The sequence below is a fragment of the Rhinoderma darwinii genome, chromosome 5 (genome assembly GCF_050947455.1).
Source record: "Rhinoderma darwinii isolate aRhiDar2 chromosome 5, aRhiDar2.hap1, whole genome shotgun sequence".
NCBI classification, from domain to species: Eukaryota; Metazoa; Chordata; class Amphibia; order Anura; family Rhinodermatidae; genus Rhinoderma; species Rhinoderma darwinii.
Window position 1 is genome coordinate 119,233,428 of NC_134691.1, and position 288,358 is coordinate 119,521,785.

Here is a 288,358-nt window from a genome sequence, read left to right on the forward strand (position 1 = left end):
CTGTGGAATTTCTGGATGGAAATTCCCCAGTATTTGTGCAGTGTGTGGGATACCCATGAGATAGATATAAGACAGATTAGACACATACAGTACATACATTAGATTAGATAGAAAGGTTAGAATGAACATAAATAAGAACAACTATACATACATATTTCAGTATAAAACATATACAAAGATACAAGAGTAGAGGTAATCGGTGGCAGCAGTCTTAGCGGCTAATAGGGGATCTCAGGTCCAGGGTTGCTCGGCTCCGCTTTCAACTGTATCTGTGTCCTCAGGACGCAGATACAGTTAAATACAATGGTGGATCAGGAAGCAGTCAGCTCCCTGCTCCACCATTCACTCTGTGACCCACTCTGACGCAGGCCAGCACGATTTAGTGATGTCCTTTCGTCAGTCTGCGCCGAACCGTGGACCTGCAGGATGTGAGTATTACAGTAAATTTTATTACATTAACCTCTCTGAGACATTTAACGTCATAGCCGGGAAAAGGAAGTATGAAGCAGGCTCACGGCTGAGCCTGCTCAATACTCCGCTAAAACCTCACTGCAACGGCCGAGATAGTAGATAACTCAGATCCCCACAGTTTAACCACTTAGATGCCGCGGTCAATAGTGACTGTGGCATGCAAGCCCTAAAAAGAGAGGGACGGCCCCCAGTTCTGCCATCTTTGTGCTCTAAAGATGACAGCCGGTAAAACACACAATATATTGCAATACATAAGTATTGTAGTATATTAGTCCATTAGGGGGACTAATAAAATAAATAAAAGATTTTTAAAAAAAATGAAATAAAGGGCTTTATTTTAATAATATATATATATATATATATATATGATTTAATAAAAAGTAATCAAAAATGTCCACGTACCCCAAAGTGATACCAATAAAAACCAAAGCTCATCTAGCAAAAACCCTCACACAGCTTAAAGAGGCTCTGTCACCAGATTTTGCAACCCCTATCTGCTATTGCAGCAGATCGGCGCTGCAATGTAGATTACAGTAACGTTTTTATTTTTAAAAAACGAGCATTTTTGGCCAAGTTATGACCATTTTTGTAGTTATGCAAATGAGGCTTGCAAAAGTCCAAGCGGGTGTGTTGAAAAGTAAAAGTCCAAGTGGGCGTGTATTAGGTGCGTACATCGGGGCGTTTTTAATACTTTTACTAGCTGGGCGCTCTGATGAGAAGTATCATCCACTTCTCTTCAGAACGCCCAGCTTCTGGCAGTGCAGACACAGCGTGTTCTCGAGAGATCACGCTGTGACGTCACTCACAGGTCCTGCATCGTGTCAGACGAGCGAGGACACCGGCACCAGAGGCTACAGTTGATTCTGCAGCAGCATCAGCGTTTGCAGGTAAGTAGCTACATCGATTTACCTGCTAACGCCGATGCTGCTGCAGAATCAACTGAAGCCTCTGGTGCCGGTGTCCTCGCTCGTCTGACACGATGCAGGACCTGTGAGTGACGTCACAGTGCTGCACTGCCAGAAGCTGGGCGTTCTGAAGAGAAGTGGATGATACTTCTCGTCAGAACGCCCAGCTAGTAAAAGTAGTAAAAACGCCCCGCACATAAGTACGCACATAATACACGCCCACTTGGACTTTTACTTTTAAACACACCCACTTGGACTTTTGCAAGCCTCATTTGCATAACTACAAAAATGGTCATAACTTGGCCAAAAATGCTCGTTTTTTAAAAATAAAAACGTTACTGTAATCTACATTGCAGCGCCTATCTGCTGCAATAGCAGATAGGGGTTGAAAAATCTGGTGACAGAGCCTCTTTAATCGACAGAAAAATAAATTTATGGGTTTCGAATTTCCCGCCACAAAACACTTTATTTTTTTAACAACTCGTTTTTTCTTTGTAAAAAGTAGTAGAACAAAAAAAAAAAACTATACATTTGGTATCACCGTAATCGTATTGACCCGTAGAATACAATTACCATGTATTTTTTTTACCAAAGAGTGAACGCTGTAAAAACAAAATAAAAAAAGCAATAGAGGAATCGCTATTTGTTTACCATTTCACACCACAAATAACTTTTTCCCAGTTTCCCAGTACATTACATGGCACATTAAATTGTGCCGTGAAAGACGAAAACTTTTTTTTTTACATAAAACAAATCCTCATACGGCTATATTGATGGGAAAAATAAAAAAATTAAAAGGTTTTTGGAATGCGGGGAGGAAAAAAATAAAATGATAAATGGCTACTGCGGCAAAAGGTTAAGGGGCACTATTTCTGTAGGGGGAGGCAATATAGATCAGACATATTGGCCCATGCAGTGCATGCAGGTTTATTATTCTCCAAAGTGGGAGAATATTGTGACATTGTATTTGCTAGTAAGCTGGAAAATGTAAAGAAAAAATAGTTTGTTACCAAATGTGTCCACTGTAGCAGAGTATTTAAAGGTACAGAGAATCCCAAGAGGATTAAGATACAATTTCTAACACCAATAGCGTTGTAGGATGACTATTATTCATGCCGATGATAAATAGACATTCACTTGACCTCATGTACTTAACAGTAGAGCCTTTACAAATTGCTTTTGAAAGTACTCAAAAAGAGATTGTAAAAGTCCACCTATCATTCAAGGTGACAAACTATAAAGGAATACTTACATTTGGAACGTAAAGCAAACTTCAGAAATGAAAGAACTCAACTCTACAAGGACAATTGATTATATATATATATATATATATATATATATATATATAGAATATATACATGATATGAAGAATGACAAAAGCGACGAGAAACAAAGAAATAATACAGCTGAGGAATTACAACAGATACCTCTGGAAGATCATTATCCGACAATACGGATCTAAATGAATCCAGAAAGACATTGCGTTCCAAATCTAGAGGGGGAAAATGTTTTTTTTTTTAAAGAGTTGATACCAAAGAAAAAACAAAAACATACAGAGGAAGATACAGAGGTGGAAACACTGTCAACAGTTGGGAAAGACGACAGCGATACAATAAAAAAGAAAGACAAAAAGAAAAATAAGTAGATAATTTAGTGATCAACATCACGACCCCTGGGTAAATGGGAACGCAATGTACTAGATAAGGGTTTGGGATTTGTTTCCACTTATGAAACAACAGACTTTGACTTCACAGTTGACTTTTAGGCTGGGTTCACACGACCACATTAACGTCCGTAATGGACGGACGTATTTCGGCCGGAAGTCCCGGACCGAACTCAGTGCAGGGAGCCGGGCTCCTAGCATCATAGTTATGTACGGACAGGACAACTGTCCCGTACTGTAATCATGTTTTCAGTACGGGACAGTAGTTCCACGGAGAGGCAGGGACTCCTAGCATCGTACATAACTATGATGCTAGGAGCCCGGCTCCCTGCACTGAGTTCGGTCCGGGACTTCCGGCCGAAATACGTCCGTCCATTACGGACGTTAATGTGGTCGTGTGAACCCAGCCTTATAATTTTTGTCGGCAAATGAGGCTAGGGTATGTGCACACGAGAACTGGCTTTTACGTCTGAAAAGACAGACTGTTTTCAGGAGAAAACAGCTGCGTCGTTTCAGACGTAAAAGCTCCTCGCATTTTGCGAGGCGTCTTTGACACCCGTAATCTTGAGCTGTTCTTCATTGACTTCAATGAAGAACGGCTCAAATTACGTTGCAAAGAAGTGTCCTGCACTTCTTTGCCGAGGCAGTGATTTTACACGTCGTCGACGCGTAAATGACAGGTCGTCTGCACAGTACGTCGGCAAACCCATTCAAATGAATGGGCAGATGTTTGCCGACGTATTGTAGCCCTTCTTTCAGACGTAAAACGAGGCATAATACGCCTGAAAATAGGTCGTGTGAACCCAGCCTAATAATATACTACTATGATATTAATAGGCAAAGGAGGCATCTGTGGAATACACGGCTGAGGCACATAGCCAACAATGTATAAGAAGCTTGTAAGTAATCCAACTATGATATATAAAAGAGAAATTGATGGATTTCTTATGGAATCTAAAGAAACTAGTATAATAAATCAAAATGTGACGAGGGCTTTAACCCCTTGGAGAATCAGCCAATTTTTAATTTTTCATCGTTGCATTCAAAGAGCCATAAGTTTTTTATTACCATATGAGGGCTTATTTTTTGTGGGAAACGTTGTAGTTTTTTATAGCATAATGTAATGTACCATATAATATACTGGGAAACAGAAAACAAATTGTTAGGGTATGTTCACACGCAGTAGCAAAATACGTCTGAAATTACAGAGCTGTTTTCGCCTGAAAACAGCTCCTGATTTTCAGACGTTTAACAACTCGCGTTTTTCACGGCGTATTTTACGGACATTGGAGCTGTTTTTTAATGGAGTCAAAGAAAAACTGCTCCAAAAACGTCCCAAGAAGTGACATGCACTTCTTTGACGCGGGCGTCTTTTTACGTGTAATATTACACCTCAAGGAAACAGAACATCGTAAAACCCATTGAAAGCAGTGGGCAGATGTTTGCAGGCATAATGGAGCCGTTTTTTCAGGCGTAATTCAAGGCGTAAAACACCCAAATTACGTATGAAAACAGTGCGTGTGAACATACCCTAAAAACAACCGGTTACCTCCATTGTTCTTTCAGTTTCGTTTTTATGAAACTCCATTGTGCGGTAAAAACAACTTGTTAACTTTATTCTGCGGGCCAATATGATTACGGTGTTACCAGATTGATATATATTCTTTCATGAAAAAAAGTAAGTGTATCTGCTTTAAACATTGTTACTGCCGTTATAGCGTTCTTATTTCACATTGTCAGTACTTCATCCAGTGCTGCACGCGATATTTCTATAGTTAAGATGAGCTGTGCGGGACATTGACTGTGGCACCACTCACATTGGTAAACGCCTCACATCCTGGATGTTTCTTTCCTTGTTATATTGGTAACCTGTGAGTTACATGGGGCCGCTATCTTTGGCCTATATGTTTTTTGACCATTCTGGTTTGGTACACTATGCCTATTGTGGCAACAGTGACTAACCATTTGGTGGGCAGTGAGGTCTGCATGAAGAAGGACACTATTGAAGCCTATGGGTATGTTCACACTGAGTTTTCTGCAGGCAGAAAAATCTGCCTCAAAACTCCTTCAGGAATTTTAAGGAAGATTTTGACCTGCCTGCACTTTCTTTGCCGTGGCTTTCAGCCACGGACATTGAGCGCCACAGGCAAAAAAAAGCTTTCTCTGCCTTTGATTTAAATGCGAGCTTAGAGGCTCAACCACGGGAAGAAAGAGCATGTCGCTTCTTTTTCCGCTCGTGGGAAAAAAACGCCTTCCATTGAAGTCAATGGGAAGCGATTGACCGTTTTTTGGTACAGTTTCTGCATCATAAACAGCACCAAAAAAGTCTGTGTGAACTAGGCCAACGGGTGCCATATAACAGCTCCATATACCTGTGTGCATGAGATCAGGAAAGTTCTATCCTAATCCCCTAGCGGAGAGCCACTTCGTTTCTATGAACAAAAAATTTATACGTAAGGATAAATGCTAATAAAAATCACTAAATATCAATGACTCTAGTAAAAACATTTGGCCATCAAATTCCTACACTCCTCAGTGAAACGAAGCACACAACATGTTTTTTAAAAGGAAAATGCACTTTAATTAGCGGAGCCTGGTGAGTTGTTATGGAGCGCCACCACGGTCAAGCTATAAATTAGATGGTCCTGCTCAGCCGGTATCATCTGCCATGTTTAAAAATGAATAATTCTTAGCAGTTCTGAGGGGAGAAGGAACCCATCATGCCCTACCTCTACACCCCAATGGTTGCAGCTCTTATTAGGAATTCCATATCCGCAGCACTTACAAGGCTCTTGCTTCATTTGTTTCTAATGAGAGTTTGTTCAGCTAAAATTCATTACACATCTCTCATTATCGTTATATTCGGGCGCTCCATTTTACATTTTAATTAAAATGCACATTTTAAAACAGCCAAGTTGAATGTATTCCAGTCTTTTTCAGTGTTTGCTTCCGCAGCATGATTTTATTAACAAAAGATTTTGCTGTTCCTTAGCTCCCACATGGTTTGAATGATAAATAATAGAATTTATGGGGAATTTCCAAGAATCGCTCTCTGATTACTAACCTGTTGCATTTACTTGCAGCCTAACTAGAGGCAAATAATGTCTTGCCTCTATGGGGATAGATTACATAACGTGATATTTAACATCATAACTGATATTTCTTATCTTCGACAAATCGGTCACAATGCGTACATCGTGGAACAAGACTGCAGCGGCACACACAGATTTTTTTTCAATATAAAGATAGAATATGTCAAATCTCTTCACCACGGTCTTGTCACTGAGAATACAACACACTGGGCATCTTTCATCAAAACTGTCTCCGATAAAAAGCGGCACAAGGTCGGATAATATAAAGGGGAAAAAAAACTCAGGGCCTGAGTGCTTTTAGTTGAAGTGTATGGTGGTGTTATTTAGGTGCTGTATAGTGCGGTTTGTGTGCTGTATAGCAATCATATTAAATACCGTATGTTGTTATTTTGGAATGGTTAGGCTTCGTTCACATCTGCATTGGAGGTCTCCGTCACAGATCCGGCTGGGATTGCCGAAGACAATAGCGCAGCATGCTGTGCTATTGTGTCCGGTAAAAATCCTGGTACCCCGACGGAACCGTTGCTTCCGTTATTTCCTTGTTGTGCTCCTCTGACGGAGTAGAACAGATTGTCACAACGCAGGTGTGAACATAGCCTTAGTTGGACACTGTATTGGGGAATTGCAAAAAGAGTAATATTGGTTTTCCAGCATTCAAATAGTTTAACACCATAACATTTATTTTGACATTAGATAAAAACACGACATGCACATACACAAGATAATTTTGGTTGCATTTCGAACCAATAGCTACTAATAAACGTTATGGTTTTAAACTATTCGGATGCTGGAGAACCACTACTACTCTTTTTGCTTTCCCTGTCTACCGGACAACCGGCTCAGCACTCTCTCCCTTCATCGATACATTTGTTGAATTTCACCTGCATACTACTAAGGCCATGAGATGATATTTCAAAACAAAAAAAGGTCTACAAATTTGGCACCATAGTTGTGCTGAAATGTGCAACTTTTTACTTTTCTTACCGCTTTCCTGAAAATGGTGTGAGAAAAGGAAGGGTTTAGCCAAAGGGGCAGGATCACCCACCGGAACAACAGATTTATCATAATTTACGCCAGAAACTGGAGTAAAACTATACCTACCTACCACAATCTATACCTACTCATAGCAGGCGTAGATTTGCATTTCTGTCACACGGACAACCAAACGTCTTAGTATATTTGCCGCATTTTCAGCGGACGTAAACTAGTTTAAGACTATCATTAGAAATTCAGTGAATATACAGAACGGAATAAGCAGATAGAGGATTTGAAAATCCGAACTGAAAATCCGCTACATGTGCTGCGCTTAAGCTGGATTAACACATGCAGTTTCATGATGAGCCCACGCCATCAACGTGTATGTTACAGCTGACGCCCTGCTGCAATGGCCGTTCAACACCTTAGATATAGCGAACACTGCCTCTAGTTGGATAGACCCGTAGCCGTCCCCCCCCCAGTCTATTAGGATGTCTGTCAGCGCTATGTTAACTGGCACAATACACTGCAATACAGAAATGATACAGTGTATTAGATGAGCAATATTTAAAAGGAACACGTGTTTTAAACCACCTGGTAAATGTCGTATTCACCTGCAGAATAAAGTGAATATAATTTATAACTTGCATGTTTTGGTCTACCATTTACTTAAATGCCAGTAAAAGCACCCGACACAGGTTAAACATAGGCTGTGACGGATGCCCATCCGTCACCCATAGGAAATAATGGTATCCATTTAACGGATAAGTCATGAACTCTCATGACCCTTTTCATGATGGATCTACGTTAAACGCATACCTTTATAGCCTGAGTGATGGATGACATGGTTAGACATCAGTTACCTGTAGGCTGTAATGGCATCTCTTTAATTAATAAGTCATGAAAAGCTATTGAAAAGCTCATGGCGCATCCGTTTAATGGATGCCTGTGATGGATGCCAGACAGTGGCACACCTCACATATAGACTACGACGCTAAAAAAAAGTCTACGTTTGTTTTCTTACTAGACTCCGCAGGATAGAATAGCTAAAATAGTTTTTTTATTACAATTCCCTCCCCCCAAAAAAATACTAAAAGTTCTTCAGTACATTACAAAACAAAACCTCACCCTGCAGAAAAGAAGCCCTCATATGGCTACGACAGAAAAAAAAAAAGTCATGACTCTCCGAAGGCATGAAAAAAAATAAATCATAGCATCATGAAGGCTAAAACTGGTTGCGGTGCTAAGGATTTAAGAACCTGCACCAAAACGGAATATGTGAATCCAGGCTAAGGGATTGTTTACATTTGGCTTTCACTCCACCCATTCATAAATAACTTGTCTTTCTAGGACATACAGTACCCGGATACAGGTACCACCTGATCGGGGTTATAGTTTACTTACACAGTATAATACTCCTCTCTGCAGGTACCTGATCAGGGTTATAGTTTACTTACACAGTATAATACTCCTCTCTGCAGGTACCTGATCAGGGTTATAGTTTACTTACACAGTATAATACTCCTCTCTGCAGGTACCTGATCAGGGTTAGGGCTTATTTAGACGAACGTGATATACGTCCGTGCAATGCGCATGATTTTCACGCGCCTCGCACAGACCTATGTTAGTCTATGGGGCCATGCAGACTGTCCGTGAGTTTCACGCAGCGTGAGTCCGCGCATCACTTGTGTGACGCGCATGATTCGCGCAACAGCAGTAAAAAGTATGAATGAAAACCGAAAAGCACCACGTGCTTTTCTGTTTACAAACATTCTCTCATTATGATGGCGGCTGCGCGAAGATCACGCAGCAACGCATCATACGAGGATGACACACGAAGATGTTAAGTACTTTTTGCGCGCGCAAAACACATGGTTGTGTAAATCCGGCCTTATTGTTTACTTACACTGTTTAATACTCCTTTCTGCAGGTACCTGCACACACATCCTACGGAAGCCATTTACTGCTGGATATATGGATACAATCCTGGATATCTTAAAAATACCATAGAACAAGTTTTATATTTGAGATTTATTTATATATTACGAATAAAGTATGGTCTATAAAAGAGGGTAGTTTCTTTGTAGTTTAGCGATTTACACTGGAAAGCCACCGGCTTAAAGGGGTTTTCCGGAAGTAAAAAATTACATTCATTTAAATTAAACAATGAAAAATATACAACTTTACAATGTACTTACGTTTCATCAGATGGCTGTAGCGTCGTATATCCTCTTCCGCCACCGCCCCCTTTGTAAAGCAAAATCTGCACTTCCTGTGCAGACCCGTCCATTTGGTCTGCTACCTTACTTCCGGTTTCCGGCTTTCACACTGTACGGTTACGTCACAAATGACGTAACCGTACCACGTGCTTCTTTATCTGATTAGAGCATGCGTGGTTAACACACCACCGCGCATGCTCTGTGAAATTAGCAATGGAATATGAAGTTGCGGGAATAACGGCCGTTTCCCCGACAGATGCAGGAGCTGTGACAGCTGCTGTCTCGTACAGCAGCTGCCGCAGCTCCTACAGCGGGGACCGATCGCTGTGTCCCCGCTGTTTAACACCTTAAAAGCCGCGTTCAATAGAGATCGCTGCTTTTTAGGGGTTGTTACCATCGCCGGCCTGCTAGATAGCGGCCGGCGATGGTTACTATGGCAACCGGACACCAAACAATGGCGTCCGGCTATGCCATAGACGGAAGCCTAGTGGGTCCTGACAACATCAGGACCCACTATGCTTGCGGTCAGTGAGTAGCTGACAGTTCTAATACACTGCACTATGCATGTAGTGCAGTGTATTAGAATAGCGATCAGGGCATCCTGCCCTCAAGTCCCCTAGTGGGACAAAGTAAAAAAGTAAAAAAAAAAGTTTAAAAAAAAAAAAGGTGTAAAAATAAGAAAATAAAAGTTTTAAAAGTGAAAAAAAAATCCCCTTTTTTTCCCTCATCAGTCCTTTATTATTAATAAAAATATATAAATAAACTATACATAATATGTATCGCCGCGTCCGTAACGGCCTGAACTAAAAAATTGTTTCGTTATTTATCCCGCGCGGTGAACGCCGTAAAAGAAAATAATAAACCGTACCAAAATCACAATTGTTTGGTCACATCACCTCCCAAAAAAATAGATCAAAAAGTCGCATGTACCGAAAAATGGTACTGATGGAAACTACAGTTCGTTACACAAAAAATAAGTCCTCGCACGGCTTTCCTGATGGAAAAATAATAAAGTTCTGGCGCTTAGAATAAGGCAACACAAAAAGTGAATGATTGTTTACAAAACTTATTTTATTGTGCAAACGCCATAAGACATAAAAAACCTATAAACATCTGGTGTCACCGTAAGGCCAGGTTTACACGAGCGTGTGCGTTTTGCGCAAGCAAAAGGCACTTAACAGCTCCGTGTGTCAGCCCTTTATGATGCGCCGCTGCGTGGTTTTCGCGCAGCCGCCATCATTATGACACTCCGTTTGGATGTTTGTAAACAGAAAAGAACGTGGTGCTTTTCTGTTTTCATTCATCCTTTTCACAGCTGTTGCGTGAATCACGCTTGTCCCACGGAATTGCTTCCGTGCGACATGCGTGGTTTTCACACACCCATTGACTTCAATGGGTGCGTGATGTGCGAACAGCGCACAAATATAGGACGTCGTGCGTTTCACGGAGTGGACATACGCTGCGTGAAAATCACGCACCTGTCTGCACAGCCCCATAGACTAACATAGGTCCCTGCGACGCGCGTTGCACGGACGTATAATACGCTCGTGTAAATGAGCCCTAATCGTATCGCCCCGCAGAATAAAGTGAATGTCATTTATAGCGCACGGTGAACGCTGTAACAAAAATAGAATAAAAAAACAATACTAGAATTGCTGTTTTTTAGTCACCACGCCACTAAAAATAGAATAAAAACTGATCAAAAAGCCGCATGCACCCCATGAAAACTACAATGCATTTCTCAAGGGGTGTAGTTTCCAAAATGGGGTCACCTTTTGGGGGTTTCCACTGTTTTGGTACCACAAGACCGCTTCAAACCGTTTAACCCCTTAATGACCGGGCCATTTTGCGCGTTAATGACCTTTGGATTATTTTTTGTTTCTTCACGGTCGCATTCCAAGAGTCGTAACTTTTTTTTTATTCCGTCGACATAGCCGTATAAGGGCTTGTTTTTTGCGGGACGAGTTGTATTTTGTAATTGTACCCTTTTTAGATGCTTATAATATAGTAACTTTTATTAACTTTATTTTCGGAGAGTATTGAAAATAAGCAGCTATTCCAGCATTGATTTTCACGTTATAAATTTACGCCGTTTACTATGCAGCGTAAATAACATGTTAACTTTATTCTATGGGTCGGCACGATTACGGGGATACCAAATATGTAAAGGTTTTATATGTTTTCCTACGTTTGCACAATAAAAACCCTTTTAGAAAAAAATGACTTGTTTTTGCATCGCTGCATTCCAAGAGCCGTAACGTTTTTATTTTTCCGTCGATGTGGCCGTACGTGGGCTTGATTTTTGCGGGACAATGTGTAGTTTTCATTAGTACTATTTTGGGGTACATAGGACTTATAGAATGGGAGAAAAGAGTGAATTTTGACGGTGTTTTTTTGCATTTTTTTTGGACGCCGTTCATCCGGCGGTTTAATTAATGTGTTAATTTTATTGCTCAAGTCGTTACGATCGCGGGGATACCATATATGTGTATGTGTGATTTGTTTTGACACTTTTATTAAATAAAACCACTTTTTGGGCAAAAAAAAGTAGTTTTATTTGATTTTCACTGTAATTTTTATTTTTATTTTTTCACCAAGTTTATTTAACTGATTGACATTTTTTTTTTTAGTCCCACCAGGGGACTTCACTATGCGATGTGTCGATCGCATATATAATGCTTTGATATACTTAGTATACCGAAGCATTATTGCCCGTCAGTGTAAAACTGACAGGCAACCTGTTAGGTCATGCCTCCGGCATGGCCTAACAGGCAGATGCTGAAGACAGACCTGGGGGTCTTTGTTAGACCCCCGCTGCCATGGAAACCCGACGGCGACCCGCGATTTCTTTGCGGGGGCGCCGATGGGGGGACAGAGGGAGCTCCCTCCCTCTGTCAAACACATTAGATGCCGCTGTCACTATTGACAGTGGCATTTAATGGGTTAAACTGACGGAATCGGAGCGCGCTTCGATTCCGGCAGTTGCAGCAGAAGCCAGGCTGTGTATAACAGCCATGCTCCTGCCGCTGATCGCGTGGGTACAGTGGCAGTACCCGCACGATTACAAGATGGATATATCCGTCGTCCTGCGCGAACTAGCTGCTGCTGAGGACGGATATATCCGTCCTTCGGCGTTAAGAGGTTAAAAACGCAGATATCCAGTGATTTCAGCTTGTGCTATCAGTAATAGAATGAGAGCACCAAAATGAAGACTGAGATTGCAGAAGTTAGTAGAGCTGGGTGTAGTAGGCGGAGCAAGTGCACTGCTGCATGCACATTGCATGCTGGGACTAGAGCAGTGCATGCAGGGAGGAGAAACACAGGAAGAGAAGAGGAATGAACTTACTGAGTAAAACAAACCTCTCAAGGTAAACAATAGGGAGTAATGTTACTAAAACCATTTATTATCACGAAAAAGATAGTCAGAGTGCACTAATATATTAATAGAGGAACATTGCATTGATTTAAAAAAAAAAAAAAAAGGATTGGAAAACCCCTTTAATATTTATATGGAAGCGCTACAAACCAAATCAGTACTATTTACGCATTCGACACCAGGATCCCCATGATTCCATTATAAATCATGCAAATTAATACTTTTTCTGGCTATATTTTCGGAAATGAATGGTCAACACTATTTACTAACAAGTTTGTTGTATTATTACCATTAGATTACAGGAGAGCGGAGAGTAGATAAATGAAGCAAACAAAAGCTCAAATTAATCAAATTAACAAAAGACTAGCAAACGTACTCATCAGCCTATAGAGCAGTCATCCCATCAATTGCCGCATAAAATGATTAAGTTCGTACCCAGTAGGTCCCATCCATTCCATTTTGGAATGAGTCATTCCAGCACGTCTAGTCCTTGGCTTGTATCCAACCTATTTTGATACATGTCTTGAACTAGTCAACCCCAGGTTCAAATGCAACTGTTCAGATAAATTCCTTCTTCAACTGAATGAGCTACGCTATTGGAAGTGAAGTGGGATGTGGGCTCGAAACACGCAGAAGGGTATTATTCACTGTCTTCAATCTATGAAAGCTAGAGACAATTCATCCCTCAGGGGGGATACCAGTGTGGAGGTTCAAGAATGTGAAGAAATGAATGATGTCACTCTATGTAATGACAGCTGGTATTCGTACCCCGGCTCGGTTTAAATGTAGGAATTGCTTCACGTCCAGGGGTTTTGTGTATATTTGGTATAACGGATCTTTGCTTATCCCTATTTAAAGTGTTCATTGTATAGTTTTATGAAGGTTAAATTTGAATGGAAACGTATAAGAAAACAGAAAAGTCACATCCGCACCGACATCATTTTGATGTGGGTTGTTTACGTCTTCCTTATTGACCTATTGTTGCTGTTCCTGTATTTTAGGGTCAAAAAGTGATCATGACATACCACAGAAGTGTTATCATCACGGCCAGGAAGAAAATGAACAACTAAGCGGTGTCTGTATTTTTTATGTATTTATGTATTTTAGATGTACATTTCAGTTTGTCACTTCATTAATGACAAGAAATTGCCTAAGGATCCGGTCATGCGTTGGCGATAAACTTTCTAAGCTAGGCTGTTAAATTGTTAGGTGTTTTTTTTTGTGATAGATCCGGTTTTACTTGGGAAGGATTGTTATATATAGTCTGTTACTTTACAAAACTTTTTATTTTAATTATATGGCACTTCGTAATATATTTTATTAAAGAGTGGCGCAGTAAACAATTCCACAACAGGATAAACTAAAATTCTCCATTAGAATAATCTTACCCAACTTGACTAGCAGCTGTATCAGACCTCTTGCGTTCCAAGCTGTTAAAAATTTAATTCAGCAATTTCTGGGAAAGCTGGGTGCCAATCTTGGATTCTATAAATGGTAAATCTGCCTAGTTATGCAGCAAGAGGAGAGAGAATATATAGACCACTGCTTTAATAGTCAGATTAATCCTTTGGGAATATAGGACTTGCATGGCAGCTATAATGTTGACACCCAGCTTTCTGAGAGGCAGATAACAAAAAAATCCTGAAATTAGCTTTTAACAACTATAGCATTTAGTGATTCCTTGCCCAACAACCTCACAGAATATATTTGGGAATCAGGGCCAGCCTTAAAATGGTCTTATGAAGTCAACCCCTGTCCATCTTCCCTATTAGGCACGGTTTGTGGCTCCCATTCTTGCGGACTCAAACAGTCTATGTATTACGTGGATAGCCATTCATTAGAATGGCCTTCATGTCTTACTACATTTCCACTACAGCGGCCAGATAATCACCGCCGTGGCTCCATTCTGAAAAGCGTGGTCACCGACATGTCAACCCCTTTGCACAGGTTGAAAACTCCTAGTTGCCCCTGGCGAATCAACCTGTCACTACTGAAGGGGGCACCCAGCTGTCACACTTAGTTTATTGATTGGGCAGTGTTAATTGGCACTATATAAAACACTATAAGGAAGGGGGGGGGGGGGTCAATAGTAAATACTGCAAAGAGCACCAAACAACCAACGGCCGGCCCTGGTAGAAGATCAATAACATAGGACAAGAAGAAACTGGTTACCATGATAGAGGCTTGCTCACAGATAGGTTGCACTTTCAAAAAAACCTTCCGAAAAAAAATTTTGTAAAGGAAATCATGTCAACTTTGACCTCTGCCAAAGCATGTGTATGGCATGTTGGAACCAGAACAGATACACATTCTAATAGGGTAAATTATACCTACTACAATAAGGAGTAGGGACTAAAGACAATCTGGGGATGACATACAAGTAATGTACCATGTCATCTGAAACGGTCAAAAACAATTTAAGCCATTAGTTCTATTATAAGCTAAAGTCAGGTTCCAAGTCATATATAGGATATAAACGAAATCAGTTAATTAAACTTACATTTCAGCGTAACCCTTGTCCCTGACTTTCTTTGCAAAGAGGATTCATCTATGCTGCATACGGGGCTACTGTACACCAGCTGGGCGTGTGCACACAGGAGAGACCGCAGCTACTGTACACCAGCTGGGGGGAAGGTGCACACCGGAGAGACCACGGCTACTGAACACCAGCTTGGGGGGAGGGGTGCACACAGAAGAGACCACGGCTACTGAACACCAATTTGGGGGGGGGGGGAAAGGGTGCGGTTACTAAACTTTGTTCTTGCGGCGCTGATCACCAGGGGAGCACAGCGCTTCATTATGCACTTCGTAATGAACACCAGGAGAGAGAGTAGCACTGCATTGTGTGCTTGCCAAGTGTTCAGCAGTGACAAACACAGAGCCGCTAATTGCATAATGAAGCTCCACCCTCTCTCCCTTTGTTCAGCGCCGCCAAGCACACAATAGCGCTGGACACCAGGAGAGGGAAGTGTGCCAGCAAACCATGACCCACGTGCCGGCTGTGCCACAAGTTGCTAACCCTTGCCTTACTCCTTAGGTGAAACAGCCTTAGGCCCGGTCACCCTCTGGTTGACCGAATAGTAGAAAGATTTATCACTCCTTTTTTTTTTTACAGAGGTTTCGATTTGAAACCTAGAAATCTGGGGATCCTACCTTAACCTGTATCGCACTACTTTTTCAAATCGCCAATATAAATACATGTACATTACATACACACAGCAGACTAGCTGCAGCGAAGACTGTGAATGGGTCACAAGTGTATAAAACAAGCTTTATACTTCTCTTTTAGGAACTTGTTCCAATTTTTCCCTAAAAAAATTACATTTATGGGCAAAAGCAGTTTGAACAAATTTATTTTACTTATGCAGAGTAATAAAGAATTTAAATCATCAGTATAATAGGCCAACAAATGAAAACATTTTATTATTTTAGCCATAATCTTTTCTCGACCAGTCAAAAATCTTTTATCTGCTAGACCAGCAGATTCCAGACAAGGACGACATGGTGACTGTGCGCTCGGAATATTACGGTGTGTAAGATTAGGGTTAGTACACAGCTACATGGTACAGCGAAGGAGAAAGGCTGGAGACCGGATACTTCATCATGATTCACAGGTCTACAATGACGACTGTGCTAGAATCCAACAAAACAAGAAACACTACATAACATTATTGCTGCTATAGAAATGTAATTAAATAGATGGTTACAGAAATTATTTTCATAGAATCAGAACCAGCATCTGAGACTTAGAACGAAGGACATGTCAACACAGCTTTGCTTAAAATACAATTCCCATTGAGTTAAATATGGATCATTACTCTGCGAGGGAAGCATTTATGGCGCTTTTACCAAACACCTGTGATTAGAGAGATGGGTGAAGCCATGTATGTACTTTGCTATATACCAGGCTGGAGTACTGCCAGCTCCTGGGCACTCCTCACCATTTCCAATGTTGCGACAGTATTTAATAAATAAGTTTGTCTCATACTCAAAGTAAAACCTATAAAGCCATGAGCCTATACTCCATAATATGCGTTCTAATAGTGATTCTTACCATGATATGGGCAGAACGCATTACATGATGAAAGGCCAGGTAGATGGTCATTATATTATATATTATACTTTATATGGGATATTTGGCAATTGGCACCAGTTCATTCATGTCTCTAGCTTAAATATTATAGATATTTAGCGGATATCCTTTCTGCTGTCAGATCGCCAGGCACATTGGAAAAATTCTGTCAAGAGTTTCCCACAAATTATTTAGAATATTAGGAAAATACTTGGATATGGACACGGGGAACTATGACAGACCAGTCTCATATGATCATTATGATCACACTTGTAACTATGGGGGCTCCTAGTTTTAAACTCCCCAGCACCTATCCAGCCGTTTTATGGCGTAGGACAAACCAATCAGACTCCATTAACTGCAGATCGTATAGATTGTCACGATCCACATTTACAGTCCGGGTGGATGTGAAAGAATAGTTCGGCAGCTTGCCCGCAGTATTATTATAAATTGCTGCACAATGAGACATTAAACATTTATATTGGATTTCAATGAAAAAGTTTCTAATATTACGTCTAACTGTATACGGCTATTTAGACGTGCCGATAACTGTAAAAGCCATAGACAACTTAAACTTGTAATATATAGGATTTCTAGGAACATGTTCCTGTGCAGACTAAAGTATATCCACGTGTTCAGAGTACCGCAACTCTACGCAGATTTTAGATAGCAAAACTGGTTAAAAACAAATATCGTTTTCTGTGCACAACGCTTGGAACTGGATATTCTGCAGTTCTCTTAACAGGACATCGTCCTATTCCTCCTCTTTCTTCTTTCTAAAAGTGAAGGAATCTTTGGTTTCTTGGAGCCTTCCAGATATCCTGTCTTTTGTTTCTTCCATTTTTTCACTGATCAGGTCTCTGGTTACTTCCATTTTCTCACTGAAACGTTCTTTGGTCTCCTCCATTTTGTCCTGTATATAGTCCTTCACCAATGGCGGCGTAGACAGGTAGCCATATTTCCGAAGATATTTAACACTAATAGAAGTCCCTCCTAATGTTACAGTGTATCGGACTGGGGTTGCAATCTGTAGAAAAAAAACAAAACAGAGACTATCAATTAGTATTGTGATTTCTGCAGCTTCCGCCCACATTTGCACCGTTCATACAAGCCAACCACCACAGTTCCCCCTGCATTGAACAGAACACCATTGAATGGGATGAATGGAAAAAATGCAGCTTGTATCACTGGAGAAAGAGCAACACAAGTCACTATACTACATAAAGTGGAGATGTGAATAGTGTGCAAGAATGACTTCGCACCCATGTAATTTTCATTGTTTCTTTACATTCTAGAATGAAAAAAAAATGGAAAATAGAAGACACTGATTTCAATGGAGCCATTCAGGGAAAAAAAAAAACAGACGATAAGAATGCTCTTTGTGCCCGATTAACACAACTGTCAATGCCAGTCTTCCCACTAATGTCGCACAACACTGATCTATTAGGATGAAGTTCAAATATCAGTAGTGTTGAATGGATAATAGTAGATAGATGGGCCACGTATTGAACAAGCACACACTCAGATGGCAGTGCCTGCAGGTCAGAGCTGCGCTGCTCTAAAAGGCATAAAAGACGCCTCTGATGAAGTAAAGGGATGTGAAACTGTGTCATTTTGTATTTTGGACCATAAATTCATAGGTGTCTACTCAGTCAGAAAATGACATGCATCTATATGGACTGTAAAGCTGGTCATATAAGTAGTGTTTTGGGCTTATACCACATCTTACAGCATTTCGCGGACTATTAAATAATTCAGGTTATCACAGATTTAGAAAACAAATATGGAAATTCCAATGGACTTTGTCTATAATTTCCTATTCCCTAGAAGAATAAGACCCTAACTGAACTGATGGGGTTTGAGAAATGGGATACGCTTTCCTCTTTCAACAGTAGGCCGTTAAAACTTCCGATTAGACACTATGATATGACAGAAATAACAAAAAAAAACAAAACCCACACACAAAACCATGTGTGAACAACAGCCTCAGAATATGCAGCTTGTGATCAAGATCAGAATTACACACTTTTTCCCAATTCTGTGTGATCTAGATCTGCATATCCTAAACACGTACCTTTAATTTTACAACTAGTACCCCCTTAAAATGTCGGACCCAAGCGATTATAAAAATGCTTTGCACGTTAGTCTTAGGCTTCGTTCACATCTGCGCCAGGGTCCCGCTCAGACGTTCCGTCAGAGCTTTCTGTCGGAACGGGACCCTGACTGACACAAACAGAAACCAAAAGGTTTCCGTTTCCATCTAGGGATGTCACGATACCAGAATTTGGACTTCGATACTGATACTTCGTTTAGTATTGCAATTTCGATACTTTGCCAACAGTAATAAAAAATAATTATTTCTTCCGTTTTCTGATGTGAGGCATGTGGTGTGATGAATTTTGAATGCGCCTCACATTAATAGTAATTAATCCCATCATGTTTCTCAGTCATAATGGGTTAATGTGTGAGGTACATGATGGGGTTAATTACTATTAATGTGAGGAACATGGAGGTTAAATTCATCGCACCTCACATTAATAAGTGATAGAAAGCAGTTTAATTTTTTTTTTTACAGTGTACACATCATAAATGATGCAAAAAAATGGTTGTGCTGGTTATTTCGGCCGCGCCAATACTGATTATGTGTATATTTTATGTATTGAGACTTATTTTAATGTTTATTGTAAAAAAAGCGTATGTGTATTTTTTTTAAATTTAACAATACTTTGTTTTTACTTTTAAACTTTAATGTACTGACATATATCAGATATGTGCCAGTACATTAGCCTGTGGACGGATAGCACACAGGCTGTTAGGACATACCTCAGTATGTCCTAACAAGAAATATGGTAGGACAGCCCTGGGGTCCGTCAATAGACCCTGGGCTGTCTGCCCATATATGGTATGGTCCTCGATCGGGTCACAGGAATTCCCTGTGACGCGATCCAGGGGCATCCCCCCTTCTCATTTTCTCCTGAATGCTGCAGTCAGCTGTGATCGCAGCATTCAGGGGATTAGCGGCTGAGAGGAGAGGTTTCTCTGATCTCCACCGTTATAGAGCGGGGCTGCGGCTGTGTAATGCAGCCATTGCCCTGCTCCTGACAAGAAGTGCGCGCGCGGTCAGCATGAGGTGATGCGGCCGGGGCTGCACTAATGAGCGGCGGTTCAGGCACGGAGGACAGAACATAGGGGTGTTTGCAGTGTGCCCGCCATGTTCCGTCTTCAGTGCCGCCGCTCATTAGTGCAGCGCCGGCCGCATCGCATCATCATGACCCCGCGGCACTTGTTATCAGGACTCCGGAGCGGAGCAATGGCTGTATCACACAGCTGCAGCCCCGCTCTCATACATTCATGTATTACTATACTAAGCTGTGCGGCTGCGCAGCGAAGTATCGAAATACAGGAAATAGCGGTATCGAACCGTTTAGGGATGCACAGTATCGAAACGGTATCGAAGTTTCAATGCATCGTGTATCCCTATTTCCATCACCATTGATTTCACTGGTGACGGATCAGGTCCCAATGGTTTCCGTTTGTCTCAGGTGTGGTCAAAACTATGGAACCCCTGCACAACGGAGACAAACTGAAACCATTGGGACCGGATCAGTCACCATTGAAATCAAAGGTGATGGAAACGGAAACCTTTGGTTTGTGTCAGTCAGGGTCTCACTCCGACGGAACGGGACCCTGGCGCAGATGTGAACGAAGCCTTATCCAGCAAGCCAATGAAAAATTTCTACAAACCTTTCAGATTAAATTCTTAATCTTTATTTCAAGGCACTTCAGAACTTAGTAGACCATTAATTTACAGCTCGAATACAAGAAAATACAATTCTGGAGTTTCCAATGTCTTGTTTAATATGGTGAATGGTCACACGATATTTACAGCTGCCCATACACACTGGGCTAAGTACACCTCATGTTTGGCCATACAATTGACAGATTTTTCTTTAACGTAACTATGTACGTATGTAAATGTAAGCCATTGTCTCCCATTCTAAAAACAGAAAAAATGGATACCTTTACTTGAATTTTTGTAGTTGTGTTGCTACACTTTTCAGTACTGTATAAAAGAAAAGAAAGGACACTTTTGGCATAGGTCTTTCCCATGGAAGCCTATAAGCAATGTATGCATGTATATTTTTTTTTTTGTATTTCACAATGCATATTTCAGTTGTAACAGCCAAACCTTTGCACAATAGCGGTTACATAGCTCAGTTGAAAACCATCAATCCCAATTCCCCAAAATAATGTTTACTTAAATAGGGAGTAGGGAATAAACCACTGTGCATGTGCAACTAGGAGGTTGGTCAGGCTGCCCCAAGCACATTAGATCATGGGCTTATCCCACCAGAGTTAGCAGGTTTGGGGGGACTTTAATGTGTATGGCCAGGTTAAAAACCTTTACATAACAAAACTGGAATAATTGCCCAATAGAAAGCCTAATCATTTTATAGGCTTCCAACAAGCCTTCCAAAACCGGTCCGTTCCTGGGCATATTGATCCATTTCTTCTTGAGTACTTTTAAAATAATAGTTAAAAAGTAAAAAGACAGATACAACAGGAGTAGCTAATGGCTAGTAGTCATCCTACTGGAGAAGACATACCAGTCACCGGGGTCTACCATGAAATTGATAAAAGACTTCTATAATCCCTTTCATGGCAGCAAAACCAGTTTCTGGAAGGGAAAAAGTTGACATATTCCGTTCATTAAGAACTCTGCTGCTGCGTTTGACATATACAGGTTTCTAGTCCCTTTACAATGGTCTAATTATCAAGATATCCAAGTATCGTGGATAGCCAAGGGAAAACAATCACATCCTCTGTCAGGAATCCTGAAGTTGGATGAAAGCAGTGAGCAAGCTTAACAGAGACGTATTGTGACAGATTAAGTGTGATGTATTAGAAACCACACGTGCAATAAAAAAAATAATCTAGTACAGTGGTTCCAAAACTATTGAATCCGATCACCGTCCACAGTTAGGCTAATGATATGGATGCCCCAGTACTTCAAAGGCAAGGAGCAGATATATACACATTGGAATTGCAGGCTGAAGGAGCTTAGATTTTTTTTCTTAATATTTTAACTTAAAGTTCTAATATTTGTACTCTTTTACATTTTTTTTAAATTTTTATTAGGGGAGTAGTGTGTTTGCAGAACCTCTTGTATGTGTCTGTGTATCTCTGTATTGCAGGTTTTGAAGACAAAACCAGAAGTAGATTCAAATTAGAGGAGGAGTAGTAAAGGTACGGTCCCATGTAGCAGTGTCCACATGCGAATGGCAACATGATTTTTTTGTATTTCACGTTCTCCCCCCTTTATAATCCACACCTGGCTTTGGCTTCAAAAAGCACATGATTAAAAACCTGAACGTGTACTAGCAGGCTAAGTTCACACAGCAAAATTTGGAGGCTGAAAAATAAAAATAGAAATGACGCATAAAGTAAAAAAAGTTTGTTTTTTTTAAAAAGTTGTTTTTCAATTAATACGTGTATTTTGATGGGTATTTGAGGCGTTTTTAGTAACATTTTGTATTTTTTGCCTCCCATTGACTACACGACACGTAAAATGGTCAAAGATTCGACTTAAAGGGGTTTTATGAGGGACATTTACGACATATCAACAGAATGTCATAAGTGTCAGATAGATGTGGGTCCCACATGACAGTTATAGAAACCGCGTAACTCACATGCTACGCGGTTTCCGTAACGGCCATTCACTACTATGGGCATTACAGAAACCACGTATCTCAGCGAGTTACACTGTTTCCGTAAAGCCTGACCATGTAATCAGGAGGTGGGCGAAAGTCAGCGTGAGAACAAAAAGCTAGACTGGGGTTTAGGGTGCCCCGTTCTCAAGATAGGTGCGGGTCCCAGAGGGGATGCCCGCATCTGACATGACGTATCCTGTTAACCCCTTAGTGACCACCAATACGCCTTTTCACGTTGGTCACTAAGGGGCCTTCGGCTAGGCCGACGCCTTTTCACGTTGGCCTAGTCGAAGTCCTGCACGGGTCTCCCGTGCAGGCTGGAGCCGGGGCTCAGCTGTCTGATGACAGGTGGGCTCCTGCTCCAACACCCGCGATCGGAGTTTACTTAGATCGCGGCCGTTTAACCTCTTAAATGCCGCCGTCTATAGCGACCGCAGCATTTAACTTGTTTACAGAGGGAGGGAGCACCCGGTCACCCATAGGCAGCCCGCAAATGCAATCGCGGGTCTCCGATGGGGTGTCATGGCAGCCGGGGGCTTGATAAAAGCCCCCAGGTCTGCCCTGGACATATGTCTATTAGGACGCGCCGGAGGCACGTCCTAACAGATTGCCTGTCAGATTTACACTGACAGGCAATAATGCTCTGGTATACGAAGTATACCAAAGTATTATAGCAGCGATCTGAAGATCGCACAGTAAAGTCCCCTAGTGGGACTAATAAAATAAGTAATAATTGTGAAATAAAGATTAATAATAAAAATGACAGTAAAAAGAATAAAAAAAAACATTTTTTTTTCCATAAAAAGTGGTTTTATTTAGTAAAAGTGTAAAAAATAAAATACACACACATATGTGGTATCGCCGCGACCGTAATGACAATTAATAAAGTTAATATGTAATTTAAACCGCAAGGTGAATGTCGTAAAAAAAAAAAAACGCAAAAAAACAATGGCGAAATTGCAATTTTTTCCCCATCGCCCCCCCAAAAAAGTCATAATAAAAATGAATCCATGACTCCCATGGACCCCAAAATACTACGTGTCGTCCCGCAAAAAACAAGCCCAAAAAATCACTACATTGATGGAAAAATAAAAAAAAGTTACGGCTCTTGGAAAGAGACGATGCAAAAACAAATAATTTTAGTTCAAAAGTTTTTATTGTGCAAAAGTCGTAAAAACATAAAAAAAAACCTCTACATATGTGGTATCGCCGTAATCGTACCGACCCATAGAATAAAGGTAACATGTTATTCACGCCGCACAGTGAACGGCGTCAATTTAAAAAACGCATAGAACAATGGTGAAATTTCAGTTTTTTTTTATAATCCCCCCCAAAAAAGTTAAAAAAATTATATGTACCCAAAAATGGTGCTATTAAAAAGTACAACTAATCCCGCAAAAAACAAGTCCTCATACAGCTATGTAGACGAAAAAATAAAAAAGTTATAGCTTTGAATGAGACTATAGAAAAACAAATAAAATAGCTTGGTCATTAGGGCCTAAAATGATCTGGTCACTAAGGGGTTAATATGTCATAAATGTCCCTAGTCGGAAAATCCCTTTAAGTAAATAAATGGGACGTATGCACTACCGACGCATATTCTCATTAAAGCTAATGAAAAGCTTATTCCAAGCGTTTTTTCGGCACGTAAATGAGTCAACATACACATTGTGGATTTCTCAAAAAGGGTGAAATCCGCCGTATGTTTATATTTCCATGCAGAAACAGCATGTGGATAAGATTTGTTGAAAAAATGCAAATGGTTGGTACTGTAATCAGCTGCAGATCTACAAAACGGAAATCTGCAGCATTTTCATTCCATGTGGACCCGGACATAGGCCCCCTGCACATGTTTTCCAACTGCAAATCTGCAGTGTAATACAGTGCCAGCCATGTAGATGAGATTTTTATTTTTTATTTTAACTTATTACATTTTTCGACATAAGTAGAAAAATAACAAATGGGATAGATGGAAGCTCCGAGGTTTTCGAGCAAGATGGAGTACAGGCCCACGCTGCATTTAATAAATGTCTGAGCAGCGAACGACTATATTTTCCTATAGAAATATGGTGAGGGTTGAGAAGAATCCAGGCAGGATCATTCAGAGACCAGTCTGTAATTACAGGAATAATGTCTTGGACCACAGTCCAAAATGGCCTGAGCTTGTCAAAACGAAAAAAAAAAAAAATGTGCATATGGGTCCCCTCTTTTGTGCCAGAGCAACGAAACATATGGGAACATTTTGTGTAAAACACGTGGAACCCTGTACTAAATCGGGAGAGGATTTTAAAGTTAGTCTCTTGCTATGCGTTGCTAATCGATGCTTTATGAGTCAGAACCAAGACTTTCTCTCTCTGTTCCCCCGTCAAGGAGATCTGAAGATCCCTCTACCATTCCTGTATATAAGGTACATGCCCCTCACGGGGAGAGAGCAGTGACCTATAAACTTTTGATAATGTTCACTGGACGTGACCGGTATGGGAGCATCAAGATTCAAATGGAGTTAGCGTACGAGCATAGGAATTAGGCTCAGGCAGGGAAGACAGATAGTGTGTCAACTGCAAAGACTGCCAATAAGTTGCCACAGGAAGATCAGTAGGAGCCGAAAGCTCCACACCCTACATCCAAGCAGTAAATTTGCAGAATTGGCCAACCCTATATCACTCAGCTCGAAGCCAAACCTTAAACGCGGTTGTGAAATCCGGGCCAAAAGTTCAGATAGGAGATTTTGAAGGAGAAATCAAGAAGTGTGATTTAAGCATCTTAAGACAGTGGGATGATCACTCAAGGATAACCAGTGAGTCTGGGCTAACCCAGGCAAATACTCCAGGGGGATGTGTGAAACCCTGTTCTACGGCAGCCCAAGCTTTGAACGGGTAATGTCTGCACCAGTCAACTATCTGGTTAAACGCATCGCATGATAGTAATTTTTAAGGTAAATTCCACCATGCCTCTTAGCCAAAGTGAGTAATTTCCCCTGAAGTCTGGGATGTTTATTAGCCCACACAAAGGATGTGAACAGTTGAAAAACCAGTTTAAAAAAAAAAAGAATGAAGGTATTTTAAAATCGGGAGGGCCTGGATAGGATACAAGAGACTAAGCAGGATGATCATCTTAAGAATGCTAAACCGACCAAACCAAGAAAGGGTCCCTGTGATCCATCGAGCTAAATCTACTTTCAAAGTTTGTAGAAAGGGAAGAAAATGGAGCATGAAGGTCTGGTCTATAATGCTTAAGTGGATACCCAGGAATTTGATAGAGTCTGTCACCCACCTAAAAGAGAAGTTGGAACATAATGGTCTCCTTTGGGCCTGAGATATATTAAGTGTCAATGCCTCAGATTTCTGAAACTTTATTTTGAAATAAGATAAGGAGCTCCTCCATAAGATTAGGCATGGAGAGATGGGGAGAGGTAAAAAAGAAATGCAAATTCGAGGAGACAGCCACTTTAATAGATTGAACATTAATGGTCAGACCATCAATATTAACATTAATTCCTAAACCTACGGAGGAGGGGCTCTAAAGATAAAGCAAAAAACAGAGGAGAAAAAAGGGCACCCCTGCCTTGCTCCATTGCGAATTCATGCCAACATATTAGGACCTAAGCCAAGATGTTCCAAAATAGTGAATTGGAAGTTCCAATTGACTATCAAAGGCCTTCCACGGATTTGTGGCTAAAACCATCGGACAGGTTTGGGAATTCGCCCATTGAGTAAGATTGAAGGTCTTGGTTGTGTTGTCTCTCGCTTCCCTGGTAGGGATGAACACCGTCTGGTCTCCATGAACCACAGCAGGCATTAGAGGGGGAAAGGCGGGTCGTCAACATTTAAAAAAAAAAAAAAAAAGTTTTACATTTACATGTAAATGAGATTTTACAATTTTGGTTGCAGATTTTCACCGTGGCTTTCATGCCTTTCAATGAGAGTAAAATGGACATGTAAAAACAAGGGAGGGTAACAATATGTAACTCTGCTCACTCAGAAGAGAACATGTTCTTACATACAGATTATATTACCCTTATATCACAGGGATTGTTTTACTGTTAAAGATTTTCTCATAATTAAAAGGGTAAATTAAAAAAATACATAAAAAGACTAGCAAAAAAACTGACCACCACAAACAGATTAAGAAGTTGTGCTGAGTGATACTTCCTTGTAGTCCCAGTACCAAGATGTTATTTGAGTTGAGGCTGTATGTCAATCTCATTTTCATATGGAATTATCACCACGGTTGCAGTTCCCTAACACCTTCCTAAAGCCCACTGACAGATTAACTGGCCTCCCACCAGGTGTAGGTTTTTTGTCCTGGTCCGTAATAAGTAATGTACACATTTTATAAGCTCCTATAATTACACAATCACAAAACATCTACTATTCAAAATCAGGGCCGATTCTCACTTTTCTGCTGCCGGAGGCGAAAATTGAAATGGAACCCCCAGCTTTTGATTGACCTTCCCCTGGCTGTTCTACATCACTAGCAGCCTCCTCCATTTCTTGCGGATGCGCCGTTGCCTTGTACTCCCCTGGCATGCGAGGTGCAGCGATGAAGCCAGGCAGAGCACACCTCGCTGCCTGATGCATGGCCAAGTAGTTCAAGGCAATCCGAGAAAGTTGGAGGTGGCTTCTAGTGATGTATAATAGCCAGGGGGATGTCAATCAAGCATGAAAAGGTGGGTTTGGAGGCAGGATTATGTGACTTCAGGATAGTGGCACCGCTCCATGACCCTTTAATGAGTAATTAGCATATAGTGTGCGCCGTTTTAAAAGTTGATTAAGGATTTTGCTGCATCTGAAAAAAACATACAAGGGAACGTTTGGAAATATTGTCAAGTCATGTATTACAGCATGGTGGCGATTCAATGGTTTAAAACTACCTGACATGTTCCCATTATATAGTCAATGATTTGCAGCAATTCCATCTACCCTGAAATTTTGTTATTATAAATATATCCTATAGAATTACAGATTCAGAACCAAGCTCATACATATATACACAGTACCAGAGCCAAGCTCAGTACATATATACAATAACAGAACCAAGCGCAGTACATAAATACAACACCGGAACCAAGCGCAGTACATAAATACCACACCAGAACCAAGCGCAGTACATAAATACCACACCAGAACCAAGCGCAGTACATAAATACCACACCAGAACCAAGCGCAGTACATGAATACAACACCAGAACCAAGCGCAGTACGTAAATACAGCACCAGAACAAAGCTCAGTACATAAATACAGCACCAGAACCAAGCTCAGTACATAAATACAGCACCAGCACAAATACAGCTCAATTTAGTGTAACCCCTGCCGCATACGTTTGTACGGCGTAAAACTACACCTCCCAGCATGGCCCTAACAATGGTAAAAATATGCTGGGAGCTGCGGTTTCACAAAAAAATAAAATAAAAAACAATTAAAAAATCTCATACCACCCATCATCTCACTGCAGATCATACAGTGACTACAGTACGGATTAGAGGCAGAACAGACATTTACATTAAGTGACTCACAGGTGATGTCTTCTCAGATTGTTTTTTTCTTTTTTCTTCTCCATCCGATCCGGGCCTCCATGATGACTTCTCCTGACCACAGCCCATTTCTGCAGTTTGCCGCTCAGATGTTTTCAGTTTCTCACTTTCTCAACATTTCGGCACCTATGAACAAAGATAAAATTCCCTTGGTGCCACACACTACACTCCTAAATATAATAGCGCCATACACTGCACCTCTAATTCTAATAGCGCCATACACTGTGTCCCTTATTAGAATAGCACAATACACTGTCTCATACACACAGTGCCCCCTGTAGATAGTGCCCCACATATAGCCTCCCCGAAGATAGTGCCCCACAAATAGCCCCCCATAGATAATGCCCCACATTTAAGCCCCCGTGAAGATTGTGCCCCCTGTATATAATGCCACTCACACTTTTAAGAGAAAAAAAAACAAAAAAAAAAAACTTTGCATACTTACCTGATCCCATTTCCGTGCCGTCCTCTTGCAATGCAGGCCTGCTCTCTTCTGAGCAGGTCTGCTGGGGCTGAACGACGCAATGATGTCATTGTGCTGCTTGCGTCTTTAAAAGGCATTGCGTGGCAGGGCAAGTCATTCTGCCCTGCCAATCAACTCATCAGACGTCATCGCACCATTTGCATCATTGAAAAGGCTCTGAATAGCAAGTGTCCTGCCATTCAGCGCTTATGCGTGTAATTGTATCTGCGTCCTATAGACGCAGATACAGTTATAGTGCAGGATGGGGTGGCGGGCGTTAGTTTGAGTTGCGCCGCTGCCCCCTCGGCGAGAAACTCATCTAGTCTTATGGACGGTGCGGCCCTTTTCAGAATACATTTAATGTGCAATTTTCTTCATTAACTCAATTTCTGTTACAAATGTAAGGGCCTATTCATATTGCAATGTACATTAGGCATATGCCTCAGGCGCACATGCTTTATGTATCCATATGGCCCCATTGACCCGATATATACCCCAAAAGAGTGTCTTTTTTTTATTTATTTTTTTATACTGAATCGAATAGTGTAGTCGTAGTGAACTACAATATTCAAATGGAACTCTATGGACAAAGTATGCCCCTGTATGCCTATACAATGGCATATGTCGGAGCCTACAGTAAATTGAAGAAACACCGCAGCACTCAGATGTCCAAAAGATATTGGTCTTTATTCACCAAGCAGTAAAAAACTACAACTTTTTCACCCCTGTTGGGTCTTTGTCAAGCATAGTGATAGTAAATCTGTGCACACTTTATATAACTCATGTTGAATGACATCACTTCCTGAACATATTAAATAACGGTTAAATACCCTTAAAAATACATAATCATATCATTAAATATCCCCCACATCAGAGTGAAATACAGTCACAAAACATATATAGATCGCCAATGTAGTACCTGTATACCAGTCGATTAGAGCATCTTGTCTTGTCAGCGTCTATAGTTCTCCATTGCGCATGACAGGAAATCCTAGTATCCTCAATATCCAGCGTCTGCCGTTTCTATGGTTACGCATCGCAATCTCACTCTGGACCCCGCATGCGCATTAAATTTAGACTACGTGATTGTAACAGTTAGCAGAGAACCCGGTGAGCTGGAGGTTTCCTCCCCTTGTTCTAGTTCAGAGAACCCGTTGTTATAGTAACAAAAAGACGATAACATATCACAGATGAGTCCTAGAAAAGGATTCTGCGTGTCTCATCAGAAGAGTGGAAGTCAAATTACAGTTATCTTGCAATATCATTAATAAATGTCCCAAAAATGGGATCAACATTATTTAATAGCAATTGCATATAAATATTAAATAACAAAAAAGCTTATAGATATCCAACATCTATAATTTTCCGATAAGACAGGCAGAAAATATCAAAATTAGCCACAATCCAATATACCGGAGCCTTCCGTCAGAGGCATACTTCAGGAAACACTCCCAACATATACCTCCGCTGGAAAGCTCAAACGCAGCGTACAGAACCTTAAAAAGGTGTTGTATTTTCAAATAACCGGTTAGGGAATTCTAGGTTAATACAAGGAAGTTTACCATTTAGGACGCTCACCTATTAGTCAGAGCGGATATCAAAGTCAGCCTCTCATTCTGGAAGACTCAGCACGGGTAATGCATTAGGTGGCGGCCCTGCAGATGGTCTTAAGAAATGGTGCTGGTTCCCTCAGATTACAGCGGATTGCTGGGGTTTCCAGCAATGGGACTCTAAACAGCTTATAGTCAGGGAACCCTTCTAATAAAAAGTGGTTCTCTAAAGTGGGAAAACACTTTATGCTTTCCCAAGCTATAACAAGGAAAATAGATTTTAGACCTCATATTCATTTTTTTTTTTTTTTTTTACACCCCAGTGCTTCACTATGAGGAAATAGTAATAGAATTAGGAGTGTGAGATTCCCTGCCTGGGACATCACTGTAGCAAAATGAAGAAATGAAATAGAACTTCATAATGGCTGGTATGCTTTAAGTGACTTTATTAACACTTTACATTCATATCCATATAACACCGCAGGTGAAAGTGCGTCTCTTTTAAAAGGCTACCGGCTGTGCAGAGAACGGCAGTACAGCCCCATTCACTCGAATGAAGTGGTGCTGCAGTTCCCTGCAAGGCGGATGGCCAGGAGCGCTGCTGTGCAGAGAAAACCATTAAAGCTGCAGCCCCTTCATTCTCCGGATCGGTGAAAGCCCCAGAGGTCGGGTCCCCGTCGATCAGAAAGTGATGTCATATCGCTAGGATATCACTTGGGAAATCACTTCAGCTGCCTTCCTGTCTATCCAATGCATTGCTCTCTCGTGACATAGCAATTGTTTACAGACATGCGTCATACAGCATGTTGGCTTTGTGTTTCGGGGGTCTGCATCGTAGCCATTATGTCACATAGCAGAAATTGCGTGTAGCACTAGCTAGAGGTGGCAGATCTGGCTTGAATGCCTCTTCTTGACAATTCCGGCATGGTTTTGGGCCTCTAATTCGCAGTGTTCCTCCTTGTAGAGCTAGGGACTGATTATTAAGTAGCACAATTCACACCTAGGATTTAAATGCACACATTACTCTATACAAGCCCAACAAATAGAGTACAGTGCATGGCTGTTGAATATGCTATGCCCCGATAATGAACAGCTAATCTTTATTTTCAGCACTTTTACTTTTGCATAGAACACACGGAGCGGATGTACCAAAATTAAATACTATAAAGGTAAGCAGCTTTGATCAAGCTGTAAAGCCTGCTTAACAGTCTAGACATGAGGGAAACATGTTTGAACCGGTGGAGAGCGTAGCTGCGAGCAACTACAAAAACGACTCCGTTCCAGACTAGTCCCGTGTCCTAGATTATAATCACACCTGCAAGCTGAACACAGTGGAATCTGGCAGAAGTGAAAGAGGAGCTTAAAGAAAACAAAAAACACAAATCCCATTACTTTCTGCCAGACAAAATAGAAGTGTATTATAATAACCGAATATGATGTCTCTCCATCCAGTGCATCAGGCACAACGACCAGAGGGGGAATACTTTACTCAATACAGTCTACATCAGGGCTTCTAAAAATCGCTGCCGTAACATGAAGCGTAAATGACATTTCAAGGTATTCAACGTGACCTGAAAACCTCTGAGGTTTCTTTTGGCGACACGTCCTGCTACATTCATGACCGATGCAAAAGACAAATCTCACTTAACGAATAGTAAAAATATAAAATCGTATGTAATTTTTAACATCCAAGTCTACAGCCCATGGACCCCAGGCTAAAATCCTTATGGAGAAGTGGACTGTAGGGCTCCTCAAAAGGATTACTGATGGAAATTTCAGAAAACAGTCTGTCCCATGACCACTACTTTATCTCACGTATCTCCTTTTCGGAGTATATTCCAGTTGTAAGTTGACGAAAAGTCCTTTAACTATAAATGACTTAAAGGGGTTGTCCATTTTAGACAATCTTTAATTAGGAGAGTCTTGCAACAATAAGCTTATCACAGTTAGTCCCATTGTAGGGAACCCCAAAAATCAACAGCAATATGTGTGGGAAGCCCCCAGCAGGTGTTCTTGTCCCCTGCAGTGCCACCACAGGGGAAATGAAGCATTACACAGTTCCCGTTAAAAATCAATGGGCTGTATGTTTAAAGGGGTTCTCCCACAAAACAAGGATAGGGGATACAGGTGTGATCGCTGGGGGTCCGACCACTGGGCCCCTCAGTGATCAGGCGAACCGTCCCCTGAAGTGCTCTATGAGAAGCTTGGGACTTTCAGGGCTCGTATCCGGCTTGTGTGTCCGGCAGCTCCATATAAATGAATGGAACGCCAGTAACGCATGCACACAAGCGCGACCGGCGCTCCATTCATTTCTATGGAGCTGCCGGACACAGACCCCAGAAGTCCAATACTTCTCATGGGGCACTTTCGGTTCCCCGTTCTCCTTATCACTGGGGGCCCCAGCGGTCGGACCCCCAGCGATCACATGTGTTTTGCGGGAAAACCACGTTAATGAATGGACATGATGAGAGATCCTTTTTATAGCCACTCTTTGCTCTAGTCTATGAGAGTCCTGCATGGGAGACTTCCTCTTAACTCAGAATGCCCGAAAAGGGTATTTTTAAAAAGTTTTTCTAAACCCGTCAACCCCTATAATATAACTGTAATTCGGTTTGGTGCGGATGATGCCATACATTTAAAGTATTACATGCTTCTAACAGATGGTAAGAACCTATCTTCTTCAAAACTTCTTTAACTTACAGAAAGGAAAAGCTACAGTCAACAGGGCAATGGTTACTAGACGAAGCGATACATGACGTCTAAAGTATCTTCTAGCAGGCGTACAGTTTCTTTTTCAGTGCCGACATGCTGAAGGGCTTCTACATGATGCAATCACAGGGAATTTTCACTAAAAGCATGTGTCAATGTCAAATATTTGTGTGGGGGAAAAAAAGACAATGAAGAAAGATCCCTTACACCCCCACCAGCCCTGACTCCCATCACCATGACTCCTCTAGCACAGGGCTGTCAAACTTGCCAGTGTTATAATGAGCAGGCAATAATGTGGCTTTGTTATAGAAATATATCATTACAAAAAGGGGATTTAGTATGTACTGGCCACGGCACAGAATGACTGAAGGGCATACTGAGATAATTGATGGCAAGTTAGCATTAATCCGAACTTTGATTGTGCGAGGCTATGAATACGGGTCACAGACAAGTGATTGAAGGTGGTCTGTACATCCAGAAGTTCCAGGCATTCTACTACACATTCCTTCATATGACCAGCTTTATTCATTCGTCGTGTCAAATAATTGGGCAGGATCTAGTTCTAGAAAACAACACACAGAACATGCAATAAAAGGCATTTACACTAAGGAAACCACAACCCGTATCCAAAACACAGAAATCAAACGTTTCTAGGTGTCAATCCACGTATTAATTCTACGTTACCTTATACAGGGCATATGCTGTAAGTACATTCCCGCTCTGAGAATTCTTGAGAATGTTCACTATACTTTCAGGCAATCCAACAAACTCCAGGAAAGGAACCACATTGATTCCTCTGTTAAAAAAGTGAAAAAAAATAAATGTTAGGCAGAAAAGTATGAGAATTGCCCAAATCTTATATACTGCTCAGGCGTCACAAATCAGTTCAGTAAATGATGGCTTTATATACCTTGTGCTTGAAAAAGACCACAATTGAAAACATAACAGAGAATGTTGAACTAGATCATAGGTGCATGGTAATTGAATTGTGCAGTTGTGTATTACATACGGACATAGTGCGCCCTCTCCTGGACATGAGGATTTATAGCTAGTTAGTAGGCCATGAAACCGCATCTAAATTTGATCAGATATAAACATCTAGTAAGAGTCATATGTATACCATCATCCAATACTTAAAAAAAAAACAACAAAAAAAATACATAATAAATTTGGTAAGCACAGCCAAATGCAAAGTTAGTCAATTTGGTGTCTTTCATCAGCAGAATTAGGCTGGAATTTCACAAAAACATTGCTAGACACAGCTCAATGGAGATTTTCCTCCGGTTTGAAAAAGTTGAAAAGACTTGCTACAAAGAGTTGCACAAGTCATATTGTAAAGCTATAAAAACAAACATCTGAATTGTTAGAATTTTATATAAAGTTCTAGATTGAAGAACTGGATAACACAAGGGCTGAAAGGCAACCATCACGAACAGTGAAGTATGGATTTTAAAGGGGTTGTCCGGACATATTTTTATTGATGGCCTATCCAGAGGATAGGCGATGAATATCAGATCGGTGGGGGTCCCGGCACAGTAACGTAAACATCGATAGCGTCTGTGCCTGGGATTTGCTTGAATAGGACCAGAACTGCAATCATAGCCCCAGCTGATCCGAATGTGTACGGTGCTGCACCTGTAAACCGGCTGCGGCGATGAATGCCGCAACCCCATCAATCAGTTGATCGGCAGGGGTGCTGGGAGTCGGAACCCAACTGATCTGATATTGATGGCCTATCCAAGGGACAGGCCATCAATAAAAAAAAAAAAATGTCCGAACAACCCCATCAAGGACAGCTTAAATGTGCCCTATGCCCATTAGAGGAAAGTCGTTGAATCCTCCAATTTTGGTGGGATCGGCCGACTAATTTGTATCCCGGATTCTCCCCCGATGGCAGATGTCAGGGGTAAAAAGGATTAGGCATGGTGGATCTCAGAATACCCAATCCTTGGTTCCCACAGGAGATAGTGTTCCTATCTGCATTTGAGGTTCCGTCAGCATGCAGTAAAACGATGGAAACCATGATGGAAACCCAACGAAAACCTCTAAAGTCAGAGGGTTCAATCAGGCACTGTTGATGTCAATCATATGATGGATCCATCACTGTCGTCAGTTCCATTGTTCTGCTCCTATGACAGAGCAGAGAAACTGAAATGACCAACACAGATGTTCACAGAGCCTTATTCCCCTCTCCCTAATCTAAACATCTGTATGCTCAGGTGAGCATGCATGTGTATGTGGGAGTTGGGAAGTAAAGCGGTCATCCGAGCGAGTATTCAGCTGACAGCTATTGAAGGTGTTTGAGCAGCTTAAGATATTTTAGAAACAGTTAATTTTTTTTACAAACAGGTGTTTCCAAGTCCGAAGCTTAACAAAAATGGATGGAACAAGGATTCATTTTGGTCAGTCTGAAACGGTTATCGTTAAATTTGCTGGACTATTAAGAATGAGAGGTCTTAAAAGTGAACATGGCCATATGTCTAATGGGAGGGAATATCAATATCATGAATATTTTTGGAGGCGTATGGCAGGGGTGGATAAATCGAGGGAGCCATGAAATGTGTATGGCAGCAGCCTTTAAAACCAGTCTGGGATGCAGACGGGGTCATGCAGGAGGCCCCCAACTAAACTGGAATGCAATGTATATGATCTCTGAACATTTGCATTTTGAACAACAAGCAGATTTCAAAGGCTCTGTTCACACTTGCGTCGTGATTTCCGTTTTTTACTGTAGCCATGACGTATATGATAGGTTATGAGAAGTGATTATTTTGCTGGATACAATAATGCAGCATGCTATACTATTCTGACCGTCAAACAGTAGCTGAAACCTGACAGAAAAGAGCGGCGGTGTGAAGAGTCTAAACAGACAAATTATGGTGAACATTAAAAACCTTGGCCTCCCATTTTTTGCAACATATTATAAGCCATACTTCTCTTTTGAGGACTTAGGAAATGCTACTAATAATTATAGAATTCCAAAGTTTCACTCTAAATGTATAAAGTTGTAAGCCATTACGTAGATCAAAATCAGCAGTAGACAAGACCAGATACCTGGGAGGAAAGTGCTGTATCTGTGTTCACCACAGAAGGGGATTATTTAAATAAACATAGACCAAGTGAGCGGAAACATTTAGTGTGATTCAATCAGTATAAATTGTCAGAACACAACGCAATCTGCTGTCTGGGTCAAAGACCTGATACTTTAATAGCCTGGAACGTATAATGCAAAGGAGGACGCTAAGTTTAGACTGACATTTGGGATCAGTAGCAGCTAGAAAGGGCAATAATGCCAGCTGGTTGAGGGGTAACTAAAACAAACACTCGTACTATAATATGCGCTGATGTCAAGTGCTCAGCTTTCCAGCTGTAGACTGGCTATGTGGAAGCAAAAGCTGACGTGTGTTACGCGCAGGAAATTGTATTCCGAAATAGAAACAGATGTGGAAAACACCACGGAGCTGCAAACCTTAACTGGAATAGACATAAATAATCTCCAAAATGTGAAATTAAGTCACTTTCAATGAAGCTGAAACGTAAAGACGTTACATGTGTGAATACAGCTTGCTACAGCATTTAGTCCTGGATCCTTTATCAGTTGCACAGTAGTAATAACTTAGGGTACCTTAGGGTAAGCTGTACCCCACTACTTAAAGGGGGTTATGCCACAAAAAAAAAACAACTACTAATCAATGGACAGAACATGTGACAAGAAATAATTTTGTAATTTAAATGTATTAAAAATAATTTGTGTTTTGAGAAATATTGCAGTCAGTGGTAGCGTCCCCTAGATTTTTCCGGACGGCTGATACCTGCATCCACGTAATGCATCAGTGGACATGCCTGCGCCACTCCTCTGGTTTGCCGAGCTCTTGTGATGCAGCTTTGTAATTTACATATTCTTCTTTTCAGAGGGGAATCAGGATTTTTTCCGGTTATCAAGGGAGGAGAATGCAGCCGTGCATGCGCTGCTTCCGCTCTGACGGTAGAGCAAATGAATATGTAAATTACAAGCCCGCATCTAGATCCGCATCGTCCATCAGGCGAGATGAGCATCTCGCCTCAGGCACCGGCCTGCTGCCTCTCTGAAGGGCCGCCTCCCACTCCTGCACTATAATTATACCTGCGCCTATAGGACGCAGATACAATTACATGCATAAGCGCTGAAATAGAGGGGCACGTTCTGTGCCCCTATTTAGCGCCTTTCAATGACATAAGCGGCGCGATGTCATAGCACAGCTTGTGTTGATGATTGACAGGGCAAGGCAGTCTAACAATCAGCGCCTTTCAACGACGCGATGACATCATCGCACCGCTTGCGTCGTTGAATGACAGGGCATGGCAGCCTGCCAAACAGCGGCTTTCAACGACGCAACATTGAAAGACACTGATTGGCCAGGCAGAATGACTGCCACTCAGCGCCTTTGTTCCGCCCCAGCAGACCTGTTCAGAAGAGAGCAGGCCCGCATTGCAAGAGGACGGCTAGAGAACAGGTTTAGGTGCGTATGTAAAAAAAATAAATAATATTCTGTCAAAAGTGTGAGGGCATATATGTGGAGCATTATCTACAGGGGGCTATATGCAGAGCATTATCTACAGGGGGGGCTGTATGTGGGGGCTATATTTGGACAATTATCTACAGGGGGGGCTATATGTGGAGCACTATCTACAGGGGCTACTATCTACAGGGGGATCTATGTAGGGAACTATCTACGAGCGACAATATCTACAGGAGGCTCTATAGGGGGCACTGTGCGTGTGTGTCTGTGGGACATAGTGTATGGTGCTAGTATAATCAGGGACACAGTGTATGGTTCTACTAGATTTAGGGGTGCAGTGTATGGCACTATGATATTTAGGGATATTGTGTGTGGCACCATGAGAATTTTCTTTTCTTTTATAGGTGTAGAAAGGTTTGAAAAGTGAGAAGCTGAAGACATCCGAGTGGAAAACGGCAGAAATATGACATGGCCGGGAGAAGTCATCATAGATGTCTGGACCGGATGGAGACGTCACCTGTCACTTAATGTAAAAGGTTTATTCTGCCTCTATTCAGTATACTAGTCAATACAATAGTACGATCTGCAGCGAGATAATGGGTGATATGATTTTTTTTTAATGAGGCTGCTAGTGATGTAGAACAGCCATGGGTTTCAATTTTCACCTCAGGCAGCTGAAAAGTTAGAAATCGGCCCTGGTTGCATCACAAGAGATTAGCGCGCTTAGCTTCCTGTTTTGCAGGAGCCCCGATGGACCCGTTATGATCATTGTTTTACTGATTAGAATAGCCAAGTACACTACACTATACTGGTCATCAAACAGCAGCTAATGCAAGTGTGAACCTGGCCTGAAAAATCTCCCACTTCTCACAGCAGAGGGTTTGTACCCAATTTAAGCAATTCCCTATGAGCCAAGCATCCTGGACTCCTGGCTGATACATTGTAGCAAACTGTCAGGACAATAAAGAGATTTGCATTGTTGATATGACAAGTTTGGTCTGGTCTAGCAGTCTCTTGATGTAAACAAGATCAATGACTGTATTCAGAGGAAATAGCAAATTAAAAACATTTAGAAAAACTGTAGCCATTAGTAATTTATCAGTGTGTCGCTTTTGTGTTTCCAGAACAGTTTAAGGCCCATTTCTCATTACATTTATGCCCTACGTTTAGCGGGTAACTTAGGAAAACACCCAACAGACACTTAATGTGTCTATAGGGCTCCATTATCATGACGAAGGCCAAAAGTGTGTCCTTTTGTCTGGTATACTTTTTTTTAACCTCTTCACGCGCTGCGCCGCAACTGTACGTCTTGCAGAGGGCTTGCTTCCCGCATCAGGACGTACAGTTGCGGAGTAGTTCCCAGCGCACACCATCTTAACAGATAGTGTCTGGGAACTGGGAGGTCAGCTGTCCCCGACAGCGGACACTCCAGTCTTGCCAGTCAGCGGACCATCGCCGCTGATTTCGGCAATTAACCCCATAAATGCGGCGACCATTTGCGCTCACCGCATTTAAGGGGTTTGAAGCACATCGGCAGCCCCCACGAAGTGATTGTGGGGGCTGCCGATGCTGGTCGTGGTAATCGGAGGCCAGACAATGACCTCCGGGTTGCCATGTACGGAAGCCTCAGAGGAGAAGCCTTCAGCCGGTCCTCCGAGGCTTCCTGCTAGTGTGACAGTTACGTCACAATGACCGTTAGAATACATTACAATACGTAGGTAGTGTAATGTACTCTAGCAGCGATCAAAGCTGCAAGTCTAAATGTCCCCTAGTGGGACAAGTAAAAAAAGTAAAAAAAAAAGTAAATCAATGTTTAAAAAAAAAAAAAAAAAAAGTGTAGAAATAAAAGAAATAAAAGTTTGAACAAAAAATGCTTTTTTTCCCTATAATAAGACTTTCATTATAGGAAAAAAATGAACACATTAAAAAAAGTACACATATCTGGTATCACCGCGTTCGTAACGACCCCAACTATAAAGTTATTTTTCCCGCAGGATGAACACCCCCCCCCCCAAAAAAAAAAAGCAATAAAAAAACTACACCAGAATCGCTATTTTTTGGTCACCACCCCTCCCAAAAGAGAGAATAAAAAGTGATCAAATCGTCATGGCATGTACCCCAAAATGGTGCCAATGATAACTACAGCTTGTCCCGCAATAAACAAGCCCTCACACAGCTCCGGTGGTGACAAATAAAAAAGTTCTGGCTCTCAGAATATGGCGATGCAAAATGTGCCGAGTGTTCCAAAATCAGATAAGATCGGGCGCCATTTGTCAGTGCGACACCGGCCACACATCTATGAATTATTTATTTACCGCATTAATATACCCTCTTATTATGCCCTGATGTTCTCCGCACAGATTACATATGACCCCACATTATAAACTGAAATACCAGCAAAACCCCAAACAGAAAAACTACCAAGCAAAATCTGCGCTCCAAAAGCAAAATGGCGCTCCCTCTCTTCTGAGCCCTGCAGCGTGCCCAAACAGCAGTTTGCACCCACATATATGGCATCGCCATACCCGAGAGAACCCGCTTAACCATTGAGGTATTTATCTTCAGTGGCACAAACTGGGCACAACATATTATGCACTAAAATGGCATATCAGTGGAAAATTCCAATATTCACACCATCCGCTGTGCATTAACCCCTTTGCGCACTATGACTTAATAGCACATCATGGTGCGGGGGTGATGTATGGAGCGGGCTCACATGCTGAGCCCGCTCCATACGCTGCGGGTGTCGGCTGCGTATTACAGCTGACACCCAGGACTAACGGACAGGAACAGCGAGCGCCCTCCATACCCTGTGGGTATCACCTGTGCTTTACAGCTGGCAGCCCAGACCAACGGCTGGGAACAGCGATCGCACGGTTCCTGGCCGTTTAACCCCTCAAATGCTGCGGTCAATCGCGACCGCAGCTTCTGAGACGTTATAGAGAGGGGAGCGCCCCCCTCCGACAGCTCATCGGCGCCCCGCACCGCGATTGGGGGCGTTGGTGGTTGTTATGGCAGCCTGGGTCAGCCTTTTGTCTGCCTCTGTTAAGCCGTGTCTCTGGCAGGGCTTAAAGAGGCTGTCACCACATTATAAGTGCCCTCTTACATAAGGAGATCGGCGCTATAATGTAGGTGACAGCAGTGCTTTTTATTTAAAAAAACTATCTATTTTCACCACTTTATTAGTGATTTTAGATTTATGCTAATGAGTTGCTCAATGGACAACTGGGCGTGTTTTACTATTGACCAAGTGGGAGTTGTACAGAGGAGTGTATGACGCTGACCAATCAGCGTCATACACTTCTCTCTATCCTTTTAGATCGCTATGTGCTGTCTTATACTAACACATTAACGATACTAAAGTGTTTAGACAGTGAAGAGACATTCCCCACGGGAGGTCTAGTCACAATCCCTGCACTTTTGTTACCGTTTCTGTGGTAGTTACAACAGAGCACAGCGTAATCTTGTTGTAACCTGTCAATTACAGCGTAACCTCGCGAGATTACGCTTGCTCTGCTGTAACTACCACAGAAACAGTAACGAAGTGCACAGATTATGAATAGACATCCCGTGGAAGGTCTATTCACTGTCTAAACACTTCAGTATTGTTAATGTGTTAGTATAAGACAGCACATAGCGATCTAAAAGGATCCCTATGCACTGAGTAAATGAATGGAGAGGAGCGCATGACGTTGATTGGTCAGTGTCATACACTCCCCTGTACAAAGCCCACTTGGTCAATAGTAAAACACGCCCAGTTGTTCATTGAGCAACTCATTAGCATAAACTTAAATCGTTCCTAACTTTGTGAAAAAGATCGTTTTTTTAAATAAAAAGCATTACTGTCACCTACATTACAGCGCCCATCTCCTTATGTATGAGACAGGGCACTTCTAATGTGGTGACAGAGTCTCTAACAGAAGCCTGTGAAAATGATGATATACTGCAATACATTAGTATTGCAGTATCTTGTACCAGCGATCTAACCTAGGGGGGAGTAGTAAATGGTGTAAAAAAAAAAGTTTAATAATGCTATTAGTAGTGAAAAGATAAATATATATTAATAAGTGAAAAAAATAAATAAAGTAATGTAAAAAAGAAACAAAATTGGTATCGCTGCGTCCGTAAAAGTCTGAACTATTACAATATACCATTATTTAACTCGCACAGTCAACGCAGTAAAAACAAAAAAAATTTCACCCGCCAAAGTCAGTTTTTTGGTCACTAGCTCGCAAAAAAAACGTAATAAAAAGTGATCAAAAAGTTGTACGTACCAAAAAATGGTACCAATAAAAACTACAGCTCGTCCAGCAAAAAAGAAGCCCTCACATCACTCAATCCACGGAGAAAAATATTTTTTTTTTTACGGCTCTCGATGTGGTGAAGCAAAACTTTATTTTTTAAGCAAAAAAGTTTTTTTCTTTTTAAAAAGTAGTATATATATATATATATATATATATATATATATATATATATATATATATAAATATATAAATAAAAACCGAAATCTATATAATTTTTTTTCCAATTTCAGCCCACAAACAATTTTGTTTCAGCTTCCCAGTACATTATATGGTACATTAAATGGTGCAATTAGAAACTACAACTCCTCCCGCAAAAAATAAGCCCCACACCGCTCCATTGACGGGAAAATAAAAAAAAGTTATGGCTCCTGGAACGCGGGGAGTGAAAAACAATAGAATGAAAAATGGATCGGTCCTTAAGGGGTTAATTGGGATTAAGTTGTAGATTTTCTTTTTGTTTTTCATGACCGCATTACAAGAGCCTTACCTTTTATTTTCCCCATCTACAAAGCTGTAAAAGGGCTTGATCTTTGCAGGACGAGTTCTAGTTTGTATGGGCACGATTGCGGGGTACATGCATTTTCACTTTGTTTTAAACAAAATATTTTTTTTATAAAAAAGGGGATTTGGATATAATGCTTTGGAATACTAAATATGCCAGTCTGTGGATCACTGACAGGCAATCTATTAGGTCATGGCCTAATAGTCAAATATCTAGGACAGACCGCTTCATTACTTAACCCCTTCCCGACCCATGACGTTCCCTGCACATCATGGAGCGGGGGTTATGTATGGAGCGTGCTCACGTTCTGAGCCTGCTCCATACACTGCAGGTGTCAGCAGCTGACATGATGCTCTAACGACCAGGAACAGTTTAAAGGGGTTGTGCCATAAAACACGTGTGATCGCTGGGGGTCCGAAGGAGAACAGGGACCGAAACTCAAGAGCGCTACATGACAAGCTTTGGCTTCCGCGTTCGGTGTCCGGCAGCTTCGTAGAGAGGTATGGGATTCTTCTGCGCATGCGCGAGCGGCTATGCATTGATCTCTATGGAGCTGCAGAACAAATAAGCCAGGCACAGAACACTGAAGTACAGGCTTCTCATGTAGCGCTTTGGGTGACTTTCGGTCCCCTCATCTCCTTATCACTAGGGGTCCCATTGGTCGGACCCCCTAGCGATCCAACATTTAACCTCTATTCTGTGGATAGGGGATACATGTGTTTTATGGCAAACCCCTTTAACTACTTAAATGCCGCGGTCAATAGTCCCACCTCTGGAACCCACACCTATCTCTAGAACGGGGCCCCTAAACCCTGTTCTAGCTTTCTGTACTCTCCCGTAGTAGTTAAGAGAAGAGCGTAGCTCGCATGCTACGCTGCTTCTGTAACTACCATTCAATATTAGGAGAGTTAGGGAAGCAACGTAGCTCAGCGAGTTACACTGTTTCAGTAACTCCACATGTAATCAAGTGGCCGCTGGTTCAAGTCCCCTAGGGGGAACTAATAAAATGTGTAAAGAGAAAAAAAAAAAAAAAAAAGAATGTGGTGAAACAGAATAAATAATTTTTTTCATATTTTCTGTTGTCTAAAACCTGGGTGCGCCTTATGGTCAGGTGCGTCTTATAGTCAGAAAAATACGGTATACTCGGAAAGGGTGACATAGCGGATGCTGTACTGAACAGTAAAAGCACACTATTCTGAACAGCAAAATGTACTGCTATAGCTCAGACTGAACCTGACCCTTAGGAAAACAAGACCCCAAACACGTATATGAGAACAGAGGAGTGGTACAGCCTGTAAGATTCTTTAACCCTTTCCCGCGATTGGGCGTAACTGTACGTCCGAAATCAAAGTGATTTCCCGCAGACGGGCGTACAGTTACGCCCTGCATATAAATGGAGCACAGGAGCTGTGCGCGCTTTATCTTCAGCGGCTGTCAGCTGTTATACACAGCTGACATGCCGCTGCAATGGCTGCTACCGCCGATCGCAGCCATTTAACCCCTTCAATGCGGCTGTCAATGACGTCTGCCGCATTGAAGTGGTTTACAGAGGGAGGAAGCTCCCTCTGTAACCCCCGGGCCTCCCCGCGGTGGATCGTGGGTGGAGATTGCTGCTATGGCAACCAGGAAGCCGTTACTAGGCTTCCTGGTTGCCCAGGTACGGTAGACTATTAGGTCCTGCCCGAGGCAGGACCTAATCGGCTAACTGTCAAATGAAAAATGACAGTTACGATCCACTGCACTACATAAGTAGTGCAGTGCATCGTACCGGGGATCAGAAGACCAGATCTTCAAGTCCCCAGGTCAGTGTAAAAGAAAAATGAAAAAAAAATTTGAAAGAAAAATAAATAAAAGTTAATAAATAAATAAATAATAAAAACAACACTTGCCCTGTTTCCCTGATCAACTCCTTTATTATTAAAAAAACATGAAAATATGAAAAAAAAACCTATACATAATAGGTATCGCCGCGTTCGGAACGGCCTGATCTATAGAAATATCACATTATTTTTACCGCACAGTGAAAACCGTAAAAAAATGTAATAAAAACAATGACCGCATTTTATTTTTTGGTCATCTTGTTTCAAAAAAAATGTAATAAAAAGTGATCAAAAAGTTGCAAGTAACGCAAAATGGTACCAATAGAAACTACAGTTCGCCACGCATAAAACAAGCCCTCCCGCAGCGATATCAAGGAAAAAATAAAAAAAGTTATGGCTGACAGAAAATGGCGACACTCAAACATGATTTTTTTTTAGAAAAGAGTATTTTTATTGTGGGAACGTAGTGAAACGTAAAAAAACGATATATAAATTTGGTGTCGCTGTAATCGTATCGCCCCGCAGAATAAAGTTAACATGTTGTTTATACTGCACGGTGAACACTAAAAATAAAAAAAATAAAACTTGCTAGAATGGTTGTTTTTTGGTTTCCTCATCTCCCAAAAAATGGAATAGTGATAAAAAAAAAAATGCATGTACCCCAAAATGGAACCAATAAAAATTACACCTCGTTCCACAAAAAACGCGCCCTCACACAGCTCCGTCAACGGAAAAATAACACGTTATGACTCTCAAAACGCAATGATGCAAAAGGATTCTAAATGACGGCCCAGACTCATTTTACGGTCCAGTAGAATTTCACTAAATATCCCACATCGTCATCTGCTGGACCCCACAGGTGGACCCCATGGACACAGCGGTGATGAGGAAACTTTAGGGCCTTGTGCTGCTTATAGGGCTAATGAAGAAGTCAAATATAAGGCAACACTGGAGCGCAGATATTTTGTATAATACCCTATAAACCCGGCCTGTGTATAAAGGATTGGTTCAAAGCGTACCACACCAATCCATGGATTATTCATTCACCCCATTATTACATCATCCTATTATGACCTGATGTACTCCGCCCAGCTCACATATACCCTGATGTACTCCGCCCAGCTCACATATGCCCCCACATTGTAAGCTGAAATACCACTAATACACCAAGCAAAATCTGCGCTTCAAAAGCCAAATGGTGGCCCAACTGAGCCTGGCAGTGAGCCCAAACGGCAATTTATGACCACATATGGGGTATTCTGGAGAACCCGCTTAACAATTTATGGGATGTGTGTCTACGGTGGTACAAGCTGGGCACAACACATTGGGCACTGAAATGGCATATTTGTTGAAAAAAGCCATTTTCAATCTGCAATATCTATGGTTTACTCATTTTTGCAAAACACTTGTGCGGTCAAAATGCTCACTACACCCCTAGATAAATTCTTTGAGGGATCTAGTTTCCAAAATGGGGTATTTTTTTTGGGGTACCACTGTACTGGTACTATAGCTCAATGCAACATGGTGTAAAAAAAACAAATCTTATAAAATCTCCACTCCAAATACTAAATGGCGCTCCTTCCCTTTAGACCCTTGCTGTGTGTCCAAATAGCAGTTTATGACCACGTGTGGGGTATTTCCGTACTCTGAAGAAGTTGCTTTACAAATGTTATGGTGCTTTTTCTCCTTTATTTGTTGAGAAAACGAAAAATGTTTAACTAATGCTACGTCTTATTGGAAAATAATGTAATTTTTCATTTTCACTGCCCATTTCTAATAAAATCTATGAGACACCTGTGGGGTCAAAATGCTCACTACACCCGTAGATCAATTCCTCAATTGGTGTAGTTTGCCAAATGGAGTCACTTTTGGGTAGTTTCTACTGTACTGCTACCTAAGGGGCTTTGCAAAAGCGACATGGCACAGAAAAACCAATCCAGCAAAATCTGCTCTCCAAAAGCCAAATGGCGCTCCTTCCCTTCTGAGCCCTGATGTGTATTCATACAGTACTTTATTACCACATATGGGGTATTTCCGTACTCTGGAGAAGTTGCTTTACAAATGTTACGGTGATTTTTCTCCTTTATTTGATGAGAAAATGAAACATTTTTACCTAAAGCTACGTCTTAGTGGAAAAAAATGAAATTTTTCATGTTTACTGCCCAATTCTAATGAAATCTATGAAACACCTGGGGGGTCAAAATGCTCATTACACCCCTAGATGAATTCCTCAAGGGGTGTAGTTTCCTAAATGGAGTCACTTTTGGGTGGTTTCCACTGTACTGGTACCTTAGGAGCTTTACAAATGCGACATGGTGCCGAAAAATCAAACAAGCAAAATCAGCGCTCCAAAAGCTAAATGGCATGCCTTCCCTTCTGAGTCCTGCCGCTTCCCCAAACAGCCGTTTATGACCACATGTTGGGTATTTCCGTATTCTGGAGAAGTTGCTTTACAAATGTTGGGGTGCTTTTCATAATTTATTTGTTGAAAAAATTAAAAATTGAGGTAAAGCTACATGGTATTGGAAAATAATGTAATTTTTCATTTTCACTGCCCAATTCTAATGAAATCTATGAAACACCTGTGAGGTCAAAATGCTCACTACACCCCTAGATGAATTCCTCAAGGCGTGTAGTTTCCAAAATGGGGTATTTTTTGGGGTGTTTCCTTTGTTTCGGCACCACAAGACCTCTTCTAACCTGACATGGTGCCTGAAATATAATCTAAGAAAAGGAAGGCCCTAAAATCCTCTAGGAGCTCCTTTGATTCTGAAGCCGGTATTTCAGTCCAGTAGCGCACTAGGGCCACATGTGGAATATTTCTAAAAACCGCAGAATCAGGGCAATAAATATTCAGTAGTGCTTCTCCGGTAAAAACCTTCAGTATTACAGGAAAAATGGAATTTCTGCAAAAGAAAAATGGAATTTGTAAATTTCCCCGCTACTTTGCTTTAATTCCTGTGAAACGCCTAAAGGGTTAAAAAAAATAATTCTGAATGCCGTTTTGAATACTTTGAGGGGTGCAGTTTTTAAAGTGGGGTGATTTGTGGGGGTTTCTAATATATAAGGCCCTCAAAGCCACTTGACAACTGAACTGTTCCCTAAAAAAATGGGTTTTTGAAATTCTCTTGAAAATGTGAGAAATTGCTGCTAACTTATAAGCCTTGTAACATCCTAGAAAAATAAAATCATGTTCAAAAAATTATGCCAATCTAAAGTAGACATGTGGGAAATGTTAGCTAGTGACTATTTTGTGTGCTATAACTATCTGTCTTACAAGCAGATACATTTGAATTTAGAAAATGCTAATTTTTTGCACATTTTCACTAAATTTTGGTGTTTTTCACACAAAAATATTGAATATATCGACCAAATTTTTTCACTAACAAAGTACAACATGTCACGAGAAAACACTCTCAGAATCGCTTGGATAGGTAAAAGCATTCCCGAGTTATTACCACATAAAATAACACACGTCAGATTTAAAAAATGAGGCTCTGTCATTTGGTCCAAAAGTGGCTCAGTCCTAAAGGGGTTAATATACCTTAAAAAGGCCAATGTTATGGTGCTCTATAACAAGCCAACCTAACTTGAGTATACAAGTATTGCGGGCCTTAGAAATACATAGAAACAGCCTGTAATGTACAGATGGCTGATATTTTCAGTCCAGTTATAATATATAATACAGAATTGCTCATGACCAGTTGCCCAATATGGGTACAAGAAAATAGTCCCTGGAAACTGGCAGTGTGAAGCTTTAGCTCTCCCAGTAGATGATGAACTCTTATCAGGAAGGGAGAGTACATGGTGGTGGCTGTCATATAACAAGAGCAATGTGAGATTGGTCTTGTTGGAATAGTTCGATTTTGGAAGCTGGCAGTAGTAGAACTGGGGACTAGGTCACTATTTATTCATTGTCAGGGATAGATTAAATCTTAAAAACTTAAGGTGCTGTTCACATCACTTTTACAATGTACATTTACTGTGTACGCCAGGAAAGATACGGACGTATAAGCTAAATGCGTCCAGAGGGCTCCAATAGCCTGACGGTAGGGCTGGGTGATCTAATTAATTCACCTTCAAGGACAGTCACGATTCTGTTTTTTAACAGAATTGTTGAATCGAATCTTTAGTGGTTCCGTCCTGCAGGAGGAAGCTCCGCCCTGTCACTGCCTGATCTGCCCCGTCCTCTCTCTGCTTCCTCATGGTACTGCTGTTCTGTACTAAACAAAAGGATTCCGTATGGAACTGCAGTAGCGCGGGTAAACAGAAACTACTCTTATATAGTGATACCGCCCCGCTACAGAATACTCCCCCCCCCCCTTGCCGATCGCACCACCACCCCCCCTTGTAGATTACACCGCAGTAGCTCCCATTAGGAGCTGAATCCCCGACCAAAGCGTCGGCAACCTCTGGCCGGGGAATCAGCTCCTAGTGGCAGCTACAGTGACAATATCTACAAGGAACAAGGGGGGGGGGGGGTGTGCGATCTACAAGGGGGGTGGGGATGAGATCTACATGTGGGGTTGCTATCTATAAGGGAGGAGGGGTGCTGCCTGCAAGGGTGTGGGGCACTATCTACATGGGCACTGTGGCACTTTATTGGTGGTTGGCACTATGTGGGCACTGTCACTATATGTGGGCACTGTCACTATATGTGGGCACTGACTATATGAGCACTGTGGACCTGTCACTATATGTGGGCACTGTGGCATTATGTGGGCACTATCTACATGGGCACTGCTGTTTTCAAGGGATTAATACAAAAACCCTGCCAAATGAAAATCAGTCTTTTTTAATGCCCATGAAAAACAGACAGACGGACTGGAAATGGATGAAAATTTGGAGACACTGATACAAAATGGACATGAAAAACTGACAATTGATCAGTTTTTAATGACAATTTTTTTTCCACTGTCATGTGGCTGTAGCCTAAATATTTATGATGCCAGGAGTCCCGTTCACATGTACTGTGATCGGGCTGTGAAATCCGGCTGAGACACAGTCCAATCACGGTCCTGTGCATCGGGCCTTAATGTAATTTATTAAAACCCCATCGTGTGGCCGGTTCTGCACAGGGTCCTGCTCAGACCACAGACACAATAATGTAATCTCTCCCCAGAGTGCCTGCTCAGCGCTGTCTGCCTGGCCCTGCTGCAATGTAGACTGCTCTCGCCTGCAATGTCAGAGACCGGCAGAGGTGGTGATGGGTAGAGAGGGATGTTCGTGCACACAGCGCTCATTAATTATAGATTCTGTTAGCCTGTTCCTTGCCAGGGAACACAGAAGCTATAATCAATTGGATTGACATTTTTCCAATTGTATTTCTGATAACAGTATTTGCAGAGGTTAAAAGTTGTGAAGTTACGCACAATTATTATATCAATATGTTAAAAAGTTATTTATATAAAGAAAATCATTAAATTATCTCTTGGTATTACTGTTAAATAAACAGAAAAAAAAAAAAACGAGATTCAAGAATAGCCCAAAGTGTTGAAAAAAAAATATCGATTTTATTTTTTAGCAAAATCTCCCAGCCCTACCCGACGCGGGCCAATAGAGTGTTAAATGTATACATCAAACTTGAACAGCTTTTCCGGGTGTACACAAATGGGTTAGCAATGGGGCCTAAAGGGCAAGTTGAACCTGTCCAAGAATTTGTACCCAGACAATGTACGTTTGTTTTTGTTTTTAGTGGCTAGACAAAGAACCTACATGTAACAATAAAAAATAAATAAATAATAAAAAATACAAATAAATGTTAGGTGCTAGCAATAATTTCTTTAGGCGCTCTGGCTACCAGTTTTCTAGAATTTGTTCAACCCTGCTCCGGGCACATTAAAATGTAACTAATGCAAAAACAGACGCCGGCACTTACTTCACAGCTGCATAGTAAAAGGTTCCGAGCCACACGCTGGATGTAAGAACATGGACGGTGACCATAACTTTTCCATACTGCTTAAAAGTCTTTTTAAACCTCTGCACTAGGCCAATGGACTTGTCTTGTAAAGGATCTGTCTCTTCTATAGTAATAGGAGCATCAGTCGCAGAGCAGGTCTCTTTACTTTTCACTGGGTTACTAGTATCAAGAGGAGGGGGGCTCTGATGATCTCCTTTTTCTTGTGATGAATCCGGTCTAGGAGCTGAATGGAACAATTGGTTTTGTCCATGAAACACTAAAACCGGACATCCAATCCTCGGTGAGATAAAGGGTCTTTGTTGTGGTCTACATGCTCGTAATGTCAAAGTGGAAACGAATGCCATACTGGAATGACACCTGCCATATAAAGTTCTCAGAAGATGCATGCTGACATCAAGCCTATGTGCCAAAGAAATAAAAAAAATTGTTACACCAGTAATATACAAATAGCAAAGTTGTAGCTTTCAACATGAAGGAAACTGCAACGTTTAGTAAAGTGGTACCACTACTAAACAGTGGCATAATAACACCTACCTTAAAACTCACCTGTGAGAAGATATAACAGATGGCATTAGCCACCTAGATCATTTTCTTCTAAAGACAATCACTCAACATTCCTTCTTAAACGGGTATTTGCAGAATCCACAATGGTCTGATCGCAGGGATGGACATTGAATGAAGCGCACTGCCGCTCCAATCAAAGTCTCTAGGAATGCCGGAAACAGCAGAGTACAGCGCTAAGCCCTTTCTATTAGTCCCGATTGTTTGGCCATCAGCTATTCCTTCCAACTTGCCCATAGACACACACGCATGTTTATTTTAATGGGGAGAGGGGTAGAAGCTGCCACCAGACACTTTCACACAAACTTACTGAAAGAGTTATCAATTCTGACATAACAGTTGTTGACCGATGTTTAAATGAATATTCTACAATCCACAGTCCTTGGAAAAAGTTGTGTGACTGACACAAATTTTGATTTTCACAAAGTTTGCTGCTTCAATGTTTTTAGGTTTTTCAGTCAGATGTTTCTATGGTATACCGAAGTACAATTATAAGCATTTCATAAGTTTTTAAACCTTTGACAAATACATCAGGTTTATGCAAAGCCTCAATATTTACAGTGTGGACCCTTCTTTTTCAAGACTTTTGCAATTCGCCCTGGCATGCTGGATATCAGTTCTGGGCCAAATCCTGACTTATGGCAACCCATTATTGCCTAATGAGTGCATGGAGTGTATCACAATTTCTGTGTTTTGTTCGTCCACCTGCTTTTTGAGAATTGATCACAGGTTCCCAATGGGATTGAGATCTGGGGAGTTTCCTGGCCATAGATCCAAAATGACAATGTTTTGGTCACCCAGCCACTTGGTTATCACTTTTGCCTTGTGACAAGGTGCTCCATCATGCTGGAAAAAACATTGCTCATCACCAAATTACTCCTAGATCGTTGGGAGAAGTTGCTCTTGGAGGAGGTTTATATTCCATTCTTTATACATGGAAGTGTTCTTAGGCAAAATTGTGAGTTAGCCCTTGCATGAAAAGCAACCCCACACATGAATGGTCTCTGGATGCTTTACTGTTGGCATGACACAGGACTCATGATAGTGCTCCCCTGTTCTTCTCCGGACAATCATTCTTCCAGATGTCCCAAACAGTCTGAAGGTGACTTCATCTGAAAAAATAACTTTAACCAGTCCTCTGCAGTCCAATCCCTGTACTTCCTGCAGCAGTCTGTCCTTGATGTTTTTCTTGTAGAGAAGTGGCTTCTTAGCTGCCCTTCTTGACACCGGGCCAGCCTCCAAAAGTATTTGCCTCACTGTGCGTGCAGATGCACTGACACTCCTGAACAAGCTCTGCACTGGTGTTCAACTGATCCCAAAGCTAAATCTTCTTTAGGAGATGGTTCTGGCACTTACTGGCCTTTCTTGGGCACCCTGAAGCCTTCTTCACAGCAATTGAACCTCTCTCCTTGAAGTTCTTAATAATCCGATAAATGGTTAATTTAGTTGCAATCTTACAAGCAGCAATGTCCTTGCCTGTAAAGCCCTTTTAATGCAAAGCAATGATGACTGCACGTGTTTCCTTGGAGGTAACCATGGCTAACAGAAGAAGACGACAATTATTTCAAGCACCATCCTTTTTTTAAAGCAAACAGTCTGCTTTTATAATTCAATCAGCATGACAGAGGGATATCAGCTGCCTTGTCCTTAACACTTTCTCCTGAGCTATCAAGAAGATCAATGAAATTAGGTCAGCAGGTCATTCTGTAGCAGAGCTGAAATGCAGTGGAAATGGGGTTTTTGTGATTAAGTTAATTTTCATGGCAAGGAATGACTTTGCAATGAGTTGGAATTCATCTGATCACTCATTACAATCTAGAGTTAATGCAAATTGCCACTAAAAAAACTGAAGCAGCAGACTTTGTGAAAACCAGAATTTGTGTCACTCAAAACTTTTGGCCCGGACTGTATTTACATTTTTTGCACACAAAATAAAATATATTGATGAATGTACAGTATGGAGCCCTCTGTAGAAAAAGTTTAAACTCTTTACATGCGGGGCATTCTCAAAGGAGATAAAATAATTCCTGGCTGACCACCTAATATTCGTATTAAAACTCCATGACTGCAGAAACCGCCCAATCTAAGGTTACATTGAAGCTCCACCTTACAGAAATATTGGTCATATAGTCCATAAATGTAAAAACTGTCATCTTTGTACAGAGGACATCACTTTATTGCTCCCCCCCTGGTTAGTGTATACTATGTGTAGTGCAGAAAAAAAAAAAAAAAGCTCCTGATGTTACCTAGAAACGGTCAACAAGCTGGTTAGCCACTCTGGCTAGTTGACAGGTTCTAAGTAGAAGCAGGCTATTTATCCTATATGTGGCAAAATAAAAACATGTGAAATCCACAAAAATTAAGATCTCAATAAAAGCTTAATTTTGATCATTTAGGTGCGGATAATTAATCTTAAAGCAAACGGGCACATTTTGTTCTACTCAAAAATAATACGCAGTCTTGTTTCTTACTAGAAGTTCATAGCTGTCAGAAATCGGTTATTTTGATATTGAGCTCCATATCCTCTGCATTTAGAAATTGAAATTACAAAATTCAGGATTCCTGCAGAAACCACTAGAAAGACTTTCGGAGCCTACTGCATACCGATTTGTTAAAGAGTAATTTAACTTTTAACCCCTTCCCGACATTTGACGTACATGTACGTCATGGAAAGTACTGACTTCCCGCATCTTGCCGTACATGTACGTCAAACGTTTGGCACCGGCTCAGAAGCTGAGCCGGTCCCATCATCACCGGATCTCAGCTGTATCTTACAGCTGACATCCGACTGTAACGGCGGGGACCGAAATTAGCTTCGATCCCCGCCATTAACCCCTTAAGTGCAGCGCTCAAACGCGATCGCTGCACTTAAGGTGTTTGCAGCTCATCGGAACCCCAGTAATGAAATTGCCGGGGTTCCGGTGGCTGCAATGGCAACCGGATGCCTAATACTGGCCTCCCGGTCTGCCTAGCACCGAAGCCGGTCAAGATCCGCCCGGCGGCGGAGCCTGATCGGCTTCCGTAGCTGCCGGCAAGATGGCGCCGGGTCAGGAGCTGATCCGGCGTCATCAGCGGTGGAAGTCAGCTGTACTGTACAGCTGACATCCACCTGTAACGATCCCTGCCATTAACCCCTTCGATGCAGCAATCGAAAGCGATTGCTGCATCGTAGCGGTTACAAGCAGATCGCCAGCCCTGACAGGCAATCGGGACTGGCGACTGCTGTTATGGCAACAGGAGACACAATGGTCTCCTGCTCTGCCATTACGGAAGCCGATTTAGGCCCCGCCGGGAGGCGAAGCCTAAACGGCTTGCTGTCAGTGAATGACTGACAGATCTAATACATTGCACTACATAGGTAGTGCAATGTATTAGAAAAAAAAAAATCTGACCGTTGGACCTTCAAGTCCCCTAGTGGGACTTGAGAAAAAGTGTAAAAAAAGTATAAAAAAGTGTAAAAAAAAGTGCAAAAAATAAAAGTTTGAAAACAATAAAAGTTTCAAGTAATCAAATAACACACAATCCCCCTTTTACTCTTATCAAGTCCTTTATTATTGAAAAATAATAATAAACCATATGTATTTGGTATCGCCACGACCGTAACGACCGGAGGTATCAAAATATTATATTATTTATTGCACGCGGTGAACAGCGTAAAAAAAACCCGTAAAAAACGTTACCAGAGTTTCTGTTTTTTAGTCACTTTGCCCTACAAATATTACAATAAAAAGTGATCAAAAAGTCGCACGTATCCAAAAATGGTACCTATAAAAACTATAGCTCGTCCCGCAAAAAACAAGCCCTCATACAACTCCGTCGACAAAAAAATTAAAACGTTATGGTTCTCACAACTTGGCGACAGAAAAAATACATTCTTTTTACAAAAGTAATTTTATTGTGCAAAAAGTTGTAAAACATAAAAAAGTTCTATAAATTAGGTATCGCCGGAATCGTACTGACCCGCAGAATAAAGGTAACATGTAGTTTATAATGCGTGGTGAACTCTGTATAAAAAAACAACAAAAAAAGCTGTGCCAGAATTGCGTTTTTTGGTTTACCTGGCATCCCAAAAAATAGGATAAAAGGTGATCAAAAAGTCACATGTACCCCAAAATGGTACCAATAATAACTACAGCTCGTCCCGCAACAAACCAGCCCTCATACCGCTACGTCTATGAAAAATAAAATTAGTTATGGCTCCAATAAGTCAGGAAATAAAAAAATATGCAGTTGTGCCCGAGGAGAACATTTCTTCTGTTTCAAGAGGCGATTTATCAAGGACCTAAAATTAGGGAACCAGGAAGGGAGGGCCCAATCATATCCGATGGAAGCGACGGTGCCCGTATTATACCAGGATAATACTTTCCCAGCAAAATTCCCCAAACTACAAAGGCGCGGAGTGTGGACCAAAAGGGGGATAAGAAATGACACCATTTATCAGTGCGACACCGGCCTGTGCAGAAAGGATTGCTTCACAGCGTAACACACATCTATGGATTATTTTTATTTTTTTATACCACCTGACTATGCCCCTTATATACTCCGCCCCGCTTACATGTACCCCCACATTATAAAACACCAGCAATACTCAAACAAATATAGTACCAAGCAAAATCCGCTCTCCAAAAGCCAAATGGTGCTCCCTCGGCCCTGAACCCTACAGCGTGCCCAAACAGCAGTTTCCTTCAACATATATGGCACCGTCATACCCGTGAGAACCCTTTTAACAATTTTTGTGGTGTGTGTCTCCAGCGTCATAAGCTGGGCATGACATATTTGCCACTGAATGGCATATCTAGGGAAAAATATAAATTTTTAATTTGCACCATCCGCAGCGCATTCATTTATGGAAAAGACCTGTGGGGTGAAAATGCTCACTACACCCCTTAATAAATGCCTTGAGGGGTGCAGTTCCATAATGGGGTCACTTATCAGGGGTTTCTTTTTATTATTTCACATCTGAGCCTCTGCAGTTGTGAACCAATACTTTGTAAATCGCCAAATTAGGCCTCCACTCCGCATGGTACTCTTCACTTCTGAGCCCTGTCATATGTCCAGACAAAAGATTAGGGCCACATGTAGGGTGTTTCTAAAACCGGGAAACACCGCATAATAATTAGAGAGCTGTCTTGTTATGGTGGCACAAGCCGGGCACCACATATTGGCATATCTATGGAAAAAAATCCCATTTTCACTCTGCAACATTGAGCGCACACTAATTTCTACAAAACACCTGCAGGGTTAAAATGCTTACTACACCCCTTGGTAAATGCATTGAGGGGTGTAGTTTACAAAATGGGGTCACTTCTGGGGGGTTTCCACTGTTTTGGGCCCACAGGTGCCCAGAAACCAATCCAGCAACATCTGCACTCCAAATGGCGGTCCTTCCCTTCTGAGCCCTGCCGTTTGCCCAAACAGCAGTTTATGACCACATATGGGGTATTGCCGTACTCGGGAGAAATAGCTTTACAAATGTTGGGTTCTTTTTTTCCTTTATTTGTTGAGAAAATGAAAAAATTTGCGCTAAAGCTACGTCTTATTGAAGAAAAAGGACTGTTTTTATTTTCACTGCCTAATTCTAATAAATTCTATGAAACATCTGTGGGGTCAAAATGCTCACTACACCCCTAGATGCATTCTTCAAGAGGTGTAGTTTCCTAAATGGAGTCCCTTTTTGGGCGTTTTCATTGTTTTGTCCCCTCAGGGGCTTTGCAAATGTGACCTGGCCTCCGCAAATCATTCCTGCTAAATGTGATCTCAAAAAGTCAAATAGTGCTCTTTCCCTTCTAAGCCCTGCCGTGTGTCCAAACAGCCGTTTATTACCACATGTGGGGTATTGTTTTACTCGGGAGAAATTGCTTTACAAATTTTGTGGTGCTTTTTCTCCTTTAGTCCTTCTGGAAATGAGAAAAAATTAGCTAAACCTACATTTTCTTTGAAAAAATGTAGATTATTATTTTCAGGGCCTACTTCCAATAATTTCTGCAAAAAAACTGTGGTGTCAAATCGCTCACTATACCCCTAGATAATTTCCTCAATGGGTGTTGTTTCCAAAATGGGGTCACTTGTGGGGGGTTTCCACTGTTTTGTCCCCTCAGGGGCTTTGTAAATGTAACATGGCCTCCGCAAACCATTCCTGCTAAATTTGAGTTCCAAAAGCCAAATGGCGCTCTTTCCCTTCTCAGCCTCGCCGTGTGTCCAAACAGCCGTTTATTACCACATGTGGGGTACTGTTTTACTCGGGAGAAATTTCTTTACAAATTTTATGGTGATTTTTCTCCTTTAGTCCTTGTGGAAATGAAAAAAAATTAGCTAAACCTACATTTTATTTGAAAAAATGTAGATTTTCATTTTCACAGCCTACTTGCAAAAATTTCTGCAAAAAACCTGTGGTGTCAAAATGCTCACTATACCCCTAGATAATTTCCTCAAGGGGTATAGTTTCCAAAATGGGGTCACTTGTTTGGGGTTTTCACTGTTTTGTCCCCTCAGGGGCTTTGTAAATGTGACATGGCCTCCGCAAACCATTCCTGCTAAATGTGAACTCCAAAAGCCAAATGGCGCTCTTTCCCTTCTCAGCCACGCCGTGTCTCCAAACAACCGTTTATTACCACATGTGAGGTATTGTTTTACTCGGGAGAAATTGCTTTACAAATTTTGCGGTGCTTTTTCTCCTTTAGTCCTTGTGGAAATGAGAAAAAAAATCGCTAAACCTACATTTTCTTTGAAGAAATGTTGATTTTAATTTTCACGGCCTACTTCCAATAATTTCTGTAAAAAACCTGTGCGGTGAAAATGCTCACTACACCCCTAGATAATTTCCTTGAGGTGTCTAGTTTCCCAGATGGGGTCACTTTTGGGGGATTTTGACTGTTTTGGCACCGCAAGAGCCCTTCAAACCTGACATGGTGCCTAAAATATATTCTAACAAAAATAAGGCCCCAAAATCCACTAGGTGCTCCTTTGCTTCTGAGGCCGGTGTTTCAGTCCAGTAGCACGCTACGGCCACATGTGGGATATTTCCTAAAACTGCAAAAACTGGGCAACAAATATTGAGTTGCATTTCTCTGGTAAAACCTTCTGTGTTATAAAAAAAATTGTATTAAAAATGTATTTCTGCAGAAAAATATGAAATTTGTAAATTTCACCTCTACTTTGCTTTAATTCCTGTGAAATGTTTAAAGGGTTAAGACATTTTCTAAATGCTGTTTTGAATACTTTGAGGGGTGAAGTTTTTAAAATGGGGTGACTTTTTTGGGGTTTCTAATATATAAGGCCCTCAAAACCACTTCACAACTGAACTGGCCCCTGTAAAAATAGCCTTTTGAAATTTTCTTGAAAATGTGAGAAATTGCTGCTAAAGTTCTAAGCCTTGTGAGGTCATAGAAAAATAAAAGGATGTTCAAAAAACGATGCCAATCTAAAGTAGACATATGGGGGATGTTAATTAGCAACAATTTTGTGTATTATAACTGCCTGTCTTACAAGCAGATACATTTAAATTGAGAAAAATGCTAATTTTTGCAATTTTTCGCTAAATTTTGGTGTTTTTCACAATTAAATACTGAACATATCGAGCAAATTTTGCCAGTAACATAAAGTCCAATGTGTCACGAGAAAACAATCTCAGAATCGCTTGGATAGGTGAAAGCATTCCGGAGTTATTACCACATAAAGTGACACATGTCAGATTTGAAAAATGAGGCTCTGTCAGGAAGGTCAAAAGTGGCTAAAGAGGGAAGGGGTTAAAAAACATTTGACACGACCAGACAACCCCTTAGATAAATAAGCAGATGGATACTCCAAAAGCCTTGACTCCAAAAATGTGTACTTTACCGCTCTAACGGTCCGTAGAGTTACATATAAATTCCTTCACCATCACGTAATAGACCAACAGCAGTATGTGTGCAGCTCCAGATTGTACAGCTGGGACATGTAGTTCTCACACCGCAGCCTTCCTCACAGCCACATGAAATCACCCTTTAAGAACAATAAAGAGCAGCACCGCAAGGTGATTCTTGCAAGAAAATCTTTTATTAGGCTGGGTTCACAAGAGCATGTTACGTCCGTAAAGGACGGAACGTATTCCGGCAGCAAGTCCTGGACCGAACACAGTGCAGGGAGCCGGGCTCCTAGCATCATAGTTATGTACAACGCTAGGCGTCTCTGCCTCGCTGCGGGACAACTGTCCCGTACTGTAATCATGTTTTCAGTACGGGACAGTAGTTCCACGGAGAGGCATGGACTCCTAGCGTTGTACATAACTATGATACTAGGAGCCCGGCTCCCTGCAGTGTGTCAGGTCCGGGACTTGCGGCCGAAATACCTTCCGTCCATTACGGACCGAACATGCTAGTGTGAATCCAGCCTTATACGCACAAAGGTAAGAACATCACAGGCGAATCTTAAAACACTGCACACAAAGTAATTAGCCTGACCCAGGGTTTCGCCGTTCCATCTTCTTCCAGGGTATACATCATCGATGTATGCGGTGCAGCTCTGTGTACTATTGATCTTACAGGGTAAGTGATGTGAGAACATCTCGATGCGACTACAAGTCCTGGCCGTACCATCACACAAACCACTGTTCATCTATGGTGAAGTTTGGAATAGGAAGGATTTTTTCATCTGTAGCTATATGGACCATTACAGCGGTAAAATACACATGGTTTAGTAGGTAAGCTGGACGTTACCGGTCTTTACCTGTTCCGGATAGGTGCCCAGTTTGAATATATCTGCACATTTTTGGTTTATAACACCGGCTTATCAGCAATATGTTTAATTAGCAGCTTGTATTTTACATCTTATGTCAGATCATAATCCTTTACTAGATGCAAATTGAATGCTACTTGCCTTTTTTTTATATTCGCACTTTATTAGACTACCACCAATAGACTTCAAGCATGGGAAAGCAGACTTAGGACTAAGCGGTGTGTCGATTTAGTAGTACGGAGATCAGGGTACTAAGACTGTCGAAGAACAATCGCCTATTCTAGAATTACTCTATAGCTCAACAAGGACTGGGACATTAAATCGTCTCTCAGTAAAAGCACAAATGTGATCCAGTGACAGAGTACTTTGTGTGAATAGAAACGTTGTATTCACAGTTTTTGCTAAAAAACAAACCCCTTTGTGCATTAGTCCATGAAAGGACAGGGCGGTATTACGGCTCTATAATACGGCACCCATACCGTAACTGCATGTGTCTCGGATGCCATTCGGAGGTTTTTTTCTCACCAATTCATATTCAGGGGCATATTCCATCACATCACTTTTTAAAGGGTTTTACCCACAAATGAAGTTTATCACCTATCCAGAGGATAGAAGATAAAACGTATGATAGCTGGGGACCTCCACCCATCACTAGAACATGGGTCTCGACCAGAGTTCCTTCCCACTACACTGGATAGATAAGGCATAAATTTAAAGATTGGTGCAGGAAAAAAAACACATCTCTCTAATCAACCTTGCTCAGGATTCAGCACGGATGACGGTTAAGTGGGTATTAACCCCTTCCCTCTTTAGCCACTTTTGACCTTCCTGACAGAGCCTCATTTTTCAAATCTGACATGTGTCACTTTATGTGGTAATAACTCCGGAATGCTTTCACCTATCCAAGCGATTCTGAGATTGTTTTCTCGTGACACATTGGACTTTATGTTACTGGCAAAATTTGCTCGATATGTTCAGTATTTAATTGTGAAAAACACCAAAATTTAGCGAAAAATTGCAAAAATTAGCATTTTTCTCAATTTAAATGTATCTGCTTGTAAGACAGGCAGTTATAATACACAAAATTGTTGCTAATTAACATCCCCCATATGTCTACTTTAGATTGGCATCGTTTTTTGAACATCCTTTTATTTTTCTATGACCTCACAGGGCTTAGAACTTTAGCAGCAATTTCTCACATTTTCAAGAAAATTTCAAAAGGCTATTTTTACAGGGGCCAGTTCAGTTGTGAAGTGGTTTTGAGGGCCTTATATATTAGAAACCCCAAAAAAGTCACCCCATTTTAAAAACTTCACCCCTCAAAGTATTCAAAACAGCATTTAGAAAATGTCTTAACCCTTTAAACATTTCACAGGAATTAAAGCAAAGTAGAGGTGAAATTTACAAATTTCATATTTTTCTGCAGAAATACATTTTTAATACAATTTTTTTTATAACACAGAAGGTTTTACCAGAGAAATGCAACTCAATATTTGTTGCCCAGTTTTTGCAGTTTTAGGAAATATCCCACATGTGGCCGTAGCGTGCTACTGGACTGAAACACCGGCCTCAGAAGCAAAGGAGCACCTAGTGGATTTTGGGGCCTTATTTTTGTTAGAATATATTTTAGGCACCATGTCAGGTTTGAAGGGCTCTTGCGGTGCCAAAACAGTCAAAATCCCCCAAAAGTGACCCCATCTGGGAAACTAGACACCTCAAGGAAATTATCTAGGGGTGTAGTGAGCATTTTCACCGCACAGGTTTTTTACAGAAATTATTGGAAGTAGGCCGTGAAAATTAAAATCAACATTTCTTCAAAGAAAATGTAGGTTTAGCGATTTTTTTTCTCATTTCCACAAGGACTAAAGGAGAAAAAGCACCGCAAAATTTGTAAAGCAATTTCTCCCGAGTAAAACAATACCTCACATGTGGTAATAAACGGTTGTTTGGAGACACGGCGTGGCTGAGAAGGGAAAGAGCGCCATTTGGCTTTTGGAGTTCACATTTAGCAGGAATGGTTTGCGGAGGCCATGTCACATTTACAAAGCCCCTGAGGGGACAAAACAGTGAAAACCCCAAACAAGTGACCCCATTTTGGAAACTATACCCCTTGAGGAAATTATCTAGGGGTATAGTGAGCATTTTGACCCCACAGGTTTTTTGCAGAAATTTTTGCAAGTAGGCTGTGAAAATGAAAATCTACATTTTTTCAAATAAAATGTAGGTTTAGCTAATTTTTTTTCATTTCCACAAGGACTAAAGGAGAAAAATCACCATAAAATTTGTAAAGAAATTTCTCCCGAGTAAAACAGTACCCCACATGTGGTAATAAACGGCTGTTTGGACACACGGCGAGGCTGAGAAGGGAAAGAGCGCCATTTGGCTTTTGGAACTCAAATTTAGCAGGAATGGTTTGCGGAGGCCATGTTACATTTACAAAGCCCCTGAGGGGACAAAACAGTGGAAACCCCCCACAAGTGACCCCATTTTGGAAACAACACCCATTGAGGAAATTATCTAGGGGTATAGTGAGCGATTTGACACCACAGTTTTTTTGCAGAAATTATTGGAAGTAGGCCCTGAAAATAATAATCTACATTTTTTCAAAGAAAATGTAGGTTTAGCTAATTTTTTCTCATTTCCAGAAGGACTAAAGGAGAAAAAGCACCACAAAATTTGTAAAGCAATTTCTCCCGAGTAAAACAATACCCCACATGTGGTAATAAACGGCTGTTTGGACACACGGCAGGGCTTAGAAGGGAAAGAGCACTATTTGACTTTTTGAGATCACATTTAGCAGGAATGATTTGCGGAGGCCAGGTCACATTTGCAAAGCCCCTGAGGGGACAAAACAATGAAAACGCCCAAAAAGGGACTCCATTTAGGAAACTACACCTCTTGAAGAATGCATCTAGGGGTGTAGTGAGCATTTTGACCCCACAGATGTTTCATAGAATTTATTAGAATTAGGCAGTGAAAATAAAAACAGTCCTTTTTCTTCAATAAGACGTAGCTTTAGCGCAAATTTTTTCATTTTCTCAACAAATAAAGGAAAAAAAGAACCCAACATTTGTAAAGCTATTTCTCCCGAGTACGGCAATACCCCATATGTGGTCATAAACTGCTGTTTGGGCAAACGGCAGGGCTCAGAAGGGAAGGACCGCCATTTGGAGTGCAGATGTTGCTGGATTGGTTTCTGGGCACCTGTGGGCCCAAAACAGTGGAAACCCCCCAGAAGTGACCCCATTTTGTAAACTACACCCCTCAATGCATTTACCAAGGGGTGTAGTAAGCATTTTAACCCTGCAGGTGTTTTGTAGAAATTAGTGTGCGCTCAATGTTGCAGAGTGAAAATGGGATTTTTTTCCATAGATATGCCAATATGTGGTGCCCGGCTTGTGCCACCATAACAAGACAGCTCTCTAATTATTATGCGGTGTTTCCCGGTTTTAGAAACACCCTACATGTGGCCCTAATCTTTTGTCTGGACATATGACAGGGCTCAGAAGTGAAGAGTACCATGCGGAGTGGAGGCCTAATTTGGCGATTTACAAAGTATTGGTTCACAACTGCAGAGGCTCAGATGTGAAATAATAAAAAGAAACCCCTGATAAGTGACCCCATTATGGAACTGCACCCCTCAAGGCATTTATTAAGGGGTGTAGTGAGCATTTTCACCCCACAGGTCTTTTCCATAAATGAATGCGCTGCGGATGGTGCAAATTAAAAATTTATATTTTTCCCTAGATATGCCATTCAGTGGCAAATATGTCATGCCCAGCTTATGACGCTGGAGACACACACCACAAAAATTGTTAAAAGGGTTCTCACGGGTATGACGGTGCCATATATGTTGAAGGAAACTGCTGTTTGGGCACGCTGTAGGGTTCAGGGCCGAGGGAGCACCATTTGGCTTTTGGAGAGCGGATTTTGCTTGGTACTATATTTGTTTGAGTATTGCTGGTGTTTTATAATGTGGGGGTACATGTAAGCGGGGCGGAGTATATAAGGGGCATAGTCAGGTGGTATAAAAAAATAAAAATAATCCATAGATGTGTGTTACGCTGTGAAGCAATCCTTTCTGCACAGGCCGGTGTCGCACTGATAAATGGTGTCATTTCTTATCCCCCTTTTGGTCCACACTCCGCGCCTTTGTAGTTTGGGGAATTTTGCTGGGAAAGTATTATCCTGGTATAATACGGGCACCGTCGCTTCCATCGGATATGATTGGGCCCTCCCTTCCTGGTTCCCTAATTTTAGGTCCTTGATAAATCGCCTCTTGAAACAGAAGAAATGTTCTCCTCGGGCACAACTGCATATTTTTTTATTTCCTGACTTATTGGAGCCATAACTAATTTTATTTTTCATAGACGTAGCGGTATGAGGGCTGGTTTGTTGCGGGACGAGCTGTAGTTATTATTGGTACCATTTTGGGGTACATGTGACTTTTTGATCACCTTTTATCCTATTTTTTGGGATGCCAGGTAAACCAAAAAACGCAATTCTGGCACAGCTTTTTTTGTTTTTTTTTTATACAGAGTTCACCACGCATTATAAACTACATGTTACCTTTATTCTGCGGGTCAGTACGATTCCGGCGATACCTAATTTATAGAACTTTTTTATGTTTTACAACTTTTTGCACAATAAAATTACTTTTGTAAAAAGAATGTATTTTTTCTGTCGCCAAGTTGTGAGAACCATAACGTTTTAATTTTTTTGTCGACGGAGTTGTATGAGGGCTTGTTTTTTGCGGGACGAGCTATAGTTTTTATAGGTACCATTTTTGGATACGTGCGACTTTTTGATCACTTTTTATTGTAATATTTGTAGGGCAAAGTGACTAAAAAACAGAAACTCCGGTTCCTGCCGTTACAGGTGGATGTCAGCTGTACAGTACAGCTGACTTCCACCGCTGATGACGCCGGATCAGCTCCTGACCCGGCGCCATCTTGCCGGCAGCTACGGAAGCCGATCAGGCTCCGCCGCCGGGCGGATCTTGACCGGCTTCGGTGCTAGGCAGACCGGGAGGCCAGTATTAGGCATCCGGTTGCCATTGCAGCCACCGGAACCCCGGCAATTTCATTACTGGGGTTCCGATGAGCTGCAAACACCTTAAGTGCAGCGATCGCGTTTGAGCGCTGCACTTAAGGGGTTAATGGCGGGGATCGAAGCTAATTTCGGTCCCCGCCGTTACAGTCGGATGTCAGCTGTAAGATACAGCTGAGATCCGGTGATGATGGGACCGGCTCAGCTTCTGAGCCGGTGCCAAACGTTTGACGTACATGTACGGCAAGATGCGGGAAGTCAGTACTTTCCATGACGTACATGTACGGCAAATGTCGGGAAGGGGTTAAATGGATAACTCCACCATAAACATTTCTCCATTTTGAACTGGAAGGGTGAAATCACACGTTGGGGGGGATTTGCTGCAGATTTTACCTGTGCGCAGGTATAATCTGCGGTGGATTACGGTACAAAGCAAGTGGACGAGATTCTTCAAATCTCATCCACAAGCTGCAGACATTATCTGCACAGAAAACGAGAACGCTGCAGACTTGACCATTTTCAATGTAGAATTGTGAAATCTGCAGTAATTGATAACGTAACACATGCAGATTTTGTTGTGGATTTGCAACGACATACGCAGCGGAAAATGGCCAGCGGGTGTAGACTTACCCTTACACTTGAGGAAGGAATGAAGGAAGCGGTTGCATTATTTGTGTATTCAGTTATTATAAAGTGGACAATCAGAAGACCTTACCTGATCACATATAGAAAATAGCCAGTAAAGGAATATCCAGACCACAGCGCAGTCACAATCCTGCTGAATTTGTGACTTTCATACTGGGCGATTAAAAACGGTTTCTGCAAAATAAAAATGATGGAATCTTATTACTGCATTGTACATTTGTCCTATACTTTCAATTAAATGAAAAAAACAAAAAGTGTCACTTAGCAACATAAACATGCATTAAAAAAAAAAAAGTTTCTCGTCAAGGGGTGACCATCGGCAGAGCCAAGTGACCATCTCAGATGCAAATTGGGAAAGTGGTCATCTAAATGAAACTACAACTCCCACTATTAGGAGTGTGATAATGTTTTCACATACAGGAGCTTTTATGCCATCCAATTCTAAATCCATAGGCATTAGTATAGAGTCCCCTCCCACCCCCCCCCCCCCCACCACCACTTTGCAGTGAAAACAGCTTGCACTGTTCTGGGAAGACTTTCTACGAGATTTTGGAGTGTCTCTGTAGGAATTTTTGCCCATTTGTGAGGTCAGACACTCATGTTGGACGAGAGAGCCTGGCATGCAATCTATCCCAAAGGTGTTCAATGGGGTTGAGGTCCAGGCTCTGTGCGGGCCAGTCAAGTTCTTCCACACCCAACCATGTCTTTATGGACCTTGCTTTGGGCACTGGGCCACAGTCATGCTGGAGAAGGGGGCCTTCCTCAAACCATTCCCACAAAGTTGGAAGAATACAATTGTCCAAAACGTCTTGGTATGCTGAAGCATTAAAGGATTACGATCATTTCATTTTTTTTTTTATTATGTATAGGCAGGCGATTTCAAGAAATATTGCAGTGTGGCTGGTTATTGGGAATGGACTGAAACAGTCTATTGTAGAATTACCCGATGCAGTGAGACATTGTACAAATCAGGTTTCAGGAGCCGGCAGCATGAAGTGCTCCCCACACAGAGCAGCGGTATTCGGTGTGTACGGCGCTGAATACGCATTTTCCCTAGCAACCGCCAGAAGCTGAAGATAGGGGCAGCAGTTTAGGAAGTTTTACAATGAAGAAGGCTGAATTGGTTAATAAGGTATATTGCACTATTTCTTGAAATCGCCTGCCGTATAATTAAAAAAAAATGACGTGATGGTTACCTTTCACTGGAACCAAGTGCCTAGGCCAAGCCCTGAAGACCACAACACAGCTGAAACTTGACGTGGTCCGCCACATTGTGGTTGAGTGGCTGTGGTTCCTCAACACTTATAATACCACTCATAGATGAAAGTGAAATATTTAGGAGGGACGAAATTTCACAAACTGACTTGTTACAATGGTGGCCTCCTATTACAGTACCACGCTGGAATTCAGTGAGCTCTTTAGAACGACCTATTCTTTCACAAATGTTCGCAATCGCAGACTGCATGGCTAGGTGCTGGATTTTATACACCTGTGGCAATGGGACTGAATGAAACACCGGAATTCACATATATAAAATTGCACACGCACGCACGCACGCGCACACACTTTTCTGCATTCACGTAAGGTTGATACATGCCTGAGCAAAGATATTAACATGCTAAAAAAAAATTTACCTTATTTTTCGGACTATAAGATGCAGATTTTAGCAAGAATAAATCTTGCTAAAAAGTCCCTGCGTCTTACAGTCCGCAGTCATGGGACCCGGCATCTCCTGGTCACTTGATTACATGTGTACTTATTGAAACAGCGTAACTCGCTGAGCTACGCGGTTTCTGTAATTCCCTCGACTACAATATACCATTATTTAATGCTCGGTGAACGGCGTAAAAAAAAAAATAATTCATTCAAACATCAGAATCGTTTTTTGGTCACCTTAGTTCTTAAAAAAGTGAAATAAAAAAAAAAAGCGATCAAAAAAGTCGTATGTACCAAAAAATGGTGCAAGTAAAACTACAGCTCGTCCCGCAAAAAATAAGCCCTCACACCGCTCAATCGACGAAAAAAATATAAAAAAGTTATGGCTCTCAGAATGTGGTAAAACAGAATAAAATTATTTTTTAACAAATAATTTTTTGGCTATTTTCGGTTGTCTAAAACATGGGTGCGTCTTATAGTCCGAAAAATACGGTAATCATTTATTAGGAAAAGTGCTGCAGTGGTGTGTCGATTTCTAATATAGATCTAACGTTCATGGTAGGGGGCGCCAGTTTCTGCATAGGGAGGGTGGAAAACGTACTGTTCTTTTCTCCTCATACTGTACTACCAGTGCGACTCTAAATGATGTGACACGGGCGACCTATTCTAAATGGACAAAATTAATTTAACCAGATAAATTAAATGCAAAGAAATAATCCCCACACTCTCCCATGTATAACAATATTAAACATGTGCACTTTGCCCCACCTACACCACTGAACAAATGCCACTTTTTTTTTTTTTCTAGCCCCTCCCCATCCTTTATGTGGTGTGTGGGATCTATAAATGGGCGCAGAGCTTCAGATTACTGAAATTTTTATTGTAGGCACAAGTGCAGATATAGCGGAGATAGGTAGATATAAACAAGCGAAAGGCAAGGTGTGGATTTGATAGAATATATTCTGAGATATGGATGCATTATTATATGGTCCATGCCACAGAAAATAGTCCCTGACAGTGTGGGTGGGTTGGGTGAAGATGGTAGAAAAAAAAACCAAAAAAAAAAACCATATATATATATATATATATATATATATATATATATATATATAAAAAACTATATCATAAACCTTATTTTTGTCTCTATTCACTTTGGATTTTTTATTATTTGAATTATACATTTTTTTGGGGTCAGTTCACACGTTGCGTAAATACTGTGCTTTTTCCGCAACGGAATTGGCAGCAAATACAGAAGCAACAAAGTGGATGAGATAAGGTGTGGAATTTTATTCCGCAGCATGTAAATTGTATTTGCCTAAACGCTGCTTATTTGTTGCGGGTTTCCCTATTGAATTCAATGGGGAGGTAAAGCCCACATCAAACAGCAGTTGGAGTTTTTTTGCAGCGAGTTCGCAGCGATTCCGCTGCAAAAAACGCAACTCAGATAAATAAAAAAAATCTCATACTTACCCAGAAGTCTGCGTTCCTCCCTCTAGAGCACGCGGCCCCTGGGGCTGTCATCTGCGGCCCGCGGGACACAGAGCCGCTAGTGTCGGCTCTGCTCTGAGACTCTGGAATTCCCTGACATCGCTGTCCACATATGAACAGCGATGTCTCGTGCTTCCCCAGAGCCGGAGTCCCGAGCAGAGCGCTGGTGTCGGCTCTGCTCCGGGACTCTGTGGAATTCCCTGACATCGCTGTCCACATATGAACAGCGATGTCTGGGGCTTCCCCAGAGCCGGAGTCCGGAGCAGAGCGCTGGTGTCGGCTCTGCTCCGGGACTCTGTGGAATTCCCTGACATCGCTGCCCATATATGGACAGTGTGTCAGGGTCTTCCCCAGAGCGGAGTCCCGAGCAAAGCGCTATTATCGGCTCTGCTCCGGGACTCTGGGGAAGCCTCTGACATCGCTGTCCATACATCGACAATGATGCCAGGGGCTTCCCCAGAGCAGGAGTCCCAGTGATGTCAGGAGCACAGCTTGAGTCCCAGGAAGAGCCTACTAGCGCTCTGCCTGGGACTCCAGCTCTGGGCAAGCCCCTGACATCACTGGGGCAGCCTCTACAGAGGGCACTGGGGCAGCCTCTACAAGTGGGTGTGAGACAGTATCTGAAGAGGACACTGGCATTATCTAGGGGTGTGTGGCCTTATCTACAGCGGGCACTGTGGTCTTATCTAGGGGTGTGTTGCATTATCCACAGAGGGCACTGCGGCAGCACCCACAGAGGGCACTGCGGCAGCACCCACAGAGGGCACTGCGGCAGCACCCACAGAGGGCACTGCGGCAGCACCCAGAGGGCACTGCGGCAGCACCCACAGAGGGCACTGCGGCAGCACCCACAGAGGGCACTGCGGCAGCACCCACAGAGGGCACTGCGGCAGCACCCACAGAGGGCACTGCGGCAGCACCCACAGAGGGCACTGCGGCAGCACCCACAGAGGGCACTGCGGCAGCACCCACAGAGGGCACTGCGGCAGCACCCACAGAGGGCACTGCGGCAGCACCCACAGAGGGCACTGCGGCAGCACCCACAGAGGGCACTGCGGCAGCACCCACAGAGGGCACTGCGGCAGCACCCACAGAGGGCACTGCGGCAGCATCCACAGAGGGCACTGCGGCAGCATCCACAGAGGGCACTGCGGCACTATCTAAAAAGGGGCTGCCCAATCTTGACATGTGTGCTAACTGAGCCGCCGGACTGCATTTAGCGACACTTAAACTGGATTGTTGAAATAAGCACGTGGAGAAATATCTCAAATTTTAAACCTAGCGGTATTATTCTAGTAATGTAGTATTATTCTAGTAATATAGTGTTATAGTAGTTCAAATAACTAATTGATTAACAATAATTTTGTATTGTATCAAATTTGAAAGTAATGCGGCCCGTCAACTTCCCATTTTTTCTATATGCGGCCCACTTACCCGGCCGAGTTTGAGACCCCTGCTCTAGAGCATCCCCGTGGGATGACATTTCATCCCATGTGACCGCTGCAGCCAATCACAGGCTATAGCGGCGGACACATGGGATGAAACATCATCCCAGGAAACCGGCCGGATGATGTCAGAGGGCCGGCATCCTGGGATGATGCTTCATCCCATGTGACCGCCGCTGCAGCCAATCACAGACTGCAACGGTCTCCTGAGACGAAACATCATCCCAGGAGCTCGGCCTGAAGGCAGGCAAGCTAAGTGCTGCAGTTTTCCGCAGCGGACATTCCCGGCGAAAAAATCCACCACAGATTTTTGCGGTTTTTCGCCCGAAATTCCCTGCGACATATTAGCCCCGTGTGAACTCAGTCTTAAGCTGGGATAACATGACACTAATGGCGTATGTATGGGTATAGAAGGATAGGGAATAATGTATATACACTTTATAAATATAATTTTTTCTTAGAACAGTAACTGTCGTTTTTTACACTCCCTGCCTGTATCAGTCTCCCCACTTTAGCTGGATGACAGAAGAGTGAAGAGGGTTGAGAGACAGGGTTTTGAAACAAACATTATGGTTGTCGCCACGATTGTGTCAGTTACCACTGAGAAGACATCAACATCGGGATCGTACTGTTAAGGCCGGATTCACACGGCCACGTTCGGTCCGTGATATACGGATCGTATATCGGTCGTATTTCCTGGACTGACGGCAGTTCAGGGAGCCGGGCTTCTAGCATAGTTATCTATAATGCCAGGAGTCTCTGCAGGAATACTGCCCCGTACTGAAAACATGATTACTGTACGGGACAGTATTTAGACAGAGGGGCAAGGACTCCTAGCGTCATAGATAACCAACCATGATGCTAGAAGCCCGGCTCCCCGAACTGTGGTCGGTCCGGGACATGCAGTTGTCTTACAGTCCGAACACGGCCGCGTGAGTCCAGCCTTAGTCTGTGCTGAGGAATTCCAATAAGGAATTTAGATTTACGTGAAAGCCTTTACAGGTTAATCAAGCTAGTAGAGACGTTATTGCGACCTCTGCATTTATACCACAGATAGCACCGTCGCCCGATGGGACCCCATTGACTTAGGCCTTATTTACACGAACGTGTTTCACGTCCGTGATACGCGCATGAAAATCACGTGCGTCGCACGGACCTATGTAGGTCAATGGGGCCATTCAGACATTCCGTGTTTTTCACGCAGCGTGTCCTATACTTTAGCATTTTTTGCGCCTCACGCACGCATTGACTTCAAAATCACGCGCAGCACACAGACGCACTTCCGTGTGCTGCGCGTGATTCGTGCAACAGTTCAATAAATGAAGGGAAAAATAAAAACCACCGCCTTCATTTCATTTTCAAAACCGCGTGTCATAAGGATGCCATATGCGCGAAAATCACGCAGCCACGCAAACACTGATGACACACAGAACTGCAACGCGCAAAAAACGCAGCGCTTTTTGCGCACGCAAAACGCACACGTTCGTGTAAATGAGGCCCTAGAGAAACCTCTAAGTATTCCACCCTAAATATAGGAAGGACTGCATTCACACACTGCAGTTTTGCTGTTTTTTTTGCCCAAAACGTAAGTTTATCCCGCAAGGACAAAGAATTATTATGGAAATATTAATACAGGTCTCCTCTTTATCTGGAGACAATCCCAGTGCGAAAACTGCATTGTGAACAAAGTCTATAGGCACTGGGATAAAACCAAAATAGAAAAAGGAACATGACCAAATGATGAAAGGCAGCCCTGCGCTGTGAAGGCTTCAACGCTTTCCAAAGAGCTACGCTGAGCAATAGAGCATTGAAGATCATACTCGGGATCTGGACTGCTATTTGGTTAGATCTGAAGAGTCGGAGGTCCACTTTAAAGCACTGAGCTTCTCGGCCATTTATTTTTGCTTCGTAAATCTCCACCACAATGTGTAAAAATTGTCTGCTGAGATAAACGGCAGATGTTGACTTTCCCATTGGCTGGTAGCTGAAACCTTAGGGTGAGTTCACAGTTTTGTTTCACCGATTTTGACGTGAAAACCGCATTCGAATCCGCGCCAAAATCACCCCTCATTGATTTCAATGGGAGGGTGAGGCGTTTTTTTCCCGTCTTTTGGAGAGAAAAAAAGCGCCATATTCTTTCTTGCCGCGTTTCAGTCTCTGACCGCTAGTTCCTAAAGGTTTTAAACACTGCGAAAACCCCCCCAAAAAAACGCTCCAAAATCGCAGCTTCAGAGTAGGGATCGTGTCCAAAATGTTGACATAAGCACGTAAGTGAAGTCAAATTAGTGCAGGGTTCTAAAACTGCCCATACACCGATTTCTGCCGACTATCTAAAATGTATGGGCGCCTCCCAGCAGTTGTGAGTAGAAAGGAAGAGTGGGCACGCTGGATTTCAACAGGCCCGACCCTTTGTACTCGCAGTAAATAAACTGATCCGGGAGTCAGAAGAAATGGCGGTCAGCTGAACAAGTGTAAGGGTATGTTCACACACACTAATTACGGATGTAATTCGGGCGTTTTTGCCCCGAATTACGTCTGAAAAATGCGTCTTGAAAGCGTTGACAAACATCTGCCAATTGAAAGCAATGGGCTGACGTTTGTCTGTTCACACGAGGCGTATATTTACGCGACGCTGTCAAATGACGGCGCGTAAATAGACGCCCGCGTCAAAGAAGTGACCTGTCACTTCTTGGGGCGTAATTGGAGCCGTTATTCATTGACTCCAATGAAAAGCAGCGCCAATTACGTCCGTAATGGACGCGGCGATCAAGCGCCTGAACATGCCGTTACGGCTGAAATTACGGGGATGTTTTCTCCTGAAAACATCCCCGTAATTTCAGCCGTTACGGACGCTGTCATGTGAACATACCCTTATGTGTATGGCCGGCTTAAAGGGCTTGTCCAGTTTGGAGGCAGTTTTTTTTATACTGATAACTTATCCGCAGGACAGGACATCAGAATATGATCTGTGGGGGTCCGACACCCAGGCCCCGCACCGACCAGCTGCTCTACCATTGGATTCAACTGTATCTGCATTCGGAGGACACATAGTAGAATCAGGAAAAAAAAGGTGGAAGACGATGTGTTATCAAATCTGAAATTGTTCAAATTTTTTTTTTCCCAGATGATTTGCCCAGCCCTAGTATTAACCATTGCATACCAGGTAAACCCCACAAGACCTGTCATCTCGGAGATGACCCAGTGGTCTCGCCATCACAACTTCGCCCCTTCGTCAAAGTCGCTCAGATTCTAACACTTGCCCATTTTTCCTGCTTCAAAACACATCACGGACTGTTCACTCGCTGCCTAATATATCCCACCCCTCACAGGCGCCATTGTAAGAAGAGAACGCACATCCACCATAGTATTACTCATACACGCTGGGTGACCCGCTCTACATGGGACGTTTATACAATGCTGGAGATGGCACAGCGCAAGGTGGCGTGAGCGCTCTGCCAGGGGGGGGGCACGCTCCGTTCATGTCTGTATGAGATATTTCTAACATTAGGTCGGAGAATACAAGTCCTCCAGCAGCGGAGACTTCTCCTCACATATCTTTATAGAAAAGGGCAATGACATTCCTCAGAGCCAAAGGTCCTCCACACAAGGCCGGGGCAATGCGAGTCCCTCACATGAGGTCATTCCTCACCAGTCCTAGTGCTTGCCCACTAAACTTCCTCCATTATCCCCAATGCGGGAGGAATGTGCAGAAGGCGCCAGAAGTTTGCAGCTGCTGCACCCCGGGAACTTGGGAGGAATCACGTTTATAAATGGAATAGAACAAACTTTTCCAAACCAGGTGAGAACGAGACTTCATACAGTGCCATGTGCATCCCCTTCATTGACCCCTGGGGATGGTGACTGACCAGGAATGCACTACTCCCACCGCCACACGCTGTCACCTCAATGGTATGACGGGAGGCATGCTGCCAAGCCCCACCACAGGGCACTTCTAAGGACTATCACGCTACTTGTACCTGAGCCTGCCCCCGACTGCCTTGCTCTCATTCAGCGGCTGCAAATGACAAGGAAGTCTCAGGATTACAAGACTAGGGCCGTCCACGGTGCTGTGACCCCGCCCACTCCAGGCACAGTGAGAATAGGAAGGCCCTGCACATGCGCAATTAGCACTCGAGCATCACGGGAAATGTAGTTTCGCGCTGTTTGATAGGCGCTTATGGGCTCTTTACAACTATCCATCTAGGTATTAGATTGTGTAGATGTGTTAAATGATTGCAGGTAGAATACATTGGAAAAGAGTAGATATCAAACGGTATAATTTGCTAGTTTGTATTGGAGACAGGAGTATATTGGCAACAGGTATATAACTGCATGTTGGGAGGTGACAGGTGCACAGCCCATTCTATAATGTAACGTAACGAGCTCAAAACCCAACACCTAAGGGTATGTGCACACACACTAATTACGTCCGTAATTGACGGACGTATTTCGGCCGCAAGTCCCGGACCGAACACAGTGCAAGGAGCCGGGCTCCTAGCATCATACTTATGTACGATGCTAGGAGTCCCTGCCTCGCTGCAGGACAACTGTCCCGTACTGTAAACATGATTATACTACGGGACAGTTGTCCTGCAGCAAGGCAGGGACTCCTAGCGTCGTACATAAGTATGATGCTAGGAGCCCGGCTCCTTGCACTGTGTTCGGTCCGGGACTTGCGGCCGAAATACGTCCGTCAATTACGGACGTAATTAGTGTGTGTGCACATACCCTGATTATATCACCTACGTTTTTTTTAGTAACCTCAATACCGTATTGCTAATATTGGGACATACGGTAGAAACGCGGGCAGAGAAATGTTAGCAGGCTGTAATGTCTCCTCCCGGCCGCTTGTGGCGCTGCCACTAACTGTAGGGCGCTTACTTTCTACGTCAGTTTATCCCGGATACACTGCAGCACAGGTTATACACAATAGTGGAGTTCCGGTGTCGCAGCTTTGTCTGTGGTGTTGTTCTTGTCGTTCCCAGGCATGTAAGTCGGGGTTTGTTGTGGCGCGTGGAGACTGCGGTGCTGCTTGTTCAGGGTCTGCGCGCCTCTTCACTAGATAACACAAGCGATAGCCCGGGCACTTGTGTTCTATGTAGAATGTACACACGGCAGGTAGACTGGACAGATGAACTAAAATAATTCGTGCAGTACATTGCAAATATATATTATGTCCATTGTGCAAACAATTGTTTGATTGCCTCAGTGCATCTAAAGTTAAAAAAAAGAGAGGAGCTGAAGCAATTTTGCGAAGAGTACTCATTACAAGTATCCTATCCTATGTGTCTACAGCTCCTATGCAGACCTATGTGTCTCCGTGGTAACCGGATATAAACAGGTCCAGTGTAGTCTGATCCTGCAGTCATTTTCCCCTCTACCCGGCTTCTTGCTAACCTATTAGGTATAGGCCCTCACACCACTCTATTGAGGGAAAAATAAAAAAAAGCTAAGGCTCTTGGAAGGCTGGAGGGAAGAATCAAAAAATGGCTCTGTTCTGAAGGGGTTAACTTCTGCTGTAGTATGGGAGCAGTAAATCGGAAATGATAGGAAATCTCAAGACTTTCCCTCACTTTCATCTTCCATCTATTGGAGCAATACAAATAAATTGGTTGCAAAGGTGGATCAAGCTTTTATTTTTATGTAAATAGTATTAACCCCTTAATGACCAGGCCATTTTGCACGTTAATGACCAAGGATTTTTTTTTGTTTTTTCACGGTCGCATTCCAAGAGTTTTTTATTCCGTCGGCATAGCCGTATAAGGGCTTGTTTTTTGCGGGACGAGTTGTATTTTGTAATTGTACCATTTTTAGATGCTTACAATATATTGATTAACTTTTATTAACTTTATTTTAGGAGAGAATTGAAAATAAGCAGCTATTCCAGCATTCATTTTCACGTTATAAATTTACGCCGTTTACTGTGCAGCGTAAATAACATGTTAACTTTATTCTATGGGTCGGCACGATTACGGGGATACCAAATATGTAAAGGTTTGCACAAAAAAATTACGTGTTTTTGCATCGCCTCATTCCAAAAGCCGTAATTTTTTTATTTTTCCGTCGATGTGGCCATATGTTGGCTTGATTTTTGCGGGCCAATGTGTAGTTTTCATTAGTACTATTTTGGGGTACATAGGACTTATAGATTAACTTTTATATTCTTTTTTATGGGGGGAATGGGAGAAAAGAGAGAATTTTGCATTTTTTTTTGGACACCGTTCATCCAGCGGTTTAATTAATGTGTTCATTTTATTGGTCAAGTTGTTACGATCGCGGGGATACCATATATGTGTATGTGTGATTTGTTTTGACACTTACTTATTTGATTTTGACTGTCATTTTTTTTTTTCCACAAACCTTATTTAAATGATTGATATTTTTTTTTTTAGTCCCACCAGGGGACTTCACTATGCGATCTGTTGATCGCATATATAATGCTTTGGTATACTTAGTATACCAAAGCATTATTGCCTGTCAGTGTAAAACTGACAGGCAATCTGTTAGGTCATGCCTCCGGCATGGCCTAACAGGCATTTGCTGAAGACAGACCTGGGGGTCTTTGTTAGGCCCCCGGCTGTCATGGAAACCCGACGGCGGCCCGCGATTTGTTTGCGGGGGTGCCGATCGGGTGACAGAGGGAACTCCCTCCCTCTGTCAAACACATTAGATGCCGCTGTCACTATTGACAGCGGCATTTAATGGGTTAAACTGCCGGAATCGGAGCGCGCTTCGATTCCGGCAGTTGCAGCAGGAGCCAGGCTGTGTATAACAGCCGTGCTCCTGCCGCTGATCGCATGGGTACACTGTCAGTACTCATGCCATCACAGGACGGATATATCCGTCCTCCTGCGCGAACTAGCAGCTGCTGAGGAGGGATATATCTGTCCTTCGGTGTTAAGGAGTTAAAGGGAACAGCAGAAGAAAGTTAACCCCTTCGTGGCTTTTGATCAAGTGGGTGTTGTAAAGACAAGCGTATGACACTGACCAATCGGCGTCATACACTTTTCTCCGTTCATGTCCATTTGTACTGAGCACAGCGTGATCTAGCGAGATCATGATGTGCTGTCACATACACCCACATTAACTTTACTGAAGTGTCTTGACAGTGAATAGACATCACCTCCAGCCGGGACGGAATGTCTATTCACAATCCCGACACTTCGGTAAAGTTTGTGTAGGACTTAATCGCTCCACAGCGTGATCTCGCGAGATCGCACTACTGCTGTCATTCATAGCGTGATCTCGCGAGATCACGCTGTGTAGCGATTAAGTCCCACACAAACTTTGCCGAAGTGTCGGGAGTGTAAAGAGACATTGCGTCCTGGCTGGAGGTGATGTCTATTCACTCCCAAGACACTTCAGTAAAGTTAATGTGGGTGTATGTGACAGCAGAGCATGATCTCGCTAGATCACGCTGTGCTGAGTACAAATGGACATGAATGGAGGGAAGTGTATGACGCTGATTGGTCAGCGTCATACACTTCTCTTTACAACGCCCACTTGGTCAAAAGTAAAAACACGCCCAGTTGGGTATTAGGAAAGTAATTAGCATAAAGCTAAAATTGTTCATAACTTCCTCAAAAATGATCGTTTTTCAAAATAAAAACTACTGTTATCTCCATTACAGCGTCGATCAGATTATGTAGGAAATCGGGCACTTATAATCTGGTGACAGAGCCTCTTTAAAGGGGTTGTGTCCTTACAGATATTTACTTCTTTGAGAAAACTCTGCAACAAATATGACACCATTTCCGCAGGGAATTCAGTGAAAGGCTGCATACAATTAGTGTTTGATTTGGAGACTATTTTGACTACGGGATCACCTCCCCTGGTGATCCTGTATCGGCGAGTCCCTGCTCCCCAGTCTGGGGTGCTGAGTCGGCCTCCTGGGATGAAGCCTCATCCTGTGTGGCGCTGCAGCAGTCAAATGGAACAAAATGTCATCCCCGCAGCCCAGCTCATCTCAGACCAGTCTGGGGAGAATGGCTGTGCTGTTACAGGGGTGCCAGGGGGGTGAGTATGTTGTTTTTTTGTTTTGTAGTAAAAGGGGTTTTCTGGGTGTTTTTTCCCCCTTCTAGTTGCGATTGCAGCTATTTCGTAGCAAGAAACGCAATACTTCCAATTTGTGGGTTTTCTCTTCCCTTTTGAAATCAATAGGGAAAATGTGCAACCATTCCGCAGCACAAATATTTCTGCATGGACGTTTTCTGCAGCGTGTGGATGCCATTCATTAAATCTCGTTCACTTTGCTGCTACTGTAATATGCTGTGGATTTTACGCCCGCAAATCCAGATGAAAACTCCACAGCAATTTCGGTACATGAGAACATATGGTAACTTGTATTGACACTCACAATAGCCTCTTCTTACCAGAATCCTTTTCCAGAATCTAATCCAGTTGTTTTCTATATTTTCAGTTCGGATGTACCACAGTCGCCTAATATGGATGCCAACAGTGGAACAATGTCTCCTCAGAAGAGGAATTCTGATGCTTTAGATCCACCAGCAAAGAAAATTGTATGTATTAAACCTTGCTTTTAGCTATGTAAATGAGAGACATGTCTGCCTTATTAAATTCTTGTATTCCCCATAAATGAGCAGCATCTCTTGAGTTACAGAGCCATGTAATACGGCGTCTCTCCTTTAATCCGTTACTACAAATGGACATAGCATTACTTTCTAATCATGATCTTTTGACTGCAATAGGACTTAATGGTAAGTCCAGAGGATGCCACAGGAGCTGTGCCCACACCATCTGCATCGGGTACCGCCTGGATTATGCTACCGTCCTCTTGCTGAAATATCCAGTATCTGTTATAACTCAGATCAAGTTGTTTAATCCTTAGGTGGTTGGACAGAAGGAGGGGGACTCGCTCACCCCATCGGCGCCCTGCGAAATGCCCATTGGTTGCAATGGCTATATGCCTATTACGCTGTGCCAGTTTATTACTGACAGTCAAAATTGCTTTCGTTCACTGAGTATACCAAAGCATTTTATAAGCGATCAAAAACAACTTCGGTATTGCTTTTTTTTTTTCCATTACCTAAAAAACAAAAATAAAAGTTAATAATTTATATGTGCGATTGCCAGGGATGGTGCTATAAAAAATGACTCGTCCAAAGAAAACAAACCCTCACACGGCCACATTGATGGAATAGTAAAAAAAAGTTATGGTACTTGGAATCCGACGATATAAAACCAATTTTTCTTTCCCATGAAATGTGCTACTATTGTGCAAAATTTGTAAAACATTAGAAAAACGATACATATTTGGTATCACCATAGTTTTACCGACCCATAGAATAGAGGTAACATGTTTTTTTATGCTACACAGTGCACGGCGTAAATTTAAATGGCAAAATACAGCAGTTTCCCGAAAAAAGTTTGTCGTGTTATACGTACCTGAAAATGGTGCCATTAAAAATACAACTCGTTCCGCAATAAACAAACCCTAATATATCTAAGTGTGCAGAAAAATAAAGTTATGGCTCTCTTCGCGATGAGAAATTTACTGCAATTCATTATGCCGAAATAGGGTAGGTCCTTAAATGGTTATTCCCATCGTGGACATTTATGGCATATCCACATGGTGCGGCCACCTCTCCATTCTCTACCTGGATGAAGTGGCCTTATGAGGTGGAATATGGGTCGGGGTGACCCCTGTTCTAGAGATAGGTGTCCTGGAGCTGGGATCTGCATTAATCAGACACATGGCATACCCCATGGATATGCCATAAATATCTGGGAATAATCATTTAGGGGTTAATTAGTAGTGTCACTAAAAACCACTGTCTATAGGAGAGGCTGACTGACCAGGCGTTTCTCCTCAAGCACTGCCCTCACATTGTTCTCAGGGAGTGGAGAACAGAAACCCAAGCTATGTCCTTGCTCTATTAACTCAATAGGGAAGAGTTTGTAATTCGGTCTTAAATTTAGACAGGCTTAAACTAGACCAGACAGGCAGAACCTGCGTCAAATTGATCACATTGGATGGTGGACGCTGTATGATAAATATGATGTGGTAATTTACGTTTAGTGAATGCTATTTAAGAAGAAAACAAATCCTCACATTTACGCAGAGCCGTTTTCTGTATGATTTTCCCCCATTGAAATCACACAAAAAAGTGAACCGTGTACCGCAATGTCGTTTTCCATAGCAGCAGTTTTGTTGCTGCTGCATGTGAACACACCTTAAGGCCCCTGCACATGGATTGGATTTCCTTCGGAGAACTCTGCAGCACATCTTACCTAGATACCGCAGGGAATTCCGGCAGAATCAAACATGATTTAGTGCGGACTTTCGGCTGGAATTGCTGCTGCGGACACCAGATGAGAAAAAATAAATCAATAATAATGTGTTATGCAACTCAAGTATTTGCTGTGAATCCGCCGTTTTTCCTCAGAAAATAACGCAAGACTTGCTATTTGTTTTAGAATTTTACTTCCCCATTGAACTAAAAAAATATGTGACCGTTCCGCAGCTTAAATTGACATTCTGCGACTTTAAAACTCCACGCGGCAGGTCATTTTCTGCACGTATGTTTTCAGCAGTTTGTGGATAATCTCATCCCCTTTATCACTACTGTAATACGCTGCGGATTTTAGGTCCACAAACCCAGGATGGAGAATCCGCAGCAATTCCACTGCGTATACCAGCTTACAAGGTGGCACTCTTTTATATATAAATGTTTTGTTTATTGAGAAGTTTCCTTCATAAAGCAGCAGTGCTGTGGTTCTAATTTAGAGATGACTGTTTTTCTTTCTGTTCCTTTTCATCTTGCTATTTTTTTCTCATTTCTTTGGATAGTCGACAGCCGATGGTCACAGCTCAGCGGTGGCGGCACATTATAATGAGCTCCAGGAGTGTGGATTAAAGGAACGCAGCCAGTCCCGAATCTTTTACCTAAGGAACTTCAACAACTGGATGAAAAGTGCCCTGATAGGTGGCTGATTTTGTGTATCCTCCTATGTAGAAGTAAATCTATGTGAGCCACTTACAGGTCTATAGGAGACATAGTGTTATGGGAATTATTGTAACATGAGTGCGCTAGTTTCGTGGGGTTCATTAATCTCCAGGCGTCGTCTATGCCCAGTTCGGCACATATTCTTGATAAAGGAGTTTTGGCTGAGTGTTTACTGACACTCGAGATCCTAATCCTGTCCAGCTTTTCCTCCATCACATTATTCATATCACCAATTATCAATACTGGACAATTGTTCTTATTTGTAGTAAAGGAACATGATTTATGGAACACTACTGAATTACATCTTTAAGCCTGCAGTGTAAGAATATATATCGACCTTCATTATCTATCTGTTTAACATTGCACACCTCTGAATCAGAACACACACTCCTAGAATAGGTGGTTCGTGTAGAGTGAAATTGTGTTACTCATATTTCCAAATCGTTTTATTTTCTCCCCCATACCCCTAACATTCCATACTACTATTCTCGTACTCATCTGTTCGTGTCCAATAATTATAACTCTCATGCCAACTTCCTAAACCTCCCAAATTGAAATTTACCTACATTCTTACTTTACCATTAATGACATTTACAGACTACACAAATCCCTTTTTTTGTAACGCCACGTATGAGCAGAAAAGTGGCACAGGCATGTTATTTATCTTTATCCAATCGTGTTTTAATATATATTTATATTTATCTAATTCCACCCAGTAACTATTTAAATATATAATAGAACTAACGCCCCTTACATGAAGGGGAGAATTCTGTGCAACCTCTGGTTTCCCCAAATATCCCCCCCATCCCCTAATATACTTTCCTATCCCATTTTTTTCTAAATATATAAAAGTGAAGACAATAATTTCCTAACCTTCCCAGGCTGGTCTCACCCCCACCCCCTCCCCCCCCCCCCTTAGTCGACTTGTCTTTCCTAACAGGTCTCTTTCCTAAGCATATGTCCTGATTTTAACCCCAAACCATTAAACCATAATTTTACAAACCTTGAGAGTCTAACCACTTAGTTACCTGCGCTTGTGAGGGGAAAAAAATAACTTTATCCTTCTAGACAATTCTCATTTTGGCTGGGTACATCAGAGAATATTTGATTCCTACTTCTATCAATCTTTTTTTAACTTGCCCATATTCCTGTCTTTTCAATTGAGTTTCATATGAATAGTCTGGGTAGTTGGCAATTTTTGCATCATTCTGATATTTTTAAGATATTGTCTCCATCTCTAGAGCCCAGAATTTTACTTGTACTAACCCCTCCTGGACATACTATTATGTCATAATTGCTAGTTGTAGCGGCCGGGATTGGAGAAACCACTGATTCGTCTGTTTAACCCCTTTTTTGCTGTGGTGACCGCGGGATAGAAATATTTATTGTAAGTAGTTATGTGTTTTTTGTTATCTTTTTGTTTTTATTTTTTTATACGGCTTACCATTTTTGAACGATAACCACTATAACGACTGGTAAAATAATGTTAACATATTATTTTTCCAGTTTAGCAGATGTGCTGGTTTTTTCCACCCCCCCCCCCTTCAAAAAAAAAAAAAATGGATAAAGTTACAAATTTATATGAACCACAAAATTGTGCCAATAAAAACTACAGCTTGTCCCGCAAAAAAAAACAATCTATCGTACGTTGACTAAAAAATAGAAACATAATGGCTCCAGGAATGCAGCAATGAAAAAATAAATAAAAAATAGCTTTGTCCTGAAGGCCCAATGTAGGCCGGTCTTAATGTTAGCTAATGTGTTTTAGGACACTTTCACACGGCATTGTTTAAATGCCAAAACCAGGAGTGGATCGAAAAAACTGAGCAGGTGCAAATATTTCCATTCTATTATTTTCCGTGTAGGATCCTCTCCTAGTTTTGGTTTACAGATACGGTTTCTAAATACTTCACCGATATGGAGGTCAACCTAAATACCCCTCTATAAAGATACTAAATAGATATCAGTAGGTCATATATAATATATTATAAGGGGGGAGGGCATATATTAGAAAACGCCCATGACTACGGGTGACGTCAGCGGTGACTCATAACATAATCCGAATAAAATCCTAAAAATAGTCAAAACTATGCTTATACGGATAAAATATAGAATTTTATTGGTACATAATATAAAAAAATCAAGATGATTATCACAGTGTGAAGCGGATGAGGCCAGACAGTTGTCAATAGTTGGATAATATGTGTTTTGGAAGTATCATGAGTAAGGCTGGATTCACACGAGGTCATTACGTCCATAATGTTAATGCTATTAACAATAATAGCTCTAGGTCTGGACTCAGGAGGAGGGGTCTTGCTGGTACCCTGTGCGCTCTCTCTATTCCAAATGAGGGGGTCAGATTTTCAACTCCAATCCCTTTTTCTTTTTTTTTTTTTTTTTTTAATCCAGTTTTGTCCAAATGATTGTGTCATTTTTACCTTCTTCTGGAAATCATAACAGTCTTATGTTACTTCTTCTAGACAGATCTTCTATATCTACTATTTTATTTTTGATCGTATGATTACCGTATTTTTCGGACTATAAGACGCAGTTTTTAGCACGAATAAATATTGCTAAAAAGTCCCTGCGTCTTATGCTCAGCCCGCTCCATACACTGCGGGTGTCAGCTACTGACATGCTGCACTAACGGCTAGGAACAGTGATGGTGCTGTTCCTGGCTGTTTAGATAAATGTCGCTGTCAATAGCGATCGCGGCATTTATGGTGGTTTTCCCATGAAGGACATTTGACATATCCCACCTCTGGGACCCGCATCTATCTCTAGAACGGGGCCCCCTAAGCTCTGTTCTATCTTACCCGGCTCCGCTGTCTTCCGGCCACTTCCTGCTTACATGGTCGAGTTACGGAAACAGCGTAACTCGCTGAGCTACGCTGTTTCCGTAACTCCCATAGAACTGAATAGTAGTTACGGAAACATGCTAGCATTCTACGCTGCTTCTGTAACTGCCATTTACTACTATGCCAGTTACGGAAACAGCATAGCGCAGCGAGTTACGCTGTTTCCGTAACTCATCCATGTATTGCAGTGTATTGTACCAGCGATCTAATTATCGCTGGTTCACATCCCCTAGGGGAACTAATAAAATGTGTAAAAAAAAAACAAATACGTTTTCAGGAGAGTAAAAAAACAAAACCCTTTTCCCATTTTTCCCCAAGCACAATGTACAAATAAAAAAATAATTAAAAAATTGTTATCGCTGCATCCGTAAAAGTCAGAAACTATTAGGCTGGGTTCACACGACCTATTTTCAGACGTAAACGAGGCGTATTATGCCTCGTTTTACGTCTGAAAATAGGGCTACAATACGTCGGCAAACATCTGCCCATTCATTTGAATGGGTTTGCCGACGTACTGTGCAGACGACCTGTTATTTACGCGTCGTCGTTTGACAGCTGTCAAACGACGACGCGTAAAAATACAACCTCGTCAAAAGAAGTGCAGGACACTTCTTTGGACGTTTTTGGAGCCGTTTTCTCATAGACTCCAATGAAAACAGCTCCAAAAACGGCGTGAAAAACGCGAGTTGCTCAAAAAACGGCTGAAAATCAGGGGCTGTTTTCCCTTGAAAACCGCTCCGTATTTTCAGACGTTTTTGGTCACTATGTGTGCACATAACCTTACAATATGTCATTATTTGACTCACACAGTGAACGGTGTAAAAAACAAATACATTTAAAACCCCAGAATCGTGGTCTTTTGGTCACCATAGCGCTAAAAAGAATGAAATTAAAAGTGATAAAAAAATCACATGTACCACAAAAATGGTGCTAATAAAAACGACACCTCGTCCCGCAAAATATAAGCCCTCACACAGCTCAAATGATGGAAAAATATAAGTTATGGCTTTCAGTATGTGGTGAAACAGTATTTTAACCAATAGTTTTTTCTTTGTAAATGAAGTAAAATATGACATTTTTTCCTATTTTCTGTTGTGTAAAACCTGGGTGCCTCTTAGTCAGGTGCGTCTCATAGTCCGAAAAATACGGTACCTGCCGACAGATTTTACTTCTTTCTTTGACTGAACCAAAATAATTATCGTCTTTAACGTTATTAGTTGCAGCACTTGCATTCATTGCGCTGAGAACTAGGAGTCCGGCATGTTCGTCTACTGTGGACTCCCCCCACCCCCCCGACCGCAGCTGATTGACAGCTTTCCTCCTATTATTGTAGGGGCTAATCACACCATAGCCGTGGCAATTATCGCTGGGGCTTCCTCATTCTAACATGTTTAAAGTGAAGTGTTAACTCAACCTAAGCTTGTCTTTTGAAATGGTTTTTGAAGGCGATAGTTTTTATCATGTGTGTAATCTGAATCACTGTCATCGACCTCACTGACTAGAAATCAATCATTCTCAGGTCACTGTTTTATAAAGGTGACAGACAAGTGGTGGGCACCTCCTGACTGCAGTACTTTTAGTCCTTTCAAGCTCTGTTTAGCAAGCTTGTACTAACCCCTCCTGGACATACTATTATGTCATAATTGCTAATGTAGCGGCCGGGATTGGAGAAACCACTGATTCGTCCGTTTAACCCCTTTTTTGCTGTGGTGACCGCGGCATAGAAATATTTATTGTGTTTAAATGCCAAAACCAGGAGTGGATTGAAAAACTGAGCAGGTGCAAATATTTCCATTCTGTTTTTTTTCCGTGTAGGATCCTCTCCTAGTTTTGGTTTACAGATACGGTTTTTAAATACTTCACCAATATGGAGGTCAACCTAAATACCCCTCTCTAAAGATACTAAATAGATATCAGTAGGTCATATATAATATATGGGGGGAGGGCATATATTCGAAAACGCCCATGACTACGGGTGACTTCAGCAGTGACTCATAACCTAATCCGAATAAAAACCTAAAAATAGAGTCAAAACCATGCTTATACGGATAAAATATAAAATTTTATTGGTACATAATATAAAAAACACACATTAAATTCAAAGATGATTATCACAGTGTGAAGCGGATGAGGCCAGACAGTTGTCAATAGTTGGATAATAAATACACATATATATGTGTTTTGGAAGTATCATGAGTAAGGCTAGATTCACACGAGGTCATTACGTCCGTAATTGACGGACGTATTTCGGCCGCAAGTCCCGGACCGAACACAGTGCAGGGAGCCGGGCTCCTAGCATCATAGTTATGTACGATGCTAGGAGTCCCTGCCTCGCTGCAGGACAACTGTCCCGTACTGTAATCATGTTTTCAGTACGGGACAGTTGTCCCGCAGCGAGGCAGGGACTCCTAGCATCGTACATAACTATGATGCTAGGAGCCCGGCTCCCTGCACTGTGTTCGGTCCGGGACTTGCGGCCAAAATACGTCCGTCAATTACGGATGTAATGACCTCGTGTGAATCCAGTCTAAGGCTTGGAGTAACTGCAACCATGAAAGCACATTCAGTGCTCTACATAGTGTATGAGATATATAAACCCAGGAGACATGGAATGTGTTCTAGATAATATGCAGAGTCCCAGGTCTGAGTAATCATTTGAAGGCAAAGATGCAGTCAGCACCAGACCCAAACAAATGGTTACATAAAAAGTATATGTGGATATATAGTATAAGCAACTTAACTATAGATTTGTGCTGTCTGGCCTTACACCCTTGTTTTTTATATTTTGTACCAATAAAATTATATATTATCAGTATAAACATTGTTTCTAAATACTGTCATGTGAAATTGGGCTAACAGACATTTTGAAAGGTAAACCTGTCAGTCGGTATATGTTGGGTTACCGGTTAACAGCCATGAAGGATAGAAATTGCTGAACTAGAAATGTAAGTGCACCGCTAGCTTATAGTTTGGGCTTTTATTCTAGATCACTGATAAAGTTAAAGAGGCTCTGTCACCAGATTTTGCAACCTCTATCTGCTATTGCAGCAGATAGGCGCTGCAATGTAGATTACAGTAACGTTTTTATTTTTAAAAAACGAGCATTTTTGGCCAAGTTATGACCATTTTTGTATTTATGCAAAACTGGGCGTGTATTATGTGCGTACATCGGGGCGTTTTTACTACTTTTACTAGCTGGGCGTTCTGACGATGTAGCTACTTACCTGCAAACGCTGATGCTGCTGCAGAATCAACTGTAGCCTCTGGTGCCGATGTGGCCGTCACGATGCAGGACCTGTGAGTGACGTCACAGATCTGCACTGTCAGAAGTTGTTTGAGCTCTCCCTCTCTAGTCCTCCCTACTTTGTTCAGCGGTGGACATACATGCGCCATTTTACTGCTCCTCTGGTTTATCTGCTCGGTCTCCTCTTCACCGGGCATATAATCCTCATCGTCTTCTCTGCCTCTCAAGCATCACAATAACATGCACTCCTGTGACAAGTGGAGAACACTCTGAAGATTATGGGACAGCCTCCTCTTTAGCAGGGATCCCTACCCGCCGCTGATGCTTCTATTAAAAAAAATGATTATTGATAAATGTGTCTATCCTTTGTTCCTTAGGTGAGTTTTTGGATCGAGTACGGGAGAAGAAGAACCGGAATATTGCAGTGCTTGATCTGGGCTGTGGAAAAGGTGGAGATCTACTAAAGTGGAACAAAGGAAGAATAGATAAACTTGTGTGCACAGGTATGAGCCATAATATGTTGGATAAAGGTAAAAAGATGCTTTTATTATTACAAATTACTGTTATATGTCACCTCAGTCCCATTTACATGTTTCAATTAATATGATTTGTACAATGCCGAGCAGTAGTAACGATAATTGTGAATGTACAAACCCATAAATGATAGAACTATTGCTGATCATTAATTACAATGAATCATGCGTAGTAAATGACGGCATTGGAATGAAGCTAATGTCCATCTAACATTTGTAACACGTTTAAAGGGGTTATCTGGGTCAGGTGATGGTATAAAGTAATAATCTGTCAGATTCTCACCAAAAGAAGAGCCTATGGATACGTCATCAGTATTTGATTGAAAATAAACAAAAATGAAAGACACCATGCGCAATAATGCATGAAACTGTGAAATTGTATGGTGGACAAGATCATGTTCAATTATGCTGACCTGATAGTTGTGCTAGGAGCGCAACGTCCACTCTAGCGATATAACGGAAGCCCGGGTCAGGCTATGGGCTCAGATAAGTTGCGGCCTGGGTTCCGTTTGGATAAGATTTCATCCAGAAATGTCACAAGCAGAAGGATAAAAACTACGTGTTTTCGGGGCCGGACTGGCCTCTTCATCAGGTAAAGTACAAGTGTAAAAAGTATACAAGAAAAATTGTTCCGCTCACCACTCATCTGAAGTAAAGGCGCCACATTCCAAGATTATTCGGTGCACGGGCAAGAGGGCTATGTCGGAAGTTAGTAGAAATCCAAGGAAAAAATTTAGAGGTCCAGCACACGATATGATGTGAAAAAATACAAAACTGTTTATTTAAGTCAAAATTAAAACAAGAAATTAAAAAATCCCGGGAGAGAACGCCTACGCATTTCGAACTTTTCAGTTCTTAATCATGTCAAGCCAAGTCAAGTGTACTTTACCGGATGAAGAGGCCAATCGGGCCCCGAAATGTGTCGTTTTTATGTGCAAATAAATATTGTTAGAAGTACTTTTGAGAGCTGTTTATCCTTTACTCTGCACGGAGAAAAAAGAACCCCGTAAAGTTCATCGCGCCAGGGTGAATACTTTTACCCTTCCGCTTATCCGTATATGATTGGTGCAGGTCCGACACCCGGAGCCCGCACCCATCAGCCTGTGGTCACCGGATGTAATTCCACAGTATGCAGTGTACGGAGCCGGAAGCAGTTTGCTGCGTACACTGCATATTGGCTGTGCTGCAGAACTGTAGCTCTGCTCCTATTCACCTGAATAGGAGCACAGCTGCAGCTCGGCTGCTATTCCGTGACCGTAGCCATCTGCTTCCGACATGGACGTCTGGAGCCTCGAGGCAGCCAGAGCAGCTGAATGGTGCGGGGTCTGGATGTTGGACCCACACTGATCATATCCGGTGGATAGGTCATCGGTTGTCTGGTAGTGGACAACCTTCTTTAACATGTCTTTCTGCATGGAGAACGCCGTAAAAACGAAACCAAACAAACAATGGAGGAATCGCAGTATTTTCCCATTTCAAAAACTACAACATTCATTTGGCTATATCGACCGAAACCTAAAGAAGTTATAGCTTGGGGCTGGCGGGGAGGAATAAATGAAAATGGGGAAAAAATAAAAAATGACTGTGGTGCCAAAGGGTAAATAAAAATTTTATTTCCACAATAAACATTTATCACCTACACACATGATAGCTGATAAATGTATGATTGCTGGGGGCCTCACCACTGGGACACCCAACGATCTCGACTGTTTCCGTTGGCCCCATAGACCTTAAATAGTGTGGCACATCACCGACCGACTCTTCATTCAAAATCGATCGTGGAGTGAGGCGGAATGTGGGTCGGGACCCTTGTTCTAGAGATCGATGGAGTCCCAATTGTGGGTAAACCTCTTTTTAAAGGCTATGTAAGGCTTTCTTTTTTTAATATATTTTTATTTATTTATTTATATTTATTTTTTATTTTTTTTATATGTATTTTTGCATATTAAACATATTTATAATATATTTTTATTAAAAAAAAACAACAATCTAGATTTGATTGGTGTTACGTTAGATAAGCTGTCAGGCACACAGGAACCGCTCTCAGCCGAGTCTACAGTCCAGCACACTGACTGATTAGGCTTAAAGTGGCGATATGCAGCTGCTATGTAAAGTAGATACGTAGAAGCTTCATCTCTAAAACGAAAAAACATTTTTAATATAAATATATTAAAAAAATTTTAATGTGCCAAAATATATACATCATATAAAAAAAATGACAGGTTTGCATAGCCTTTAATTGTCACTAGTGTATGCAAAGACAGTAAACGTTGTAATCTAAAGAAAAACGGCTCTTTCTCTACTTCTTATACGCTTTTCACCCTATACCCGTCTGTTGCATTGTCTGTAACTGGTAAGAAACTCCACTATTTAGCCTGAAAGTTGACATCTCACTGATGCTACTGAGATGTGTGTGTAAAAGAGAGGGGGAACCTGCCTGAACATACAAATATACATGGGGATTTCCCTCAGTTTTCCTGTTGAACAAATAGGTAATCTATCAAGTTTTCTGGCGCATAAAAGCAGCAAAAGGGCCCAAAAGTTTGCCTTTTTACGCCACCCTCGACACAAATTTACTATAAATTACGCCAGAAGATTTCACTCTATGGGGCATAGCAAGGAAGAAGCCTGTGCTTTGCCACCCCCCTCGACAAGACTACTTCCATGCCCATTCCATTAGGCAGTTAAGTAAAGAAAACAAAAATAAAAAATTCTACTCGCCACTCCCCTTCTCACCTCTGGCGCCCTCATCACTTCAGTGCCGCTCATTCAAGGACCTGACACGGGGCAGCAGCAGGACGTTGTGGGCGACGCAGCACTAATTGTGTTGAAGTGCTGCATCGTATATAAGGTCCTGAAGCTGCTCGCCATCCGGTCCTTGGAGTGATTAGATAGCTGGAGAAAGAAGAGGATCTGTGAGGTGAGCATATGTTTTTTTTTTATGTTGTTGGGGGAATGTATGGCGCACAGCTGCAGTCAAAATGCAGCTAATTTATTAAGAGGCTTGCCTCCTAATAAATGTGTCGGAGTTTCCACCAATTTTTCAGACTATTAAGACTGGCATTTAAAACCTTTTTTCTAATGTCATATACGCTCTGTTGCTTCGTCTGAGATTGGATAATCTGCAAACGGGCTGCCAGTTTTATGGAAGAGTAGATTGATCACAGTATTGAGCCTGAGAGAACTGTGGGTTGGGGGACAGTGTGAAATGATCCTGGGTGGGAGAGTATCACAGTAGTAAGTGCCTGTCTCTTCAGAGTTGAAGCCTGCAGTGGGGCAAAAAGAAATCATACATGTGATTTTTGGGTTAGGAATACGGTTATTACTGATGTAAGCATACATACGGTCTTATTCTAAAAATTGACCCAGGATGATGGGTATGCTCTCCTATGGTGTTCCTCCTAGAAAGTCTCACTTTTTCAATCCAGTTACTACTACTATTGCTATTTTTCGTGACCAGGCAATAAAAACGAAATAAAAATGAATAGTAAACAGTGTAAGTATGCCTAAAAAATTGGTACTGGTGTCTAATAGAAATTGAATTTGTCCACTTAGTGGCCATGATATACTTACTTGGATGCAATGTATGTGCAAAACACCAGCCAAGACCAGTATTCTGTGAAGCCATTGGAATATAATAAAGTCGGTGTTCTCATTGTGTTTTAGCTCTATTTATCTCAAGGTTTACTACACCCTTTAGTTATTTCAAAATGCTAAAGGACTAGGTATGGTGCTTATGTTTCGCTGCTACTTGCATACTTCTTGGTAACACGTAAAAGGACCCGTAGTTGGGTTTACCTGGAAGGATAACTTTTCCCCTCCTAATACCCCTAAATTTCCTGTTTTGTTTACCTTTAAAGGGGTCTTCCAGTCCTGGGAAATTGATGGCCTATCCACAGGATAGGCTATCTATGTGATTGGTCGGTGTGCTACACCCAGCACCACCTCCGATCAGCTGTTTTGAAGGAGCGCAGCGATTGTACGAGTTCTCTTTCCCCTTCATTTGCTTTACTGCTCACACTGAATAGCACACGCTTGTAGTGGCAGTTCACAGTATTACAGCCTGAAAGAAAGAAGGCCCAATAATTTGTGGGTTTTTGCCTTTTTACGCCACTCATGCCACTTTTTTTAAAGAGTTCCTGGGTATTAGTAAATGTGTGGGGCCACAAGCCCCTTACGCTATGATTTTCGACAAGAAATTGGTAGAGGAAATTTATTTTAAAGCTCATAGCTGGCGTAAATTTTACTTTTTGGCACATGGACAGCACTAGATACGACTAATTTTATAAAGAATCTAATAAATTTGTTGCATCTTATTCTGAAGCCCACAGGGGTATGACTGGCGTATGAAACACCAGTCTTAGTAAATCTGCTCCTTCAAAAAAAAAAAAAATTCTATGCCTATCTATGGTTTATGAAATACATATGGTAGTGAATTGCATCCCATAGCAGAAAGCGGTGTAATTCATATTCGCTTTGCCTGGCTAGTAGGGTTGTCACGATACCAGAATTTGGACTTCGATGCCGATACTTTGTGTGGTATTGTGATTCTCGATTCCAAAATGATACTTGGCCAACAATAATAATAAAAAAAGTTCTTCCATTTTCTGATGTGAGGCACTTGATGTGATGAATTTTGAACCTCCACGTGCCTCACATTAATAGTAATTAACCCTATCATCTTTCCCAGTCTTAATGGAAAACATTGGGTTAATGTGTGAGGTACATGATGGGGTTAATTACTATTAATGTGAGGCACATGGAGGTACTAAATTCCTAACACCTCGTGCCTCACATTAATAAGTGAAAGACTGTAGCAGTTTTTTTTTTTTTTTTTTTACAGCGTACACATCATAAATGACGCTATGAATTTGTTGTGCAGGTTATTACAGTCACAACGATATCTAATATGTGTAAATGTTATGTATTTAGACTTTTATTTTAATGTTTATTGTAAAAAAATGAGTAGTTTTTTTTTTTTTTACAATACTTTAGTTTTTTTTTAACTTTAATGTACAGGCATATATCTATACGTAAGCACATAACCCTGTGTACTGTTGGTACACAGGCAGTTGTTAGGACATACCGAAGCATGCCCTAACAGGAAGTATGGTCCGACTGCCATGGGGTCCTTCAATAGACCCTGGGCTGTCTGCCCATATATGATATGTCCCTCGATCGGGACACAGGGATTCCCCGTGACGCGATCCAAGCGGCACCCCCTTCTCATTTTCCCCTTAAATGTTGCTGTCTGTTTTGATCGCGGCATTCAAGGGAATAGCGGCGGAGATCTGAGGTTTCTCTGATCTCTGCCGATAGAGCTGCGCTGCGGTTGTGTAATACAGCCATTGCCCCGCTCCTGACAACAATTGTGCGCGTGCGGTCAGCATGAAGTGATGCGGCCCTCGCATTACTCTGTACCGGCTCTGATGCTAGAGAATATGGGGGTGTTTTGCAGTTCGCCCACCATGTTCTCGGTCTTCAGTGCCAGCGCTTATTAGTGCAGTGTCGGCCGCATCACCTCATGCTGAGCGAAATACATGAATTAGCGGTATTGAACCGTTTCAGGGTGCACGCCATCTAAATAGTATCGATATTTCGATGCATCGTGCAACCCTACTGGCTAGTTATACTTCTGTTTTTTTAAACCGTACCTATCTTGCATTTTGTGCTATTTGTGTGGGACTCTGTGCTCCATGTACGTTTGATTAAAACTTTGAACCGTTAGTGCTCATTTAAACAACTTATGCTAATCTAATAGTATACCTGATATAGATCAATTTACTTACGGTTAAAATGTAGTTTTATCCATGCAAATTCTCTGTGAAACTACTGCCACTAGGTGTCTCCCTTCGTGTAATCTGCGGGCCACCCCTGTTGTCAAGTAAAATCCATCTCTAGTTACAGAGCAGAAGAGACGGACTGCAGGAGGGGGAGGTGGGGGTGTCTCTTCAAAACGTAGAATTAAGGGGGTTTCACGCTGGGTGATCGGGCAGACAAACGTTCTTAGAACGCTCGTTGCCGATAATTGTCCTGTGTAAACAGGGCAGTGATCCGCAGATGAATGAGCAAACGCTTGATCATCTGCTGGTAGTATCGTTTTAAAAGAGTCAAATATTATCGTTGTCGGCAGCACATCTCCCTGTGTAAACGGGGAGACGCGCTGCCGACATTATAATAAGGTATGGGAACGAGCGATCGGAGTAACGACCGCTCGTCCCCATACATAGATCCATGTGACAGGAGAAAACGAGCACCGATCAACGATGTCTGGTTGATCGGCGCTCGCTGCACCATCCGATTTTCGGCCAGTGTAAAAGGGCCTTTAGAGAGCCTGCAGAGGAAACAGCTAAAACAAATTAAAATAAATGCCGAATACTGGTCATATATTGGCCATAAATAGTGTTATTCCTCATGTACACACATATGACCGTTTATTCTGATAAATTAGGTAAACTTCAAAGAGATTATCCTTGTTTCACAAATAAAAATAATCCATTGTGTAAATTAAAGTTATGGACTGTTAGCATACATACACACATGCATACAGGGTGGGCCATTTATATGGATACACCTAAATAAAATGGGAATGGTTGGTGATATTAACTTCCTGTTTGTGGCACATTAGTATATGGGAGGGGGGAAACTTTTCAAACTGGGTGTTGACCATGGTGGCCATTTTGAAGTCGGACATTTTGTATTCAGCTTTAGTTTTTTCAATGTGAAGAGGGTCATGTGACACATCAAACTTATCGAGAATTTCACAAGAAAAACAATGGTGTGCTTGGTTTTAACGTTACTTTATTCTTTCATGAGTTATTTACAAGTTTCTGACCACTTATAAAATGTGTTCAAAGGGCTGCCCATTGTGTTGGATTGTCAATGCAACCCTCTTCTCCCACTCTTCACACACCGATAGCAACACCGCAGAAGAAATGTCTCCCGATCTGACCCCCTTAGACTTTTATCTTTGGGGTCATCTGAAGGCAATTGTCTATGCTGTGAAGATACGAGATGTGCAGCAACTGAAACTACGGATACTGGAAGCCTGTGCATTCATACATCACATTTCTTGACCGGGGACAGAAATTCAGATACCCAGCAGCTTTCCTGTCAAACGAACAGACCCAGCATGTTTAACAGCAGCCTGTCCCATGCTCAGAACACAGGCTGCTGTATATGGCACCATGCATTCTGAAAATGGACTAATCTTCCCTGTAGTTTGCCCTTTATGGCAGTTTGTATTCAGTCTTTGATGCACGTTCTTGCACCACATTCCTTTTTTTTTTTTTTTTTTTGAAGGCTATCCAAAAAAAGTTGTTTGTTTGGGCTTCCTAAACATTTTCCTGATGTAGTTTTATTTAAAAAACTATATATATATTATTATTTTTTATTTTTTTTTGCGTTTCAGCTTCTACATTTCTAGTATGCATGGAAGCTGCAAAACGCCGCTGTAAGCTGAATGAGTTCACACGACCGTTGTTTCAACAGAGCGTGTGAAGGGTACGTTAAAAATTAGGACGTATCCTATTTTCCTGCGTGTCACGCATCCCTCTATAGACTCTAGTCTATGGGGGATCCGTGACCACGCGTCCCGCATGTGTGAACCTCGGACGTGAAAAACTGCAGTTTTTCACGTCCAAGGTTAGCTATGCTCGTCTGAATGTAGCCTTCGCCTAATATTGATTAAATCTAAGTAAATTTAGAACCTGAAGCAAAATGGTATAGTAGAACACCGCATTCACCGTACTGAAAATATCGCTATTCTGTAGAGCTAGTGATCGATTTGTTGATATTGACAAAGCTTTGGTATTTCAAATAAGGAAAAAATAGGAGGATCCGAGAACTCCATCAAAGAGTGATTACTACGGCCGTTGGTGTCTCATGTGCAGCCAGTGCACACAGTAGCTGTGAAGTCACAGTGAAAGTAGGGAGAGTGAGAGGGAACTAAAACTCCTTTGTCTTTCAAAGGCTAAACGGCCTTCTTCCTCACGGATATGTTTGACCATGTGTTCCTTTTACATATATGCGCCTAAACCAGCATGCCCTCTCAGTTCTATCAAGAAAAAACAATTATACTAATAAAAGATAATTTTTAATATACCATACCGTTTTTAATATACAGCCATTCTTACATGAATTTTCAAAGTAAGTACATCAGTCTCATCAGGTCTAAGGCATTGGGTAATAATGTATGCAGTTAGTATTGTGAAATCTGGTGACAGATCCTCTTTAAAACATATGGTGCTAAAGAAACGAGTATAAATCCAGTGACTCGGTTCTAGACATCTTGTCAAAAAAAGTCACTCTCAGCTCTGTGGTCACTGTTTTAATACCGGAAAAACGAGATCCTTTAAAGTTACTACAGTTTTTTTTTTTTTTTTTTTTGCATACTGACTGGAAAGTTGATGTCCCTTGTACCCCTTTTGAACATTAAAGAGGCTCTGTCACCAGATTTTGCAACCCCTATCTGCTATTGCAGCAGATCGGCGCTGCAATGTAGATTACAGTAACGTTTTTATTTTTAAAAAACGAGCATTTTTGGCCAAGTTATGACCATTTTTGTATTTATGCAAAACTGGGCGTGTATTATGTGTGTACATCGGGGCGTTTTTACTACTTTTACTAGCTGGGCGTTCTGACGATGTAGCTACTTACCTGCAAACGCTGATGCTGCTGCAGAATCAACTGTAGCCTCTGGTGCCGATGTGGCCAACACGATGCAGGACCTGGGGCAGGAAGTGAGTGACGACACAGCGTGATCTCTCGAGAACACGCTGTGTCTGCACTGCCAGAAGCTGGGCGTTCTGAAGAGAAGTGGATGATACTTCTCTTCACAACGCCCAGCTAGTAAAAGAAGTAAACACGCCCAGATGTAACACACACAATACACGCCCACTTGTACATAACTTTAAACACGCCCAGTTGTACTTTTGCAAGCCTCATTTACATAAATATAAAAATGGTCATAACTTGGCCAAAAATGCTCGTTTAAAAAAAAAAAAAAAAAAGTTACTCTTATCTACATTGCAGCACCGATCTGCTGCAATAGCAGATAGGGGTTGCAAAATCTGGTGACAGAGCCTCTTTAAGAGGCTATTCTTTTTAGCAGTAAACGTATGATCCACCCAAAATAAATTTTGTTGCTGGGATATCATATAATGTTTTAGGACTGTACACTTTTTCAGGGGCATTTGTTTTTTTAATAAACAAGTCTATCAGTGTGTTTCGTGTAACTTTTTAATTAGTCTTTATTAAAAATTTCTTACTTTTTTACATACAGCTTCTCTGTACTGTCTATACGGAGCAGCTGTATCTTTCGCTATGACCTGAATCCGTCAGTACTGCGGACCTGACGGTTTCAGTGTCAGCAGGTCCTGCATGTCTCCGGCCCGCAGAATCCACCTGTAATCGATCACATCTAAGTTATGAACTAGTGATGCGGCAGACGGGGGAGGGACAATATTGCATTCTGGAATTGTAGGAGACATTCTTTGTTTTTTTTTTCATGACCACAAAAAACGTAAGCATATTTTTACAAATGAATACATTTTTATAACTTTAAAAGCGTATACGTCATCGTATACCACAAACGCGCGCACAAAACGAGATGTGAGCTGAGCTTTACTAGCCGCATCAAGTGTTCCTCCAGTAGATCCCTCCTCCTTTGAGTGGCTTGTGCACTTTTCAACGTGGAATTCGAATATGAAGAATGAACATGAGAAGGTATGTTGGGAACAGATATAGGGATGAGGATACGTTTCTGAGTAAATGCAGTGTAGGTATAATCCCTTTAATTGTGGGGGCGATCTTGTTGCCAAAACAAACACTGACCTGTGTGGTAAAGTCAAGTATGCAGTCCTTTTTTAAAACATGGCAATATTTCTTCACTTTTTTATTTTTTTAATAAACAAAGGTTCTTGTTGACGGGTGGTAATGATGGGTGAGTTGTTTGTTCCACCTCTTTTTGGCTGAAATGAAGTTTCCCTAAGTATCCTGGCTACGTTGTTTTTTAATAGACTTTAATTCTATACAATTGTAGCCCTTTTGTACGCATGAGCTAGACAATCTGTCAGCTTCTTGGTTGTAATCTTCTATCCTGGAACAGTTGTTACATCTTCTCCTAGAGAATTGACCTTTCAGGATGTTAAATAGCCATGTTGGAAGATGGCACCTATTTAGGCAATAAAGCGGTTTGCCCACTGGATTGTGGTAGCTTTCAGTTAAAATCAGATTTTTCCCAAAATAGACTAATGTCCAGGAAGTAAATGCTAGTTGTAGACGTTGTAAAATTCACCTCTTTAACTTGCTACTCTAGCATTATCGAACTAGACGTTAGTTTATTTTGAAAAAAATCTGATTTTATTTAAAAGCTACCACAAAGCAGTGGACACAATCCGCTGTATTGCCTTAAAGGGAATGTGTCGCTAGAATTTTTTCTTTTTTTTTAAAAATTTAGTTAAACAATTATTATTTAAGTGATTACACAATGTTTTAAATGTTTTAATTTTTTTCACAAGTCCGGAAATATGATAAATTAGATTCTAATTTATAACATTTCCATGTGCTGGGCACTAGAGGGAGCAGTTCCCAAAATTGCAGCATGGTCAATGTGGTAAAGCAACCTCATTGATTTATGCTGCAAATTTGGGGTGGACACTCTCTCCTCTAGTATCCTCACACAATCCCCCCTCCCTTCTTCTGGCTAGTGCCAGGAGAAGGAAAGGTTTGAATCTTCAAACCCTCTACACTGTGTGTCGCCATTTTTTGAGTGACTGCACAGTGTAGGAGGATTAGATACAGTGCTCAGCAGACCGTATCACACGAACATAATACACACATCACATACACAAACATAAATTACCTGCCGCCTCCGCTGGTCTACGCTCCTATGCCTTACACCTGAACATATGGCCGGAAGTCGTGATCTTACTGTCCGGCAGCGGCTTCCGGTCCACATGAAAACGGCGCTGGATTTTGCCTGCGAAGGAGCTTAGTTTTGGTCTGTGTGGGAGCGGCGCATGCACCAGTCCCACACAGACGGCGTACGCTTCTGAGAATTGAACGGCTCGCGTTCGCATTCTCTATGGGGTTGTATGTGCCGTATTCCATCTCTGTATGTGTCGTTAATCAACACATACAGAGATGAAAAAAAAAATGGCAGCCCCCATAGAGAAGTAAAAGTAAGAACATGAGAACACACATAAATAAAATTTGTTAATATCATATTAAATGCAATATGATAAAAAAAAAATAATTCATGACACCATCCCTTTAAAGAGGGGCCTGTCAGCTCTCCTGACATGCTGTTTAATAAATACTTATATTCCCCATGAAAAACAATTCTGGAGCATCTTTTCCTAGCACTCTACGTTGTACTGTTCCTTGGTTATTCCTCCTAGAAATTTATGAATAACTTGACAACCGGGTTTTACTGGTTGTGTGGGTGTCCCTACACAGACTGACACTGTCCAATCAGTGCTGACCGAGTGAGACTGTGTAGGGAAACGCCCCTTGACAAGGGAAAGATAACACCCTGTTGTCAATTTATTCATGAATTTCTAAGAGGTATAACAGAGGAATGGCACAACGCAGAGTTCTAAGAAAAGCTATTCCAGAATTGTTATTTCATAGGGAATACAAGGGTTAACTAAAACTGACTTGTCAGGAGAGGTGACGGGTCATCTTTAAATAAATGACGTAAAACAATATATACACACACATGTTTGGTGCAAGTACTAAATATGTTCTAACATTGTAGTTACATAAACCACCTTCTATGTGATCTTTGAAAGGAAAAGTGCTTTGCTCCATTAGCTGTGGAAGCTTTTGTCATGCGCTTAGTCAGTCACCTTACATGCTTTTATACTGGTAATTACTTTGGATGTTTTTTATAGAGTTTTCACATTTTTGTTCTCTTTGTACGTGCTGCCCCCATCCTTTTATTTATTAGAAAGTGTTCTAGAGCTCTTCTATTTGGAGGTAGAATACATCGAGCACACTTTACAGCACTTTCTTTTTGTGTGAAGAGACTTCATTGTTTACGGTAGACGCAGAGAATATCAATTATGTAAGGAGCGGTTTTCGCACCGCTCTACAACAAGTAGCAGTCATTGTTCCAAGTCCTAATCACTTCTACCACTAATTAACTCGAAAAGTAGACCAGCTTTGGATTATGACTAAACACATGCAGCCTTCGCCGGTGCTAAAGTTCATTGTATTTTTTTGTTTTATCATCTTAACAGATATAGCAGACGTGTCCGTCCAGCAGTGTGAACAGCGTTACTCGGATATGAAAGCACGGAACCAACGTGATTATATTTTTGAAGCAGAGTTTGTGACTGCAGATTCTACAAAGGTACTAATCTTATGTTCATCATATAAGTGCTGAAAACATGTCAGTGACCTAAATGAGAGAACTGATTTGTAAGGTGCATTCTCACGTGTCAAGCAGTAGTGTGCCACGCATCAAAGCCTTGTGCCTTTTTACCTGTACAAGCCATGCAGCCAAAACTGGCCCGTCACACTACCGTTGCCACTCTCTACGTGAGAATGCACCCTACTACTCACCAATTTTTTTTGTAAAGTAGCCGTTGAGCCAGTCATGTTTTTTTCTCTCGGCCAATCGGTGAGAGAGATTCTTTGCTACTGATAACACGGTATGCCGTGGATTTTTAAGGTAATCTGGCGGCATAAATCCGCAGCTGAAATTCGCTGTAAATTTTAAAATCTGCATCCTATTAACGATTTTGCGCAGAGTTTTTCCAGAGCATGTGAATGGGGCATAAAAATACATGCATTGCTGGAAGAATGCTTGTTGCACCAACTACCTTAGCACTATTAGGCTGTGTTCACACATGCTGTGGGGATGCTGTTTATCAGCAGGTCAGGTCAGGATTGATGGAAAGATGGTTTGCAGTAAATACTGGGCAATTCTTGAGGAAAACCTATTTCAGCATTCCAACAGGACAATGACCCTAAAAAAACTGCTAAAGCTACACTGGAGTTATTTTTTTTTAAATCAAACCAATTTTATTGATACGAACACAGAAATGAAATAACAGTCACATTCACATTTCAATTTTCCAACATCGTATACAATAGTGACAACATATCAGGAAATCCCCAACTTCGCCCCTTTCCCCCCTCCCCGCACGGCCCCCCACTATATCTCCGCCCTTTGTTTCTAGTACCATTCCTGGTCAGAGCACATTTCTCTTATCCAATTCCCCCACCACCCCTTTTTGCTCCAGACTCTATCACCTCCAGTTCCTCAGACGACTCTCGCCCTTATTCTGCTTAGTTCAGGTGACAGCACCTAGGGACATGCCAACCATCTGCTCCATTGTTTCTCAATTTTTTTTTCCGTGCCCCTTTTAGAAAATATCTTATGCTCCATCAGGATATTATAGTTCAACATTCCTACAATTTCCCTCATCCCTGGTGGCTCCGCATCCAGCCAGTGTTTAGCAATGCATTTCCTTGTTTGATATAATATCTTGGCAATTGCCAGGCTTGCCATTCTGTCACTCTCCAATTCTCCCACCGCTCCCAACAACATAACTTTAGGGTCTGCCGCCAATTCCCGACCATACACCTGCTTTATCAGATCCAATATTTCCCCCCATAGGGTCCTCAGAGCCTCACATGACCAAAACATATGTAGTATGTCCGCCTTCTCTTCCGTGCACCTAGGACATTTAGCATCTAATACCCATCTGTTTTAATACCCACGGGGTGCGGTACACTCTATGTATCAGGAAGAGTTGTGATCTCCTCTGCGCCAGACTGAGCGATAAGTGACATGTGGACGCTAATATCTCTTCCCACTCCTCCTCAGTCAATGGACCAACATCCTGTTCCCATTTCGCTTTTACCAGCACCATTGGGTTTCCCAGGTGTTTGGCCAGTAAGCTCCTGTACGCCATTGAGATCAGGCCTTTGGTTGTGTCAGCCCTTCCCACATACTCCAGGACCCCTAGAGCACAGACAGTCAGGTCCACCACATGCGCCTGTGCCTGTAAGGCATGACGGATCTGCAAATATTGATAAAACATATTGTGCTCTAGTGGAAATAGGTCTTTCAACTGTTGAAATGATCTCAACCCGTTATCATCATACAAGTGTTGTATTCGTCGAACCCCTGCCGATTCCCATTTTTGCATGCCCTCTAATTGGTATAATTCCCACAGGACCGGATTATGCCATAGGGGAGTATATTTGGTGCACATTCCCACTCCCAGGATCTGTTTGCACTGCCACCATATTTTATGTATCAGGAGTAACGTTGGTTTAGCCCTCGCCAATCTCTTAAAGGTATGCGCTTCCAGTCCCTCTAGTGGGTTGAGTCCTCCCCCCAAATATGACAATAAACGTGCACTGGAGCCCCAAGTCTCTGTGTCCTCCCATCCCTTAAATTGTTGGCTCTGGGCAGCCAGGTAGTATATCCAGGCATTTGGCAGCGCTACCCCCCCTTCGTCTTTGGGCAATTGCAATTTCTCCAATTTAATCCTTGGAACCCCTTTTTTCCATACCAGATCCCGAAAGAGATTGTGCAATCGTCTGAACCAGTGTTTAGGTATCCATACTGGGGAGTTATGAAGAATGTATAAAACTTGAGGCATAAGGATCATCTTGATTAGATTAGTCCTCCCCAGGGCAGATAGCGGGAGCCTGTTCCAGGCATCCACCTTTATGTTTCACCTTAAGCAGCAGTGGTGAGACATTCAAAGACATGTAGTCTTGGACCCTAGCCGTCACCTTAACCCCTAGGTACGTAAATTCAGAGACTATCGGGATCCGGAGTCCCCCTCCAGTATCTACAATATTCACCGTGTCAAGTGGCATCAGAGCAGACTTGGTCCAGTTAATATTTAATCCCGAGAACTCCCCAAACCTTGTGATCGTATCCATTACTACCTGCAGTGTATTCTCAGTGTCCGTCATATATATTAAAATGTCGTCTGCATATAATGAAATTTTTTCCTCCATTTCCCCATATTGCAAGCCTCTTATGCGCTCCTCCTGTCTTATGAGGCACGCCAGTCGCTCTACCGCCAAGGCGAATAATAATGGTGACAGTGGGCACCCCTGTCGCGTACCCCGGGCCAGTGAAAATTTCTCAGACATTGCACCATTCACCCGTATGCGGGCTGTAGGGGCCACATATAACAACTGCACTTACTTCACGAAGTTAGGGCCGAATCCCATCTTTTGTATTACCCGCCATAAGTACCCCCACTCTACGCAGTCGAACGCTTTTGCGGCATCTAACGTTAGCACCGCCCTTCCTCCTTGCTCATCCGGTGTCGCCTGAAGATTTAAAAACAGCCGCCTGAGGTTGACCGCCGTCGATTTGGAGGGCATGAACCCCGATTGGTCTTCATGCACAACATGCTGTACCACCCTGTTCAGCCGCAGCGCCAATATCTTTGCCAAAATCTTGACATCCGATGTCAACAAGGATATTGGCCAGTAAGACTCCGGTAATTGACTGTCTTTCCCCTCTTTTGGGAGAACCACTATCGTAGCCTCATATAGGGAGTCTGGTAGTTTACCTCTGTCAAAACTATCCTGCAAAGTACTCAAATATTCTGGCGCTAGTTCCGTCCCATATTCCTTATAGATTTCCCCCGGTAACCCATCTGGACCCGGAGCTTTCTCATTTGCCATATCCCTTATCGCCTGTTCCAACTCCTCCAGTGAAATAGGGGCCTCCAAGCTTTCACGGTCCTCCCGGCCCAAGGTAGACATATTAATGTTTCCCAAGTACTCGTCCAATCGCTGTGTGTCGTAGTGCACTTTGGATGTATATAGGTCAGTGTAAAACCGCTGAAATATGTGCAGGATTTGCCCCGTGTCCGTTTCCCCTTCATAATATTGCTGTTTAAGGAATAGTCGTTTATTATCCGCCATTGTTAGTTGGTGATTTTTTAACAACGTCTGCGCCTCCACCCAATGTCTAAGTGTCTCCTCGGACCCCTCTTCTACATGTCTCCCTTCTGTTTCTGTCACCCGATCCTCTAAACTGTCTCCCAACTGCCTAGATTTAGTTTTAATTCGTTTAATATGTTGAATGAATACTCCTCTCAACCAGGCTTTCATGGCATCCCATAACACTCCTCGCGGCACTGACTCAGTATTAAAATTAAAATATTCTTTTATCAGATTCCGTATTTCCCCGCCATCCATCAATCTTAACCAAAACGCATTCAGCTTCCAATTCCCGGGGTTCCTGGTATGCCTTACACCCACTTCCAGCGTCACCGCCATCGGAGAGTGGTCTGACAACGCCCTCTGTAGATATTCTATTTGCGCTATGTACGGCACCGCTGAAGCTGAGCATGCTACCAAGTCTATTCGCGAAAGTGACTGAAATGTGGATGATGCACACGAGTACTGCCTCACCCCTGGATGTTTATCTCTCCAAATATCCCGCAGACCCAATTCCTCCATTAATCTTCCAAAGGCGGTCAGATCTCCTCTTTGCCCTCCTCCTCCTCTATGAAACCTATCCAACCCTTCAGCCATCACTGCATTAAAATCCCCCATCACGATTAACGGTACCTCAGGCCACCTGGAGAGTTTCTCCGTAACTCGTTTCAGTACAGTGCTAGAATAAGGCGGAGGGATATACAACACTACCAGAATACACTCCCAGTGATATATAGTACAATGCACTCCCACATACCTCCCCTCTTCATCAGAAAAGGACGAATGGCAGACAAAGGGAAGACTCCTGTGTATCAACAAACTCACCCCCCTGGAATAAGTCGTGTGAAATGAGTGAAACCCATGTGCGATCCACACTCTCTGCAATAAGGATAGATTCTCTAGTCAGATGCGTTTCTTGCAGCCCCACTATCAGGGCATTTTGCTGTCTAACCCAGTTAAAGATTGCCTGTCGTTTCCTAGCTTCCCGTATTCCCCGGACGTTCCAGGATAGACACTTAACCGATCCCATCAGGCGTCATATCTTTAAGAAATCTGTTACTCCTCCAGCCTGCTCCAGTCAAGATATTAGGCCGTGCGTTCCCTCCCTCCTCCCCTCCCCCCCCCCAACAAAACCTTCCCTCCGAAAAGGGCCAGAGCGACATGTACTGTCTCTCCTATCCAGCAGAAACGCACTATAGTGCGAACTTTCGACATACCCTATTGGCATCTCTCTTTGAACCGCTTAACTTTCTCACCACTTCCAGTGAGCGCTGGCTCCCACTGCTATTCGCATGTAATAAACAATCTCATACAATCAGCAGATTTAACAGATACATTAGGTACCCAGTAACAGTCCCACAATAACATTGCCGTCAGGTGCGGCCATTCTTGTTAAAAGGATACCACCCTGCTGTGTTTCAAACAAGGGTGTTCACACACTTCGGATAACTGCATAATAACATATAATATGCTACAGTCCCGCAAACGCCAACATGGCTCCAGACTTCACCGCCCAGGCGAGCTTTCACGCATCTTCTTCTCCAGCCGGTCTCCGCAACCGTGCCTCATTGCTATCCAGCCATCTTGCAGCCTCTCTGGGGTTCTCAAAGAATGAAGCAGTCCCAAAAGCAACCACCCGCAATTTGGCCGGATACATCATGGAGTATGGTATGGACAAGTTCCTCAGACGTTTCTTTACATCCCAGTATTGCAGCCGCTTCTTCTGTACATCCGCGGAGAAATCCGGATAAAAGGATATTTTGGCGCCATTGATGGAGATATCCTGCCATCAGTATCTTATCTCTGTCCTTGTAGTGCAACAGCTTCACTAAGACCGGTCTCGGGGGCCTCCCCGGTGGTCCCGGTCTGGTAGGTACTCTGTGCGCCCTTTCAACAGCATATAAAGGAGACAGCTCTTCCCGACCAAACTGCTCCAGCAGCCATTTTTGAAAAAACTCATCCGAGTTATTGCCCTCCGTTTTTTCCGGCACTCCGACCAGACGCACGTTGTTTCTGCGTAACCGATTCTCTAAATCATCCGCTTTAGCCTGCAGGGCCACCACCGCCAAGGACTGAGACTGCACATCCCGCCTGAGCTCCGGCAGAACATCTTCCACTTCAGACACTCTCCCCTCAATAACTGTGGTTCTTTCTGCCACTTTCTGTAAGTCATTACGTAACAGCAGTATATCTTCCTTCAGGCTTCCCACCTGCCCGGTCAGCACAGATAAAATTGGGGAGTTCTGCTTTACCGCAGCGAATATATCTGCAAGGGAAGGCTCCTTCACCTGGTCTCTCCTGCTATGCGTTCTGCCTCCATCCTCCTCCACACGCTTGCCCCGCCGCTGACTCCCCAGCTCTTCCTCCTCCTCCTCACTCACCGAGTCCTCTCCCAGCACGGAGTATCTGGAACCTGAGGCCATGCTGTCTGCCTTCCCACTGCCAGCCACCGGCGTCTTGCCTGCTGCAGATCCGCTCGCACGGGGGGTTCTTGCAAATCTCTCCAGCCTGTCTGCCGCTTCAGACCGCATGTGCCTGCTCCTGCATTCAGTCTCCTCGGCGCCATCTTGCCTTCTCGGCCCCGGACTCGCCGGCGGTGTTTTTTGCTTCTTAGAACGGGTCATTGCAGCTGTATTAAGCGGTACCGACTCCTCCAGCCTCCAGATCAGTGAATATTACCGGGTAATTCAGGGATAAACAGTACTTTCAGGATGAATACAGCAGGAGCTCCAGCCATACACGTCCTCTTACATCTGCTGCTAGGCCACGCCCCACACTGGAGTTGGTTTAACCCCTCAGTGACCACCGATACGCCTTTTCAGGACGGTTACTAAGGAGCCTTAGGCTAGGCCGCCGCCTTTTCACGGCGGCCTAGTCTAAGTCCTGCACAGGAGACCCGTGCAGGCTGGAGCGGGTGCTCTGCTTTCTGATGCCAGAGGCATGGCCTAATAGATTGCCTGTTAGTTTTACACTGACCGGTAATAATGCTTTGGTATACGAAGTATACCAAAGAATTATATCTGCGATCTAAAGATCACACTGTGAAATCCCCTAGTGGGACTGAAAATATAAGAAATTAATGTGAAATAAAAATTTGTAGTAAAGATTGGGTAAAAAAATAATTTCTTCCATTAAAAAGTGGTTTTATTTTATTAAAAGTGTCAAAAAATTAAATAAATTACACATATATGGTATCGCCAAAAATTTATAAATTGACCAAAACGACATGGGGTCCCCCCCCATTTTCGTAAACCAGCTAGATACAATAAAACAACCGCAGCCTAGCATTAGCTGGGGGGGGAGGGTCACTGTTTTTGGCCCTTCCCAGCCTAATAATACCAGCGGCTCGTGTGCCACTGATCCTTCAAAACCGCCGATTGGCGGCTATGAAGGAACAGCAGCGAGCACCACTGCTCCGTCGAGCGCCCCCACACACAAACCCCTTCAAAACATTCAACCGTGCCACTCAGACACACACGCACACACGCACACACGCACACACGCACACACACACACACACACACACACACACCACTTACCTGTTTGTGTGGGGGGGGGGCGCTCGACGGAGCAGTGGTGCTTGACACTGATGCTGCAAAACAGCAGATAAGCGGCTGTGAAGGATCAGCGGCACCCGCTGATCCTTCATAGCCTCCAATCAACTGTTTTGAATCAACAGCGGCGAGCACCGCTGCTCTGTTGAGCGCCCCCCCCCGCACACACACACACACACACACACACACACACCCCCCCTGCTGCTCCATCGAGTGCCTCCCCCACACAAACCCTCACAAACATGCAACCGCCACACACAGAGTTACACACACACACACACACACACACACACACGCGCGCGCGCAAACGAGCACACATACCTTACCTGCAACCGGTCTTCTCCAAAATGGCGCCAGCTTTCCCCCTACAAACCAGCTTCTATGCTGGATCGCTCAGAACTGCATATGCCTTATCTATTAGAAACCCCCACAATTCACCCCTTTTTAAAAACTGCACCCCTTAAAGTATTCAAAACAGCATTTAGAAAGTTTCTTAACCCTTTATGCGTTTCACAGGAATTAAAGCAAAGTGGAAGGGAAATGTGCAAATGTCATTTTTTTTGCAGAAATTCTATTTTGATCCATTTTTCCTGTAATACTGAAGGTTTTTACCAGAGAAACGCAACTGAATATTTATTGCCCTGATTCTGCAGTTTTTAGAAATATCCCACATGTGGCCCTAGTGTGTTACGGGCCTGAAACAAAGGCCCCCAGTACCAAAGGAGCACCTAGTGGATTTTTCGGCCTTCCTTTGATTAAATTATATTTCAGGCACCATGTCAGGTTAGAAGAGGTGCAAAAACAAAGGAAACCCCCCAAAAGTGACTCCATTTGGGAAACTACAGCCCTAGAGGAATTCATGTAGGGGTGTATTGAGCATTTTGACCACACAGGTATTTCATAGATTTCATTAGAATTGGGCAGTGAAAATGAAAAATGACATTATTTTCCAATAAGATGTAGCTTTACCTCAGAATTGTAAAATTTTTTAACAAATAAATGAGGAAAAGCATCCCAACATTTGTAAAGCAACTTCTCCAGAGTACGGAAATACCCAACATGTGGTCATAAACTGCTGTTTGGGCAAGCGGCAGGACTCAGAAGGGAAGGCACGCCATTTAGCTTTTGGAGTACAGATTTTGCTGGTTTGATTTCTCGGCACCATGTCGCATTTGTAAAGCTCCTAAGGTACCAGTACAGTGGAAACCCCCCAAAAGTGACTCCATTTGGGAAACTACACCCCTAGAGGAATTCATCTAGGGGTGTAGTGAGCATTTTGACCCCCCAGGTGTTTCATAGATTTCATTAGAATTGGGCAGTAAACATGAAAAATTACATTTTTTTCCCACTAAGACGTAGCTTGAGGTCAAAATGTTTCATTTTCTCATCAAATAAAGGAGAAAAAGCACCGTAACATTTGTAAAGCATCTTCTTCAGAGTACCCCATATGTTGGAATAAACCACTGTATGAATACACATCAGGGCTCAGAAGGGAAGGAGCGCCATTTGGCTTTTGGAGAGCAGATTTTGCTGGATTGGTTTTTCTGCACCATGTTGGTTTGCAAAGCCCCTTAGGGAAACTACCCAAAAGTGACTCCATTTGGCAAGCTACACCCATTGAGGAATTCATCTAGGGGGGTAGTGAGCATTTTGACCCCACAGGTGTCTCATAGATTTTATTAGAAATGGGCAGTGAAAATGAAAAATGACATTCTTTTCCAATAAGATGTAGAATTAGTTCAAAATTTTTCATTTTCTCAACAAATAAAGGAGAAAAAGCACCATAACATTTGTAAAGCAACTTCTTCAGAGTAGGGAAATACACCAGACGTGGTCATAAACTGCAATTTGGACACACCGCAAGTCTCTAAAGGGAAGGAGAACAATTTAGTATTTGGAGTGTAGATTTTACAAGATTAGTTTTTTGACACTATGTTGCATTGAGCTATAGTACCAGTACAGTGGTACCCCCGAAAAATTACTCCATTTTGGAAACTAGATCCCTCAATGAATTTATCTAGGGGTGTAGTGAGCATTTTGACCGCACAAGTGTTTTGCAAAAATGAGTAAACAATAGATGCATTTCAGTGCCCAATGTGTTGTGCCCAGCTTGTACCACCGTAGACACACATCCCATAAATTGTTAAGCGGGTTCTCCAGAATACAGTAATACCACATATGTGGTCATAAATTGCCATTTGGGCACACTGCCAGGCTCAGTTGGACCACCATTTGGCTTTTGAAGCGCAGATTTTGCTTGGTGTTTTAGTGGTATTTTAGCTTATAATGTGAGGGTATATGTAAGCGGGCGGAATACATCATGGTATATTCAAGCTGTGCGGAGTACATCAGGGTATATGCAAGCTGTGCGGAGTACATCAGGGTATATGTAAGCTGTGCGGAGTACATCAGGGTATATGTAAGCTGTGCGGAGTACATCAGGGTATATGTAAGCTGTGCAGAGTACATCAGGGTATATGTAATATGTGCGGGTACATCAGGGTATATGTAATATGTGAGGAGTACATCAGGGTATATGTAATATGTGAGGAGTACATCAGTGTATATGTAAGCTGGGCGGAGTACATCAGGGTATATGTAAGCTGGGCGGAGTACATCAGGGTATATGTAAGCTGGGCGGAGTACATCAGGGTATATGTAAGCTGGGCGGAGTACATCAGGGTATATGTAAGCTGGGCGGAGTATATCAGGGTATATGTAAGCTGTGAGGTGTACATCAGGGTATAAGGTAAACTGGGCGGAGTACATCAGGGTATATGTAAGCTGGGCGGAGTACATCAGGGTATATGTAAGCTGTGCGGAGTACATCAGCGTATATGTAAGCTGTGCGGAGTACATCAGGGTATATGTAAGCTGTGCGGAGTACATCAGGGTATATGTAAGCTGTGCGGAGTACATCAGGGTATATGTAAGCTGTGCGGAGTACATCAGGGTATATGGAAGCTGGGCGGAGTACATCAGGGTATATGGAAGCTGGGCGGAGTACATCAGGGTATATGGAAGCTGGGCGGAGTACATGAGGGTATATGTAATATGTGCGGAGAACATCAGGGTATGTAATCTGTGAGGTGTACATCAGGGTATATGTAAGCTGTGAGGAGTACATCAGGGTATATGTAAGCTGGGCGGAGTACATCAGGGTATATGTAAGCTGGGCGGAGTGCATCAGGTCATAATAGGATGATGTAATAATGGGGTGAATGAATAATCCATGGATTGGTGTGGTACGCTTTGAACCAATCCTTTATACACAGGTCGGGTTTATTGGGTATTATACGAAATATCTGCGCTCCAGTATTGCCTAATCTTTGACTTCTTCACTAGTCCTATAAGCAGCACAAGGCCCTAAAGTGTCCTTATCTATGCTGCGTCTACAGGGTCCACCTATGGGGTCCAGCAAATGATGATGTGGGGTATTTAGTGAAATTCTACTGGACCTAAAAAATGAGTCTGGGCCGTCATTCAGCATAATTTTGCATCATTGCGTTTTGAGAGTCATAACGTGTTATATTTCCGGTGACGGAGCTGTGTGAGGGCGCGTTTTTTGTGGAATGAGCTGTAATTTTTATTGGTTCCATTTTGGGGTACATGCGTTTTTTTTGTTTTGTTTTTTTTTATTTAATTATTTTTTTTTTTATCACTATTTATTCCATTTATTGGGAGATGAGGAAACCAAAAAACAGCCATTCTAGCACGGTTTTGTGTTTTTATTTTTTACAATGTTCACCGTGCAGTATAAACAACATGTTCACTTTATTCTGCGGGGCGATACGATTACAGTGACACCAAATTTATATCGTTTTTATGCGTTTCACTACGTTCCCACAATAAAAATACTCTTTTCTAAAAAAGTCATGTTTTAGTGTCGCCATTTTCTGACAGCCATAACTTTTTTATTTTTTTGTTTTATGCGTGACGAACTGTAGTTTCTATTGGTACCATTTTGCGTTACTTGCAACCTTTTGATCACTTTTTTATTACAATTTTTTTTTTTTTAGACAAGATGACCAAAAAATAAAATGCTGTCATTGTTTTTTATAAAAAAAATTTACGCCGTTCACCGTGCGGTAAAAATAATGTGATATTTTTATAGATCAGGCCGTTCCGAACGTGGCAATACCTAGTACGTATAGATTTTTTTCATGTTCATTTTTTTTCTAATAATAAAGGAGTTGATCAGTTAAAACTTTTATTTCTTTTTCTTTCACTTTTTTTTTTTTTTCCACTTATTTTCTTACACTTACCTGGGGACTTGAAGATCTGCTCTTCTGATCCCCGGTACAATACACTGCACTACTTATGTATGTACTTATGTAGTGCAGTGCATCGTAACTGTCATTCTTCATTTGACAGTTAGCCTATTACGTCATGACTCGGGCAGGACCTAATAGGCTACCGTACCTGGGCAACCAGGAAGCCAAGAAGCCTAGCAATGGCTTCCTGGTTGCCATAGCAACCATCGCCACCCGCGATCCATCGCGGGGGGGGGGGGGGTACAGAGGGAGCTCCCTCCCTCTGTCAACCACTTCAATGCGGCGGACGCCATCGACAGCCGCATTGAAGCGGTTAAACGGCTGCGATCGGCGGTAACTGCCATTGCAGCGGGATGTCAGCTGTGTATGACAGCTGACAGCCGCTGAAGATGAAGCGCGCACAGCTCCTGTGCCGGCTTCATCTACAGGGCCTGACTGTACGCTTGTGTGCGGGAACGCACTTTGAATTTGGATGTACAGTCACGCCCAAAAGTGGGAAGGGGTTAAAGTGGTGCAGATGTTGTGTAAATGAAATGGTACAAACCCAACAAAAATCTATTTTAATTCAAGGTTGTAATACATGAACCACGAATGCCGGACAAACAATGTTCACTAAAATGATTACTAGATTTCTTTTCTAGTTCTGCCTAATTATTTCATTCTTTTATATGTTAATATGTGTATTTATTCAATGAATAAAATGTATTCCTAGCCCATAGACATGATGCAATGGAATAGGATTTATACAGGTTTCATGTGCTTTGTGACAGGTGTTTCAGAGCGGAGGTCAATGTTGAGACTCTCACGATTGTTAGAATAAATGAACGGGCAGTGATCTTTGCAGTGTTGCGCCCCTTCAGGAACTGGCACGAAAGTTCACTTGGAAAATACAAGTTCCTCAAAAAACAAAACCCACAAACATAATACATATTAACCTTTCAAATTCTATATTTCTATGGCCTAATGATCAAAACTTCCAAAGCTGACCGCGAAGCCACTGTTGTATGGCCCTTTGTTTTTTTTTCGTCTTTCAGGGTCTTTTGTTGCCTTTCACTATTCGGCAATCAGATTACGATCTTCCGTAAAGGAAATGAAATGACTGTCAAAGATTGTTGCATTAACTTCACATGAGGCCTCTTTTATTGGAGTAATTGCTGGAAATATCAATTTCTTCGGATGTATTGTAGCGGGAGTTGTCATGTGGGGAAACGTGCTATCATCATGTGCTTTGATGAGTCCATGTCTCCTATGTATTTCGTTTTATGAAAAATGGATGATTTTCGGCCTCCCAACGGAGACCATCTTGGCTGTAATTAGACTCCCGTGTGTGGATTGAAGCTTGTTTGCAGTCACTTTTTAATCAAATCCGAATTCCCTGTATGCAAAATACACTACATAAACCAAAGTATTGGGACACCTACACATTACACCTACAGGAGCTTTTATGACATCCTATTCTAAATTCATAGGCATTAATATGGAGTTTGTCCCTCATTTGCAACTAAAAAAAAAAAAAAAACCTTTAATTTTTCTGGAAAGGCTTTCCCATAGACACACTGCAACATTTTTAGAATTTCTGCCCAATTATCCATAAGAGCATTTGTGAGGTCAGACGCTGCTGTTGGACGAGGGCGCCTGGATCGCAATCTCTGTTCTAGTTCATTCCAAAGGTGTTTGATGGGGTTGATTGTGGGATATCTAGAAGGGAAGACTTTTTTGCGAACAGACTTGTTGCAACGGTGGCCTCCTATTACTGTGCCAGGCTCGACTGCAGCCAGCTCTTTAGAACAAGCCATTCTCTTACAATTGTTTGTAAAGGCGACTGCATGGCGAGGTGTGCGATTTTATACACCTGTGACAATGGCACTGAATGACACACCTGGATTCAATGATAAAGAGCTGTGTCCCAATACTTTTGTCTATATAGTGTAGTTGTGTCTTTTTCTCTGCTGACCGCTTGCAGCCAAGGATATACATGAAGTCCCATCACAATATATTATGGTCTGTATTGAATTTACTTTATTGAATTTTTAAAGCAACGTAACCTCTTTTCTAATTTCCACCTTCTGTTTTCTTCCAGGAGCTTTTATCTGAGAAGTTGAGGAATCCAGACATGAACTTTGACATTTGCAGCTGTCAGTTTGTTTATCATTACTCATTTGAGACATATGAGCAGGCTGACATGATGCTGAGAAATGCTTGTGAACGACTTTGCCCTGGAGGATATTTCATCGGCACAACTCCAGATGGCTTTGAGCTGGTGTAAGTGTTCTTGATCCTTTTTTTATTGCTACTTTTACGGCTTCGAAAAATGAGCTGTCGGTTTCATTACGCTGCCAAATATTGGTAAACAGGCATCCTCTAGTGACCGGTTTGGCAAGAAGTGTTGATAGAAAATCGTAAGTTTGGATTATCAGCACTTGGCAAGTCTAGAACATAAGATGATGAGAGAGTTGATGGATTTTGGTACATTTAGTAGGATGATAAATAAGCTCTTTTAATGTTAGTCATTAACCCCTTAACCCCTTCACGACATTTGTCGTATGGATACGTCATGGAAAGCCAGTGCTTCCCGTATTTTCCGTATTCATACGACAAATAATGGACACAGGCTCAGAAGCTGAGTCGGTACCACCGTCCCCAGGTGTCGGCTGCATCTTATAGCCGACACCCTGAGGTAATGGCGAGGACCGAAGTTTGCTCCGATCCCCGCCATTAACCCCTTAAATGCAGCGATCATTTTTAACAGCTGCATTTAAGTTGTTTGCAGCTCATCGGAACACCTGCAATGAAATTGCAGGGGTTCCGGTGGCTGCTATGGCAACCGGAGGCCTAATATTGGCCTCCCGGTATGCCTAGCACGGAAGTCTTCCAGGACCCGCCCGGCGGCAGAGCCTGAAAGGCTTCCGTAGCCGACGGCAAGATGGCGCCGGTTCAGGAGCTGAGCTGGCGTCTCCTCCTGAGCCGGCATCACCAGCAGTGGATGTCAGCTGTATGTTACAGCTGACATCCACCTGTAACGGCAGCAACTGGAGCCAGCTCCGATCCCTGCCACAAACCCCTTAGATACAGTGATCAAAAGCGGTCGCTGCATCTTAGAGGTTGCTTGCAGATCGCCAGTCCTGCCATGCAATCGGGGCTAACGACTGCTGCTATGGCCACAGGAGACCTAACAATGGCGAATCCTAATCGGCTTGTTGTCAGTGAATGACTGACAGATCTAACACATTGCACTACATAGGTAGTGCAATGTATTAGGAAAAAAAAAAAATCTGACAGTTGGACCTTCAAGTCCCCTAGTGGGACTTGCAAAAAAGTATAAGAAAAAGTTTCAAGTAATAAAATAAAACACAATCGCCCTTTTCCCTTATCAAGTTCTTTATTATTGAAAAAAAAAATAAACAAACCATACATATTTGGTATCGCTGTGTCCGTAACAGCCTGAACTATAAAAGTATTATGTTATTTATTTCATGCGGTGAACGTCGTAAAAAACTACCCAAGAATTTCAGTTTTTTTGTCACTTTGCCCTACAAATCTTGGAATAAAGTGATCACAAAGTCGCACGTATCCAAAAATGGTACGTATATAAACTATAGCTCATCTCGCAAAAAACAAGCCCTCATATAGCTCCATCGACGAAAAAATGAAAACGTTATGGTTCTCAAAACTTGGCGACAGAAAAAATACATTCTTTCTACAAAAGAAATGTTATTGTGCAAAAAGTTGTAAAACATAAAGTGCTATAAATTAGGTATCGCCGGAATCGTACTGACCCGCAGAATGAAGTTAACATGTAGTTTATAAAGCATGGTGGACGTTGTATTAAAAAAGCGATGCCAGAATTGCAGTTTTTTAGTCACCTCGCCTCCCAAATAATAGTATAAAAAGTGATAAAAAAGTCGCATGTACCACAAAATGGTACCAATAAAAACTACAGCTCGTCCTGCAAAAAAGCAGCCCTCATACCACTACGTCTATGAAAAAATAAAATTAGTTAAGGCTCCAATGTGACAGGAAATAAAAATATGCAGTTGTGCCGGCCCGAGGGGAACATTTCTTCTGTTTCAAGATGCAAATTTTAAAGGCCCTAAAATTAGTGAACCAGTAAGAGGAGGGCTCAACATATCTTCCGGTAAGCGACGGTGCCCGTATTATGCCAGGAAAACACTTCCCAAAAAAATTCCCCAAACTGCAAAGGTGCGAAGTGTGGACCAAAAGGGGGATAAGGAAGGACATTTATCAGTGCGACACTTTAACCCAATTATTATACCACCTGACTATGCCCCTGATGTACTCTGCCCAGCTTACATATGCCCCTACATTATAAACGGAAACACCAGCAATACTCAAACAAAACTACTACCAAGCAAATCCACACTCCAAAAGCCAAATGGTGCTCCCTCCCCTCTGAACCCTGCAGCGTGCCCAAACAGCTATTTATTTCCACATATATGGCATCGCCACACCCGGGAAAACCTTTTTAACAATTTTTGGGATGTGTATCTTCAGTGGCATAAGCTGGGCACGCCACTGAAATCTCATATCTAGGGAAAAATTTTAACTTTTACTTTGCACCATCCGCAGCGCAATCATTTATGGAAAAGTCCTGTAGGGTGAAAATACTCACTACACCCCTTAATAAATGCCTTGAGGGGTGTAGTTTCCAAAATGGGGTCACTTCTCAGGGGTTTCTTTTTATTATTTCACGTCAGAGTCCTGCAATTGTGAACCAATACTTTGTAAATCTGCAAATTAGGCCTCAATTTTACATGGTACTCTCTCACTCCTGAGTCCTGTCAAATGTCCAGGCAAAAGATTAGGGCCGAAGTTCTTACCACATAAAGTGAAACATGTTAGATTTGAAAAATGAGGCTCTGTCAGGAAGGTCAAAAGTGGCCAAAGAGGGAAGGGGTTAAAGAGGCTCGGTCACCAGTTTAATACTTCCCTATCTCCTAATGTAATAAACACTTTGATGCTGATAACTACTGTTTTTTTGTTTTTGTTTTTTAAAAAAAAAAGTTTATTATTGACAAAGTTCTGATCATTTTTAGATTTATACAAATTTTTTCTAAATGCCCAACTTGGTGTTTTTTTTTTCGTTTAACCAAGTGGGCGTTGTAAAGAAAAGTGTATGACGCTGACCAATCAAAGTATGAACTTTTTTTTTTTGCGGGTTTTTGAAGGAAACATTACAAATCTATATTGTGCGCGCCGCGCATGGTACTCACGGTCCAGCGGTAGTCACTGTCCAGGGTGCTGAAAGAGTTACTGCCGATCAGTGCAGCCCCTATGCTCTACCCAGCACTGATCGTTTAACTCTTTCAGCACCCTGGACAGTGACTACCGCTGGACCGTGAGTACCATGCGTAGCAACGCTCCCGTATTTACAGGTGCGCACACGTAGCCACCCATAATTACGGGAGCCCCATGGACTTCTATGGGCCTGCCCGTGCCTTAATTAGGCCTGAAATAGGACATGTTCTATATTTTTCAATGGCCCGGCCACCTTCCCGTAAGCAAACAGGAAGGTACCCGTGGCCAATAGAAGTCTATGGACCCGTAATTATTACCCGCAATTACGGGCGTTTTTACGTTCGTGTACATGGGGCCTCATTGTAACTTTTCAGAGAAATGAATACGATTTCAGAATTGTGGCCAACAGTGTGACCCAAGCAGAAAACTCGATGTACCCCACATCCTAAAAAGCACAGTTCAATATATAGAGTTCATACATACCGCCTATGTGTACATACACATACCTTCATAACATACGTAACCAGAATTGAAGATACCAAAATCTGGTTTTAACCCCTTAAAGACTATTTGAGGGGTTTTTCTCCCCGCCTTCCAAAAGCCATAACTTTTCTATTTCTTCATCGACATATGAGGGCTTGTTTTTCGTGGGACAAGTTGTAGTTTTCATGGCACCATTTATTGTACCGCATATTGTACTGGGAATCTGAAAAAAAATAATACTTGTCAGGTGAAATGGGCAAAAAACAGCGATTTACACAATTTTTTGGCGTTTTGTTTTTACGGCATCTGTCAGGCAGTCAAAACGACATACTCGCCTTCTTCTGCAGGTTGATATGATTACGGCAATACCAAATTTATATGTCTGTTTTATCATTTACCACTTTTAAAAAAAAATAAAACTATTTGCTAAAAATAAAAAGTTTTCGAGGTGCCATATTTTTTTTATTTTTCCATCAATTTAGAGATGTGAGGGCTTAAATTTTGCGGGGCAAGCTGTAGTTTTCACCTTTTACAATTTTGGGGTACCTGCGACTTTTTCATCACTTTTTTTTATTCCTTTACTTTGGAGATCTAAGGTGACCAAAAAACAGCAATTTGCATGTTTTATATATATTTTTTTTACGTCTTTCACTGAGCAGGTTAAGCAACGCTTTTTCCATTAGTCCCCCTAGGGGACTTGAAGCAGCGATCATTGGATCGCTTGCATGATATACTGAAATACTAATGTATTGCAGTATATCGTGATTCTGACAGCCTACTTTGAAGCACTGCCAAAGGAGTGCAAAGATGGCGGATCTGGGGGCCTTCATTAGGCCGATTGACCGCGGCTTTTAAGGTGTTAAACAGGCAGAATCAAAGTGATCTTTGATTCCGCCCGTTGCAGTGAAGTGTCGGCTCTATAACACTACTGTCACCCGCTGAGTATGGAGCGAGCTCAGCCCGTGAGACCGTTTCATACTTACCCCTTAATGGCTACTGCATACCAGTACGTGATATATCTGTCACAAGCATGTGTTCGTTCCTATGATTGGTTGGGCACTGCCAGTATACCCACGCAATCGGTGGCAGGAGCACGGCTGTTATACAAAGGCCCCCAGGTCTACTTCAGCAACTGCCTATTCGGCCCGGATCATGGCCTAATAGATTCAGTTTTACACTGACAGACCATAATGCTTTGGTATACTAAGTATGCCAAAGCATTATATCTGCGATCAGAAGATCGCAAGGTGAAGTCCCCTAGTAGGACCAAAAAAATAAATGTGAAACCGTTAAATAAAGTTTATGAAAAAAAAAAAAGATTACAGTAAAAATAATAAAATCACTTTTTATAATGACATACACATATATGGTATCGCCACGATCGTAACAACTCGAACAATAAAGTTAACACAGTAATTAAACCACCGGGTGAACGGTGTAAAAAACAAAAAACCCGCCAAAAACTGCAAAGATCCTTTCTCCCATTCCCCCCGCCCCCTATAAAAAATAAAATGTAATCAATAAGTCCCATGTTCCCCAAAATACTACCGATGAAAACTACACATTGTCCCGCAAAAAACAAGCCCACATGTGGCCACGTCAACGGAAAAATTAAAAAGTTACGGCTCTTGAAATGCGGCGATGCACAAACAAATTTTTTTTTTAAACAGGTTTTTATTTTGCAAACCTAGGAAAACCTAAAACCTTTATATATTTGGTATCCTTGTAATCGTGCCGACCCATCGAATAAAGGGAACGTTATTTATGCCGCATAGTGAATGGCATAAATTTATAACGTGAAAAACAATGCTGGAATAGCTGTTTATTTTCAATTCTATCCTAAAATAAAGTTCATCAATATATTACATGCATCCAAAAATGGTGCATTTAAAAAATACAGCTCGTCCCGCAAAAAACAAGCCCTTATACAGCTATGTCGACGGAGCAAAAAAAAACTTTACGAATGTGACCGTGAAAAAGCAAAAAAAATCTTTGGCCATTAACGCGCAAAAGGGCCTGTTCATTAACCCCTTAATGGGGGTACAGTGGCATTACCCACGCAATCAGAGGACGGATATATCCATCCTTATGCGAGAACTAGCGCCTACATAGGACGGATATATCCGTCCTTTGTCGTAAAGGTGTTAAGGGGTTAAGCAGGAAATTTAAAAAACAAAATACACCTTGAAAAGCGAGTTTACCTCCAACATCTATCTATTTTTCTTAAAGCAGACATCCTGATTGCTGTTGTCTTGACTAACTGTTGACAGCCATGTCCACCTTCACGTAACTTTGTGACAAACCGTTGTGCTAAATTCATATTTACCATCAACAGTTTGTGCTCCCAAAAATGTTGAAACCGAGGCCATGCAATATTTGTCAATCATCCGCAAATATGTTAAAAATATATACTATAAACCGCTACTATGTTCTCATACTGTTAAGGATCTGCCAGGCAGAGCTTCTGTATCCACGCCCATAGGTAATCAGTCTGCATCTGCTTCTATGTCTGTGAGACTGACTCCATCTTCCACCACTCAGGATGGCAGGCTTATGAGTGGGACAGCCTATCACAGCCTGGCCAGACGGAGCTAGCTCCCGCCCTCTGTCTATTTATACCTGCCTTTCCTGTTCCTCCTTGCTTGTGATTCTTCTCTGTTGGTTTCCTGGCCCTGCTGCAGCTTCTTGAACTACTTGTCCCTGCTTCGTATTGACCCTGGCTTACGGACTTCCCTGCTTCGTATTGACCCTGGCTTACTGACTACTCTTCAGCTCTGCGTTTGGCACCTCGTATTCTCCTGGTTTGACTCGGCTCGTTTACTACTCTTGTTGCTCACGGTGTTGCCGTGGGCAACTGCCCCGTTTCCCTTTGTTCTGTGTTTCCTTGTCCGGTTGTCTGTCGTGCACTTACTGAGTGTAGGGACCGTCGCCCAGTTGTACCCCGTCGACTAGGGCGGGTTATTGCAAGTAGGCAGGGACTGAGTGGCGTGTAGATTAGGGCTCACTTGTCTGTTTCCCTATCCCTGTCATTACATAATCACAAGCCCATATACCTACTCTACCCTGGTCCCTCACACCACTATGGACCCCCTTGAGACCCTGGTTCAGCAAATGCAGGGTCTCTCCCTACAGGTCCAGGCCCTGGCTCAGAGGGTCAACCAGCCTGATGCTACCATGGTAGTGTCCCTCACCTCTTGAACCCCACCTCAAGTTGCCTGACCGGTTCTCAGGGCACCGGAAGACTTTTCTCTCCTTTCGGGAGAATTGTAGGCTCTATTTTCATTTAAAGCCCCACTCCTCAGGTTCTGAGAGCCAGCGGGTGGGTATAATTATGTCCCGGCTCCAGGAAGGGCCCCAAGAATGGGCCTTCTCCTTGGCTCCTGACGCCCCTGAAATTTCCTCCGTTGATCTTTTCTTTTCTGCTCTCGGACTCCTTTATGACGAGACGGACAGGACTGCCTTTGCCGAGAGTCAGCTGGTGACCTTACGTCAGGGTAAGAGACCTGTTGAGGAGTATTGCTCTGACTTTAGGAAGTGGTGCGTAGCTTCTCGGTGGAATGACCCTGCCTTAAGGTGCCAGTTTAGGTTGGGTCTGTCGAACGCCCTGAAAGACCTGCTAGTTAGCTATCCCTCTTCTGACTCCCTAGACCAGGTTATGGCTTTAGCGGTACGACTTGACCGACGTCTCAGGGAACGACAACGTGAACGTTTATGTGTTTTCTCCTCCGACTCCCCCATGATGCCTCCCGAGGTTCCGTTGCTTCGTTCTTCCACGGAAGACTCGGAGGTACCTATGCAACTCGGGGCCTCTGTGTCCCCCCAACAACGTAGAGAGTTCCGCAGGAAGAATGGTCTCTGCTTCTATTGTGGGGATGTCCTAGGCGTAAGAATAAGCAGCCGGAAAACTTCCGCGCCTAAGTGATCATCGGGGAGGTCACTTGGGCACACAGGTATTTCCCGTAAATATGAAACGTAATAAAATCTTGCTTCCCTTTCAGGTCTCTTTTGGTGGTAGGTCTGCTACCGGCAGTGCCTTCGTGGATTCAGGGTCGTCTGCTAATATCATGTCTGGAATTTGCTATGTCTCTAGCTATGCCTTTGATTGATTTGCCTAAACCTGTCCCTGTAGTAGGTATCGACTCCACTCCTCTTGCTAATGGTTATTTTACACAGCATACCCCTGTTTTTGAACTCCTTGTTGGCTCCATGGATTTGGAGCAGTGCTCTGTACTGTTGATGCAGGGATTATCGTCCGATTTGGTTTTAGGCCTTCCCTGGTTGCAGTTGCATAATCCCACGTTTCACTGGAATACTGGGGATCTTACCAAATGGGGTAATGAATGCTTGACGTTTTTCTGTTAATTCTATTTCTCCCCCTGAGGAGGTGAACACGCTACCTGAGTTTGTTCAGGACTTCGCTGATGTTTTCTCTAAGGAGGCCTCTGAAGTGTTACCTCCTCATAGAGAATACGATTGCGCTATCGATTTGGTACCAGGAGCTAAGCTCCCTAAGGGTAGGATATTTAATCTCTCTTGTCCCGAACGTGAAGCCATGAGAGAGTATATCCAGGAATGCCTGGCCAAGGGTTACATTCGCCCCTCTACTTCTCCGGTAGGTGCTGGCTGCTTCTTCTTCGTAGGGAAGAAGGATGTTGGTCTTAGGCCATGCATTGACTACCGTAACTTGAATAAGGTCACTGTAAGGAACCAGTATCCCCTTACTTTGAATCCTGATCTCTTTAATCAGGTTCAGGGGGCCCAATGGTTCTCTAAGTTTGATCTACGGGGGGCGTATAACCTTATCCGCATCAAAGAGGGGGATGAGTGGAAGACTGCGTTTAACACGCCCGAAGGTCATTTCGAATACCTCGTCATGCCCTTTGGGTTGTGTAATGCTCCCGCGGTCTTCCAGAATTTCATAAATGAGATTTTAAGACATTACCTGGGGGTATTTCTTGTAGTGTACCTTGACGACATACTTGTGTTTTCCAAGGACTGGTCCTCCCACATTGAGCATGTCAGGAAGGTGCTCCAGGTCCTTCGGGAAAACAAACTGTTTGCGAAGACCGAAAAATGTGTGTTTTGGGTGCAGGAGATACCATTTTTGGGTCAAATCCTCACTCCTCATGAATTCCGCATGGACCCCGCCAAGCTCCAGGCTGTTGCGGAATGGGTCCAACCTGCCTCCCTGAAGGCGTTACAGTGCTTCTTGGGGTTCGCTAATTATTACAGGAGATTTATTGCTAACTTCTCGGTCATCGCTAAGCCTCTTACGGACCTCACTCGCAAGGGTGCTGATCTCCTCCACTGGCCTCCTGAGGCTGTCCCTGGCTTACTGACTACTCTTCTGCTCTGCGTTTGGCACCTCGTCTGGTTGTCTGTCGTGCACTTACTGAGTGTAGGGACCGTTGCCCAGTTGTACCCCGTCGCCTAGGGCGGGTCGTTGCAAGTAGGCAGGGACTGAGTGGCGGGTAGATTAGGTCTCACTTGTCTGTTTCCCTATCTCTGTCATTACACATACGGTGTATAAAAATACAATTTATATAATTTATACCCACATCCATCTTCACGCGACTTTACATCTATTCGTAATTATAAGCACAAATTGCATGAAATTTAAACTTTGCAACTACCAGGTATATTAAAGCAGACCCCTTATGTGAACCAAATGTACTAGGCAAAAATCGGTAAGATGTGAGGAGTTTATACATACCACACGTTTACAGTCCAGCGTGCGTGTGTTATAGGAACACTAAAACCGCCGTAAAAGGCCAACCAATGCAAATTAAATTGGGGATTATATAGAGAGAATTTTCTATCCCCCTGTTCAAACTAAGGCGGAGTTTATCGTGGTTGAAAAATGTATTTTCTGACTGAAATCTTTTTCCATCTATCAGATAATGTATTAGACATTCCTCTCTAGTGTTTAACTGGTATCACTAGAGAAGCAGTCAGTGAATTTTACCATAAAGATTAGGGACGGCATAAAATGTATAAACTCTGTTGATGCTTGTGTGTGCCAGTGTTTGGTACGACTTATTTAGTGCCGTAATTCAGATGCTTCTAAATTTCTGGGTCATCGAGTCAAACTCTTTCTGGGAATTCCCCCCCCCCCCCCTCCATATATAACAATCAGAGAGCACCTATGCTCTGATTTAATAAGGGGGGTGATCACGTCAACAAAAGTTCATGTTATCCCTCCCAATGGGGTCCTCTATTGTCATATAGTGACAGGAGGAAGATAACATATTCTCCTCCTCTTGCTGCATGCTGTCGTGGCCCCCCCCCCTTTTCCTGGTATGGTCATTTTGAATTCTAGCATGCCTTCATTTTAGGCCTTATCCACACAATCGTATTTCACGTCCGTGGGCTCTCTATTTATATAACTGACAGCACACCGACTAATGCAATTTTTAAAGTCGCTATTTACACATCAGTGTTTTTTTACGGAGCGAGTGTACATTGGGTGAAACTCACCGTGTGTCCTATGCTGTTCCAATTTTGCGGATCAGACTCGCCCATTGAAGTTTATTGGTGCGTGAAAAACACAGACCGCACACGGACGACATCTGTATGCTGTCCATTTTTCATGCATCAATTGCTAAAGAACCGGAGAGAAGAAAAGTAAAACCAAGAATTGCTTTCAGAGGAGAAACAGACGAGAAAAAACAGATGACACATGGAAACCACAGACCCAACACGGCCTGTCCTATGCATGAAGAACGGCCCTGTTTTTGCGGACACAAAATCCATGTGTCCCTCATAATTGACTGCATAGAACAATATCTTAACCCTTAAAGGAAGCCGGCTAGTTTGGGCCTTAAGGGCGGCGGCAATATATTTATTTCTTCTCATTTCCAAAGCTATAAAATGTAATTTTTGATAGACGTATAAGGACTTTTTTTTTTAATTTTTTTCTTTCAGGACAAGTAAATTTTTTTTTAATAGCACTATTTTGAGGTACTTATAATGTATACGGTGTATTACATGATGGCTTTATTCTGTGTCTTTACAGTTACGGCAAGACTAAATATATATTATTATTATTTTTTTTTTTTTTTACTTTTGTATAATAAACACTTATTTTGTTCCCAAAAAAATTTATACTTTTTTTTTTTTTTTGTCGCTGCACTCCAGGAGCCTGTTGATAGAGCTGTATGGTTGCTTGCATTTTGCAGGATTGTTTGTAGCTCCTATTGGTACTATTTTGGGGTACATGTTGGTTTAAATCTTTTTTTTTACTTGCAGCATGTGAGCCTTTGAGTGCCTCTAAAATGTATTGCAATACTTCTCTATTGCAAAGTGTTCTGCCTGTCTGGCAGAGGTTAATCTGCTTATACACACACAGCAGTCCTGTGGTGATGGTAAAAGGGGGGCTCAATCTGTCTTAGATGACCTGGTCAGCATTGACCGCAGCATGTAAGGGGTTAAACGGCCAAGATTGACGTGATCGCCGTTAGAGCAGGGTGTTGGCAGTATAATACAAATGATGGGGCGGGCACAGGAGGATCACTGAGATGTACTATTACGTCGTTCAGGTGAACCTCATAGTTCTCGTGACATTAGTACGTCACAGGGCAAGAATTAATTTTTAAGGAATTTGGTAGAGGCTGGGATTTGTAAAGCTAAAAGAGAGCTGTAGTAATTGTACCGTTATGAATTGCAGATAGAAGTCATTTGAAATTTGGATAAAATAGTTGCCTTTTTAGGGACGTAGGGGTAGCGGCTTTGATCCTTAATCAAATCGATTTTGGCATGATACGAACAGTCCTCTCCCCCCCCACCACACCAATTCTTGAAATTACTTCGGTATCCTATCAGCAGTACTCCTTACCTGTAGACCTCCTATATAAACATGAATGTAAATGGTTTTATCTTTAAAAACTTTTCTTGAAAATTATTTCACTACTTTTGAAAGCAGGGTCATGGCTTTAATGTGCACAATGTCTTGGGATCACTGCAGTTATAATTTTGTTTTTATAGTTTACGGTTACAACCTTGAAGGTGTTGTCCAGGGGGAGAAAAAAATAAATCTAAAAAGTGTCCCCCAGCCTTGGTTTGCCTTCCCTAATACCCCCTATTAACCTTCTAACCAGTTTCTGTTTGATCTCCATTGTCACTGCTGCTCTTTCTGTTTGTTTACATCCTTTGCTTCTGGTCCTGGCTGTTTCCGGTCTTGTAACCCACCATACCCATGATCCCTTGCTGTATCTGCGGAGACAGTTACATCCCCCCTTCCTCCAAAGCATCTCAGCTATTTGCATATTGCCATGTCCCCTCTATGTTCACAGGATGTTGCACATAGTAATTAGGCTAATAAATAAAAAAAAGGGCCGTTAGCGATAGGAGGACAATAGAGGAGGAGGGAGCGTGGAGGACAAGATAAAAGGAGGAGGGAGTGTGTTAGGGAAGAGACAAGACGACGAGGCAGTGCGGGAACTACGAGTGTGAAGAGGGCTGAGGAGGCGTGGACGACTAGATAGGAGGGGACGTGTACTAAGATTGATGACGCTCCGTGTCTTTGCTTAGCCAGCACTTCCTGCTGTGTAAGGACACGGCGCGTCATCCACTACATCAACAGGCGGCGGGACCAGAGGAGGCGGAGCTCTGAAGAGTTCACGAAACATCTGCCCGGCCCACTGCCTGTAAATGTAGTTGATGACGCACCGTGCCTTTCTCAGCCGGAAGTGCTGGCTGAGCAAAGACACGGCACCTCACAGGAAATAAAAAATTAACCCTGGGTGCGGTCACGTGACGGCAGATCAGAACAGGAGAACGCTGGCACAGGTAAGCAGACACTATATTACAATTGTTTTTAAATATGACTAAGTTAAAATTAAAATAAAATGTATTCCCGGACAACCCCTTTAAGTTAATGCTTTTTTGTTTTTACAGGAAACGCCTTGAAGCTTCTGATAAAAACTCATTTGGGAACGATGTGTATAGTGTCACATTTCAGGAAAAAGGAAGTTACCCACTTTTTGGATGCAAATATGACTTTAAGTTAGAAGGTGTGGTTAATGTCCCTGAATTTCTGGTGTACTTTCCAGCGCTTGTAGAGTAAGTTTCTGTGGCTTAATAATTTATAGTGTATGTGATTTTTATATTTTTTTAATGCTATATTTATTGTAGAGTAGCCTTTAGTATTTTGTGGTTCAGGCTCCTTATTGTAGTACGAAGCTAAAATCAAGCAGAACTGTTCATGATATGTCAATCCTTAATATACTGGATTCATGTCTTCAGCCTTTGATACCGGTTTCTTATCGGCTCATAATCCGTGACCCTAAACTGGTGCTGTAACCTGTTTACCAACTTAAAGCAGATGTCCTTATCCTATTTTCTGACCGTTTTGCATATGTCACATTGACTTGAAATAAAAAAAAGTTTGTAGTTCTGTAAGTGGCCATTAGGTGTCACTATGTTTCATTTTTCTTCTCTAAACAAAAAAAAAAAACAGACTAAAGTAAAATAAGAATAGGCAAGTGATGGATTTTATGCTAAAGAGCATCGGGGGAAGTATCACAACTGTTTATTTTTCAGAATGGCCAAGAAATATAAAATGAAACTAATTTACAAGAAGACCTTTCAGGAATTTTTTGAAGAGAAGGTCAAAAATGATGAACAGAAAATGTTGCTGAGAAAAATGCAGGCTTTGGAGGTAATTTGTTAACTTGATTTAGTGGCGGAGCATATTGTGGTAAAGCATGTGTGATTTAGATTTGTAAGGTAAAACCTGAAAAAAAAATTCAGGGGTGCATTAAAGGGGTTGTCCATGACCGGACAACTGATGATCTATCCACAGGATAGGTCATCAGTATATGATCGGTGAAGGTCTGACACCCGGACCCTGCACCGATCAGCCGCATCCGGGCATCGGAAGTCCATGCCGGAAGCAAATGGCTTCAAGTGAATAGGAGCAGAGCAGCAGTTCTGCAGAACGGCCGCTATGCAGCGATCGGAGCCATCTGCTTCTGGCTCAAACTACTGCATACCCTTTAAAACATCCGGAGCAGCTGATCGGTGCGTGGTCTAGGTGTCGGACCTCCGCCGATCATATACTGATGACCTCTTATGGATAGGTCATCAGTTGTCCGGTCGTGGACAACCACTTTAAAATATAAGCCCAGGACTGTTCACTGGGGAAGAAAATCCTTTCTTCTTATTATTCTTATTCTTATTTTTTTTTTTTTGTGCTTGTCAAGAAAAGCAGAGGTTATCTGAAATAACTATAGCTGTAATCTGCATGTTTTCTGCTACAGACAATGAATTAGAACGGTAATGGTTCTACACGCGAAAGATAAGTGCTTCAGTAGCTATCAATTTAATGCGAATATAATTACAATATATCATTTCAGGACACCCTACAAATACATGATTAGACCGATAAAAACGCTATAATTATCAGTTTAAGGATTTTTTTTCTATTGCATAGTAGTCAAGATAAACTGAAAGTGAACATCTGCCTTAAAGGGGTTTTTCCATCAGAGGAATACGCTGTTTCCGATTGGGAATCACACGCTGCAGCCACAACACAGAGCAGTAGAAGGGGGGTTTAGGGGGGCCCGTTCTAGAGATAGGTGCAGGTCCCAGAGGTGGTACCCGCATCTATATGACATTTGACATATACTGTAGATATGTCATAAATGCCTCTGATTACTTGGAGAGAGGAAAAAGCACATGTACAAAATTGCGCACACCCAAAATAATAAGAAAGGGATACGAAAAAACGGGAATGAAAAGACCAAACTTTTTTATATGCTACATACAAAATATAAAACCATTTAAAAAACAGAAAGAATCGGCAAACCTGTAAAAATGAAACCGGAAGCAAACCACAGACAGAAATCTCAAATAGGATTCCAAACTGTTTTTGTCCATCTACCTGCATAGAATTATAGATTAACCCCTGCTTTCTCTTTCGTTTCATCTTTATCCATGTTTGGTAGTCTTGAATGTTACCACTAATAGTTGGTCTATCCTCAGGCATATCCTATAAGGGTGCTTTTTTCAATCTTTTGTTTGTTAGACAACCTAACATTAGCTTATTTTCAGGGGCTTCTCACTGTTGGGACCCTCAGCAATCAGCTGTAACCTGTATTCGAACCCCGCATCAAGTGTTTAATTCACCTGCAGAGCCACTATTGCAAATGTTTTGAACAGTGTAATGTACAGAGTTGTGTTGTCCTCGAGGTAAGACAGAGAGAGATGCTCTTTGTAGCCACTTTACACTGTATTTGATTTAGGTTCTGAATGAGGGACCCCCTTCTATTAACTCGTTTTGTCCTAATAAGGGAATTAAAAATTGGGTCTGCAAACCAGACAACCTCTTTTGATTGTTGGGGGATAGGTTGGCAACCCTACCTCTATTAACTAGTTCTAGATGTGTCCATACACCTTAGATAGATTGCCAAACGACCGCTTATTCCTCCCGAACCCCCATTCATATGTGCGCTTGACTTCGTGTACTCAGTGGGGAAAAAATAATAATCTGCTGCCGGATGGCTTATCTCCAATAAAAGCGAAGGATCAGGCATGTTGAAATCCAACATTCTCGATCCCTCATTCACAGACATCTGCTGTTGGGACACCCCCATACATGTTGTTTGGTCGGTATGGACAATGTTCATCTAATGTGTATGGGCACCTTTAGAGCCACTTCAGGCACAGCCCTCTGGTGTAACTCCTACATTGCCAGCGCAAAACATGGGCATCATGTAATGAGAGCACTGTAAAACTGTTCTTCTGCTATAAGAGCAGTGGGGCTTTAAAGGAATACTAAACCTAGAAAAAAAAATTATGAACGTGAACAGAACAAAAATTTGCCCCTCTGTTTCAGTCTGTAGGATTTTCTGCAATGTCCTCAAATGTCTTGTAGAAGTCTTGCAGAAATAAAGTATGATCAAAGTAGAGGAGAATATTAAGGGAACTATTGCTTTGATGTTTTTCATTTATTTGTAATTTTCTTTTATTTTACATCTTTTTGTGTATGTGTGTGTGGGTGTGTATATCTATGTATGTGTGTGTGTATATATATATATATATATATGTGTGTGTGTGATGTATATTTTTTTTATTATATATATTTTTTTAAATTTTTTAGAGTTAACAGAAATACAATTTTAGTATTGGAGTAATGTACGGTACAAAAAGATACAAAAGTAGAAAGAGTCAAAAGGCAAAAAGGGAAGTTTCCCAGAGGTAGAGTGCAGCAAAGAACAAAAATTTTGGGGAGGGCCTCATTGTTTGTTAGGCATAAATACAATGAGAACAGGATGCATAGACCGTTTTAACATGAATGGAGACAAATTCAGCAATGCAACCGGGTCAGCAGTCATGAGTGGCAGGACCATCCAGGGGCAGCCCCAATTATACACAGCGTGCACCTGTAGGAAATTAAGCAAACATAGGATGGGAGACAAAGGGGAGAGGAAATAAGAGAGGTGACCGTGTACGAGGCAGGAGGGGCGTAGATAAGCCCAGTGAATTGGAAAGAATGTAGTAGTGCTGCGGTAATGAGGAGCACCCCAGGAATAAAGCAGTCTAAGAAATGAGGCAAGTACTGAATCATCGCACATGCATACAGTTGGTGGGGGATGATAGGCAGGAGGTCTGATGTGCAGTGCAAGGATTTTAAAGGCAATGTACACCTTTGTACTAACGTTTTATTTTTTTACACATTTGTTTTACTAAATGGAAAAAGTAAGCAACTTTAAAAATGGTCTTCAAAAAAATACTTACCATTTTGCTGCTGTGGAGTCTGTGTTACTCCTGTAAACAATTGGTAAGGCCCCATGCACACGACCGTGCCCGCAATCACAGCCCGCGATTGCGGGCACGGTCGGCCGCTGACTGACAGCCGCATTTTCGGGCCGTGCTCCCATACAAAGTATGGGAGCACGGCCCGCAAAATGCGATAGAACGGACATGTTCCATAATTCCCGGAACATTTCCACGGCACTGACACCCTTCCGTAGTGCTACGGAAAGGTGTCAGTGTTCAATGAAAGTGAATGGCTCCGTTTTTGCGGACCGCAATTGCGGTACGCAGAAACGGAGGTTTTTTGCTGTCGTGTGCAAAAAAAAAGTCCACTGCTCCTGATAGCTGGGGAGTCATCTACTTTCTGGTGGTTATACCCAGCAGTTCCACAGGCTGTCAGTATCCGAGTGTAGATAGGAAGGAGAGCAGAGGAGGAATCGCAGCATCCTGGAGTCAGACCTGACATCCAGCATGTATTACTAGAAGGAGAAGTACACAGGAGAAAAGACAGAAACTAGAGCAGCTTGCAAACTGAATATTAGGGGGTCTAAAAATGCATGACGAAAAGAAAACTTCTTTTAACCACTAACATATGTAAAAATATTTTTTTTATAAGTCAAAGGTGTCCTTAGACTAAAGCATTGTCTCTTGGGCTTTGGTTGCAATTTCCATTTTATGAGATAAATAAAAGCATCTACCACTTTGGGCATTTGTAGATTGTCTGTCTACCTAGTTCATTCTTAAATGAGTTGGGAGATTAGAACTTTGTCTATTGTAGAGACCACGTGTGGAAGACCGGAAGATGCACATATGCTCAAAGGCTTTTGGTGTATTTTGAAGGTCGGCATGCCATGGGCAGGTGGAGTAGAAATGTCTTCGTTGAGGATACTTGGATAGGGTACATGCAGTGGGGGTATGATCCAACAGGATAGATGAGAGAGGCAATAGGGAGTGTTATTGATCACGTTCATGAACTTAGATGTGATCTATACTAGCTGGATTCTCCATGTCAGAGACACGCAGGATCAGCATTCACCGAAGCCGTCGGTCCCGCTGACCTGACGGATTTGGCTTTGACTGTAAGATACATATTCTATGTATACAGGATACATAGAACCTGTATCTCAAAAAGTAAAAACATTTTTTAATAAAGACCCCAATTCAAAAGTTGTTAAAAATGAAATAAAACATTGGTTTTTTTTTTGTTTTTTTTTTATAAATTCAGTCTTCAAAAGTGTATGTGTAGCCTTTAGGTAAATCTTATAGGTAATACTGCTAATATAATTACACATTCGTGTATAAAGGTTTCTGAAGGTTTCCTAAACTGGGGATATGGGAAAATACTGATCAGGGGGGAAAACATTTTTGTAACTCTGTTACTAATCAGTTTTAAGAAATTACTTTAAAAAGGGGGTGACAATCCCTACTTGAAGAGCTGCTTGACAATAAGCTGATCATAAAGTGTCCCCCCTGCTGGGACCCCCAAAGATTAGCTGTTTGTGGGGGAACCTGGCAGTAAATGTTCAATTTCACATCGCCTCCACAGGGAAAACTACGCATTACACAGTGTTCGTTCAAATCAACGGCTTGTCTGTGCAATACAGGACCGGTCCTGCAGAGTAAGAGACGCACTTTGTAAACGTCCTCCGGGCAAGAGATGAGGATTCTGAACGGAAGACCCCCTCTATTCACTCAGAATCCCCTTATAAAATATATGAAAATGGGATTTCTGAATTGGACAACTACTTTTAACGTGGCATGTTACGTTTTTATTGCAGCAATATCCCCCAGCTCCTAACTCAAGCTTAGTTTCAAACGACGAAGAGGATTATAAACATGCTAGAAATTTAAAGGAAGGTGGTAAAGCAAAACTGCCATTGGTAAGTAGTTCCATTGTTTGTGCTCTTGATGTCTAAAAGAATACAGCGTTGGTAAGATCTATATTCTAACTAGTTTTTCCTTCTTTTTTTTTTTTTTTTTTTTTTTTTTTTTTTTAAGGGCACTCTAAGCAAATCTGAATGGGATGCCACAAGTAAGTGATTTCCGAAATCCTAATACATTCTTGAGATATTTACTGGTTGGTTTTCAGAATTCGGTTTTGTTATTGTTAACTCCATAAGTTCCCCGACCAGCTTTATAGTGCAGCTTTGATTTTATTGACCTTTCAAAGTTCTGTCTGCAGTTTTTATTTCATGCCTCTATCAGTCTGTTTGTTTTTCACTGCATTTTTGACCGTTTTATTTGAGCATATACAGTAACATTTGTTTTAATTTGGTATTTATAGGACTTATTTTATAGATTTGACCTTCTGGCTGAAATGGTAATAAAATCTACTACTATCCTTAAAGCGTACCTCCAATGACATTGCCTAAAAATAATTTTTTGCACGGCTGAATAGAGCCTTTCACTACAATTCCAACGATACCGATATTATGCAGATAGCGACTTCCTAGCCCAAGATCCAGCCATTCTACATGTCAGAGAGTAAATGTAAAATCTTCTCTTGCTGCATATGGAAATGGGCAGGCACAAATGGACAGTGATATTAGAGGCTTCCACAGAGCCAGTGTATAAGTCGATCTTACCTGCAAACGCTGATGCTGCTGCAGAATCAACTGTAGCCTCTGGTGCCGATGTGTCCTCGCTCGTCTGACACGATGCAGGACCTGTGAGTGACGTCACAGATCTGCACTGTCAGAAGCTGGGCGTTCTGAAGAGAAGAGGATGTTACTTCTCTTCAGAGCGCCCAGCTAGTGAAAGTATTAAAAACGCCCCGATGTACGCACATAATACACGCCCACTTGGACTTTTACTTTTAAACACACCCACTTGGACTTTTGCAAGCCTCATTTGCATAACTACAAAAATGGTCATAACTTGGCCAAAAATGCTCGTTTTTTAAAAATAAAAACGTTACTGTAATCTACATTGCAGCGCCTATCTGCTGCAATAGCAGATAGGGGTTGCAAAATCTGGTGACAGAGCCTCTTTAAGAAAGTCAATGATAGTTGACCAATAGTTTTGTATTGAGGGGCACATCCACACAGGACATGAAGGTACAGAGAATATGATTCATTTTGAATAGCCTAAGAGGAGTCCGGTATGATGTATAAATTACTTTTGGACGTATATGGCATTTATCAGCAGTTTTCCCCTTTGCAGGCTCTATTTCTAATTGACAATTTTCCCTGATCTCCGCTCCAGAGGGACAGCAGATTGTGCCAATATGATGTCTGCCATGAGAGTCTGCTCCCCTATCTCTATCACACATACACAAGTATAGAAGCCGCGTGGCTCACAACATACAGCAGTAATGTTCATTGTAGCTGTGAATCCAGCATTGGGGTGTAATAAAACCCTTACCAGAAGCTGCAGGACGTCTATGTCTGTCTCTTCTCTGTCTTCCTCCAGCAGGTCCCATCCCTCTCTATTGTCTTCTAGGGGCAGTATCTGTAACCCTATCTCTGTGTACGGATTCCTGTGTACAAATTTTATCAATATATTCAGTGAGTGTATAGTTAGGAGGGAGGGGGGCAGGAGGAGTGGACTTTGAAAAGTACAGTGGTATTTTTCTATAATAAGATATATTAAAAAGTTTGTACTATTGATTTTTGGATAAACAAAGAGTTAAGTTACTCTATAAGTGACCTCTTCATAACCTCAGTCTGTTTGTTAAAGGGTTATTCCCAGCACCTTTAATCCTTTCTAAAATGGCCGCTAGACTAAATTTAAGTACTTTAGTAAATACTTTTTTATTTTTCAAAAATAGTCTTCTCACTGTGTTGTGATTTCCACTATATTAGGTGAAATTCACACGAACGTGTGCGTATTGCACGCGCAAAAAAACGCAGCGTTTTTTGCGCATTGCAGTTCCGTTTTGTCATAAGTGTTTGGTGCGTGGCTGCGTGATTTTCATGCTTATGGCATCATTATGACACTCAGTTTTTGTTTAGAAACCGAAATGAAGAAGGTGCTTTTATTTTTGCCTTCAGTTCTTGAACAGCTGTTGCGCGAATCACGCGCAGCACATGGAAGTGCGTCCGTGTGCCGTGCGTTATTTTCACTCACTCATTGACTTCAATGGGTGCGTGATGCACGAAAAACGCTCAATTATAGGACATGTCGTGAGTTTTACGCAGCGGACACACACTGCGTGAAAATCATGGACTGTCTGAACAGCCCCATTGAGTTACATAGGTCCGTGCGACGCGTGTGATTTTCACGCGCGTATCACGGATGTGAACTACACTCAGGAGCGTGCTTCCTTGTGCGTTATCTCTCGGCTCGGCCACCTCTCCTCAGCACCGTAGACTTGTATAGACTACTCCAGGACATGTGCAGCATCAGCGCTGGAGCCATTGAATACAGCTTACCATGCACATAGCTGCCAGGTACTTATCAGGTCTTTCGCAGTAAGCGGCATCGGAAGCACTCACGTTCAGGCTATCGGCGCGACGACATCACATCGCCGCTGGCCTGAATTGTCAATCAAATTGAGTCCCACCCAGCATATACATCAGTAAACCAGCAAGTGGAGGGAAGCGGTGGCCATGAGACCTAGGTAGATGGGACAACCCCTTTAATGTGCTCCCTGTAATTTACCTGTTGCAGGTACACTTTTTTTTTTTTTCTAACACCATCTTTTCAGGTTTAAAATTCTGTGCTAACTAATACAGTGAAGGAAATAAGTATTTGATCCCTTGCTGATTTTGTAAGTTTGCCCACTGTCAAAGACATGAACAGTCTAGAATTTTTAGTCTAGGTTAATTTTACCAGTGAGAGATAGTTTATATATATATAAAAAAAAAACAGAAAATCACATTGTCAAAATTATATATATTCATTTGCATTGTGCACAGAGAAATAAGTATTTTATCCCTTTGGCAAACAAGACTTAATACTTGGTGGCAAAACCCTTGTTGGCAAGCACAGCAGTCAGACGTCTTTTGTAGTTGATGATGAGGTTTGCACACATGTTAGATGGAATTTTGGCCCACTCCTCTTTGCAGATCATCTGTAAATCATTAAGATTTCGAGGCTGTCGCTTGGCAACTCGGATCTTCAGCTGCCTCCATAAGTTTTTGATGGGATTAAGGTCTGGAGACTGGCTAGGCCACTCCATGACCTTAATGTGCTTCTTTTTGAGCCACTCCTTTGTTGCCTTGGCTGTATGTTTCGGGTCATTGTCGTAAATGGAAGACCCAGCCACGAGCCATTTTTAATGTCCTGGTGGAGGGAAGGAGGTTGTCAATCAGGATTTGACGGTACATGGCTCCATCCATTCTCCCATTGATGCAGTGAAGTAGTCCTTTGTCCTTAGCAGAGAAACACCCCCAAAACATAATGTTTCCACCTCCATGCTTGACAGTGTGGACAGTGTTCTTTGGGTCATAGGCAGCATTTCTCTTCCTCCAAACACGGCGAGTTGAGTTAATGCCAAAGAGCTCAATTTTAGTCTCATCTGACCACAGCACCTTCTCCCAATCACTCTCAGAATCATCCAGATGTTCATTTGCAAACTTCAGATGGGCCTGTACATGTGCCTTCTTGAGCAGGGGGACCTTGCGGGCACTGCAGGATTTTAATCCATTACGGCGTAATGTGTTACCAATGTTTTTTTTGGTGACTGTGGTCCCAGCTGCCTTGAGATCATTAACAAGTTCCCCCCGTGTAGTTTTCGGCTGAGCTCTCACCTTCCTCAGGATCAAGGACACCCCACGAGCTGAGATTTTGCATGGAACCCCAGATCGATGTCGATTGACAGTCATTTTGTATGTCTTCCATTTTCTTACTATTGCACCAACAGTTGTCTCCTTCTCACCCAGCGTCTTACTTATGGTTTTGTAGCCCATTCCAGCCTTGTCCAGGTCTATGATCTTGTCCCTGACATCCTTAGAAAGCTCTTTGGTCTTGCCCATGTTGTAGAGGTTAGAGTCAGACTGATTAATTGAGTCTGTGGACAGGAGCCTTTTATACAGGTGACCATGTAAGACAGCTGTCTTTAATGCAGGCACCAAGTTGATTTGGAGCGTGTAACTAGTCTGGAGGAGGCTGAACTCTTAATGGTTGGTAGGGGATCAAATACTTATTTCTCTGTGCACAATGCAAATAAATATATAGAATTTTGACAGTGATTTTCTGTTTTGTTTTTTTTTTTGTTTGTTTTTTTAAGTATAATCTATCTCTCACTGGTAAAATTAACCTAGCCTAAAAATTCTAGACTGTTCATGTCTTTGACAGTGGGCAAACTTACAAAATCAGCAAGGGATCAAATACTTATTTCCTTCACTGTATCTTAACATATTAGTTTAGCAGTTTGAGCTCTGATTAAGAGCTCCATTGATTTAAAATATAGCATACTTGCAACCACTAGTGTAGCTTAATGTATACTGTTTTTATTAACCCCTTCCCGACACTTGACGTATCCATACGCCAAAGTCGGGTAGGGGAAGTATGGAGCGGGCTCACGCAGTGAGCTCGCTCCATACGATGACGGTGTCGGCTGTATGTTACAGCCGACACTTCAGAGTAACTAGTTTAACTCGTTAAATTCCGCGGTCAATACTGACCGCAGCATTTAAATCGTCAGAAAGGGCGACCCCCTCTAACAGCTCATCGCGCCCCCCGCAACGCAATCGCGGGGGGGGGGCCGATGGTTGCTATGGGTGCCTGGGGGCTTAATGAACGCCCCCAGGTCCGCCATCTTTGTACACCTATAAAGCCTTGCCTCCGGCAGGGCTTAATAGGTGCCTGTCAGAATCACAATAAACTGCAATACATTAGTATTGCAGTATATCATGCAAGCAATCTAACGATCGCTGGTTGAAGTCCCCTAAGGGGACTAATAAAAAAAGTAAAAAAAAGTTAAATAAAGTTTTTTTTTTGGTGTTAAAAAAAAAATAAAAATATTAAAAGTTCAAAAAAAAAACCTTTTCCCATTTTCCCCTAGAGCATAGTAAAAAAATAAATAAATAAATGTAATTGGTATTGCCGCGTCCGTAAAAGTCTGAACTATTATAATATATCGTTCTTTAACCCCCACAAAAAATGAAATGAAAAGTGATCAAACCGTCGCATTTACACCAAAATGGGTATTATTAAAAACTACAGCTTATGCCGCAAAAAAACTGAAAGCTGTTTACGACGGGAAGTGGTTAATGAGTACACTGTAGAAATCATAAGCAGTAAGCGCCATCTAGTGGCGGTTGCAGTCACCCAGAATTTATTATTTTAACTCTACTTTTTTTTTATAGCTAATTTGGAGCTTAGCATTAGATCTCAGACAGCAAATAAGATATTTTAAGGTAACCCCTTAAGGACGTGGACTAGTTGGCATGTTTAGGGCACAGACCCACTTTTCAAATCTGACACGTCACTTTATGTGGTAATAACTTTGGAATGCTTTCACCTATCCAAGCGATTCTGTGATTTTCTCGTGATACATTGTACTTTAAGTTAGTGGTAAAATTTGGTCGATACATTTAGTATTTATTTGTGAAAAAAAAACAAAATCTAGAGAAAATTTGCATTTATTCTAAATTTAAATGTGTCTGTTTGTAAGACAGATAGTAATAGTTTAACCCTTTTAGGCTTTTCACAGGAATTAAAACAAAGTGGAGGTGAAATTTACAAATTAATTAATAATTTTTTTTGCAGAAAATCAGTTTTATTCAATTTTTGCCCTGTAACACAGAAGGTTGTACCAGAGAAACGCGACTCAATATTTATTAATCAGATTCTGCAGTTTTTAGAAATATTCCACATGTGGCCCTAGTGTGCTACTGGACTGAAGCACAGGCCTCAGAAGCAAAGCTTTTTTATCAGAATATATTTTAGGCACCATGTCAGGTTTGAAGAGGTCTTTTTGGGCCAAAACAGTGGAAACCCCCCAAAAAAGACACCATTTGGCAAACTACACCCCTCAAGGAATTCCCACAGGTTCTTTGCTGAATTTAGTGGAACGAGGCTGAAAATTAAAATAAAAGAGAAAAAGCACCCCCAACGTTTGAAAAAATTCTCCCGATTACGGCAATACCCCATGTGTTTTCATTAACCGGTGTTTGGACACGCTGCAGGGCTCAAAAGGGAAGGAGCACCATTTGGCTTTTGGAGCTAAAATTTAGCTGGAATGGCTTTCGGGTGCCATGTCGCATTTGCAAAGCTCCTGCTCGGCAAAAACAGTAGGAACTCCCCATTAGGGAAACTACACCCCCTGAAGGAATCTATCTAGGGGTATAGTAAGTATTTAGGCCCCACAGGTCATTTGCAGAATTTATTGGAATTAGGCCGTAAAAATGAATATCAAGATTTTTTCCACTAAAAAGTTAAATTGTTTAATTTTCACAAGGGATAAAGGAGAAAAAGCACCCCAACATTTGTAATTTCTCCCGAGAATGGCAATACCCTATTTGTGGTCATAAACGGCTGTTTGGGCATACGGCAGGGCTCAGAAAGGTAGGAGCGCTATTTGGCATGCAGCTTTTGCTGGTTTGGTTTTTGGGCGCCATTTCTCATTTGGAAACTCCTAATGTACCAGAGTACAGTGGAACCCCCCAAGAAGTGACCCTATTTTGGAAATTATACCTCTCATGGCATTTATCATTCGCCTGGACATATGACCGGGCTCATGCGCACTTGGTCTATTTTGGTGATTTTCACAGCATTGACCCACAATTGCAGGGCTCTGAGGTCAAATAGTACCCTTAAGATGTGACCATTATTTTGGAAACTACACCCCTTAAGGCATTTTAAGGGGGGTAGTGAGCATTTTGCCCCATAGGTGTTTCTTCATTACAAATTAATGCACAGCGGATGGTGCAAAGTGAAAATTGCAATTTTCCGCTGATATACCATTTTAGTGCACTATATGTTGTGCCCAGTTTGTGCCACTGAAGACCAATATCTCAATATTAAGTGGGTTCTCCCGAGTATGGCGATGCCATATATGCTGTTTGAGCACACTGTATGGCTCAGAACGGAAGAAGCACCTCTTGGATCGCAAATTTAGCATGATAGTAGTTCTGTTTGGTATTTCAATTTATAACGTGGGGGCATATGTAAGCTGTGCGGAGTTTTGGAACACACTGCACATTTTGCGTCACCATATTCTGAGAACCAGAACTTTATTTTTTCATGAATGGAGCTGTGTGGGAGCTTATTTGTTGTGAGACAATCTGTGGTTTTCATTGGTACAATTTTGTAGACTTGAACCAGCGATCGTTGGATTGCTTGCACAATATACTGCAATACTAATGTATTGCAGTATATCGTGATACTGACCGCCTCCTATGAGGAGTACAGAGGAGTACAAAGATGGTGGACCTGGGGACATTCATCACGCTGCCATGCAAACGAAAGGCGCCCCCTGATCACGTCGCTGGGAGAGCATTGGAACGTTACAGGGAAACGTTTCTAGTAATTTAAATGCCGCGGTCGCTATTGACCACGACATTTAACAGATTAAATGAGCGGGATCGTGCTAGAGCGGGATCCCGTTTTGTTACCCCGACATGTCGGCTGTAACACACAGCCGTCACTCTTGCCAGCCCGTGAGCCCACTCCATACTCCCCCCTCCTGACGCGCGGAAAGGGGTTAATGCTACATTGACAAAATGTTGCGCCTTCCCAAAATGACTATTCTTAGCCATTTTGCTCTAGGATAATTAGTTTAATGGGGCACTTGAGGAAGTAGGGGGTTCTTTTCTTTTTTTTTTTTTATGGCAAACATTGCAGATCTGTTAAGTATTGCTGATCACATATACATGAGCTGTATGTACATTTCTAGCAGTGCACCGAGGTCTCCGTATGGTTTTCTGGCTACATTTAGCGTGTGTTTGCAATAGCATTTAATGTAAATGGCATTTTTATTGGTCTGATTTACCAAATGCAGTCATAATAGTATGCTGGACGGCACATTCCCCGTGATAAATTGCTTGCTGTTAACGTTAAGCATTTTTTTTTTTTTTTTTTTTTTTTTTTTTATAGTTGCATGGTGTGAGATGGAATTAAAGACCACCTGTTAATGTACATAATTTATGCTTTGAAGTTATTTCATGATCCAGAATTATTGTCTTCTCCTAGGTTTAATCTGTGTCTTTATTAGTTATTTTAATAGGTTTCATGAGTAACACTCTCTGGTATGTGATGAACATACTACAAAATAGGCTATGTTCACATCTGTGTCTGGTCTTTTCATTCTGCTCCGCCAGAGAAGTAGAACAAGGGCAAACCGGAAGAGAGACTTCTGTTGCACCATGGATACCACTGGCGGCCGACGGAACCCATTGACTTTAATGGTTTCAGTCGGGGTGTCCGTGGTTTTACCGGAAACAATAGCGCAGCATGCTGCGTTGTTTATGGTAATCTTGCCTGGATCTGCGACAGACAGAGGCCCCTTACAAAGCCTCCGACGCAGATGTAAACAAGGCCTAATACAGCATCAGAGGGATTTTCACCTATGTTTTCTTAAATATTAGTGATATATCTCTAGAAGTTGTCTATGTATGTGACATATTTCTGGGTGAGAAGAAAACCAATCTTTCTCTGTTGTGTTTAATTGTACTGTATTGTAATTTTAATTATTTTTTAATAATGTGGCCTTATTTTTTTTTGCAGGTATCTATTTATTATTTGCCTTTGAAAAAGAGGCTTGAGTGAAAATGCTTCTAACATTCCAGTCGGACAACTTTTGTGTGTTTTTTATTTTTGTTTTTTCTCTTTTTTAAGGCTTGTGAACTTTATGTATATACATTGTTACAGTTCTTGTGCATGTATGTAAAGTGTGGCGCACTTATCTGTGCCAGCTGCAAATGCTTGTCTGTGACAGGCTGAAGTGTAAATATGAGCAGACCATAGGTATTTTGTACAGATGTTTAAAGCACATTTTGTTTTTCTTTCCAATGGTATTAGTTTGTTATAGAAGAAAATTGCATGCACAGGCCAACATTAAATATTTTCTATGTTCTGTTCCAAAACAGCCTGTGATTGTACATTTACCAAATATTGCTTTGTGTATGTCCATCTTAGTACACCGGTTTGCAGTTTTATCTAGAATTAAGAAACGTACAAAATACACAAAGAAATTCATAAACTCCTAGAAATTCCTCCCTTACCCCTTCCCGACATTTGACGTTCGTGTACATCGTAGTCTAAGGGAATAGTATAGAGCAGACCTGAACAATCTCCATACGCAGCAGGTGTCAGCTGTTTATTACAGTTGACACCTTGCTCTAGTTATCGCCGATCCCTGCCGTTTAACTATTTAGACGTCGCGGACAATAGTGACCACTGCATCTAAGCCATTAAACAAGAGGGGCCCTTTCTCATCCCTTCGAACCCACTGCGACGCGAGGGGCTCCCCAGTCTGACATGTCCGTACTCCTATTAACCCTTTTCCTGCCAGGGGTTTTTGATGTACAAATGAAACCTAAGGCTAAGTTCACACTTGCGTTGAATAAGCCGTTACTCTGATCCGTTTTTATATTAAAATAACTGGTAAAAACTGATCCGTAAAAAATCCCATTGAAATCAATTTGATTTTTATCTCCATTCGTTTGCGTCCGTTGTTAGGCTTCGTTCACATCTGCGTCAGGGCTCTATTCCGACATTCTGTCGGAGCTTTCCGTCGGAATGGAACCCTGACAAAAATGGAAACCATAGGTTTCTGTTTCCATCACCATTAATTTCAATTGATTGAATTTGCTCCATTCTAACAAAGCTCCAACGGAACGTCGGAACGGAGCCCTGACTCATATGTTAACATAGCTTACGTTATCTTTTTTTTTTTGAAGGATATAAAAGTGCAGAGTACAGGACTTTTTTTTTCTCCGTTCAGAAAAACGGATGTCTAACTAATCATCTATTTTTAACATTGGTGTCAATGTAAAACTGATACAAACGGATTGTAATCCGTTTGCATCAGTTTCTAATCCGTTAAAAGAACCAGCAGACATTATATTGCCATTTTGGAGCTGTATTTACGAAAAGTTTGGCGGGAGAATATTTTTTTTTAGCTTTGTCATAATGGTGTGCATTGATGAATGTACTCATATTCATGTACACTAATTTATAAGCCCCCAAGGAAAAAATAATTTAAGATAAGAGCCTAGCAACAGACTATCAACTGAACAAAAAAGGGTAGCAAAAAAAAAAAAAAAGGAAAGGATCCGTTATAAATTGATAAACTGATGCATTAAACTAATCCTTTAAAAAACACTGACCATTTATCATCCGTTTGCATCCGTTATTTTTGTAACATCCACTCATCTAAAAACAGATCAGGGTAATGGATTATACAACGCAAGTGTGGACTTGGATTAGAAAATAAGGAAACACACTAACGCCCTACACCTATATATTTTCTCAAAGTAGACACTCAGCACTTTATACACACACAACCACGGTCATGCAATTTTGTCCCAAACAGCATTTTTTATTAAACATTGCAAAGTGTGGCCCAAACAGAAAATGATATACACCATGCCTCCTAAAAATAAAAGTTCTCTATGTGCAGAGTTCATACATAGCACTTATGTCTGTCTGCAAGCGCATGTCTTCACAAAAAAAACTATAGGGTAAAGGGATTACACAACTGAAAAAGTGAGTGCACCCCCAACATCATATATTTCCTTAAAGCAGACAACCGGAAGTTTGTAATTGACTTAACTTGCGTTTGGCAGACATGTTCACCTTCATGTAACTTTGTGACCAACATGAATTATTTTTTTTACTCCTTAATGACAGCCCACCGTCTTGACGGCAGGCGGTGCAAGTGCTTGGTCTACAGAGCCATCTTTTGGCGTCGCTGTAGAAGAGGCTGATGAGTGCTCCTGTGAGCGCTCATCCTCTGAGCAGTTGCTGTAACTTACAGTTCCTGATCTTAGAGCAGCCTGCTGAATACAGCTGGGGTTGGAAAACATTCCGACCTTCTGTTTAACCTTTTGATCGCCGCAGTCCGTGACAGCGGCATGATCAAAGGGAACTCCCATCTTTGATCGTGTCATGGGAAACCCGGTGAAGTGATGAAAAACTGGGGAATCCCTCTGCAATCAGACCTGGGGACCTAGAAAGGACCCCAGGGTTACAAGAGCATGCTAATACATTATAAGTAAAAAATAAAGTTATCCATTAATGGGATTAAAAAAAAGTAACAAAATAAGTGTAAAAAAAAAAATAAAGGCATTATTTTGCATAAAATATATTTTATTGCCCATACATTACATAAAAACAAAAAACGTACACATATTCTGTATCTACACAACCGTATTAACCTGAATAATTAAACAGGATATTTATCTTAAAATCGAAACGGGATTAACCAAAAAAACAATGCCGATATCCCTTTTTCCTGTAGTCCCGCTGTAAAAATAGTATTTTTTCTTTGCAGTTTGGGGGTACTAAAAAAAGCTTATTTCTCCCGCATAAAACAAGGCCTCATAACAGCCACGTCCATGAAAGAATAAAACTTATGGCTGCTGAAAGTCAGAGAGGCAAAAACAGAAAAGTTTAGCTGGTCATTTTGAGGCCTTTTCAGGCCCAGTCATTAAGGGGTTAAACCAAATGTATTCGCAGATGTTTGCACACAAAAACAATGTGAATATAATAGACCAAGGTGTGCGAAATTCATATATACCACATACGCCTACATCAACCTGAGCTTGTGCTCTCAAAAACACAAATAGAATGTGGTAAAAATATGTACTGCCCACGGCAAACCGCTACGTGGCTCCTAAAATCTGCATTGTTTTGAGAGCCCACAGCATACCGTGTAAAAAAAAAAGTTAAATTTATTAATTTATACACACAACCACCGTCACACAACTTTGCATCAAACAGTGGCTTATAAATATAAGTTGCATGCATGTTCAACTTTGTGACTAAAATGTGTACTCATAGCACTTATGCAAAAAACTGTAAGACGTGAGGAGTTGATACATACCGCACATGTTTGACAGAGGTGGGGCTAATATTTAGGCATTGCAGTGCATTGTACATGCAATCAATTGCATGTTCAAGTCCCCTGGTGGGGCTAAAATAAAATAAAAACTGTATAAAGATGGTTAATAACATTTTCAAATATAGATATATAAATAGCCATTTTTGTAATTATGGGAAATAATTACTTTAAAATAATATAAACAAAAAAATAAGCATTATTATCGCTGTGATCCGATCTCTTAAAATGTTTGTTTAATTCCACCTGGTAATTGGCTAAAAAAAATTAATCCTGAATTTTTTTGGTCACCTCTCCTCCCCAAAAAATGGAATGAAAAGTGATCAAAAAGTCCATCTATACCCCAAAATAGACCAAATAAAAAACACCACTCGCCCCGCAAAAAACAAAAAAACAACCCCCACACAGCTCTATCAAATGATAAATAAGTTATGGGTCTCAGAATATCGACACAAAACAAATGTATTTATTTTTTTTAATTTTTATTGATTTTGTAAATATACAAGGGTACAAATAAAAACACATATTACACTTTATATCATGACATTTTGCTTAGGCCTCATGCACACGACCGTATTTTTTCCCACCCGTAAATACTGGCGTAAATACGGGTCCGGTGTGTCACGTATTCCACCCGTTTTGCACCAGTATTTACGAACCCGTGCTCGTAAATATGGGTCCGGTGTCACACGTATTCCACCCGTATTTACGAGCACGTTTTTGGCGGCAAAATAGCACTGCACTAATCGGCAGCCCCTTCTCTCTATCAGTGCAGGATAGAGAGAAGGGACAGCCTTTTCTGTAATAAAAGTTAAAGAAATTCATACTTACCCGGCCGTTGTCTTGGTGACGCGTCCCTCTCTTCACATCCAGCCCGACATCCCTGGATGACGCGGCAGTCCATGTGACCGCTGCAGCCTGTGATTGACCTGTGATTGGCTGCAGCGGTCACATGGCCTGAAATGTCATCCAGGACGTCGGGCCGGATGTCGAGAGAGACGCGTCACCAAGGCAACGGGCGGGAGACCGGACTGGAGGAAGCTGGAAGTTGTTGGTAAGTATGAACGTCTTTTATTTTTATTTTTTACAGGTTTATACTGATCGGTAGTCACTGTCCAGGGTGCTGAAAGAGTTACTGCCGATCAGTTAACTCTTTCAGCTCCCTGGACAGTGACTATTTACTGACGTCGCTTAGCAACGCTGCCGTAATGACGGGTGCACACATGTAGCCACCCGTCATTACGAGAGCTCCATAGACTTCTATGGACTGTCCGTGCCGTTATTACGGCCTGAAATAGGACATGTTCTATCTTTTTCAACGGCACGGGCACCTTCCCGTGAGAAAACGTGAAGGCACCCGTCGCCAATAGAAGTCTATGAGCCCGTTATTAGGGGTCGTAATTACGACCCGTAATAACGGGAGTTTTTACGGTCGTGTGCATGAGGCCTTAGTAATGGAGGGTGAAGGGTAAAAGGGGGAGTAAAATAAAATACAAACTTATGTTCAGGAATGCATTCATCGAAAATCGTAATATGAAAGAAATAATTAACAGGGACAGACTTCCACCCCTTCGGACCCATATGTCTGGGAGCAAAAATTAGAAAGCAGTTAGGAAATGTTTACTGCCATATAGACCCTCAAACTAATTTGCAGTATGCGCTCCAAGGGTGCCATAGAAACGCCTTCCTAGTCTGGGAATCCCAATGAGACATCTCCTCAAACCTGTATATCTGATCTACCTTCGCAATCCAGTGATCAATAGCTGGAATGGTATCCGAAAGCCAATTAAGTGGGATTAACAGCTTAAATAAAGGAGTGGGGGCATATTGTGCAGGGGAGAAGGGGATAGAGAGCAAGGCAGTTTCGGGGGATATAGGTATGTAGTATTTGCATATGTCATTGCAATGTTTAACCCCTTAATAACCGGGCCTGAAAAGACCTTAACCCCTTCCCGCTCCTTGACGTACTATTACGTCATGGCAGCTGTATCGTTCGCGCTCCATGCCGTAATAGTACGTCTCAGGAGTAACGGCCGTTTCGGCCGTCCTCCCGACACATACAGGAGCTGTGACGCTGCTGTCTTGTTCAGCAGCTGTCACAGCTCCTACAGCGGGGACCGATCGCTGTGTCCCCGCTGATTAACCCCTTAAAAGCCGCGTTCTATAGAGATCGCGGCTTTTTAGGGGTTAAGCTGCCATCGCCGGCCTGCTACGCGACAGCGGCCGGCGATGGTGACTATGGCAACCGGACACCAAACAATGGCGTCCGGCTATGCCATAGACGGAAGCCTAGTGGGTCCTGACAACGTCAGGACCCACTATGCTTGCTGTCAGTGAGTAGCTGACAGTTCTAATACACTGCACTACGCATGTAGTGCAGTGTATTAGATTAGCGATCAGGGCCTCCTGCCCTCATGTCCCCTAGTGGGACAAAGTAATAAAGTAAAAAAAAAGTTAAAAAAAGATGTGTAAAAATAAGAAAATAAAAGTTTTAAAAGTAATAAAAGTAAAAGTCCCACTTTTTCCCTTATCAGTCATTTATTATTAATAAAAATATATAAACAAACAAATAAACTATACGTAATTGGTATCGCCGCGTCCGTAACGGCCTGAACTACAAAATTATTTTGTTATTTATCCCGCACGGTGAACGCCGTAAAAAAAAATATTAATAAACCGTACCACAATCACAATTGTTTGGTCACTTCACCTCCCAAAAAATGGAATAAAAAGAGATCAAAAAGTCGCATGTACCTAAAAATGGTACTGATGGAAAATACAGTTCGTTACGCAAAAAATAAGTCCTCGCACGGCTTTATTGATTGAAAAATAAAAAAGTTCTGGCGCTTAGAATAAGGGAACACAAAAAGTGAATGATTGTTTACAAAACGTATTTTATTGTGCAAACGCCATAAGACATAAAAAAAAACTATAAACATCTGGTATCGCCGTAATCGTATCGCCCCGCAGAATAAAGTGAATGTGTCATTTATAGCGCACGGTGAACGCTGTAAAAAAAAAAGTATACAAAAACAATAGTAGAATTGCTGTTTTTTAGTCACCACGCCACCTAAAAATGGAATAAAAACTGATCAAAAAGCCGCATGCACCCCATGAAAACTACAATGGATTCCTCAAGGGGTCTAGTTTCCAAATTGGGGTCACTTTTGGGGGGTTTCCAATGTTTTGGCACCACAAGACCTCTTCAAACCGGACATGGTGCCTAATAAAAAAGAGGGCTCAAAATCCGCTAGGTGCTCCTTTGCTTCGGAGGCCGGTGCTTCAGTCCATTACCGCCCGAGGGCCACATGTGGGATATTTCTCTAAACTGCAGAATCTGGGCAATAAGTATTGAGTTGCGTTTCTCTGATAAATCCTTTTGTGTTATAAAAAAAATGGTATAAAAAGAGTAAATTTCACCTCTACTTTGCTCTAAATTTCTGTGAAACACCTAAAGGGTTCATAAACTTTCTAAATGCTGTTGTGAATACTTTGAGGGGTCTAGTTTCTAAAATGGGGTGTTTGATAGGGGTTTCTAATATATGGGCCCCTCAAAGCAACTTCAGAAATGAACTGGAACCTAAAAAAATAAATAAATGAGGCAATACTTCGCTTCTTACATTATACTGATAATGAGCCGTGCCCACTCCGAGATGACCCCAGTTTTGACCGTTTGTATAAACGGAGACCCCTATTAGACCGTTCCAGTGCCCGGTTTTCCCAAGCATACACCCCCGAGAAGTGTTTTTCTATTGATGAGTCCCTGGTACATTTTAAAGGGAGGGTTCAATTCCGCCAGTACCTGCCAGGTAAGAGGGCAAGGTATGGCGTGAAGATGTATAAGCTGTGCGAGAGTGCATCAGGGTATACCTACAGGTTTAGGATATATGAAGGAAAGGCCACCCCCAAACCAGACTGCATCCTGGACTACAATAGGTACATGGGAGGGATGGACTTGTCAAATCAAGTCCTGAAGCCCTACAGCGCCATGCGGTGTGGTATAAGAAGCTGGCCGGGCACATCATACAGATGGCTTTGTACAATTCGTATGTGCTACGTCGATGTGCAGGCCAGAGGGGAACTTTCCTGGAATTTCAAGATCTAATCTTTAGGGACCAGGAAGGGGGGGCACCCAGTACTTCTGGAAGCGAGGCCACACGCATCGTACCAGGGCAACACTTTCCAGGAGAAGTTCCCCAAACCGGTGGAAAGGGAAAGAGTCAAAAGAGGTGCAGAGTCTGCTATAAGAGGGGGATAAGGAAGAACACAATATACCAATGTGACACGTGTCCCGAAAAACCAGGGCTCTGTATAAAAGATGGTTTTAAAATGTATCATACATCCCTTGATTTTTAATTTACCCTGATGCACTCCGCAAAGCTTACCCCCCTCATCTTTCCCTTCTGAGCCCTGCCGTATGCCCAGGCAGCTGATAACAGCCACATGTAGGGTATTGTCGTACCCAGGAGAACCCACATTACAATTTAAGGGGTGTATATCTCCGGTGGCGCATGCTGGGCACACTATATTGGACACTGAAATGGCATATACATATATAAAATTGCAAATCTCACACTGCACCATCTGCTGCGCATTATCTTTTACACAGTACCTGTGGGGTCAAAATGCTCACTACACCTCTAGATGAATGTCTTAAGGGGTGTAGTTTTTAAAATGGGGTCACTTCTCGGGGGTTTCAACTGTACTGGTACCTCAGGGGCTTCTGCATACATGACTTAGCACCAGAAAAGCTCCAGTAGGCCAAATGGTGGTCCTTTTCTTCTGAGCCCTCCCATGGGTCCAAACTGCAGTTTATCACCACAAATGGGGTATTGCCGCACTAAGGACAAATTGGGCAACAAAATGGGGTATGTTGTTCCTTGTGAAAATAAGACATTTTGATCAAAAATGACATCTTATTGGAAAAAATATAATTTTTTTCATTTCACAGCCCAATTCAAATAGGTGCTGTGAAAAACCTGTGCGGTCAAAATGATAACAAAAACCATAAATGAATTCCTTGAGGGGTGTAGTTTCCAAAATGGGGTCACTTCTGGTGGGTTTCCATTGCTTTGATACCTCTGGGGCTCTGCAAATGCGACATGGCACCCGAAAACCAATCCAGCAAAATCTGGACTCCAACAAACACATAGCGCTCCTTTCCTTCTGAGCCCTCCCATGGGCCCAAACGGCAGTTTATCACCACAAATGGGGTATTGCCGCACTAAGGACAAATTGGGCAACAAAATGGGGTATGTTGTTCCCTGTGAAAATAAGAAAAGTTGATCAAAAATGACATTTTATTGGAAAAAATATCATTTTTTTCATTTCACAGCCCAATTCAAATAGGTGCTGTGAAAAAACTGTGCGGTCAAAATGATAACAAAAACCATAAATGAATTCCTTGAGGGGTGTAATTTCCAAAATGGGGTCACTTCTGGTGGGTTTCCATTGTTTTGATACCTCAACGCCTCTTCAAACCTGGCATGCTGCCTAAAATATATTCTAATAAAAAAGAGGCCTCAAAATGCACTAGGTGCTTCTTTGCTTCTAGGGCTTGTGTTTTAGTCCACGAGCGCACTAGAGCCACATGTGGGACATTTCTAAAAACTGCAGAATCTGGACAATACATATTTAGTAGTGTTTCTCTGGTAAAACCTTCTCTGTTACTAAAAAAAAATTGAATAAAATTGAAATTCAGCAGAAAAAATGAAATTTGCAAATTTCATTTCCACTTTGCTTTAATTCCTGTGAAATGCCTGAAGGGTTAAAAAACTTTCTATATGCTGTTTTGAATACTTTGAGGGGTCTAGTTTTTAAAATGGGGTGTTTTATGGGGGTTTCTAATACATAGGCCCCTCAAATCCACTTCCGAACTGAACTGGCACCTTCAAAAAAAGGCTTTTGAAATTTTCTTAAGAATATGAGAAATTGCTGTTTATGTTCTAAACCTTGTAACGTCCAAGAAAAATAAAATAATGTTCAAAAAACGATGCCAATCTAAAGTAGACATATGGGAAATGTGAACTAGTAACTATTTTGGGTGGTATAACCGTCTGTTTTTCAAGCAGATGCATTTAAATTCTGAAAAATGCTATTTTTTGTAAATTTTCTCTAAATTTTGCAATTTTTCACAAATAAAGACTGAATATATCGACCAAATTTTACCACGAACATGAAGCCCAAAGTGTCACGAGAAAACAATCTCAGAATCGCTTGGATAGGTTTAAGCATTCCGACGTTATTACCACATAAAGTGAAATATGTCAGATTTGAAAAATGGGCTCTGAGCCTTAAGGCCCAAACTAGGCTGCGTCCTTAAAGGAACAGTGTCATGGCAAATAATTTTTTTTATATGTTAAAGATGTTAGTGCTTTAATAAAAACGTTTTTATTCATTTGTGTGTTTGTGTTTTACTTTTTCTTATTTTTACACTTTTTCTTCCCTATGGGGGCTGCCATTTTTTGTTCCATTTCTGTGTGTGTCGATTAACGACACACACAGACTTGGAGTACGGCAGCCACAGTCCCATAGGGACTGTGAACGGCTCCCGTCCCATTCACGTCCGTGTACGGCGTCTGTGTGGGAACTGCGCATGCGCCGCTCCCACACAGTCCTATTCGAAATTGGCGCCGTCCGGCGCCATTTTCCTGTGGACCGGAAGTCGCGGCCGGACTGTAATATTACTACTTCCGGTCGCGGCTTCCGGACTTGTGCACATGGAACAGCGGCAGCAAAGGGAGCGGACGGGCCGGAGGGAGCCGCGGCGGCAGGAGCAGGTAAGCGATTTCAATGTATGTTAGTGTTTGTGTGTGTTTACTACTGTATGTAAACCTACTACACTGTGGGTTACCTCAAAAAATGGCGACACACAGTGTAGGAGGTTAAACCTTTCAAACCCCTCGTTTATCCCGGCACTAGCCAGGATAAAGGAGGGGGGGGATGCTGAGAGCTCACTAGAGCGAGAGCTTTTAACCCAATGTTGCAATGCTGCAATTTTGGGAACTAGCTCCAACTAGCTCCATCTAGTGACCAAAAATGGGTAGTATTATAAATTTTGAAAAATGTGAAAAAATTTATAATATTTCCTGACTCGCGAAATAAATAAAAAAAATTTGAACAATGTTTAATCACCCACACACTAAATGTTTAAATTTTAAAAAAAAAGCATGTTTTTGGGGCGACACCATGCCTTTAAGGGGTTAATGACCAGCTAAATTTTTCTGTTTTTGCCTCTGCGTTTTAGCAGCCATAACTTTTTTATTTTTTCATTGACATGGCTGTATGAGGCCTTGTTTTATGCGAGAGAAATGGTATTTTTTTTCCCCCCAGTTTGGGGGTAAAAAATTTTTTTTTTACGGCGTGAATATAGGAAAAAGCGATTCTCGGAATAGTTTTTTTTGTTTGTTTTTTATCCCGTTCACGTTTCACGCTAAATAACCCATTAGATTAATTCTTCAGGTTATTACGGTCGTGTAGATACCTAATATGCGTAGGTTTTTTGTTTTTATTTAGTGTAGGGGCAATAAAATATATTTAATGGAAAATAAAGACTTTTTGGGACTTTTTTTATTTATTTATTTGTTTTGTTACTTTTTTTTTTTTTTAATCCCATCAAGGGATAACTTTATTTGTAACTTTATTTTTTACTTGTAATGTATTAGGATACTCCTGTACGCTAATACATTACACTGTGTCACTATGACACAGGCTGCTGATCGGGCAGCACATAGTGTGCCCGAACAGCAGGCACATGGAACAGACAGCCCTGGGGTCCTTTTGTAGGTCCCCAGGGCTGACTGCAGAGGGATTCTCCATTGTTTGATCGCATCACTGGAATCCCAGTGATGCGATCAAAGAGGGGAATTCCCTTTGATCTTGCCGCGGTCACGGACCGTGGTAATCAAAGGGTTAAACAGCTGGGGTCCGAATGTGTGCCGACCCCAGCTGTGTTCAGGAGGCTGCTCTAAGATCAGGAGCTGTTAGTAACAGCTCCTGCTTAGAGGATGAGTGCTCACACGACCGCTCAGCAGCCTGATCTGCAGCGACGCCAAAAGACGTCTCTGTAGATTAAGCACCCGCACCGCCTGACGTCAAAAGACAGTGGGCGGTCGGGAAGGTGTTAAAGATCAACTCCCACTACTGTGCTATCGTGCTGCAGGCCCAATATGGTAGAAAGTGCCACTTTGTCTTACAACGCCAACTTGTATCCGAATGTGTTGTGGAAAACAGACAAATCTTGTCTGGCGTCTTGTACCATCGGGACATTATTTTGTACGTTTTTCTGAATTTTGATGCATTTAGATACTTTATGGGGGCAATCATCTTAGATATTTCAGCAGCCGAAATTTTTTTACCCAAATTCTGTTCCCACAACCAAATAAAATTTTGGGGTTTGAGGGGGTGGGCACAAAGTTTTTTTTTTTTTGTTTTTTTTCTTAGAAAGCAGGAAAATAGGTTTGGGTGGTACATGGACTTGAGACACTAGGGGTTCAAACCAATTAGCGACCTTATGAAAAAAGGGGGACCTGCATCACGACAGAGCAGCTGTTTAACATAAGTGGCCAGCGGGAAATGGCTGTCGGAATATCTAAAGTAGACCGCAGAGCAGAATGAGTGATCAAACAACCATCATTATCTAGAAGTTGTTTAAGAGGCACCTGGGACAACCTCACATTCTTTGGTGTGCTATCACGCAAAGCCTTAGAGACCGCACCAATAATATCCCTAAGCTGAACCAATGGAGATGGTACGGATTGCAAATCCGGTCTATCCAGAAATCTCTTCCACCCAGAGAGTGTCACTCTAGTCAAAGGGTTGGAGGGAGTACCCTCCATAAGATCGGATGTAACAAAATGAGTGTACGGAGCGAGACTGTGGACATGTCATTTTCCAAGGCTACCTATAATTTATGTTGTGGAGTATGCAACCAATTTACTCTGGCTAGGTGAATAGCCTGATGATACCGTTGGGTCAGGTAGCCCAATGCCTCCAAAAGATTTCTGGCGGGACAGAATAGATCTCTCAATACAGGATTTCTTCCCTCGCCAAATAAATGTGGAGATCTACCTATTCATATGTAGAAAATATGATCAGAATGTAGGGACAGGCAAGCTCTGGTATGCCATTAGACATAACTAGCATTTTCCTACCGAACCAAGACAAGTAAGGTAAGTAATTATGTAGCATATCAGGGAAGGAAGATAGCGGTTTGAAGTTAATAGAGAACAACTCCGTGCAGTCTCCAATTTAATCCCTACATTTTTAACATGTGGTGAAAATCAAAATCAAAGGCCGGGTCAGCAGATAATTTGGATTTATGCTCAGGCAGTAGGGCTATTGCCAGGGCTTGAGATTTACTCGCATTGATCTGAAATTTGGAGATGAAACCAAAGGCATCTTTGGGAGGTGCGATTTCAGGGTTCATAACTATCAAAAGAAGGTAATCCGCGTAAGCAGCCAATTTATGCACTTCGCCACCAAGACAGAAACCTACAATGTCAGGAGTCATGCGTAGAAACTACATGAGGGTCTCCTTGACCATTACAAACAAAAGTGGGGAAAGAGGACATCCCTGGCGAGTGCCATTACAAATCTCAAAAGGGGCAGATAAGACTCCATTCATGGCAATAGCATTAGAGGGACATTCATACATGGAGAATACCGCATTGATGAAGGGGGTACGGAGATGAAAGGACATCATAATCTGCTTCATAAAAGTCCAACTAACCCTGTCAAAGGCCTTCTCAGCGTCCGTGCTGAGAAGAACCGTAGGTATGTTATGTTTTGAGAATGATGTAGTATATGTAACAAAAGTTAAAAACCGTTCAAAAGTTTAGGGTCACTTAGAAATGTCCTTATTTTTGAAAGCAAAGCACAGTTTTTTTTCAATGAAGATAACATTAAATTAATCAGAAATACACTCTATACATTGTTAATGTGCTAAATGACTATTCTAGCTGCAAACGTCTGGTTTTTAATGCAATATCTACATAGGTGTATAGAGGCCCATTTCCAGCAACCATCACTCCAGTGTTCTAATGGTACATTGTATTTGCTAACTGTTAGAAGGCTAATGGATGATTAGAAAACACTTGAAAACCCTTGTGCAATTATGTTAGCACCGCTGTAACCAGTTTTGCTGTTTAGAGGAGCTATAAAACTGACCTTCCTTTGAGCTAGTTGAGAATCTGGAGCATTACATTTGTGGGTTCGATTAAACTCTCAAAATGGCTAGAAAAAGAGAGCTTTTATGTGAAACTCGACAGTCTATTCTTGTTCTTCGACATGCAGGCTATTCCATGCGAGAAATTGCCAAGAAACTGAAGATTTCCAACAACGGTGTGTACTACTCCCTTCAGAGGACAGCACAAACAGGCTCTAACCAGAGTAGAAAGAGAAGTGGGAGGCCCCGCTGCACAACTGAGCAACAAGACAAGTACATTAGAGTCTCTAGTTTGAGAAATAGACACCTCACAGGTCCTCAACTGGCAGCTTCATTAAATAGTACCCGCAAAACGCCAGTGTCAACGTCTACAGTGAAGAGGCGACTATGGGATGCTGGCCTTCAGGGCAGAGTGGCAAAGAAAAGCCATATCTGAGACTGGCTAATAAAAGGAAAAGATTAATATGGGCAAAAGCACACCGACATTGGAAAAACGTGTTATGGACAGACAAATCGAAGTTTGAGGTGTTTGGATCACACAGAAGAACATTTGTGAGACCCAGAACAACTGAAAAGATGCTGGAAGAGTGCCTGACGCCATCTGTCAAGCATGGTGGAGGTAATGTGATGGTCTGGGGTTGCTTTGGTGCTGGTAAAGTGGGAGATTTGTACAAGGTAAAAGGGATTTTGAATAAGAAAGGCTATCACTCCATTTTGCAACGCCATGCCATACCCTGTGGACAGCGCTTGATTGGAGCCAATTTCATCCTACAACAGGACAATGACCCAAAGCACACCTCCAAATTATGCAAGAACTATTTAGGGATGAAGCAGGCAGCTGGTATTCTATCTGTAATGGAGTGGCCAGCGCAGTCACCAGATCTCAACACCATAGAGCTGTTGTGGGAGCAGCTTGACCGTATGGTACACAAGAAGTGCCCATTAAGCCAATCCAACTTGTGGGAGGGGCTTCTGGAAGCATGGGGTGAAATTTCTCCCGATTACCTCAGCAAATTAACAGCTAGAATGCCAAAGGTCTGCAATGCTGTAATTGCTGCAAATGGAGCATTCTTTGACGAAAGCAAAGTTTGAAGGTTAAAATTATTATTTCAAATAAAAATCATTATTTCTTACCTTGTCAATGTCTTGACTATATTTTCTAGTCCTTTTGCAACTCATTTGATAAATATAAGTGTGAGTTTTAATGGAAAAACACAAAATTGTCTGGGTGACCCCAAACTTTTGAACGGTAGTGTATATATATATAAAATTACAAAAAAGTGTTTTATTTTCACATTTCTAGTGATTTTGTCTGCTCATAATAAAAAATAAAACCATGGAATTAATTAAAGTAATCTAGAAAATGATAGCCTCATAAGTCTTATATAATAAAAATAAAGTAAAAATAGTTGTGATATCCAAAGCGGTTGGAAAGATATCATTTAAAAAAGTGCATATCAGAAATGGAACGTTTGACCTGGACACGGGCATCAATAAACATTGATCATGAAAGGGTTAAAGAAACTTGGTATGTATTTAAGTAAAAACGTTCTAGAATTCTTGCCCAGCACTATATTCTGGCTGAGATTTGTTAAATGTTTTTACCAAGCAACTTTTAGCAGAATGAAATGAGTCCATCCTTGCTTTGAAAGTAAGAGGTCTTCCTTCTAATGTTTTTGGGGAATCCCTGTCAGACTCGAAGGACTTCCAGGGTATCCTATTTGAGGAAACGCTCTCCTATAGTTAAAAAAAAAATGGGTTACAGTGCATAATAAGTTACAATATATACACTTTAAGAAACACTTTTTCTTTATCGGATGTTGTGGTAAATTTACCCAAAAATATTACGAACCATTATGTATATACTTCAATACCAGCTGTTTCATATGAATTGAACTTGTTGACTTTCTGTTATAAGTGTGATGTATACTGAATGAAGACGTCCTCACATTGTCATTTCAATGTCCTTGAGTCAACATTATATTTTCTCAAGATAAAGCTGGAGGGTTGCCATGGTTACACAATCGGTACACACTAAATTTAGCTCGGTGCCAGAAATACAGTTTAAAATAATAGCAGTCTAACATCATTAACCTGAAAAACAAATGTTTTTGGTAGAAGTTATATTTCTACATAGCAAATACTTTACATGTAAGTGTAGTAGATTATTTATGAAAAAACCGGACCTAACAATTAGGACATGCATGCCGTTCATTCTGAGTAACTGAAAGGGGCTTGTTTAAATTAATAGCAGTGAGGAGTTAAATTGGTGAAGTCCTTCATTCTGTGGAATAACAGGTGTAAATTTTGGCCCTTATTTAAGGTAGGAGGGTGGCAAATGTTACACATGTTGGTTATAGTGCATTTCCTTCTGAAATACTGGGAAAAATGAGTCGTTCCGGACACTGTTCTGATGAAAAACCTACTTTGATTAAAAAGTTGATTGGAGAGGGAAAAACATATAGAGAAGTGCAGCAAATTATAGGCTGCTCAGCTAAAATGATCTCAAATGCCTTGAAGTGGCAACCAAAACCTGAAAGACACGGAAGGAAACTGGGAACTACTGTTTGAATGGATCGAACAATAGCCAAAACGGCAAAGGCTCAGCCAATGTTCACCTCCAGAAAGATCAAAGAAGACCTGAAGTTACCAGTGAGTACTGCTACAATCAGAAGACGATTAAGTGAATCCAAGTTACTAGCAAAGTACCGTCGTTGAAAACATTTCCTGAATAGGTGAAAATTTGCCAAGTAACACATTGACTGCCCCAAAGAGAAATGGCGCAATATTTTGTGGACTGATGAAAACAAAATTGTTCTTTTTGGGTCTACTGGCTGCAGACAGTATGTCAGACGATCCCCGAGAACTGAATTCAAGCCACAGTAAACTGTGAAGACAGTAAAGCATGGTGATGAAATCATGAATGGGGAAGTTTTTCCTCATACCATGGTGTTGGGCATATTTATCGCATACAAAGAATCATGGATCAGTTTGAATACATCAAAATACTTGAGGAGATCATGTTGCCCTATGCCGAAGAAGAAATGCCCTTGAAATGGGTGTTTCAACACGACAATAACCCAAAACACACCAGTAAGCGAACATCATCTTGTTTACAGACAAACAGGATTGAGGTAATGGAGTGGCCAGCCCAATCCCCTGACCTCAATCCCATAGAGAACTTGTAGGGTGACATAAAAAATGCGGTTTATGAGGCACAACCCAAAAATGCAGAAGAACTGTGGAATGTAGTCCAATCTTCCTGGACTGGAATACCTGTTCAGAGGTGCCAGAAGTTGGTTGACTTCATGCAACACAGATGTCAAGCAGTTCTTGCTATAGTTAGTTTTGATTCTTCTTTAGGTGGTATAAGCCGACTGAGGTCTCTAGTCTGTTATCCCAGCTATGACTCATTCTTCTCTATGCCTGACTTTGTTTAGGGAGAGATATTTATAAATCAGGAGGGGTTTTCTATTAATAGTTTTTTGGGTAATAACCAAGTGTTTCATTTTCACAGTTTAGTATCTGCAATCACAGGCGATTGTGGTAGTTTCCTAATACTGACATTAATTTTTTAGTACTTGTGAATTGTTGTCTTCTACAATTTTTACAAATCACAATCTTAAGTTCATTGATTCCTATTGCTGCACATTATAAACGTCTACAAATTGTAAAGGGCAACGTAAAAGTAACCGCAAATCATGTTTGTTGTAAAAATCAATTAAAATAAAGGCGCATCATATCAAGCAAATGCAGTCTAGTACTTTAACTAATGAATTTAAAGGGCATATCTGTGTGTATGAATGCTATACCTCTGTTCTGTGAGTCTGCTCAGTATGTCACCTGATAAAGCAGCAGTTTGTGCTCCAGAGCCGCCATTCTTATCAACTTTGTCTAATTGGGCACAGACATAACTGCCATCATATCCACTGGGAGCTACAAATGTGAACTCCTGTAAGGCCAAGCTCACACCTATTAAGCTTTGAGTCGTAACCCAACACTGATTGCAAATTGCAGCAAAAATGCATAGTAGATTCAGTTTTGCCCTTTTGTCAATGGGAGGGGAAAAAAATGCAAAACTGAGACAAATGGGACATGCTGTGTTTTATTTAAAGAAAAAAAAAGAAAAATCAACAATCCCTTAAAGTGGTTTTGTATGTTGTGTTTTACCAATGGCATAAAAATTCAGTGGAAAAGACTATTTTATACTAGGTTTCAGCTAGGCCATGTGGTTTCCATTCACATCACTGGAGGTTACATCCTGTGAAAAGGTAAATTTTAGGTACATATTGAAGAAAAAAAAAAAACAATTCCTTTTATAGCTCTATTTTTTTATGTTGATTTTCAAAGTCCAACACTCTGCTTTTCACATCTTAAGGGGTTGCCACGTAGCGTAAATGCTGCGGAATTTCACAGTGGTAGTAAAGTTAACAAGATAAAGCTCGTGCCCCCGCTGTGGAAAAAAACCCAGAAAAGTTGTGCCAAAACGTTCTGCGGTGAGACTTTCAAATCCGCAACATGTCTGTTTATGCTGCGGGTTCTGTGCAGAGATTCTGCGTGTTTGGTCCATAGACTTCAATGGGGAGCATTGCACTGACTCTGGACTTGATATAACACAGTGGACCAACACCAGCAGATGACATGGCTCCCCAAACCATCACTGACTGGAAACTTCACACTGGACAGCAAGCAACTTGGATTGATGCCTCTCCACTCTTCCTCCAGACTCTGGAACCTTGATTTCCCAATGAAATGCAACATTTACTTTCATCTGAAAACATGACTAGGATCACTGAGCAACAGTGTTGGTCCACTGTGTTATATCAAGTCCAGAGTCAACTCAGCCGTCTAGCAAGAAATTTTAGAGCACTTCATGCTTCCCCCTGCTGACAATCTTTATGGAGATGCTGATTTCATTTTCCAGCAGGACTTGGCACCTGCCCACACTGCCAAACGTACCAATACCTGGTTTAATAACCACAGTATCACTGCGCTTGATTGGCCAGCAAACTCGCCTGACCTAAACCACATAAAGAATCTATAGGGTATTGTCAACAGGAAGATGAGAGACACCAGATTTAGGTGTCATATACAGCTAATATCCACAGAGTAACCGCCGTGTGCAGCACGGACAGCAGCTAGACGGGCTGGGAGTGATTCAATTAGGTGCTGGTAGATTGTCTCAGGTATCTGGAGCCATGCTGACTGCAGTGCATCCCACATTTGCTGGAAGGTGCTTGGGGGAGGATCCATAGAGCGAACAAGACAATTGAGGTGGTCCCACAGATTGGGTTCAAGTCTGGCAAATTAGGGGGCCAGGGAAATACTTGGAAGTCTTGGTCGTGCTCTTCCAACCACTTTCGGACATTTCTAGCTGTGTGACATGTCACATTGCCTTGCTGGAAGATTCCATCTGCCCATGGGAAGACAAACTGCATGTATGAGTGGACGTGATCTGCAACGATGGATTCAAACCCAAATCGGTTCAGAGCCTTCCACATGGATGAGTGGGACCAGAGAATGCCATGAAAAAATTCCCCAGACCATAACGCTGCCACCACCAGCTTGTGTTCTTCCAGCAATGGTTGGAGGGTGTTTGTTTTCTGATGCTATACGCCAACGTCCATCCGTTCGATGAAGCAGACAACATGACCCTTTGCCAATCATCGGGGGTCCATTTCCGATACTGCCGTGCAAATTGAAGCCTATTTTTCCAATGCACCTTTGTTGGTATAAGAGCAGTGACTATCCGTCTGCTTTGGAGCCCCATACGCAGTAGGTCATCAACTGGACCTCGTTGTAGTCTTTTATCTGGTTTCAAATGAGCTTGCAGGAAGTACGATGCATCGGTGAGAAATTAGCACACTTCACACCTTATGTAAGTGCAATCAGATTCTTTGGTTTATTAGGAAACAATACATAGATTATATATCAGTAAAAGGCGTGTTGGCTATGTCTCCCTCTCCAATCACATAAGAGGGCAAAATGACCTTCGGTCTATCCAATCATAATGGGAACACGTATACCTTGCCACATGATTTATTATAAATGCAGTCATCATATTCTTAGCCACGTTCTCAGAGTTTGTAATGTGTTATTTCTAGAAAAGAAGAAGTATCCTTTCACTTTGCGGTCAGCCATTTAGGGAAAGGAGGAAGCTCTCTTCAGTTAGGGGTGAGAGAAAGAGGAAAAAAAGTAGACAGTTAATTTCACAAACTGATTTGCAGAATAGATTTTTAGAGGAGAATAAAATGTAACCTTGTTCATAGGAATTAGAATATAAAATAAATGATAAAGCACAGGCTTCCATCTCAATATATGTGTATATATATATATATATAATCCAAAAAATAATCCCAAAAAAATGAAGAGGCAGCACACCAAGGAAATTGGTGAAAAAAAGTGGTGTGTTTATTCGCCCCAGTCAGGCAACGTTTCGATCCGTCTCTATGGGATCTTTGGCTTGAAATGTTGCCTGCCTGGGGTGAATAAACACACCACTTTTTTCCACCAATTTCCTTGGAGTGCTGCCTCTTAATTTTTTTTGGATTTCATTAACAAGGGTTCCTAGCCTCAACCTGGGAGGCCTGCACCCAACTGCTGTCGCTGTGCTGCTTTATTCTTTTTCTCATTATGTATATGTATATATATATATATGTGTGTGTGTGTGTGTGTGTGTGTGTGTGTGTGTATGTATATATGTGTCTGTGTATATATGTGTGTATATATCTATATATGTGAATATTACACACTAGATTGTTGCTGGATCCATTGGTATTAATCTAATTTGTACAAGCAGCAAAAGGCCTCATGTAGACTGCAGTGCTGAGTGTATGTACCGGGTACACAAGCATATTAAGTTCCTATGGATCTGTATTATGGACCCGTACTGGCTACTGCCGCTGAGAGGAATCATTCTTCTTTAGGCTGGGACTACACAGAGTGTTTATCTACAGTACAAAGCAGTGTGACATGGATGTGATAAATGTCTGCGTTGAGTATCTTGAAAATCTCATCAAAATTGCTGCAGTTAAGTGAACTGCTAGCATTTTTTTTTTATCACTACATTTATCTCTTCATTTTGAAGAGATTTTCAAGCATTCCTATAGACAGCGATTTAATGCTCCCTACAAAAAAAGTCTAGGTCTAGCCCCAGCCATAGAATCAAAAGAATTGTTTGAATTAAAACACTGTGGTATAAAAGAGGTAGCGTCAGGTATATTCATGTTCTTCCTGGTAATCCGTGCTACAGTCAGAAACATGTTAGCAGCCTATTCTGTAGTGGTCTGTTATATGCTGGTGCCATAAAGGTTACATTAGAGAAGCTTGTAGTCTAAACGACTGATTAATAATGGCTGAATCCACTGTTACTTTATTATTCATTCATGTACTTTCCTGTTCCTTATATACCACCAACATATTCCACAGCGTTGTACACACAGTCTAATCACTTACATGTGTTCCTATACCCAGTGGGATTCACAATCTAATTTCTCAATCGCTGAAACATACGAAGGCCAATTTCACAGGAAGCCAGTTGGCCTCATATGTTTCTGAGGTACAGGAGGAAAGAGGAGTACCTGGAGGACATACATGCAAACACAGCAAGACATACAAACTCCATGCAGATGTTTTCCCTGGTAGTATTTAAAACCATGGCCCCAGTGTTGACCAATAATCCACTATGCTGCATCTATGACTTGGACTCCTTTACTCTGGTAGCTAGAAGGTTGTCATGTGCCCAGTAAACCAAGCCCAGTTGTTATAAACCACCAGCATAGCCGGTATATCTGCAGGAAAGTTTGCGCACGCACACTACTTGTGGAATGGGAATGGATGTCCTTCCCTCTAAGCTGTGATGTCAGCCAGGCTGCTCACTCCCCAGCAGCAGGATGTGATATAGGGAAATAGAATAGATGGGAGCAAGACCTGGTGAGAGCAGCAGCATGCCTGCGACTTGTTAGTCACACAGCCTGCCTATGCAGGGTGGCTCAGCAGCCACCTTCAGCTGTTCAACAGTTCTTGGACAGAGACTCGAATTCTGACGAAATAAGTTTACCATGCAGCCATCACTTGCAGCCATAGCAAGTATGTTAATACAAAATACTAACTGAGCCTAGCTTTCCTAAGCTAGAGTTCATCAAGAGGCCCCCTGCAGATCCCTGCCTTACTGTCCTCTCCTGCTGTCTTCTAGCCTAGAAAGCTAGGGAGAGCTGGAGAGTTTCAGTACTGGGTGGCTACTGCCCAATGCCGGGTTCCCACTGGGAACCCGCAGCACCTTCTGTCTGAAAAACCGCACCCCTTGTAGATACGGCCACACAGCCCCCCTTATAGATACGGCCACACAGCCCCCCCTTGCAGATAGTGCCACACAGTCCCCACTTGTAGATAGTGCCACACAGCCCCCCTTTTAGATAAGGCCACACAGCTGGGGATTCTGTGGAGAAAAAGGTCATAGAAGTTCCACTTTCAGACGCAGTATACTCCCAAAGATTTTGGTTCCCGAGCCAAAGGTTTAACCCCATTCACATGACTTATATTGAAATTTGTATGAATTTTCATTGCACAATCTTCACCGAAAATAGGAAAAAATGTTAAAAATTTAAAAGGAATAAATGTAAAAAAAATGTGCATATGTAATTTTTGGTGATTTTTTTTTACATCTGGTGCATGCCACTGGGTAAACACATCTGAATACATATTTGGCAACTTCTGCCGACTTCAGATACACCAAATGTGTGCGTGTTTCTTACACGCTGTGCACAAGGCGGAGCTTACAATAAATGGTGCGCCAACTGGCTTTTGGAGAGCAAGTTTTCCACATCTAATTCCATAGCGATCTTTGTGCATGCGACCAGTGTTTCGGATAAATTCGCCATGTAGCCAGCATAAAACTGAAGAATACATCAATGTATGTGAAATGAAATATATAGATAAAGTGATAGGTAGATAGAAATAATAATAATAATAATAATAATACAAAGAAGAGCAACGAAGCTAATAAGGGGCATGGAGAATTTAAGTTATGAGGAAAGATTGAAAGAATTAAACCTATTTAGCCTTGAAAAAAGACGACTAAGGGGGGACATGATTAACTTATATAAATATATTAATGGCACATACAAAAAATATGGTGAAATCCTGTTCCTTGTAAAACCCCCTCAAAAAACAAGGGGGCACTCCCTCCGTCTGGAGAAAAAAAGGTTCAAGCTGCAGAGGCGACAAGGCTTCTTTACAGTGAGAACTGTGAATTTATGGAATAGCCTACCGCAGGAGCTGGTCACAGCAGGGACAGTAGATGGCTTTAAAAAAGGGTTAGATAATTTCCTAGAACAAAAAAATATTTGCTCCTATGTGTAGAAATTTTTCCGTTCCCTTTTCCCTTCCCTTGGTTGAACTTGATGGACATGTGTCTTTTTTCAGCCGTACTAACTATGTAACTATGTAACTATGTAATCTTTATTTGTACAACACAAAAAAATCTCCTATCTATCTATCTATCTATCTATCTATCTATCTATCTATCTATCTATCTATCTATCTATCTATCTATCTATCTATCTATCTATCTATCTATCTATCTATCTCGCATATATATTGATATATAGTATAGTTCTAGGCTGGGGCTTATGGCCAGGTTCCATGGCCAAAAATCGCTTTGTCCAGTAGCCTACATCGCAAGTAAAATGACTGCGACCACATTTACTGTTATTACTTGCCATGCAGGCTACAAAACATAGTAATCTTTGGCCGTGTGACCTGTGTCGCGGCCAAAGTCACAATGTAGCCCCAGCCTAAAACTATACTATAGATAGATAGATAGATAGATATTGGAGAAAAAAAAGCTATTACTGTTCTCCCTCTCCTGACAGCCTGGCAGGAGAGGGAGAAGTTACAGCAGGTTGAATACTGCCCTGATGGCCATGTAGAAACTGCAGGCCAAGGAAGAAGCGCCAGTGGGAACATATTAAGGAATAAGGATGTCTGGGTATCCTCACGTCACAATTGCCGCCTTCTCTCACCAGCTGCCCACTCCTCTGAGGTAAGTGCAGTCTTGTTTGCACTGTGCATGTTGCTGGCTGAAATTAGTCTATGCATTTTTCAGACACTTTTTAAGCATGATCTCACTTCTGCACACAGACACCCCATGCAGGATGTAAACTCGCCAAACACTTACACACCTCACACACAAACACTACATTCCTTGTTTTAATCCAACTCTTCCGCAGTACCTGGGTTCAGGACATGTGATCATGATATCACTAATGTTCTAATCTAGTCGCAGTTTTGCTACATTTTAGGAAAACCATGGAATTTGAGTATTTAGCAAAAATGTTGCAAAAATATCCCATATATATATAATCAGAAGTGTATTTTGAGATATCTCTTTTCTATGAATAAATATATTTTGCTAAAAAGAAAAACAAATTAAAATTCTGGCACGTGATTTTCTTTATATACTAGGCAAAAATACCACATGTCATTGTGTACTTTTCAAGATCCAAAACATCAAGGTCAACAGACAACCAACATTTATTGGATGGGCAGAGCTGTACTTCTCCTTGGATTACAGGAAATAAGAATTGTGTAAGTATATTCATGGTTTCCCTGGAGTCCTCGCAGCAGAACAGACACATGAGGCTGTAAAAGGACATCTCAAGGGTTGGACAAAGCAGAACTTAAAATAGAATGCCCAAACACAGCTTTTTCTGACACAACAAAGTCAATAATCTAGCCCTGCAGAAACTACCAAAAGGAACCTGGACTCTCTCTCTCTCTGCCCAAGACACCACTATTGCCTAAGTACAATGGGTACGAATGTGAAATAAAATACCTTCCTCCTCTTAGCAGATGGCAATTGTCTCTTTGAGCCACTGGGCAATAGTATGCTTAGAAGTCTTCACACCTTTTTTCCGCCCGCTTTTGATGGATGGAATTGCATAGTAGACTATGCTATTCCATCCTGAGAGATCCCGCAAAAAAAAAAAAACACGTATAAAGCACCTGAAAACACTATATGGACAGTAATGTCAGGAGCTTCCCAATGCCGGAGTCCCCAGGCAGAGCATCGCAATTGCTCTGCCCTTGATCTTTGGCCCTGGGGAAGCTCCTGACATTACTGTAATGTCAGGATAGGGAGACAGACAGGTGAGCCCTAATCTACCCGCCACTCAGTCCCTGCCTACTTGCACAGCCCATCCTAGGCGACGGCGTACAACTGGGCGACAGTCCCTACACTCAATATGTGCACCACAGACAAACAAGACAAGGGAACACAAAAGCAAAGGAATGTGGGGCAGTTGCCCACGGCAACACCGTGAGCAACAGAGTGGTGGATGAGCCGAGTCAAACCAGGAGTGTACGAGGTAACAAATGCAGAGCAGGAGAATAGTCAGTCAAGCCAGGGTCAATATGAAGCAGAGGTCAATAGTAACAGCAGGAACAGCAGAGCCAGGAAACAGGAGAATCACAGGCAAAGGACAAGCAGCAAATGAAGGTATAAGTGGACCAAGGGCGGGAGCTAGAACTGTCTGGCCAGGCTGCGATAGGCTCTCCCACTCCTCAGCCTACCAGCCTGAGTGGTAGCAGATCGAGTCACTCTAGCAGACCTAGGAACAGATGAAGGCTGATTAACCACGGGCGTCGACACAGAAGCTATATCAGGCAAATCCTTCACAGATTACTGTCCAAATTTGGACATCAGGAACAGCACCAGTGTCCCTGGGCAGAGGACTAGTAGAAGCTCTGCCCAGGGATTCCAGCTCTGGGAAACCTACTAACGCCACTGTCCCATTTTTGGACAGTGACTTTAGGAGTTTCCCCATGGCCATTCCCCGGGCGACGTATCCCCTTGCATTTGGTCCAGAAATTCCTGATGGCCGCCCTGTCTACATGTATCCTCTCATCAGACCAGGTTAGTGCTATCTCCTGGGTTCTGAAGTCTAGGGCTTGAATCCTTGTTGGGGTCTAAGGTCTATATCCTCTTTGGGGCACTGGTGTCTGAATGAATTTCAGGGTCTGAAGTCTGGGGTTTGAATTAATTTTGCGGTCTGATGAAGAGATCTGAAATGATTTTGGGGTCAAATGAAGGGCTCTGAATTATTTTTGGAATCTGCTGAACAGGTCTAAATTAATTTTAAAAGTATTTTTTCTCCAGTAAAAATGTTGAAGTACCCACTAAGCATCACACAAAAAGTGTTTGTTGTCTTTAGTACACTTGGCTATTATTTTTTGTACAGCTTTTTTTTTTTCTTTATCAACAATTTTTTATTAGAATATAAAACAGCATATAAGACATCGTACGATATTTCAAAACTTTGCAGGCAGTGCAATAAATTCAAGCTGTACAAATTTACAGGTACATAAAAATCAAAGGTAGGAGGTATTCTTCCAAAACATCCAAAAAAATAAGAAAAGTGGAAATAATAACATCCAATGGCAAATAACAGCACAATATCCATATTCGAAGGTAGTGCAATATGTAGGGAAACCAGTCCCAAAAAACAAGTAAGAATGACAATTTTTTTAGTGTTAATTTCAAAACAAAGTGACACAAACACAAAACAACAGAAGGAAGCACAAACTAACAAAAGCACACAGAATTGGTGATAGGATCGTTCAAAAGAGGCCATCCAACCAGAGAGGCAAATCAGCACCACCACAAAACACCGACCAAACTGACCAATTTTGAACAAAGATTTCAGATTTACCCCGATCAGCAGACATCAACTCCTCCATCCTCATAATCCCGTTCATTTCAGTTACCCATTCCTGCAAAGAAGGCACATGAATGGACTTCCAGTGACGTGGTATGATAGTTCGAGCTGCAGTCAGAAAATGCCGAAAGATACCCTTTTTGAGGTGTGGGAGTGATCCAGGAACCATGGAAATCAAGCCGATAGAAGGAGATGTAGGAACTTCAGTGTCAAAAAGCTTGTTTCCGAGGTCAAATTTTTAATCCCAAAAGGGACGGAGCTTGGGGCAATCCCACCAAATGTGCAACATGGTTCCAGGAGCCTCCGCACACCTCCAACAATCAGCAGGCACATCAGGAAATATCCTATGCAGAAAGGAAGGACAACGGTACCATCTGGTAAGAATTTTATCATTTTTCTCCTGAGCAAAACAAGAAGTCGGCAATTTGTGAGCCAAGAAAAAGGAAGTCCCCCAATCTTCTTTAGAGTGCCGAACCCCCATTTCCTCATCCCAGGCTGTAGTGAACACCAACTGAGAAGAAGAATAGCTAGGGCGGAGAATCCCATGTAGATAGGACAGCATGTGAGAAGGAGCAGAAGTCAAGGACAGATAAAGTTTTAAAGAAGTCTTATCCTGAAGCAACACAAAACAATCACTAATGGAGGAGAGATACGAATGCAGCTGGAAATAAGACCACCATATTGATTGTCTGCCCAGGCAGGCCTCAGAGACAGCAGCAAGTGACAAAATAGCACTATCGGGCGTAAGGGTCTGAGCTAAGTATCCGCCATCCTGTCTCCCCCAACATAGGAATGTGTCCACACCCACCACTGGAGGGAAGGAAGGGTTATCAAAAAGAGAAGTCAAAGGACCCGGACGGTGAACAAGGTCCAGGGTACCAATGATCCGCTCCCAGACTACAAGAAACTGACGTGTGAGGAAAGGCATCGAAGATGTTGGTCGCTGGGGACCAATCAACCAAGGCAGAGAGGACAATGCAAGAGAGGACATACCTTTCTCAATGCGCACCCATTTCTTACCCGCAGCAGAGCGGAACCAATCCACCAATCTCATGAGGATCGCAGCTTGATGGTAACGTTTAAAGTCCGGCAAACCCGCGCCCCCCTCCACTTTGGGCCTACTGAGGACAGAAAATCTAATCCGAGGCTTAGAAGAGCCCCACACAAATTTGGTTACGGCCCTATGCAAGGTCTTGAAGAAGGCAGCAGGAACTACAATAGGGACAATCTGAAATATATACAAAATTTGGGAAATATATCCATTTTAACAGCGTTAATACGCCCGAACCACGACATGTGTCTACCCCCATACGCCTCCAACTCTCGCAATGTACGCTGTAGGATAGGTGTGTAGTTCATGGTAAACAGGTCAGACAAATGTGTGGGGATACTTGTGTCCCCAAATATTTTAAAGATGCAGATTTCCACTTAAATGGGAAAACCCGAGCGAGATGAGCAGCTAGAGGAGCGTCCAGAGATACATTCAACGCCTCCGATTTAGATTAATTGACCTTAAAATTACTCAAGTGACCAAATCGCCCAAACTCCCAGTCAAAGACGGCAAAGAAATCATGGGATTGGTAAGGTACACGAGAAGATCATTAGCATACAGTGCTAACTTGTGATGCTGAGCACCAACACAAACACCATTGATGCTAGGGTTGTTCCGCAGTGCCACAACCAGGTATTCCATGATTAAAACATATAACAGAGGTGAAAGTGGACACCCCTGTCTCGTCCCATTTGTAATAGGCAAGGAGTCAGACAAAAGACCATTAACTCGTACCCGAGCTGTAGGCCTGTGGTATAGCGCCATAATCCTATCTACCACTGTAGAACCAAGTTGGACCTGAGTCAAGACACTGCGGAGAAACACCCAGTGTACCCTATCAAAAGCCTTTTCGGCATCAACAGAAAGTAAACACATCAGTATCTTGCGTGTCTGACAATATGATGTTAAAAGAAGGGTCTTGTTAGTATTATCCCGCACAAACCCCACCTGATCATCGTGACCAAGTCAGGCAATAACGGAGAGAGGCGAGAGGCAATCAATTTCGAAAAGATTTTCACATCTACATTAATCAATGAAATGGGCCTAAAATTTGCACATGTCGTTGGGTACTTACCCGGTTTTTGCAAAAGGGTAATTTGAGCCTCAAGAGACTGAGGCGCAAAGGAACAAGAGGAAGACACGCAGTTAAAGACTTTTGTAAAAAAAGGAGTGAGTTGATCCTTAAATGCCTTATAAAATCTATTGTTAAACCCATCAGGTCCTGGACTTTTGCCCAAAGGAGACTCCCCAATTGCTCGCAACACTTCCGAATCCAAAAAATCTTCCTCAAGTGCCAAGGCGTCCTCAGCCACCAAAGACGGCAAGACAGTGTCCTGTACATAATGATCAATTTTGTCACGCAGCGCATGAGCTTGCATATTATGAAAGTGACCTTTGAGATTATACAAGGTAGAGTAATAATGTCTGAAACATTCAGTGATACCGGCCGGGTCATGAACCCCGCCGCCAGTGGGAGACGTAATTTTAGGAATATACAATGCTTGTGTACGGGGATGTAAAATCCTTGCCAAGGACCTGCCACATTTATCTGCAAATTTGTACGAGTGTTTGCGCATCCGATCCCGAAATCTAGCATGCGATTGGTCTAGCAGAGAACACAAGGATTCTCGCGTTGTAGTAAGCTCAGAAAAAACCTGTGAAGAAGGACTGCGCTTATGACTGGATTCCAACTCCCGTATCCGCGCAAGGAGCCGTGCAATAGCTACCCCTGTTTCCCTCTTCAATCGAGCCCCGTGCTGAATTAGGACACCTCTAACCACGCACTTCAATGCCTCCCACTGTAGTGGTTTTGTACAGCTTTTTAGTGCCAACATGGATGTTAGGAAACATCTGTTTCTTTAAGGTTGTCATGACTACTAGCCTAGCTCCTGGACGGCTGAGTTGCAGAGCCAATCTCATTTCTCTGTTTTCGTCCTATCAGATTCTAGGGTGGAGTATTTAAGTCTGGTCAGTTCTTTCATGGTTGCTTCTGAATTTCTTTGTGTATGCAGTTTCTGATCAAGCTCCTGTTACACCCTGTATCACATGTCTATTTGGACTCTTGGAACTGGACCTCGGCTTTGTCTTTAGATTAACCCTTTTGCTTACTGGTTTGCACACTCTGCTCTCGGCTGGTTTGGACTTGCACTCTCTCCTGTTGTGAACTGTGTAGCTGTTTACCCTCTGGCTGTCTGGTTTTCTGTTCTGGTATTGCCTGCATTGCAGCTCCTGTCCAACATCGTATTCTGTTAATGCAACCTGTGTTCTATGCACAAACAGAACCGATAAAAACAAGGGGACATATACAAAAACACAGAAAAAGGCCATACTTACAAATGGACACAGCCAGGTCAGAAACGCTGATGAAGGAGTGAGCAGGTGCTTTAAATAATAATAGCCACTCCCACTGGTCTTGAGGGGAGTGGTGTGTGTGGTGCATGGGATGTGTAGTAAGAAATAATAAATGAATAGTGTGTGTGCAAGTGTAATACTATGAGTGAAATATAGGGGGCAGTGATGAGTGAAGTGCCTCAATAGAAATAAATGGATAATGGGGTGCAAGTGTGTGAAACATGGAGGGATAGTGTGTACGTCATGAAGCACAACGTGTATAGACAGGTAGAAGCCTATTTGTGACGCCTTGATAGTTCATAGAGCGGGCTACCCTGCTTGTTATGCCAAACAACAACACACCATGCTCTCCCAGCATCAAAGACCCGGCTGTGTCCAAGAGAAGCGAATATATGTAGTAATGAAAAATACCTGGGGTATTAATAATCATTTTGGCCAAAAGGACGCAAGCTCGCAATCCACGACAAGGATCCCCAGACTTGCGAGTCCCTAACTCCTTAAATGGAACAGAATGTTCCTGATGCACAAACAGAACCGATAAAAACAAGGGGACATATACAAAAACACCGAAAAAGGCCATACTTACAAATGGACACAGCCAGGTCAGAAACGCTGATGAAGGAGTGAGCAGGTGCTTTAAATAATAATAGCCACTCCCACTGGTCTTGAGGGGAGTGGTGTGTGTGGTGCATGGGATGTGTAGTAAGAAATAATAAATGAATAGTGTGTGTGCAAGTGTAATACTATGAGTGAAATATAGGGGGCAGTAATGAGTGAAGTGCCTCAATAGAAATAAATGGATAATGGGGTGCAAGTGTGTGAAACATGGAGGGATAGTGTGTACGTCATGAGGCACAACGTGTATAGCCAGGTAGAAGCCTATTTGTGACGTCTTGATAGTTCATAGAGCGGGCTGTCGTGGATTGCGAGCTTGCGTCCTTTTGGCCAAAATGATTACTAATACCCCAGGTATTTTTCATTACTACATATATTCGCTTCTCTTGGAGACAGCCGGGTCTTTGATGCTGGGAGAGCATGGTGCGTTGTTGTTTGGCATAACAAGCAGGGTAGCCCGCTCTATGAACTATCAAGGCGTCACAAATAGGCTTCTACCTGGCTATACACGTTGTGCCTCATGACGTACACACTATCCCTCCATGTTGTAAATGTAAGATTTAAAAAAAAAAAAAAGTTATAGTCTTTCATTTTAAGTTTCCTCTAAAACCTAGGCCGAGGTTTAAGGGTCCGGTGGTTTTCTGTTCTGGTATTGCCTGCATTGCACCTCCTGTTCAACACCGTATTCTGTTAATGCAACCTGGGTTCTATGCAGCCAAATCCAAACTGCCTTGCGGTGCGCTGTGGTGAAGACCATAGAGTAGCTTTAGACTCTGCTGATCAGAGTAGTGATGGACTTGAAGTAGCGGATTATTTGCACACTTATTCCTGACAGTTTCCAGCTGCCTTTGGGGAATTGCTTATAGAGCAATTCCGTAACTTGCAGTCTGGGGTATTGCTCAACTATTGCTTCCATTACAAGGGAAGTACCATGAGGTTTGACCTCTCTAGGAAATTAGAAGGATTCAAAGCTTATATACATCAAACAAGTCAATACTTCATTCATTTTCTCTTTTCAATATGTGAACTTATTTTGTTTTATAAACTGTTTCTCGTGAGAGTATCTGTAGCCTAATTCTATAGTTCTATACAGATGCCTTGGGAACTTTCATGGTAATTGGCTATGATCACAAGGAAAGCACATAATTAGCTCATTCAGATGGATGTATGGGGACACTGTGATGTACATTATTAATTCCCAGGAAACAAGTCAAAGAAGTTAATTTCCTAATTAGCTTTAGTAAAGCACTATGCTTTATTAAACAGCATTAATGTAGATGACAATCGTGTACCTCAGTTATATAAAAAAAGGTACATAGGGTCTCTACTGTAACTTCATATGCCTCCAATTTCACACTGAGGCACACAGAGGTTTTTTTAGTTGGATTCCACAAACTTTCAACATAAAAACAATTGCGGAATTTTTTTGTCAAAGCTCTTTTTTATTCAAAAGTCAGCAGATTGCATTGTCAAACAACTAACAACTGTATTAGAGTAATACTCACAGGTACACACGGACTGCAAAAGAAGGAGTCATTTGTTAAACAGGTAATAGCAATAACAATACGAGAAATCAAATGGTCATCCCATCCTATCTTTAAAGAAAAATATGTTAAATAGTCCGAAAAAGCTTTAAACACATAAAATTTTTTAAAGCTATCAAGCCTTGCAGCTTTACATTCGCTGATAAGGGGGTGAATGTAATAGCGTATGTGCAAAATCCAACCGTGACTTCCATATTGTTCTCTAGATTGTTATTCCCAGCCTGTCAATTACTCAAATCGTCAGATCTGAGAGACCTTATCTATTCACATAGGAATTGTGGGGGGGTTCAGCATCTCTCTCCACCTAAATGAAATCAGCAATAATTCGGCAGAGCTCAGTAAATTACATAAGTTAGTTTTTACTAAAAGAGAAGAAAAAACACACGGCGCCACATAGTGCAATTATCCGGAGGTCAAAAACAGACAATAAATGCTAAGGTGATTTGCACTCACCTAGTCGGGTTATGCTGACCAGGCATAACACTGTTGGATGGTGCAGGGGCGTAACTAGGAAAGACTGGGCCCCATAGCAAACTTTTGACTGGGGCCCCCCCCTCTGCTGGGTATCACACAACCCCCCCCCCCTTGTAGATAGTGCCTCCCTATAGATTCCACCACACAGCGCCCCCCTATAGATAGCACCATACACAGCCCCTGCAGATAACGCCATACAGCCCCCCTGTAGATAACGCCATACAGACTCCCTCTGTAGATAACGCCATACAGCCCCCCTGTAGATAACGCCATACAGCCCCCCTGTAGATAACGCCATACAGCCCCCCCTGTAGATAACGCTATATAGCCCCCCCCCCCCCAAAAAAAACGTCCTATAGTTTGTCCTACAAAAGACATGCATCCCCTATCCACAGGATAGGGGATACATGTGTGATCACTGGCAGCGATAAGGAGAACGGGGGACCGAAAGTCCCCCGAAGTTCTCCATGACTAACCTCGGACTTCCGGCGTCTGCGCAGTTCAATAAAAATGAAAGGAGCGCTGGTCACGCATGCGCACAAGCGCGACCGGCGCTCCATTCATTTCTACGGAGCTGCCGACACAGACCCCGGAAGTCCGAGGTTTGTCATGGAGAACTTAGGGGGGACTTTCGGTCCCCCGTTCTCCTCATCGCTGCCAGCGATCACACATGTATCCCCTATCCTGTGGATAGGGGATACATGTCTTATGTAGGAACAACCCCTTCAGTGGCGTCGCGCTGTAGCAGCCATAGCGGCTGCTAGCGGAGCCTGCGGCCATGGGAGGGGGCCGTGCCGGCGGGTGGCACGGGCCCCCTCATGCTGCAGGCCCTGTAGAAGTCGCTACGGCTGCTATAGCGGTAGTTACGCCACTGCGTATAAGTTTGTACGGCGTAAAACTACAGCTCCCAGCATGGCCGGAACAATGGTAAGGATATGCTGGGAGATGCGGTTTCACAAAAAAAATCCTATCACCATCATCTCGCTGCAGATCATACAGGGACTACAATACTGATTAGAGGCAGAATAAACATTTATATTAAGTGACTCACCGGTGACGTCTCAGATTCTAGTTCTTTTCTTCTCCCTCCGGTCCAGACCTCTATGATGGATTTCTCCCGGCCATGACCCATTTCTGCAGTTTTCCGTTTAGATGTCTTCAGCTTCTCACTTTTAAAACATTTCTGCACCTATAAAACGAAGTTAAAATTCTCAACACATCTAAATATAACTGTCACAAACACACAACATGTCCCCTGTAGATAGTGACCTACATAGAAGCCCCTGTAGATAGTGCCCACATATGGACTCCAGAGCTGCAAGGCAATAGTGCTAACCACTGAGCCACCGTGCTGCCCTACATATAGCTTCCCCTATAGTTAGTGCTCCACGTATAGCCCACCTCTGTATATAGTGTCTCACATATAGCTCCCCCTGTATATAGTGTCCCACATATAGCCCACCCCTGTAGACTGTGCACTACATATAGCCACCCTGTTGCTAGTGCCCCACAGGTAACCCACCCCTGTATATAGTGTCCCACATATAGACCCCCCTGTATATAGTGGCCCACATATAGACCCCCCTGTATATAGTGGGCCACATATGGACCCCCCCTGTATATAGTGGCCCACATATAGAGCCCCCTGTATATAATGGCCCACATATAGAGCCCCCTGTATATAGTGGCCCACACCCCCACATATAGAGCCCCCTGTATATAGTGGCCCACACCCCCACATATAGACCCCCCTGTATATAATGGCCCACATATAGAGCCCCCTGTATATAATGGCCCACACCCCCACATATAGACCCCCCCTGTAGCTACTGCCCCACATATAGACCCCCTATATATAATAGCCCACATAAAGATGACCCCCCCCCCCTCCCCCCCTCATAGATAATGCCATTCACATTTTTATGAGGGGAAAAAAAACAAAAACTTGACATACTCACATTCTCCGGTTCCCACGCTGTTCACTGGCGATGCAGACATGCTCTCTTCTGAGCATGTCTGCAGGAGTTGAACGAGCGTCCTCCAATGACGCTGATTGGCGGGGCAGAATGACTTGCCCCGCCAATCAGCGCCTTCCAAGCATGGAAGCGGCGCGATGATGTCATCGCGCCGCTAGCCAATCAGTGTCATTGTAAGGCACTGGATGGTCAGGCACGGAACATGCCCGGCCATTCATGTATTTGGCTGCCGCTAGCACTGGGGCCCCCTCCGGTGCTAGCGACACCTACAGGCATGAGATGGCCTGTGTAAGGCTCGGCGTCGCGGGCCCCACAGTAGCGACGCTACCGCTGTAGTAGCCATAACGGCTGCTAGCGGCGCCACCGGGCCCCCTCAAGCCCCGGGCCCCGTAGCAGCCGCTACTGCTGCTACCGCGGTAGTTACGCCACTGGGATGGTGTGAAACGATCTCCAGGGAGCACACTGCTATGGAGATCCGAAGTCAGAAGACACACCCAAGGTGTGTCCAGCCAGGTGCAATCTGTAGCTGCTGCCAAGGTCCAAGGGCCGGTGAGCGTGAATTCACCGTCAATTTTGAAAGTAAAGGATAGAAAAAAGGGGGACCGATGCAAGGCGCTGCTAATATCAATATCGATGTTTATTAAGTGGTAGGCTACGCGTTTCGACGCAGGAATTGCGTCTTCCTCAGGCCATGAACATACACAAATGAACATCTCCCATATATATACACATGTCAGTAATCAAAAACCGACCAATCACAGGAGGTACATTCCAAGTCATCATTTTATCCCCTACACCATAGAGGTCCTTATTTGGATACATTTTCCACTTTAGTTGGTAACGAATTCAAAGCTTTGGAAAAACCCAATATGATAATTGACAACCTTTCATTTTGTGAAAGAAGAGCATTGAAATCCCTCCAAAATAATCATCTGATTGTGATACGCTCAGCTGACAAGGGAGGGGGTATTGTCATCCAGGACCGTCCAGAATATATAAATGAGGCATATAGAATTTTATCTGATGTTACGTTCTATGAAAAATTGACAACTAATACTATACCATCCGATCTCATTGAATATAACCTTTTGATAGGGTCAGCATGTACTAAGGGTCTTTTATCAAAAAAAGAAAAAAAGTTTCTATCCGTTTCATTTCCAAACACACCATTTTTATATCATTTACCGAAAATCCATAAATCCATTTCTTCCCCACCTGGTCGTTCTATTATTTCAGGTATAGGTTCCCTCACGAGTAACCTGTCTCATTATTTAGATTTACATCTTCAGCCCTTCGTCCTAGATTTACCCTCCTTTCTGAAGGATTCTTCACAACTCATCAGGGATCTTAAGGTATTCAATGATGGTTATAAGTTTAGTAAAGTGAGTTTCCTCACAGCAGATGTATCTGCACTATATTCTAATATTCCACACAATTTAGGGATTGACGCTATTTCTCATTTCTTGTCTATGGAAGTCCGTATACCTACTGAACAAAATAATTTTTTAATCCAATGCATTGATTTTATCTTACAACATAACACTTTTAGGTTCGAAAATAAATATTATCGTCAAATCAGGGGATGCGCAATGGGTTCCAGGTTTGCCCCATCTTATGCAAACCTCTATATGGGCCAGTTTGAAAATAATCATATTTGGTGTGAGCATCCGTTTCGCAAGAATATACTGTTTTATAAACGTTTTATCGACGATTTGTTTTTTGTATGGAATGGTGATGAGGCCTCTGCTATCTCCTTTATTGAATTTTTAAATACAAATTCCTATGGTTTGAATTTTACGCACACATATTCGGAAGACTCAATTGATTTTCTAGATCTAACTATCTGTAGAAATGGTGACACAGTCACAACCAGAACACATTTCAAGACGGTGGATGTAAATAGCTATCTGGATTTTACAAGTGCCCACTATCCACCGTGGCTCCGGAATGTCCCCTTCGGACAATTTCGGAGAATTAGGAAAAACTGCTCCATCGAAACGCGTAGCCTACCACTTAATAAACATCGATATTGATATTAGCAACGCCTTGCATCGGTCCCCCTTTTTTCTATCCTTTACTTTCATAAGTTAGTTTTTGAGGGTCGTAAAGAGGTGGAAGGTTTCTACACAGTTATGAGTTCTGGCGTTTATTTAATTGTAGTTAAATGTATTTTATTAATCTGTTCAGTATTTTCCAGCCCAAATGTCTGAATTTACGGATAATCCCACCAAATATATAATATAGTGCCTGTGTGGGTCTGACACCTCCAGCAGACGTCTGAGGGAGCTAAATTTAGTTTGGTATTTTTAATCAAACTCCTTTTGTACGGAGGAATTTTCCCCTAAAAACATCGGCATACATACAACGCCCGACTTAGTCTGTATGGCAGTGAACGGAGGCCGTGCATCACCTTTCTAAGGAGCTGCGCGGCCTCCATGCTGTACAGTCTCTGTGCCTATGTACATGAGCTCTTTTGGTAAAGATACAATCTTGCAAATGACAATCAGATTTTTTACGATGTTAGCAAAGTCACTTGCGACTTTTTATCGATAAGGAAGGATAAGGCCTCTCCGGCCCCTCCATGGTTTCAGTGCCATTCCTCACTAGATCCAAAATATCCTGGGTTTTCCAGGGCCATTCAGATCTGACACTTTTTCTCATTACTTGATATCTGCCTCTCTCCTGGAGCTCACATTCTGTGTTTTTCTCTCCTAGCTACGATGGGATGAATCAGCTGGAGGAGAGGTTAATTAATAGGATATTGTTACTTATTCCATAAAAAAAATAAATATATAACTTACTTCTGCCATAGCAGCCTCATGTAAAACAGCCATTGCCGGAATTAAAGTAGACCTAAACTTCACTGTCACTAGAGTGGATAGATCGGAGAAGGTTCCATTAGACTGACTGCAATCCCAATAATTTTGTTTTAGATCAAATGTCTCGCTTACTTTTTTGTAACCATCAGCTTCTGAATGTTACCACCAACAAACCAAAATATGTTAAATTTGGGATTATGTAGTCTGTCTGAATCATTGATGACCACTTAAGAACTCTGTTCCACTCTCCAAACGTTTTTTTTTCTTCTTTTAACCATGTTATGGTGCCTGGAAGAAACATGCATTACACTAACTAGTACTTGCAGGTCCCATAGAGGCTCCACTGTGTCTCCTACAGTCTCCGGAGACATTATTTGCCGATTTACGCATTCTAAGTACAAAGTTGGCCTGCTTCATCTGTCCCATGAGACCACTACTATATCAAATGGAGAATTGATTTCAGGTCCTCCATGACCTTACTCAATATACCCTATTAGAGAGAGGTGCTCTTCACTCCCTGACATCCTACCTGCGAGAGAAGAACATTTGAGACCATTAGGTTATCCATTTGCCCTTGTGGTAACAGATCTTACTCAATATACCCTATTACAGAGAGGTGCTCTTCACTCCCTGACATCCTACCTGTGAGAGAAGAACATTTGAGACCATTAGGTTCTCCATTTGCCCTTGTGGTAACACTGAATAGTTGTATTTAATCTCTAAGATGTATACTTAGGGTATGTTCACACAAGTTTTCAGGCATATTTTGGGGCATAAACGCCTCGAAATACGACTTGAAAAATGCTCGCTAAACGGCACGTAAAAAAGACGCCCCGTAAAAAGAAGAAGCATGTCATTTCTTGAGCCATTTTTGGAGCTGTATTTCATTGTCTCAATGGAAAAACAGCTCCAGAAACGGCTACAAAAAACGCCTCAAAAAACATATTCGGCTACAAAAATGGCTAAAAATTCCTTGAAAACAGCTCCGTCATTTTCAACTGTTTTGGATTTTGCTTGTGAACATACCCTAAACCTTCTTCCGTTCTGCATAGTTTGAAATGAAATGATATTTCTGTCCCTAAGTGGTCTATTACAGTGGACTGGGACTCTGGACCTTCAGGGGATTCATTCACACCTATGTGACAGAAATGGGAGAAAGTTTTTGTTGACGGTAGTTTGATACTCATCCTTTGTTGGATACTACAACATAGTACGCTCATATTGCCTATTCCTTGAATGCTTTTAAGCTAGCCTGCCACATCCTCCCCAGTAGGGATGTAGGAGTACTATGCTCCACGTTTACTTACTTTTTTAGCTTATCACTATTATACTGTCTGTCTTTTGCATTTTGTTAAAGTTCATGTTTACTGTTGCATGGTCCTGCTATATAACCAACTTATATCTATTTTGATACTTAGGCTGGGTTCACAAGGGTCGGATATGCTGTGTAAAACTACGCTGCGTATCCGACCTACAACCCCCAGCACAATCCGTCTGAAAAGCCGCACCACATTGTGGCACAGTTTTTCAGGCGGATTTTCTGCTCCGGAAATCAGTGCTACAAGAAAAACAAAAAACTTTCATCCTTACCCCAGCCGTAATCATGGCAACGCTTACCTCCAAGGTCCTGCGGCCCGGCCTCTTGGGATGACGTTTCATCCTATGGGACCGCTGCAACCTGTGATTGGCTACAGCAGACACAGGAGCTGAGGCTTTGGGGTAAGTGTGAGGTTTTTTTCTGAGCTGCAATTTTTTGGGCGGAATCGCAGCTTTTCCTCTGCAAAAGTCGCAACATCTTCTATTTGTTGTGGGTTTTACCTGAAGACAATGGGGAAAACCCGCAACAGAAAAGCAGTGAAGAAGAAAAGAGCAAAAATTGTTAAAAATGGATTTTAAACAAAAAAATCTAATGTCTATGCCTAGACATTTTATAGCAAAACTCAAGGCAAAACTTATACACTGAGATGTGCCTAGTGCAGAGACTGAGATGGGGGGGGGGGGGGGGGGCATGTATGCTACAGGGATTTAAAGAAAAGTGCCTGGGCCTGCACTAAACATAACACGGTGTGTCAGTTTTGCCAGGGGTACTCTAATAAATTTTCTTGCCAAAATATGCCATCTTCTGTCTTGTTTGGTCTATCAAAAGACCCCTCAAACTTATAAGTGTTTCAAAAATACAATTGCAAATTTCATAATTAATGGGATTCAACTGTTTCATTAATTACATTTTAACAATGGGAAATGTTGAATAACACTCCAGGATCTACCATATTCAAAAGTAAATGAAGTTTTGGCAAAATTGTAAACCGTTCATCAGTTGCCTAAAATTAAACACAATATTTTCTGTCCACTAACTTTTCATTTAAAAGCATCTTCTGTCTGTCAAGTTCCATTGTAATGAATTTCAGGGGGTGGAGAGCCCTGGCAATGTCTTTTCACAGTAAATTGATACTTGTCAACTAAACGCAGCAGCCTACTCAGGGAGAAAAACTGTCAAATGCGCATTTTATTCCTAGCAAAGAAACATAACAACAGAACCATGAAAGTAATCTGCAACATTAGAAATTTAGAAATACATAATTTAAGGACCATCCTCAGAGATTTTTGTCTGTATCGTTGAAAGTAATGTATTATGAATTTAATTTTAGTTACATTCATTAAATTTAGGCATGTAGAGAAGAGTTAGGGCCTGTTCACATCAGCGTCAGGCTTCCATTCATCAGTTCCGTTCGACCCTTCCATCGGAGGAACCGATGAACGGAAAGCCAAAAATGGAAACCATAGCTTACGTTTGCATTACCATTAATTTCAATGGTAATGCTTCCGTTGCAATTGGTTTCTGTTTGTTTCCATTCCGTAAGGTTTCCGTTTTTTTTGCGGAAACAATAGCGTAGTCGACTATACAACTATACAGACAAAAATCTCTGAGGATGGTCCTTAAATTATGTATTTCTAAATTTCTAATGTTGCAGATTACTTTCATGGTTCTGTTGTTATGTTCCTTTGCTAGAAATAAAATGCTCATTTGACAGTTTTTCTCTCTACGTAGGCTGCTGCGTTTAGTTGACAAGTATCAGTTTACTGTGAAAAGGCATTGCCAGAGCTCTCCACCCCCTGAAAATCAATGGTAATGCAAACAGAAGCTATGGTTTGTATTTGGCTTTCCATTTATCTGGGTCTCCAACGGAAAGGTCAAATGGAATCCCGACGCTGATGTGAATAGGCCCTAAATGTTTACAAAAAAACTGTCCTTGGAGGGCTGCCATATTGGAGACACAGAGGCAGAATCAGGGCAAGCTCTCTTGTTGCAAGGCAGTGGTTTGGAAATGTACAATTGTGCCCACTCTGTGTATGTGTGCATACATACTGTATATAGAGCGAGTTTTTTTTGTTGCATTTTTTTTTAATCCATACAGTATGACCTCTCCCAATGGTGTCCTAAGCAGCCCCTACTCTGCTTACCCCTTGTCCGGACCCTGCTTATACATTCTTCATGCATTGCATATATAGATGGTGTAGCACAGTGTGTGCTTTATAGAAGCTGCAATGAGAGTTAGTAGACAGAAAAGTACCAATAAATGAATACAGTCTCAAGGAAGAAATTGAGTACTGACCACCCCCAGAGACCATGGAGTAGCTGGGGAGCTGCATGCAGGGCCTTTTCTGTGTGTATGGTGTCACTATCCTCCCTTATCTAGACTTTCAGCTTTACAATATAGCTGTTAGCTGTCATTAAGGTGTTTTTTCCATGAGAGCCATTTATGGCATATCCACAGGATATGTCATAAAGGTCAAATAGATGTGGGTCCCACCTCTGGGGCCCGCACCTTTCTCTAGAATGGGGTCCCCTAAACCCTGTTCTAGCTTTCTGTGCTCACGCTGACTCCCGGCCACTTCCTGATTACATGGTCGGGACATTGTCGGGAGTTTCAGAAACAGCGTAATTCACTGAGCTGCACTGTTTCCGTAACTCTCATAGTAGTGAATGGCAGTAAGAGAGGAAGTGTAGCATGCGAGCTACGCTGTTTCCGTAAGTACTATTCAGTTCTATGGAAGTTACGGAAACAGTGTAGCTTAGCGAGTTACTCTGTTTCTGTAACTCTCAACCATGTCACGATAAGTTGCCGGGAGGCAGCATGAGCACAACATGCTAGAACGGGGTTTAGGGGACCCCAATTCTAGAGATAGGTCCCACCCCTAGGACCCGCATCTATCTGACATTTATGACATACCTGTGGATATGTCATAAATTTCTCTGATGGGAAAACCCCTTTAAAACCTCCACTCCTTTAATGATAAAGAAATGACTCTGTACACTTTGTCCCGTTCTACACAGTCAGGCTAAAAAGTGAGCTGCAGAAATCAGGAAATGTCAGCCCATTGTGTGTGTGGAACACACACATTGGCTAGCTAAAACAGTATTATTTCAGGATTTTTTTTTATAAATGGATTCTAAGTAATATTTCTGTTAAATAAAAACCTGATTTAAATAATATATAATTTTCTGATGATACATTGATTTTAAACTAGCAGGGCCAGCTCTCAAATCGCTCCTGTCCTCCTAACAGAGAGTGCATAGTATGTCTACAAATGCATCATTGATCTAACAGAAGCTTTTCCATTTAAATTCAGAATCTCTACATTTCCACACACCTTTTTTGATAGGCGTTTTTTTTTTTTAACAAAACGTCTTTTTAATTTAATTTTGATAAAGATGACTGGTAAGCAGGCTGTTCTATTGAAAAAAAATAAGCGTTCCAGCATCTACCTATGGTAAAATGTTGGTTTCTTTAAACTCCAGCACCTGATTTGCAGAGAGTAAAGTTCCAGTCACATAAAAATGCCTCTATGACCCCCTAGCAGAACCCAATACAGGGTGTACTTAGATTCAGCACCACTCCCCCGATCAGCAGTTTTTTTCCCCCAGTTCCAAAGCAACTTAACTATGTAAACCATGAAAAACATCCAACTTATAAACATTATTGCCAAGAAATACTACCGAAAAGAGTACTTGTTGCAAGGAGGTGGTGGTAATGTGCAAGCATAATGAGCATGAGTTGCTTGTCAATGGAACACCGATGGCCACATCCATAGTGGTTAGTGGTAGAGTGTCTAGGTAAATTCAGTTTGGCATACTTAGTTACCAGTAGAGCATCAGAGTCCTTATCTCTGGTGGCCCAGTGCCTTCTCTTTTTTAAGATTCTAAGTACTTCCAATTGTTTCAACATTTTTAGAAAATACTGTTTGTACCTTGCCACTCCATTTCTAATTGCCTTTCCATTCCATCTTCTTTACATAAATTGTATTAATTTGGTAATACCATACTAACTTCCATTCTGTACATAGTGTTGTGTGTACAAATTATACGCACCCAATAACGCAACAGAACAAAACTATTTCCTGCATAGAACTAATACTATTTGACAAAGGACAGTTATATCAAAAGTTATGACAGATGATTGCATAGTATAATCTGAATGCCTGTCTCTGGTATATATGTTTCATAGCTAAGGAATCCAAGGACTAGCAGCTTAGCCTTGAGTCCTCCTCCTCCCTCAAGGCTAAGGAGAAGTAGATGTCATTGGTATGAAAACAGGTGTGTTATAGGGCACATATTACTAGACAGGCATTTTTATTGTAGTACATCTAAGATAAGCTAGTTCGTGCACCTACATCCAATAACTAGCCCCTATCCCCCATTCAGAAGCACTGAGAGGACCAACTCAGAGGCTCTTCTAGGACCACAGTGCTTCCGAATGTCTGAAAGTGATTAGTACCTAATTACCATATAGTGCTGACAATTCTTTCTATTTCGTGTGTGCATTTCCTTTTTACTATTCATTCAAGCAGTTTGTTTGTAAAGTCTCCATTTATTTATGGGTCACATTTATGACAAAGATCTATAACATTAATCATACTGAATGTGGTGTTGGGGTGTGATTTCCTACATTCTGAGTACATTATGAAGTTATATTACAGAAAATAGAGATCTATAAGAGTGCATAGCTGTGTGAAGGGGTGTAAATAATAATACATTTGTGTTTTCTCAATGTTTATGGCTATTATTAGAAGAAGCTGAAAAGTCACAATACGGTGTCAGCACGGTAAAAATATTAAAGTAAAAATGATGAATGAGGGTAGCATGCATTTGCCATCAGGTGTCAGCACCGTTCACTTTAAGGCCATGTTCTTGTGGATCCTGTTTGAATTTTGGCGCAGAATCCACACCTAAAACAGACAGGATCTGCAGCAATTTCATGTGTAGGTTATTTTATGGCCCAGAAAATAATCAGTGCATAATAATTACTGTTCCGGGGATTTTAGAAACTGCAGCAGGCCCATTATTCAGATAGATTCTGTGCTGACAAGCTGCAGATCATCTTCATTGAACTTCCATGGAGCTAATAGACGTGCAAATCCAAGGCAGAAATCCAACTTTGAGCTGCGGATTTCTGCTGCAGATTATCCTGAAAATCAATGGCGGATATGTCTATTACAAATCCTGACCGTGTGAACATAGCCCAGCTCCCCACTGATAAAGATCTAAAAAGGTCTAGGACATTAGGGAAATTCCACTTTTCTACATTATAATATGTGCATTATTATTTCTTTGAGTTTCACAGTAGAGTTTTGTGATTTGATATCTCTGTTAGACGGTTACCTATGTCACTTCCCTTCTATTCCTGTCATAAACAGATGATGAATGGAATCATCTGGCTAAAAAAACTGCGAAAAATGCAGCTAAACGCTATGTGAATTCAGTCTTTGGCTTTTAATCTCTAAATGTAAACTAGAATGTCTCTAGTCACTGACCACAAACACATCTTCAAAATGGTGAAGCACAGGATGCAGTACTTTTTGTTCTCTAGATAAGTAGAAATAACGTTTAATAAGTTTATAGGTAACTACTACTACATATGCTATTACATTCGCATGTCATTTGAAAATTATCCTACCACTACAGTAAGATTAATACCATCCTTTGCAAGTTCTATAAACCGGGGTATACATAGGCAATACACATGCATATTTCAAATATCTATATTGATCTAGTAGTGGGAGCTATTCATTCATTCGTGAGTTGTAATCTGGCACAAATGTGCCGATACAAGCAAATATTTATTATATATTTATCTACACCATTAAAGGTCTCCAATGACACACAAATTGACCAGTATTGTCCCCTGATGAACCATCTGGGTTGGGGAAACGCGTTGGGACGGTTATGAAGTGTCAGTGTTGTGATTATTTTATGCAATATTTGGTGCTTAGAAATTCCACAAATTGTGTGTGATAGAAATTTTTGTATCCCTGGAGTTTGTCCATAGGTGACATACGGTATTACGCCATCTAGGTATCATTTTCTGGATACTGCAGGTGATTATTGTGTATTGTTTATTTGATTCAACCCTGGTTTTGTCAGGGGTATTTGCATTCAAAATAATTACCCAGAGTATTTTAATCTGAATAATGAATAAAGGTTATGTTTTATGAAGAGTTCCCACTCTGTGATACTACTTGTTTCTTTGAGGTACCCACATATTGATTTCAGTGGTAGTGTATCTATATTGATCTATTCTCCCTGTGTTCTTCTTGTTCAAGGCCATTGAGACTGAATTCTGATTAATGCGGATGTCAATATTTGTGGCTAGTAAACAATATAGAGTCTAGAAATCTCCCTGGACTTTAACATCCAGGGTACGTCCACACACAGCGTAAACATGGCAACATTTCTGTCAATTTTCACAAGAGAAATTGACATGCTCCAGCTTGAGAATCCGCATCGCAGGTCAATTTCGTGTTTTTTTGCAGGTTTTTTTCCCGCTTTGCTGCTACTGTAATATACGGCAGAATTTCCGCACTGAATATCCAGACGGAAATTCGACTGTGTTTATGAACTGTGTAGACGTACCCTTAGGAAATATTGCCACCTGAAACGTTTATTGCATTTCTGTTAGATATGACTTAAATGTCTGATATATGGCACTGCAGCATGAGACTCCCACCTAGTAGGAGGTGGCCACAATCTAAACGGCTTTTTCCATTCAAGTCTATGTGGTTTACAGAAAGAACTTAGTATCTATATTCTGATTTAATCTACTTTATTGCAGTCCTGGTTTATCAAAGTGTACAAGCAGGGGTGATTCTAGACTTTCTGCTGCCTGAATAAAACTCTGAAATGGTGCCTTCTACTTGCCATTAAAATGTAACATCCCTACCACATGTGATACCGGTTCTATTAGGCTTATATTGATTAAAGGGGTCATCCAAAATGCCTTAAATTTGCAAGAGATTAGGAAATAAAAGTTGTCGAATGTAAAAACCGTCAAGTTCAGCACCACCGTTTTCCACTTATCCCACATCTAGCTTGTGTATTTGCTAGACCACAGTGACATATCCGTAGTGACATAAAGGCATGCGGCCTAATCTAATCCATACTGTGGTACAGTGGTGAGTACCAGTGAGGGACTTTGTGAGAATTTTAATGATATGTATTTTATTAAGTTTTCTGTGTTTTGTTGACATCTGATTCCTTGAAAATTCCTTTGAAGTGTAACAGTGATTGCAGAGCACAAAGTCTAGAAAATCCTGCACAAAAATGTAATGAATCAAATCAAATCCATCATGAATTTTTCCAAAACCCTATGGATCCCACCGATGTAATGAGAAAGAGAAAAACAATGGCACAGTTAGACTCCACTCACATAACGTTTTTCACTATATCTAGCTTGTATGCTGGGAAATCATCCGTCATACTCAGTATACACGTCTAAATAAATAAATTCTGACCCTAGACCAGACGCCTAAATATATTCAGACACCTATATAAATTTAGACCCTAGACCAGACCCCTAAATAAATTCAGACCCCAAATCAGACTCCTAACAAAAAAATTAAACCCCAGACCAGACCTTTTAAACTAATACAGACTCCATACCCAAACAAATTAGACCAGACCCCCTACATTGACTTATGGCTCCAGGGTCCTCTTCAACTCTGCACTGCTGCAGGATGGCATCAGGACCCAGTATGATGTTGTCCAGAGCTGAAGAGAAACCTGGGAGCCAAAAGCATAAATAATTCCAACTGTTAGCTATTGGATTAATAGGGCAGGTATAGCCATCATCCCACCCCTAAATCTGCCCTTGGGCAGGACATGGTTTTGATAAAAGTTAGTGTATGCGAGCAAAAATAGTGAATTTGCTCGGTATTATTCTGAACAGGTCCACAGACCGCATAAATATAGAGCCTGTATACACACACCCAGAGCTACTTTATTCCGGAAACTTGTGCTGATAATACATATATGTGTGTATATACAAATGTATGCATACATCTAAAGTTTGATAGCTGCCTGGACATCTGTGTTCATCACCCCAATGGTGCAATAAGAAGAGTTAAGGCCCTTTTACACTGGGCGATTATCGTGCAGACGAGCATTCGTATAACACTCGTTGCCAATAACTGCCCTGTTTAAACAGGGCAGAAATCAGCAGATGAATGAGCAAACGCTCAATCATCTTCTGATTGTATCGTTTTAAAACAGTGAAATATTATCGTTGTCGGCAGCACATCTCCCTGTGTAAAGAGGGAGACGCGCTGCTGACATGACGATAATGTATGGGGATGAGCGATTGTAGTAACGACTGCTCGTGCCCATCCATAGCTCCATGTGAGAGGAGCAAACGAGCGCCGATAAACGATGCCTCGTTGATCGACGTTTGCTGTATCAGCCGATTGTCGACCACTGTGAATCCCCCTTTACATCACAGAGTAGCCATGATTTCTCTCCAGTGTGAATGATGATTATCAGTGTAGAGATTGCCAGCATGGTTATTGCCGCCCCCTGCAGGCACTAAAGTGCAAAAAGGCTCAACTTGCCTCATGGAAGGTGCGCCCGTGTGTACAAGAGCCAATTATTCTCACTATGATGCAATGAGGGAATAGATTTGCCCAAACAAGCATATCAGGTATTATATCTGTGCAAAATAGATAAACGTTTTCAAACTTCCAGAGTGCATTAAAATACATGATAATGTTACATAATACGGTCGTAAAAAGACATATGTCCACCGTGTTCAACCAAGGGATAGGAGAAGGTTTAATCTGACTGGATCAACATTCAAACAAGAATTCTACACATTAACCCCTTCAAGACCCAGCCTGTTTTGGCCTTCAGGACCCAGCCAATTTTTTCAAATCTGACATGTGTTACTTTATGTGGTAATGTCAGGGATCATTACCATGTATATTGTTTGAAAAATATTATCCTTACATATATATATATATATATATATATATATATATATATATATATATATATATATATATATATATTCAGTATATTACACAAAGATATTGGTTTTATGGAGCACAAAGAGCCTGCATAACACGCCTCTGGAAGACACCACCCCCTGGAATGCAAAGAGGAGTGTGCAGAAGAATGTACAGGAAAACTTACAGCTGAGGAGCCAATTGGATTTAAGCAAGTCCCACATCTATAGGGAGGGGCATGTGTCTTCTCTGTGTGTTTCTTTGTTCTGAATAAAGTTCAGTTCTCTTTGTCTGATCAAGGGAAGTTATGTACCAAACATTTTTGGCTGGTTTATTTCTTTCCAGGCATGGCTTCAGATTTCAATTTACAGAGGTGGTTATTCGGTGTGAAATACGGACCTGACATTTGGCGCCCGAACGTGGGGCCTCACTCGAGGAAATATCAAAATCCGGACAAACGACAATCACATGGTGAAACAGAGGACTCAAAGTTGCCCACTGAAGGAATTTGATCACCTCCGCAATAACACGGTAAGCGAATTGATTATAAATCTTCGTCTTATCTGTGTTAGTGGACAGTCTTGTGGCGATCTGTAGAACCCTTTTGTTGATTTCCTGGATTATCTCAGGCGACAGAGGTGATATTTTCCACTGTGAGGGTAAAAAAACCTGTGAGACCTTAGTCGCGCCCGGCTAACCATCCTCTGGGTAATTAGGGACTAGATAAAAGATTATATAAGAGACCGGAGAGTTATCGACTGGGATTTTAATATTTCCAGCGAAGCCGGAGAGTCTAAATAAGATTATATAAGAGACCGGAGAGCTAGACTGGGAAATTGTAATATTTCCAGCGAAGCCGGAGAGTCTAAATAAAAATTATATTTCGGCTGACCGGAGGCTTTAGACTGAGGAATTTTAATATTTCCGGCGAGGCCTGGGAGTCGTTGACCGAAAATTGTTATTTAAATTACGTGTATAATATAGACTGTTAGGCATATGATTTAATGAAGCGAAGAGAAGGGAAGCAGTATGTGAGTAAAATGAAGAAATTGATGGAAAGTGCTTTAGAGGGATTTGCAGAAGAGGAAGTTAGGAATAAGAAAGGTATTGTATGTATTAGAAAACAGGACCAGCCGACGCCCGGTAATGGCTTCCGTACCTCATGTTGAGTGTGTCCTCATTGTTGGTGGAAAACCCCCCCCCTCACAGCTGCGCAATGTGTTTCCAATGGGAGAGGCTGCCCCCCCACCACCCACCCCTGATGTGGCCACGCCCGGCCCAACCAAATCAGTATGAAATAATCGCCTTGTTAATTTTGTCATTTGTAGTGTTTTTTCTATTTACAGTCTAGTAGTACAGTGTAGTGTTTTTTCTATTCCAGTCTAGTTCACTGATGAAACAACACGTCATCATAATATAGAGATGGTGGCCGACAGATTGGATACTGTTACAAATTATGTGGTTGATGTTTTGAACGTAGATAATTCCTATACAATAGTGTGATGAATGATTGCAGATACGTATGTTGTTTTGCCGGCATTGAAATTGTTAAGATTGTGAGACTAGAAGCTGTTAGAAGCTGTGAGTGTGTAACCCCCCTCCCTCTCCCCTGTAGTGTGCTGTGTTTGGCAGGAGGAGGGGGGCTGACTGTGTTCAGTCTGCAGGGCTGATGGGACAAAGGGATTACAATATGCACTGCTAGATATATATATCAGTAATGTCTACAAACATAAATAAATTTCTTCTCTTTGCGCATGCGCTGTTGTTTATAAAAGTTACGATATTTATGTGTTATGATGTGATCAGATTTCATGTGTTTTGATAATTCAGATGTATTAAACTACAGATACTGTGAGACACGGGGTTTTGAAAATGTATGTGCTTCCACCGTTCCCTATTTTTATATACAGTTTATTGGTTTGCAGTAATTAATGCTATCAGATATAACATTTTCTGTTTTTATTGAATAACTAACTACAATTGTTTTGTTTTTGATTTCACACATGAGTTATATCATTGTAAAGATCAAATGTATTTGTCAGGAAAAAGTCATTTTTGTTTCAGGCTGTTGTACATTACAGGGGGTTAAACTAGTGTTATGTTGAGATGTCGTTTTGAACTCTGCTACATTACTTTCGCAGAGTCCACAAAGGGGGGAATGGTGAAGGAACTGATCAGGTACAATTTTGGTTTGTTTTGAGTTAATTAATTTGGTTTCAGGAGATCTAAAAATGTGTAAGAGACCCCAATGAGTAATCCAGATTAAATGTGTATGAGAGTAACCTACATTTTGAGGTTTTTCTGTGTAGATGGTTCCAGATCTTTCCAGAACGGTGAATATGCTGTGCTGTAGTCTCCACCCAATATGAGGTATTGTGTAAGAGACCATCCCCCTCCAGCAAAGTTACACAGGAGGCAGAGGTGACGTCACTCACAGATGAGTCTTTACAGGTTTAGATGGGGGAGAAGGGAAAAATAAAAAACTTGTCTGGACATTGTTAATTTGATGTAAAGTTTTTAGGAATGTTTTATTTTTATTTGTTTTTGTATTAATCAAGTATTTGTAGAACCTGATAAAAGTGATATTCTCAAAGTATTCTCGATTATCAGATGAGTGTGGAGAAGTGTATAACATTTGTTTTTATTTTAGTGGATGAATACGCCACCCCTTTGAGATGTTATATATATATATATATATGTGACATGGGTTTCTAATGTAAATTTGTAATAAAGAGATATCTTATTATACAGTATGTACAAGACAGGATACGAGGCACCAGGTAAATCATCCAGAAACCACTCTCACCTTCTTGTTCATCTCAAGGAGCGGAGCTGGAGGTGCTCGCTGAGGCTTGTAACCTGGCAGAAGGTAAGACGGCCGACATTTACACTGATTCTAGGTACGCTTTTGGCATCGCCCACAATTATGGGCCCATTGGTAGTAGGAACTTTATTGGATCATCGGGTAAGCCAATTGAGAGAGCGAGAGAAGACAGACCTGACAACAAGGGTATATGCAGTCAGGTATCAGTATGTTGGCTTGTCCCTGGATAAAATAAAGCCACCACTAGGTTTGTAGCAGCCGGCGTGATGTGCGCACGGCGTGACATAGGTAAAACTGCAAAGGTACCTGTGAAAAGTGCAGCCCGGCCAGATTAACAGTCCCAGCGACTGCAGAACATACAACTACCCGAGGTAGAAGTGTATGACAATGTGCTCGTGTGTGTAGATCTGTTCTCAGGGGGGCCTGAAGCCCGGCCGGTATCTTCCCCACTGCAGATGTTGTGTGTAAGTGACAGGGGAACAGTGTTATCCCAAGTATTGACCTGATGTTTGTACAATGATAAGATGTTAGCAGTTCTCTAGACGTTGTCCCAAAGTTAGTTTGTTTAATAACTGTATTTAAGAAGTGTTGTGGGAATATTAAATTCTGAAGTTAAGTTTTATGTAAAGTTCTAGACCAGCCTTAGCATTGGACTATTAGAGTCATGCGTCAGATAAAAGGTACAGAAGCGGAATATTCCCATTCGAAAACATTTTTATTTGTTTATTTTTGTTGTGAAAGGGAAATTTTAGAGCAGAGAATTCGGTGCAGTGTATATGTGTATGTATAGATATGTATATAAAGAAGAAGAATCAGTTTGTAAGTTTTAGTTACTGACCAGTGTGAACGTTTAAAATAAATCTGTCATTGTTAATGTTCTCCTTCAAGTTAATTATCTGATTAAGATCAATTACTGATTAGGCTATGAAAAGCTTGTTCTTCACAGGAAGAGTCCAACTGGGAGCGGAAGGCGTGAGAACCAGATTCTAACAGAATGTGGACGGATAAGGGAAGATGAACCGGTAACACCCAAGGCACTCTTGATGGCACTTGCATTGATGGTGTATGACCTCACATATGCCCCAAGACTGCAAGGATCGACGTGGTAAGATCTAATTGGTATGTCCCAGGCTTTACAGCTGATGCTGCTAAATTCTGTTAGAGCTGTTTGATTTGCCTACAGAACAGTCCTGGCAGACCGGTGCCAACCTTATCATACCCGCCTCCCCCGAAGAGAACCGACCTTGAGAGGCCTTCCCAGGTAGAACGAACCAGATTAGAGTAAGAAAAATAGGTTTAAGACACTTGTCAGATAAACATGTGGAATCTGTGTATGTTTCTGTGAGGTGGAGATGTTCTAGGCAATCAGCTGAGATCAAGGTACAAATCCTGCTGAAAGGGTATCACCAAGTGCAAATGAAATGTACCCAATAATTACACATCTTCTAGGTGCCCTGTCCATTGTAACAGAGAAGTTTTTCAGAACTAAGAAAAGCAGGGTTGGATCCAGCACGAAGCATAAGATAAAATGGAAAGGAATTTCCAAGTTTAATGGGCCAATAGTTTGGCTGGTTAAAAATCAGGATCTGGGTACACAGCGTGATATTCATGTTTACTCCATTAACGGCATGTGCCTCACGCGCCCACCGCACTATATGTGCAGCCAAATAGACTCATAGCTCTGAGACTGGTCACACAATATCCTTGAAATAACGCATTGAATAACGCATCCGGATGCAGTGTGAATTAGTGCCAAAAGGAAAAAATCTTTCTAGTTTGGAATACCACTTGTAGGTAAAAGCCAAATTGATATAAATATATATTACAACAATTATACGAATACAGTGGCTGAAACTTTCTTCTGTTTTTCTATGTTTTTAATGCACCCGCATGAGAACCTTTGACATAAAAAATATCGTTTTTTCTCACCAGTTGGTGAAGTACAATTCATGATATACTGTAAAGTAGGATTAACTTTTCACCATGACCAGTAATCCACAAGTATCCAGGGCACAGATGGCAGCCAAAGTGTTTGGCAATTACGAAAGCACGAATATACACAACCAAGATATAGAAAATTTATTCCATGATATGGAAAAATGTATGACCCAACAAGCCAAGATATGGTGGGATCTAACCACCCTCAAAACATACATAGACAAAGACATGATTCCAAGAGGCCTTAGAATCAAAAAATTACCTACATTTAACTACTCAGACACCTTCAACAAGGAGTGGGATCAGACGCTCACAGATTGTTCCATCAAATTGATGAAACTCACAACTAAAGAAGAAGAAGTAAAACTAATGGAACTGGAGGTCACAATAAGTGAAATAAGAACTAACATAGATGACCTTCCAAGCTCACCTGAACTCATATTCCTTGATTCCAGAACCTCAACTTCCATAGACAAACTTGATCGGTCCTTAGCAGAATCCAAAAAAACCAAATTCTTAAGAGATACAAGAGACTATAAGAATAACCAAGTGTACAATTGGAACAGAAGGGATCCAAACCGTACAAGACCCAAACCCATCCTAAAAAATCTAAATTACCAACGGCAAAACAGATACAGGGTTTCATCAAACAGAGTGAGCTTTAGTTCCACTGAGCCGGAATCAACAGAGGGATTCTCTGAAGATGAAAATTATGGAACTCGTTCAAAGTACCCACAGAGATCTAATGAAAACCAGTACACGTTATCAAAAAACGAAGAAGGAGGGGCGGCAGGAAACATAGGAAGGCTGGAACTAAACCAGAGCCGTCACCTCCGATCACGGAAATATCAACCGCAAACTCGAACGTAGTCAATTTATCATCTACGGTACTGACGCCTGCACAAAATGAAGTTTTATCATTGGGTTTAAACTTTGCACCAACCAACAACTTCGACATCTTCCATACGATCCTTGATATTAATAAATTCATAAGAAATCTCACTGTCAAACGTCATTTTCTTATATCTGATCCTCAAACTACAAACACCAAGACAGTGCCAGACCCTACATCTAGCAATGATAGAGCTTCACAGGAGAACCCCACCTCTCTAGTGCCCTCTTCAATCACTGATCAAATCAACATGAGTCCAAACCAGGACCCCACAGTGACTCTCACTCATATCTCTATGGACACCACAGATCCATCCACATCTGTGCAAAGCAACAAAGACCAATCCACATTGACATTTTCCTTCCAGGAACTACAAACCATCTCATGTCTGGACAGCCTTCGAATAGACAACATCAACCAGGAGAATAATACCATTAACCAACTATCTAACTTTTCTACAACGAACATTCACTATTATCCTACTAAATCAAGGACCGACTCCATGGACATTTTCCAAACTTTGCTAGAAAAGGAACTACAAGCATTATCTAATAAAACCAACCAGATTGTGTACAAATCCAATTTGTCTAAAAGACTCAAAAATGCAGTAAAATCTCTTGAAAATAATAAAGATATTATAATCAAAATGGCCGACAAAGGGGGAGGAGTAGCTGTCATGGACAAGTCTGACTACAAAACATCTATATTAAATCTTTTATCGGATGACCAAACCTACAAAAGGCTGGAAAAAAATCCCACAGAGACCATCCAAAAGAAAATGAAACAACTTCTCAATGAAGGTCTTAACAATGGGCACATCAGCCAGAAACAACTTAAATATATCTACATCGAACAGCCAATTACACCAATAATCCATGCTCTACCAAAAATTCACAAACAAACTAAACCCCCACCCATGCGCCCAATTGTCTCGGGTATCGGTTCCATCTTGGAGAGATTATCTGAATGGTTGGACACACTATTACAGCCACTAGCCCAACAAACCCCAGCATTTTTGAGAGATACACGAGATGTTTTGTGTTCCTTTCAACATAAACTATGGAAAAATGAATACTCATGGCTTACATGTGACGTAATATCGTTATACACCTCAATTCCTCATCAAACCGCACATATTGCACTAGAGTATCATTTAGCTACCCACAGTACATACACGAGAAATTTTCAAAAGTACATCCTTGAAGTATTAACTTTTCTTATGACTCATAACTATTTTCTATTCAATGACACATTTTATCTACAACTCAAGGGGGTCTCTATGGGAGCCAAATTCTCCCCCTCAATTGCCAACTTAGTTATGGCCTGGTGGGAGGGACATACTATCTTTTCAACTAATAACCCATTTGGACACCATATTGAATGGTATAAAAGATATATTGATGATCTGCTGTTTATTTGGAAAGGAAATGCTCAAAACATTCCAGAATTTTTGAAATATATAAATAACAACCCTCACAACCTCAGATTTACTTACAATCATAACAAAACCGACATTGTCTTCCTAGACCTAGAATTAAAAGGCTCAGAAGGAGATATAATCGAATCACATACTCATCGAAAACCCACGTCTGCAAATACCATCTTACATGCAGAAAGTAATCACGCAAAAAAAACTATCATGAACATTCCAATAGGAGAAATGTATCGGGCGAGGAGAAATTGTAGTTCCAATAAACAATTTAACATCGAGCAGAAACAAATAAGCTCTAGATTACATAAACGAGGCTACCCCAATTGGTCTCTCAACAGGGCCACTAACGTTACATCCAAACTAGCAAGAAACGACCTCCTTAATGAATTTAATATCAATAAGAAGAAAAATAAAGAACATGATCACCAGGTACCCACCTTAATATTACAACAAAGTAACCAATTTCCTGAAATCAAAAGTATAATTTATAAATACCTACCAGTTCTATTCGAAGACGACAGTCTACGCTCTATTCTTCAAGAGGGGGTTAGAATTGTTGCTAGAAAGGCTCCATCACTCGGCAGCTCACTATCTCCTTCAATTTTTTCACCCAATGATACCAAATCAACTTGGTTGGAAAGCAAAGGCTTTTTCAAATGTGGGCAATACCCATGCAAAACCTGCTCTTACACTTATCCTAGTAAAAGCTTTTCCAATACAGATGATACACTCACATTTTCTGTAAAAAATTACATTAACTGCAACTCTAATGCAGTCATTTACATTATTGAGTGCTCAGAATGCAAATTAAAATATGTCGGCTGCACTGGCAGAAAATTCAAAACCAGAATACTTGAACATTTAAGTTATATCCGTAACCCGAATATTGTCAATGTGTCCAATGCAGCCAAACATTTTATATACCAACACAACAGAACAACTAATTTCTTCAAATGTTATGCTATTGAGAAAGTTCATTTACCAAAAAGAGGAGGGGACCTACAATACAAAATCTATCAACGTGAGGCTCACTGGATTTTCAAATTGAATACACGTTCTCCCAATGGCCTCAATATTAGACATGACTTAAATCTCCATTACTAAGAAGTCGGTCACAGCCCTGGGATCAAATCTGTAACAACTATGGCAGGATCCATATCATCTAAATTTTATATTCATTCACATGAACTTTAAATTATTACTACATCTTGCGTTGAGACAACAGAGCCATAACATGGACACATGTCTTTTTTCTAATATCAACAAAATTTATACATTCCCAATAGTATATTAATAACTTACTGGCACGTATAAAATAGTTCTATTCAACCACTATTTGTAATCCGACAAATCCAATGCAATATTTGTCCATTTACGGATAATGTATTTCTGTCAAAGTTCACATCCTTTTAAACATGTGGCGTGTATGTTATGTGCTTATTACACGTCACATCGTTTTAAAGTCACTATGTCAAAACATTCAAAGTTTTATAGAAATTTTGTCACTCAAGTTGTTCGTTCGCTTTTTCACTCTCTGTTTTATTTTCACATATATGTTCCGCTTTTACTTCATCATAAGAATTCCATATCCATAGCTGACTGTTCTAATCAAGCATGTACACATATACATAAATCCTCATTTGCTTTAGACAAATCCATGAATCAACACGCTTGACCAAAAATCTATTTTTTATTTCTCTAATTTATTTTGCCATCAAATTTCCATCAACACACAAGTACAAAAATTAAGTAGAGGTCTGTTGGAATAAACAGATCGCCCGTAGTTTGCATCTACATAATAACATTACCAATCAAGTTCTAAATTCAACACAATCTATAATATCTACTTAGTCAATACACCTTTATACTTTTATATATATACATTTTCTACTCACGATCGGACTGCAGGGTTCCTCCTGACGCTTCGCCGCTGGCGATGCTGCTTCCGGTAATGCGGTCCAGCGTTGCTATGCCCTGTGGAACGCAAGCAAGGTTACAACTGACCCTCTAACCCGGACATCGTTCAGAATGACAGTTCCAGCAAATATGATCATGACAGCTATACATAGAACTAAGTCTGAATGAATACACCACTCTTAAATAGTTGACCTTTCCTGAATATCCGAACTTCTTCCCATTTAAACTTTATTGTTAATGCATCAACATCTAATAACAGGGTTACTTACCGATAGTGCTACGAACCAAACACACGGGAATATAATTAGGGCTAACGACCAACACGTGTAAACGGAAGTATATATGGCAGTCTCCTTACTTCAGTCAGTCAGCTTCAGCCATGATTAAGGACGCTCGCAGCGTCTGAAACGCGTAGGCTTTTCAACCATCATCACAATTTTTCCTTACACTAACAGGATGTCACGCTGTGTACCCAGATCCTGATTTTTAACCAGCCAAACTATTGGCCCATTAAACTTGGAAATTCCTTTCCATTTTATCTTATGCTTCGTGCTGGATCCAACCCTGCTTTTCTTAGTTCTATCTACTCAACGTGTGCCGACACGAGGACCCGTGCATGATTTCCTAAAATCATATATACTACAAAGGTGAGCTGGAGGTGTCTTTCTTTTTCTAGAGAAGTTTTTCCTTATATAAAGGTGTTTGATGTCATTTAAGGGCCTACCATTATTGTATGTACTTAGAACAACGTTTATAATGTATGCGGATGATGTTATCACCAGATTAGTATTTATTTTAACAATTGACAAGAGTTGGGGGTCCCCAGCAAGTGCCAGTAAATATGAACTAAAAGACTTTTAACACGATGAAATCCATCACTGAGATGCGGCAGGCGCAGCCTGAGCCAGTACAACGCGTTTATCATGAACTGACGGCAGTGTCACAATTCTAAGCAGCCGCCCAGACAAGTAACTTACCGGAGGAAGAGGACAGATACGGAGGGTTTGTGGTAGTCACAATAAAACTCCACTAATCCGTCTACGTGGGATCTCACCCCAGGCTCACAACATGAGGTGCTATGTACAGCCTGATGACATAAACTAAAGGAGACGGTGTCGGACAGATGAGAAGGACCAAACCAAGTCCTGATGACATCAGCAAAGATCAAAGTAAAGACCAAAGACCTGAGTGAATCCGTCAGCAGGATCAAGTGTTTTGATAAGTAAGTGGCTAGGAGGGGGTAATAATAACTCACCCACTGGACACCAACGTAGTCTGACTCCACAATTGTGTGGGTTACCCTGAGGGTGACAGTCAGTGAAGAGCAGAAGAGAGGAGAAGAAGAAGACGATGGTGTAAAGGACTGGCAATGAACTGATGGGACCCGAAACCTGAGGGTGATAGCATTATGATTATTAGTTGAGGCCCTATTGTTTATAATGTCTGAGGTTTATAATTATAATGTGTGTAAATATGCCACGGTGCTGCAAATTACAATCTGAGGAGTTTTATGTGGAGGTGTGAGGTGAAGGTTACTGTGCTGCCCATGACCTGTTATATCTGCAGGGGTAAAAGTCCCATTAGGACAGTAAGTGACAGTGCGACAGTTGTTACCATTAATAAAATGTAGACCGGATTAATTATATATATATATTACAACCAGCAGCGGTTTGTAGATTATATCAAGACAACCATCCTGTATCCAGAGGAGAATAGGGAAAGTTAGGACCACTCCGACACCTTGGAAGTCCAGGTACAAAGGGGGGTTACTCATCAGGAGTAGCTCGTCTCAAGCTGGTGAAGAAATCCAAAACCCCTACCCGCCTGGTTCGAGTGGTTAGTGGTAGGTTGATAGGCAAGACTCAGGGATAGAATAATAATATTTTTAGGGGGGACTGTCAGGGATCATTACCATGTATATTGTTTGAAAAATATTATCCTTACATATACATATATATATATATATATATATATATATATATGTATATATATTCAGTATATTACACAAAGATATTGGGTTCATGGAGCACAAAGAGCCTGCATAACACGCCTCTGTAAGACACCGCCCACTGGAATGCAAAGAGGAGTGTGCAGAAGAATGTACAGGAAAACTTACAGCTGAGGAGCCAATGGGATTTAAGCAAGTCCCACATCTATAGGGAGGGGCATGTGTCTTCTCTGTGTGTTTCTTTGTTCTGAATAAAGTTCAGTTCTCTTTGTCTGATCAAGGGAAGTTATGTACCAAACATTTTTGGCTGGTTTATTTCTTTCCAGGCATGCCTTCAGCTTTCAATTTACAAAGGTGGTTATTCGGTGTGAAATACGGACCTGACAGTAATAACGTTGGAATGCTTTTACCTATCCAAGTGATTCTGAGATTGTTTTCTCGTGACATGTTGTACTTTATGTTAGTGAAAAAAATTTGTCGATAATTTTGGTATTTATTTCTGAAAAACACCACAATTTAGAAAAAAAATTCAAAAATTAGCATTTCTCTAAATTTAAACGTATCTGCTTGTAAAACAGATAGTAATACCACACAAAATAGTTACTAGTTAACATTTCCCATATGTCTACTTTATGTTTGCATCGTTTTTTGAACATCCTTTTATTTTTCTAGGACGTTACAAGGCTTAGAACTTTAGCAGCAATTTCTCATATTTTCAAGAAAATTTCAAAAGGCAATTTTTTCAGGGACCAGTTCAGTTCTGAGGTGGCTTTGAGGGCCTTATATATTATAAAATCGCCAGAAGTCACCCCATTTTGAAAACTGCACCCTTCAAGGTATTCGAATCAGCATTCACAATGTGTTTTAACCCTTTAGGCGTTTCACAGGAATTAAAGCAAAGTAGAGGTGAAATTTACAAATTAATTTTTTTTTGCCGAAATTCATTTCTAATATAAAAAAATTTGTAACACATAAGGTTTTACCAGAGAAATGCAACTCAATATTTTATTGCCCAGATTCTGCAGTTTTTAGAAATATCCCACATGTGGCCTTAGTGTGATAATGGACTGAAGCACCAGCCTCAGAAGCAAAGGAGCACCTAGTGGATTTTGGGCCTCCTATTTTTTAGAATATATTTTAGGCACCTTGTCAGGTTTTAAGAGGTCTTGTGGTGCCAAAACAGTGGAAACACCCCAAAAGTTACCCCATTTTGGAAACTACACCCCTCAAGGAATTTATCTAGGTGTATAGTTAGCATTTTGACCGCACAGGTTTTAACGCTAAATTTATCAGAATTAGTCTGTAAAAATGAAAATCTTTTTTCTGAAAAAACATAGAAATTTTTAACATTTACAAGAGATAATATAGAAAATGCACCCCAACATATGTAAAGCAATGTCTCCCGATTACGGCAATATCCCATATGTGGTAAAAAACTGCTGATTGGACCCACAGCAAGGCTCAGAAGGGAAGGAGCGCCATTTGGATTTTGGAGCACGGATTTTGCTGGATTGGTTTTCGGTTCCATGTCGCGTTTGAAACACCCTGGAGGGACCAAAACAGAGGAAACCCTCCAAAAGTGACCCCATTTTGGAAACTACACCTATCAAGGAATTTATCTAGGGGTATAGTTAGCATTTTGACCGCACAGGTTTTTCGCTAAATATATTGGAATTAGTCTGTAAAAATGAAAATCTACTTTTTTTCTGAAAAAACATAGAAATTTGTAATATTTACGAGGAATAATGAAGAAAATCACCCCAACATTTGTAAAGCAATGTCTCCTGATTACAGCAATATCCTATATGTGGTAATAAACTACTGATTGGACCCACAGCAGGGCTCAGAAGGGAAGGAGTGTCATTTGGATTCTGGAGCACGGATTTTGCTGGATTGGTTTTCGGTGCCATGTCGCGTTTGCAACGCCCTGGAGAGACCAAAACAGGGGAAACCCCCCAAAAGTTACCCCATTTTGGAAACTACACCTCTCAAGGAATTGATCTAGGGGTGTAGTTAGCATTTTGACCGCACAGGTTTTTCGCTAAATATATTGGAATTAGTCTGTAAAAATGAAAATCTACTTTTTTTCTGAAAAAACATAGAAATTTTTAATATTTACGAGAAATAATGAAGAAAATCACCCCAACATTTGTAAAGCATTTTCTGCTGATTACGGCAATACCCCATATGTGGTAATAAACTGCTGATTGGACCCATGGCACCGCTCAGAAGGGAAGTAGCGCCATTTGGATTTTGGAGCACGGATTTTGCTGGATTGTTTTTCGGTGCCATGCCGCCTTTGCAACGCCCTGGAGGGACCAAAAAAGTGGAAGCCCCCCAAGTTTCCCCATTTTGGAAACACCCCTCAAGGAATTTTTCTAGGGGTATAGTGAGCATTTAGACTCCACGGGTCTTTTGCAGAATTTATTAGAATTAGGCGGAGAGAATTAATATCACAATTTTTTTCCACTAAAATGTTGAATTTTCTCATTTTCACAAGGAATAAAGGAGAAATAAACAACCAATTTTTGTAAAGCTATTTCTCCCGGGTACGGAAATACCCCACATGGGGTCATACATTTTTTTCATTAGAAATGAATGAACCCTTTCAGGACTGATACATTTTTTGCTTTCTTATTTTCGTTTTTCACTACCCGCCTTCCAAGAGCCATAACTTTTTTCTTTTTCCGTCAGTAGAGTGATGTGAGGGCTTATTTCTTGCGGGAGGAATTGTAGTTTCTATTGGTACCATTTAAAGTGCCATAAAAAGTACTGGGAAACTGAAAAAAAATAGGAAAATATAGGAATATAGGAAGAAAATCTGATTCCATTTTTTTGGGTTTTCGTTTTTAAAGCTTTCGCCGTGCGGTAAAAACGAAAACGACAGCGATTTTGGTGGTTTAAATTATTTAAGTTTTTTACGGTGTTCACTGTGCGAGTTAAATAATGGTATATTGTAATAGTTCGGCCTTTTACGGACGTAGCGATAACAATTCTGTTTATTTTTTTACATTACTTTTGAAGAAAAATGGGAAAAGTTTTTTTTTTTTAACTAAACTTTTTTCTTTCTCACTACTAATAACTTTAATTCTTCTACACATTTTATTAGTCCCCTTAGGGGACTTGTACCAGCGATCATTGGATCCGCGGGTACAATATGCTGCAATACTAATGTATTGCAGTATATTGTTATTTTTACAGACTCCTGTAACAGCGCGATCGCTGTTCCTGTCCGTTAGTCCCGGGTGTCAGCTGTAATACACAGCCGACACCCGCAGCGTCTGGAGCGGGCTCAGCACGTGAGCCCGCTCCATACATCAACCCCCGCACCATTACGTGCTATTAAGTCATAGTGCTCAAAGGGGTTAATGGTGTGAATATTGCAATTTTCCACTGATATGCCATTTTAGTGCATAATATGTTGTGCCCAGTTTGTGCCACTGAAGATAAATACCTCATAAAATGTTAAACCATGTTCTCCTGGGTATCGAGATGCCATATATGTGGACGCAAACAGCTGTTTGGGCATGCTGCAGGGCTCAGAAGGGAGGGACGCCATTTTGCTTTTGGAGCGCAGATTTTGCTTGGTAGTTTTTCTGTTTGGGGTTTTGCTGGTATTTTAGTTTATTTTAGTTTATAATGTGGGGACATATGTAATCTGTGCGGAGAACATCAGGGCATAATAAGAGGGTATAAAAATGCGGTAAAGAAATAATAATTCATAGATGTGTGGCCGGTGTCCCACTTATAAATGGTGTCGGATGTTACCCGCTTTTAGAAAACACTGCACATTTTGCATCGCTATATTCCTGGGAGCCAGAACTTCTTTATTTTTTCACCACCGGAGCTGCGTGAGGGCTTATTTGTTGCGAGACAATCTGTACTTTTCATTGGTACCATTTTGGGATACATGCGATTTTTTTGATCACTTTTTATTACATTTTTTTGCAAGCCGCGTGACCAAAAACAAGCAATTCTGACGATGTTTTTTAGTTTATTTTTTGCGGCGTTCACCGTGCACTATAAATGACCATTATATTTTATTCTGCGGGTCGGTACGATTACGGCGATACCATATGTATATAGGGTTTTTTTTACGTTTTGCAGCGTTTGCGCAATAAAATCACTTTTTAATAAAATAATTTATTTTCTGTGTCACCATATTCTGAGAGCCGTAACTTTTTTATTTTTCAATCAAAAAAGCTGTGTAAGAGCTTGTTTTTTGCGGGACGGGTTGTAGTTTTTATCGGTATTATTTTCGGGTACATGCGACTTTTTGATCACTTTTTATTCTCTATTTTGGGAGGGGTGGTGACCAAAAAATAGCGATTCTGGTGTCGTTTTTTATTGATTTTTTTTTGGGGTGTTCATCGTGCGGGAAAAATAACATTATAGTTTTATAGTTGGGGTCGTTACGAACGCGGGGATACCAAATATGTGTACTTTTTTTAACGTGTTCATTTTTTTCCTATAATGAAAGACTTATTATAGGAAAAAAATACAGTGCTTGTTTATATAACATATAACTTTTATTTTTACACTTTTTTGAAAACATTTTTATTCTTTTTTTTACTTTTTTCACTTGTCCCACTAGGGGACACTTAGACTTGCAGCTTTGATCGCTGCTAGAGTACATTACACTACACACGTAGTGTAATGTATTCTGTCATTGTGACGTGACAGTCACACTGACAGGAAGCCTCGGAGGACCGGTGGAGGCATCTCCTCCGAGGCTTCCATACATGGCAACCCGGAGGTCATTGTCTGACCTCTGATTGCCGTGACAAGCATCGGTAGCCCCCACGATCACTTCGTGGGGGCTGCCGATGTGCTTCAAACCCCTTAAATGCGGCGACGGCAATCCGTCGCCGCATTTATGGGGTTAATTGCCGAAATCAGCGGCGATGGTCCGCTGACCGGCTAGGCTGGAGTGTCAGCTGTCAGGGACAGCTGACCTCCCGGTTCCCGGACACTGTCCGTTAGGACAGTGTGCGCCGGGAACTACTCCGCAATAGTACGTCTGGATGCGGGAACTAACCCCGCTGCAGGACGTACTATTGCGGCGCAGCGCGGGAAGAGGTTAACATAGGAGTTTATATTTTTTAGTTCTAGGATATTATCTAAGCCTTATTTAACCCCTACCCGCACCATGATGTAATATCACGTGGTGGTGGTGGTGGTGTGGGGGGGGGGTGATGTTTGGAGCGGGCTCAACAGGGCTTAACAGGAGTATGTAAAAATGACAATATACAGCAATACATTAGTATTGCAGTGTATTATACCAGAGATCTAATGATCACTGGTTGAAGTCCCCTAGAAGGACTAATAAAATGTATGAAAAAAAGTTTAATGAAGTGTTTAGTATTCAGGAGGAAAGGATCAGCACTTGTGGAATGTAAACATATATCTCCTTTATTTAGAATAGCCAGCGGATAAAGCCAAGCAACATGAAGTGGACAGATAACATAAAGCGTCCGTCCCTCTGACCCGTTTCTACCTCTCAAGAGCCATTACTCATAGATAAGGGAAGAAGTCACTTGAGAGCTAGAAACGGGTCAGAGGGGACGGACGCTTTATGTTATCTGTCCACTTCATGTTGCTTGGCTTCATCCGCTGGCTATTCTAAATAAGGGTATGTTCACACACACTAATTACGGACGTAATTCGGGCGTTTTTGCCCCGAATTACGTCCGAAAAATGCGCCCCGATAGCGTTGACAAACATCTGCCCATTGAAAGCAATGGGCTGACATTTGTCTGTTCACACGAGGCGTATATTTACGCGCCGCTGTCAAAAGATGGCGCGTAAATAGACGCCCGCGTCAAAGAAGTGACCTGTCACTTCTTGGGGCATAATTGGAGTCGTTATTCATTGACTCCAATGAATAGCAGCGCCAATTACGTCCGTAATGGACGCGGCATTCAAGTGCCTGCACATGCCGTTACGGCTGAAATTACGGGGATATTTTTTCCTGAAAACATCCCCGTAATTTCAGCCGTTACGGACGCTGTCGTGTGAACATACCCTTAAGAAGATATATTTTTACATTCCACAAGGAGTGCTGATCCTTTCCTCCTAAATGCTGTTTCTGTGGTGTGGAGATCGCTGTCTACTTCGTGCACCTGGGAGGGTGAGCTGACATTCCTACTCTAATAAAGTTTTTAGTAGTGGAAAAAAAATGAAAAATGAAAAGTTGAAAAAAAAAATTTCACAATTTTTTCCTCTGAAATGTAAAAAATTTAAAAATTATACAAAATTGGTATCGCTGCGCCTGTAGAAGTCTGAACTATTACAATATAGCATTATTTAATGCGCATGGTGAACGCCGTAAAAAAATATATAAAAAGCCAGGATCGCTGTTTTTTGGTCACTTCATATCTCACAAAAAATTCAATAGAAAGTGATCAAAATGTCTCATGTAGGCCAAAATAGTACCAATAGAAACTACAGCTCGTCTAGCAATAAATAAGCCCTCATACCGCTCAATCGACGGAAAAATAAAACTGTTTTGACTCTCAGAATATGGTGACAAAACAAAAATTGTATTTTTAACACTTAGTTTCGTCCTTGTGAAAGTAGTAAAACATAAAAAAAATATATAAATTTAGTGTCGCCGTAATCATATTGACCGGTAGATTAAAGTTAACATACCACATCGTATAGTGAAAGCCGTAAAAACGAAACCCCTCAAAAGATTGAGGAATTGCTATTTTTTTCCTATTCCACCCCACAAATAATTTTTTCCCAGTTTCTCAATACATTATATGGTACAATAAATGGTGCCATGAAAAAGTACAACTCATCCCGTAAACACCAAAGCCCTCTTATGGCTTTATCGACGAAAAAAGAAAAAAGTAATGGCTTTTGGAACGTGGGGAGGAAAAAAAACAAAAATCCACAGATTCACAGTTTTCACAGTAAACAACGCTTGATTCCTCCAGAAATGTAATCTTTTTTTCTCCAGACGGAGGGCGTGCCCCCTTGTCTTTTGAGGGGAATTTACATGGAACAGGTTTTCACAATATTTTTTGTATGGGCCATTCATATATTTATACAAGTTAATCATCTCCTCCTTGGTCGTCACTTTTCAAGGCTAAATAGGTTTAATTATTTTAATCTTTCCTCATAACTTAGATTCTCCATGCTCCTTATTAGTTTAGTTGCTCTTCTTTGTATTTTTTTCCAACTCCAGGGCATCCTTTCTAAGATCTGGAGCCCTGAACTGAACTGCATATTCTAGATGAGGCCGCACTAATGCTTTGTAAAGTGGTAATATTATATCCCTGTCCTGCGAGTCCATGCCTCTTTTAATACACGACAATATCTTGCTGGCCTTAGAAGCAGCTGATTGACATTGAATACTCTTGTTTAGTTTATAATCTACAAGTACACCCAGTTCCTTCTCAACAAGTGACTCTCCCAGTGTAGCTCCCTCTAAGACATATGATGCATGCAGATTGTTGGTACCCAGATACATAACTTTACATTTATCTACATTAAACTTAATTTGCCAAGTGGATGCCCAAACACTTAGTGTGCCCAAATCAGCTTGCAATTTACGAACATCTTCCATAGACTGAACTATATTACATAGCTTGGTGTCATCTGCAAAAATAGAAATAGTGCTATTAATTCCATCCTCTATATCATTAATAAATAAGTTAAATAATAGTAGTCCCAGCACGGAACCCTTCGGTACACCACTTATAACCGGGGACCATTCAGAGTAGGAATCATTGACCACAACTCTCTGGATAAGGTCCTTGAGCCAATTCTCAATCCAATTACAAACTATACTTTCTAAACCTATAGTCCTTAATTTACACATTAGGTGTCTATGAGGGACATTGCAAAGGCATTTGACAAAGACAGCAGCCCCTCTGTCTAGGCTTCTACTCACCTCTTCATAAAAACAAATCAGGTTGGTTTGACAAGTTCTGTCGTTTTTAAAACCGTGCTGGCTGTCACTTATTATACAATTTTTTTGTCACATAATCCTGTATATAGTCCCTCAATAGCTCCTCAAATATTTTTCCCACAATGGATGTTATGCTAACTGGTCTATAATTACCCAGGGAAGACCTAGAGCCCTTTTTGAAAATAGGGCGCCAGTCCCTTGGCACTATACCAATCACTAGATAATCTCTGAATATTATGAAGAGGGGGACAGAAATAACTGAACTAAGTTCTTTAAGAACTCTAGTGTGTAACCCATCTAGTCACAGAGCCTTGTGCACATTTATTTTATTTAACTTAGCTTGGACTATATCTACATTCAGCCAATTAATTATATTAGTTGATGTATTAACAGCTCTGGCACAGACTATATCAGCTGCTCTATCTTCTGTTGTATATACAGAGCTAAAGAACCCATTTAGTAACTCTGCCTTCTCTTGATCCCCCGTGACCAACTCCCCATTACCACTATTTAGGGGTCTTACATATTCAGACCTTGGTTTTTTGCATTTATATACTTGAAGATTTTTTGGGGATTTTTTTTACTATCATTGGCCACCTGCCTTTCATTTTGTATTTTTGCTGATTTTATTACCTTTTTTGCAGATTTTATTAAGCTCTTTGTAATTTACAAAGGCTAGAGCTGTACCCTCAGATTTGTATTTTTCAAATGCCCTTTTATATGTCATATATTGCCCTTTTTACAGAAGGTGTAAGCCATGTGGGGTTTAATTTGAGTCGTTTATACTTTTTACCTATAGGAATAAATTTTGCACTATAATTATACAAATTACACATTTCATAATCACATTTCATAATCTTCTTTCTCTATTATTTTAACTGTTTCTATTATATGACATACTTTTTACTGTTTCTTGTGTGATTATCCGGTCTTTTGAATTTTGAACTTTGAACTATGACGTCACTTAAACACCTTGACCCCGTTCACATTGGCGGTTTTTTTTCAACATTAACATGGCTATTTAAACAGTGACTTTTGTATGTTCATTCATGACCTGATGAAGATGCCGGTACGGCATTGAAACGCGTAGTCATACTATCAATAAAATTCCATTCATTCTTATATTCTTCCGTACATTATTATCTACAATCCGAACCTTCAAAGCCTTTGGTTCCATTGAAGTGCAGCAGCGCCCGCGGTGACTCCTTTTCCTGCTAACCCAGCACAATTATACAAAGTGGATTTTAAGATTTCCCATTTATCATTTGTAGCACTATTTGACATTTGTTGTTTCCAGTCTATATCCTGAATTGCAGCCCTCATACTGGGAAAACTGGCCTTCTTAAAAGTAAGTGTTTTTACCTTCCCAGTCTGTATTTGTCTTTTACAGTATATGTAAAATGTAACTATATTGTGATCACTGCTACCAAGGTTTTCACGAACATTGACGTTCCCAACAAGCTCTGCATTGTTTGAAATGACCAGAGTGTCGCCTCTAGTCGGGTCTTCCACAAACTGGGCCATAAAAAAAATTCTGCGGCAGGTTGAGGAAATGTCTCCCCTTGGCAGTTGTAGCCAAACCATGAACCAATTAAAATCTGGGTAATTAAAATCTCCCATTATCACTACAGTACCAGCCTGTGCAGCCCGCTCCATATGTTTACATAGCTGACCTTCCATCTCCTCAGTGGGAGGTCTATAGATTCCACCAAAAATATTTTTTTCAGTGTTTACCTCCCTTTGTAATTCCACCCAAAAGGTTTTACCCTCCTCACAATCTTCTCCGACTATTGACTATTTCACAATGTGTTATGTCCTCACTAAAGAGGAGCAAAAATTTTGGGGAATATTTCCCCAGCGCTGTCTTTTTAAGATGATCGGAAATGAAAGTGGGATCAGCAAAGTCAGTCCATAGGAGGCAGGAGATAAAGTGCTATATGTTTTTTAAGTAAAAGCTACGCTTTACGAGATCAGACTGATCTCTTCATCAGGCTCAAAACATATATGTTGCTGGAGAGACCCAGCAGAGTTTAAATAACATTAAAAAAAATATTTTGATGTCAAAGGTTAAAACATGATATAACAATGATTAAATGAATACACACATTTAGATAATAGTGGAGGACATGCAGTGTCCAAAGTTAAGGTAGCGTTGTTACTAGCAATAAACTAATTAAGTGTGTTAGTGGTCCCACTGAAGCACTGGGGGATGGGGCCATAAACGGACCTCTCATGAAGATGGTGATCATGCCCAGAGTAAGACGGTTACGATCAGTGTAGGAGGTGTACTGTCAGGCGATTTCGGGGGAGGTTAATTTTAGTATAGGATTGAATGGGGGATCGCTAAATGCATCTCCCGTTACTATGGGCACCACAACTTGCTTGAGAAGGGTTAGCTGTCACAGATGGTATGGAAACCGCAGAGGAGCTACAGAAGCCTAAGCGGGTAAAAAATAAATAAAGGCAAAAGGTTTGCGCTCATAGGAATAAGCCGTAGTGACGGAGATACCGGCCGGAACCATGATAAGTTGTGTTCATATTGGTTAATAAAGCTGCTTACAGCATGGAGGCTGAAGAACTAGAGGAAAGAGCTGATGGAAGGGGAGTCATAAGAAAGTAATCACAAAGGGAAATGGAGACACACTGCAAGGGACTGATGTCATGCGAGGTAATGTATATAATACATAAAATGTGAATTTACTTTCACTCCAGTGTGGGCAAAATGGAATGAGAGCTAGTCAGAAAAATTCTTACATGAAAATATATTCATATATTAAAATAGATACATATAGGTAAATATAGATCATTAAAAGAGTCTAGTAGCATAGCAACATAGGATGACAATTGAAATGTGGAACACGTGTTTGTTGATATACATAAATATGTGCTCTGTCAAGGTATATTCCATACCAACCGTGGACGCTAACCCTCCTCAAGCAAGTTGTGATCCCCAAAGTAATGAGAGACGCATTCAGCGATCCCCAATTCAATCCTATACAATGGTCAGACACTCCAGTTTAATAAATTAACCTCCCTGAAATTGCCTGACAGTACACCGATCGTAACCGGCATACTCCGGGCATGATTATCATCTTCATGAGAAGTCTGTTTACTACCCCCCCCCCCCGGTGCTTGAGTGGGCCTAATAACACACCTAATCAGTTTAGTGCTAGTAACAATGCTACCTTAACTGCGGACACTGCATGTCCTCCACTATTGTCTAAATGTGTGTATTCATTTAATCATTGTTACATCATGTTTTAACCTTTGACCTCAAAATAGGCCTTTTAGAGGCCTTTTTTATGTTATTTAAACTCTGCTGGATCTCTCCAACAATATATATGTTTTCAGCCTGATGAAGAGATCAGTCCGATCTCATAACCCGTAGCTTTTACTTAATAAACATATATCACTTTATCTCCTGCCTCCTACGGAGGTTGGTCCCACTTGCATTTATCATCATCTTGAGGAGACAGCGCTGGGGAAATATTAAGATTAAATATAAAAGTTTTTTTGCTCTTACTTTGGCTCTCGGATGGAATCTTAGCTGCAGTCTCCTACCCCGACAGGCGCATGAGGGTGTTGTGCTCCGAGCAAAACGCTTTTTGGTAAGCACAACCGCTTTCCTCCAAGCTCCCATTGTTTATACCTTTTGATGATGCACTATGTGCGCCGGCGTTCTCCTTCTTTTTTTATTCTCTTTTCTTATAGAAAATGTCCTCACTAAAGTAAGAGGGATTTTTTTCTCAATATACATTGTTAATGTGGTAAAAGTAAATCTGAACATTAACTTCAAGGTCTTTGATACAAATGTACATTTTCAAACCATGCGTAAATAAGGGAGAAAATAAACTAAATTGTGAAAATGTTATTAACCTTGAAAAAAAGAAAGTACTAAGACCTTTTATATAAGAATCATGTTTTTCCACTTGTTGCTTTTTTTTTTACTTAGACTAGTAATTGTGAAAGTTTTCCTTTATTGCAAGTACAGGTTATGAAACACTGTGGAAAAATGAGCAAACTAGGAAAAATAAATGTAAATTTGCCAAAGTGGCCTGAAAATGAACTATTAGTGGATAAAACAAAATTGTCTGCTGCTTCTTGCAAAACGTCAACAAGAAGGATTCCGTTACCTTATTGTACCTTATTTTTCTTCTGATTATGACCTGATGCATTCCGACAGAAGAAAATTGCAGCACTCGGTTACCTGAACTAGTCCAGACAGTGGCTGTGGCTTCAGCACGGATGGAGGTCAGTGCAGCAGGTTACGCCAGACGTGGCGGGCAGTACATGATGTGGCAGAAGACACTGGACGTGGCAGAAGACACTGGACGTGGCAGAAGACACTGGACATGGCAAACGACAGCAGGTGCAGTAGGACACGACTCCAACACTAGTAGGCACAAGAACAAGAACACAGCACGGGATACAGGAACAGGTAACAGGACACAGGTAACAACTGGAACGGGAAACACTAAGGCACCATTTGCAAGACAGACTTGGGATAAACTAACAATGCTCAGGCAAGGATTAGAAGGGCTGGGTCCTTCTTATAGACCAGGAAATCATGTGGGTTGATGATGATGACACAGCGGACCGGAGCGGAAGTGAGCGCTGGCATCTCCTAGGAAGGAGATGGGGACCAGCGCTCACAGATCCATGGCTGCGGGCGTCGGGAGGTGAGTGAACCCGACGGCCCGCGGCCATGGACGCAAAATCATCCAGTGACCCAGGACACAAAGTGACCCAGGACGTCAGCTGGGGCAACCTTCCAGATAAGTGATCCCATGTGGATCCCACCACTCGAGATTTATGAGCCTCAGATCCCTGATTTCATAACCGTTCAGGAACTCATTTTGAGAGTGAATGCCTCACAGAATTAGATTTTTTAAAGTTTTTTTTTGAGGATTTTGTGAATTTAATGGTGGCCCAAACCAATTTATATGCCCAGCAATTTATTGCCCAGAAACCCACGTCATCATATGCCCTGTCCCTTCAAGTGGACCCCTGTAGATGCAGTGGAGATGCAAACATTTTGGGGCCTTGTGCTGCATATGGGGCTAGTAAAGAAGCTACAGATTAGGCAATACTGGAGTACAGATATTTTGTACAACACCCCAATTTATCGCATGGCCATGATGTCAAGCTTTGAAGCTATTTTTAAATTTTTGCATTATAATGATAATGCACAGTGTCTGCCCCATGATGACTCCACATATGACCACCTATTCAAAATCAGGCCAGTCAATCATTTCTGCACCAAATTTCAAAAAGCTTACACCCCCCCAAAAGAAAATTCCAATAGACGAGTCCCTTGTACATTTTAAGGGGAGGCTAAAATTCTGCCAATTCCTTAAGAGGGCAAAGTATGGAATTAAAATGTACAAGCTGTGCAAGAGTAACTCAGGGTACACTTACAGGTTTCGGGTTTATGAAGGGAAAGACTCCAGGATAGAATGTCCCCCCATCCTGGGAGTTAGTGGGAAAATAGTGTGGAATTTAATGCACCCACTGCTGGACCAGGGTTACCACCTTTATGTTGATAACTTCTATACCAACATCCCACTATTTAAGTGCCTCTCGACCATAAATACTGCAGCATGCGGCACCGTGCGCAAAAACCAGAGAGGCCTCCCCAAAACATTGCTTGTCCAACGTGTCAGAAAGGGTGAGAGCAGGGCAATATGCAGTGAGAACATATTGTTCGTCAATTATAAGGACAAAAGGGATGTGCTTATTCTTATTCTATTCTGCAGGGTCATTCCCTCATTTTTAAGAGGTAATTATCAAGACACTTGTGTTTGAACACCAGGAAGGAGAGGACCAGGGAAACATCTGGGAAAGCAAGGGTGCCCATTTTGTACCAGGGCAACACGTTCTGGGCACCGTTCCCCAAGCTGCAAAGAAGTGAAGATCCGAAAAAAGGTGCAGTTTGTAACAAAAGGAGGATAAGAAAGGACACCACTTATCAGTGCGAAACCTGCCCCGAAAAACCTGGCCTGTGCACAATGGATTGCTTCAAGGCGTGTTTGGTTTTCTAATATTATTATTTATGTACCCTTTTATTATACTCTAATTTGCCTTTTACAACTTACATATGCCCCCACATTATAAATTGAAATACTGGTAAATACGGCCTAATTCAAATAAATTCAGCAAAAAAACCTGTGGCTCAAAATGCTAATTATATACTTAGATAAGTTCCTTAAGGGGTGTAGTTTCCTAAATGTGGTGACTTTTGTGCGTTTCCACTGTTTTGTTCCCTCAGGAGCTTTGCAAATGCGATATGGCATCAGATCACCAATCCAGCAAAATCTGAATGCCAAATAGCGCTCATTCCCTTCTAAGACCTGCCGTGTGTACAAACAGAAATTTACTACCACATATGGGGTATTTCCGTGTTCAAAAGAAATTGCTTTAAAAATGTTGTGCTTTTTTTTCCTTTAGTCCTTGTGGATTGAGCCTAGCTAAAACTCCATTTTATTGGAAAAAATTTAGTTCTCATTTTCATGACCTAATTCCTGTAAATTCAGCAAAATACATGTGGGGTTAAAAAGCTCACTATACCCATCGATAAATTCCTTGAGGGGTGTAGTGTTCTAAATGGGGTCACTTTTGGGGGGTTTCCACTGTTTTCGTCCCTTTAGGAGCTTTGCAAATGTGACATGGCACCCGAAAACCATTCCAGCAAAACTTGAGCAACAAAAACCAAATGATTCCCTTCCCTTCTCAGCTCTGCCGGTGCTGATTCTAGCTTTTCTGCTGCCTAAGTCGAAAATTGAAATGGCGATCCCCCAGATTTTGATTGATATGCCGTGGCTGCAGCCTCCTCCAACTCTTGCGGATGCGCCATTGCCTTGTACTCCCCTGACATGCGCGGTGCAGCGGTAAAGCCGGGCAGAGTACACCTCGCTGCATGGTGCGTGCCCAAGTAGTAATGGCTCATCTGAGAAAGTTAGAGGAGGCTGCTAGTGATGTATAACAGCCAGGGGGAAATCAATCAAGCATGGAAAGGTGGGTTTGGAGGCAGGACTATGTGACTCTTCAGAATACTGGCACTGCGTACGCCGATTTAAAAGTTGATTTTATAGATTTTGCTGCATCTGAAAAAAACATACAGGGGAATGTTTGGAAATATTGTCAGGTTATGTATTACTGCATGGCGGTGGGTCAAGGGGTTAAAACTACCTGACAGGTTCCCATTAAATATACAATGAATTGAAAACAACTCCAGCCCCGCAATTTTGTTATTATAAATATATCCTATATAATTACAGCTCCAGAACCAAGCTCATACATACATATATATATATATAGTACCAAAAACAAGCTCAGTACATAAATACAGCTCCAGAACCAAGCTCAGTACATAAATACAGAACTAGAACCATGCTCAGCACATAAATATAGCACCAAAACCAAGCTCCGTACATAAATACAGCACCAAAACCAAGCTCATACATATATACAGCACCAGAACCAAGCTCAGTATATAAATACAGCAACAGAATTAAGATCAGTACATATATACAGTACCAGAACTAAGCTCAGTACATAAATACAGCTCCAGAACCAAGCTCAGTATATAAATACAGCAACAGAATTAAGATCAGTACATATATACAGTACCAAAACTAAGCTCAGTACATAAATGCAACTCCAGATCCAAGCTCAGTGCATATATACAACACTAGAACAAAACTCAGTACATAAATACAGCTCCAGAACCAAGTTCAGTGTATATATACAATACGAGAACAAAACTCTGTATATATACACAGCACCAGAACAAAGCTCAGTACATAAATACAGCACCACCACAAATACAGCTCAATTTAGTGCAACCCCTGCCGTGTAGGTTTGTACGGCGTAAAACTACAGCTCCCAGCATGGCCCAAACAATGGTAAGGATATGCAGGGAGTTGCTGTTCCACGAAGAAAAAAAAACATCATTCTGTAATGACCGCGGTCGCGGTCGCTGACACCTGTGACCGCAGACCCCTCTCATCCTGCTGACGTCTGCCTCCCAGGAGACGCCAGCACATGCGGCTGTCCTCCCCTGCAATGACCACTAGGGTACGTGCGCCTGCTCGTTCCCTGCCTTAAAGCTCCAGCACGTGCACATGTAAAGAATTATCCCCAGATCACCCTGGACTATAAAAGGGCCATCTGCTATGCCTGCAGTCATACACCATGTCTGGTGTCATCTGCCACGCCTGGTACCTTCCGCCACGTTCTGCATCACCTGCTGCCAAAGTTCCATCTCTGCCTAAGTCGCTGTCACTGACTGGACTAATACAGGTTCTCTTGTGTTTGGACTTTGTATAGACTTGGTACACTGTTGTTTGGCAAGCTGCTACTCCGCTACGGCGGTGCGGCCTAGTGGGTCCACATACCCACGGTTTGTGATACATGCCACCCATCAGCTCGCTGCAGATCATACAGTGACTACAGTACCGATTAGAGGCAAAATAAACATTTACATTAAGTGACTCACAACTGACGTCTTCTCAGATTCTAGTTCTGTTTCTATTTTCTTCTCCATCTGGTCAAGACCTCTATGATGACTTCTCCCGGCCACAGCCCATTTCTGCAGTTTTCCGCTCAGATGTCTTGTGCTTCTCACTTTTCAAATATTTCTGTACTTATAAATGAAGATAAAATTTTCATGGTGCCACACACTACGCCCCTAAATATAATAGTGCCATACACTGCACCTCTAAATATAATAGTGCCTCACACGGTGACCCTGATTATAATAGCACCATACACTCTGTCCTACACACACACAGTGCCCCCAAAGAGCCCCCTGTAGATAGTGCCAATGGCGGATTATCATTAGGGCGTATTGAGCGGCTGCCTCGGGACCGAGCCTCCCGGGGGGGCCCATGGCCGCAAAAAGTACAATGCAGTTTTGCGTTTTCACTGCAAAAAATGCGACAAAAATGCATTGTCTATGTCCTGCAAAAGGACGTTAAGACATAAGGTCACATGACCTTATCTCTGCAATTCTTGTTACTGTTTAGAGACCTGCTGGTCACATGAACGCAGATCCTAGAACAGCAGCAAGACTCCACAGAGAAGACTATGAGGTGAGCTGTTAGGTAAGTATAAGGGGATGGATTTGTTTAAGGGGTCTGTATTTAGGAGATCTGTATTTAGGGGTCTGTATTTAGGGGGTCTGTTCTAGGGTCTGTATTTAGGGGGTCTGGTCTGGGGTCTGTATTTAGGGGGTCTGGTTTGGGGTCTGTATTTAGGGGGTCTTGTCTGGGGTCTGTATTTAGGTGGTGTCACGTTGGGTTCGTGGACCCACTGGCCCATACCGCCTTGACGGTATGGCAGCTGGTCAACAGGGCACAGGTAACAGTCTATAGTTCATATAGGGTACCTGTGGCAGCTCGGACAGTAGCAAGGCAGGCTCGGCTGGGACTAGGCAGCAGGAAGATGTCAGGCATGGTGTAGCAGGACAGGCATGGTATGCAGCACAGCACGACTACAGCTCAGCACGGCACTTGACCAGGATAGCACGCGATACAGGTACGGGAAACACTGGGAACTGGAAAACACTGGGAGACTATTTTCATAGACAAAGGCTGGGCCCTTCTTATAGTCCAGGGTACTCATGGGCTAATTTTACATTAAAGTCCAGTGCACGCGCAGCCCCTTTAAGAGCGGCCACGAGCGTGCGCGTGCACCCTACGGGACCCGGCCGAGGTGAGAGCGGAAGTGAGCGCTGGCATCTCCTGAAGAGGGGACTGGGGCCAGCGCTTGCAGACCCATGGCTGCGGCCGTGAGGATTGAGTTAGCCTGACGGCCCACGGCCATGAACATCACAGTATCCCCCCTCGTATGCCCCATCTTCTTGGGACCAGAGCAAGAGAGAAACTTCTTCAGAAGGGTAGGAGCATTGAGGTTCTCCTCTGGCTCCCAGGACCTCTCTTTAAGTCCAAACCACCTCCAATCCACCAAATAAAAAGTCTTTCCTCTTACTTTCTTGGTGTCCAAGTTCTCCTTAACCTTGAAGGTGTCAGAAGGGCCGCTGGAGGCAACCGCAGGGCTTGGAGTCTTGGTAAAGCGGTTCAGAACCACCGGTTACAGGAGGGAGACATGGAAGGAGTTGTGGATCTTGAGGGTAGGAGGCAGCCAAAACTTGTAGGCGACAGGGTTGATCTGCTGTAGGATCTCGAAGGGTCCGAGGAAACTGGGAGCAAATTTGTTTGATGGCACCCTCAGTCGAATATTCATGGAGGACAGCCAGACCCTCGTGCCTGGAAGAAACTGAGGAGGTTCTCTTCTCCTTGTGTCCGCCTTCCGTTTCATGCGGTCGACCGCCAGCATGATGGAAAATCGAGTATGCTGCCAGATATGCAGAAAGTCCCTAAAAGCAGTGTCTGCAGCTGCTACCTCGGATGTATCAGGCACCGGGAGAGGAATTTGTGGGTGTTGGCCATAGACAATAAAGAACGGTGTATTCCTTGTGTACTCGCTGGTGTGATTATTGTATGAGAATTGAGCCCACGGAAGCAACTGCACCCAGTCATCTGATTGTAGATAGTGCCCCCATAGAGCCCCCTGTAGATAGAGCCCTACATAGATCCCCCTGTAGGTAGTAGCCCCTGTAGATAGTGGCCCACATATAGCCCCCTGTAGATAGTGCTCCACATATTACCCCCTCAGTAAATATTGCGCCACATATAGCCCCCCTGCAGATAGTGCTCCACATGTAGCCCCCTGTAGATAGTGCGCCATAAAGCCCCTCACACTTTTAACAGGAAATAAAACACTTTACATACTCACCTTATCACGTTCCCGCGCCCTCCCCTTGCAATGCAGGTCTGTTCTCTTCTGAGCAGGTGTGTAAAAGGATGTTCAAAAAACAATGCCTGTTTTGACTTTATCTGCTTAGTTGCCTGTTTTTGAATCGGTTGAATTTTGCTTTGTAGGTTTGTACAAATTAAATCAGAATGGGGAGAAGTTTTAGACTAGGTGTACAAATCTGTAAAGATATTTACTTTGGGATCCAGCGTCTTTCTCTGTTGAGGACCCGACACCTCTGTGCGTTATATGGACAGCCCACTGATCTCAATGGAAGCTGTGTAATGCCTGCTTTCCCCTGTGGTGGTACTGCACAACAAATAGATAGATTACAGCTGACTGCTAGCTGAGGGGCACCCTGTGATCAGTTTACTTTTGGGGTCTCATCTAACAAAAAGGGATTTTCTGAAGTGGACAACCCCTTTAAGAAATGAAAAGTATTCTGTGTTGAGGATAAGTAATTTTTTTAGACCTTTATTTACATGTGTGTGTATTTGTGTAACCTACTCGCATTCATTTTTTTTATTTTTTTTGATGAGTCTATTGCAGATACTTTATTTAGTGACGTCGGCTTCCATGTATATGGACAATGGACGGATGAGCTGGTGGACTACAGGTCAAGGTAATGTCCAAGTGTAAGGTAAAAAAATATCCAGCACTGCCTCTGTTAACCCCTGTAGCCACTTTTGACCTTCCTGACAGTGCCTCATTTTTTAAATCTGACGTGTCACTTTATGAGGTAATAACTTTGGAATGCTTTTAACTATCAAAGCAATTATGAGATTGCTATCTCGTGACATTGTGATTTATGACAGAGGTAAAATTTGGTCGATACATTCAGCGTTTATTTGTGAAAACCACCAAATTCTTCTGATAATTTGCAAAAAAATAATTTTTCTAAGTTTAAATGTATCTGCTTGTAAGACAGACAGTTATACCACACAAAATAGTTACTAATTAACATTTCCCATATGCATACTTTATGTTGGCAAAGTTTTTTGAACATCCTTTTATTTTATAAGTTTAGCAGAAATTTCTCACATTTTCAAGAAAATGTCAAAAGCCTATTTTTTTTAGGGACTAGTACAGTTCTGAAGGGACTTTGAGGGGCCTTTATATTAGAAACCCCCCTAATTCACCCCATTTTGAAAACTGCACACCTCAAAGTATTCAAAACATCATTTAGAAAGTTTCTTAACCCTTTAGGCGTTTCACAGGAATTAAAGCAATGTGGAGGTGAAATTTACAAATTACATTTTTTTTGCAGAAATTCCATTTTAATCAATTTTTGGGTAAAACAGAAGGCTTTACCAGATAAATACAAATCAATATTTATTGCCCAAATTCTGAAGTTTTTAGAAATATTCCACCTGTGACCCTAGTTTGCTACTGGACTGAAACACAGGCCTCAGAAGCAAAGGAGCACCTGGTGGATTTTGGGGCCTTCTTTTTATTTTATTGGATTATGTTTTAGGCAGCATGTCAGGTTTGAAGAGGTCTTGTGGTGCCAAAACAAAAGAAACACCCCAAACATACCCCATTTTGGAAACGACACCCCCACAAGGAATTAAGCTAGGGGTGTAGTGAGCAGATTCACTGAAATTAGATAATGAATGTCGTTCAGTATTAAATATGATTCACCGCCTGGAAGAACGATTAAAAATAAGTTTATTGGTTAAATTCATAAAATTGTGGCTCTACTAGCCGTTGATGCCAGACCAGGCTAAAGCAAGAGATTTGCGACAAGATAGGTGGTGTGGAGTAATAAATGTCTCTTTCCCCCCAAAAGAAACCACCTATCTGTTTATGGTATAATAACGCTATATCTTTGCCATTAATAATTGTCTATCTAAATCCTACGCGTTTCATCATCACATGTAATGTGATGCTTCCTCAGGGATTGATAGATTTTGATTTATTTCAAATATCGAGGTGATAACAATACAACAGCACTGGATAGCACTGTTTTTGTGCTGATTCATAGTCTCCAGACGCATGCACGGCTCTGATGCATTGGCCGTACACGCGCCGGGGAAACTAAGGGCTTAAAAAGGCTGAGAGCCCGCCCTCCAAAGGTAGTCCCCTAGGTAAGCCGCCAATCCGCATATTACACGGCAACCAGTGACGTGCCGGAGGCGGCGTCCCAAGGACCTAGCAACCGATGGGGGTTCCTGGACGACCAAAGCGTCCATGGTAACTAGGGGACGCTAGACGCGGCTCCTGAGTTGTCAATAGACAAAAATACATCGTGTGGATATAATGGTAACATACGGCCCTGTGGAAAAGGGTCGTGTTAATACATGGGGAGGAGCTCAATTGTAGGGGGAAACGTCTCACTCCGAGACTAACTCCCCAAGGTACCTTAATTCAACCCCATATCCGTCCGAGATCAAAGTGGGTAGTGTCCCATCGCATCATAAGCATGAGTAGGAAAAAGATTGCGGCCATCCCGTACTAAATAGACCTAGGGAGGGCGCAACGTCAGATTATTCCGTGGCTAATGGTCAAATGTTCAATAGCACACTATTGGCAAACAAGACAATATAATGCCTATGCCGTATATAAGATAATGGGGTATATATCCAATAGTGTCAATGACCAACATCAAACCCTGTATGAAAAACGCGACGCAAAAAAACCGCGGTGGGAACCGCGTGGTGTGCATGAGGACAGAGGTATTAATAGAAAATTTCATGTCTAGGTGTGTTAAAATGAAGTCTATGGTACATTGTATACATGCCCAGACTGAACGTCAGGTAAAATGGTGCATTCAGAGGAAACACGAATAGGAGATTTGTTCATTAATGCCTTGCGGGCTAACAGTCTGCAATCTGAATATCCATTCAGACTCTTTTTGGAGTATTTTCCTATCCAGGTCCCCCCTCTAGGGAGGGGTCTCACATGTTCTATACCCTGGAAAACCAAGGATGTAGCATCCCCGTCATGGCAGGACCACACATGTCTTGCTACTGGGGTATCCACTTTCCTTCTGACGTCACCAATGTGGTCCCGTATCCTTCTCCTGAATTCCCTTTTGGTCTTCCTCACATATTGTAGGCCACATTTACATGTCATGAGATAGACAATACCCTTTGTTTTACAATTTATGAATGACCTGTTATCAAAGGTTTTGCCAGTGTGAGTACTCGTAAAATTCTTACTGCATAGTATGGATTCGCAGGCCCTGCATGTTCCACATCTATATGTCCCTCTAGCACTATTCTCCAGCCATGTGCCACATTGTGTGACCGGTTGTAAGTGGCTATGGACCAATCGGTCCCTGAGATTGCGTCCCGTCCTATAGGTAATGAGCGGGGCGTCCCCAACCAGGGTCCCCACATCAGGATCTGCCTTTAGGATACCCCAAAAACGTTTGAGGACCTCCCTCACCTCTCTATTAGCTGAGTCAAAAGTACCAATAACTCTAATGGGTTCTTCATGCATATCCTTTGGTTTAGGGTTGAGCAGGTCGTCTCTATTGCAACCCAATGCATTCTGATATGCACCTCTCAGCACCTCCCTAGGGTAACCCCTATGTCTGAACCTATTTTCAAGGTCACGTGCGGATATCCTAAAGTCCGTGATGGTCGAACAGTTTCTCCGTGCCCTGAGATATTGGCCCTTCGGTATACCTCTCTTAAGATTAATTGGATGACAACTTTCCCATTGTAGTAGGCTATTGGTCGCCGTTTCTTTGCGATACATGTTGGTTTCTAACAGCCCTGTGTCCGTCTTGGATATCGTGATGTCCAGGAAGGTGATTCTAGTATCTTGAATTTCGGATGTGAAAAAAAGACCTAGTTCATTGGCATTCAAGATCTCCACAAATTCCTTAAATTCCTCCCTGGTCCCTGTCCATAGAATGAGAACATCATCTATGAATCTCATCCAGAGCAGAATACATGATGACCATTTGTCCATGAGCTCACTGAACACAACTTCCTTTTCCCACCAACCCAGATATAGGTTAGCAAAGGTGGGTGCACATGGACTACCCATGGCCACTCCTCTGAGTTGGTGGTAGATCTTCTGATCAAATAAAAAGAAGTTGTGTTCTAGGACAAACCTCAATAGTTCAATCACGAATTTATTGTGGGCCTGGTATTGTACCCCTTTATCCATCAAAAAGTGTTCGATAGCTCTACATCCCTGACTATGTGGAATGGAGCTATATAAGGACTCTACATCAAGAGATGCCAATAGTGTCTGACCATCACACCGTATACCCTCAAGCCTCCTCAGCACATCCATGGTGTCCCTCACGTACGATGGCAGGGACACCACAAACGGCCTAAGGACCTGATCAAGGTATACGCTCGCATTTTGAGTGAGGCTGTCAATCCCGGATACTATGGGCCGACCCTTGAGAGGGTACAAGCCCTTATGTACCTTGGGTAAGCTGTAAAATGTTGCCGTTAATGGGAACTCTTTCAACATGAAGTTCATTTCCCTATCGTTTATGAGGTTATCCGATTTTGCTGGGCCAAGGATATTTTTTAATTTCTCCTTAAATATAATCATTGGGTTGCTGGGCAGGACCCCATAGCAGTCTCGATCATCCAGAATGTCATGGCACATCTTGCTGTATTGTGAGCGATTTAGCACCACTATATTCCCCCCTTTATCCGAGGGTTTAATAATGATATTATCGTCCCTCTCTAGAGATAACAGGGCTGCCATCTCTCTACTGGAAAAGTTGGAGCCGTGCTCCTTATGATTGATCAATTTGAGTTGATCCTCCACTACCTTCACAAAAACATCAATGGAGGTATTGTCACTAAGGGGTGCATATTTGGTTGATGGGACCCTTAGCTCCGTAAATGGGCCCTTGCCCTCCTCCCTGTGACCCTCCTCCCAAAGATCCTCTAATAGTCTGAAGTGTGGAAGATCCTCTTCCATGATACCTAGTTCCAGGCATTGTCGCTTGTTATGCATCTTAAAGAACTTTTTCCACTTAAGTTTTCTGGCAAAGAGGTTGAGGTCCTTAACCCACGTAAAAAGATTAAATTTGTTGGTTGGGACAAATGAAAGACCCCTACTCAGCACCTCCACCTCTTCTGCTGTCAAATTACGTGTGGAAAGTTTCACTATCCGAAGTCTGTCACTATTCCCCAATGAGGTGCCTATAGCTCCCTTCTGTCTCGCAGAAGGTAATCTGAGATCGGGTGGTTCTTGGCTAAAAAACCACCCCGATGCTGATTCTTTCCTCTGCTTCTGCCTCTAAAGTTTTGACGAGTCTGGTATCTACCAGTCTCATTCCCTCCCTGACCTTTTCTGGTTGGAATCCTACCAAACTCAGAGTCTGATTGCTCCTGTTCAGATGAGGAGGGATCGGTGTCCGGTTCATGAGATGCACCAGACCTGGCACTGTAGTCAAAAATCCTTCCTTCTTTGAAGTCCACCGTGTCACATACAAATTTGAAATGCTTCCTTTCTTTAATGTGACACGTGAACTTCTCTATTGTTTGTTGTAACACCGCCTCTTTTCTTTCAAATTCTGAATTGTTGTTACATTTTTTAACTGCAGTAATACACTCTTTTAATTCTTGACTACTCCGTGCCAGGCTACTCTGTTCTTCCTCTAAGAGGATTCCCATAAACCTCAGCGAGGATTCGATCGATTCTTTCTCCCACTTTTTAAGAAGCTCCGGGGAGCGAACCCTCACCGCCGGGATAAGGGAAATCCTAAGACCCCTTGGAACAATTTTGTTTTTAATATAGGTCTCTAGGGTTTGGATTTCCCACCAGGATCTAATATGGTCTTTATAGGTTTTGGTGAGATGTCGGAAAGAGGCAGTGATGCTCAAATTTTGGGATTGTGGTATCAGTTCTTTGTCTGAGAAAACCTCCCTAGCATCTGTAAACCATTTATCCGTATTAATGTCACTCGTCAGGAATCCTGCCATCCCCACAAGAATTAGAATATATATAGATTCACTGAAATTAGATAATGAATGTCGTTCAGTATTAAATATGATTCACCGCCTGGAAGAACGATTAAAAATAAGTTTATTGGTTAAATTCATAAAATTGTGGCTCTACTAGCCGTTGATGCCAGACCAGGCTAAAGCAAGAGATTTGCGACAAGATAGGTGGTGTGGAGTAATAAATGTCTCTTTCCCCCCAAAAGAAACCACCTATCTGTTTATGGTATAATAACGCTATATCTTTGCCATTAATAATTGTCTATCTAAATCCTACGCGTTTCATCATCACATGTAATGTGATGCTTCCTCAGGGATTGATAGATTTTGATTTATTTCAAATATCGAGGTGATAACAATACAACAGCACTGGATAGCACTGTTTTTGTGCTGATTCATAGTCTCCAGACGCATGCACGGCTCTGATGCATTGGCCGTACACGCGCCGGGGAAACTAAGGGCTTAAAAAGGCTGAGAGCCCGCCCTCCAAAGGTAGTCCCCTAGGTAAGCCGCCAATCCGCATATTACACGGCAACCAGTGACGTTCCGGAGGCGGGGTCCCGAGGACCTAGCAACCGATGGGGGTTCCTGGACGACCAAAGCGTCCATGGTAACTAGGGGACGCTAGACGCGGCTCCTGAGTTGTCAATAGACAAAAATACATCGTGTGGATATAATGGTAACATACGGCCCTGTGGAAAAGGGCCGTGTTAATACATGGGGAGGAGCTCAATTGTAGGGGGAAACGTCTCACTCCGAGACTAACTCCCCAAGGTACCTTAATTCAACCCCATATCCGTCCGAGATCAAAGTGGGTAGTGTCCCATCGCATCATAAGCATGAGTAGGAAAAAGATTGCGGCCATCCCGTACTAAATAGACCTAGGGAGGGCGCAACGTCAGATTATTCCGTGGCTAATGGTCAAATGTTCAATAGCACACTATTGGCAAACAAGACAATATAATGCCTATGCCGTATATAAGATAATGGGGTATATATCCAATAGTGTCAATGACCAACATCAAACCCTGTATGAAAAACGCGACGCAAAAAAACCGCGGTGGGAACCGCGTGGTGTGCATGAGGACAGAGGTATTAATAGAAAATTGCATGTCTAGGTGTGTTAAAATGAAGTCTATGGTACATTGTATACATGCCCAGACTGAACGTCAGGTAAAATGGTGCATTCAGAGGAAACACGAATAGGAGATTTGTTCATTAATGCCTTGCGGGCTAACAGTCTGCAATCTGAATATCCATTCAGACTCTTTTTGGAGTATTTTCCTATCCAGGTCCCCCCCTCTAGGGAGGGGTCTCACATGTTCTATACCCTGGAAAACCAAGGATGTAGCATCCCCGTCATGGCAGGACCACACATGTCTTGCTACTGGGGTATCCACTTTCCTTCTGACGTCACCAATGTGGTCCCGTATCCTTCTCCTGACAACCCATACCAGTGATATCGTCTTACAGCGACCGTGACAAAGGCCGAGGTTCGGCCGAAACGTCTTTACCAAGTCGCTTTCCACCTCAACTTTACCATCTTTTGTTGCAATAAAACTTAAATTTGTTTGCATCTTTTGCGTACCTCTGTGTGTGCTGGGGTTATATATTTCCGATAAAAACTACAAGTCGTCCCGCAAACAAAAAGCCCTCCCACAATTGCATCGGTGAAAAAATAAAAACGTTACAGCTCTTCAAATATGGAGACACAAAAACAAATAATTTTGAAAAAAAAGTGTTTTCAATGTTGGTATTGTTGCAATCGCAACAACCCACTGGATAAAGTTATTGTGTTATTTATACCACACGGTAAACGGCGTAAATTTAGGACGCAAAAAAGTGTGGCAAATTTGCTGTTTTTTTTCTATTCCCCCCAAAAAAAGTTAATAAAAGTTAATCAATAAATTCTATGTACCCCAAAATGGTGCTAATAAACATTACAACTTGTCCCGCAAAAAACAAGACCTTATACAGCCATGTCGATGCAAAAATAAAAAGGTTATAGCTCTTTGAATCAAACTATGGAGAAACGTAAAAAATGGCTTGATCATTAAGGTCTAAAATAGGCTGGTCATTAAGGGGTTAATCCCTCCCCTTCCTGGTTCCTTAATATTAGGGCCTTAATAATCATCTCTTGAAACAGAAAAAATGTTCCCCTTGGTCCTTCACAGCTGCATATCTTTTCTTTCCCCACTTATGGGAGCCTTACCCTACTTTATTTTTTCATACACGTGGTAGTATAAGGGCTGTTTTTTATTGGATGAGCTGTAGTTATTCTTGGTACTATTTTGAGGTGCATGCGACTTTTTGATCACTTATTATCCTTTTTGTTGGAAGGCAAGGTGATCAAAAAAAACAGCAATTCTGGCATAGTTTCTTTTTTTTTTAAACAGCTTTCAAATGACGTTAACTTTAATCTGTGAGTCAGTACAATTCCGGTGATACCAAATTTATATGGCTTTTTTATGTTTTACAACTTTCTGCACAATAAAATTACTTTTTTTGTAAAAAGAATGTGTTTTTTTTGTCACCATGTTCTGAGACAAGACATCCTTTTTATTGGTACCATTTCTGGAAACATGCGACTTTTTGATCACTTTTTATTCAAATTTTTGAAAGGCAAAGTGACTAAAAATACAACAATTCTGGAATTGTTTTTTGTTTTTTTTATGGCGTTTACTGCGCAGGATAAATAACACAATATTTTTTTACAGACGCAATGATACAAATTATGTATAGTTTATTTCTTTTTTGTGTCTTCATCACATGACCATGGGCAGAATTTTATCCACTGGAAATAAGCAATAAATGTTCCTACTGGATAACAACAAGCACAGATCTTGAAAATCGTGAGGAATTAATACAGAAAGTTTATTGGCTATTTTTATAACTTTCAATTAGACAAAAAAAAACAAACATTAATTTACTGAAACCGCAAACCCCTTTAAGGCTTTGTTCACATCTGCGTCAGGGCTCCATTCAGGGGTTCAGTCGGAGCGTTCCGTCAGGGCAACCATGAACGAAACCTTGACTGAGACAAACGGAAACCATAGGTTTCCGTTTGCATCACCATTGATTTCAATGGTTACAGATCTGGTGCAAATGGTTTCCGTTTTTCTCCGTTGGGCAAGGGTTCCGTCGTTTTGACAGAATTAATACCATATTTGACTATGCTATTGCCTCCGTCAAAATGTCAGAGTCCTTGCACAACGGAGACAAACGGAAACCATTTGCGCCGGTTCAGTCACCATTGAAATCAATGGTGATGCAAACGGAAACCTATGGTTTCCGTTTGTCTCAGTCAGGGTTCCCTGACAGTAAGCTCCGACGGATGCTTGATGCAGATGTGAACGAAGCCTTAGTCATTAAAATATTATCAGCATTCCAGATAAGGCTTACGCGTTTCGAGCCACATTGGCTCTTAGTCATAGCAATGACAAATGCATTATTTAGTGGTTAAAAACAAAAATCAACCTATTACATTCTGTACAAATCAGGAGACAGCGTATCACATATTAACCCTTTCAATGCTCTAAAAACAAATGTATTCAGATTCCCCTTGTGATTTATAGCAAAATATCTCGCTGTACCTTATAAGTTGGAGCATGAGGGGTTTAATGAGTCTGCAATATTCTTAATTTTAGTTTCTAATGATACAACCTACATATTTCAGTTGACAAGCAATACATTCTTGGACAAAAACTGTCTATTTCATTTCACAATTTATGTAGTATGAGATTTAATCTTACATAGTTACATAGTTACATAGTTAGTACGGCTGAAAAAAGACACATGTCCATCAAGTTCAACCAAGGGAAGGGAAAAGGGAAGGAAACATTTCTACACATAGGAGCTAATATTTTTTTGTTCTAGGAAATTATCTAACCCTTTTTTAAAGCCATCTACTGTCCCTGCTGCGACCAGCTCCTGCGGTAGGCTATTCCATAGATTCACAGTTCTCACTGTAAAGAAGGCTTGTCGCCCCTGAAGCTTGAACCTTTTTTTCTCCAGACGGAGGGAGTGCCCCCTTGTTTTTTGAGGGGGTTTTACAAGGAACAGGATTTCACCATATTTTTTGTATGTGCCATTAATATATTTATATAAGTTAATCATGTCCCCCCTTAGTCGTCTTTTTTCAAGGCTAAATAGGTTTAATTCTTTCAATCTTTCCTCATAACTTAAATTCTCCATGCCCCTAATTAGCTTCGTTGCTCTTCTTTGTATTTTTTCCAACTCCAGGGCATCCTTTCTATGAACTGGAGCCCAGAACTGAACTGCATATTCTAGATGAGGCCTCACTAATGCTTTGTAAAGTGGTAATATTACATCCCTGTCCCGCGAGTCCATGCCTCTTTTAATACACGAAAATATCCTACTGGCCTTTGAAGCAGCTGATTGACACTGCATGCTGTTATTGAGTTTATGATTTACAAGTACACCCAGATCCTTCTCAACAAGTGAATCCGCCAGTGTAGCTCCCCCTAGAACATATGATGCATGCAGGTTGTTGGTACCCAGATGCATAACTTTACATTTATCTACATTAAACTTCATCTGCCAAGTGGACGCCCAAACACTTAGTTTGTTTAAATCTGCCTGCAATTCATGAACATCTTCCATAGACTGAACTATATTACATAGCTTGGTGTCATCTGCAAAAATAGAAATAGTGCTATTAATCCCATCCTCTATATCATTAATAAATAAGTTGAATAATAGTGGTCCCAGCACTGAACCCTGGGGTACACCACTTATAACCGGTGACCATTCAGAGTAGGAATCATTGACCACAACTCTCTGGATACGGTCCTTGAGCCAATTCTCAATCCAATTACAAACTATATTTTCTAAACCTATAGTCCTTAATTTACCCATTAGGCGTCTATGGGGGACATTGTCAAATGCCTTTGCAAAGTCCAAAAACACTAAATCCACAGCGGCCCCTCTGTCTAGACTTCTGCTCACCTCTTCATAAAAACAGATTACGTTAGTTTGACAACTTCTGTCCTTAGTAAAACCGTGCTGGCTGTCACTTATAATGCTATTTATTGTCACATAATCCTGTATATAGTCCCTCAATAGCCCCTCAAACATTTTCCCCACGATGGATGTTAAGCTTACTGGTCTATAATTACCTGGGGAAGACCTAGAGCCCTTTTTGAAAATAGGCACCACATTTGCGCTGCGCCAATCCCTTGGCACTATACCAGTCACTAGAGATTCTCTGAATATTATGAAAAGGGGGACAGAAATAACGGAACTAAGCTCTTTAAGAATTCTAGGGTGTAACCCATCTGGTCCCGGGGCCTTGTGCACATTTATTTTATTTAATTTAGCTTGGACCATCTCTACATTCATCCAATTCAGTATATCAACTGATATATTAACAGCACTGGCACCGGCTACATTAGCTGCTCTTTCTTCAGTTGTATATACAGAGCTAAAGAACCCATTTAGTAACTCTGCCTTCTCTTGATCCCCTGTGATCAACTCCCCATTACCATTATCTAGGGGTCCTACATGTTCAGACCTTGGCTTTTTAGCATTTATATACTTGAAGAATTTTTTGGGATTTGTTTTACTATCCTTGGCCACCTGCCTTTCATTTTGTATTTTTGCTAATTTTATTACCTTTTTACAGATTTTATTAAGCTCTTTATATTTTACAAAGGCTGCAGCTGTACCCTCAGATTTGTATTTTTTAAATGCCCTTTTTTTGTCATGTATTGCCCCTTTCACAGAAGGTGTAAGCCATGTGGGGTTTAATTTGAGTCGTTTATACTTGTTACCTATAGGAATAAATTTTGCACTATAATAACTCAAAGTAGATTTGAAAATCTCCCATTTATCATTTGTTCCATTATTTGACATTAGTTCTTCCCAGTCCATATCCTGAATTGCCGCCCTCATCCTGGGGAAATTGGCTTTCTTAAAATTAAATGTTTTTGCCCTCCCAGCCTGCGTTTGTTTTTTACAGTATAGGTAAAATGTAACTATATTATGATCACTGTTACCGAGGTTTTCACGAACATTGACATTCCCAACAAGATCTGCATTATTAGAAATGACCAGATCCAACAGAGCTTCACCTCTAGTCGGGTCTTCCACAAACTGGCCCATAAAATTTTCCTGCAACAGGTTGAGGAAATGTCTCCCCTTTGCAGTTGAAGCTGAACCATAACACCAATTAATATCCCGGAAATTAAAATCTCCCATTATCACTACAGTACCTGCCTGTGCAGCCCGCTCCATCTGTTTATATAGCTGAACATCCATCTCCTCAGTTATATTGGGGGGTCTATAGATTACACCAAAAGTAATTTTTTCAGTGTTTACCTCCCTTTCTAGTTCCACCCACAAGGTTTTAACCTCCTCACAGTATTCACCCACTATTGTCTCTTTCACACTCACCTTCATATCATTTCTCACATACAGACATACACCACCACCTTTTCTATTTGTCCTGTCTTTCTGAAAAAGTGTAAAACCCTGCAGATTTACAGCCCAGTCATGTGAAGAGTCCAGCCATGTTTCAGCAACACCAACTATATCTATATTTTCTTCCAGTATCAAGGCCTCCAGCTCCCCCATTTTGCTTGCTAGACTTCTGGCATTTGTGAACATACACTTTAACTTGCCTGTCAGTTTTTCACTTTTATTATCAGAAATGTGATTTGACATTAATCGGGCCTTTTTATTTACACTGATGTTTTGTAACGAAAGGATCTCCTTATCTTGTTGTCTAGTCCTCTCCCCACATTCTGTTTCTCCCCCCACCAATAAAGTCTGACCCCTCTCTAACCTGACTACCCCTTTATTTTCTACATTGGCCTCCCTCCTCAGCCCTAGTTTAAATACTCCGCCACCCCAGCTAGAATTCTCTCCCCCAGCACAGCGGACCCCCTTCCATTTAGGTGCAAATCATCTGCAGAATACAGTTTGTACCCCAATGAAAAGTCAGCCCAGTGCTCTAGGAACCCAAATCCTTCTCCTCTACACCAAGACTTCAGCCATGCATTTAACTCCCTGAGCTCCCGCTGTCTTTCCTGTGATGCGCATGGCACAGGCAGTATTCCTGAGAATACTACTTTGGAGGTCATTCCCTTCAGCTTGTAGCCTAGTTCTTTAAAATTATTCTTAAGGCTCCTCCACCTACCATTTATTCTGTCGTTGGTACCGACATGGACCACGACAGCTGGATCATCACCAGCCCCTCCCAGCAATTTGTCCACCCGTTCCACCACATGCCGAACCCTGGCACCAGGGAGACAGCAAACCATTCGGTTGAGGTGGTCTTGGCGACAAATTATTCTATCCGTCTTCCTGATTATAGAATCCCCTACGACTATCAATTGTCTGAAAAAGTATTGTCATATGAAAGAACAATAGTAGTGATTTTGGCATAGCTGAATACTTGGCATATCACTTGGCCACATTTGCAGAAACCTCTTTATTTCTACCAGGCTAATGTCTGCACATTTGATTGATGCCGAATCAATATAATTTTCAGATCTTCAACTAGGATTTGATAGTTCCACTTCAAACGGTAATATCAGTCATTCTTTTTAGAAATACAGCTGGAAACACCATATCAGCACACACTATCAGATCAATCCAGGTAGGGGAATTTATTTAAAAGAAAAAAAAGGGCCAGCTCTGATGAGAAAAGTTGCAAAATATACAAAATAGACTGACAGCAAGGGGATATCCAAGATGGTGGTTGGATCGAGCTAAAAAAAATGGCCACATATAAACTCAGAAAATCAATAATGTTTGGGGATAGTGTTGTCACTCAAGATAAACATATGACATGTGAACATAACAAGTCTACAGTGTTGTTCTCTCTACAGTAATGAATATCACCAGATCATAGGAATTAATCAGAGACACTTACCGATCTTGCTAATCTTTTGGAAAGTAGGTGCTATTTTGTGTTTAAAAAATGTCGCTCCCTTACAGCAATTTTGACTCCAAGTTATTTAGAGCAGACATCAACCTGATTGAAATACAGAGGTTTTTTTTACAAAAGCAAGATGCCAAGTATGCCGCAATGCAAAAATCACTAGTGTGATTTGAGGACGTCATGTGATCATAAAGTAATACTTTGACATTTGTTTTTGCACTGAAAAATTCAATTATCATTGCTATGACTAAGAGCCAGAGTGGCTCGAAACACGTTAATGTTATCTGGAATGCCGATGCTATTTTAATGACTTAATGGAGAAATAAAGTAAGGATTTTAACAGAGGCAATGCTGGATTTCTCTGCCTTTGATATAATTTATTACGTTTATTTCACTAATTATATACGGATAAATTATTATGTACTTGCTGTGCGCAACAATGAAACTTTGCTTGATTATGGGTGAATAAAAATATGCTTCTTGCATCTTTTTTGCTGTCACGTTCTTGCACATGCATACACGTTTTGTTTCATTTTGTTGGAATGTGCTGTTCAAACTTGAGTTGTTAATGTGATCCATATATGTCAGGTTAGTGACTGCCTCCATTTTTTGTTCTTGCACTCCTACCATTCTTCCCTAGGTGATTTTAATTAGTTTAGTGCTGGTTCCTACCATCCCCAATTATATGTAAGCTTAGTCCCAGTTTTGGGTGTATGTGCAGAGTAAGTTTTCACCTATAGAGGTCGCCTTGTCGTGGCAGGTGGGCCCACACAATTTGATCAAAATGTGCGCTAAGAACCTCCCTATTGTAAGTAGATTTAGCGGTAATGCATATTTATTTATATTTAGTGGCTTAGGTGGCATTAGTGTTCGCAGTATGCTGATGTCATTTTCTTGTGTGCTGTATATACTTGCAGTCACAGGCGTTCTTGCACCTGTATACACATTTTGTTTCATTTTGTTGAAATGTGCGGTTCAAACTTTTGTGTTGTTTATGTGATTCATATATGTGGGGTCAGTGACTGCCTCCATTTTTTGATCTTGCACTCCTCCCATTCTGCCCTGCGTGATTTTAATTAGTTTAATGCTGGTTCCTACCATCCCCAGATATATGTAGGCTTAGTCCCAGTTTTGGGTGTATGTGCAGAGTATGTTCCCACCTATAGAGGACACCTTGTCGTGGCAGGTGGGCCCACACAATTTGATCAAAATGTGCGCTAAGAACCTCACTATTGTAAGTAGATTTAGCAGTAATTTATTTATATTTAGTGGCTTAGTTTACATTGGTGTTCGCAGTGTGCTGTCGCCATTTTCTTGTGTGCTGATGCTATTTTAATGACTTAATGGAGAAATAAAGTAAGGATTTTAACAGAGGCAATGCTGGATTTCTCTGCCTTTGATATAATTTATTACGTTTGTTTCACTAATTATATACAGATAAATTATTATGTACTTGCTGCGCGCAACAATGACACTTTGCTTGATTATGGGTGAATTAAAATATGCTTCTTCCATCTTTTTTGCTGTGACATCTCTATTATTGGATTCATTTGGACTGTGGATCAAGTTCCTGATAGTTTGAAACAACAAGACTATTTTATTTTATTTTGTCCACTTGGCTGATGGTTTGCTTATTAATTGATACTTGAATTGTGTATTTTTTGTGTTCAATTTTCAGTTTTTCTAAAGTATTTTTGTGTTAATGACCAGGCTGCAGCGTGCTTATTTTCTCCTGTGAAAATGGCCTGAAATCCGCTGCAAAATTCATGTGTTACATATATGTATATATGTATTGCAGTATGCTCTCAAATCTGTGTTGATTTTTCGGCAGCATGTACATTATTCTGTACTCTTGTTAGTAAAACCTGCACTGTCTGCAGAATACACACGGCAAAGCTGCAACAAATATGCCATCGTCTTAAGGGGTTGTTTGGTTTCAGCAAATAAATTTTATGTATAATGAAAAGTTATACAATTTTCCATATACTTTCTGTATTAATTCTTCACAGTTGTCAAGATCTCTGCTTGTTATTTAGTAGGAACATTCATTGTTTACTTTCATTGGATAAAATTCTGTCCATGGTTATGTGATGGATACACAGGTGCCGGGATCATTAGAAAGCACAGCTTTGATATACATACTGTAACGAGCGGTGCACCTGTGTGCCTATCTGGCCTGCCAAAAAAAAAAAAAAGGGACCCGCTGTCACTGTTCACTGTCACAGCCGCTCATAGTTAATTTGGAGAAAGAATCAGACCCTATTATATTGCAGGACCCATTCCCTTCTCCAAAATAACTAATGCTGGGGCCCTTCTTCACAATATTGATACTGGCTAATGTCACAACATTATGTACGACGGCGAATGTAGAGTCCTGATGCTCGCCAGCCCCAGTCTTGTGAATCAGGGCCCCAGCTCCAAAGGAGAAAAAGGGTCTGAGGACAAGAGGCGCTCGAGGAGATGATGCTCCCAGAGGAGACAATATGTCCGGCCGAAAGTGGAGGCAAGAAGACCTGGGAGCGATAAGTACATAGGGTTTCTGATTTTTTTTTCGCATCTGGGCTGGGGTGTAAATTAATTTAGGTGTCAGGTTAGGAGTCTGAATTATTTTAGGGATCTAGTCTGGGGTCTAAATTAATGTAGGGGTCTGGTCTGGGATCTGAATCAATGTAGAGGTTTGATTTGGTGTGTAAATAATTTTACGGGTCTGAATTAATTTAGGGGTCTGGTCTGGGGTCCGAATTAATTTAGGGGTCTGTCGGGGGTCTAAACTAATTTAGGAATCTGACAGGGAGTCTGAAATAATTTAGGGGTCTGGTCAAGGGATTGAATTAATTTAGGCATCTGGTCAGCAGTCAATTAATTTAGGGGTTTGGTCAGGAGACTGAATTGATTTGAGGTTTGTTTGGGGGTGTGAATTAATTTACGAGTTTGAATTAGTTTAGGAATTTGGCTGGAAGTCTGAATTAATTTAAGGGTCTGGTTGGGAGTATGAATAGATTTTGTGTCTGGTGTCTACCCAGGTGACGTGGGTGCAAAGTGTGAGGAGCAGGCGGAGACTTCGTTCAGGCATCCTCTCGGCTTTGGAATATCAGCCAGAACTGCAACTTGGTGAATGACCCTGAAATGGAAAAGCAGCATCTTCAGTGCAATGATTTTTTTTATGTTGCCCCTGTGTACCTACTGTCACCTACTTGGCCTCCCACCGAGCCCCTACCCATCTATCTTGACCTGTATCCCCCACTGACCTCCACAGAACCACTGTCAGGGTGTTTATCGCCCTGGCCCCACTCCTGCAACTTTCTGCTCTCTTAGATTTCTCCCCCGCACAGAGCTCTGCCACCTAGTTTCTCTCCCTAGTCTCTCCCCCTTGTCCCCTTACAGAGCCCCACCTACTATCTCAACTTCAAGGTTTGCATCTCCCCCAGCCCCCCTCCTGACAATTTCCGTTGCCACCCCCTGAAATTTCTTAAGGCAGCCATGTGTTCACTCCAGACAAACACATTGTCAAAAGTCAGTCAATAATTTAGTCTCCTCAGATTAAATATGAGAAAGCTTTCTGATGATAGATTCCCTTTAAATGCTTAACTCCTGTTGAGTCATTCATTTACTGTAATTATGGGAAATGCTGTGGAAGTCATCTGAATTTATTTACTAGCATGTAAAATCTCTCTTTATATTTAACTGCAGCAGTCTGTAGGCTATGGACTGTAGATAGTTAATCATAAATTGAGGTACTGTAGTTTCACACACAAGCAACCTTAGCCATGAATACTTTCAAACTAATTAAAATCCTCTAAAGCGAATTCCTGTAATTAAACTTTTATCAAACGAATATTCGCATAACTAGCTAATGAATTCATCACAGTAGCTCCACAAGTGGAAAAGTTAAACTTTAACCCCTTAATGACCAGCCTATTTTAGAACTTAATGACCAAGCCATTTTTTACGTTTTTCCATCGTCGCATTCCAAGAGCTATAACCTTTTTATTTTTGCGTCGACATAGCTGTATAAGGTCTTGTTTTTTGCGGGACAAGTTGTACTTTTTAATAGCACCATTTTGGGGGACATATTATTTATTGATTAACTTTTATTAACTTTTTTTTGGGGGGAATAGAAAAAAACCTGAAATTTCGCCACGCTTTTTCACGTCTTAAATCAACGGCGTTTACCGTGTGATATAAATAACACAATAACTTTATTCAGCGGGTTGTTACGATTGCAACGATACCAAATTTGTATAGTTTTTGTATGTTTTACTACTTTTACACAGTAAAAACGCTTTTTTTTCAAAATTATTTGTTTTTGTGTCTCCATATTTGAAGAGCCGTAACGTTTTTATTTTTTCGCCGATGCGGTTGTATGAGGGCTTTTTTTTTTTGCGGGAAGACTTGTAGTTTTTATTGGTACCATTTTTGAGTAGATGCGACTTTTTGATCACTTTTTATTACATTTTTTTAAAGTCAGGATTCACAGAAAACAGCAATTTTTCCATAGTTTTTTATTACATTTTTTACGGCATTCACCGTGCGGGTTAAATAATGTAATACATTTATAGTCGGGGTCGTTACGGACGCGGCGATACCAAATATGTGTAACTTTTTTACTTTATTTAGTTTTTTTAATAGTAAAGCATTTTGTAAGGGGAAAAGCTGGGTTTTTCATTTTTTTCAAATTTTTTTTAAAATTAACTTTATTAAACTTTTTTTGGACTTTTTTACTAGTCCCATTAGGGGACTTTAATATGCGATTCTCCGATCACTATTGTAATACACTGCAATACTTTTGTATTGCAGTGTATTACTGCCTGTCCGTTTAAAACGGACAGGCATCTGCTAGGTCATGCCTCCGGCATGATCTAGCAGGCATTCGCTCCAGGCAGACCTGGGGGCCTTTATTAGGCCCCCGGCTGCCATTGGAGACACAGACACTCGGCGATCGTATCGCCGGGTGTCGGTGGGAGAGAGAGGGAGCTCCCTCCCTCTCTCCAAAACCACTCAGATGCGGTGCACGCTATTGCGCACCGCATCTGAAGGGTTAAACGGGTGAGATCGATACTAATATCGATCTCACCCGGCAGAGCAGGGACGCCCCCAGCCCTCAGCTGCCTCTAGCAGCTGAGAGCAGGGAGATTTGACGCTCCCTGCTCTGTTTACTTTATCCTGATGCAGTGCCGTAAAAAGGCATATGCATCAGAATAAAGCCCGTTAGTAGCCGCCGTTAAAAGGCATATTGGCGGTCACTAGCGGGTTAATATGAAGATATATACTTAAACTATATAGAGTGTATTTCAATATTAAATATATACTAAGTATACTAAGCTCTGTAAAGTAATCCACACAAAAGAGGATGTAGCGCCATGGCCGCGGGCCATCGGGTTTACTCACATCCCGACGCCCGCAGCCATGGATCCGTGAGCGCTGGTCCCCATCTCCTTCCTAGGAGATGCCAGCGCTCACTTCCGCTCCATTCTGCTGTGTCCCGTAGGGTGCGCGCGCACGCTCGTGCCCTCCCTTAAAGGAAATCGTCATTATCATCAACTGCCATGATTTCCTGGTCTATAAGAAGGCCCCAGGCCTTCTGATTCTTGCCTGAGCCTTGTTAGTTTATCCCAGTCTGTCTTGCAAATGGTCCCTTTGTGTTTCCCGTTCCAGTCGTTACCCGTACCCTGTTACCTGTTCCTGTGTCTCGTACTGTTCTTGTTTCTGTGCATACCAGTGTTGGAGTCGTGTCTACTGCACCTGCTGTCGTTTGCCACGTCCAGTGTCTTCTGCCACTTCCAGTGTCGTTTGCCCCGTCCAGTGTCTTCTGCCACATCCAGTGTCTTCTGCCACATCGGATACTGCCCGCCACATCTGGCGCTACCTGCGGCACCGGCCTCCATCCGTGCTGAAGCCACAGCCACCGCCTGGACTAGTTCAGGTACCCAAGCGTTAATATTGACTTTCATATAGACTGTGACCTGGTCAGCTGCCTCTCCGCTACGGCGGAGCGGCCTAGTGGGTCCGTATACCCTTTGACCTTGACAGAGGATAATACAATATTGCAAAGAGATAAAGAAAGCTGGAGGTTTGGGCTGAGAAATGCCAAATTTTATGTGGATAAATGTAAGGTTATGTATTTGGGCCAAACAGTAAAACACTAAGTAAAATTGTCACTGAAAAAGACTTGGGGATATTGGTGGACAGTAGGCATACCTTTAGCAACCAGTACCAGGCAGCTGTTGCCAAGGCAAATAAAATCATAGGATACATAAAAAGAGACATAGATGCCACTATGCCATTGTACAAATCATGAGTCAGACCACATATGGAATATTAGGTTCAATTTTAGGCACCTCTGTATAAGTGCAGAGGAGGGCGACCAAAGTAATTAAGGGAAAAGGTGGATTGCAGTACCAAGGAAGATTATCAAACTTCGGGTTCATCAGGATTAAAGACGACCTAGAAGTGATCTAACTACAATACTATTTAGAGACATCTGAAGATCTGCCTAATTTATTTGTATACCTAAGCCTGTAACCATGACAAGGGGGAATTCACTACATCTAGAGGAATAAAGGTTACTACATCAACAAAGATGGATTTTTTCCCCTAATATGAGGCAACTGCTTCATGTTTTTTTTTTATTTTGCCTTCCTCAGAATAACCACGATTTGATGGAACCTATTGGACTTGATGTGTCTTTTTCAACTATGTTACTATGTTATACTAAGGTTTTTCTCTTTTGAGTGAAAATTTGATTCAAACCAACATAAATATTCCGGGTAGCAACTTTACTTTTAGACTTTTTTTAAACTACATAGTTTAGAGAACTGTAGGAAACCTGGTTTACAGATAACAGGTACTGATTTATCTTTGACAGGTATCATAGCTACTTCAGATAAACATACTGTATCACAGTATAAATTATCCACAACAGAGCAGGTTCAGCTTAATTTATCATAAATGATGAGGAGATAGAAACTGAGCCTCTGGAAATAGTGAGAAGATGGCAAGATACATAATTTGCAGTTTTTTTTTCATAAAAGTGTTGCTACATTGACCTTCAATTGCCGAAAAAAAGTGTTTAGGTGTCCTGACTGGAGTGTAAAACAAGGTTTTTAATAATAAAAGAACCATATAGCAAATACAAAGTGAATTTAAGAGTAGCACATATATAAGATTGTAGGACATAATTGGTACTTCTGTAAGTCACTGAATTTCCTTGAACATTCTGTTACTTTTATGGCAAAACAAAATACTAATTTTGTTTTCTGAACAAAAAGACAAGTAGAGGTCACTTTACATCATTGAATTTAATAAAATTTGCATCAGAACTGAACATAAAGACTCAATCCCATTTATATGAGTGAGCACCAAATCCCTTCATTCTGCTGGTTGGTTAGGGTTCTTGGTGTCGGACATCCATAGATGAATACATTCAGTCCTAAGAATAGGCAATTCATTCCTTAGTCCAAACCCCTTTAGCTTTTCTTTTAAGGTACAATTACACATAGTACTATGGATTTTTTGGGGCATAACAGAACAAGACATAAGGGAAGCAGCTGGCAAGGGTGGTCAAGGTTTTAATACACTGAAAACCATAGACTAAGCATTGGACAGTAGGACTGGAATTTATTAACTAAAGCTTTACGAATTTGAATGGAAAGTCAGCTCACTCTTCAAACATACAGTATGTAATGTGGAGTCGACTTTTCCAGCTATGACGTCAGCTTTCCGTAACTGGTGGCCCACTAATAAATAATAATGTAATAGTCTGATTCCTGTGATACCAAGGGAAAGAACCAACCAGACAGCACAGTTTCACCTATATCACCCTCCCCAGTGGCCTTTAGCTGGTCTGGTAATTGACTTCTTGCATAACTTCTAGCAGAACGCAAATCAGACCAAATGAAAGTAGCTAAAGGTACAGTTGCTATGGGCAACGTCAAGCCAAAGGTCTGTCAACGAAGGTCAAGAACCAAGTATGTGATAATGTACAGAGTAGTATAGGTGATGGTTGGTTGAGCCAAGAATTCAACAACAGAAGTTAAACAGTGCCGTGTATGCGGTAATGTAGGGATCAATATAGGAGGGTAGTCAGACGACCTGGCGGGTCAATAACAGAGCTTCAGGGTATAAACAGCAATCACAGGATACAAACAAGCTAACCAGGGGGAAAACATAATCGGCACTGGGACCAGAGTGTGCTTCTGTTTTAAAAATAATGCGCCAATCACTGTGTTTGGGCTGGCATCCCTGCCAGACCCTTCCCTTCCTTCTACAAGGGGAGAGTTTCTGAGGGTTTTCAGGGAGAAACCTCTTTTGTAGCCTGTTGGCATGTACTGACCTGCCCAGTATCCAATACTTTATCCCATCCAATGAACTAAATATTGTAATGAGCCCCTAACAACTCGGGAATCTACAATTTTCTGAACCCCATTTCCTTGATGCCCTTTACTTAGACAGGTGTGAGTGGTGGTTTAACTGGGCAAGCTGGGAGACTGATAAGGCTTCAGAAGGGACTTGTGGACGTCGTGGTCAAAATGCATTTTTGCAGCGAATTGCGGAAAAAGGGCATGGTTTTGCCGCAATTTGCAGCAAAAACTAATTTTAACCGCGACATAATTTTTTTTTTCCCTCAACATAATATATCAATCTGCTCAGTTCTTCCTGCTCTACATGATCAACATGACAGATCTGCTTTTAAGTGTTGCTACAATTAACACTCATAAAATTTTCCAAACACTTATAAAGAATATTCCGTACTTCATCTGGAATAAGCTTAAGGCTCTGTCACCAGATTTTAAAACCCCTATCTCCTATTGCAGCAGATCGGCGCTGCAATGTAGAGAACAGTAACTTTTTTTTTCTTTCAAAAACGAGCATTTTTGGCCAAGTTATGACCATTTTTATAGTTATGCAAATGAGCCTTTCTTATGTACAACTGGGCGTGTTTATAGTTATGTCCAAGTGGGCGTGTATTGTGTGTGTACATCTGGGCGTTTTTACTTGTTTTACTAGCTGGGCGTTGTGAATAGAAGTGTATGATGCTGACGAATCAGCATCATCCACTTCTCTTCGTTACCACCCAGCTTCTGGCAGTGCACAGACACACAGCGTGTCCTTGCGAGATCACGCTGTGACGTCACTCACTTCCTCCCACAGGAACTTCATCGCGTCGGATGAGCGAGGACACGCTGTGTGTCTGTGAACTGCCAGAAGCTGGGTGGTAACGAAGAGAAGTGGATGATGCTGATTCGTCAGCATCATACACTTCTATTCACAACGCCCAGCTAGTAAAACAAGTAAAAACGCCCAGATGTAACGAACACAATACACGCCCAGTTGGACATAAGAAAGGCTCATTTGCATAAATATAAAAATGGTCATAACTTGGCCAAAAATGCTCGTTTTTGAAAAAAACAAAACGTTACTGTTATCTACATTTCAGCGCCGATCTGCTGCAATAGGAGATAGGGGTTTGAAAATCTGGTAACAGAGCCTCTTTAAGTAGCTCATCAGTCAGCGCACCATTTGTTTAATCTATTTAGTTGATTACTGTTCTTATTGACATGAATAGGAGCTGTAATCAACTAAATCCAGTTTAACCGAATCAGTACCGGGCTATTTTGAGTCTTCAGGACCAGACACCGTTTAGCCATTTATAGTACACATTAGTTAAACGGCTATAACTTTTTTATTTGTTGGGCTAGCGACGTGGTTTAATGCGATGTTTTTTTTGTAGACAATGCAGGCATCGTTTTTATATACATCCTTTTTGCTATTTTAGAATTTCCAGGCTTATAGTTTGATAATAATAGTAGTTTTACGCTAAAATAGACCTTTTATTTGTGATCGTTATTATCTACCGTAAATTTTGATATATTATATGTCTATTTTAGGGTAAATGGGTCAGGGCTACTTTTACGACAATGATTGGCAGGGGGAACTTTTTTTTTGGGTGGGTATTTTTTATTTAGTTTTGTTGCACTTTATTTTACTTTTATTTTTTATTATTGTGGTCTGCCTCTCAAAGGTCAGAAAATAACATAGGGCGACTTTATTTTTTTTAATTTTTCTTTTACACCTTATTTTTCCACTGTAACTCGGGCTGCACAGCAGCCCCAGTTACAGGGGACATCAGCCCACTTATAGTGACAATTGTCATTAGTAGGGCTGTGCTGGGTCTAGGCTGCCACTAACAGCCCCCTGGCAATCATGTGACCAGTCACATGATCACTGGGACCAATAGAGGCAGCGGCGCTGCCTCTATTCTATACACAGAACTCATTGAGCTGTTTTTAGAAGCGATCAGAGAAGACAGAAGCAGCAAAAGCTGTTTCTATCTTCTCTTCAGGGTCCCCGGCAGTCACTAACTGTCGGCCACCCGGCATTCAGCTGCCCAATCGCTCGGGAATCCATCTAAAACTTGTGCTTTGTATCTGCCTTATATCTGCTATGGTGCGGGTTCTAATGACCTTGACCGGCGGCCGTTTATATATAGCTGGCGGTCGGGAACCAGTTAAACCTCCTAGCAAAGAAAGTAACCAGTGGGAGTTTTATGATAAACATCTAAAAAATCATGTTTTTTTTTTACGTTTTCCATGGCATTTAACTACATTAAAACAAAAACTTAAAACGTTACCGTTTTCACACTGGCCATTGAGGACTCACAGTAGGCTAACACTTGATTTGTAGAGATGATTTTCCGACTGCTGCTGTGAACACAGGTAGCATTGTCAGCAGTCCTCTTATCATCATCAGGCTTGCAAAGAAAGGTAACACATATCTAAACTAAAAGTATATTATGCAGGATCACACCATTATTAATAGCTGATGGAGACAGTCCAACTCCTCCGTCATCTCCTTGCACAGTGACCTCAGCACATGACGCAGAGCATGCCCACAATTCTCTCCCATAGGAGTCAATGAGTCAGTTTCTGACATTGTTTTCTTATGTGGAAGTGCCAAGCAAGTCTCTGGAACAGCTGTTATAGTAGCTTAGGCAAGATGGCTGCTCCCTTAACCATAAATAGAACCTAGAACAAAACAATATAAAATCAGAAAATATAAAAAAAGATTAGAAAATAGGGATATTTAAAGTACCTGAGGCTCCCCGCTAAGTCATGTGATTGCATGAAAATCTGAATAATCTGTTGTCAGACCGTGTGAAAAAACATGTGATAATGTTGAAATAGATCTGGGTGGCAGGGGGATCATTCCCAGAAATAAAGTACATTAATTAAATGTAATTTCAATAATTCACTATACTCAAAGTAACTCAAAAGTGCGCCTACACTGTAAAGAAAGATCAGAAAGAATTCTATTTCCATGAAGTTGAATTAACAATGCAAAGGTGTTAATGAATCAGGATTTCTCATTTTGAAATATTTTCTTTATATTTATAGCAATTGAAAAGTTTTTCACGTTGAAATAGCACTACAGAGAAATTCAACAGATACTGCGATTAAATATAATAGATCAAAATTTGAGACTATGCAATCTTTTCAGGCTACAATTTGGCAACATAAAATAATATTTCATACGGATATACAGTATGTGTGCATCCATTAAAACATATACAGCTGGACAGATTGGAAACTTAATTTAAAAATTAAACTATATTAAGGAAGGTTAATGTACTTTTATGGTACATCAATGGAATGTTTTAAGTTAAAAGCACTGGAAAGTGACTATACCTATACTTCATGCCATACTAAACAGGAAAATAAGTCATGTAGCGTGAAGTTAATGGAGCCTTAACAAATAAAATAAATGATGTCTTTCAGATGGAATGCTTATCTGTACATGTAATGAAAACATATATTCAGAGCTGTTTGTAAGGCACTTTTACTGTAAGAGCACAAACACAAAGGACGGATACGCTGAGTAAAATTACACAGCGTAGTCATCCTGCAAGCTGCTGGGAATTCTGCCCGAAAAACTGCACCAAATTATGGTGCAGTTTTTTGGGGCAGCATGTTAGCGTTGTCATGGCGATGCATCCCTCTCTTCTAAATGTAGGCTGGCCTCCTGGGTTGACGCTGTGGTCCGTGTGATTGGCTGCAGCATTCACATAGGATGAACGTCATTCCAGGAGACCAGGCTGCGCTCAGAACAGAGGATCGCATCGCTAGGATAACGGTTGGGAATAAGTATAATATTTTCTTATTCATTTTAACTCAAAAAAAGCTTTTTTTTTTAATCATTTGTGATTTTTGGGCAATACATGGCTCTTTGTAGCAGATTTCACATTCCCATTGAATTTAATGGGGAAAACGTGCAACAGAAGAGCAGCAATTCCGAAGCATAAATTGACATGCTGTGGCCTACAAAAACACACCGCAGGTCAATTTATGTAAGTTTTTTCTGCAGACTTTTTCTGCTGTGCGTGGATGAGATTTGTTCAAATCTCACCCACACTGCTGCTACTGTACTACACTGGGGAATCTCCGCAATGAAATTTGTAGCGGCAAATCCACAGTGTTTCTACCCAGTGTGTTCCTATTTTAGGGGGATGTTCACGATTAGCGTACTGACTGCAAATTTTTTTTTACTGGTTTTTTCGAGCGAAAAACCTGCAGCATGTTACAGTAGCAGCAAAGTGGATGAGATTTTAACAAATCTCATCTCAGACACGCTGCGGACAGACCCACACAGAATACATGCATAAATTGACCTGTGTTGCAGATTACATGTTGCAGCATTTTCCCATTGAGTTTAGTGGGGAAATAAAATTCCACAACAAATGCCATTGTTTGCAGAATTTTCTGCGATTATGCTGCGTATTCGCAGCAAACTGCAGGTAAGAAATAATAAAATAAAGCTTATACTTACCTTTTGTGGTGCTGCCATAGCAATGCATCCCTGCATTTCCAGCTGCTCTGTGTCCAGGCTGCCCCTTGTAATTAATTTTCATCACATGTGACCCCTGCATCTAATCACAAGCTGCAGTGGTCACATGTAATGAAATATCATCACAAGAGGAGGGTGTCTGGATACAGAGCAGACAGAAGAGCAGGGAAGCATTGCTATGGCAACGCTAGGAGAGTAAAGGCCTTTTTTTTTCTGGCAGACGTTTTCCGTATCGCATTGTATCTTGTACAGTTCATCCTCCCCCTTACCTTTGTCCTCCTCTTTCCACTTATATCATTCCTTCCTTCCGTTCTTACTCCCTTCCTAACATGCATACAACTCTTCCTGCTTATTTTCCTCCTTTCTCCCCTTGCAAGTTCCTAATGTGAAATGTAGATAATATTTTGTGGTTAATAAGCAAACCTCTATTCAGGTCCAACTATATATGTATGTACTTGTGTTCTGTGTGTATTTGTATATCTATCAACTAAATATACTCTACCGTTCAAAAGTTTGGGGTCACCCAGACAATTTTGTGTTTTCCATGAAAACTCACACTTATATTTATCAAATGAGTTGCAAAATTACTAGAAAATATAGTCAAGACATTGACAAGTTTAGAAATAATGATTTTTATTTGAAATAATAATTTTCTCCTTCAAACTTTGCTTTCGATAAAGAATGCTCCATTTGCAGCAATTACAGCATTGCAGACCTTTGGCATTCTAGCTGTTAATTTGCTGAGGTAATCAGGAGAAATTTCACCCCATGCTTCCAGAAGCCCCTCCCACAAGTTGGATTGGCTTGATGGGCACTTCTTGCGTACCATACGGTCAAGCTGCTCCCACAACAGCTCTATGGGGTTGAGATCTGGTGACTGCGATGGCCACTCCATTACAGATAGAATACCAGCTGCCTGCTTCTTCCCTAAATAGTTCTTGCATAATTTGGAGGTGTGCTTTGGGTCATTGTCCTGTTGTAGGATGAAATTGGCTCCAATCAAGCGCTGTCCACAGGGTATGGCATGGCGTTGCAAAATGGAGTGATAGCCTTCCTTATTCAAAATCCCTTTTACCTTGTACAAATCTCCCACTTTACCAGTACCAAAGCAACCCCAGACCATCACATTACCTCCACCATGCTTGACAGATGGCGTCAGGCACTCTTCCAGCATCTGTTCAGTTGTTCTGCGACTCACAAATGTTCTTCTGTGTGATCCAAACTCCTCAAACTTCGATTTGTCTGTCCATAACACTTTTTTTCCAATCTTCCTCTGTCCAATGTCTGTGTGCTTTTGCCCATATTAATATTTTCCTTTTATTAGCCAGTCTCAGATATGGCTTTTTCTTTGCCACTCTGCCCTGAAGGCCAGCATCCCGGAGTCGCCTCTTCACTGTAGACGTTGACACTGGCATTTTGTGGGTACTATTTAATGAAGCTGCCAGTTGAGGACCTGTGAGGCGTCTATTTCTCAAACTAGAGACTCTAATATACTTGTCTTGTTGCTCAGTTGTGCAGCGGGGCCTCCCACTTCTCTTTCTACTCTGGTTATAGCCTGTGTATGCTGTCCTCTGAAGGGAGTAGTACACACCATTGTAGGAAATCTTCAGTTTCTTGGCAATTTCTCGCATGGAATAGCCTTCATTTCAAGAACAAGAATAGACTGTCGAGTTTCACTTGAAAGCTCTCTTTTTCTAGCCATTTTGAGAGTTTAATCGAACCCACAAATGTAATGCTCCAGATTCTCAACTAGCTCAAAGGAAGGTCAGTTGTATAGCTCCTCTAAACAGCAAAACTGTTTACAGCGGTGCTAACATAATTGCACAAGGGTTTTCAAGTGTTTTCTAATCATCCATTAGCCTTCTAACACAGTTAGCAAAACAATGTACCATTAGAACACTGGAGTGATGGTTACTGGAAATGGGCCTCTATACACCTATGTAGATATTGCATTAAAAACCAGCCGTTTGCAGCTAGAATAGTCATTTAGCACATTAACAATGTATAGAGTGTATTTCTGATTAATTTAATGTTATCTTCATTGAAAAAATCTGTGCTTTTCTTTCAAAAATAAGGAAATTTCTAAGTGACCCTAAACTTTTGAACGGTAGTGTATATATATATATATTTATTTATTTGGCACTTGCTTCATAGACAAAGATGTCTGTACAGCGAACTCTGCAAAGGTGAGTTGTAGCTGCAAGAAGTTGTTATGGTGGTCTGGGCCTGATGGTGAAAATGGGAAAAGGGGCGACTTCCATCAGGGAAGACGTCACCTGTGAGTCACTGGATTTAACGGTTTATTTTGCCTTTGACTGCATCTGATCAGTATTTTATTAATTTGTCCAATCCGTAGCATAAAAATACTCTGCAGACCACCTGTGTATATATGATCACTTTAGTGAGTCTCAGTTTATTGTTAATATTCACTTTCGGTATGGTGGTAATCTGGATATTGCTGTCTTTTTTTTAAATTTAGCAACAGTATGGAGGTTTTATTTAGTTACTGTATGGTGGTTTTATTCAGTCACTGCATGGTGGTGTTATTCAGTCACTGCATAGTGGTGTTATTCAGTCAGTGTATGGTGGTATTATTTAGTCAGTGGATGGTGATATTATTCCGTCACTGTATGGTGGTATTATTCATTCAGTGCATGGAGCTATTATTCAGTCAGTGTATGGTGATATTATTCAGTCAGTGTATGGTGATATTATTCAGTCAGTGTATGGTGATACTTAGACACTGTATGGAGGTATTATTCAGTCACTGCATGGTGGTGTTATTCAGTCAGTGTATGGTGGTATTATTTAGTCAGTGGATGGTGATATTATTCCGTCACTGTATGGTGGTATTATTCATTCAGTGCATGGAGCTATTATTCAGTCAGTGTATGGTGATATTATTCAGTCAGTGTATGGTGATATTATTCAGTCAGTGTATGGTGATATCATTCAGTCACTGTATGGTGGTATTATTCAGTCAGTGTATGGAGGTATTATTCAGTCACTGTATGGTTGTATTATTCAGTCACTGTATGGTGGTGTTATTAAGTCACTGTATGGAGGTGTTATTCAGTCACTGTATGGAGGTATTATTCAGTCACTGTATGGTTGTAGTATTCAGTCACTGTATGGTTGTAGTATTCAGTCACTGTATGGTTGTGTTATTAAGTCACTGTATGGAGGTATTATTCAGTCACTGTATGGAGGTACTATTCAGTCACTGTATGGTTGTATTATTCAGTCACTGTATGGAGGTGTTATTCAGTCACTGTATGGAGGTATTATTCAGTCACTGTATGGAGGTGTTATTCAGTCACTGTATGAAGGTATTATTCAGTCACTGTATGGTGGTATTATTCAGTCACTGTATGGTGGTGTTATCCAGTCACAATATGGTGGTGTTATCCAGTCACTATATGGTGGTAATATCAGTCATCGTACTTATTATTATTTGGAGGTAGGGCTAATCTGTGTATACAGATTTCAGATTCTGGTACAGCATAATGTACCCATTATCTCACAATAGAGCACAGGAGTGTTGGGGAGCACAGTCCACACCACTGAACACCTAGACCTAGCTGTGCGGAAAGCATTAATGCTTTGTATAAATGTCAATGAGTTGCATTTACATTTATCAATCGTGCCACCAATAACAATTATTTTTATGGTATCACAGTTTATGATCAATGATTTCAATGACAGTTTTATTGCGGATCTTCTATTTGTTGACACTGACCAATTACAATTGCTCAGAAATTAGTGAATCAAGACGATTACGGGGAAGTGCAAATGGGCCTTTAATGGGGTGTATTGAGGATTAGCGCCTGGGACAGAGTGAGCTGTAAATACGGCCCTGACAATATTCTATATGTGGTCTGGCTAGTGATTTGTAAAGTGGCAGATTTTTGTCATGTGCACTATGCCATTTATTTTTATGTTTTTACACTTGCATGTTTATTAAAACGTTTACATTTTCCAATGAACCAAAGGGAAACGTCTGAGAATAGATAAGACACAAATAACTGCAAATAAGCCAAAATATAAGCCGGAAAACTGTTAAAGGGGTTATCTCATAAACTATAATGGTTTTCAAATAGCTTATGACTTCATAAATAGTATTTTGTCAATATACATTTATTTTAAATTTTCCATTACTTTAGTGTAAATTAATTTACTAATTACCCTGTGTCTCCATTGTTTGTTTGTCCCCTTGGCAATATTTGTGTCCGGATTAGCGGTACACTAAGCCGGTCACGCTAGCGCAGTCTCAAAAGTCTCATAGAACAGAATGGTAGTTACAGAAACAGCGTAGTTCGCATGCAACACTGATTCCGTAACTACAATTCCCTACAATGGGAGTTACGGAAACAGCGTAGCTCATATCCTATGCATATGCCATAGATGTCACTGATGGAAAAACCCCTTTAACCTGTAATGACGGGGTAGGGAGACAGACAGGTGAGCCCTAATCTACCCGCCACTCAGTCCCTGCCTACTTGCATGACCCGTCCTAGGCGACGACGTACAACTGGGCGACGGTCCCTACGCTCAATACGTGCACAACAGACAACCAGACAAGGGTACACAGAAGCTAAGGGAAAAGGGGCATTTGCCCACGGCAACACCGTGAGCAACAAGAGTAGTGAACGAGCCGAGTCAAACCAGGAGTGTACGAGGTACCAAACGCAGAGCAGGAGCGTAGTCAGTAAATCCGGGGTCAATTTGAAGCAGAGGTCAATAGTACTAGCAGGAACAGCAGAGCCAGGAAACAAGACAGAATCACAGGCAAAGGAGGAGCAGGAAATGAAGGAATAAATAGACCGAGGGCGGGAGCTAGCTCCGTCTGGTCAGGCTGTGATAGGTTCTCCCACTCCTCAGCCTACCAGCCTGAGTGGTAGCAGATCGAGTCACTCTATCAGACCTAGGAGCAGATGCAGACTGATTAACCACGGACGTCGACACAGAAGCTGTGTCTGGCAAATCCTTTACATAACTCGTTAGTGACCGCCAATACGCCTTTTCACGGCGGCCACTAATGGGCTTTATTCTGATGCGTATGCCTTTTTACGGGGCTTCATCAGAATAAATAAACAGAGCAGGGAGACGTTAAATCTCCCTGCTCTCAGCTACCAGAGGTAGCTGAGGGCTGGGGGCATCCCTGCTCGAACTGGCGAGATCGATATCCGTTTAACCCCTCAGATGCGGCACTCAATAGTGAGTGCTGTATCTGAGTGGTTTTGGAGAGAGGGAGGCAGTGTCTGTGTCTCCGATAGCAGATGGGGCCTAATAAAGGCCCCCAGGTCTGCCTTTAGTAAATGCCTGCTAGGCCATGCTAGAGGCTTTCTTTTTAGATTTACAGAGTAGAGGGGCAGTCCCAAAACACTATCAAGTAGCTTATTTGAATAGAAGAAGCAAACAGTTGGATCCTGATGTATCTCATTAATTGTTCTTAAATAAGTCTCATTATGAGAAAACAGCATCACAAAACATGACAGTATTTCATGTTTTCATTTTCATTAGAACAGAATGTAAAAGGCGCATGTAAATAGGAAAGTGTGGAAGTGTGTTTACTGAGAAGTTATCTGTCAATGCAAAAAGTTAAAAGGAATAATGAGATATTTGTTCTATTTTAAAAGGGCTATTTTTTATATAATAACACAAAATGTGCAAAATTATTTAACACATTCCCTCTAGCGTTCATGGCTCTGAAATTTCCCATAAAACTTTATGACCATAAAGAATCATAAAGCATCACTAAGGGAATGTTAACACGTGGCAGATTTGTTGCAGAAATGTCTACACCTAAAGTTTTTTCTACAGCACCTAGATTTCTTACAACCCAATTCAGTATCGAAAAGTATTGGGGCAGATTTACTACTGGGGCAGATTTACTATAGTTTAGGTCTCCTTTGGGCTGGTATATGTCAGTAAACCTTTTTTGAAAGGATGGAAAAGCGAGGTAGGCTATGCTATTCCATCCCCCGGAATCCTGTAAAAAAGCGATTAAGTTAATTGTATAAATTTTTTGGTAGTCTATGAGTGACGGATGCTGCTGTATGGCTTTGCTAAATGTATACATTTGGAGCTTTGTAGTGGGAGCAGGTGATAGATGATGATGATGACACTGCAACAACAGTGCCCCTTCCTTCCCTGGATCTCCTCCAAGATACTCACATGTTGCTCCTGGGAGGGAAGATGCCGGGTGATGCGGTAGTGCATCCTTCTTACTCTCTAAGGTACACAGCATTGAAGAGAAGTAAAGGATCAGGCAGCAGTATCTGGCTATCCAGATAGAAGTAGACGAGATGGGGGGACATAGATGATGGAGTGACAGAACTGTGCCACCCCAGATAAATGCAGGATATGAGACTCTCATTGGCCTCCCCACCTCTCTTCTCAATGTGCTCGTGGCCTGTCCTATCACTTCTGCCCCCTAATTCCTTTAGCTTCACTTTTATTTTTGTGCAAGGCTTTGGGCTGGAAGGGATATAAACTCTCAACACCAGTGCTTACATTTGATGAACAGGAGCTGCCAGTGCAAGTGAGGAGCCGTGCTTGGTGCACATTTGGGCTCTATAGCGTTGGACAGGTGACAATCTGGGGACAGCTTGGCAGACATCCACAGAGGACCCCCAGCTAGTCAGTTAATCACTGAGCACCTCCAGCCTGAAGGCAGACAGGAGCTGCCGTGTTCAGGGGAGCCTAGTGGTGCCGGCTGGAGGTAAAGTGTTGTGTGCTGAACACCGCGGCATTCTGTGCAGCCTGCATTCTTTTTCAAGTGCCCCCTCCTCGTTGTGGCAGCTTTTGTTGGTGTTGCGCAGTGACATATCCCACTGTATGGGTATCTTCACACGCAGTGTTTTTAGACGTATTTTGGAGCATTTAGGCCTCAAGAAAGCCTGAAAAACAGAAGCTGAACGCCTAGGGCCAGTTCACACTGAGTTTTTTTTTTACACTTTTTTTGACGCGCAAACCGCGTTGGAAAATGTGCCAAAAACGGGTGAAAATGCCTCCCACTGATTTCAATGGGAGGCAGAGGTGTTTTTTTCCCGCGAGCGGAAAAACCAGCTCACGGGAAAAGGAAGAGACATGCCCTATCTGCAGGGGTGTTTACGCTTCTGACCTCCCATTGACATCAATGGGAGGCAGAAGAAGCGTATTTCGCAGCGTTTTTTGCCCACGGCGCTCAAAGGCCTGTGGGCGAAAAACGCTGTGAAAATCGACGTACAGGCAGAGCAAAATCTGCCTCAAAATTCCAAACGGAATTTTGAGGCAGATTTTCCTACTAAAAACTCTGTGTGAACCCAGCCTACAAACATCTGCCCATTTAAATCAATGGAAAAAACAGCATTTAGTTCATACTGTTTTAAATAACGGAGCGTAAAAAGATGCTCCGTAAAAAACTGCAGCATATCACTTCTTGAGGCTTTTTTTTTGGAGCTGAGTTTCCATTGAACACTATGAAAAACGCCTGAAAAGAAGCTCCAAATTAAAAGAAGCTTCATTTTCAGCTTCAAAAACGCCTGATAATCAGGAGCTGTTTTCCCTTGAAAACAGCTCCGTATATTCAGACGTTTTTGAGTTTGCGTGTGAACATACCCTATGCTTATACAATACGATACGTCGCAGCCTCACATCAGAGATATATGTCGGGAGTACTCACAATAAATACCTCCGACATGAGGGTCAAACGTGATGTGCACAGGGCCATAATCATTTCTATAGCAAACAACTTTAAAATCATGTAGCACATATATAATATATGATATTAAAATCTAAACGACAACCATGAATATTCTTTATATTTTATAATTAAAAATCCTACATACAAGAATATGGAGTTCTGTCTAAAAAAATGTGTATGTATGTATATATATATATATATATTCTCAGTAAAAATCATACATATATGTATACACACTTTCATGTGCCCAAAAATATAATTAATTATAATTAAGACTTAAAAGCAAATAGTTTAATCTCATGATTCAGTCCCCACGAGGCCATCCATCGTACGTAAATTAAAAATCCATTTGCTATCCGTGCGAGATATTGATTTAATAAAATCTCTTCTCCAACTTGGTTGAACTTTTTCATAATTCCAAAAAAATTGGTTGCCTGGCAACAATGTTGCTCCATATAGTGACGAAACAACTGGTGACCTTCATAGCACTTAAGGATATTTGAAAGATGTTCATTTATCTGCTTAAACAGAGGGTGCTTTGTTCGGTCAACTAACATTGGCACAGGGGCACTTTATAACATATATCACACCCTTGGAATAACATGTTATACAGTCTTTTATAGTGAAAGTGCTTTCACCATCACTACTATTAAATTCCTGTGTGCAGTTTTGGACTATTTTTTTAAAAAGCGACATGATTTACACTTTCTATATGATATGTGCTACATGATTTTGAAATCGTTCGATATATTTCTAATTATTTCTTATTATTTCGTATAATACCTCAATATACTGTACAATAAGGAATTGCTATATTTTTGGAACAAAGATGTTTGTTGTCTAAATCCCCTCCAAAATGTCTGCTGCCTCACGGGATCTGCATGAGCAAAGTGGATTGCAAAAAGGACCTCTAGGAGTTCAAGGGTAGATATATAAGCCAGGAGGGATAGCATTCGGTTTATGACCTGAAAAAGAAAACTACAAGTTTTAGAAACACGTTGGCAGAGTGTTTTGCTCTCTAGAGCCTGGAATAAAAATAGCTCAATAGTAGTGATTCACTCGAGCTTGCTGGGACTCTTCGGGTATGTTCACACACAAACTCAAAAACGTCTCAAAATATGGAGCTGTTTTTCAAATCTGACATGTGTCACTTTACGTGGTAATAACTTTGGAATGCTTGTAACCTATACAAGCGATTCTGAGATTGTTTTCTCATGACACATTGTACTTTAAGTTAATGGTAAAATTTGGTCGATACATTCAGTATTTAACTGTGAAAAACACCAAAATTTAGTGAAAAATTGCACAAATTTGCATTTTTCAAAATTTAAATGTATCTGCTTGTAAAACAGATAGTAATACCACACAACATAGTTACTATTTCACATATCCCATATGTCTACTTTATGTTTGCATCGTTTTTTGAACATCCTTTTATTTTTTCTAAGACATTATGAGGCTTAGAACTTTAGCAGAAATGTCTAAATTTTTCGAGAAAATGTCAAAAGGCTATTTTTACTGGGACCAGTTCAGTTGTGAAGTGGCTTTGGGGGGGGGGGGGGCTATACAATACAAACAGTCACCCTATTTTAAAAACTGCACCTCTCAAATATTCAAAACAGCATTTAGAAAGTTTCATAACTCTTTAGGCATTTTATAATAATTAAAGTAAAAGAGGTGAAATTTACAATTATTTTTTTTTGCAGAAATTCATATTTAATCCATTTTTTCTGTTACACAGAAGGTTTTACCAGATAAACGCAACTCAATATTTATTGCCCAGATTCTGCAGTTTTTAGAAATAACCCACATGTGGCTCTAGTGCCGTAATGGACTGAAGAATCAACCTCAGAAGCAAAGGAGCACCTTGAGGATTTTGGGGCCTCCTTTACTACAATATATTTTAGGCACCATGTCAGGTTTGAAGAGGTCTTGTGATGCCAAAACCAACAAGGAATGCATCTAGGAGTGTTGTGAGCATTTTGACCCCACAGGTGTTTCATAGATTTTATTAGAATTTGGACGTAAAAAATTAACATTTACATTTTTCCCAATGAGATGTAGTTTTAGCTAAAAAAAAACAACACCCACAAGGAATAAAGAAGAAAAGGCCTCCTAACATTTGTAAAGCAACAGCAAGACGATGGGTGTGATTCAGCGCAGGAGAAGAATCATTCAAATTCCGAATTAATTAAAATGGAAACTGGTTCCGATTTTATTGAATATAAAGTAAAAAGACAGGGAGAGCTTACTCCCACGGAGGAAAGGTGGATATATGGAGAGAAGATAGGTGTGTGAAGCCTACGCGTTTCAGACGATCTCCTCGTCCTTAGTCATGGCTGAGAATAAATGATCTGACAGTTGGGGTTAGGGCTTATATCCGGTTTAATACAGGTGTGTTAGATTGCGGTTCAGGAGACTAAAGATGGAACGCAAACATGTGACTGGTCCTACATCGAACCGCTTCATCCGTCTAACCCGGGCACATGAGAATCACAGCGCGGGGACCCGCGATATGCTCATGGTAAAGTATGTATATAACCATCCGGTATATTTATTAATGGCGATTAGCTGCGTCAATAATAATCTTAATGTCGGAATAAATTCAACACTTTGTAAAGCAACTCTGGAGTATGTAAATATACCCCATATGATTTTGCTGAATTGGTTTCTTGGCATCATGTTGCTTTTGCAAAGCCCCTAAGGTACCAGTACAGTGGAAACTACCCAAAAGTGACTCCATTTACGAAACTACACCCCTTGAGGATTTCATCTAGAAGTGTAGAGAGCATTTTTACCCCACAGGTTTTGCATAGATTTTATTAGAATTAGGCCGTAAAAATAAAAAAACATTTTTTTCTTCTATAAGACGTATCTTTAGCTCAAAATTGTTCTTTTACTCAACTAATAAAGAAAAAAAAGGGCCCCAACATTTGTAAAGCAACTTCTCTGGAGTACTGAAATACCTCATATGTGGTCATAAACTGCTGTGTGGGCACACGGCAGGGCTCTGAATGGACGAAGCGCCATTTGGCTTTTGGAGCACAGATTTTACTGGATTGGTTTCTTAGCACCATGTCGCTTTTGCAAAGCCCCTAAGATACCTGTACAGTGGAAACTACCCAGAAGCGACTCCATTTGGCACACTACACCCCTTGAGGAAAAAACCTAGGGGTGTAGTGAGCATTTTGAGCCCACAGGTATATCATAGAGTTTATTAGAATTGGGCAGTGAAATGAAAAAAAATAATTTTTCTTCAATAAGACGTAGCTTTTTCATTTTCTCAACAAATAAAGGAGAAAATCACACCAACATTTGTAAAGCAATTTCTCCCGAGTGCGGCAATACCCCATATGTGGTCATCAACTGCTGTTTGGGCACACAGTAGGGCTCAGAACAAAAGGAGTGCCATTTGGCTTTTGAAGTGCAGATTTTGCTGGATTGGTTTCCGGGTCACTATGTCGCATTTGCAAAGCCCCTGTGGGACCAAAAAAGTGGAAACCCCTTAGAAGTGACCCTATTTTTGGAACTACACCCCTCAAGGTATTTACCTAGGTTTGTAGTGAGCATGTTAACCGAGCAGTTGTTTTCCAGAAATTAGTGTGCACTCGATGTTGCAGAGTGAGAATGGGAATTTTTCCATAGATATGCCAATATGTGGTGCCCAGCTTGTACACCAATGAAAAGACAGCTTTTTAATTATTATGCTGTGTTTCCCGGTTTTAGAAACCCCCTACATGTAGCCCTAATATTTTGCCTGGTCATTCGAGATAAGCCATTTCAGTGGCAAATATGTTGTGCCCAGCTTGTGCCACTGGAACTACACACCCCAAAAATTGTTAATAGGGTTCTCCCGCGTATGGTGATGCCATATATGTGGAAATAAACAGCTGTTTGGGCACAGTGTAGGGTTTAGAAGGGAGGGAGCGCCATTTGGCTTTTGGAGCATGGATTTTGCTTGGAAGTAGTTTTGTTTAAGTATTGCTGGTGTTTTCAATTATAATGTGGGGGTACATGTAAGATGGACAGAGTACATCAGGGGCATAATCAGGTGGCATAATAATGGGGTAAAAAAAACCCCAATAAAATAATCCATAGATGTCTGTTATTCTGTGAAGCAATTCTTTATGCACAGGCCAGTGTCGCACTGATAAATAGTGTCCTATGTTTTACCCCTTTTGCTCCACACTCTGCAACTTTGCAGTTTGCGGAATTTTGCTGGGAAGTGTTGTCCTGGTATAATACGGGCACCTTAACTAATTTTATTTTTTCATAGACGTAGTGATATGATGGCTGTTTTTTTGCGGGACGAGCTGTAGTTATTATTGGTATAATTTTGGGGTACATGCGACTTTTTGATCACTTTTTATCCTATTTTTGGGAGGCCAGGTGACTAAAAACCAGCAATTCTGGCACAGTTCTTTAGTTTTTATTTGTACAGCTTTCACCTTGCATTATAAATTACATGTTAACTTTACTCTCCGGGTCAGTATGGTTTATAACACTTTTTTATGTTTTACAATTTTTGCACAATAAAATTACTTTTGTAAAAGGAATGTATTTTTTCTGTCGCCATGTTGTGAGAAGCATAACTTTTAATTTTTTATCGACAGAGTATGAGGGTTTGTTCTTTGCAAGACGAGTTATAGTTTTTATAGGTACCATTTTTGGATACATGCAACTTTTTGATCACTTTTTATTCCAATATATGTAGGACAAAGTGACCAAAAAAACAGCAATTCTGGCATAGTTTTTTTAGGTGTTTTTATTACGTCTTACACCTTTTACTTGAAACATTTATTATATTTTTTTATAACTTTTTTTCACTTTTTTTACACTTTGTTTTAGTCCCACTAGGGGACTTGAAGGTCCAAATGTCCGATTTATTTTCAAATACATTGCACTACCTATGTAGTGCAATGTATTAGATCTGTCAGTCGTTCACTGACAGCAAGGCGATTAGAATTCGCCTCCGGGCGGGGCCTAATCGGCTTCCGTAATGGCAGAGCAGGAGGCCATTGTTAGGCCTCCTGTTGCCATAGCAGCAGTCAGCAGCCCTGCGATCGTAAGGCAGGGCTGCCGATTTGCTGTCAACCACTAAGATGCAGTGATCGCTTTCGATCACTGCATCTAAGTGGTTAATGGCAGGGATTGGAGCTAGCTCCAGTTCCTACCATTACAGGTGGGTGCCTGCTATAACATACAGCTGGAATCCACCGCTAATGACGCCGGCTCAGCTCTTGAACCGGCGCCATCTTTGCCTCGACTTTGCCTCGACTTCTGGCCTCAGGCGCAGGGCACAACAGCTAAGAACTGCCGTCCGACTGTAACAGCAGCTGTAGTCTGTGCTGCTAACAAATCCCCCGCTCCAGCCCCCCTCCCTACTCTTTACACCTCTCCTCGGGCTGCTTCTGTTATCATTCGGGACTTGAGGGAGGGGAGACTGTCTGCGGCACTGTGTCGGGCCATCAAGCTGCAGAACTCCCTTCACAATGATTCTACATATAAGGTAAGTGCAAGTGAGGTTACAATGTGTACTTTATATGTGTATAATGTGTGCATGTAATGTGCATATTTGTGATGTGTACATGTGTGTGTGTATATATAGTGTATGTGATGTGTACATGTGTATATATAGTGTGTGATGTATTCATGTCTGTAAATATAGTGTATGTGATGTGTACATGTGTATGTATAGTGTGTGATGTGTTCATGTGTGTATATATAGTGTGTTATGTGTTCATGTGTGTATATATAGTGTGTGATGTGTTCATGTGTGTATATATAGTGTGTGATGTGTTCATGTGTGTATATATAGTGTATGTGATGTGTACATGTGTGTATATATAGTGTATGTGATGTGTACATGTGTATGTATAGTGTGTGATGTGTTCATGTGTGTATATATAGTGTGTGATGTGTTCATGTGTGTATATATAGTGTGTGATGTGTTCATGTGTGTATATATAGTGTGTGATGTGTTCATGTGTGTGTGTATATATAGTGTCATGTGTTCATGTGTGTATATATATATAGTGTGTGATGTGTTCATGTGTGTATATATAGTGTGTGATGTGTTCATGTGTGTATATATAGTGTGTGATGTGTTCATGTATGTATATATATAGTGTATGTGATGTGTTCATGTGTGTATATATAGTGTATGTGATTTGTACATGTGTGTATATACAGTGTGTGATGTGTATATATAGTGTGTGATGTGTTCGTGTGTGTGTATATATAGTGTGTGATGCGTACGTTTTCATGTGTGCCTATGACTTTCAATGGAATTGCTGCAGAAATTTTCTGCAGCAATTCTGTTGTGTGTGTGGGCAAACCCTAAATCCACAGTATAAGGGCTTCTCCACACATATTGGTATTGCTACAGAAAATTTCTGCAGCAACTAGCAAAAATTCTGCTGTGGAAAAACAGCACCATTTCTTGCGTTTTTTGCTGCATAAAATGGTGCGGATTTTGCTGCGTTTTTCACAATGCTGGGGGATGGTGACATCGCTGAAAAATGCAGCAATTCAGTCCACTTTCCGCTGCAGGAATTGACATGCTGCGGTATGAAAAATACATACCGCAGGTCTATTTCTAGTCAGAAATTTTACGCAGCGTGTGGATGGGATTTGATAAGTATCACCCACTTTGCTGCTACTGTATTTTGCTGCGTATTTAAATACGCAGAAATTCCGTTACGTGCGGACAAGCCCAAATGCAGTAGCAACAGAGTTGGTGAGATTTTAACAAATCTCACCCACACGATGAGCGTGAAAAAGGCTCAGTAATTGACCTGCAGTCCGTTTTTTTAATCTGCAGCATGTTAATTGTATTTGCGTAAGTGCTGCTTTTTTGTTTCGGGGTTTCCCCATTTAATTCAATGGGGAAGTAAAACACAACAAATAGCAGATGTTGTGTTTTTTTGCTGCGGAAATGCAAAAAACGCAACTCAGGAAAAATTGTAATCTTATACTTACCTAGAATTCTGTTTCTTTTTCCGGGCTGGCCTCCTGGGACAACGTTTCATCCCATGTGACCGCTGCAGTCAATCGCAGGCTGCAGCCGTCACATGGGATGAAACATCATCCAAGGGCTGCAGGATGTAGGAGGGAAGTGTCACCATGGTAAGTATCCATTTTTTTTTCTGCTCAGTTTTTCGCAGTGGCCATTCCTGGACGAAAAACTGCACCACAGGGCAGTGCTTTTAGAAAGGGTGTCTGCCCTGTGTGAACATACCCGTACAGTATATACATATAGTAGCTGCTATCTTACAACGATACAGCTGCAAACCATATCAACTTGCTGCATTCCCACGAGTCAGTGCAGTTTTCAAATGATTGTTAATATCCATGGAGTTTTTTGCAGACATTAACAATCATTTAAAAACTGCACCGACTTTTGGTAAAACTGCTTGTGCTGCGTGTTGTACTGGACAATGGTTGTTACGATCCGATTGTTTGCATTAAAGTTTATGTACACCTTTGAAAGGGATTTTTTTAAAAATGTCAGTCAGTGTGTTTTGTGCAACTTTATAATTAGTTTTTATTAAAAAATCTCTACTTTTTGAGATACAGCTGCTCTGTATCCTGTATACAGAGCAGCTGTATCTTACGCTGAATCCTGAACTTGTCAGGTCTGTGGGACTGATGGGTTCAGCGTCAGCGGGTCCTGTGTGTCTCTGACACGCTGGATCCACCTGTAATGCATCACATCTAAGTTAGATGTGATAGATTACAGGTGGATACAGTCGACTACTCTATTGATACCGCCAATAAAATAGAAACCTTGTGAAACGGAGACAAACAGAAACCATTAGCAATGGAAGCGTTACCATTGAAATGGTAACGGAAAGCTATGGTTTCCGTTTGGTTTCCGTTCGTTGGTTCCCCTAACGGAAAGGTCTGATGGAACCCATGAATGGAACCACGACACAGGTGAGAACGAAGCCTAGTTATTACTATATGATCTTTACAGATGGTGGAGGGTACTATTTTTTTTAGGTATAAGCAACTCCCAGTATATGATTACCATTATTCAGGTCATACTGGAAGCTGCTGACCTGACTTTGCAAATGATCTCTGTACTGAAATGTATTTGTACTGAGCTTTGTTCTGGTGTTGTATTTATGTACTGAGCTTGGTTCTGTTGCTGTGTATATATATATATATATATATATATATATATATATATATATATAAAATGAGCTTTGTTCTGGCACTGTATATATGTAATGAGCTTGGTTCTGGTGTTGTATATATGTACTGAGCTGGGTTTTGGCGCTGTATATGTGTACTGACCTTTGTTCTGGTGCTGTATATATGTAATGAGCTTTGTTCTGGTACTGCATATATGTAATGAGCTTGGTTCTGGTGTTGTGTATAGAACTATTTTGCTTGTAAAATGTACAAATGTTTTTATGCTCGCGTTACATAAAAAAAATGTGGAAAAAAAATGACACGTCAATGATTGGTAGAGATATCAAACATGGCGAGGGGGTAGGAGCTGTTGGGAAAGAGATTGGCGGGGGGCAAACTGAACCTAGCTACGCCTCTAAAGTTACGTTAAAGTTTGTTGACACTATGTTTTTAATGCGTTAGAATTAGAGATAAAGATGGCTACATCTGTACAATGTGAATAATTGTCAGGTATTTGCTGTCAACTGAATATTTTTGATAAAGAAACAAAGTTTTTGCAAAGAAAACAAAAATTACAACGTGCTTTATTGTATTTAAATCGTCTTGTTACTGTTAAGGATTGGAAGCTCCCCATACAGCACGTCAAAACCCAAGTTGCTATTACCTACATTTGGTCATATCATTAATTTTTACCACTGTACAATGCTTTGCAATTAGCGTAGTCTGCAGATCTTGCTGTTGCATTCTTATGTGGCATCAGGGCATATGCACCCCTGGAAGTAGGGGGTTGGTTGCAACTCCATCCTCTGTTCCCCCACTTTAAGGCCTCATGCACACGACCGTATTTTTTCCCACCCGTAAATACTGGCGTAAATACGGGTCCGGTGTCACACGTATTCGACCCGTTTTGCACCAGTATTTACGAACCCGTGCCCGTAAATATGGGTCCGGTGTCACCCGTATTCCACCCGTATTTACGGGCACGTTTTTGGCGGCAAAATAGCACTGCACTAATCGGCAGCCCCTTCTCTCTATCAGTGCAGGATAGAGAGAAGGGACAGCCCTTTCTGTAATAAAAGTTAAAGAAATTCATACTTACCGGCCGTTGTCTTGGTGACGCGTCCCTCTCTTCACATCCAGCCCGACATCCCTGGATGACGCGGCAGTCCATGTGACCGCTGCAGCCTGTGATTGACCTGTGATTGGCTGCAGCGGTCACATTGCCTTAAACGTCATCCAGGACGTCGGGCCGGATGTCGAGAGGGACGCGTCACCAAGGCAACGGGCGGGAGACCAGACTGGAGGAAGCAGGAAGTTCTCGGTAAGTATGAACGTCTTTTGTTTCTATTTTTTACAGGTTTATTCTGATTGGTAGTCACTGTCCACGGTGCTGAAAGAGGTACTGCCGATCAGTTAACTCTTTCAGCTCCCTGGACAGTGACTATTTACTGACGTCGCTTAGCAACGCTGCCGTAATGATGGGTGCACACATGTTGCCACCCGTCATTACGAGAGCTCCATAGACTTCTATGGACTGTCCGTGCCGTTATTACGGCCTGAAATAGGACATGTTCTATCTTTTTCAACGGCACGGGCACCTTCCCGTTAGAAAACGGGAAGGCACCCGTCGCCAATAGAAGTCTATGAGCCCGTTATTACGGGTCGTAATTACGACCCGTAATAACGGGAGTTTTTACGGTCGTGTGCATGAGGCCTAACTATGTAACTTGTTATGTCAACCCAACACTTGATTTATCAGGTTGCCATCTGTGTTAATTCCACTTTGCTAATGTAATGTCTAATTAACCCCTTAAGGACACGGCCAATTTTGGCCTTGAGGACAGAGCAATTTTTTTAGATTTCCCTCTTTGCATCCCGACGCTCATAACTCTTTTATTTTTTCTACGACGTAGTTGTATGAGACTTTGTTTTTTTGTGGGACGAGTTGTACTTTATGTATGTACCATTTTTTGGTACAAATACATTATCGTTTAATTTCTATACATTTTTATTTTGGCGAAAATGCAGAAAAAAAGCAGTTCCGCAGCAGTTTTTTTTTTTTTTTTGACACCATACACCGATCATCATAAATAATGTTATACATTTGTTGTACAGGTTGTTACGGTCTTGGCGATACCAAATATGTCTATATTATTTCATGTTTTGGGACTTATATTTTAAAAAGTTTATTTATTATAAAAATTTGTGTGTTTCTGTGTCATTTTTTTTACTTTTTATTTATTTATTTATCATTAATTTTTTTTTACATTCATTTAACTTTTTTTTTTAAATCCCATAAAGGGATTTATCATTTTGATTTTTATTTTGTAACTGCAATGTACTGGCATAGATCTTTATGCCAGTACATTAGCCTGTGTACTGATTGTACAGAGTCTGTTAGGGCATACCTCAGTATGCCCTAACAACAGGAAATATGTTCAGACAGCCCTGGGGTCCTTCAATGGACCCTGGGCTGTCTGGCCATATGAGTTATGGGCTTTGATTGCGTGACAGTTATTTTCTGTGACGCGATCAAAGTGCAGTCTCCTCTCCTTGAATGCCGCGATCAGCTTTGATCACGGCATTCAAGGGTTTAACGGCGGAGAGAAGATGTTTCTCTCCTCTCCGCTGTCAGAGCGGGGCCGTGGCTGTGTATTGCAGCCGTTGCCCCGCTCTCGATCGCGTGCAGGGACGGCTGTCACACAGGACGAGAATGCTCATCCTAATGCGCGAAGTACTCGCCGCCGAGCATTCTCGTCCTGTGTCGGCAACCAGTTAATGTGTTTCAGCATACTGAATAAAAATGTTTCCGGTTTTATTTTTTACATGACTTTATCTGTATACGAAGACATATAAACTGTATGTATATATATATATATATATATATATATATATATACACACTACCGTACAAAAGTTTGGGGTCACCCGGACAATTTTGTGTTTTCCATGAAAACTCACACTTATATTTATCAAATGAGTTGCAAAATGACTAGAAAATATAGTCAAGACATTGACAAGGTTAGAAATAATGATTTTTATTTGAAATAATAATTTTCTTCTTCAAACTTTGCTTTCGTCAAAGAATGCTCCATTTGGAGCAATTACAGCATTGCAGACCTTTGGCATTCTAGCTGTTTATTTGCTGAGGTAATCTGGAGAAATTTCACCCCATGCTTCCAGAAGCCCCTCCCACAAGTTGGATTGGCTTGATGGGCACTTCTTGTGTACCATACGGTCAAGCTGTTCCCACAACAGCTCTATGGGGTTGAGATCTGGTGACTGCACTGGCCACTCCATTACAGATAGAATAGCAGCTGCCTGCTTCTTCCCTAAATAGTTCTTGTATCATTTGGAGGTGTGCTTTGGGTCATTGTCCTGTTGTAGGATGAAATTGGCTCCAATCAAGCGCTGTCCACATGGTATGGCATGTCGTTGCAAAATGGAGTGATAGCCTTCCTTATTCAAAATCCCTTTTACCTTGTACAAATCTCCCACTTTGCCAGCACCAAAGCAACCCCAGACCATCACATTACCTCCACCATGCTTGACAGATGGCGTCAGGCATTCTTCCAGCATCTTTTCAGTTGTTCTGCGTCTCACAAATGTTCTTCTGTGTGATCCAAACAACTCAAACTTCGATTCGTCTGTCCATAACACTTTTTTCCAATCTTCCTCTGTCCAATGTCTGTGTGCTTTTGCCCATATTAATCTTTTCCTTTTATTAGCCAGTCTCAGATATGGCTTTTTCTTTGCCACTCTGCCCTGAAGGCCAGCATCCCGGAGTCGCCTCTTCACTGTAGACGTTGACACTGGCATTTTGCGGGTACTATTTAATGAAGCTGCCAGTTGAGGACCTGTGAGGCGTCTATTTCTCAAACTAGAGACTCTAATGTACTTGTCTTGTTGCTCAGTTGTGCAGCGGGGCCTCCCACTTCTCTTTCTACTCTGGTTAGAGCCTGTTTGTGCTGTCCTCTGAAGGGAGTAGTACACACCGTTGTAGGAAAGAGTTTAATCGAACCCACAAATGTAATGCTCCAGATTCTCAACTAGGTCAAAAGGAAGGTCAGTTTTATAGCTCCTCTAAACAGCAAAACTGTTTACAGCGGTGCTAACATAATTGCACACGGGTTTTCAAGTGTTTTCTAATCATCCATTAGCCTTCTAACACAGTTATCAAACACAATGTACCATTAGAAGACTGGAGGGATGGTTGCTGGAAATGGGCCTCTATACACCAATGTAGATATTGCATTAAAAACCAGACGTTTGCATCTAGAAAAGTCATTTACAACATTAACAATGTATAGAGTGTATTTCTGATTAATTTAATGTTATCTTCATTGAAAAAAACTGTGCTTTTCTTTCAAAAATAAGGAAATTTCTAAGTGACCCTAAACTTTTGAACGGTAGTGCGTGTATATATATATATATATATATATATATATTTACAGAACATCTACCCTGAAGTCCTGGTGCTGTTTCTACGTTCTATGTTGTTTATATATATATATATATATATATATATATATTATATATATATAAAATACACACGCAATTGAAAAAACAATGTGCCTGATACTGTTGACACTGAATGTCTTACTAAGAACAGTGTGTACTATATAAGTGGGACCTGCTCTTAAGACTACAGAGGTTACTATAGAAATCGATGACCTCTACAATGCTGTTTTCTTATAGATATAGTTATAGATATAGTTATAGATAACTGCATTACGAATGCTTTTTTTGTCAGTACATGACATAAGTTATGTTATTAGTTTCACATTTCTTTATAAACAATAAAACATAGGGGTTCAAGGTATATACTTTACAATTCTATGTTAACCTATGTGTCCCAGTTATTTGGGAAGCATACATTAAAAATAATAAATGAGTATATAAATAATTAAATGAAAAACAAGATCATAGCTGTCTCTTCCAACAATATTCCCAGCATATAAACTGTTCCATATATCCTACAATATAATCTCCACCATTCCATATTGTAATAGACCTAATAATATAAGGTATAGAAATATAATGTATGCAGAATAATATTGTGCTCAGAGTCCTAGTAATGTCTACATTTTTCTATTGAAAGTACTGAACCACTAAATATTAACCCCTTAAAAGGGGTTTTCCAGCTTCTGACAACTGATGTCCTATCCACCGGATAAGTCATCAGTACATGGTCTGCAGGGGCCTGACACCCGGGCCCCGCACAGATCAGCTGTTCCGGTGCTTTCGTGCACCAGACGTCCAAGTGAATAGGAGCAGACCTGCAGTTCTGCAGTGCGTCCGCTATGCTATGTATGGAGCCAACTGCTTCCGGGCTCTGTACATAGCGATATGCGCCACAACATCCCGTGCCCGCAGGCCACCGGAGCGGCTTATCGGTGCGGGTTCCGGGTGTCGGACCCGCAACGATGACATACTGATGTCAGAAGTTGGACAACCCCCTTTAATGACCGCCGTATCGTTTTCTCACGGCGGCTGCTCAAGGTAGTTCTTCTGAAACACCGCCTTTTCATGGCGGCACTTCAGAAGTTTTTTCCCACTAATCTAGCACTCTGCTCCTGAAGCCCAGGCTGTTGCTAACAGCCTTGGGCTTCATGGCAACGATTGGAGACCAATAGTAGTGGTCTCTGATCATGTTATCCCACCCATTTAACCCCTCAGAAGCAGCGGTCAATAACGACCGCCGCATCTCTTTTCATTTTAGAGGGTGGGGACTCCCTCTCTCACCCAATTGGCACCCTGCGATGCGATCGTGGGGTGCCGATGGTTTTTATGGCAGCCGGGGGCTTAACATTGGCCCCCAAGTCTACCTTCAGTGAATGCCTGTTAGGCTATGCCAGAGGCATGGCCTAACAGATCTCTGTTAGTTTTACACTGACAATACACTGTAATACAGAAGTATTGCAGTGTATTGTGATCACACGATCGCATAGCAAAGTCCCCTAGTGGTTAAAAAAAGTTTAATAAAGTTCATAATAAATAAAAATCCCAAGTAAAAAAAAAAAAGGAAAACCCACTTTTTCCTAAACATTTTACAACATTTTACATTTTACAAAATGTTTATTATGAAGAAAAAAAAGAAAAAAAAAGTTACACATATTTGGTATGGCCGCGTCCGTAAAGACAATAAAACAATTACATTATTTAACCCTCACGGTTAACGCCCTAAAAAATAAAATAAGACAATGCCAGAATTTGATAAAAAGTGATCAAAAAGTCGCATGTACTCCAAATAGTACCCATAAAAACTAAAGTCCTTCAACAAAAAAGAATGGTGAAATTTCAGGTTTTTTTTACCCCACAAAAAAGTTAATAAAAGTTAATCAGTAAATTATATGTACCCCAAAATGGTGCTATTGTAAATACAACTTGTCCCACAAAAAATGTTTGAATGCGGCAAGGGAAAAAATAAAAAAATTGCTTGGTCACGAATGTTTAAAATACCTTTAGGATTAAGGGGTTAAACCATTGCTTTTGTCAATATAAAGATCTTGTTTCTATTTTATCACTCACCTGCTGGAGTGTATTTTAGTCCTATTGTAATATTATTTTCTAGAAATAATTTTAAGGATTACAATATTTCAGAAAATATAAGTCTTTTAAATGCAAGAATTTGTTGACTAATATGAATAATTTGAGTTTCATCTTGCTCCTGGCATAGAAAGTATAACTTATTTAATACACTGAATCATTTTAACACATTCAAAATACTTTTTGATTACATAGAAAAGTTAAATATTTTATTCAATATGGACTAACATATTATTTATGCAGTAAATAAATAAACAAACACATTGAAGGTGCTGTCCAGTCATAAGAAATTGATGACCTATACGAGCACTGTTTCTCCTTAATTCCTTACCTACTTGTACTGTGAATCGCCAAAACACTTGTAGCGGCGGCTCACAGTATTACAGCCTTTTCCCATTGAAGTGAATGGTAGAAGGCTGTAATACTGTGAACCGCCGCTACAAGTCTGTCGCTGATTCAGAACATGAGCAGTGAAAGTAATGGAGGGGAAGCAGCGCTCGGACGAGCGCCGCGGCCCCTTCAAAAAGCTGATCGGCAGGAATCCTGCACTAGTTGGGCCACCACTTATCAGATAAAGAGGCTCTGTCATCACATTATAAGTGCCGTATCTCCTATATAAGGAGATCGGCGCTATAATTTAGGCGACAGCAGTTCTTTTTATTTAATAAAACTATCTGTTTTCACCACTTTATTAGCGATTTTATATTTATGCTAATGAGTTGCTTAATGCCCAAGTGGGTGTATTTTTACTTTAGACCAAGTGGGCATTGTACAGGGGAGTGTATGACGCTGACCAATCAGCGTCATGCGCTCCTCTCCATTCATTTAGGCAGCGCATAGGGATCCTTTTAGATCGCTATGTGCTGTCTTATACTAACACATTAACGATACTGAAGTGTTTAGACTGGTGAATAGACATTCCACGGGATGTCTATTCACAATCCCTGCACTTCGTTACTGTTTTTGTGGTAGTTACAGCAGAGCAAAGCATAATCACGCTGTAACCTGTCATTTACCGCGTAATCTCGCGAGATTACGCTTCCTCTGCTGTAACTACCACAGACAGAGTAACAAAGTGCAGAGATTGTGAATAGAGATCCTGTGGAATGTCTATTCACTGTCTAAACACTTCAGTATTGTTGATGTGTTAGTATAAGACAGCACATAGCGATCTAAAAGGATCCCTATGCGCTGCCTAAATGAATGGAGAGGAGTGCATGACGCTGATTGGTCAGCGTCATACACTCCTCTGTACAACGCCCACATGGTTTAAAGTAAAAATATGCCCATTTGGGCATTAAGCAACTCATTAGCATAAATCTAAAATCGCTAATAAAGCGGTGAAAATAGATCGTTTTATTAAATAAAAAGCACTGCTGTCACCTACATTATAGCACCGATGTCCTTATGTAGGAGATAGGGCACTTATAATGTGGTGACAGAGCCTCTAACGATAGGCCATTAATTTCTTATGACTGGACTTTAAAATGTAATGCATGTTTGAGTAGTTCAAATATGCACATCTGGGGACATTAGTGTGTTTTGTTTTGTGGCAATTGTTTAGAATTTTTGGGGTCAGTGGTAAGTTTTTTCAAAACGCAGCATTTTATCGGTAGGGTGTTTTTTTCTGGTGTCTTTTTCCAAAAATGCCAGGAAAAATGCATGTAAAAAAACGACATTGAAAACGCATGGTGTATTTAACATGCATTTTAAAAAGCTAAAAAAAGTGTTTGAATCCAGCCTAAAGGGAATATTGGGACCCTAATACCTACTGAGCCCCTGCATAGGTTGGACATATGGTATAACCGCCTCAGGGTGAATACCTATAAAGTTGCAAATATCTGCCATTGACTGCCATTAAAAAAGGTATACTGCGTGGTATAAGTTTTTTTTTGCATACAGTGATATAAAAAAGCGTAGTCTACTTTTTTTTAATATACAGGGTGGGCCATTTATATGGATACACCTAAATAAAATGGGAATGGTTGGTGATATTAACTTCCTGTTTGTGGCACATTAGTATATGGGAGGGGGGAAACTTTTCAAGCTGGGTGTTGACCATGGCGACCATTTTGAAGTCGGACATTTTGTATCCAACTTTAGTTTTTTCAATGGGAAGAGGGTCATGTGACACATCATACTTATCAAGAATTTCACAAGAAAAACAATGGTGTGCTTGGTTTTAACGTTACTTTATTCTTTCATGAGTTATTTACAAGTTATGGGTGACATTATGGGTGTCAGGTCCGAGCATTCCTAGATGAACAGTTTCCTGGAAAGTGGATTGGTCGTCGTGGGCCAGTTGAATGGCCCCCTAGGTCTCCCGATCTGACCCCCTTAGACTTTTATCTTTGGGGTCATCTGAAGGCAATTGTCTATGCTGTGAAGATACGAGATGTGCAGCAACTGAAACTACGGATACTGGAAGCCTGTGCTAGCATTTCTTCTGCAGTGTTGCTATCAGTGTGTGAAGAGTGGGAGAAGAGGGTTGCATTGACAATCCAACACAATGGGCAGCCCTTTGAACACATTTTATAAGTGGTCAGAAACTTGTAAATAACTCATGAAAGAATAAAGTAACGTTAAAACCAAGCACACCATTGTTTTTCTTGTGAAATTCTCGATAAGTTTGATGTGTCACATGACCCTCTTCCCATTGAAAAAACGAAAGTTGGATACAAAATGGCCGACTTCAAAATGGCCGCCATGGTCAACACCCAGCTTGAAAAGTTTCCCCCCTCCCATATACTAATGTGCCACAAACAGGAAGTTAATATCACCAACCATTCCCATTTTATTTAGGTGTATCCATATAAATGGCCCACCCTGTACATACGGGTTGCGATGGAGCATACTATGTATGAAACTGGAGGCATACAGAGGGCTTTTAAAGAAATATTGTGTGTTTGCTGTATTAAAACTAATACAAATATAATTTATTTTGGTTCAAGTTATTTGTTAATCACTTAAAGAGGCTCTGTCACAAGATTTTGCAACCCCTATCTGCTATTGCAGCAGATAGGCGCTGAAATGTAGATTACAGTAACGTTTTTATTTTTAAAAAACGAGCATTTTTGGCCAAGTTATGACCATTTTTGTAGTTATGCAAATGAGGCTTGCAAAAGTCCAAGTGGGTGTGTTTAAAAGTAAAAGTCCAAGTGGGCGTGTATTACGTGCGTACATCGGGGCGTTTTTACTACTTTTACTAGCTGGGCGTTCTGACGAGAAGTATCATCCTCTTCTCTTCAGATCGCCCAGCTTCTGCCAGATCACGCTGTGATGTCATTCACAGGTCCTACATCATGTCAGACGAGCGAGGACACATCGGCACCAGAGGCTACAGTTGATTCTGCAGCAGCATCAGCGTTTGCAGGTAAGTAGCTACATCGACTTACCTGCTAACGCCGATGCTGCTGCAGAATCAACTGAAGCCTCTGGTGCCGATGTGTCCTCGCTCGTCTGACACGATGCAGGACCTGTGAGTGACGTCACAGCGTGATCTGGCAGATGCTGGGCGTTCTGAAGAGAAGTGGATGATACTTCTCGTCAGAACGCCCAGCTAGTAAAAGTAGTAAAGACGCCCCGATGTACGCACATAATGCACGCCCACTTGGACTTTTACTGTTAAACACACCCACTTGGACTTTTGCAAGCCTCATTTGCATAACTACAAAAATGGTCATAACTTGGCCAAAAATGCTTGTTTTTAAAAAATAAAAACGTTACTGTAATCTCCATTGCAGCGCCTATCTGCTGCAATAGCAGATAGGGGTTGCAAAATCTGGTGACAGAGCCTCTTTAAAGAATCCCTGGAGTAGAATTTATATTTCTACATGCAATTGTCCAACAATTATTTTGATATAGAGCATGCGGTGGTCTCTTATTATTTTTTTGTTACAATGGTAAAGTGATCAGGGCCAAAAATGAAATCTGTTTACGACATCAGGGGAGGGGCTCAGATGACGAGTATTGTACCGAATTTGAATGCTTGACTACTGATTTCTAGAGAACGACCCAGCTCTTAAAAGTCAAATCCGTTTGGATGCTATCTAGGACATGCTGGTTCATTATCCCCAAGAAAACCTAATTTTCTTGGTGAAGAAACCTTCTTTCTTCTAGACGTAGTGGATGCCCCCTTTGTATAGTTACAGTACTGGGTATAAACAGATCATGATAGGAGAGATCTCTGTATTGACCTTTAATATATGTTTACATTATTGTTATTAGGTCGCCCCTCAGCTATCTTTTTCCCCGAACTAAATAACCATAATTTTGATAATCTTTCTGGGTATTGTAGTCCACCCATTCCGTTTATTACTTTAGTTGCTTGCCTTTCAACCTGCTAAAGCTCTACTATGTCTTTCATGTGCGCTGGTGCCCAAAATTGAAAACAATGTTCCATGTGCAATCTAGTGATTCATAAAGTGGTAGATTATGTTCTCATAATGTGCACCTATGACCCTTTGGATGCACACCTTAATCTTATTTGCCTTGGCAGCAGCTGCCTGACACTGGTTGCTGCAGATAAGTTCACTGTGAACTGAAATTCCTAAGTCCTTTGCCATGTTAGTTTTACCCATTCCCCCCCCCCCCCATTTAGTTAGTAATTGTGGCATGCATTTTCCCTTCCCATGTGCATAACTTTATATTTATAACAAAAAACAATTAAATTTAATCAAAGTCATAAAAACATATAAAACATATACGTATAATATATCCTAACAATCACCTCAAGCACATACCATACATTTTTGCGATCTAGTAACTTCACCAGTAAAAGCCATAAAGTAATGGCAGAATTGCTGCCCCATACTGAAAAATGTATAGAAATTACATGCTACCATATAGAGTATTCACTTGAAAATGATTCCTAAAAAAATATGAACAGTTGATGCCTCAGTGAAGCTAACTAGACATTCTGTTGTGTTGTGCCTTATACCAAAATATTGCTAACCTTTTTTTATTCAAAAGTATTGTGCCTTTAAAGAATGTTGTCCCGTTTAGACTCTTTTAGGCAGGCATGGTAGGCTGGCGAAGTCTCTGGTCATGTGTATGGACGCAGTAACCTGGCGCTGCATAGGCTCCATGCTAGGGTGGAGCTACACTGTATAGGAGGTCTTTCCTACCTCATGGTCAAAATGTATAGTGTGTATTGAAGAATGAGGGAGAACCTGTCAGGTGTGAGACAAGTAGCAGAGAGCCAAGTAGAGACAAGTAGGGAAGCGGAGAAGGTCTGTTGGATTATTGTGTCCTGCCAGTGTTCATCACTGCAAGGGCAAATACTATCTTGACCCTTACCGAGTTGCTGTATGACTTGAGTTTGCTGGGGAGAATGCTCTGTGACCGGAAGAGGGCCTGTGTGTACTGCAAGTGATTATGGACCACTACCAGCATATATCCTGCACCAAGGGCAGGTGAGAGGGTGTTGTCGCCCTTGCCTGCAAGCGTAACCAAAGACCAGAAATTGTGACCGCCAAGCTAAGTGTCCACCGGAGATTGCATTAAGGGACTGTAACCGCCAAGCTAAGTTCCCTTAAAAGACTGTAACTGCCAAGATAAGTGCCCATAAATAACTGTAACTGCAAGCTGTGTGCTATTCTTTATAACCACCAAGCTATGTACCCACCTGTAAGAACCACTGTTTGTAATCACTATGCATTGCGTCTGAACAGGAGTAAAGTCCTGCTGTATTAAACTGTATTGTGTCCACCTCCATTTTTGATTCTCATCATTAGTGTGGTCCTATGTCAGGGTCTAGGGCCACAGATATAAAAAACTGACCCTCTTATAGAGCCAGTTACTGACTACACTAAGAACCAATAGTGGTAGATCAATTCACACATACAAAACCACTCTATTAATTCCTTAAGACCCTGTACAGTATAAAAAATTATATAGAGGCACATTACCTAACACATTTAATAATATGGAGATACTATAACCAAATTAATTATAGATATGCAAAAAATATAAATATTAATAACAGAATGGAGAAAAAAAACATGTATTTTCAGATTTTTTTGGGGTGGGGGATAAACCCAACTCTTAAAATGGAGCTAAAGTATAATGCTTAGATTACTTTCAAAAGAAGGGATAGATCAATATTGGCATTCATTTCCTTGGAGTGTAAGGATTCTTTGATCACTAAAGGCGTCAATCCCTCTCACTGTGATGCCAGTGGAATCCCCTTAATGCTTCAAAAGTACATGTTTAACCAGGCGGTTAAATTTGTGATACCTAATATTTTTAAGGCGAATCCTATCCTTTAGTTTCCTTATAGTACGCCATTCATACTGTAGGAGCATTGAGTCGAATGCACAACATATTAGCTTTCAAAGGTGAACTGGTGTTTAGCTTTAAATACTTTAGAAGTGGTTGAGGGCATGAACACCTTACCTGTGGTTGCATGTGTGTACTTTATGCATCCTGAAATATGTAATTTTCTATTACCTTTGGAGAATATAGGAGCAGGCCGCAAATTAGGAGGAAGGTATAACAGAACTAATAGGTTTTTAAGGACATCCTTTTTTTAAATTGTCAGGGATCATTACTATGTATATTGTTTGAAAAATATTATCCTCACACATATGTATATACATTTCAGTTCTTTGTGTAATATACTGACATATATAACAAGTTCTTTGTTCATGTCGGACACACCTATGGAAGACACCGCCCCCTGGAATGCAAGAAGAGTGAGTCTGAGAAACTGGTGGGGGCTTGGGCACTCCCACATCTCTGGGGAGGAGGCATGTGTCTTTTTCTGTGTTTCTTTGTTCTGAATAAAAAGTTTTCAGTCTTCCTCCTGGCTGAGAGGGAAGCTGTACCAAACATTACTCTGTGTGGTGTACTTCTCTCCAGGCATGCCTTCAGCTTTCAATTTACAGAGGTGGTTATTCGGTGTGAAATACGGACCTGATAAAATCACCAAAGGTTTCTCAGGTTATAGGTCCTTTAGTATAGAATCACTTAAAAGGATGAACCAATTTTTAGATAAAATGTGTTTAATGATACTGTGTTGGTTGGAGTATTTGGATATAACATTTATTTTACATTGTCTGTCTGTCGTTCTGTCTAGTTAATTCATTTTTACTACTATGAGTACCCAATGTTCATTCTCTCCGAGTTCTTTCCAAAGCAGTATTTATTAGGTGGTTGAGATATTTCCATTGTGTAAATTTGTTTTACCAATTCCTGGAATTCAAAGTCGTCTTATCGATACAATTCCAGCACACTCTTTTGAATTGCCATAAGCAATGTCATTTTTCAATTTATCAAGAAGACTACTGTGAAAGTTAAAATAACTGTATGCATCTGTTGATTTAACTGGTTGCAGGCGCAGGATGAGAATACTCGTCCTGAGCGGCGTGTTGTTGCCGCATTAGGACGAGCATTCTCGTCCTGCAGTTAAACTGTCACCGCTTGTAAACAAACGGTGACAGGACAGTGACTTTAGCTGTCACAGACAGCTGATCGTCACAGCTATCGGTGGCGGGACCAATCGCGGCTCTCCCCCCCGGGAGCGCTGTGATTGGTCAGTCACTCCAGACTGACCAATCACAGCAGAAAAGTCAATTGCCGCCTTCCTCTGTGATGATCTCCTCATTTCTGTCACAGTTGTGACAGTTCTGAGGAGATCGGACCTGAGAGAATTTAGTGTGTCCCCTCACAACTGTGAAACACTACACAAACCCATTTTTTAACCCCATAAAGCTCCCTAATCCACCTCCCTCCCCTCTCTTTTTGGGGACCTGTCAAAAGTTATTTAGTTTGTAAAAAAAATAAAAAAAAATATATAGGTAGTAGTGTAGGATATATATAGGTGTTTATTATATATATATATATATATATATATACACACGTGTATAATATATACATTATATAGTATATATATTATAAATATACGATATATACTGTATATCGCACGCAGACGTCCGAAAAGGAGTGTTAAAGCCTCCTGCGCTGACGTTTTAGGCGCTGTTTCCTGTTTTATCATAAAATAAAAAGTTTAAATTTAAATAATATAAAAATCATTATTAGTAGTTTAGGTAGGTTACATATATTTCACTGTCACTACACTATGTTGTAATTTGGAGATTGTATGAGTAATTATTAGGCCCTGTTCACACAGAGTTTTTTTGCAGGCAGAAAATCCTGCCTCAAAATTCCGTCTGTAATTTTGAGGCAGATTTTGATCTGCCTGCACGCCATTTGCCGCGATTTTTGTAGCGTTTTTCGCCTGCGGCCATTGGGCGCCGTGGGCAAGAACACCTTGAAATACACTCTCTGCCTCCCATTGATGTCAATGAGAGGTCAGAGACATAAATGCCCGAAGATAGGGCATGTTGCTTCTTTTTCCCGCGAGGCAGTTTTTCTGCTCACGGGAAAACAATGCCTCCGCCTCCCATTGAAATCAATGGCATGCATTTTCGGCCATTTTTTGCTGCGATTTCCGACGCGTTTTCCGCGTAAAAAGACTCTGTGAACAGGGCCTTTAGGTAACACTTGAATTTTTCTACTTCAACCAAAGGGCCCCCTCAGATAATAAATATTATCAATTTAGTGTCCATAATATGTAATATACTTGGAAAAATAGTTATTTTTGTAAATATATACCTACTCCCAACATCCCATATACAGGTTTATAAAACTGGGAGGTATTTTTTTCCCCCATTACAGTTTAGTAAATCTGTATCTAGAACTAGTTCTGGTGGGAGAAGTAGTTATGAGTTAGTATATAAAATATATCTGCACGGGATTACAATTGACATACATCATTCACAGATAACAGAAAAGGCAACCTGAGTCAGAGGAGTTTTATAACTCTGCAAATAATCATTGCAAGGAACAAATACTATATATTTGCACTCTAAGGCCCCATGCACACGAACGTAAAAACGCCCGTAATTACGGCACGTTTTTACGGGCCCATGGACTTCTATTGGCCACGGGTACCTCCCCGTATGCTTATGGGAAGGTGCCCGTGCCGTTGAAAAATATAGAACATGTCCTATTTCAGGCCGTAATTACGGCACGGGCAGGCCCATAGAAGTCTATGGGGCTCCCGTAATTACGGGTGACTACGTGTGTGCGCCCGTAATTACGGGAGCATTGCTAGGCAACGTCAGTATATAGTCACTGTCCAGGGTGCTGAAAGAGTTAAATGATCGGCAGTAACTCTTTCAGCACCCTGGACAGTGACTTCCGATCACAATATAGATCAACCTGTAAAAAAAAAAAAAAAAGACGTTCATACTTACCCAGAACTCCCTGCTTCTTCCCCCAGACCGGCCTCCTGGGATGACGTTTAAGCCCATGTGACCACTGCAGCCAATCACAGGCTGCAGCGGTCACATGGACTGGGAGGTCGGACTGGATGTCAAGAGAGGGACGCGTCACCAAGACAACGGCCGGGTAAGTATGAATTTCTTTTACTTTTTCTGCGGAAAGGGCTGTCCCTTCTCTCTATTCTGCACTGATAGAGAGAAGGGCTGCCGATTACTGCAGTGTAATTTTGCAGCAAAAACGTGCCCGCAAATACGGGTAGAATACAGGTGACACCAGACCCGTATTTACGGGCACGGGTCCGTAAATACTGGTGCAATATGGGTCGAATACGTGTGACCAAGGACCCGTATTTACGCCAGTATTTACGGGAGGACAAAAATACGTTCGTGTGCATGAGGCCTTAGTCCTTTTACTTGCTGACCTTAGATAGGGTAGAAATTGTAATATCATCAGCACGCAATTTATGCATTGGGGTACATACAGAAAAACAAGAAGGACCCACCTTAGAGCAGAGTAGGAGAGGGGAGGTGCCTTAGAGCAGCCAGGAGGGATTTGAAAGCTCCTGAAGCTATCTTGTAGTTCATAGGAAGTCAGTCTCCGTGGATCAGTGGTCCGACTTTAGATCACGTAATGCCCATAATGAAAAGGATTCAAAATGTATAGCTGCAACTGAGCTGGGTTAAAACTGATTACATTGCTACAACTTTGCAGATGAATTAGCATGACGTGTTAAAAAAAAATTGCCGGAGTGCTTCTTTAAAGCTAACAAGATAGAGTAAATACTATTTTTAAACCTTTTGCTATTATTCTTCTTGTTGAAAAAATTATAAAAGAGCGGATATAAAAATAAAAATATCAAATAATTGTGAAAGTCACGATAAACTCATACTTGCTACTTTATATTTAAAACAATTGGAAAATAGAGAGTGCTGGGAATGAGAAATGCTCTTAATGCATGTCTGTGCAGAGCAAAAAGCTAAAACTAGTAATTACATTGATGTAATGATTCACTATGTAAATAGTAATGCATTTACCTGCCAACAAATGTCATATTTAATGAAATAGTACTTTAGCCCTTTGCTAACATACTGGCCATGCAGATGTATTTTAATGATCATTTGCTAAGACATATTGAAATCATGAAGAGGTGCTCAAAGACAAGGCAGAAGCAATTATTTTTTTAAAGGGGAGAATAGGTGTAGGGGTTACAGAAGTAGCAGTCACACCTTGTGCCGTGGGGGGTGGGGGGAGCCCCCTCTGCCACAAAAGACACCAGTATTCTAAATGGCACATGGTAGGTGAGGGGCCCTTTAGCAGATTTAGCATTAGGCCCCATGCACACGACCGTAAAAATCGTCTGTAATTGCAGACTGCAATAACGGTCCACAATTACGGACACAATCACTTCTATTGTTCCTATTTACGGGAAGGTGTCCGAGTCATAGAAGTGTACCGCAAAAGATAGTATATGTCCTATCTTTTGCTTTTTATGGACATTGCTCCCATACTTTGTATGGGAGCCCGAACCGAAAAAGCAGACGGCCGTCGGCGGCCGGCCATGCCTGCAATCGCGGCCCATGACTACGGGCATGGCCGTCTGCATGGGGCCTTAGGGTGTAGGAGCCTCAAGTTAGACCTCTGTTCTGCACATCCGCCTCTCGTTTCACCCGTAATAGCATTGTTAGAAAATAAATTATGTAGATTAGCAAAATGGGAATCATCATGGGCAGGAGGTTATGCTTTATAAAATGTTAATTCTGCCCAGTACTCTTTACCTTTTTCGCACACTCCACCCCCTATATCATCAACCACGTTCCTGTCCTTACACTCTCAAATGCTTTACCCCATAGCGACATCTGCCGTATATATACTGCGTTGACATCAAGGGGTTGGCGGAAACTGCTGTATCTATGTGCGGCACAGTGGTGGCGCATGCTCTGGAGGGGGTCATAAAGGGGGTTTTCACTCTGTCGAAGACCTTTATACAAATAACTGTTTTCATTCATTTTAAGAACTCTATCCCATTGTCACGAAGGGTCTGTGGACCCACTGGGCCGTACCGCCATGGCGGTAAGGCAGCTGGCCAACAGGGAGCAGGTGAGAGTCTATAGTTCTATAGGTAACTGTGGCAGCTCAGACAGCAGCGGGGCAGGCTCGGTTGGGACTAGGTAGCAGGCGGACGTCAGGCAAGGTGAAGCAGGTCAGTGCTAGACCAGAAATGTATGGAATGCTAGGAACAGGAACACGTACAGGAACTGGAACAGGTAACACACTAGGAGGCCATCACATAGACAAACTAGGGAACACAACAACTCTCAGGCATCGAACTAGGGGGCTGCACCCCTCTTATAGTCCACGGTACTCACGGGTCAAAGTTCATCCACAATGTCCTTTAAGAGCGGGCACGAGCGTGCGCGCGCACCCTACGAGATCCGGCTGAGGTGAGTGGACGCGAGCGCTGGCGTCTCCTGAGGAGAAGGCTGGGGCCAGCGTTTGCCGAATCGTGGCTGCGACTGTCAGGAGGGGAACGGAGCTGACAGCCCGCAACCACAGACATTACAGTATTCCCCCTCTTACGCCCCCTCTTCTTGGGACCAGAGCGAGACAGAAACTTGTTCAGAAGAGTAGGAGCATTGAGGTTCTCCTCTGGCTCCCAAGACCTTTCTTCAGGACCAAACACCCTCCAATCCACCAAATAAAAGGTCTTTCCTCTCACTCTCTTGGTGTCCAGGATCTCTTGAACCTCAAAGGTGTCAGAAGGGCTGCTGGAGGCAACCACAGGGCTAGGTTTATGATGGCACCCTTAGTCGGATATTCCTGGAAGACAACCAGACCCTCCTGCCAAGAAGAAACTGAGGAGGTTCTCTTCTCCTTGTGTCAGCCTTCCGTTTCATGCGGTCTAGTGCCATTAGGATGGACTATCGAGTCTGCTGCCAGATCTGCAGAAAGTCTCTAAACGTGGAGTCAGCCGCTGGTACCTCGGAAGTATCGGGCACCGGGAGAGGAATTCGTGGGTGCTGGCAGTGGACAATGAAGAACGGTGTATTCCTTGTTGACTCGCTGGTATGATTATTGTATGAGAACGCTACACCGAGGAGTCCACAGAGGGCTCTCCAGAACTTTGAGGTAAACTGAACCCCCCGATCAGACACAATATGCTGCGGCAAGCCGTGCAGGCGAAAGATGTGTTGGATGAACAGCTTGGCCAACTGAGGAGCAGAAGGAAGACCGGTCAGAGAAACGAAGTGGGCCATCTTTGAAAATCGATCCATCACCACCCAGATAGCACTGCATCCAGCAGAGAGAGGCAGGTCCGTAACAAAGTCCATGGCTATATGCTGCCAGGGAGCATTGGGCACAGGCAATGGCTGGAGCAGACCAGCAAGTCTGGAGTGAGCGTCCTTATTGGCTGCACATACAGAAACAAAGTCTGTAATGTACTTGGGCAGCGTGGGCCACCAGAAATTACGAGCAATCAGATCCCGGGTCTTATGGGCCCCTGCGTGACCTGCCAGTCTAGAGGAGTGTCCCCAGCGGAGGATTCTTCCACGATCAGCCAGGCGCACAAAAGTCCTCCCTGGAGGAATGTTCCCAACTTGCAGGGGATTGACAGAGATAATGCACAAGGCATCGGCGCTCACATTCTTGTCGGCCGGGCGATAATGGAGCTCAAACTGAAACCTAGTAAAGAACAGTGACCACCTGGCCTGACGAGGGTTCAGCCATTGGGCTGTCTGGAGGCAGGTCAGATTCTTGTGGTCTGTAAAAATCAGGATCAGCTGAGCTGCGTCCTCAAATAGATTCTTCCAGAGCCAATGTGATGGCTAGTAACTCCCGATCCCCAATCGAGTAGTTGCGTTCTGCGGAATAGAAGAGCTTGGAGAAATATCCACATACCCTTAACTTGCCCTTGGGACCTCTCTGGAAGAAGAGTGCACCAGCACCGACAGAGGATGCGTCCACCTCCAACGAGAACTGCAGAGAGATATCCGGATGATGGAGGATAGAGGCTGACATGAAATCATTCTTCAGGCTATTGAATGCGGACTCTAACTCGGGAGTCCACACCTTGGCATACATACCCCTCTTAGTAAGGTTAGAGATAGGAGAAGTCAATGAGAAATTCGGAATAAACTGCCAGTAAAAATTAGCGAATCCCAAAAAGCGCTGTATGGCCCTCAAGCTTTGAGAACGTGGCCATTCCAGAACAGACTTTACCTTCTCAGGATCCATCTCGAGACCTCGATTCGAGACGATGTAGCCCAGGAAGGGTAGCGCATCTCCAGCTTGGCATACAGACGATTCTCCCTTAATCGTAGCAGAACTTGATGGACATGTCTCTGGTGCGTTATAGGATCTGGAGAAAAAAATCAAGATGTTATCGAGGTAAACTACTACACAAACATAGAGGAGGTCACGGAAAATGTCATTCACAAACTCCTGGAAGACCGCGGGAGCATTACACAGACCGAAGGGCATTACTAGATACTCATAGTGTCCATCACGGGTGTTAAATGCAGTCTTCCATTCATCACCCTGGCGAATCCGGACTAGGTTGTAAGCCCCACGCAGGTCTAGTTTAGAAAAAATCCTGGCACCACGTATACGATCAAACAGTTCAGAGATCAGTGGCAACGGATATCAATACAAGGACAAAGAGAGCCATCTTTCTTTCTGACAAAGAAGAACCCGGCTCCTGCCGGGGAGGAAGACTTCTGTATGAAGCCCCTCTCCAAGTTCTCCTTCACATAGGCGGACATGGACATAGTCTCTGGCAAGGAGAGAGGATATACCCTACCACGGGAAAGGGATGCACCAGGAATCAGTTCAAACACCATGCGAAAAGTCCGGAGGAAGGCTTGGAAGTCACGGGTCTCTGGGTCTCCCAGATAGGATTCACCCATGCAAGAGCCTTGCCGGTGAGGAAAGAAATGATGAAAGCGACCCTTGCGCCATCAGATGAAAATGTCTTACTATACAGGCTGAAGTGGATTTGGCACTGGTTCAAAAATCCACGACAGGTACTTGCTTCTCCATTGTAGCGGTCAGGAAGTGGCAAAGAAACACGCGGGTCAACACTGCCAAGAGGTGTAGTAGGAGGAACAGCAGCTTCTGCCTCTTGCCGACGTGCAAGGATGTTCAACGCCTGGAGGAGTTGGTCCTGTCGAGACCGGAGGTCCAGCATATCCGCTCGCATCTCCTGTGATGTCGTCATGGTCTTGAATTGACCAGCGGGGTCCATGGCCTGAGTGTACTGTCATGAAGGGTCTGTGGACCCACTGGGCGGTAAGGCAGCTGGCCAACAGGGAGCAGGTTAGAGTCTATAGTTCTATAGGTACCTGTGGCAGCTCAGACAGCAGCAGGGCAGGCTCGGCTGGGACTAGGTGGCAGGCGGACGTTAGGCGAAGTGAAGCAGGTCAGACGTGGATGCAGCACGGCACAACTTTGGCACAACTCAGCGCTAGACCAGGAATGTATGGAATGCTAGGAACAGGGACAGGGGCTGGCGTCTCCTGAGGAGGAGGCTGGGGCCAGCGCTTGCCGACTCGTGGCTGCGGCTGTCAGGTGGGGAATGGAGCTGACAGCCCGCAGCCATGGACATTACACCCATCACCTACCCAAAACGGATTTTTATAAATATCTTCAAATAAGGTCCCACCTACAAAGATCACTGATACATTCAGTTAAGATACCCCTACCAGTATAGTAGATGGTTCACTTTTCTCAAAGATTAAGGAGATGGTCAAATGAGAATCCAAACGTAATACTAAATTTTTCCCACAACAGTGGCTACATGCCTTGAATTGGGCTAAAACACATTCTGCATGCGTGAATCATTGAAAAGCCTTTCAGAAATTATTATTAAGATGGTATTATACTCCGATGAGACTATCCATAATTTTCCCTGCAACCTTACCATTATGCTGATGTAACTGCGGCACTCAAGGTACTCTTAGGCTGGGTTCACACACCCTATTTACGGACGTAATTTGGGCGTTTTAACCTCGAATTACGTCCAAAAATACGGCTCCAAAATGTCGGCAAACATCTGCCCATTCATTAGAATGGGGTTACGATGTTCTGTGCCGACGGTCATTTTTTTTACGCGCCGCTGTCAAATGACGGAGTTTTGCGACGCGGTTTCCGCGTCAAAAAACTTGGCAAAATACCCAGTGTGAACATAGCCTTATATTGTATCAAAGGGGAGAGAAAAGACATGGACCGCACATCCACTGTATACAATGATCAATTGCGGCTAGGCAAAATATATGAATATGAACGAGAGGTTCTTTGTAACATTTTGATCAAATTGTATGCAAGCCCACTTGCCACTTCACGGCGACCTCTGAAAGTGGGTCCCTACTCTAACGGTTGCAGCACCGCATGGCGGCTACCGCCACCGCAGCGCCGCTCCTGCAGAGGGAGCAACCCAGGGGCCCAAAAGCACCCATGCCTTCAGACCATGCCAAGCCTCCTTGGCTCTGGGCCACGTCCCCCCACAAGTGCAGCACTACAGCAACAGACACCACCACACAGCACCACAACATGTGAACAGATGGAATGAGCTCACCTTGCCATGCGCCCCCAGTGGCCGACTGAGAGTACAAGCAGGAGCAGGAACACTTATGAGGTCATTCCTAAATTAAAATCAGCTGGGCCAAAAGTGTGGAGTGCTGGTACCAAGTAAAACAAAACAACAGAGGGGATCAAAATGTTTACAAAGAACCTCTTGTTCATGTTTCTAAATTATGCCTAGCGGCTCAGATCAACGTATATACTGTGGATTGTGCGGTCCATGTCTAGTTTCTCACAATGCTGATAGCCTTATATTGTGCTGATTTAGGACTGCATGTTTCTATTCCAACGCTTTCTTGTAAACAATGTTTTTTGTCTTTTGATCTGGTGCCAAGATGTAGAGATTCTTTCAAGTGCCGACTCTGGAGCAAGCAACATATAGTTGCCCATGGGAAAAACAGGGTCTTTGAAGGTGTATTCCTGCCACTTAATAAAAAATCGCAAAAGGAGGCAAATTTTGTTCAATGACCAATCAAAAATAGCTATTCCCTGATTTTAAACCAATGAAAAATCGGGCTTCAAACAAACAAACTTTCGAAAATATATATAAGATTGTAATCAATGGGAAACTGTATTTTGGTGTGAACATACCCTTACCCTACAAATCGAATAACCGCATGAATTGCAGCTAGGCTATATTCACACGACAGTGAAAAATGGCCGCTTTCAGAGCAATGAAGTTCTACGGCTGTATTCACATGGCCGTTTTTTTACTTGCCCGTGAATACTGGTCGCCATAATTTAGAACATGTTCTGTTTTCGTTCGTTTTCATGGCCTAACAACCCTCATAGAAGTAAATGGATACATTTTTGTCTGATTAGTTGCAAGGGAACTAAATTGTATCCACGTCCTTTGGACGCATGGAAAAATGACAGCGCTGCGAGGCAAGCGGACGATCAGTTTTTTTGTCATGCAGGTGGCGAAATGACATCATCGCTCCACCTGTGCATCTTTGCTAGAGCGGGCCTGGTCAGAAGAGACCAGGACTGCATCGCTGGAGAAGAGGACGTGGCAGGTAAGTGTCGATATCTACAGGGGGGTGTGTGTCGATATCTACAGGGGGGTGTGTGGCACTATGAACAGGGGGTGTGTGGCACTATCTTCAGAAAGGGTGTGTGACTTTATCTACATGGGCACTATCTATGTGCTACTTTCTACAGTGGGCACTGTGACACTATGTGGACACTGGTAGTACCTATGTGAGCAGTATCTACAGGGGCATTGTGGCACTAACCAGAGGCGTAGCTAGGTTCTTCTGCACCCGGGGCAAAGATTCAGATTGGCGCCCCCCCCCAACTTATTTCCCGACATCTCCTTCCCCCTCGCCATGTTTTCTTTCCCTACCAATCAGTGAGATGTAATTTTTCGTTCACAATTTTTTTAATGTAACTTGAGTATAAAAGCATTTCTACATTTTACAAGCGATGTAGTTCTATAATGTAATTAACATAAAAATAAATTAAAAGAAAATAAATTAAAGAGGCCACACACAGCCCCCATTGTAAATAGTGCCACACTCCTCCCCCCTTGTACTTAGCGCCACACTGTGAACAGACCGGTGAGCGGTAGCCTACCGCTACCACTCTCCGCTCTGCCTGGTGTGACTTACCGGAGAAGCCGAGGAGGTCATGCGGCGCAGGCAGCGGTGGAGTTCCTTCTGACTAGGGTCAGTGACAGCCAGGGTCGGCCTTCGCTTGGATGGCGCTCTGAGCGGGACTCTCTATTGCCGCCCCCTACACAAACCAAAAATGAGCCACATATATAGACACGCTGGAACATATATACTGTACATACATAAAGACAGATATTTAGACATACAGGCAAATATACATACACACAACTGGAATATATACAAACAGGTAAATATATAGACGTACAGACACACACACACACACACACACACACACACACACACACACACACACACACACACACACACACACACACACACACACACACACCAGCATATAAATACACAGACAGGAACATATACAAATACATAAAAGGCACAAATATACAAGCACAAAGACACATTCACAAACAGACCCATATATACCCACACAGGCACATATGTACACAGCACAGATAATGTAGTAGATGTTACCTGCAGTCCTATGTAACAACACAGATAACACAGTGATAACTCTCTAAATACAGATAGTAGTGTTACCTGCAGTCCTATGTAACACCACAGATAACACAGTGATAATTCTCTGAGTACAGATAATGTAGTAGATGTTACCTGCAGTCCTATGTAATACCACAGATAACACAGTCATATCTCTCTGAGTACAGATAATGTAGTAGCTGTTGCCTGCAGTCCTATGTAACACCACAGATAACACACAGTGATAACTCTCTGAGTACAGATAGTAGTGTTACCTGCAGTCCTATGTAACACCACAGATAACACACAGTGATAACTCTCTGAGTACAGATAATGTAGTAGCTGTTGCCTGCAGTCCTATGTAACACCACAGATAACACATTGTAGCAGAGCTGAGATTGTAATTTAGCACAATGTGTTATCTGTGGTGTTACATAGGACTGCAGGCAACAGCTACTACATTATCTGTAATCAGAGTTATCACTGTTATCTGTGGTGTTACATAGGACTGCAGGTAACACTACTATCTGTATTTAGAGAGATATCACTGTGTTATCTGTGGTGTTACATAGGACTGCAGATAACATCTACTACATTATCTGTACTGTGTAGCAGAGCTGAGATTGTAATTTAGCACACAGTACAGATAATGTAGTAGTCTTATCTGCAGTCCTATGTAACACCACAGATAACACAGAGATAACTCTCTGAGTACAGATAATGTAGTAGATGTAAGAGACAAACACATGCAGAGACACACACACACACACACACACACACACACACACACACACAGGCACTCACCATCTCTCCTTGCTGACAGGTCAGGACGGGCTGTGTGTGGGCGGAGCTTCCTCTCTGCTTATCGGCAGAGCACAGAGCACAAGCAGATGCAGGAAGGCTGCAGCACGGGAGTGGACCTGTCCCCTGACCTGAGTCATCTGACCAGGTCAGGTGACTGGACTGGTCCACTCCCTGGCCGTCACAGACCCCAGTCAGAACGCCGTAATGTCCTGGCTGTTCCTAAGCTGCTGCAGGTGTCCCACATACGGGGCGCCTGTCAGCAGCGATCAGCTGCCCTTCGGCGCCCCCCCTTCCCTATCCTCCGTGTTGCGCCCGGGGCAAATGCCCCGCCTGCCCCCCCTAGCTACGCCCCTGGCACTAACTATGTGGGCACTATCTATGTGTGGGTACTATGGCACTCTGTGGGCACTCTGGCACTATCTATGTGAGCTCTATGGCACTATGTGGGCACTGTGTCAGTATCTATGTGGGCACTATGTGGGCACTGTAGCACTATCTATATGGGCACTATCTATGTTGGCACTGTGGCACTATCTATGTGGGCACTATCTACAGTGGGCACTGTCACTATCTATGTGGGCACTATCTACAGTGAGCGCTGTGGCACTATCTATAGTGAGCACTGTGGCGCTATCTATAGGGGCATTGTGGCACTAATTACATAGGTACTGTGGTGTTTTCAGGGAGTTGGGACAAAGAACCCTGACGAAGGAGATTCATCCTTTTTTTTTGACGACCGTGAAAAACGGATGACAAACGGCTGGGAAATAGATGAAAATTTGGAGACACACTGATGCAAAGCGGCCATGAAAAACTGTCAGTTTATTAATGGCCGTTTTTTTTTTTCACTGTCGTGTGAATATAGCCTTAAAGACTATGTAAACGTTTGAAAGGCATTTTATTTTAATAAAAAGTTTAGCCAGTGTGATTAATGCAATTTTTTAAATCGTTTTTAGTAAAAATTCATTTTCGTTTTTGAGATACAGCTGCTCTGTATTCTCTATACACAGCAGCTGTATCTAGCACTAAATCCTGTTCCCGTCAGGTCCGCTTGACTGACGGGTTCAGTGACAGCGGGTCCTGCGTGCCTCTGACATGCAGGATTCACCTGTAATCTATCACATCAAAGTTCATAACTTAGATGTGATAGACTACAGGTTGATCCTGCATGACTGTCCGCGTGACTGACGGATTCAAATCATAGCGAACGATACAGCTGCTCTATATAGAGAATACAGAGCAGCTGTATCTCAAAAAGTGAAACAAATTTTTAATAAAAACTATTTATAAAGTTGCACTAATCACACTGAGTAACCTTGTTGTTAAAAAAATAAATAAAAAAATTGCCCTTTAATGGTGTACATGGCCTTTAATTTAGTATGTCTTACATTTGCAGGTATTGAATTGTTTTCCTTTATTCTTTAATGAGACTTCATCTATTATCAAGATTCCTTCTTTTAAGGGTACACACACACAGCATTAACACTGCGGATTTTCCTCAACGGATTTATCTAATTTTTTCTAAATTAGACTTGCGTGGGGCTTACAATTTGATCTGAATCTGTCAAGGTGACTAGTGGCAGACGGCGTTTAACACTCGAGGCGGGCACTACGAATACCTGGTGATGCCCTTCGGTCTGTATAATGCTCCCGCGGTCTTCCAGGAATTTGTCAATGATATCTTCCAAGATCTTCTGTATGTCTGTGTGGTCTTTCTCAATTATATTCAGATTATCTCTCCAGATCCGACGACTCATCGGAGGCATGTTCGTCAAGTTCTGATGCGTTTAAGGGAGAATCGTCTGTATGCCAAGCTGGAGAAGTGCATTTTTAAGAAGAATTTTTTACCCTTCCTGGGCTACATCATCTCGGATCAAGGTCTCCAGATGGATCCTGAGAAGGTAAAGTCTGTTGTGGAATAGCCACGTCCTCAAGGCCTGAGGTCCAAGCAGCGTTTTTTGGGATTCGCCAACCTATATCGGCAGATTATCCCAAACTTTTTAATCACTGACGGCTCCCATCTCTACCCTTACCAAGAAGGGTGTGAACGCCAAAGTGTGGACTCCAGAGTCAGAATCTGCATGTAATTTCCTCAAGAATGCCTTTACCTCAGCCTCAATCCTCCATCATCCTGACATCTCTCGACAGTCCTCGTTGGAGGTGGACGCTTCTTCTGTTGGTGCAGGTGCACTTCTGTTCCAGAGAGGCCTCAAAGGAAAGGCAGTAGTATCTGGCTATTACTCGAGACTTTTTTCCTCTGCAGAGCGCAATTACTCTATTGGGGATCGGGAGTCGCTGGCCATTAAATTGGCTGTTTTCAAGGAATATCCGTCTAATGGAGGAGTGGGGACATCTGCTAGAGGGCGCAGCCCATCCCATGTTTATATACACAAGAACCGTACATATCTCCAGCCGGCTCAACGGCTGAACCCCCGTCAAGCTAGGTGGTCGCTGTTCTTCATCCGGTTCCAATTTGTGCTCCACTACCGTCCCGCTGACAAAAATGTGAGGGCCGATGCCCTGTCTAGGTCATTTGAAACAGTGGACACTGTGGAGCCCCCTCAATGTATCATAGACCCGTCCTGCATTATTTCTGCTAACCCTCTGCAAGAGACAACCCTTCAGGGAGGACGTTTGTGCGGCTGGCAGACAGGAGGAGAATCCTTCGCTGGGACACAGCTCTAAACTGGCTGGACACGCGAGGGTTCATAAGACGTGAGATCTGATTGGTCGTAATATCTGGTGGCCCACGCTGCCCAAAGATATTGTGGACAAAGTTGCTCACTCCAAGCCTGCTGGCCTGCTATAGCCTCTGCCTGTGCCCAATGCTTCCTGACAGCATATAGCAATGGACTTTGTCACAGACCTTCCTTCCTCAGCAGGATGCAATACGGTCTGGGTGGTGGTGGACCGGTTCTCAAAGATGGCACATTTTATCCCACTGACTGGCCTACGTTCGGCTCATCAACTGGCAAACTCTTCATCCAGCACATCTTCCGTTTACATAGCCTGCCCCTTCATATCATGTCTGAGCAGTTTACCTCGAAATTCTGGAGAGCCCTCTGTAAACTCCTAGATGTGAAGATGGAGTTTTCCACAGCCTACCATCCCCAGTCCAATGGCCAAGTTGAGAGGATTAACCAAATCATGGAGAATTATCTACAGCATTTCATCTCCATGTAGCATGATGACTGATTATAGCTTCTTTCTTGGGCCGAGTTCTCATACAACAACCACAGAAGTGTGTCCACTGCTTCTACATCGTTCTTCATTGTCTATGGCCAACATCCACGAATTCCTCTTCCTGTTTCAGCTACGTCCCAGGTGCCCCCATGCTGACTCTGCATTCGGGAATCTGGCAGCAAACCCGGTCCTCTATTCTGCTGGCAGTCGATCACATGAAGCGAAAGGCAGATAAAAGGAGAAGAGAGCCACCTCAATATCTTCTGGATACCAAAGTCTGGCTGTCTTCAAGGAATATCCGTCTAAAGGTACCTTCGTACAAGTTTGCCCCAAGGTTCCTCTTACTTTTTGAGATCCTACTGTAATGACGGGGGTAGGGAAACAGACAAGTGAGCCCTAATCTACCCGCCACTCAGTCCCTGCCTACTTGCAACGACCCGCCCTAGGTGATGGGGTACAACTGGGCGACGGTCCCTACGCTCAATAAGTGCATGACAGACAAACAGACAAGGGTACACAGAAGCAGAGGGAAAT

General features: G+C 41.7%; 2 protein-coding genes across 5 annotated transcripts; one reads left to right on the forward strand and one right to left on the reverse strand.

Moving 5' to 3' along the window:
• Positions 1 to 16,819: 16,819 nt before the first annotated feature.
• On the reverse strand, positions 16,820 to 73,429 carry FAM210A (family with sequence similarity 210 member A). The gene is made up of 5 exons (XM_075826469.1): positions 73,319 to 73,429; positions 64,823 to 64,926; positions 49,744 to 50,184; positions 33,425 to 33,536; positions 16,820 to 17,800 (listed from the first exon to the last, which is right to left on the reverse strand). Exons 3-5 carry the CDS (start codon positions 50,169 to 50,171, stop codon positions 17,528 to 17,530), a joined length of 813 nt encoding a protein of 270 aa, XP_075682584.1. The 5' UTR covers positions 50,172 to 50,184; positions 64,823 to 64,926; positions 73,319 to 73,429; the 3' UTR covers positions 16,820 to 17,527.
• Positions 73,430 to 73,523: 94 nt separating this feature from the next.
• Positions 73,524 to 140,172, forward strand: RNMT (RNA guanine-7 methyltransferase). Of its 4 annotated transcripts, none has more exons than XM_075826467.1 (11): positions 73,524 to 73,545; positions 77,761 to 77,860; positions 80,152 to 80,287; positions 86,788 to 86,913; positions 99,189 to 99,301; positions 112,785 to 112,966; positions 125,339 to 125,503; positions 125,984 to 126,101; positions 130,978 to 131,079; positions 131,198 to 131,231; positions 139,814 to 140,172. In XM_075826467.1, exons 2-11 carry the CDS (start codon positions 77,786 to 77,788, stop codon positions 139,849 to 139,851), a joined length of 1,089 nt encoding a protein of 362 aa, XP_075682582.1. In that variant the 5' UTR covers positions 73,524 to 73,545; positions 77,761 to 77,785; the 3' UTR covers positions 139,852 to 140,172. The 4 variants fall into 4 exon arrangements, 3 of the variants coding, with proteins under 3 accessions (XP_075682582.1, XP_075682581.1, XP_075682583.1); XM_075826466.1 differs by lacking the exon at positions 73,524 to 73,545 and adding an exon at positions 74,239 to 74,330; XM_075826468.1 differs by lacking the exon at positions 73,524 to 73,545 and adding an exon at positions 74,438 to 74,459.
• Positions 140,173 to 288,358: the final 148,186 nt, after the last annotated feature.

Bases quoted from the DNA above. Each gene is read 5' to 3' on its own strand.
- RNMT (XM_075826467.1), top strand. From the start codon at position 77,786: ATGGATGCCAACAGTGGAACAATGTCTCCTCAGAAGAGGAATTCTGAT. The intron at 112,967-125,338 runs GTAAGTGTTCTT...TTGTTTTTACAG, and splicing joins CCAGATGGCTTTGAGCTGGT to GAAACGCCTTGAAGCTTCTG. The intron at 126,102-130,977 runs GTAATTTGTTAA...TTTTTATTGCAG, and splicing joins GAAAAATGCAGGCTTTGGAG to CAATATCCCCCAGCTCCTAA.
- FAM210A (XM_075826469.1), bottom strand. From the start codon at position 50,171: ATGCATCTTCTGAGAACTTTATATGGCAGGTGTCATTCCAGTATGGCA. The intron at 33,537-49,743 runs GTAAGTGCCGGC...CTTTTTTAACAG, and splicing joins TTTTACTATGCAGCTGTGAA to AGGAATCAATGTGGTTCCTT. The intron at 17,801-33,424 runs GTAACGTAGAAT...TTTTTTCTACAG, and splicing joins CAGCATATGCCCTGTATAAG to ATTGCAACCCCAGTCCGATA.